Source organism: Haliotis rubra, unplaced genomic scaffold (genome assembly GCF_003918875.1).
Source record: "Haliotis rubra isolate DU_JTF1 unplaced genomic scaffold, ASM391887v1 Scf58, whole genome shotgun sequence".
Classification (NCBI taxonomy): domain Eukaryota; kingdom Metazoa; phylum Mollusca; class Gastropoda; order Lepetellida; family Haliotidae; genus Haliotis; species Haliotis rubra.
The window spans coordinates 2517375-2767522 of NW_025767279.1; the positions used below are offsets into that span (position 1 = coordinate 2517375).

At 40.6% G+C, this 250148-nt stretch overlaps 10 protein-coding genes, 1 long non-coding RNA gene and 1 pseudogene across 15 annotated transcripts; 5 read left to right on the forward strand and 7 right to left on the reverse strand.

Annotated features, from left to right (window-relative positions):
• The first annotated feature begins 4397 nt into the window (after window positions 1–4397).
• Window positions 4398–27723, forward strand: LOC124254661 (phospholipid-transporting ATPase ABCA3-like). The gene is made up of 19 exons (XM_046688505.1): window positions 4398–5003; window positions 8172–8408; window positions 11814–12064; window positions 13313–13550; window positions 14173–14346; window positions 15425–15606; window positions 16095–16223; window positions 16419–16548; window positions 17017–17171; window positions 19708–19863; window positions 20020–20230; window positions 20400–20649; window positions 21032–21192; window positions 21477–22487; window positions 22700–22915; window positions 23076–23587; window positions 23929–24116; window positions 24249–24419; window positions 25900–27723. Exons 1-19 carry the CDS (start codon window positions 4703–4705, stop codon window positions 26348–26350), a joined length of 5124 nt encoding a protein of 1707 aa, XP_046544461.1. The 5' UTR covers window positions 4398–4702; the 3' UTR covers window positions 26351–27723.
• A 7419-nt stretch (window positions 27724–35142) lies between these two features.
• Window positions 35143–57159, reverse strand: LOC124254665 (phospholipid-transporting ATPase ABCA3-like). The gene is made up of 19 exons (XM_046688508.1): window positions 56812–57159; window positions 54138–54380; window positions 50290–50540; window positions 49078–49315; window positions 48553–48726; window positions 47740–47921; window positions 46990–47118; window positions 46605–46734; window positions 46169–46323; window positions 45204–45359; window positions 44873–45083; window positions 44053–44302; window positions 43646–43785; window positions 42298–43287; window positions 41895–42110; window positions 41109–41620; window positions 36555–36742; window positions 36176–36346; window positions 35143–36069 (listed from the first exon to the last, which is right to left on the reverse strand). The coding sequence occupies exons 1-19, from the start codon at window positions 57119–57121 to the stop codon at window positions 35619–35621; spliced, it is 5097 nt and encodes a 1698-aa protein (XP_046544464.1). The 5' UTR covers window positions 57122–57159; the 3' UTR covers window positions 35143–35618.
• LOC124254746 lies at window positions 41726–41864 on the forward strand (annotated as a pseudogene).
• Window positions 57160–64004: 6845 nt separating the features above from the next.
• Window positions 64005–93956, forward strand: LOC124254667 (phospholipid-transporting ATPase ABCA3-like). The gene is given in 17 exon segments (XM_046688513.1): window positions 64005–64055; window positions 65030–65735; window positions 71869–72105; window positions 74211–74461; window positions 75289–75526; window positions 78037–78210; window positions 78497–78678; window positions 80054–80182; window positions 87489–87618; window positions 90372–90517; window positions 90863–91018; window positions 91294–91449; window positions 91451–91505; window positions 91668–91917; window positions 92071–92213; window positions 92647–93657; window positions 93769–93956. Coding segments are annotated over 16 exon segments (3750 nt in total). The 5' UTR covers window positions 64005–64055; window positions 65030–65422; the 3' UTR covers window positions 93948–93956.
• A 3875-nt stretch (window positions 93957–97831) lies between these two features.
• Window positions 97832–100579, reverse strand: LOC124254705 (uncharacterized protein K02A2.6-like). Its single transcript, XM_046688552.1, has one exon. The coding sequence runs from the start codon at window positions 100577–100579 to the stop codon at window positions 97832–97834; it is 2748 nt and encodes a 915-aa protein (XP_046544508.1).
• Window positions 100580–102716: 2137 nt separating this feature from the next.
• LOC124254706 (uncharacterized protein K02A2.6-like) lies at window positions 102717–104462 on the reverse strand. Its single transcript, XM_046688553.1, has one exon. It carries the CDS (start codon window positions 104460–104462, stop codon window positions 102717–102719), a length of 1746 nt encoding a protein of 581 aa, XP_046544509.1.
• Window positions 104463–115702: 11240 nt separating this feature from the next.
• Window positions 115703–168940, reverse strand: LOC124254660 (phospholipid-transporting ATPase ABCA3-like). The gene is given in 21 exon segments (XM_046688503.1): window positions 115703–117736; window positions 118001–118171; window positions 118399–118586; window positions 119053–119278; window positions 119280–119565; window positions 120158–120379; window positions 151896–152909; window positions 153201–153346; window positions 154216–154465; window positions 154590–154800; window positions 155102–155257; window positions 155662–155816; window positions 156297–156426; window positions 157953–158081; window positions 159553–159734; window positions 160035–160208; window positions 160797–161034; window positions 161493–161743; window positions 165318–165554; window positions 167345–168082; window positions 168869–168940. Coding segments are annotated over 20 exon segments (5136 nt in total). The 5' UTR covers window positions 167661–168082; window positions 168869–168940; the 3' UTR covers window positions 115703–117282.
• LOC124254668 (phospholipid-transporting ATPase ABCA3-like) lies at window positions 121025–135846 on the reverse strand. Of its 2 annotated transcripts, XM_046688514.1 has the most exons (14): window positions 133412–134381; window positions 127581–127778; window positions 127071–127350; window positions 126477–126714; window positions 125742–125915; window positions 125281–125462; window positions 124642–124770; window positions 124076–124205; window positions 123747–123901; window positions 123341–123496; window positions 122985–123195; window positions 122467–122716; window positions 121937–122058; window positions 121025–121616 (listed from the first exon to the last, which is right to left on the reverse strand). In XM_046688514.1, the coding sequence occupies exons 3-14, from the start codon at window positions 127305–127307 to the stop codon at window positions 121153–121155; spliced, it is 2448 nt and encodes an 815-aa protein (XP_046544470.1). In that variant the 5' UTR covers window positions 127308–127350; window positions 127581–127778; window positions 133412–134381; the 3' UTR covers window positions 121025–121152. The 2 variants fall into 2 exon arrangements, with proteins under 2 accessions (XP_046544470.1, XP_046544471.1); XM_046688515.1 differs by lacking the exons at window positions 127581–127778; window positions 133412–134381 and adding an exon at window positions 135837–135846 and having other exon boundaries at window positions 127071–127321.
• Window positions 146017–146495, forward strand: LOC124254669. The gene is made up of 2 exons (XR_006892517.1): window positions 146017–146070; window positions 146330–146495. It is a non-coding gene; the product is annotated as an uncharacterized LOC124254669 (long non-coding RNA).
• A 3617-nt stretch (window positions 168941–172557) lies between the features above and the next one.
• LOC124254666 (phospholipid-transporting ATPase ABCA3-like) lies at window positions 172558–201767 on the reverse strand. Of its 3 annotated transcripts, none has more exons than XM_046688510.1 (19): window positions 201339–201767; window positions 197598–197813; window positions 197085–197341; window positions 196070–196307; window positions 195396–195569; window positions 194770–194951; window positions 194492–194620; window positions 193980–194109; window positions 193341–193495; window positions 192207–192362; window positions 191793–192003; window positions 190959–191208; window positions 190209–190402; window positions 188676–189683; window positions 187729–187944; window positions 183582–184078; window positions 182918–183105; window positions 175500–175670; window positions 172558–174801 (listed from the first exon to the last, which is right to left on the reverse strand). In XM_046688510.1, the coding sequence occupies exons 1-19, from the start codon at window positions 201565–201567 to the stop codon at window positions 174339–174341; spliced, it is 5064 nt and encodes a 1687-aa protein (XP_046544466.1). In that variant the 5' UTR covers window positions 201568–201767; the 3' UTR covers window positions 172558–174338. The 3 variants fall into 3 exon arrangements, with proteins under 3 accessions (XP_046544466.1, XP_046544468.1, XP_046544467.1); XM_046688512.1 differs by having other exon boundaries at window positions 197598–197849; window positions 201339–201386; XM_046688511.1 differs by lacking the exon at window positions 197598–197813.
• A 7321-nt stretch (window positions 201768–209088) lies between these two features.
• LOC124254728 lies at window positions 209089–220809 on the reverse strand. The gene is made up of 5 exons (XM_046688572.1): window positions 220594–220809; window positions 213752–213932; window positions 212198–212407; window positions 210887–211107; window positions 209089–209412 (listed from the first exon to the last, which is right to left on the reverse strand). The coding sequence occupies exons 1-5, from the start codon at window positions 220744–220746 to the stop codon at window positions 209218–209220; spliced, it is 960 nt and encodes a 319-aa protein (XP_046544528.1). The 5' UTR covers window positions 220747–220809; the 3' UTR covers window positions 209089–209217.
• A 109-nt stretch (window positions 220810–220918) lies between these two features.
• LOC124254674 (pre-mRNA-splicing factor 18-like) lies at window positions 220919–230710 on the forward strand. 2 transcript variants are annotated; one of them, XM_046688520.1, is made up of 10 exons: window positions 220919–221013; window positions 221414–221512; window positions 222685–222759; window positions 222900–223013; window positions 223262–223408; window positions 224564–224632; window positions 226325–226465; window positions 228571–228642; window positions 229335–229490; window positions 230584–230710. In XM_046688520.1, the coding sequence occupies exons 1-10, from the start codon at window positions 220951–220953 to the stop codon at window positions 230665–230667; spliced, it is 1020 nt and encodes a 339-aa protein (XP_046544476.1). In that variant the 5' UTR covers window positions 220919–220950; the 3' UTR covers window positions 230668–230710. The 2 variants fall into 2 exon arrangements, with proteins under 2 accessions (XP_046544476.1, XP_046544477.1); XM_046688521.1 differs by having other exon boundaries at window positions 222688–222759.
• Window positions 230711–250148: the final 19438 nt, after the last annotated feature.

Genomic DNA, 250148 nt, shown 5'->3' on the forward strand with positions numbered 1-250148 from the left:
TGAGTGTGTGTGAGTGAGTGAGTGTGAGTGTGTGTGAGTGAGTGAGTGAGTGTGACTGAGTTTAGTTAAAGGCCGCTGTTAGCAATATTCAAGGAATATCACGGTGGGGACACCACAAATGGGCTTCACACATTGTACCCATATGTGAAATCGAGCGCGCGTCTTCGGCGTGACGAGCCAACGTTTTAACCACTAGGCACCCCCTCGGCCTCTTTATCATATGTGTGGCAGTATACAGGAAATACAGGTATACTCTGACACTTGCTTTAAGCCATAAAAGATGTAGCACTTAGGACGGGTTTCAAAGGAAAAGGAGGTGGGGTAGCTTAGTGGTTCATCGGCGGATCCAGAAATTTTCAAAGGTGTGTGTGTGTGTGTGTGTGTTTTTTTCATGAGGTGTCAAATTAGTTTCATCGAGCAGTTTATTTGTGTATATTTTGGTATGTAGATAACTTTACATGACATGTGTATTATAATCATAAAAAATGGTATGGACACTTGATCGTTTTGTTTTACACTTTTTCTGACACTAACGGCTATTGCAACATCCTGTGAAATATGGGCCGGTTGAGCGTCCGCTTGAGAAATAGAGCAGCCTACGGTATCCAAAACAGCTCAAAAACAGAGACAATCTCAGGCCGCTTGCTTAACGGACAGTCGGTATATAGAGCGGAATCATCTCTGACGCTCTCAGCGCATTGAAGTCACTGGCTTCTAAGTCTTCTTTTCCTCTAGTAGAACTGACACCATAAGAGACATCTTGTTTCTCATAGAGACATTAAAAAGGGAAAATGAGAAAGAGATAACCCTGTGTTGGATACCTTCTCACATCGACATACCCGGTAATGAGAGAGCTGACAAGCTAGTCAGACATGCACTAGAATTGGACCAGTCACTAGATCATCCTCACTCAAAAAGCGAAATACGAAGTATGATCAAAAGATCAATTACTAGTAAGTGGCAGAGGTTATGTAGCACCAGGGATAGCCCGATGGTATCATGGAGTTTTTATCAATCTGCCAGTCCTCAGTTAGTCGCGAGAGCCAGGGAGATTAATACACCCAAGCTCCCAGTCTCAGGCCATTTTTTGGTAAAGGCCAGTCCACCACGCCCAGGAGACAAACACCCAAGCTCCAATATGCCCATACCAAAATTGACCAACCAACCAGTCGTCCACGGGGAGATAATTCCACCCAAGCCCCCAATACCCATCCCAACACACTGGGTACACTGACCATAGAAATTGCCTCGTCATATCACATACGTTCCAAGGAGGAACAACCCAAGCGTCCCAAAGATGGACATTCCATGCATCCTAGGAGGGGTAGGTCAGAATATGACCCTCACACTGATCATAAGAAATTGCCGCATTCTACGCATATGTCGATGTTGAAAATGGGGTGGGTCATTGTTTTCGCATATGTGACGACAGCTCTCGTGTCTCGGGACTACTTAACATTTTCCTTCTCGATAAATGGACGTTATTATGATGACGTATACTCTATTATATTATCGTTGACAGGGCTAAAAAAGATTGATTGATCTTTTATTTTCTGCAGTAAAAACATATGGCGTTTTGCCCAGTAGTGGAGTCCGCCATTGTGCAGTCCCCGGGGTCAGATAAGCGCCAGCGTATCTTACCAAGGGAACCAGTCAGTTCACATATTGGACTGACTGAGTTTGGTTTTACGCCGCTTTTAGCAATATTCCAGCAACATCACGGCGGGGGACACCAGAAATGGGCTTCACACAATATACCCATGTGGGGATTCGAACCCGGGTCTTCGGCGTGACGAGCCAACGCTTTAACCACTAGGCTACCCCACTGCCCCCACATATTGGAATCAATATGTATTTCTGAAAAGAATATGGCGGAAATCTATGCAATTGGGGATAAAACATATTGCAACTGATAATTTTGATTGATGTGATAAAACATTATTTCATCAAGCTAACTCAACAATACCATAGTAACAAGTATTTTATAATAGGTTTGCATGTATTATGCATTCAACAGCCGATACATGTACGAAAGATGCTGACCGTACGACTGATTCTGACTTGATTGCAATGTGTTGTCAGCTCTTCACACGGTTGTGACAAATGGGAAATTCACAAACAGAATTGAATCCACTTCTGCCTACAGGCACAAACAGCGCAAGCTTGTCCCCAGAGTCAATAACATGATAAATCTATGTAATCGTATGCCAATTTGCGTAGATCAAAGCTCGTGATGACACTCCCCAGATTGCGTGGCGTTGACTCGATTATTTACACACCAAACATCATAAAGCTGGAACATATAAAAAAACCAAACACCTAAACATCTCCTTCATGTTTGGAGGTTGGAAAAATGTCCAGTCACTGTTGTATTTTTCTTGTAGGAGAGTTTCATATCCTTTGACCCACCATTTAGGTTGTTCACACAGTTCAATCCTCTCGTACCGTCCATGGTCCCGTTCTTCAAAGCGATCGTAACCCTAAGATGATCGTAAGTCCCATACTTTAACATAAACTTACGACAGTCGTAGCTCTACGATCGCTTTGAGGAACGGGGCGATTTTTCGATCTGGTCTGGAGATCGAGGGTTGATATTCAGTATGATTTGGAAACTCCCTTAAAATAACCTCTTTAACAGGTTCCTTACCAAGTTTTACAATTATCGTTTTGCGAGTTAATTCAATACATTGCGACCTTCCATGGAAGCCAGTGCCATGGGAAAAGCTGGACGAGCAGGCTATGTACAAAGGGACATTACTCGAATTTCTTAACAGTAGGGCTGTTATCGATCAAAACGTATTGACAAGCTTTATCAGCCTTCCATGGGGCATAGTGCAGATCTGGTCGTCTCAACTGTGGCTCTATCACATGCAAAACACTTCATATCAAGTACCGCACACAAAATGTTGCACCCTTTCTTCAGTTCAAAAAAATATTTCTAAAGAAAACTTAACTTTGTTTTTGTTGGTTCATTGTTTTTTTTCTAAGGCATCACCTGTTAACGCGTGTTCTCCTAAAAACATGTCAGAGATGGTATTCTGAACCTTGAGAGTAGGCACAAGCCAGGGTCGTATGATTAGCCCCGAACTGTTTACTTTGTTTCCTAAAGCTCTTCACACCACTATCAGTAAACGGCATATGCATATTTGCTGAGGAGCAAGTGGATAATATTAGCACATTCGTGTTTGCTGGTGATATTAATGTAAATGCGCGGTGTATTAAAGTGACATAGTGTTAAATTGCAGAAACAAATTGTCAGTGTTACACGCTTTGGTGACAAATTTACTACTATAGTAAATTTAGACAAAAAGAGTATTAGTGTATCAGTAAATAAGCTGAAAATTACTGTTTCCTCGTCAGTATTGAAGCACTTGGGGAATATCATCCATTTGAAAGTTATCACGGCCATTATTAGACATACTTTAGCACAACAAGTTTAGCACAAAAGTTAGTTATTTTCCCTCTTACTACAAAGGTGGTGTACCAATAACGCCGAGGTCGTTGCCATCAGGGGCGCGGTAAGTCTCAGGGCGTTCAACACGGCGAGAAGCTATGACAAGATAACAGATAGAGAAGGCTTAACTTTGAAACCGAGCGTGATCACAAGAGGGTGGGTCGCTGGAAGTGGGCGAATGAAACTAACCGTCAATGAGTCAGGATTGTGCAATACGTGCAAAGAAAATCAAATCAAAGATGTGATATGACCTCTGAAGCACAGGCCCTCTTGTCTTTACGAGGATTAAAGATTTAAAAAATATTGTTTTTGAGATGAACCCCGACTCGAAATACCTCACAGTATAATACATTATGACAAGGCCGGACACTTCGGTGCACTCTGCCCGCCTGCTTTGCCGATCGCTACGCTACCATCGCATGCAATCCATTAAAACATAATCATGGATGATTGGCTTTTCGATCACCACTCATGACACCTACCAATTCTTTATTGTTATTTCTGCAAGTCGATTGGAACCCGATTTTGACTCTCAACTAAACGATCGCGACACAAAACTGCTGACGATATATCCGTACAAAACGGGTGTGTAGTCGAAGCAAGCATGAGACATGAAAATACACTATAATCTAGAAATTTGTCACATGATGTTTAATCCCAAATATAACTTGAATCACTGAATTATGAGTAATAGCATAAACATCCAGGTTGATGTCCACTTGCGGGCGTTGTAATTAATGACATTAGATATGAGATATTAGATGAGATAGCTTATCATGACTAGTTAAGCTGAAGCGTGTTGAAAACGTAACTCTGATGTCATACACCACGCAAAGGGAGACAACTAGTGGAACGAACAATCCATGGAATGTGGTCTTTGCTTTATCTCTTAATTGATATCACAGAAATCAGGTCACGCGGCTGTATATACACTAGGCAGGTGTCACCGAAGAAACAAAAACGAAACTCGCACTGAACACAACTTGACTGTCACCTGCGAGATGTTCTTTTGTAAAATCTTGTTTACAATACATTCAGCGTATGTATCAAGAGCACCGTCTTATTAGTCAGATGGTTCTGAGCTCGTATGTGATGTCGTAATCTCGTGGCGTGATCCAGGCGTGCCGTGTCAACAATGTAAGGTGGTGAGATTGTGGGGGTTGACTGTAACGTCACATTCACGATTCCGGCATTTATTTAGCGACGTCTATCGTAAAGTGGACAGTGGGACGACTGAACAGTTTCAACATGGCTGCCTTCTTTCGGCAGCTCCGGCTGCTTATGTGGAAGAATTACCTTCTACAACGTAAAAAGATTGCCGTGACAGTCTTTGAAATTCTTTTACCGCTGATGTTTGGAGTGATATTTTTCAGCATGAGATTCTTGGTACCAGTCAGTCAGGCACAAGCAAACATATATGGACTCAAACCCGTGACCCGGCTATTTACATCCTTTGGTGAAAGGCAGGTTCTGTTCACACCGAACAATACACTTATCACTGGACTGTTTGCAAGTGTTAACGAAACCTTCACACATAATCAATATTCAGGTAAGTTTATATTCTATATTGCCAAGATATCGTGCTCCTGGGATCACATATACTACTGATAACAGAATACTTATCATGGTGATTAATAAAGTGAGTGAGTGAGTGAGTTAATATTTACCGTCACATCGGCAATATTTCAGCCATATCGTGACGAGAACATATTTGACATTGAAATGGAATATGTGTATATTATAAAAACCTGTCGTCAAAATACAGTAAAACAACCAGAATATCACAATAAGAAGTAAAACTAGCGTGGAAAGTTAAAACTAGTTTTACTATTGGGACCAAATAATATAAAAAACAGGCTATAGATTGCCAACAACTGAACGTAGATCACCATACTAGGGTCCATGGGGACTTACTGGTGATTAATAAAACATGATATGTAGGACATAAACATCATGTGTTGGCCAATTTCCGGGTGTTATTGAGCATTTGAAGCAAAGGAACTTTTACTACTGGAGTAAAGTAACTGTGCATTATTTGATGTTATGCCATTTTTAATGAAAAAAAGATAGTACCTTGATTTGTGGTGTTTTTAATTACTGTTTAAGTGGTGACAGGGTTATATCGAAATCTGTATGATTTGACACTTGGCATTGTGACACGCCCTTGAAGAGATGTGGTCAAAAGCCAGTTACAAAATTCAGTATTGTATTTGTGTGTCCACCACTGGCGTTGATGCAACGACGACAGCGACGACGCATAGACGACACTGAGCTACTGAAGAAAGCCTGGGCATGTTCCATGTCTAAACCCAACGCTTGTGTGAACCCAATTCAGCCAACGTCAATGGCTGATTCCAGGCTTGACGTAAACGTCGTTCCAATTCATCCCAAGCAGGCCGTCAGTGCCGGATGTTGTGCTCCATAGTCGGTTCGGTTCCGTGGTCGATAGGGGCGTCGGTCCCGAAACAGCTGGCCAGTGGAGTAACGGAATGTTCTGCTGTCAGGACGACACGATCGACATGTGGACGTGTGTGCTCTTGCTTTACGTCTCTGTCCTTAAATGAACGGCTTCATATGAAGCCCAATGATCTCATACCTGTATCGCAGACCTGCCAGGTTGTTACTGACAATGTCAAATTGTGTCCGACCATGAGATGCGTTTCAATCCATATCATAACGCTTCTGCAACCACACTGTCGACATTGAACAACGCACGCGTCACCATACCCTTCTCCTGCAATCTGAACTGTCCAGATGAATTCCCGATTCGTCAGTGAATAAAACCATACCAATCTTGTCTCCTGTACCATAGATGCTGTCTGAACCAGGTAAGACATGCCTGTCACCTCGGTGACGTTTAAGCAAAGTTGGACGTGTTGCAGGCCATCGGGGCCCCCATGTTGTGCTTCCTCAATCGCTTCCGTACAGTCCTGATAGGATGTAATCTAGAAATGGTCTGGGCAGTCAAACTGGCAGTTTTGAATCGATTCCTTGGATGGGTCAGTGGAATGTGGTTGTCTTGCTGACGTGATGCCCGGTTACGGCAAATATCTCGTGCTCCCATTATGTTGAAAACGTCTCCCTAGAGAAGAGATCGTGTTTCGACACCAAAATGTCAGGACACTTCATTTTGGGCTATTTCAGTCTCCAGCATACCCACGACACAGAGATGCTGATGTTCTGTAAGCCGTACGCGCAGTTTGGGTTGAAATTAACATGTTTTCCACAACATTCAGAGGCTAGAGAATAATCAGTTGTTCTTAAATTTTCAATATCAGGTGTGTGAATTTCAGGTGTCAAAAAACATGCAAAAGTGAGTAGTTTCATTATGCACAAAGTGCACGTGCCACACGCGATACATGACATCAAATTGTTAATGCAAAGCACTTTGCTAAAGTTTATTTAGGGTTGTTTTTGTAACCTTTGTTTTATGCTTTTTATGGTATGCACGGTTACTTTATTCCATTAGTATATAAACGTGCTGATGACACACTGACTGTGCGAAGTCTGAGTGCTCTCCGTGTTATTAATATTGCATTTTGACCCTATTCCATCAGACCACGAATCGCCACGAATTGACGACTTGAGGGGTGGGTGGGTGGGAGTGGGGTGGCTGCCGTTTTGCTGAGTGCGGCGTAAAACTAAACTCACTAACTCATTTTTGCTCTATTCCCTGCTTCTCTTTCTTCTCCCCTTGCCCTTCCCTGCAGATCTTCTTGGCATCTTGCTGATTCGTGGATGTCGTGATACAATCGTCAGCAGCTGATGACCTGAAGCCAGTGTTAAACTTCTTATGTGCCCAATTTGCCGGCAGTCGTAGGTGATTCGTAGACAGATCTTAATTGCTTCGTACCTGCTTCGGCGTGTATTTGTGGGATTCGTGACAGATTCGTAGCCGATTGTGGTTAAACCATGAATTGAGGAATCCACGAATGATTTAAGAATACCTAGAATGCCCCCAAATCGATTATGATTCAGTTACGATGCCTAAGAATGCACTACGAATTTGTAACGAATTAACCTGTTGGAATCGGGAGTTCATGGCCAAATTTTTGAACAGATCAAAACCTTTGCCACGAATTCCCGATTACTCAAGAATTGCAGAAACTGACTACGACTATATAAGAATTCGTGGTCTGTGTGGAATAGGGGCATTATAAGGCTTAGAATCATAGTCACTTACGAAATCATTACGACATATTTGAGAAACTCGAATCTGTGCACTTGAACACATCCGTCAGGCGAAGTCCAATCATTCAGTAAACACGCTATCGTGTTAGTGGATATTCTGTTCAATCTGTCACTTGACAACTTAGGCCTTCACGTACCGCTGTGGCATGGCAGGAATACAGTTGTGCAGGGTCAGACAAATAACACTAACAGTTTGTGAACTTTGTGTGAGTGTCGGGTAAAAAAAACCCGTATTCGTTAATGAACATTAAACATCTTATAATTTATAAAGTTTGCTGTCTTATAGTTCACTATACATTCATCAAATATGAATTAAAGGAGGGTCGCTTATTTATCGCATAAAAGGATAACCATATTATCCTGAAAATATACTCAAAGGCAAAAATAGTGTGACATGGTATTTTTCCTTGGTAATCTTGTGAATGTTTTTTTTTATTTGAACCAAACAGAGTGTGTTAAGATGGTCAAAGAAATGCAATCAAGTAGTTGTTGTCAATCGAGTAATACATTTCCACCATTTCTACAGACATACCTACGTCAATAGGATTTACATCGAGGAAGGATATGCTGGACTACTTCAAATCCAATGCTGAACAAGTCGCCTTTGCTGTCGAATTTGAAAACGTTGCAATGGCAGACACGGTCCTGCCCAAGAAGTTGCGCTGTGCAATTCGTCCCAAAGGTGACAAATATGATGGCTGGCACACCACTGAGACCACACCCTTCGTCGCTACAGCAGGACCAAGACAGTCTTCCGATCCAGGTACGCTTGATGTTTGCTTGTTGTTTAACGCCGCCTTTAACAGTATTCCAGCTGTCACCAGTGAACGAGTCTGGTCCACTCCCGTTTGTTGCCCCGTATTATTACAATATGCATAGGTTACAACAATACCAGCTACAACCAAGTACAGGGGTGGAAATAACCTATTGCCCGACGCCCGAGTCCAGTGTTTTTTTCTGTCGGGCAAGCAAATTTGTATATCACACTGTACCGGTGTCCAGTTGACTTTCCAATATAAATTATGTTGTTTATTTAAAAAATCAACAAGAAAACGGCCGGTATAGTGGGAAAATTATCAGGGCAAGTGATTTTACATGTGCCACTGTACCGGAGTACACTAGCAATTTTAAAGTTATTTCCACCCCTGAAGTACACAGCTGTTGTCAATGAAGCTTTTTTATATACTCAACCTCAACAAAAAAAGTTATGGACAACCTCAATATTCAATATTTACGTATTATATGGATCATTATATGAACTATTAAATACTTTAATAGTGAAAATCGGGGTGGTGCTTAACTTTTTTCTGTGAGTATAGTTATGCATAGCGCACATTTAGCTCAGTCATAAGCCATTTCACGACACGACAACTTTGCACTGTGTTATTACAAAAATACCATGTTTGTACTAACGTATAAGTGTCACAGTCTAAACGAGTATCATCATCAAAGTAGATTATACTTACATCTATGTAGAAGATGCCATCATTTTTTTTGTACGTAGAAGAAAACGTATGCCATCATCGCGCTAATTGTTACTCAGACCTTGATACTGTCTTGTGAATTTGCGACCCATCTTGGATATAGGTTATATACACATACACTCACGCACGCACGCACGCACGCACGCACGCACGCACGCACAGGCGAAGATATCATGTACTGTATTTCTTCTAATAAGCACCCGTTTTTTCAACGGACTTGCAGACCCGGCACTTATTGGAGACCCGGCGCTTATTGCGCTTACTGAATGTACCGTAATTAATTGTTAGTGAGGATTACGTCAAAGTTAGGGACCACTCCTCAACAAATCTATTTTTGGATCAAGGGAGAATACATTTTATAAAAAAGACGTACCCAAGGCTTATTAGAGGCCCGGCGCTAGTTTCTTAAACCGCTGCTTTATCCCCGGCGCTTATTAGAAACCCGGCGCTTATTAGAGGTCCGGCGATTATTGGAGGAAATACGGTACGTCAATATAAGTATCGTGGGCGTATCTTCGACGTAGGTGAAAGTATCCTCTGCGTTGAGCATAACATTGCTTTGGATTGTGGCAGTAATACGCTTCCATACATGGTTAACGACAGACAGCCATGGCAATAATGGCGGAAGTCAGCAGTAGTCCAATAGCCCAGCTGTATCCAAGAGACATTAAGGTACGATGGTAGACTGTCCAACAGATGGCAAACTGCTGAAGGCGTTATACATTATTCACTCACGCACTCGATTTGACATCTATCTAAAGTAGTGGTGACAGACAAGGGCAATTTTATTGCTATATCAATGCAATATTGGTAAATACAATTACAGTAGTATTGTTATTGCATGCTAATCCTTTCCCAGATTATAAGCTGTTCTTGCAATAATCTGATCCGGTAAAGGCAAGATGTTTTATGGATTACACTGTCTTTATTCGATTCTGACGTTTCGGTATAGGTCCTTAAACCGTCAAGTACGTGTAAAGATTTGCATGTATTACGAAACTAAGCACCATAATAGAATAAACAAGTTGTCAATATAATATCTTGCATTTACTGATATTACCGACTTCTACAAACCCTAGGCAAACAGTTTAATATTTCGTTTGATGACATAAATCACTGTAGAGAGGTTTCTTGGGAAGTGGTCATTGGTGTGATATGTGAGTAAGTGAATGAGTTACGATATTACGCCACAATGGGGATGTTTCAGCTATATCGTGACGACAAAAAGTCATGTATTGAAAATAACTATATTTATAGTTTTTTAAAAAGCTGTCAGCAAAGGACAGTACGGTATGACATGTGAGGTGGGGTGAGGTGAAATGGGGTTTAACATCGCACTTAAGAATATTTCGCTCATATGACGATGTGCATGCACGTGTAGGTGTGACTGCTTGTACTAGCCCAGACTGAAGCTGGTTTTATAGTGCTCGCTCACTGAGAAACCATGCAACAGTTAAGCATGAATACCCCACTCAGATACATTATACAGACTCCGAGCCGACCAGTCCTTGTTGTACCCATTATTGCCGAGCGCCAGGCAGGGACCAACAACGTCTTTTGGCATGACGCGACCGGGATCGAAACCGTGATACCCACTACACCACCACTGTACCTAAGGTGATGCTAGTAACGCACGCGTTACCAACATAACTTAAGGGACTGCATATTTTGGCAATATTTTTTTTGTTATTCGTTTCAGTGTAAAAGTGTTTACATGTACCCTCATGTTTGTCCGTGACCTCAGGAACCTATTATCAATATCACGATGATGGCCTATTAAAAACGTTACCCTTATAACTATCTTTATTTTTCCCGATTGTTTTGATCCATTCAATCTAAGCATGGGTTCAATTGATGTCTGACAGGTGACAGACACCTGCAAGTGCAAAATATGCAGTCCCTAAAGTTAGGTTGACAGACTATATAGCTGTATATATTCAACCCTACCCAATAAATGCACGCTGTAAAATGTACTTTAAACGTCAATATTGCAACGGAATGAACATGTCAAATGTCCGAATTGAGGAGGGACAGAGAAAAAGCTCTTAGCGTAATGGACAATGGGGCACACACATCTAATCCATTCAAGTTCAATGAAACGCCACAACAACTCTCCGGTGCACAGAAAAAGTCACTCATACTGTTAATGTAGCAGCAGTACACATCTGTGTAAAACATAACAACTGATATTTGTATCTCCTTTGTATTTATACATAACTCGACAATTTCTGTTTACCGATTAAAGCAAGACAGTATGCGTTACCAGCATCATTCATTGCACGTTACCGACATCCAGACTTTGAGTTACCAACATCCTCGAGCGATTTTTAAAATGCTTATTCTTCAACACATAGGCATTAATACGCAAATTCAGTGCATTCACTGTATTTCCACCATCAAAGTTTATCAGTGTGCTAAATAATGTTGATTGTATACACGTGGAAGACTGCTAATTCGAGGGGAATAATCGCCAAGCGATCTTACCTGCCGCCATGTTGGAATGCTGGTAACGTGCGTTAACAGCATCACCTTAGGTACAGTGACCACGGAGTCGGTCCGGTATGACGGTCCGGTTTCTATGAAGAGCTCTGTCTGATATGAATTTGTGAAAGTTATATGTTAGCTTCCACATGCCCATAAACACACCTGCATGACAATTCATGTACATTGTATATCCATTTCAGATTATGGCCAGTTTTTAGGTCTCCAACGCTTGCTATATGAAGCCATCATCAAACATTTCTCTCCGAACTCATCCGCTATACTTCAAGACCTGAAGGTCCAAATGCTTCCAATGCCATATCCACCCTACATCGTTGACACCATGAATATGCTGCTACAGTACATGTTCCCTGTTTCTCTAATGTTGGGCTTCATCCTTATGGCCATCCAGACAACAAAGGGAGTCGTTTATGAGAAGGAGAGAAAACTGAAAGTAAGTCTTCAGACTTTTGGGTAAACTTACCGCAAGTATCAAACGTTACCATAGTTATGAAATGCTACCACAGTTAATAAATGTTACCATAGTTATCACATGTTACCATAGTTATCAAATGTTACCACGGTATCAAATGTTACCAGAGTTATCAGATGTTACCACAGTTATTACATTTTACCATAGTTATCACATGTTACCATAGTTATCAAATGTTACCTCAGTTATCAATATTACCATAGTTATCACATGTTACCACGGTTATTAAATGTTACCACGGTTACCAAATATTACCACAGTTATCAAATGTTACCATAGTTATCACATGTTACCAAGGTTATTAAATGTTGCACGGTTATTAAATGTTACCACAGTTATTAAATGTTACCACAGTTATCAGATGTTACCACGGTTATCAAATGTTACCAAATGTTACCACGCTTATCAAATGGCACCACTGTTATCAATGTTACCACGGATATCAAATGTTACCACAGTTATCAATATTACCATAGTTATCAAATGTTGCCACAATTATCAAATGTTACCACAATTATCAAATGTTATCACTGTTTTCCAAGACGGCAATGTCATGTAAAACAAATGTCCCACAATCTAACTGGTATTAGTGAGTGAGTGAGTAAGCCGCTTTTAGCAATATTCCAGCAATATCACTGCTGGGTACACCAGAAACGGGCTTCACGCATTATACACATGTGGGGTATTTAACCGGATCTTCGGCGTGACGAGCGAAGGCTTTAACCACTTGGCTACCCCACCAATTAGTGTGTGAGTTAATCAACTGGACTGGATGTCGTTATAAACATGATTTATACCAGTCAGTGTTTGCCCTTAACCCCGAAAAGCTGCAGGCCCTTCGGACCCAATTTGCGGGTCCTGATCAAGGTGTAGGCCCTATATTTTAATATGGCAATAACACTCTTAGTTATTGGGGGTGAAAAAGCTGTCGGCCATAAAGACCTGCAGAAAACAAAAGCTGTGGGTCCGAGTGGTTTTCACTCGGCTTTGAGCCTAAGGACGTTAATTTCGAACTCGGATACCAGCCTTTGTTTTACTTCAGGGATACAGGGAACGATGTAGGGAAGCCCTATTTAAAGTCAATGAAAGGCATATCGATATGAGAACTCATACATTGTACATGTGCGGATTCAAACTTAACCATTTTAACCTTAAGGGTACTGTTCTTTGTAAGATCAGCCATGGCCACGTCTATTTCTTACTCCCCAGGAATCCATGAAGCTGATGGGTCTGAGCGCTGCAGCTCACTGGACATCTTGGTTCCTGACCAGCTTAATATATGTGGTAATATCAATGGTGCTGTATGCTTTGCTGTGTGGAGTTAACGCAAGTGGAAATGGGGCAGCTCTGGCCAAATCTGATCCCTCCCTGTTCTTTGTGTTCCTCCTCTGTTACGGCGTCTCCATCATCTCCTACTGCTTCATGATCAGCGTCTTCACTCAAAGAGGTAAACATGAACTATTGAAATACGGTATTGTCATATCCCTGACCTACCATCCTCAACTCGTTATTCTGTTTAACTTAAAGAACAATATATGTTCTGTACAATCGCTCATTAAGCAAGTGGAAGGGCATATTGGTCTATATATGATGGTAGAAGGAATAATTGTCAAACTGAATCCATAAAACTTATAAATATCATGAAGGGAGGCATACATCTGTCGATGTCACTAAACTGAAGGGAACTTCATTTGTATCTTCGGAAATGTATGACGTCATGCTATTGGTGGTTAAGGTTGATGACAGATTAATTTTTGACGCGAGGACACCAGAAATGGGCTTCACACATTGTGCCCAATGGCGGAATCGAACCCGGGTCTTCGGCGTGACGAGCGAACGCTGTAACCACTAGGCTACCCCATATCCCCACAATTTAATGATATAGTCGGAATCTTACAATTGACTCTTCGTTAAGCATATATTTCTCAAGCATGGCAATAATTATTTCCCATTTTTATACGATTTCTTCTTCTTTTTTCTCTTGGCTTCTTTCGCCCCTTGCCAAGATAAGTAGCATGTCAGGGATTGTAGTGTAATTATTTATCGTTGCAAGACTTTGTACGTTACAGCAAACATTGGAGCAGCTATCAGCGGGATCGTGTTCTTCCTGTCCTACTGTCCGTACTTCTACCTAGCTATCATATACCAAAGCATGTCGAGGCCAGCTAAGTTGGCTTCCTGTCTCCTCTTCAACGTGGGAATGGCGTTTGGTGCAAATGTCATATCACTCTATGAAGGAGCTGGTAGGTTTCCTGCATCCTAAAGATTATAATTCTAAACCTGCATGCTAGAGACAAATACAGCTTGACATGGATTCAAAACCTTTGGATAAAACATTGGTATTTATCACTTCTAATTTTCAAGTGTTAATTTTAAACTTTTAAAATCGCTCAATCTTGTTCCCTTCTTGTCATCGTACTGAATGCTACAAATGCATTAACACAATTCCAGTGTTTCTAAAATGTTTGTTGTTTGCCCAATGTGCAGCCCAAAATATTACATCTGAAAAAACTGTATATGCGGCACACGTGTGTTTTACATATTTGAATAAGTTGTAATGATGTTTATTCAGACAGACAAACATACTTTATTCGTTAATGTAGGCCATGTTACAATGAAATTAAGAATAACATTTTAGTCACGATTTTCTTGACATAAACAGTTTTTGTATATAACAGTTTCATTTTGGCAATTGAGTATATTTGGCAAAGTTAACTGGCCGTGGAATACATTTGTGAGTTGTGTAATATAATGAAAACTTAAGTCATTATAATATTCACATAAAAAGAAAACATGATCTTCGGTCTGAACGAGACCCTTACTGCAGTAATTACAAATGCTATTTTGAAAATCTACTTTTTTCTTCCGTAACATATAAACTTTGAAATTGTGGAAATATATTTTTAATTTACAAAATCACGTCTTAAAGATTTATCTTCTAAAAATATAATATGTCGTTCAACGTTAAGTAAGGATTTCACATTTGAGTAATGCTCTAAGTATTTACTCGTCACAATATGGCTGAGATATTGCCGATGTGACGTTAAATATTAACTCACTCACTCTAAGTACTTTGATGACGACAATTTAGAAAACAAGTCTTGTGCACTAACATCTTATAATCTTTCATTAAACTGATGCATAAAAATTCTAGCATCACAAACACTTTGATAATTCCATATATATGAAAAACCGCGAAAACATAAAACATTTTTAATACCTGTTAACCAGCAGCTCGTTTCCGGCTTTGAACAAACATATAATGCCGACCAGTTTCACGTAAGATAGCAATATATGATGTATATTCTTCACATTGTGTAGGCTCAGGTGTGCAGTGGTCAAATTTCCACGAGCCCGCTACTGTGGATGACAACTTCTCCCTGCTGGACGCCATGTTGATGTTGCTAGGCGACACGGCAATCCACCTTCTCATTACCTGGTATCTGGACAATGTCTGGCCAGGGGAGTTCGGTGTACCGAAACCATTCTACTTTCCCTTCACTGTAAGTACTTGAGTCATCTAGCCTTACTGAAAAACTTCAACGCAAGCTCGTAAAACTGTACAGTTGAAACTATTATGTTCATCATGGAGTCACATTTATGCATCTTTTTTATGTATATCATAATGAAAGTCTAATATCATAATGAAAGTCTATCAAACGTTTTACATTCCTTGTTAGTGAGTGAGAGAGTTTAGTTTTACGCAGCTTTTAGCAATATTCCAGCAATATTACGGCGGAGGACACCAGAAATGGGCACCACACATTTTACCCACGTGGGGAATCGAACCCGGGCCTTCGGCGCGAGGAGCGAACGCTTTAACCACTAGGCTACCCCACCCCCCTCCTTGTTAGGCAAGCATGATTCGTAATCGGAAATGAATATATAATTATGCTATATGGACTTCTTTAATTACAATGTTTTGTTTGTAGTAATTTTTGGGGCTCACTCTTATTCACATTCAGAAATGCTCAAACATTTGTATTGCCAGGGCTCCTATTGGTGTGGCACAAAGCAGATTCATGATTATTATTCAAGTAATCAGAACTTGGATGAAAGACACTTTGAGAAGGAACCAAGTGCTATGGAGACTGGAATATCTATCCAAAATCTCAAAAAGGTACGAACAATGGTGCTTGTGATTATGTTCTTGCATTTAAATATGTCCTTTTAGTCTACGATAAACTATTGTTAAATCTTAGATTATAATTGATAATAAGTCCCTCGGTAATAATCATTTTTGAAACCATCTTTGACGTATAATTAAAAAACCTAACTAATTTAAAATACACCCAACCGTATTCTTGCCGTGAAGGTTTTCGGCTCCGGATCAAAGAAGAAGGTAGCTGTGGATGGGATGAGTCTCAACATGTTCGAGGGTCAGATCTCTGTTCTCCTGGGTCACAACGGTGCTGGGAAAACTACAACCATGTCTGTTCTCACAGGTACATATATTCAATGCTTTTAAAATGAATATTTATATCTTTCGTGAACGTACTTCCCCTATACCAGATATACTAATACGGTAGTCAGATCCACCGGTGGTGGCCAATAACCAATTGTAAGTATATTATCTAGCGCAGGGTACGGTATTTTACGAGATAAATGAAATTGTACATCATGAAGCTTGCAGTCGAAGGTTTTACGCAAATACCTGGTTCGTAAAATATAAAGTTTTTAATCATGTGATTGCTCAAATAATAGACATCTGTGAACTGAACTATTTGAGTCGGACAGTTGCCTCGTGACAGTTGTCGGTCTGGCGGGACGCCAACTATAAATGCGAAAAGTCTCGAATGTGACAAGGAAGCTACGCCATTACCTTACATGACAATCGTGTGGAGTAATACACTGTACTGGAAGTCACATGTCATGATCCTTTAAACAGTCGCTATTACATTTGTGTATGCAAGGTTTCATCCCTGCATCTGGAGGCACCGCCATTGTGAACGGTTATGACATCAACAACGACATCCAGAGTGTTCGGCAGAGTCTAGGTCTTTGTCCTCAACACAACATCTTGTTTGACAGCTTGACTGTCCATGAACATCTGGAGTTTTTCGCCTGCGTAAGTTTCATTTTTACAAATTGGTCCACATGATCAGAATCCTGAGTACTAATATATATTGTGGCCAACCGAACTTCAGTAGGGATGGGACGGGTAAGAATAAATGGAATCGAGTACCCGCATGTACGTACCCGAATCGGAATCAAGTACCCGGAAATGTAAGGAATAAAGCGCTTTTGTCAACTTTCTGAATATTCAATCACGAGTTGACGGAGATTTTTATACAAACCTTGAAAGGATGGCAATAAGATACTGAAACTGAACGTAGGCTATTTAATTAACGTCTATTTAACAAATATAGAGAGTAACACCGTTAGATGCATTCCTCGTTAAAACACGGGACTTTTCGTTACAGCTGTTACAGTTATTTGACTCCTCACTGCTCATGCTCAGATATATACAGTCGTGAATAATGACCTCCATTAATCGGACAATACCAATGATGCAAATGTGTGTTACGTCAATGATGAAAAAGACAAGTTATTATGTGCCCTTCTCCTTTTCCGGGTACTCGACTCCTAGAAATAGTACTCGATTCCAGCTATACCCGACCCGGATTCTAGTACCCGAGTACCCGTCCCAGCCCTAAAATTCAGATAATATTGTGTTGAAGTTTCCTATTTGGACACACATACCTGTGTTTGTCACCAATACAGTAATCTAATTTTGCATCAATGTTGCACAACAGTAATAGTAATAGTCCGGTTATATGGCGCTCATATCCAGGCACTTTGCCTGCTCACGGCGCTACGTACATTACTATCCCCGGTCATGGACACTATCGTATTTTCCGATACTTTTTCAACTCCCTGGGAAGCATATAGCCATGCTGCCTGTTAGGCGCAATGAGCTAAACACTCGCATTGCCAGCATATCCTCACGGGTACCCATTTTACAACTGGGCGAACTGAGATAATGTGGATCTAAGTATCTTGTCCAAGGATACTACACAAATGTGCCCACCCCGGGGACCCAAACCTAGGTACCTCCACCAGGGATCGAACCATGGCCTTCAGCGTCGTGATAGGCAGACGCCTTACCACTGCACTACTGCGCTGCACAAACCAATTGCAAGTCTAGTGTTCCTTTGACCGCTGAGTGAGTTATCAGGGCATGGCGTTGTTAAATGTATATAAAATCAGATATAGCAAATATGCTTGGTTTGAGAGAGAGGTGTTAGTCAGATTCGTGATTTTATCAATTCAGACGGAACATATCGTACTCTCGAGGAATTGCAGAACACTTTTGAACTTGACGTAAATTTTCTCCATTATATGTAATGGTCTTATCATGGCCATTAAAAGTTATCAAACTACGTTAAAGATAATGAAACCTACTTCTTATGAGCAGTTAGATGGTAATACAGTTAATCGAAAACTGATGTCTGATAAGAGGGGAGCCAAGTGTTAATAGTATGTTTTGACTGCATCTGATGTTAAAATTCATGAATGAGTGGGAGGATTGTATGCTTGCTGAACTTGATTGGGAGAAAATATTTCTAAAACCTTTACAGACTACAAGGGATACTAAACTTCAATGGTGTCAGTTCAGGATTATACATGGTATTCTATCAACTAATTCATTTTCATTTAAGATCAAATTAGCTGAAAGCAACTTATGTACCTTTTGTCAATGTGAGGTTGAAACAATCCCCCTCTGTTTTGGTATTGTGAACATGTGTAAGCCTTTTGGAAATGTTTTCTAGAATTATTGAATGATAAATTGGACCTGCAACTTACTGTGATTGGAATGAGAAGAAATGTATATACTGATGATGTGTTTGATTTAATATTGTTGTTAGCTAAATTCTTCATATATAAATTAAGGTATTAAAAACTACTCTTAGTTTTAAACATTTTAGACATTATTTACAAGATAGGTATTTTATTGAAAAGAATATATCCTTCAGTAAAAGTGAACAAGATAAGTTTTATAAAAAGTGGATGTTATATTATGATTTTGCAAATTGTAAATGATTTTTCTGAATTCTTTCTTCTTGTTCCCTAATGAAAAATATAGGCTGAATGAACTTGAACTTAAACTTACTGTAAATATTTGAAGCTAGTAAGTGTGATTGGTGAGTGAATGTGTTGTGGTGTGGTGTCTGGTGTTGTTGTTTTGCGCTTTGTTAGAAAAAAATCCTGTTTTTCCTGTTATCAATGAATTTTTCTTGCAAAGGACCTTAGAGTTCCTTGGGCTCTACGGCCTTTTCTGTAATAGGGGAAGCAGGAAATAAGAATCATCAATTATAAAAAAAGATATAGCAAATATGTTTCTTACACTAACACCAAAATCGTTTGGTTTGGTTTTGTCTAGTGATATATGTACACAATGACCTGTAAATTAATAATTAAAATGATAAGAAGTGGTTAGGGTTAAAATCGGAATTGAAGGATATCTGAGTAGGAGAAACAAGGTAAAGACAAGGTTTTCAAATTGATAAAACCTGCAACAACCAGTATGGCGTATAAGCGCAAAGTAACAAAAACACACACACACACAAAAAACAACAACATACAATGTTTTGTTTTTGTAGTTGAAAGGTTGCTCGAGTAAGAACGTTCAATCTGCAGTTACCAGCATGATAAATGAAGTTGGTTTGAGTCAGAAGACCTACACCGAGTCTCGGCATCTATCTGGAGGACAGAAGAGGAAGCTTTCTGTTGGCATTGCTTTGATTGGAGGATCAAAGGTATAGTAATGCAGTCTTATTTAAATACTTTAAGCGTGATAAAGAACACTATGTATACTGATGTAGCCATATCATTTATCATATCATTAAAAACATTTTATACATACTGCAGAATAGTACGATCTGGGTATAGGAGAATCTTTCGTCTGTGTTCAGATCGTTATCCTGGATGAGCCTACTTCCGGTATGGATCCTGCAGCCAGAAGACAGACATGGGACATCCTTCAGAGGAACAAGCAGGGCCGGACCATGTTGCTGACCACTCACTTCATGGACGAGGCTGACCTTCTGGGTGACCGAATCGCCATCATGACAGAAGGGGTGGTTAAGTGCTGTGGGACGTCATACTTCCTGAAGAAACTCTATGGTACGATTGCGTAATTTTACGTACAGAGTGATCATTGTCTACTTGTAAAACCTGATGTTGTTTGAATCGATTTCAAGTACCATTTTGTCTTGAATGCGCGTGTGTATTTTGTGAATTGTGTATCTCCTCATATGCCTTCTAAGTCACCGGCTGTTTCTGTATCTTCCAGGGGCTGGCTACCACCTGGTGATGGTGAAGCAACCCACCTGTCAGGTGGCATCAGTGACGGCAGTTGTCCAGCAGCACGTCCCTACAGCAGTGATGGAGAGTGAGATCAATGCTGAACTCTCCTACCTGCTGCCTGATGACCAGTCAGCCAACTTTGCTGCTCTCTTCACGGAGATTGAAACACAGAGAGAGACTCTTGGCATATCTAGTTTTGGTGCAAGTGCAACTACGATGGAGGAAGTGTTTCTCAAGTTAGTGTTGTCATTTATTTTAGAATCATGTATCGAATTCAGGGAAGATATAGGCAGACTGTGTCACCAATAGAGCATCAGTTCACAAATGTGTTTATAATTACGATCACTTTTAAAGTAACGGTAAATAATGAACCATACAATGTTAAATGTATGTAATGATAGTGGTGTTTGGGTATCCTACTGGTTAAAGCCTTCGGTCGTCACGCCCAGGTTCGATTCCCATATGGGTACAATATGTGAAACCGATATCCGGTATTCCCTGCCGTAAAATTCCAGGTATAGCGCTAAAGCGGTGAAAGACATACTCACTCACTCGTTCTGCACAAACACTATGTGATAATGTAAGACAAGCACATTGAATGTGGTTTATGTTGGATAGGGCGGGCGAGGAAGAACAAGACGAGGAAGAACAAGACGAGGATGGAGATATGAATGGAGATTACCCTACAGGATCAAGGAACAATCTGGTATCTAACGGACCAAATGGCTGGAGCAATGGAAGTTATGAACTGACAGACAGGGGGGCAGCTAATATATTAGGTAAACAACAGTTTATGCAGTAAGAACTGTCAGGTCTTATCATAAATGAGATGTACTATGCAGAGCATTCCAAAGTATGTCATTGCCACTTTCATCTCCATTTGTCAACAGAAGTAGAACATATTTCATTTCTATCGAGGCTTTGTTAGTTAAACTAGCTAATCAGGTACTGCACAAATATTTATGTGGAAAGTGTCACTCAGTTTCCATCGTACAAATTGGTTTACATACATACACACATGTAATATTTACCCATATGTCCATTATTCAATCATTAATTTCAGCATTCAATCAGGGCTTCACAAAAACCAGCGGGATACTGCTGGAGTTATCCCGCTTCAGAGGAATGTTTGTAAAGAAGGCTCTTCACACATGGAGGAACAAGACCATCACCATTGTCCAGCTTCTGTTACCGGTTATTTTCACCATTGCTGCCCTGGCTATCAGCAAGGTAGACCCTGGAGAAGTTGTCGAGGTTCCATTAACTCTTGATTTGGCACCATTCAAAGGCACCTACGTTCCATATCTTCATGGCCCAAACCATGGCGGCCCTGAACCTCTGCCACAGGCATTTGCACAAGCATACCATGATCAGTTTAAAGGGACTCAAAACAAACCTGAGATGATAGATTTGTCAAAATATAATATGACAAGCTATTTTCTGTCGAGAGCAGAAGACCTTGGAATTGGAGGATACAATAAGAAAATGATCATTGGAGCTCAGTTCAAATCTAGCAAAGAAGCAATTGGCATATTTAATAAACAACCTTTCCACAGCCAGCCCATAGCTTTGTCATTCATGATGGACGCAATCCTCAAATATTTTACATCTCCGGATCATTCTATTACCACAATCAACAACCCACTTCCCCTTGACAACAAAGGGACATCGAAAAATACCCTTTCGTCTGTATCTGCACTCGGATTTTCTGTGGCTTTTTGTCTTATCTTCGGCATGGCCTTCCTAACTTCATCTTTCGTGTACTTCCTCATCAAGGAGAGACAAGTGGGCGCCAAACATCTTCAGACTGTCAGTGGAGTTGGGCCGTTTGTCTTCTGGTTGTCCAACCTGGCCTGGGACTACATCAACTACCTGATTCCATCCTTCTTGCTGTTGATTGTGTTTGCTGGGTTCCAGTCTCCAGCATATACCGAAGATGGGAGATTGGGCATCGTGTTCCTCGTCCTGCTGGTGTATGGTTTGGCAGTTCTCCCATTCATGTATGCACTTCAATATATGTTCAAGTCGCCTCCTACCGGGATGGTTGTCGTCATCATCTTAAATATCATCACAGGTAAACATAATATAGGCATTTACATAAACAAAACCAATATCCAGAAATGTTTAGGATCTTTGTCCGAACTCTACAGATCATGAGTACAAGGCTTTACATTTAAGAATATGATGCTGAAGATATTTTAACCCAGACAATGCAGACATTGTTCTTGTACATCTGTGAGTTTTATTTCTATTATTACATTCTATTTTCTCAATTTTCCCAAACAGGTTTGGCAACACTTATGACGGAATTCATGCTGACTATGATGGGAAAGAAAGCGGAAGCTAATATCACAGACTGGGTGTTTCTACTGATATTCCCTCACTACAACTTTGGCAAATCCTACATGGATATGTACAGCAATTATTTGTACCTGGACAAATGCACTCAGCAAAACTATACATCACTTTGTGCATCAACAAAAGGAAATCCATGCTGCAAAAGTTAGTTTATTTTTATCCTAACATCGTATATACGATCCATATGTAATGGATATTGTTCATCATGTTTAATTAACAGATATAGATTTTTTACTTTATATCGACATTCGACTAATGCTCATTTTATCAGCCACAAGATTACATCTCTGATCGAATTTTGCAGATTCATGCAAGCTCTACTGTTATACATTCACTGAAAACTTCCTGGCTTGGGAATCTCCTGGAGTCGGACGCTATATTGTGTTCATGCTGCTCCAGTCTGTGGTGTACATGTCTGTGACACTGTTCATTGAGTACCAGGTGCCACAGAGAATCTGGTACGCCTTCAGACCACAGGAAACAGAAGAACCACTGCCTGGTGCACCACCATTCAGCGCCATGCAACAGGTTCCAGAGGATGGGGATGTTCTCAATGAAAGGCATCGTATTGATCAGCTTCTCATTGGAGACGAGAACTCAGATGCACTGGTCCTGAAGGATCTTTACAAACGCTACGGGAACTTCGTCGCTGTTGATAATTTGAGTGTGGGTATACCAGAGAAGGAGTGTTTTGGTCTCCTTGGACAAAACGGAGCAGGAAAAACAACAACGTTCAAAATGATTACTGGAGATGTGATGCTGACGCGTGGGAATGTTTTCTTACAGTCCTTTGACATCAAGAATCATACCCAGAAGGTAAATTTTTTTGTCAGGTAGTAGCGAAATGAATATGGGGTATGTGTAAATATCCTATAACAATATTGTTGTTTGCAAGAGTCGGATTTTCCTTACACATAATCGTGACTTGATCATGCAGCTGTGCTGTGCTAGTAGCGATTCAAGTACGATAACATACGCACCTCATAAATGAAGAATCACATCCCAAAAGGTAAATTCACATCTAATATTCATCAGAAAGCAGTGACCGACAAGGACAGTCAGTACGTTTGTGTCAATCTATTACGCTCTTTCCACAAAGATCTGCCGTCGCTTCTATGTGGATTTCTTATACTATTACTTTCACAACTTGATCACAGGTGCAGGAGAACATGGGCTACTGTCCCCAGTTTGATGCCCTGATTGACCAGATGACCGGACGAGAGACTCTCACCATGTACGCCAGACTCAAGGGAGTGCCGGAGAACTGCATCAAAGGCGTGTGTGACAACCTGCTGGACATCATGATGCTCAGACAATATTCAGACAAACCAACATCCGAATACAGGTGAAGAGCATTGACATCTATTAATTATGGATAAAAAATGGTTGCAATGCCGAAAACATTATTCTGATTACATCTTAATTTGTACATGTATGTAGTACTTTCTTACTGGATGTACTTTAAATATTACTACAGTGGTGGCAACAAGCGTAAACTGAGCACCGCCATCGCTCTGGTTGGAGACCCGGCCTTCATCATGCTGGATGAGCCGTCCACGGGGATGGACCCCAAGGCCAGGAGGCAGCTCTGGAACGTCCTGTCACAGGTCCGGGAGTGCGGCAGGACACTCGTGCTTACGTCTCACAGGTAAGAATTAAGTTGATATATACACATGGACAAAAGTATCGCAACACCTATGATGTTTAACATCCATACAGCCGTTTATATTCATATAATATTTATGCTTGTTTACTTTGACCATTCGGCCGCACCATGCATTGCTTTCCGATCATAGGCGAGCATCACGTGCAACTTGATTTGTTTACACGTCATTAAGCAAATATGAAGTGTCAGTAAACTGTCCTCACAACTTGATGACTTGGAAAATCGGTTGATGGTATTGTTGATAAGCAACTATGGGACCTCGTCAAAATCCAAACGCACAAAGATTATTGGAATTTGAGGTCATGTGGAAGGGTCTGACGAAAGTCAATTTTTGTTGTCTTTGTGACTGCTGGCCGAGCTCGTTTTTGGCGCCGCAGAAATGCTGCATATGCACAACGGAATATCCCAGAGCAAGTGTCTTTTGGCGGGGGTTCATTGGTGATGTGGGGTTGCCTCTCACATTCTATAATCTTGACCAGGTAGCGATCAGACAAATGAGAATGGGCAACGGCATTCAACGTCAATGTGGAAGAGGAGGGTCGGGAATGTTATTGCAACTGGCGAAGTTACACCTGATATTGACACTATGCTAGGGTATTGATTTTGTGAAGATTGTATGCCAAAATCGTGAGAATGAACGCACTTGTTAACGTCATATGATCACATTTATCAACACTACAAAATGAATCAATTTGTTGCCCTGGGTGCTGTTGTACAACACAACCCTAGCGCTAAGACTACCTTAAGTCTATATTAAGGTATGGGAGTTACGGTCACCTTAGCGCTAAGACTACCTTAAGTCTATGTTAAGGTATGGGAGTTACGGTCACCTTAGCGCTAAGACTTCCTTAAGTCTATATTAAGGTATGGGAGTTACGGTCACCTTAGCGCTAAGACTACCTTAAGTCTATGTTAAGGCATGGGAGTTACGGTCACCTTAGCGCTAAGACTACCTTAAGTCTATGGTAAGTTATAGGAGTTACGTCACCTTAGCGCTAAGACTACCTTAAGTTTATATTAAGGTATGGGAGTTACGGTCACCTTAGCGCTAAGACTTCCTTAAGTCTATGTTAAGTTATGGGAGTTACGTCACCTTAGCGCTAAGACTACCTTAAGTCTTTATTAAGGTATGGGAGTTACGATGACCTTAGGGATAAGATCGCTTTGTACAACGGCATCCTGTTTGCTTTTAGAACAAATTATTCCGGTTTTTCGTTGTTTTTGCGTTTAGATTTGCCAATTTGTTATTCTCTTGTGTCAGTGTATCCAGATAGTAAATTATACCGAGGTTTGGGTAAGTTCTTTTGCTATGGTTAATATACTGAAACTTTGAAAAATATGGGGTGTTGCGATACCAGTTTCCATTTGCATGTATCCCATTTTGTTTCTTTTAACGATTATACTTAAATATCTAATCCTTGAAAATCGCCATGCAGCAATACATAGAATCTGATCTTTTCAGCATGGAAGAATGCGACGCTCTGTGTACAAGAATTGCCATCATGGTAAATGGAAGATTTGTGTGTCTTGGAACACCACAACATTTGAAGACCAAATTCGGTCAGGGCTACACGCTGATAGCCAGGATGAAAACAGTTGAAACCGAACCCGAAGTATCAGAGGAGACAGCTCCTGCTTCAACAGAATCTCTGGTGAACTTCATCAAATCAACCTATCCTGACACCAAGGTGTTCGACGACCATCAGGGCTATGTTCACTTCCAAGTTCCTTACAACTCTGTCAGTCTCGCGCAGATCTTCACCGTGATGGAACAGTCCAAGGTGCAGTTCTCTGTCGAGGACTATTCAGTTCACCAAACAACCCTTGAACAAGTGTTCCTCTCATTTACACGTGCGCAGATTCCACCGAGGGAGGACACAACTAGCCTTTGCAAGAGAATTTGTTGCTGCTGATGGATGTTGCAATAATTGTGCACTTTTGTGGATAGCATAATGTATTCACACACAAGATTTCGTCCACGTTATCACTCCAAACGAACTCTGATGCAGAAAGGTATTCCCCAGTATAGCTATTTTCATAATCATCATGGCATATAATCTTTCCATACATGTACAGCCGCCTTTAACGTGTTAGGATGTTTGGTTTGGGCGTTAAGGACCAGGGTGAGAAACAGAATTATAATATCTTTTGTTAACATATGCATGACAATATATATTCTGATACTTCTATTTCTTATTTAACGTGTTTCAATGGAAGTGTATTTGAGGATAACTATGTACTGAAAACAGGTTTTTAGACCTTTATGTTGCATGAAAATATTCTTCTCACAGCATCAACACATTCCATTCCTATCAGCTGTTCCTGGAACCCATTACAGATCCTAGTAACCCATGACTAAAATGGACAACTGTTCCAGAAGTTTAAGAATATGATATATAGGTTAACCACATGTTGGCCTTCCCATCAGATAATGTTCCACCTTGTAACTTATCCCAGTACCTGAAAAGAACTCGTTAAAGATCCTGTCGTAAGAAGCGAATAACGGGATCGGGTGTTCAAACTCGCTGACTTGGTTGACACATGTCATCGTATCATAATTACGTGGATCGATGCTCGTGCTGATGATCACTGGATTGTGTGGTCCAGACTCACTTATTTACAGACCGCCACCGTATAGCTGCAACATTGCTGGGTGCGACGTTAAACAAAAACCAACCTGTCTCCCCGTTTTGAAAACGCATGAATCAGTTCGGGATGATAAGGATAAATGAATAGCTTGAGTTTAGATAATAGCTTGAGTCAGATAATAGCTTGAGTCACATAATAGCTTGAGTCAGATGATAGCTTGAGCCAGATGATAGCTTGAGTCTGATAGCTTGAGTCAGATGATAGCTTGAGTCAGATGATAGCTTGAGTCAGATAATAGCTTGAGTCAGATAATAGCTTGAGTAAGATGATAGCTTGAGTCTGATAGCTTGAGTCAGATGATAGCTTGAGTCTGATAAGCTTGAGTCAGATGATGGGAGGGAAGCTGAGAAGAAGATACCGCCTCCATAAGATCAAGAGTTCATGCAGAACGTTACATTTAAGCCAAAAAGTGAGTGAGTGAGTTTAGTTTTACGCCGCTCTCAGCAATATTCCAGCTATACGGCGACGGTTAAGCCGAAAAGGAAATATCTAAATATATATGGATAGCTCATGGTTGTGGTACATGGTGCTCCATGTGTTCCGGAGATCACGTGTTCAATGTTACAAAATGTGTAGACTATCAAATATCTATGTACAATGAATGAAAGAATATTGGAATTAAATATATTTTCACTTTTATGAAAAGCTTTGCTACCCCTTCAAAATATGTCGCCCGGAGAGCGGAAGGTCGCGGGTTCGATCCCCGACCGCGTCATACCAAAATACGTTAAAATATGGTACTTGTTGGTCCCTGCCTGGCGCTCGGCATTACTGGGTACAACAAGGACTGGTCGGCTCGGAGTCAGTATAATGTGTCTGAGTGGGGTATTCATGCTTCACTGCGGCATGTTATCTCTGGGCTAGTACAAGCAGCCGCACATACACATACACACGCATGCACGTCGTCATATGAGCGAAATATTCTCAAGCACGACGTTAAACCTAATTTCACCTCACCTCAAAATATGTATTTCTGAAATTGGATGTAATATTGAAAAAAATAAGACTGAAATGTTTCGCACCTGTAAAGATGATCGGTTAATAGCAACTATGATTCACATAGCTAAGATTCAGATAGCAAGCCAGTCATGTATAGTAACTGAGTCACCCAAATCATGTTCAGACGAGCAGATAATGATTAGACCTCGTGTCAACAGGACCTGCTGATAACATATCATTGTCGACACGATCTATTCGGCTGGTGCGATTCACTAACGGACAAAATGTAACCCAGTTTCATATAAAGTTTTGAAATGTTATGTTATTGTGTCATACCATATTTGGTAATTCATCTGATCAATGTTTTATCATTAGAAACTGTTGACAATACACCCCGAGGAGATAGAGCAACACCTTCTTAAAGTGGCTTGGGTCACAGGTCACATGGGTACGCAGGATCTTGCGTGAAAACCTTGGTGCGCCAATGACAATATCGTGAAGTTTATCGTGTGTCTGGGGAGTATTAATCTGGATGTTTTGTAATCAAGGTACAGTATATGTTCTGATGATATGTGAGTGAGTGAGTGAGTGAGTGAGTGGGTGAGTGACTTCACGCTTTGTGGGAAATCGAACCCGGGTGTCTCGGGCAATAGTTTCTAACACTTGACCACTTCGAACATGGCCCAAGTAAGAAACCTCTTAAAATAATCAATGTTGTGTGGAATGAGCGATCTCATTAGAGCTGGTGTGATTGATTCGGTGAGTCGGATGCAAATATTTCTCAGATGGTAGTAAAACTTTCTGATACAATCACTGGCCTGCTTTGTTCCATATTGACAAATGCCAGAAGATGCACGGCATGGAAAACGGGTCGTCTTCAATACCAATTTTAAATACAATACAATACATTCAATTTAATACAATAGTCATAGCTGGGAAGGTCACGGAAGGAGATAGTCATTAGGGATAGAACTATACCACCAGGTACCCATTTTCTGCTGGGTGAACAGAGGCAAGTTTAAACAAACCCACTTGCCTAAGATGAGACCACATGTATCACATGTGCTTCGTTGTTGGGCAGGACTGAAGTCCTAGAAACTCTCAGGAGTCAAGCTGTCAAAGACTTTCACGCATCCAACGTTACGCAAGACCCAGTTCTTGCATTAGTTGGTTGTAGTCCCCGAATTGCAACTGTCTCTGTTGCATCAACCGTGAGCGGACCCACAGGGTTCTCAATCTTCTTCTTCTTCGTAATTTTCATCCTTCTATTTAAGATGGCAATGGCTATCTGGTTGAAAAACAATGCTTGTTGACTTTGCAAAAAGGCTATTTGAAAACGCAGTTCATTAGTCATGCTTACTGAAGTCATTATACGATGATTTCATTTAGCCTGCTCGTATGAAACTAATGATAAAATGTCGTAGCCAGATACGTATATAACTAGAGCATGCAGGTTGCCAAACAGTCGCCACAGAACGCAGAGAGAAGGCAGAGCGAACGCCAATGAATGCATAAGAAAGGCACAACGGTCGGCGAGAACGCAGAAGCAACGCTGAACGGACGCCGTTATTTGCATATGATGGTACAGAGAAGGCAGAGGGAGGCAGACGGAAGGCAGAGAGGACGCCTAGGACGCTCAAAGAACGCCACTGAAATGTCATAAATTGGCAGCTTAGGTCGTACAAGAAAGGCACAAGGGACGCCGGAGCAGTTACACTGAAACAAAGGTTTGGCGACCGTTGTGCGTCCTGGTGATTTTTAGAACGCAGAGAGAAGGCAGAGCGGTCGCCGTCCTGTGTAAAGGGGGCCTTAGGCATAGTCTAGATCAGTGGGCGTTCCGCCAGTGGCTCGATTCCAACATGGCACCTGACTGTCCATGCTTTTTGCCAATGAATTTCTTAAATTCACGATAAGAAGTACTGTTGTTATTGATGACCTTTGATACAGCTCATACACAAAGCCATACCACTATCAATCTATCAGGGGTTTGGTAATATGAACCCAAAATAAATTTGCATTTGTGGCAGGTCATACGTTACCTATCGCTATAATCGTATGCGTTGCTACATCAACCCATTTGGTGAGTGATAGATAACCAGATAGTATTAACGTGTTATGTGTTTGTGCATATATTCCGGATATATTTTAAATAACGTTTGATGAATATTCTTCGGTCCAATGCACCGTGAAGAACTATTCGCAAACTCTCCTCAGATGCATAACTTTACAACAGGCGGGCAAACGCTATAATTATTATTTTAACAGCAAAGTACTCTGCTGTATTATAATAAATATTAAATGCATATTCATAATGCGCCCTTTCCGCACCCTAAGGCATGCTCAAAGGGCTACAGAATGTTTACATTGGAGTATTTACAGCTGAAATTATACGTAATATACTGAGAAAAGGTGGGTTTTAAGTCTGGACTTAAAAATGTCAATTGTGTCAGAGCTTTTAATGGCACATGGGAGAGAGTTCCAAAGCACAGGTGCCGAGTAAGAGAACGATCGGTATCCAAAGGATTTCAGTTTGTAGGATGGGATGACCAGTCGATTTAGTGTGTTTGAGCGCAAGTTGCGTGCGGGGACATACGGATGTATCAGCTCAGACAAGTAGGAGGGAGCCAAACCATGGAGGCACTTGTATGTCAGACAGAGGATCTTAAGTCAATTCTGGCCCTAACCGGCAGCCAATGCAGTTCTTTCAACACCGGTGTTATATGGGAACGTTTAGAAGTCTTGCTGATGATGCGGGCGGAAGCGTTTTGGATCTCCTGAAGCTTATCAAGGAGTTTAGAACTGAGGCCTGAAAGGATGCTGTTACAGTAGCCAAGCCTTGATGTACCAAGAGCTCGAACAAGGGCTTGAGTTGCAGCAGTTGTCAGGTATTGCCGAATGTTACCAATGGATCTTAGGTGAAAGTAGCAGGTCCTGGTCAGGCGGCTAACATGAGCATCCAGAGTCAAGGAAGAGTCGATGTAGACACCCAGATCCTTAACAACGTCAGAGAAACAGACGTGTGCGTATTCTTCTGTCCGTTATGTGAAGCACTTTGTACACAGGTTTCCTTCATGATGCTTATACAAGTGCAGCAGTAAACTGACTGACTGACTGAGTTTTGGTTTTACGCCACTTTTAGCAATATTCCAGCAACATCACGGCGGGGGACACCAGAAATGGGCTTCACACATTGTGCCCATGTGGGGATTCGAACCCGGCCCTTCGGCGTGACGAGCCAACGCTTTAACCATTAGGCTACCCCACCGCCCCGCAGTAGTAAACAGCAAGCAAATATAAATATATTGTGATCTCCTAATTTCCCGCATCTAAAGGCAACAAAGTAATAAAATGATTACATTGGTGCTGTAGGACATTTGTGTTCCTTAATTTCGCGAAAAGTATTCCTATTTTTGTACGTTAATAGCAGACTGTACTAAACCGAGAAAGTGTAAGCACCAAATAACAGACGCTACATTCTACCTCTTTCGAAAAGGCAATGAGCATTCGTAACTTCGGCCTTGGCAACCGTGATATGAGGGTTAAACAAAGTCAAGACAACCAGCTGTCAGACTTCATTCTTGCGGAAGCGGCGATGGCTGAGTGGGTTAGATTACTGACTTTATGTGATGGAGGTTAGATGCCTTACTCTGACGGTAGCGGAAGGTGCCCGATATTTGTAAAGTATCAATGTAGAGTTACTGGATACGTTTGCTTAGCGAACCAGATGCACGATCCTCTAAACCATGCTCTACTATTTCCTTAAATACCTTTCTGACTCTGTCGGTATAACCTGTGTCTCAGGTATTCGTTTTCCCGTGATTTTAGATATGCCAAATATGTTGGAGATACAAATATGTTCCTAAAACGTTTAAGCAACGATTTAAAGTATTGCCAAGAATGGTCTGATTGAATCAGGTATTCAAAGTCGTTGCCTGCCTATTCTATGATAAAGATGGACATATTAGTATTCATGGAATATTCAGTCTGTATATTTACGCATGTTTCTAACGAAGTTCGGGTGTTGTTTCCACACCCATTATGCACAGTATACAGATTTTAATAAAGTTAATTATTTTTGCATCGTTGTGTTTATTCTGCAACTAATTTCGAAAGTCTGATGTTTTCAATATGTCCAGTATATGAGTGAGTGTGTTTAGTTTTACGCCGCTTTGAGCAATAATCAAGCAATGTCACGGTGGGTACACCAGAAATGGGCTTCACACATTGTACCTATGTGGGGAATCAAACCCGTGACGAGCGAACGCTTTAACCACTAGGTTACCCCACCGCCCCTCCAGAATATGAAGAAATAGGAATTAACTATAATCCGTTTGGGTGGGTGTAATCAATTCCTCGATCTCAAATGAAATCAAACGGACTGTAATTTGTATTATTAGTGTCAAACCTAAAGACAATGATGGTTGAAAGAAAGAAGAAGAAACATTATATATTTATTAAAACCCAAATATTTACATCTGCACAGACCCTACATACAAATGATACTCCGCGATGAATTTTTCTTCACCAAAATCTCTTTGTACAATTGGTCCATATGAAGGAAATCTGACTGTGCATCCAGTTCTGCATTTAACATTGTCAATCACAGTAGACAGAAAAAATACCTCAAGGAAATGTCTAGAGACTTTAAAAAGAACACCACGGTAAAATCTCAATAACCATTATGACACATCTACACACATTACACCTAGCATCCTTATATAACAAAATTGTTACTGTTAGCCATAGCACTTTCTTTAGCACAAAGCTGAATTATTGCAGTCAGTGTCCAAACTGATTTGGATGATTCAGCGTCTTGTGAAAGTCTGCAGTCTGTTGATTTAAGACTCTGTGTCAGCATCACGCTCTGGGGAAGCCATTTAAATCCCTGTAATGAAATATTACCCGTTTCGTCTCCGAGTACACACATTTCAGATTACATGTGATCGGAAAGTGCGTGAACGTAAAATCATATATGGAGTTGAACATATCTGTAAAACAACAAAGTGGTACTGGTCTCTGTATTGGCGAAGCAAGCCAGTGTCCCGTAAAGGCAAAACGTCCATTCAGTATATGAATGTCGTAAGTTCAGCAGAGATTATAAGTTGTTTCTTGACTCGTTAAACGTAATTATATCTCTTGGCTTTCCCGGAAACGTGAACAGGTCACTGTCGTAGTAAATATCACAAAAGCAAATTACAAATTATAGAGTGGTATTTATAAAATTTATTTCTTCAGTCAGAGGCCACATGCCCATATGACATACATTTGAAATACATATAACAATAAGTATAAATAGGTATGTAACAAAACATAAATAGTTGACATAACATACAGTTGTAATACACATATAACAATTACATACATACATACATACATACATACATACATACATACATACATACATACATACATACATACATACATACATACATACATACATACATACATACATACATACATACATACATACATACATAAATACATACATACATATACGCACGCACGCACACACATACATACAAACATACATTTACATGTCTTGCGTACACATCATGTTTGTACATCACACACACATATAGGCTATTCATGTGCATGTAACACATATCTACATACACACATATATGTACCTATACACATACATGCAACCCATAAATGCATGCAAATATCGCACATATACATGTACAACACGCATGCATACATTCATATACATGGCATTTGGAGTTTTGGAGCATGGTAAATAAATTTGGATAAGTTTGTAATTGTTATTATGCTTTTCGTTGACATCAGATTCACGAAACTTGTTTTGCTTGGATTCAGGTAGTACTTTTGAGGTAGGTATCTGATTGGGAGTTGTAGATATGCCGGGCATACCAATAAGAAATGGTATTCATATTCCACAAAGTCGTTTCCATGTAGATAGTATTTACATAATCACCTTTCTGGATCTAGCCCAATGTGTCTTCCTGTTTCAGTCTGTAGGTGATGACATCAACATCTGAATCTTGTGAGCAATCGACGAAAAGTTAAGTTTTCAATGTGAAGCAGGTAAAGTTCGACATCCAATACAAATCGCAAAGGCAGTAAATTTAGAAAGGGCATTTATAGAGTTGTGCCAACGTTGAAAAGATCAGGCTGTCAGGCGTTGTTTGAAGTCAAAATGAATATAATCCATATTTCCAACATCTTGAGCTATCCAACAGTATCTAAATCCATTTTCAAAAAGTATATTCTTCAAATGAGTTACCCGTGACACACGATCGACTTCATCTAGATTTAATAACAATTTATATATACTAATTAAGCAGCAAATGAAACGTCAGTTTGGAATTTTCCTTCGCAGAAACGGATAACTGTAAACTCATTTAATGTTTTGATCAAAATCTCCAACTCTACCTGAGCAAAGACATTCCTTCCCAAACTCAGAATGGAACCCAGGAAATGGTCTCAAAAACGCAACCTGATCTCGGAGATGGTACGGTGTTCTCCATGTTTTTCATGCAACTCATGCTGCATGTGCTGTTCACAAGGACAAGCCCTATGAAATGCACCCCCAAACCTGGTTGAAACATTCACAGTACAACGTCAGCAGGATGCCGCTACTCAGCTCAGAGGAAGCCGGCACTAGGATGACATCATGGTATGGGGTGGAATAGGCCTGAACCAGAGAATGGGTCCTGTGGTGTTCCAGAACCTTGGTCCAGGGAGAGGAGGGGCATCACAGCGGTGCGCTACAGCGACCAAGCTCTCAGACCCCACATCATACCACAATTCGCACGTCACCGGAACAACATTTTCCAGCATGATGACTCCCGGGCCCATACTGCCAGGGCTACACGGGACTTCCTACAGCATAACGGTATCATTACCTATTCTGAGGTACATGACTAAAGCATACCTATAAACAGACATTGCAATGGCCAGCCCTTAGTTCTGATTAAACCAAATTGAACATCTTTGGGGTGAAATTCAGAGGAGACTGAATAATGTCATACCCAGGCCAAACACAGCCGATTTATTGCGCCAGGCCTTTCTCAGAGTGTGGTTCAAGGTGCCAATGACCTACATCAATCGATTGGTGCACTCCATGCATAGACGTTGTGCTGCAGTTATTGCCGCTCGTTGTGGTCACACTAGATATTGAAGTCAAGAGTCTGAATGGACTGCAAACGTTCACGTAATGTTTTGAAATTGTGCTGAGTTATTCATTGATGTGTCAAGATATTGTACACAAAAAATGTTTTTGACCCGCTTAATGGCAGCCCCATATTTCTGATCCATGGGCATTATATACTGTACGTATTCACGTCTGGTATAAATGTTCACCTAAGCGATGTAGACACAACGTATGTACATCAACTTTATCAACCAGGGAGTGTACTTGGTGTGAAGCCCATTTCTGATGTTCCCCGCCGTGCTATTGCTGGGATATTGCTAAAAGCGGCGTAAAACCATACTCATTCACTCACTCACTCCTTTATGACACGTGTATATACACATACCACATACTTTATACCACATACGCTGTATATAAATTACCAAACTTGTCTTTTCAGATTCAAATATTTGTGTTCGTACAAATATTCATTATACTAACTAACAGCAACATATTCTCTTGCAAAAGCTTGTTTTGTCCTCCTTTGGTGGAATCTGCGCACGTGTAAATGAGAGGAACACTTGTTCGAGGGTTGTTTGGTGAACTGAATAGTCCTCGACAGAGAACTGCACCTTGGACTGTTCCATCACGGTGAAGATCTGAGCGAGACTGACAGAGTTGTAAGGAACTTGGAAGTGAACATAGCCCTGATGGTCGTCGAACACCTTGGTGTCAGGATAGGTTGATTTGATGAAGTTCACCAGAGGTTCCGTTGAAGCGGGAGCTGTCTCCTCTGATACTCCTGGTTCGGTTTCAACTGTTTTCATCCTGGCTATCAGCGTGTAGCCCTGACCGAATTTGGTCTTCAAATGTTGTGGTGTTCCTAGACAGACGAATCTTCCATTCACCATGATGGCAATTCTTGTACACAGAGCGTCACATTCTTCCATGCTGAAACATCATGAATCCAGTTTATGTGTAGGTTAATTTTTAGGATAAACAGACATTGCGTAAAAGTTTGTTCCATCATATACGTTTGTATGATCATTTCACTAACCTGTGAGACGTGAGAACGAGTGTCCTTCCACGTTCTCGTACTTGAGACAGGACGTTCCAGAGCTGCCTCCTGGCCTTGGGGTCCATCCCCGTGGACGGCTCATCCAACATGATGAAGGCCGGGTCTCCAATCAGAGCGATGGCGGTGCTCAGTTTACGCTTGTTACCACCACTTGAAATCATCAAAGTACATGGATTATGTTCTGAACGTACAAACCAATGCATTATACACCATTCTAGGTTTATACCATGAAGCAGGAACATCAGAGACCATGGCAAATCATTCTGTGAGATCTTACAAATCACATAAAGTATCCGAAATATGTCCGTTCAAAAGATATAAAATGATTCGACATATTCATCATGTATGTGAACCTCACCTGTATTCGGATGTTGGTTTGTCTGAATATTGCTTGAACATTAAGATATCTAGTAGATGATCACACACGCCCTTAATGCTGTTCTCCGGCACCCCTTTGAGTCTGGCGTACATGGTGAGAGTCTCTCGTCCGGTCATCTGTTCAATCAGGGCATCAAACTGGGGACAATAGCCCATGTTCTCCTGCACCTGTGATGAAGATTGCAACTGTGTCAACCCCACTCAGATCTAATATTTGATAAAACATGCGGACCTGCTTTAGTCATAAACACTTGTCAATCGTACAACAGATTTGCATTCAACAGATATATTCAATATGGCTTTTCCACGCTTTTATTATTGAATATTTAAGACTATGAAATGTTAAATTTGAAAAATCATGGCAAGAAAATCTTTTTAACATCCATAATAAATCTGTGCCAGTGCTGCGTCGATTGTACGATTTTGACTATATCTTGATCATATGTTTGTGAAGCACTCTCAAAGAGCGATGACGCCATGAGTGGGCATATCCCGCACAACCGATGACACCCGTCATAAACACACGATTAGGCGAGTCAATTGTTCACCTGGAAATGACATAATGTTCACCTACTATGTAAAGGTTCTTATAAACTTGACTTACATTTGGTGTTGACCCATTTATTATCACTGAGTGAGTGTGAATGAGTGGATAAAGTGTAACACGTGACGAATGTGACGGGTCACATATATACCACTACTAGGAGTGAGTCTTGTGGTCAACTCGGGAATGTACAAGCAACAAGTCTCTGCTACCTGTGTTATCCATCTATTGTGCATCTACTCTGGCATCTACATACTATGCACGTCATTATTATTTCAAACACGTACTGACATACATAGTCATATACAGACCCACACGCGCATTCCCGCATAAAGGAATACACACACACGCATGCATGCATTTGAAATATTGACGGTCGGATGTCTATTTCACTGTGTTTCAATCGCCAAGATTCTTATCCGCCAAGCCTCATGAACATTGCAAATTATTTATGAACTTATATCAATGAACTGCAAATCAATATGTTATGGAAGCTTTGAAAAAATAGGTCAACAGGTCAAAATATGCTGAACCACAAAAGAAAAGTCGCCTTTAAAAATCAAATGCAACATCTTGTTCTTATGAATGGTGTTTTTCTTATGATTGTACCGTTTTGTTAACATGTTTTTCATTCCAAATTGACAGTTATTAACAACATCATTGGGTTTTCTGATGAAAAAGCATAAAGACCAAACATACAGAAAAAGGCAGACATGGTAAAATGTTACGTCTGACACTCCTGAAAATGAACATGCACGTGCATGCCGTGACACCCTACCAATGAAAGCGAGTCCCAAACTCACCAGAAATCATTTTTGTTTTGACACAATCACCGTGCCACGACTTACGAGAGATCAGAGAAACCAAGTCTGGGGACGACTGCAAGTTGTCTAGACTGCACGGAGGTCAGCCAATCATTTTAATGTTCATGTTACGACAATCTACCGACTGCAGGAGTGGTATCAGGTCACCAACAGCATCCAAGACCGTCCATGCAGTTGGCGACCTTCAGTAATACCACGACGCCAAGACCGACAGACCGTGCGCAACCATCTTCCCCAGAGCGACGGAAACAGCACGCCAGACCATTGGGACTCCCAACACACCCAACAGTGCCGAAATAGTGTGTCGACGTTTACGCGGAAGAAACCTCTGCTGTCGCAGATCATATCGTAGTCCTCTCCTCACCGCTCATCACCGCCCAAACCAACCGAAATGGGCAACTCAGTATCGAAACTGGCGTTATCAACAATGCAGAACTGTGGTTTTGTCTCATGAAAGCCGATATTGTGTATCGACAGTCGATGGCAGAGTGAACGTATGGTGAAGGCGTGGGGAACTGTTTTCCAATGAGAGTATTGTTGAAAGAGGCTCGTGGGGTGGCCCAAGCATCATGGTGTGGGGTGTAATCGGTCTGAACCAATCAGTTGACACCATGATGTTCAAGAATCTTGGTCCAGGATGAGGAAATGATGTGACAGCTGCTCGCTATTTTCACCAAGCCATAAGACCCCACGTTGTACCACATTTTGGACGTTACAGAAATTACATCTTCAAGTAAGACAACGCACGTGCCCACACTGCCAGAGCAACATTGGACTTCCCAAGACTTCCAAACCCTACAATAGCCTGCACTGGATTTATGTCCATTAGAACACCTTTGCGACAAGATTCAAAGAAACTTGAATGGCCCTCAACCGAGGCCCGACAACTGCGGCAGGACTCGATCAGGCATTTCGCAGAGTATGGACCCTATGGTGCCTATGGCCTTCATGAAGCGGTTTATTCATTCCATGTACAGACGATGCAGCGCTTTCATCGATGCCCATGGAGGCCACACACAATACTGACTTTCGGGTATGATAATGGTACCATTTTTGGTGATTTTGCTTGTGTGAACTCTAACTGGGATTCCCAAAAATGTTTTAACCATAATTGCCAAGCTTGAACTCAATCCTCCGTTTTGATTGTTAAATAGAGTGAATTAAAGTGTGTGCTTTAAGAAACCGCTATCGGTGCGACATTTCTTTTGTGGTTCAGTATATAATAAATATACTGTGTTTTTGAAAACAGATACAAGAAGCTACCAAATGAGGGCAATATATTTATACATCAGGAAACTACCATACCTGGGCAGTACTTATTATACTGAGTCAAAAGAAGAAACTTTCTTTCTTCAGGGCACTATAAAAGAACAAGAGATGGTATGATGGTTAAATTGTTATTATTTCATTGCTGCGATCTGTGTGATGTACTCGATACACTGACAGTGCCATAATCAGTTCCAAGTCACAAGAATAAAAATGCGAAATTTCTCAGTTCAATATCGTGTATGGCCGCCCCGCGCATTCACCACTGCCAAACACCATCTCCTCATCGACTGCCTGATGCTTGTGAACACGTGGTTGGGGATTCTGCGCCATTGCCCTTGCAAGGCAGCGCCAAGTTCCTGCAAATTCTGAGGTTGGTTCCTAAGACCAAGAAGCCTTCTCCCAAGTGCATCCCAAACGTGCTCTATTGGATTAAGGTCAGGGGACCTCGATGGCCAGTCCATGACGTTGATTCCTGCGTTTTGAAGGAAATTTCGTGTCAACATCGCGGTATGCAGCCGAGCATTATCATGCTGGAACTGTAGACCTGGGCAATGAGCCGCCATGAAAGGAACGAGTTCAGGGTGAGCACCTGGTCGCGGTAAGCAGCAGCTGTGAGGTTTCCATGGTTGACCATAAGTCGTGAACGGTTGTTCCCACAGAAAGCACCCCAAACCATGCAACTTCCGCCCCCGAATCTGTCGACTTCCTGTACACAACAGTGGGCATATCGTTCACGACGTCGTCTCCAGACTCTATGCCTGCCGTCCGCGAATCTGAGGGTAAACCTGGATTCATCGCTAAAGACGACTCGATTCCAGCCTCTCTGGGTCAATCGGAGGTGACGTTGAGCCCACAGCAGACGTTGACGTTGATGAAACGGCGTCAATATTGGCCCACGATATGGACGTCGAGAATGGAGATTGGCAGCCCGCAACCGATTTCGAATGGTCTGTGAGGACAGTCGACCTCTAAACATCTCAGCCCTGGTTCGTGTAGCCGGCAGAAATCTGTCACGTAGGTGACGTAGGACGATTTGACGGTCTTCTGCTCGTGACGTCACACGTGGACGACCCGACCTTAGGCGATCAGAAGTGGTGCCAGTTTGTTGTAGACGACCTCGCAAGTCATACACAGTACGACGGCTGCATCCCATTGCTCTTGCGACGTCAATAACTGATCTTCCCGCTTGCAACATGCCAACGGCACATTTGACCATCGTGGCATTTCAAGTACCGTTAGAACTGTGGTTTAAAAGTGTTTTTTTCAATTCTTGAGGCCAATGCAAACACGTGCATATGAAGAAAACTTCGATGCGAAGATCACGTGATCGACTGCACGTGCAAAACCTGATTTGGCACTAACGTCATTTGCACGAGGAATGGATGGGTTTGAGTGGGTTTTGCTAACGTTTTTCTAGAGTCGACAGATAGGGAACCCATTTCGGATACATAAATGTATCATCAGAGAAACATTATTCATTATTTTTCAAATTACATTTTGTGAAGTTTCTTTTTTGACTCAGTATATATTATACTATATGCACAATAAACCTTTAACCCAATAGAGATCTACTAGTGAGTGGGTGAGTATGGTTTTACGCCACTTTTAGCAATATTCCAGCAATATTACGGCGGGGGACACCAGGAATTGGCTTCACACATTGTACCCATGTGGGGAATCGAACCCGGGTCTTCGGCTGGACGAGTGGACGCTTTAACCATTAGGTTACCCCACCGTCCCAGAGATTTACTAACACAAACCCACTGCGCTGAAATAGTGTAATACAAATATGGATAAAAAGCTATATTCATTGAAAGGACTCTTCATTACACCAAGAAGAGGTTTACTAGAAGTTCGGATACAACACTGCCTACCTGATATTAAAGGTCTGAATTACCTTCTGGGGGTGTGTCTTGATGTCAAAGGACTTCAAGAAAACATTGCCATTTGTCAGCATCACATCTCCAGTAATCATTTTGAAAGTTGTTGTTTTTCCTGCTCCGTTTTGTCCAAGGAGACCAAAACACTCCTTCTCTGGAATGCCCACACTCAGATTATCAACAGCAACGAAGTTCCCGTATCGTTTGTAAAGATCCTTCAGGACCAGTGCATCTGAGTTCCATTCTTCAATGGGAAGTTGATCAATACGATGCCTTTCACTGAGAACATCCCCATCCTCTGGAACCTGTTGCATGGCGGTGAATGGTGTCGTACCAGGTAGTGGTTCTTCTGTATCCTGTGGTCTGAAGGCGTACCAGATTCTCTGTGGTATTTGGTACTCAATAATAAGTGTCACAGACATGTACACCACAGACTGGAGCAGCATGAACACAATATAGCGCCCAACTCCGGGAGAGTCCCACGCCAAGAAGTTTTCAGTGAATGGAAAACAGTAATCCCCACATGAGTCTGAAATCAAACAAAATAAACAAATCTTTTTAAAGGTTTCAGAAAATTTGAAGCAGAAGTCGACATACGTTTCGGTAATAAAAAATAAGAAAACACAGAACAGAGTTGATCATACTTTTAGGGATCATTTCTATAGTATGCATAGCCATGACTTCAGGTAAAACCGACAGTCTACCAAACCACGACAGTCTACCAAACCCGACAGTCTACCAAACCACGAGGACGATAGGTGTTTCGACGTGGTGTTTATATGAAACGATTTGAGGAAACCAACCTTTACAGCAAGGATCTCCCAAGGATGTAGCACATACAGAGGGGTAGTTGTTCTTTCTACACCCGTCGAGGAACATGTAGTTGGTCTGCATATCCATGTATGACTTGCCAAAATTGTAGTGAGGAAAAGTTAGGAGAAACAGCCAATCTGCGACTTCAGCTTCAGAATTCTTTCTAAGGACAGTCAGCATATATACTGACAAAAGTGTTGCAAGGCCTGTTTAGAGAAAAACAACAACAACAACTAGAATTAAAAACAAATACTACCATACTCAACAACATTAACTTGCTTCACCAAAAGAAACAGTTACTAAAAGACTACTATCACTTCCATTACCCGTAAAAGCCTACAAAAATATGAACATTTTCTTACTTTAATTTTAGTACAATCTCATAAATCGCACCTGTGAGAATATTTATGATGATGATGATAACCATCCCGGTAGGAGGAGACTTGAACATATTCTGGAGTGCATACATGAATGGGAGAACTGCCAAACCATACACCAGAAGGACGAGGAACACGATGCCCAATCTCCCATCTTCTGTATATGCTGGAGACTGGAACCCAGCAAACACAATCAACAGCAACAGAGATGGAATCAGGTAGTTGATGTAGTCCCAGGCCAGGTTGGAGAACCAGAAGACAAACGGTCCAACTCCACTGACAGTCTGAAGATGTTTGGCGCCCACCAGTCTCTCCTTGATGAGGAAGTACACGAAGGATGAAGCCAGGAAGGCCATGCCAAATACGATACAATAAGCCACAGAAAAGCCAATTGCGTCTACCGAGGACATTGTTTGAATATCATTGTGTGCATCATCAAGAGGAAGTGGGTTGTTGATTGTGGTAATGGAATGTTCCGGAGATGTAAAATTCTTGAGGAATGCGTTCATCATGAAAGACAAAGCAATGGGCATGCTATGGTAAGGTTGACCGTTAAAAATACCCATGGCTTCGTTGCTGGATGTGAACTGTGCTCCAATAATCATTTTCTTATTGTACAATGCCGGACTAAGGTCTTTTGCTTGTGACAATAAATACGTTGTCACATTATTTGTCGACATTATTTCAGGTTTGTCTTTAGTTCCCTGAAATTGATCATGGTATGCCTGTGAAAATTGCTGTGATAGTGGTTCAGTACCGCCTTCGTATGGGACATAGGTGCCTTTGAATGGTGCCAAGTCTAGTGTTAATGGAACCTCGACCACCTTCCCGTGGTCTGCGTTGCTCACAATCAAAGCAGCAATCGTAAAAATTACTGGTAACAGGAGCTGGACAATGGTGATTTTCTTGTTCCTCCATGTGTGTAGAGCCTTCTTTACAAACATTCCTCTGAAGCGAGACAACTCCAACAGTATTCCTCTCTTTTTCTCAAAACCCTCATTAAATGCTGAAATAAAATAAAATAAAATAAAATAAAATAAAATAAAATAAAATAAAATAAAATAAAATAAAATAAAATAAAATAAAATAAAATAAAATAAAATAAAATAAAATAAATAAAATAAATGCACAGTGACCATATTAACAGGTTGATGCTATCTGTGGACATAAATGGCTTTGTAGTTAAATACTTAAAACAAACAACATTTGTGCCTCGGATTAGGGGATATGTTCTACTTCTGTTGACAAAGGCAGATAGAAGTGAAAATGCCATACTTTTGAATGTCCTGCATATTAAATCTCATTGATGATAAGACCAGACAGTTAACCTTAAATTGATCTTGCCGCAATAAACTGTTCTTTACCTAATACATCAGCCGTTTCGCTCAGTTCATAACTCCGATTGCTCAAACCATTTGTTCCGCTTGATATCAAATTGTTTCTTGATCCTGTAGGGTAATCGTCATTGACATTTCCATCCTCCTCGTGTTCCTCCTCACCAGCTCTGTCCAACAGATACGAAATTGACGACAATGTAATATTTGTGCAGAAATGTGTTGAGGTTCTGTACTGTATGTAAGCAAAGGGTAGAAAAGCTTGATGCTATTGCATGATTGAATATATCAAAGTAGTCATAGCATTCAAATCTGTATATTGACAGAAGATCAGTCATCATTCTGAGCAATGTTGTCAACAATTACTTTATTGATTACATATTGCACCTATACCCTTCATACCCAATATGTTTTAACAAACAATAAACAGTACAAACTTTAGAAACACTTCCTCCATCGTAGTTGCACTTGCACCAAAGCTAGATATGCCTAGCGCCTCCCTCTGGATTTCAATCTCATTGAAGAGAGCAGCAAAGTTGGCTGACTGGTCATCAGGCAGCAGGTAGGAGAGTTCAGCATTGATCTCGCTCTCCATGACTGCTGTAGGGACGTGCTGCTGGACAACTGCCGTCACTGATGCCACCTGACAGGTGGGTTCCTTCACCATCACCAGGTGGTAACCAGCCCCTGGGGGTGAGGGAACATTTAGTAGCTAGCACAAAAATGAGACACTCGTGTATGTCACACCTATTTGTAGTATTATGTTTTATTACGTTTCCTTCACATAAAGATAGGACTTGTGTAGAAGGTGTTCTTCCTAAAAATCTTACTTTTTCTCATGACGGATTCTTTCTTCTGTGATTTAGAAGAGGAGGTCGTGTTCAGTAATAGAGAACACCACCCAAAATGACTTATTTGTAAGAGTGAATGAGTTAATATTTAACGACACATCGGCAATATTTCAGCCATATCGTGACGAGAACAATGTAATTTATATCAATATTAAAATCAATAAATTTTGATCATAAAAAAACTTTCATCGAAGGACAGGAAAACTACTAGAGTATCATAGCTCTTAATTTAAAACTAGTACGGTATCATAAAAATATATCACTATGAACAACAATTCAATATAAAAACGGGCTATAGATCTCAAGCAACTGAAGGCTGATCACCATACTAGGGACCATGGGGACTTACAGTACTTTTGCTACCTGAATGGGCCCTAGCTGGATTTATATGTGTAAGAGTACATGCCATAGAGTTTCTTGAGGAAGTAGGATGTCCCACAGCACTTGACCACCCCTTCTGTCATGATGGCGATGCGGTCACCGAGAAGGTCAGCCTCGTCCATGAAGTGAGTGGTCAGCAACATGGTCCGGCCTTGTCTGTTCCTCTGAAGGATGTCCCATGTCTGTCTTCTGGCTGCAGGATCCATACCGGAAGTCGGCTCATCCAATATCACAATCTAAAATCGTATGTATCTTCATATGAACTATAGTAATAGAATAACCAAGCCAAAATGATCAATAACTATCTATTGTTTCCCTCACGATGAAAAGGAATTGATAAGCTTCCGATGACATACCCTCGATCCTCCAATCAAAGCAATACCAACAGAGAGCTTCCTCTTCTGTCCTCCAGATAGATGTTGAGACTGGGTGAATCTCTTCAGACTCAAGCCAACTTCATTCATCATGGCGATAACGTCAGATTCAACATTTTTGCTCGGACAACCTTTCAACTACAATACAGAACAGTTAATTTAATTCCTTTCTTGGATTATAAGGTTGAGTTGAGTTGATATAATATTTAACGTCACATCGGCAATATTTCAGCCATATCGTGACGAGAACAAATTTGACGATTATAAAGAATGTGTGTATATGATAAAACCCGTCGTCAAAGGACAGTAAAACAATTAGACTATCACAGTTCGAATTTAAAACTAGCATGTGAAGTTAAAACTAATAGCACAATTTAGACAATACATATAAAAATAGGCTGTAGATCGCAAACAACTAGGGACCATGGGGACTTACATTACTTTTGCTACCTGCATGGACCCTAATTGGATTTACACGACTACAAAACATATCTAGTAATATCAATATTAAAACTATTTACTAAGATTTCTATTAAAACTAGTTCGCAATCATAAAAATATAGTAGACTGAAGATCGCCAACAAACAACTGAAGGTAGATCACCATAGAGACCATGGGAACTTACAGTGCTTTTCCTACCTGTATGAACTCTAGCTGGATTTAAACGATCTCCAAATCTCTCAAAAAATGATGGAGTACGTTCATCATATGGTGTAACCAAAGACAAATCACACTAAAAGATGATTTTTAAAATCTATAGTTAGAATGGCATGACATATTTGCGGTGACACGAGTTGGATCAATGTTCACGATGTCGACCTTGATTATCCGATGTAGACTAGGAAATTTACAGCCACATCCAAACCCAATTTATTAACTACAAACATATCTACGCATATTGTTTAGGATTTTGATCATGAAGTACAATGAAGGAAAACGACACCTACACTTGCAAACAGTTCCAGATGTTCCTGGACAGTCAGACTGTCAAACAGGATGTTGTGTTGAGGACACAAGCCTAGACTCTGCCGGACACTCTGGATGTCGTTGTTGATGTCGTAGCCGTTCACAATGGCGGTGCCTCCAGATGCAGGAATGAAACCTTGAATCGTGACACAAGTATCGCATACATTTGTAAGAGATATATCAGCCTACTTTTTGTATACTTTAGAAATATCAAAATTCAATCTGTTCGTGGGTATTTGACACGCACGCACGCGCACACGCACTAACACACGCACGCAGACACACACACACATACGCAGACACAAAGCGAACGCACATTAACACACAGATAAAGAAGCAAAAAACTAAACAACCAAAAAAACTAAACAAAAAAATACAACAAAACAATATACAACCTAGAATCACAGAGACATATACCTGTAAGAACAGACATGGTTGTAGTTTTTCCAGCGCCGTTGTGACCCAGGAGAACAGAGATCTGACCCTCAAACATGTTGAGACTCATCCCATCCACGGCTGTCTTTTGTTTCGCCCCAGATCCGAAAACCTTCGGAAGACACACCGTCAGAGACGTCGATTAGAACATTTATATAGTCTCCTAATGCTTAGTATGTGAGTTGTGCGTATGACTTTTTCAGCTTTCAAACTAGTTTGCACTGATTTAAGAAAAACAGCTTATACTTGCGATCTTCTAATAATTTATGGTTCTCTCTCATATTTTAGAATAATTTATATTGGTCTAATATTTAAGACTGAAAAACATGTTATTCATATCATCCAAAGTTTATCATCCAATCCACACCTTTCTGAGGTTTTGGATGGCTATTCCAATCTTCATACCACTTGGTTCCTTTTCAAAGTGCTTCTCATCCAAGCTCTGACTGCTTGAAAGATCAGCATTCCTCTGTTTAGTTCCACACCAGTAAGAGCCCTGGTATCACAAATGTGAGCGTAAAAGTGCCTTCGAACTAGCTCTGTTTCTTAATATAACTTAACGAGAAATGTAAAAGTTCAAACGCATTTTCAAATGTGCAAAACCTAAAAAATTAAACGCGTCAAAGTAACGTAGGTATTCAGGTTAATTTTAGTTTGCACTATCAGCGAATAACGATTTCTACTAAATAGAAGCGACAAAACCCCTTCCCTATCCATAAGAAATCTCTGCTAAAAGCAAGAGTCAATTGTACAATTGTGATTTTATCCTGAGTATATATCTGTTTCAGCAGTATTACAGCTGTACGATGATGTTTGTAAACAAATTGAGTCTGAACCAGACAACCCAGTGATTGTCACCATGCGATACGATGACATAGCATGTGTTTATGAATCACTATGAGATAGTGATGATACCAGGTGTTCGCGAAAAGGTGAAAGGCCTAGTCAATCGGTCACCTGACAATAATTCGGGAACGTATGGTATAAATCAAAATAGGAAATTGAGGCATTGAATGTTGTAACCTTGATCAAACAACTGACGAAGAAAATTGGACATTGAAAATACTGGAGAGATTCAGGTAGTGAAATGGCAACTTTCTTTGTCATAAACCCTTACGGTGAATGGGAAGTAGAATGGTTTCGGTACACCAGACTCTCCTGGCCAGACATTGTCCAGATACCAGGTGATGAGGAGGTGGATTGCTGTGTCGCCTAGCAACATCAACATGGCGTCCAGCAAGGAAAAGTTGTCATCCACAGTAGCAGGCTCATGGAAATTTGACCACTGCGCACCTGTGCCTACATATTTAAACAAGTATAAACTTAGAAGTATAATCGTAAGAGGTGATGTGAACTCTTGTGTAATTACTGTCATATACTTTCTAATGGTTTCTGAGGATGTATGTGTATTACATATGTACTATTTTGGCCGGAGGAAACAATTCTAAGATGCCTCGCTTAAAGATCAAAGACGCAGACAGTACCCTATCAGGCGTTAACAGTCAATAATACAGCACGTCCTTTAGCCCTTAAAGAGGATTGTTAATTACCGACTCAGTCGTTCTTCTGTTTGTTTTCTGCCATATATAAATCGTCGGTAACTACAATTTTTTTCCATTTTATAAAAGACATACAATTACGCTGAGATTCAGCAATTTTCGAATTTACAAAATATTTAAACCTAAACACATTTTAGGAAGGATGCGTAACTGTGTCATATCCTTAGTTTATGCATATCCATACATAATTTTATTTGGAAATGGATGATCAGCAGTGGTGCACCCTAGTGATAAAGCATTTGTCCATCACACTGAATTCCCCACATCTACGGGTGTTGACATTTTCTGTTGTCTTCGCCGTGGTATTGCTGGAATATTGCTAAATGCAGCGTAAAACCCAAATTACTCACGCAAGGATGAACGAAACATACCAGCTCCTTCATAAAGTGATATAACATTTGCACCAAACGCCATTCCCACGTTGAACAAGAGACAGGAAGCCAGTTTAGCTGGCCTCGACATGTTTTGGTATATGATAGCAAGATAGAAGTACGGGCAGTAGGACACAAAGAACATGATTCCACTGACGGCTGCTCCGATGTTTGCTGAAAATATTATTATAAAAAATATAACATGGCCTTGGTGATATATGTCAAAGAACAAAAAAAAGGAAAAATTAAACAACCGCATGTAAACGTATTATTAAATACAAGTATATAGCTTTAATATTCAATATCAGAACATTAAAATTTACTAGTATGATCTTTCTATCACTTTCAGTGACATCTACTGATGTTTCCCACCCAACAAACTACATATTTGTTTGTATCATTTTGAGAACATCTTTCTTCTTTCAGTTACTGTTCTACAGTATTATTTGCTTTTGAATATGATGGGCAAATACTCTTTTCGAAAATATATAATACGCAATTGTTGTTGTCGTGAAGCATCGTTACCTCTTTGCGTGAAGACGCTGATCATGAAGCAGTAGGAGATGATGGAGACGCCGTAACAGAGGAGGAACACAAAGAACAGGGAGGGATCTGATTTGGCCAGAGCTGCTCCTTTTCCACTTGCGTTGACTCCACACAGCAGAACGTACAGCGCCATCACGACCAACACATATATAAAGCTGGTCAGGAACCAAGATGTCCAGTGAGCTGAAGCACTCAGCCCCATCAGCTTCATAGATTCCTGGGGAGTAGGAAATGATTGGGTCAGATCTTAACGTTAAAAAGGGCAGAAGGTGGTTTGATGAATAGAGCTTGGGTAAAGGATCATCACTGAAGGTGCGAACAGGTGCTGCTAACCAGCAGCAAAGAGACCCCATTTGTCTAACATGTAACATGTGTTATATTTGGGATTACACTTTCTTAGTAAATGGCATTGTGTAATCACACATTTGTCTAAATAGTTGCATCATTTAACTTTATAAGGATCTGCTTATAGTGGGTTCTATCTCAATATTTGTGCCAAGTATGACACCAGGTCTGGACAGCGCATGTTGGCCTAAGGCCAAGTGACCAATATTTACTATACTTCCTTTAAATATAGCGTTGGGTTTGCTCCTGCCACACGAAGCTAAGAGGATGTGATGTGTGCCAGGACCCTATAATCCCAGGTTGGAATCTGAGATTCATCTTAATTTTGATTCATTTTAGGTAAGTTTAAATGTAAATCGGCAAGGTTTCCACTGGGAAAAAAAATCTCATATTTCTTTGATAACGTTCTTCAAAAGACAGATATCATACGTTGTCAATTCACTGGTATTAATAAATATGTAAAGACATTATATTTTCAAGGGCGTTTTAAAATGTTAACATGCCTACGTATGTGTGCTAGCAGTGTAAAAGTTAAAGTTATTTGTACTCTCTTCATTATCAGAATACGACTGAGAATGCATCATACAACACATACTCAGTCATAAAACAATGAATGACGTCCCGGTTAAGTAAGGCCTTGGTATATTCCTCATCAAAATTCAAATTGAATAAGATTCATTATGAATACGAATACGAATGTCACTATTTTCAAGTTTGGCAGCAGTGACAGAAATAGTCCAAAGGAATGAATATAATTGTGGACTGAGGTGAGCCAGAGGTACATCCTGCATTTACAACCATGAGAAGTTAACTCAAAAGTAAATAGCCATTTGTGACATAACTTACTTTCAGTTTTTTTTCCTTCTCATAAACAACTCCCTTTGTTGTCTGGATGGCCATGAGGATGAAGCTGAGCATCAGCAACACAGGAAACACATACTGTAGCAGGATGCTCATAGCGTCAACGATGTAGGGTGGGTATGGCATTCGCAGCATTTGAATCTTCATCTCGCTGAGTGTTTCAGTTGCGTTGGGATTGAAATGTTTGATCAAGGCTTCATAAAACATACGCTGGAGAGACACAAAATATGCATAATCTGGAACAGAAAAATAGAGGATATTTAGTTGAGGCACTCATTCTGTATATCTTTCTGTTTTGTGTCATGGTGTTTTCTTGGCTGAAAGATTCTGTTTGGGGCTGCGTCATGTTGTTGTCATGACGCATGATGTTCCGAGATGTGGCATGACAAGGGATACATATTTCAGTGTCAAAAAAGTCCAGGACCTTTTAAAAAATGTTAGTTCTCATTTAATAAACTATATTAAAAATATATTAGAATTGTTTCCAAAAGGCTCCAAATAAAATCTACCGTTTTTCTATTGTATTGTTGTTTAGAGTCATATACAGTTTTCCCAGAAATTATACAGAAACGAAAGCTGGTTCTCGATGATTTTGAAAGGGGTCTGACTAAAGCAAAAGAGTTAGCTGGTAGACATGACATTCCTCTGTCTACAGTATACGGAACTTTGAAGGAGAAAGTTCAGTACTACGGATCGCCGGAGACTTGTGAGTATATATAGGGGAAAATCGAAAAGCGTTGAGTATATATCAGAAATGAGATGATTAATAGAGCTGACAGACCGACTGACTGAGTTTGGTTTTACGCCGCTTTTAGCAATATTCCAGCAACATCACGGCGGGGGACACCAGAAATGGGCTTCACACATTGTACCCATGTAGGGATTCGAACCCGGGTCTTCGGCGTGACGAGCTAACGCTTTAACCATTAGCCTAACCCACCGTCCCTGATTAATAGAGAAAGTCCTGGGGTATATAATAAAACCCATAGACAAGAATTACAAAGACTTAACTGGGTGGAAAAGCGCGGAATTCCCTCACCATTCATGAACAATGCACAAAAAGAAAGATGTTTAAACTGGTGCAGGGCTCACGAAAATCAAGATTAGGTTACTGTTTTCTTTTCTGATGAAAGTTTAATCTGGCTTTTTCCGAACTGTGTGAATTTGGACAAAACATACCGTGAAACCTATCTACCAACTCCCACAACATAGCCCAAAAATTCACATTTGGGGTGGGATATCATCACGTGAATGATGTCACACCGTTATGTAATTTTATTGGAAATTTCACGGAGGAACGATATGTTGTCATCTTAAATGGTCACTTCCTTCCAACGGCCCGAAAACTGTATGAAGATAATTGTTTTTTTGCAGCATGATAACGACCAAAAGAAACACTGCGGGCTACAGAAGACAGTAGTTGTCGGACGAAAATGTTCAGGTTTTAGACTGGTCCAGCTACAGCCCAGATCTTAACCCTATACAGAATAAACCAAATAGGACCTTTGAGAATATTGAGGATATGAGTGAGTGAGTGACTTAAGTTTTACGCCGCTTTTAGCAATATTCCAGCAATATCACGGCGGGGGACACCAGAAATGGGCTTTACACATTGTACCCATGTGGGGAATCGAACCCGGGTCTTCGGCGTGACAAGCGAACGCTTTAACCATTAGGCTACCCCGTCGCCCCTTGAGGATATGAAGTGGTCGAATACTGGGATACCCTGTCACACGATTTCCTACAATCTTTGATCGGTAGTGTACCTGGGCGCATTCAGTCGTGCATCGCAGGGCAAGGAGGTCTCACAAAGTACATAAAAGACACTTATACTGTAAGAGAACCATATCTCAACATAATCATTTTAGTAAAACTTCAATAGTATATACATGTACATGTATTAGATTTTTGGCGAAACAACTTTCTCAATAATTTCTGGGAGTACTATATTTTTATGGCTACGTTCCAGTTTTAAAATAAATTATGTTATATCTGGTGATTTTACTGTCATTGACTGGTGTTTATTTTATCTAAGTTATCCTTTATTAATAGATATATTTTGTAGTCAAGATATGGCTGAAATATTGCCGATGTGACTTTAAATGTTAACTCACTCACTCACTCATGTCATTCATGGTTTATGTCTCCGATTGTTATATTATGTGCCATGTTGTTTTTTCGTCACAGTTTGTTGTTCTGGGTAGTGCCCGGATGTTCCGGGGATGTCATAATGTTACAATGCTTTGAGACATGTTTTCCTAAGCTGTTGTGTTGTTGTTTCATGTTGTTCCACACTGCATCGTGGTGTGCTGTTATCGGCGGTGATCTTGTGTCACGCAGTGTTGCATATCGTATATTGTTTCACAGTGTTGTGTTATCTTGTGTCACACAGTGCTGCATATCGTATGACGTTTTACGCGGTGCTGCTATCGTATGACGTTTCACGGTGTTGTGTTATCTTGTGTCACCCAGTGTTGCATATCGTATGTTGTTTCACACAGTGCTGCATATCGTATGATGTTTCACGGTGTTGCGTAACTTGTGTCATGCAACTTTGCATATCGTATGATGTTTCACGGTGTTATCTTGTGTTATGCAGTGTTGCAGATCTTATGCTGTTTCATAGTATTGCATATTTCGTGTTGTTACACAGAGTTTGTGATCCTGTGATTTCTGATGGTGTGTTGTTTCACAGCTTTGTGTTATTTTTCGTCGTTACATATTATTCTATTATCATATGTCATGCCACACAGTGTTGTGTGAAAGTGCTGCGTATCTTGTCCCTCTAGTTCCATGCAGTATGGTGTCCATCAATTTTGCCCTAGACTGAGATGTGTCAGGCAGTAGCTGATATTAATCTGTTTACCTTACTGTGTTGTATATATATATCGGTAATAGCTATGTTGTTATCATGCGTATGCAGTTAGTGACAATAGCGGGAGACGTAAAACGTAGTCTATTGTCACTAACTGCTTAAGGTCATACGCATGATGAAGACATAGCTATTACCGTTATGTGTCGCCTATGACGACACTCAGCTTTCATTGTACACCTGAAGAGCCGTTGAACGGCGAAAGATCTTGTGCAGACATAAAGAAGATTTGGCAAGAAGAAATATCTGGACTCACATATATACACACATACATACAAACATACATTTGTAGTTCCTTTGTTAAAAGTAACAATGCAGCAGAATTTCTGCCGTAAGCGTTATTTTGCTTGATTCATAACCTTGTGTTCAGTGTTGCTTAGAGGTTGTTTGATCAAGATTACACTAGTCAAGGCTTCAGTCAAGCATCCAAAGTGTTTATGGTAGAGGACCTATGTGGGAGCCATTTCTCAAGCTTTGACGAACCCTTGACAAAAGTGGTGAGCGATGTTATTACGTATTTAAACTTGTACCACATGATCTGTATTTTCAGGTGAGTTACAGACTTGAATTTACGTGTGTTTGTGACGAGTGCCACTGGTGGGACAGGCTATGCTCACAATTTGGACAGGCCGTGAATCATCAGTATTGGACAGTGCTTCATAATCGAATGTTCATGATGCAGTTGCATTGGTACAATCGACTTTGCTTTTGATAAATATCTTGGAAAGGGTTTTTATCGCTTTTATTTTATTAATTATTCACTGTCCGCGAACTCGTTCCGTTCTGACTACATAGTATATGCTCAGTCTTTATTTACAATCTTCTGTTACAATTATAATACAATCTATTTTGTTGCCATTCTTTGTAGCATATGTGTACTGCACAGTCTGTCATACATCAGCATGGATGTGAAAGTTCGATTACAAACTACAGATCTCATGCAATAATTCCAACTCATTACCTTGACCGTTCCCCTCTGCCCTTGGCCCTGCAGTAACCTGGTAGGGGAAAGTCACTCCCGTGTGCCAGCCCCCACCGTAAGCGTTACCTCGTGGACGTATGACAAGTCGCAATTTCTTCGGTAGCACCGTGTCTGCCATTGCAACTTTTTCAAACTCAACAGCAAATTGGATATAATCATCAGTTGATCTGAAGTAGTCCATCATGGCCTCTTTCGATGAAAACCCCTTGAATTTGGGTATACCTGTGTAAATAATGGGAAAGTAAGTTGCCCCTAGTACAAAATCTTGAACTAAAAATCTGTCGGTCGGTTTAAGTTTGACCTAGTTATATAATGCTGTATTGAAAGGGGTGAAATGTTTTACGTGAATATTGTGAAAATGATATCTCAATACAACTAGATGAGATAGACGAGCTATATTCAAGAGGGATTCTGTACCTGTAATGTAAGAGAACTCATACAAATGATTATATTCTCTTATAAACTAGAATCTTTTATAAATTTCACTGATATATTTTGATTTTTATTAAATCTTAATATTGACAAAAGTGTGATAACTCGCAAACGGAATTCATGGATCATCAGAGTCATACATTTTCGGAAACAAATAAAGATGTATAATTTACATTTTACATTTAAGTGCCACAACAATCATTTGTTGAACCTTATTTGCCAATGCCACCTCTGCCTCATCACACTTGAAAAACTGTTTATGGTGTATAATATATCATATATAATATTTAATATTCCATATAACCTAGTCAAACAATCAACACTGATCAAGATACCTGGCTTATGAAGAAAGTTATTAAGTTTGTTGTTGACTTTAGATGAAGTTTTTTTTATATACATCTTAGGTTTGATTACTGAAAAAATCCCTAAAGACAATTTATAAATACACTTCACGCGTGTAACAACAACAGTTAATACAGTTGCAAATATTTACACGTTATAAAGCTCAAACTCTGTCTGAATATTGGTGAGATGTTGATTTGTTTATGAATTTCAGATTTTGAAAATATAATTTGCAATTTAAGCGATTTGAAAGACAAAGAGATGTTTGAAGTGTACATTTCCCGTATACCCTTATTCGGATAAATACTGATCCTATATATCACCAAACCCACGAAGATTTGGGTTAGAAACCTACACTTGCCGTATAACGGGAGCGAGTGGTCAGGCCCGCTGACTTAGTTGACATATGTCATCGTATAACAATTGCATAGATCGATTTTTATGCTGTTGATCACTGGGTTTTCTAGACATGACTATTTACAGACCGCCGTCATATAGCTGGGGTATTGGCGAGTGCAAACAGCAAACCAACTATATATCTTCAAGGGTAACTATTCGGTAAACCTCGACTACACATGGGATCCTATGGTTCTTGTGAGGGCAAATTACCCGCTCGTTTCCATTCACATTTACCGACCAACACCAACACAAGGGGGAGTGAGTGAGTGAGTTTAGTTTGACGCCGCACTCATCAATATTCCAGGTATATGACGGCGGTCTGTAAAGAATCGAGTCTTGACCAGACAATCCAGTCAATCAACAACATGAGCATCGATCAACGCAACTGGGATACGATGACATGTGTCAACCAAGTCAGCGAGCCTGACCAACCGATCGCCTCTTACGACAAGCATGGGTTACTGAAGACCTAACCCGGATCTTCACGAAAACAACGAAACGGAACGGGTGAGGGAGGTAATGTATTCTTACACTATGTTATCCTTTTTCAAATAATATGAGGAATTCCTATCTGTCTCCTTTGCTGAGCCAATACTCTGGGCTCGTTGGCTTCACCAAAATGGTAACATAGACTTGATACAATGAAATTACTATTAAGACCACCCACACCGATGGCGTCACTGATATTGAAATGTCGTTGAAGATAACGTATCTGCCAAAGTGGGGCGTGGAGGGATTGGCGTATATAAGTCATACAAATTTCGATGTAACGTATTTTACGGTCCTATTACAACATGCATTACAAAATTGCCATCCCTCACTAGTGTATGACAGGTATGCACGAATAATGAATCGATCGGAACATTCCATCTGTACCAAAGTTCTCCGTGAGTAATCGGTAGAACGAGGTTGCATGCGAGTTTCACAAAGTCAGAAAGGACAGATTAAATCTTCCAAATGCAAACGAATGTGTTGCTTATTTTACTCAGAAACATATGAAAGCGTATGATTGGTATTCTCATAACACATTTCACATTATTTTGCACAAACGTTTGCTCTATTTTACTGTTCCGTTAAGTCATGACGCTAAACACATGAATGACAACCTATGAGAATCAAGGATATTATTGTAGGATAATAATATAGCCCACATATCCAGGCAACTAGTGCATGCTCAAGGCGCTGGTATTTTTTCCCTCGATCATCGGATGTCAATCTCAACGACACATCGTATTATCAATCTCAACTCCCTGGGGAGTATAAAACGCACCGAGTTATTGTGGCTTTCTCATCCCAACGAGGTACCCAATCCGGCAGTAATCAAATTTGTACACCTGCCCCCGGAATGTTGACTGATTGTCAGCAATTACAGAGATACTACTGGCAAGTTAGCTACGTTAATGACATCAACGTTTTCGTTATAACGCGATATCACAATCACAATGTCTATAGGGTTTATAAACGTAGAACAGGAACTTACCATAACTTGGTAGGGAGCTTTCATTGCGGGCTGTTTTGATAATATCCATGGTAAGTTCATTGATGAGTGAATTGTTAGGTGTGAACAGAATGTGATTGTCCGAATAGAGCGACAATCGTCGAATCACCTCCTCTGGGTGATAAACTGTGGCTGGTTTATGTTTTAGCGAAACCGTGAATCTCATGCTGAAGAATATCACTCCAACCAACAGAGGTAAAAGAATTTCAAAGACTGTCACACATATCTTTCTACGACGTAGAAGGTAATTCTTCCACATAAGCAGCCGGAGCTGCCGAAAGAAGGCAGCCATGTTGAACAAGCCAACCCGTCCCACTGTCCACCTACGGTAATGTAAACATGTGACACATTGATAAGGTTGTTCACGTGAAATGACGCTGTTGCAAGATTACGTAGCAACGAGTCACCAAGGCTGGCGTGGGGAGTGGCTATTTCTATCATTTATCTGATCAGTCTTCGTATAACTATATTCATGTTACGCTTAAATTATTGACCTCTGTACTTGTTGCGCAATTTGATAACACGTGTGGTAGCGTCCAACAGCGTCCTCTTTAGTCACTGATAACGCTGTCGCTGTCGCTGACAACTGCGCATAGCCTGGTTTCTAACACTGGTCACTACCAGTGCTGAACTGCAGCCACCCCATGTCTAGTTGTTTGATAGCGTTATCTATGTATGTGATAGATAGATGTTTGATCATAAGTCAGTGAGTCAAACCACAAGCTCTCGTGTCATTGCGATAATTTAAGATTACTTTTCGTTTTGAGATGACCCCTGACTCCAATGCTTCACAGTACAATACATATTGACGTATTGTACTTTGAAGCATTTCGAGTCGGGGGTCATCTCCAAATATGCATTGTTTTAAATTTTTAATCCTCGCAAAAACACGAGTGCCTGTGAGTCAAACCCAACGCCACTTCAAACAGTATTGCAGTCATGGTGTGTCTGCTGATGTGGGACATCATACACCTCATAGACGTCAAACATTTGGTTGAAACCCAACGCGAATGATTATCATCATTCAGTGAGTGAATGAGTATGGTTTTACGCCGCTTTTAGCAATATTCCAGCAATATCACGGCGATGGACACCACAAATAGGCTTCACACATTGTAACCATGTGGGGAATCGAACCCGGTACTTCAACATACGGGCGGACAATCTACCCATTAGGCTACCCCACCGCCCCGGCTATTATGATAGCAAACCTAGAAAGATACTGGGTCGCACCGGGATTCTGCCTAGGATCATAGGTTTAAACGTGTCAAAGTGACACCGGTTTGTACAGTGATATACAACTGGAGTATTTGAATGGTGTAAGCTAAGAAATCTGGATCCAGTGTCGTTGACTGTTTAGAAGATTCGATGTACACCTGAACCAATATCAATGCTACCCTAAACTGCTACTCTTTCGCTTAAGAAGGACCCTGGTCCCCGTTTCAAAAAGCTATCGCAGCACTACGACTTCCGTAGGTCCATGTTACAGGGCCTAGATTTTCGAAACTCTCTTAGCGCTAAGATAGTCGTAAGTTAATGTTAATGTATGACACTTACGACTATCTTAGCGCTAAGAGAGCTTCGAAAATCTAGGCCCAGTACAGGAGATACGACAGTCGTAGCTACGGTAGCTTTCTGAAACGGGTCCCTGGTTTCTGTTAGGTGAGGTGAAATTGGGTTTAACGTCGTGCTTGAGAATATTTCGCTCATATGACGACGTGCATGTGTGTGTATGTGTATGTGCGGCTGCTTGTACTATCCTAGACTTAAGCTTGTTTTATAGTGCTAGCCCACGGAGATACCATGCCGCAGTGAAGCATGAACTCAGGCTCATTAAACTGACTCCGAGCCGACCAGTCCTTGTTGTACCCATTAATGCCGAGCGCCAGGCAGGGACCAACAAGTACCATATTTTAACGTCTTTTGGTATGACGCGGTCGGGGATCGAACCCGCGACCTTCCGCTCTCCGGGCGGACGCTCTAACCACTTAATCACGCAGGCGGTCGTTTCTGTTAGGGAAGGCCTGGGCTCAGTGGGACGTACCAGTGGCTGACGACGTGAGTGATGGAGAATACAAATAGCAACTAATGAGTTTGTTATACTGTTGAAAAAACCCGTAAACGTAATATTGACAGTACATGTGTGAACGATATCAGCACATGTGGGATGTCGTATAGCAGGGGATACTCCATTTTGGGGTGATATTATTTGGAACCAAGTTGTATGATTGTATATAAATATTTAGAAAATGATAATAAAAATATGTTATGAATTTTGTGCGCACGTGCCGATTTCGTGCAAGCTTTTTTCATGATGTGCCCGTGAACGTTGCCAGTGTTCAGTTCAAAATGTTATGTGACTCACTCACCTACCCATCCACCCACCCACCCACTCACTCATTAAGTCACTCGTAGCTTCATTAAAAAAGAAACTAGTAACAATGAGTTGCGTTCCTGTACCAAGATGAGTGTGTATGACTGTGGGTTGGGTTCAACTATACATATATACTACTCCAATAAAAGATACGCATAATCCAGAAATTTGTTGCAAAAATGTTGTATTTTCAAACATGTATAACTCGTCCACAAACAGACTTTAAGAAATGAATTTTTACATCAGTTTAGAAGAAGGTAATGTCTATATAACAAAGTGGATAATTTTATAAAACGGATACGCTGAACGCGATGGTGACCACGTAGCATGGTCCCGACGTCGGGTCTCCTGGCTCTCAGTCCAATCTCCCTCAACCTGTTCCGTACAGTTTGACCGGATATAGTCCGAAGTCCAGGCACCCTGGCAGCTTTGCCTTCACACGTGTTACATATTTTGACGATTGTTTGAACACAATAGGTAATTAACAGATTTTTAAAAATACAAAACGCCTATGCGTTTCCTTTTTTGGGATAGTATATTTTAACCACACCACGTCACGGGTACACGAGATATTGGCATCTCTTTAGTCACAAGACTACTCCAAACAGCCACAGGGCCTGAGATACCGATATACACCAACGTTGAAAATCCAACACAATCTATTGTTAAGACGCATTTCATATAGTCACACTTATATAGAAAAGTGCAAAATGAAAACAAAACTCATTGTCATGCAATGAGTCTGATATAAAGAGATGACCCTGTGATATTTGTTATTAGTCATTTCAGTACGATTTCCTTATACCAGCAAGACCATGTCACGTTCATGAAAACAACCCGGTAAAAACTTACTAGCTAATGTAGGACTTGAATGGTGAAGCCCTCTCAACGTTTGTGAGGCTGTGCACGTCGTATTATTAGCAACTATTCTGAAGTACGACGTAAAACGCCATTTCACCTCACCTCACCTATATTTGATTGTACGTACACACGACGATAAAAATAAAAATATGCGTGAGTTTGTGTGTGTACGTACAATCTCATATAAATAAACACACAGGCACTCACATACATACACACACACGCGCGCGCACACACACACACACACACAAAAAACACACGCACGTACGTACGTGCATCCATCCATCCATACAAACATCCATCCATCCATCCATGCATGCATCGTGTGATAGATGTACATCAATGCGAAACATAATGCCATGTGACAATCGAGACAAGGATACAAATACAAAAGGGCATAACTCCACAACGTCTAAATGCACCCTTGATATCTGGCCCGGCGCCAAATACGGTGTGCATTTATACATTGTCGAGTTATGCCCCTTTGTATTTGTTTCCTTGTCTCGATTGTCACATTGTCTCATGTTTCACATCGACGTACATCTATCACACGATGTCATGACTCTCAGTATCTTCGTTATTGTTCACATTCTCATTGTGCATGCTTCTCCATAAAAATTATCATCGCCCTAGAGACATAAATTATGAACGGTTCCTAGTATAAACTGATCTGGATTGTTGTGAAAATATGCATTTACTTAAAATGATTATAACAAGATGTTATCAATTTTGTGCGCACGTGCCGATTTCGTGCAAGCGTTTTTCATGGTGTGCACGTGAACGTTGTCAGTGTTGAGTTCAAAATGTTTAGTGACTCACTCACCTACAGTCCGTTTGAGTCAGAAACTTGGGTATTAGTAAATGATAAACATGTGTACTATTTATATTTATGTGGCAATTTTGTAAAATGATAAAATTTGCAATTCATCGGTCCGTTTCTGACTCAAACGGACTGTACACATCAAGCAACCCACCCAATCACTCATTAATTCACTCGTAGCTTCATAAAAATAGAAACCAGTAACAATGAGTTGCGTTCCTGTATTCATTGGAGACATTTGATGAAAATGACATTATCAACGACCAACATGCGGTGTCTATCTGTTATATTTATCATTATCAAGATCAGGGAGTCCTACAAGGTAGCATTTTGTTGGCTGTCACATTGTTTGTTATTAAAATAAACAGCCTCTTTGTTTTAAATGACTCAATTGATGGATCCCTTTTTGTGGATGATTTTAACATTTCATGTCGTGGCAAAAATATGAATACTCTCGATTCATCGTTCCTGTACTGCCTCATCAAGGAGAGACTGGTGGGCGCCAAACATCTTCAGACTGTCAGTGGAGTTGGACCCTTTGTCTTCTGGTTTTCAAACCTGGCCTGGGACTGCTGATTTTGTTGGCTGGGTTCCAAAAAGGTTGTCTTCCACACGCTGTCATTATGCCATCTGCATATTTGTACGTGTTTCTCGTCTCCAGCACTGAACCAACTTAATAGCAAGCGGGTAGACAGAAATATGCCGGAATAAAGAAGATGGTTTTCACTTATTGTGTGACGCTTTGTAATATAATATTAAATTTTAAATGGGGTATATTGCTTCAGAAACATATTTATATAAAATCAGGTAATAAGTATAAATAAAGATTTACAGATACATATATGTATAGATAAAGGATCGTTCATAATTTATGGCTAGAGGGGTGATGAATATTTTATAGGGGGTCACTCATTTTGTTCTGGGGAGGTAGGGGGTCATCAATTTTGTACACATGTACTAGGGTGGGGGATCAGCAATCACATGGTGCAGGCTTCTCCAAAAAAATCATCGCCCTCTAGCAATAAATTATGAACGGTCCCTAAAGGAAGTTAACCTAGGTGTTTTGAGTGTACAAGGAAAAATGATTTTTTTGTCACTCCAGGGCATAAAGTTCCCATCGAGATAAGAAGTGAAATGTTTATATATTTCAATCGAAATGAAAATACATGGGCGGTCCGGACGTGGAAGTGGGAAACATAGATGACACACGAACAGCCTGATCCACACATTCCAAAAACTCTACACTATAGATTGTGCAAGCGTCGCTTTAAGACCTTTACACGTTGAGTCACTGTCAAGTGATAAACAGAAATATATAAGGCCGTGACACATTAACAGAGCAAATGACGTCCAAGCAACGTTTGTTTTCTTTGTTTGTTACCATCGTATTCAACAGTATGGCCGAAATACACCAACGTAAATTGAAATTATAAATATTTTATGATTCATTACATTAAACGTGCGCTCTCTGAACCAGGATGTTGAAGTGAATGTATGTCACGGGTGGCGAGTTTGTATTCTGTGCAGAAGATTGATGACGGTTATTGTCAGTGTTCGTTTTCACGTTGAGCACTTCGTTCTCATATCAAAACCAGTTTTGACATCCAAAGGAATTCCATTCCGAATATCACAACGATGTTGCTTTATGAGTCACTATCAAACAGCGAAAAGGATAGCTTGTCCAGCCCACGGTTGACAATGTATTTTAGAGAAATTGTTTTCAGTCACTATTGTATATTGATAAGAATCCTTTAGTGGCTTTCTGACTCAGCCTACTTTTCTTAAACCTAAAATTAAAGTTAATAGGACGCCACTATTTTTTAAACATTGGCACCAAAATGGTACAGATCCTGGACTTTTTAAATGAAGAGAATTTTATCTCGTAATAAACAGCATTTAGGAAGTACTTAGAGTTTTACCAGGGTTTTTGTATTATATAAGGTTTGTAACACTGGATCCGCCATAATCAAGATAATACACTGGTACAGGTGATAATTATAGGATATATATGTTTCACGTGTGATATCGGACCAGTTGAGGTGAGCTGAGGTGAAATGGGGTTTAACGTCGTAATTAATTTGTGTGGCTGCTTGTACCAGTCCAGATTTAAGCTGGTTTTATAGTGCTAGCTCACTGAGATACAATGCCACAGCTAAGCATGAATACCCCACCCAGACACATTATACTGACTCCGAGCTGACCTATCCTTGTCTTTTGTTATGACGCCATCGGGGAATCGACCCCGCTACGTTCCGCTCTCCGGGCGGACGCTCTAACCACCATATCCCGGAGGCGGTCTGAGACCAGCTGATATGTCACAGTTTGTCAATGTGTGTGTCAATGAAAGTGTATATGTAGAGAATATGACTGAGCATCGTAATGAAACAAAAGGCTTCTTCCTTTTTAATCTTTCATAAATCCATGCAAATCATAATCTACATGTATCACATGCTGTGGAACAGACATTTTCACCCTTTAAATGATCTTACAAGACGTTAAATTAGTTAATAGCCTGTGCATGTGAAACCGTACTCTAAGGTTTCACGGGTAGATAGACCCATCGTAGCCAGTTCCAACGGGTAGTATGGACGTCACTGACAGTTCGCAACCTTTGACATTGAAAGCCAACTCACTTGGGAAAATCAACTATAATTATCATAGAAAGTTTCTTTAGGTTTAATTTTTATAGAATATGCTATGAAGTAGAAATTGTGATTTGATCTACAGACATAGCATTATTTGGAAAATAACAAGTCCCTTATAACAAGTTGTTTTAAGTCTACAAGTGTCGTGTCCCTTGGAATATCGATCGATAACATGTTTGTATGCAACAACAATCATTGCTGCCGAAAAATGGAAGCTAAACGATGCAAGAATATCTGCTTTATGATAACATGGCACCTATAATTTATTGAGACGTTATTTAAACAATCCATTGATTCATCCCAATACGTGATAGGTGTACAAAGTTACAAGATTGTTGATATTAAGTATATTAAGTGTAGACGCATATTTTATCAACTGAAGGATTTTTGACATTTATTTCTGACGACAACCTAGGTCAACATGACATGTCTGTATGAGCACAATCAGTTGTACAGCTATTGACCGTGATCACGAGAGCGTGACGACATAACTGGTACAACCGCAGCCAGCACAAGATGGCTGATTGTAAGTACCTTCCTTTCTCACACTATAAACATATCCCACAACACGTAACAGTCTTACCTGGTAGGAGCTGAAGTCGGATTTGGCAATCTCACGTCTTCATATTGTTAAAGTATCATGTTTTTTCTACTAAGGCAAATTTAATGACATCGTAGATGCACTCTTTATGTGACCAAAAATAGAAAGCCCTACACTTGTACAACATCTTTTCAAACACGTTGAATTTTGAGTGACCACACATTTAAATTCATTTGACCTGCCTTTTGATGTCAGACATGGTAACAATATTTGATTGTTATATTAAGTTCGTTCCTGGAGTAGAATCGGGGTACAATGACTGATCTAATAATAGCGAGAGTATCCTAGGTGTGGCTTCACGTCTAGTGATATGTATTTGTGATAGCGGTATTTATATTTGGCAGCTTAAAAGAAATGGAATGTGCCTATTAATAACCTGTGTTACATCATTCAGGTTGCACCTGCTAGGTGTTTGCGACTTGACGATTGAGATGGTCCATTCATCAGTAGGGATCTGTCTCTCGGGGAATGCTGTGCTCTCGTTTACTTCGTTCCGCTTTGTGTGATTATGTTGTTGGCGTCTCATCTGTTTAATGCTCTTTGGACACCTACACTGTGTAGTGCCACTTCAGATTTTGTAGTCATTGACGTATAAAATACTATTTGTAGTGCCACTTCAGATTTTGTAGTCATTGACGTATAAAATACTATTTGTAGTGCCACTTCAGATTTTGTAGTCATTGACGAATAAAATACTATTTGTAGTGCCACTTCAGATTTTGTAGTCATTGACGTATAAAATACTATTTGTAGTACCACTTCAGATTTTGTAGTCATTGACGTATAAAATACTATTTGTAAACCCAACCCATTAACCGATCAAACAGTGTAGGTTTTATAATAAACCGACTCCTCTTTGCGGGCATTCTTTTATTGTCATGTTTTTTGTTAATTCATAGGAAACTGAATCATATGAAGGCATTACTCCCATGATATCCATTTGAGGGCGCTGTACTCACTGGCAGCCGGATCACCTCGCCCTTCTCACATTCAAGAGGATGGTGTTTTGCATAACTGGTTCAACTGAACCATTTTCCCCGAGACAACAGTGATGTGACAGGCTGCTCAAGGGGAGAGAACCAACGACGACACTGCCCTGAAACCTGGTCACTTGGCTGTAGGCACACCAACCAGGTGTCACTGAAACTCTCGTGGAATTCACGTGACTCGGGAGTCATCACCGTAAGGTGGGAGATTATTGAAATGTCCTTTACCATCGCGTTCACGACCTCTGCATTCATATAGCGTTGTCTACCACAAAGAGGACCGGTATAAGGCAGATCAAGATCAACATGGCCTTCATTCGGCAGCTCCGGCTGCTTATGTGGAAGAATTACCTTCTACAACGTAAAAAGATTTGTGTGACAGTCTTTGAAGTTCTGTTACCTCTGCTGTTTGCAATGATATTTTTCTTCATGAGATTTCTGGTAGATAAGGGACCTACGCCAGCGAGAGTGTATTACCCCAGCCAGGTGACAAGGCAACTGAATAGTTATAACTATGAGGAGGTTCTGTTCACACCCAACAATACCCTCATCAATGGGCTGATTACGGGTATCAACGAAACCGTTAACAACAAAACGTCCATATTTAGTTATCATTCAGGTGAGTTCATTTTCTCTATTTACACATAGATAACGGAACGTGATAAGATATGCTACCAATTACTGGGTAACTTGAGCATGATGTCATCGTGTCCCAATTGCGTAAACCATGATCATGCTGTTGATAACTGGATTGTCTGGTCCAGCGCCATATAGCTGGAATATTGGTGAGTTGAATATTGCGTTAATCAACAAACAAACAAACATCGATATCTCTCTTTTACATAAGCAACCTATCACAATTCATTATCCCCCAAAAAGAGATTAATATTAAGTTCATTTTCTATATTTACTCAGAGATGAATGGGCTGTTATCACTTATAGTACCATGTACTACTCGTAAGAGAAACTAAATCTGGTGAATAAATGAACATGACGATTGTATCATGCAAGAACTGGATATGGGTCGATTAACGACCATGTTGCAACACCTGCTCTCAAGATGATCTGGAGAACACGAAGTTCTCGGCGCCCTTGGTTTGGTACCTCCAGATCTCTTGACGTAAATCAGGAGACTGGCCGACTTTTCCACTAGGGAGAACAGACCTTCCAACACCCTGAGTAATGCAAAAGGCTGAGTCGTCATATTCTCTGGAAAGTTCTTGGTGGGTTCGACTAGGCAGCGTTTCCTGGGAAAAGTCCAATTCGCTGTCTGGGCTGCGTGTAGAGGGGGCAAGGGCCCTAAGCCGCTGCTGAGCCTTACAAGACATGCTTGGTCGTGATTCTTTCATCACAAGGGATTGAAAACGGAGGATCTTCGGCTTTCAATTGGCATTCATTAGTATATCTTGTGTGGCCAAAACGACATCGTTGCATGATGACCTCTTCAAATCTGGACTGACAACCCAAGTAGGTGTAACCAATATAGGGTTTTATTTCATGTAGTTTATTTATACCTACCTGGGTGTCCAACTTCTTCTGCACCAGATCACGGATGTAGGTTCTAATGCTAGTTTTGTAATCAGACTGTGGGATAAGAAGTGGTGTCACAGATTTGTTGAGTGCTGGCTAGGCAGCAAGATCAGCCATTGTATTCTCAGAAATGCCAACGTGGCTGGGTAACCAACAGAGGACGGGAAGGAGATATACTTCTCGCTCAATGCCGGCAGCAGAAATGAATGGCTTAATCCTGAGCCCGTAGTTAAATGCAGGGTTAGATTTGTGAGAATATAATTTTGTTACATATTGTAATGATAATTTTATACGACGTTGGATAAGAGAAGGCTCATCTGTCTCGACGTAGAGGCTGTCAATAGGAGAAGTTCTGAAAGAGCCAAGGCAAAGTCTTAGACCTTGGTGGTGAATAGAATCTAATAGTTTTAGGTTACTTTTGCAGGCTCCACCATATACGATGGAGCCATAATCAAGTTTCGAGCGAATCAATGATCGATACAGGTGTAGGAGGGTAGCTTGATCCCCTCCCCACTTTGAATTGGAAGCAACTTTCAACAAATCAAGTGCCTTCAGGCATTTTGTTTTAAGTGATTTAATATGTGGCAGAAACGTCAAATGCGAATCAAAAATTAAACCCAAGAAACTGGCCTCCTTAACAACTTTGATGGGAGTGCCATTTAGAAAAAGTTCTGGGTCCTTATGCGGCTTATATTTTCTACAGAAGTGTAGAAATTAGTTTTTGACTTAGAAAATTTAAAGCCGTTTTTAAGACACTATTTATTTATTTTGTTTAAACATATCTGCAGTTGCCGTTCAATGGTATGCATATTTTTACCACGACAAGAAATATTAAAATCATACACAAATAACGATCCATCTCTTGAATTGTTTAAAACTTTTGATAAACCTTTTCTTTATACTAAATAGTGTGACAGACAAAATACTTCCTTGTGGAACACCCTGATCCTGATTGTAATGATCAGACAGGGTAGAACCCACGCGGACTTGAAATTGTCTGTCATTTGAAAAGTTGGCTATAAATTGAGGAAACGGCCTCGCAATCCGAAGCCGTGTAAATCTCTTAAACTGTCATATTTCCACGTAGTGTCATATGCCTTTTCACGATAAAACAGATAGACACAGCGTGTTGTTTATTAATAAGAGCGTTTTTAACAAATGATTCCAAACGCACTGAGTGATCGACAGTACTTCTATTTTTACGGAAACCACATTGTATATCTGTTATAAGGTTATTTCTTTCCAGATACCAAACAAGTCGATTATTTATCATTTGTTCCACGGTTTTGCAAACACAGCTAGTTAGTGAAATAGGTCTATAATTTGACGGATCTGTATGATCACGTCCAGGTTTAGGTATTGGTACTACTATAGCGTCACACCATGAGGTAGGAAATTTACCTGATGTCCAAATATCACCAAAACTATTTTAAAAAGTTCCCAGAGAGGATTCTGGTAAGTGCTTCAGGAGTTGATAATGTATGTTATCAGCCCCTGTAGCAATACCGTGAGCTTGTTCAAGAGCAGTTTGGAGCTCATGAATAGAAAATAGTTCATTATAGTCTTCCCCATTATCTGAATGGAAATTAATAGGTTTCTTTTCCTGTTGTTTTTGATATTGTTGGAATTTAGGCACATACTTAGAAGAGGAAGAGTGTTTAGCAAGAGTTTTACCCAGTTTATTCTGATTTATCAGTAAGTAATTGATACCCATGTTTAAGATGATGACGCTAGAGTTAGTACCTTTACCTTTAATTTTCTGTACCATGTTCCACACTTTAAACATTGGCGTTCGAGAATTTATTTTGGATAAATCATCTTTCCATGATTGGCGTTTATTCAGTTTAAAGGTACGCCGTGCTTTAGCATTTAGGATTTAAATTTATTTAGATTATGCACCATAGGGTGGCGACGGAAATAATGTTCTGCTTTTTTCCTTGCCTTCCTAGCTTGTTTGCATTCATCATCGAACCAAGGGTTTTCGAATGTGTGGAATTGCAGAGGATTTTGGTATACACTCATCAGCTATGATGTTCAGTGCATCAGAAACACATTTGACAGCATTAGGAACGTCAATAAAAAGTTCAGGTTTAAGTTTTGCATCACACAGTGTTTCATACAGAGCCCAGTTAGCCTTTTTAAAATTCCGCCTTAAAGATGGAGGAACATCAGATGGAGTTACAGGTTTTAGTATAGTAGGAAAATGGTCACTTCCACAGAGGTCATCGTGGACTGACCATTCGAATTCATTCATTAGTTCTGAATTTGTAACTGACAAGTCGAGAGCAGAAAAGGTTCCTGTACCAGCGTGTAAATAAGTGTTGGAACCATCATTACAAATACATAAATCATTATCTGAACAAAACTCCTCCAATAGTTTACCTTTAGCGATTGTAGTTGCACCACTCCAGAGTGGATTGTGTCCATTTAAATCTCCGATGATAATACAGGGTTTCGGCAGTTGGTTATATAGAGCTTGAAGATCGGTTTTGTGAAACGTTGAAGACGGAGAGATATATACAGAGCATAATGTAAACGCAACATGTAAAGTAATTCGCACTGCAACAGCCTGCAGATTAGTAGTAAGTGAAACAGGGCTTTGGATAACGTTCTGTTTGACTAGGATGGAAGATCCTAGTGAAAGGGAGGTGAAAAACAATGATATGCATTGAAAGAACGCAAGACAAAAAACATCTGTCTGTTTTAAATATGTCTACTGCAGACAGAACGCTGATGGTGTTAAATCCTGGACTAAAAGCTGAAACTCACTGAAATTAGTCCTTAGTCCTCTGCAATTTCACTGTATAATTTTATTCTGATATCCTATCTGTTTGGGAAGGGGATTATGGGCAAAATGGACGGTGGGGGTGGGGATGGGGGTGGAGATAGCCAGGGGGCAGGTATCGGGGGCAGTTGTTTTGGGGCAGTTAGCCTAGACCCGTGCTCCTACACAAAACATAAATTGTATGTGTTAGTTTAGACTATATCCAAATCTTGTCGCAACTTCACAAGAAAACATCATTGCTTGAGTTATGACACACACGATTAAATCTCATATGTGTAAGTATCCTCAGCGCAGATATTTAAGAAAACATTTACATGTATGTGCGAATATTGGACACAATTTGCCCAGGAGCATTCATTAAGAACCACCTTAATCCAAGGTCAATCTTCAACATTTTGGTTGAATACTGGATTACACATGTGAAGCACGTGCTTCACACAAATTGTCTTAAAAGCTATGGGTCGCATATTATCACCTACTGCGATGACTGATTTAAAAGATGACAATACTAAAAATAACTTTACTTGACATGGCAAGACGAAGACTTTCAGAAAATACGCTGTGGAATGATATTGACAATACTGGTGCTCATTTGAACATTAACCACACAGTCGTGAGGTGAAGTAAAGGATCGTCCAAGACCTGAAAGACCAAGGAAGACCAATGGCCGTGACGACCGAGTTCTAATCCCATGCCCCATCTCGAAGACCTATGCCGACAATGATGAATTATCATTAGAATTAATTTCTTTGATGGGCATTTTAGAAGTTGAGTTGATGAAGAATGATGACAATTTACAATTTTTATAGATTTTTCATAAAAAAATCGTCATCATACTTCATCAGAATTAGAGAACGACGTCCGATCATACCTCCCTTGACCACAGAGAGGCTGGGATAACTGGCTTGGTGCAGTCTTCGACAAAACCGCCGCTTGAAGGGTTCATCTTTTTGATGAAAGTCGCGTTATTTACAGCATGTTATGCACAGACAACACCAGTGTATGAAATAAGGCCCGTCCGACCGCCCAAGACGGGCTAGATTTCTGACGGACGGTCTATATTTACAGCTAGCCAGCTCGATGGTCTGGTGTGGTTTTTTTTAGATATTCCATATACATCTGAGTAAATTCACCATATCGTCGCGTCTGGTCTGGTCAAATCCATTTTGGGCTGGTAAAATTTTGAAGTTACCAGCCCTGATGTCTGGCTGGGTTTTAGGTTTATTTCATACACTGACAACACGTGTTACGTATGGAGACCTCGTAACGATGTATGTTGCCAGGAAATTATCCATGCAGCTGAACCCTTAGGTGGTTGCTCGGTGGTGGTGGTGGTTGCTCGGTGATGATGATGGTGGTGGTGGAGGGTTGCGTTTCGCATCACTGCAAGTTACTTCTTATTTGACGTTTTATGTGGTCAAAGTTATCAACAGGAAGTACTGGATACCGTCTGGATACTGACGTCGTTCGATATTCATGGATGACAACCCTAGACATCACTGTATCGAGCTGTCATCGCCCATTCGCAGAACAACGCTATCAAAACATTACCATGATCCGCAAACAGACCTGATATGAACCCCACAGAACATTTCTGGAACTATTTGGACGCCATGTTCGTAGATCTTCTCCTGTTTCAAATCCTGCAGGAATTGACACATGCACTCCATGAGGAACGAAAGAGGATTCCAGTGCTGGGGAAGTCAATGCTTGATTACCAGAAGGAGGAGAAAGTTGCTGGTGTTACCGTGCGAGGGATGGCAACATGAGGTACACATGTAGTCGCCAGTATTGGTTCATGCAATCACGACAACCGTTATTTGAGAACTGTATGACAGGTGGAGATACTTTCTAGCACTGTTGATAGTCACATTTTTTTGTATTCCCCTCAGGCCGCAGGTAAACTGTTACCACCTTTTCAATTTATTTTGTTTTGTTTCATTCCGAGTAAATATGTTCAGGTTCATGCACGGAATTGAGCTTCCAAAGCACACAACAACGTGCAGTGTTCTCATACTTCATAAACGCTGAAGTGGAAATAATAATTAAAGTGGTAATGTTAATTAGATGCTTTTTGCAAATATAAACAGATGCTGTATGTTTGTTTCTATTTTAATTTGACACAAATGACGAAATTGGTCCTGACGGATGACATGCAGGTATACATGTGTTTTGAGCTGAATAATTTAAAACATTTATCATAAGCGTGACAGCGATATTACTGTAATGTTTGACTTAAAATGAGCTGCTGAACCTCGCTTCTTCTAATCAAGTTCTTGAAATCATAGTTTTTCTATCTTACATATATTTTTAAGGGCATTACTTCCAACTTAAAAGTATAACCCCTTCTGACAACCAACACCCGAGTCATCACAGTTTACTGATTCATGATACAGTAGTGAATGCATCGAGTGATACGTTTCTACCATTCTTACAGACACACTTACGTTGAAAGGATTTTCATCGAGGAAAGATATGCTGGACTACTTCAGATACAATTCTGAACAAGTCGGCTTTGCTGTTGAATTTGAAAACGTTGGACTGGCAGACACCGTCATGCCCAAGAAACTGCGGTACGCCATTCGTCCCAAAGGTCACCAATATGGAGGTTGGCACACCACTGAAATTAGTTACTTCGGGGCTTTTCTGGAACCAAGATCCATCTTCAATCCAGGTAACTGGTTTGTATTATTTGAACTTCAGAATTTAGCAGATATTCAAAAGGGAGAAAGGACATGGTGATAGATTATATACTAGAAAAATAGAAACTGTGCAATGTTTAAATTGTAGATTTGAAAATATAACAATATTAAAAGATTCCCTGTTAAATTTAATATATGGATATTGTGATCATAAGAAATGGCAAAACAGCATGGCCATGACATTCACGATTCGAGATCAAATGCCCGACAGCAGCGATGTCAGTAACTTGATAACGGGTATGCCCACCGTGAGCAGCGACAACAGCAGTGTATAGTGTATCAGTTGGACATGGCAGGCTTGTGGAATGGTTTGCCATATTCTCCGCAAAATACTGACAATCCGGGTTCGATACTCCACATGGGTACAATTGCTGGAATATTGCTAAAAGCTGAGTAAAACTAAACTCACTCACTAATCTCAGACATGCTCTATGGAGATTTACACGCCGAGCCAGTACTTTAGCATGGTCCTGGTGAAATCACAGCAGCACTAGGCGTGTGAGGACGGGTATAATCCTGTTGGAATGTCAATCCTGTTCCATGACGTTAATAAACCCTATTATACCACTGGTCCGAGAGTCTGATCTCTGTAGCTCACATCTGTCAGCAACTAAAGGGGTTCTTTTGTTCACATGTCAAAATCACACCAAATCATCACGGAATCTCCCCCAAGGCGATTCCTCTCCATGTCATAGGCTTAATCACGACGCGTCCAAAGACGTACACAAAATGTTATAAAAGTGGACAGCACAGTTCCATCACAACTGAGGTTGACAGACATGATTTCGTCATCACTGACGGCTTTGTAATGTCAGCGGTTCCTGTCTGCGTTTGGGTGCACACACCTGGAAAGGTCTGAGCAGTGGTTACTGCAGTCTGGAACCTGTACAGGAGATGGGTCACCCGTCTCCGTCTGTCTTGTGTTGGGTTGCACACGCCTGGGCGGTCTGAGCAGTGGTTACTGCCGCCTGGAACCTGTACAGGAGATGGGTCACCCGTCTCCGTCTGTCTTGTGTTGGGTTGCACACGCCTGGGCGGTCTGAGCAGTGGTTACTGCCGCCTGGAACCTGTACAGGAGATGGGTCACCCGTCTCCGCCTGTCTTGTGTTGGGTTCCACACGCCTGGGCGGTCTGAGCAGTGGTTACTGCCACCTGGAACCTGTACAGGAGATGAGTCACCCGTCTCCGTCTGTCTTGTGTTGGGTTGCACACGCCTGGGCGGTCTGAGCAGTGGTTACTGCCGCCTGGAACCTGTACAGGAGATGGGTCACCCGTCCCTACCTGTCCTGTGTTGAGGTGCACACGCCTGGAAGATCTGAGTTAATGCAGTCTGGAACCTGTACAGGAGATGGGTCATCCGTCTCCGTCTGTCCTGTATTGGGGAGTATACCCCTGAGCAGTGATCACTGCAGTCTGGAACCTGTACAGGGGATGGGTCACCCGTCTCCGTCTGTCCTGTGTTGGGGTGTATACCCCTGAGCAGTGATCACTGCAGTCTGGAACCTGTACAAGAGATGGGTCACCCGTCTCCGTCTGTCCTGTGTTGGCGTTTTGGTACATGGGGGGAAATCGGCAGGGTCATTATTGTTGTGATATGTGCTTGAATAGAATTTCGGTGCAATGGAAATGCGCAGCCGCCTGGCATAGAGACATTCCCCTACTGGCAATCCCATTAGCTGTGAATACAGAACGCCATTTAGACACTGGTAAAATGTAACATATATTACATACTTTTTCAGTAAGGAACAGATTCTAGTACTGTTTGGATTGAGTCCCACCCGGAATTCGAACCCATACTGTAAGAGTCATGCACTTAATCGCCAGCACCTCAACGCCAGTCCACTCAGTTACCGTGGGGATGGGACTAATGATAATGAAGGATTATTGTATTTTTTTCAATGAAAAATACTAATGCATTATTGGTAATAGAATTATGATTACTTCAATGAATACCCATTCCTTCGATGGAAAATGTTCTTGCATTATTTAGATGATGCTTAAAGCCGCATCGGCAGTTTTGCAGCTATTTGCGACAAGATATAGAGACACCCCCTGCATGTCAATGTATCTTTTTCAGACTATAGCGACTTTATGAGACTGCAGCGTATTTTTAACGAAGCCATCATCAAACATTTCAACAAGAACTCAACTGCTACACTGCAGAACCTGGATGTACAAATGCTCCGAATGCCATACCCGCCTTACGTTACGGACGGTATGATTCTGCTGCTGCAGTACATGTTTCCTGTGTTACTGATACTGAGCTTCATCCTGATGGCCATCCAGACAACAAAGGGAGTTGTCTATGAGAAGGAAAGAAAACTGAAAGTGAGTCACCAGATTCTGGGACGTTTAGGACTTTTCATTTGATATTCAATGCTCTACCCAGTCCTAAAGTTTCACAAACGCGGTATTTCTGTTATTAATTTACTAATCAGTTCTAAGATAATTAGTTTGTCGTTGGTGTGTTCGAAGTGTTTCTTTTCATTTTGTTTGACGTCATAGCAGAGTGGTATCGTGTTCTCACGCAGCTTCTCCAATAGAAAAAGGCAACGACTCATTTACTCTCGCAGGTTTCAAAATAGAATGCCATTACAGTATAGCAGGGAAGAAACCTAAGCTTAAAGGAAAACTAAAATATAAGAGGATTAGTATCTCTTTCATTGAACATAAGCGCTGCCCAGTCGCAACCCACCAGGATCCTTCCGTGTAATATGAAGGCTCCCCAGCACTGCAGCCTTTCGCATTACTGAGAGTGTCAGAAGGTCTGCTCTTTCATTGGAGAACCCGGACACTCACCTCATCTTCGCCAAGAGATCGGGAGTTACAAAACCAAGGGCACCGAGAACTTCGTGTTCTTCAGACCATCTTGATAGCAGGTGTTGTGACACGGTCGGTAATCGACCAATATCCAGTTCTTGCATGATGCAATCATCATGTTAATTTATTCACCTGATTTAGTTTCTGTTACTAGTAGTACATGATACTACTGGTATAAACACATTTATATCTGAGTAAATGTAGAAAATGAACCTAATTATGATCTCTTTTGGGTAGCCTCCTACGACAAGCTTGGGTTGCTGAAGATATTTCTAATCTAATCTTCAGGGATATCCCACTAAGTAAGAATTTACTCCTCATTTTCTTCTCCCCAGGAATCCATGAAGCTGATGGGTCTGAGAGCTTCAGCTCACTGGACGTCTTGGTTCCTGACCAGCTTTATATACATGTTGGTTGTTATGGCCCTGTATAGTGTGCTGTGTGGAGTTAACGCAAGTGAAAAAGGACCTGCTCTGGCCGAATCAGATCCCACCCTGTTCTTTGTGTTCCTTCTCTGTTACGGCGTCTCCATCATCTCCTACTGCTTCATGATCAGCGTCTTCACTCAAAGAGGTAATTTTCTAAACTGTTATTGAAACACAGTACAAACACTCTTTCACAAATATCATTTCAATTCCTAATACTCGTGTCTTTTTAAGATTGTAGTATAGTGTGGCGATTGTATGCAAGTAATGTATTGTACACACTGATTGATATTTCTCATTCACGGGAAGGTGTTCTCAAAATTCGTCTGTCACCGTCAGTTGATCCATATTTTAGCAGCAAAACTCTTTCCATAATACTAGGAGATCTCCTCTAGCAGCAGGGCTCGTTGCAGTCACATGGTGCACCCACCATATCCATTGGAACCTACATCACTGACATACATTCTGTATGTACATTCTGTACAGCAAACCTATTCAAAATCATTATTCAGATGAAATTTCACAACTATTGACTGGTATTACCTGTGCACTCATCAAATATCCAAACGTACTAGATAGATAAAAACAATAAACAGAATTCAGACTCTATAGAAAAAAAACATTTCATAAAATGATAAAAGAAACACCTTTGTTGATGTTGAAATGTTCATGTCACTGAGTGCTGACATCATTTACACTAATAATCTCCAAAACACCACTAATTCTAATATGTTTTTGCCGTAGTTCGTTATGCATTTCAACTAAAATCAGAAGCGTAAAAGGAGTTCGTTATATCTGTGTTAATTTAATATTTCCGAAAATGTAGGATGTTTGGGGAATAATTGTTTTGCATATGGCTAATGGCCCCGATTGCTGATGAAATGTTTATTGTTTAACATGTGCTGTTACGAGGTTGTGTTTTTGTTAATTAATGGTGTTCTGATGAGGAAATATAGGTCGCCAGACATTCCCGCGGAGGATGAATGGAAACTGTATCACCAAAAGTATTTCGAAATCATGTACTTTCATTGGCACATGAATGACCCATGCTAGGTTATTTGGGTGTAAACAAACCTTGTGAGAAAATGTTGTCACATTTCCTTTAGCCCACTTTGAGACAAAATGTGGCTTAATTTCGCAAGACCTGTCTTGCATTCCAAATTGTTGGAAAAACCAAATGAGAAAATTCCTACCACTCCTTTAAAAGCTACACCGGCTTTTGAGGAACCTTTCCGTAGAGTCATCATTGATTGTGTTTGTCCACTACCTAAGACTAAGTCTAGTAATCAGCATCTTCTGACTATCATGTGTGCTTCTACCAGATTTCCTGAAACAATTCCTCCTCGTAGGCTTGACAATCCTGTGATTGTCAAGGCTTTGATCAAGGTTTTCACCTTAGTTGGTTTGCCAGATGTTGTTCAGTCTTATCATTTACATTGTTGCTGTTTGCTGTCAGGGAGTCAGTTCAGGAAAGTTTTGGGTTCAGTCCCTTTGGCCATAGTGTGGGCGGGCCACTAGAACATCTAAAACAGCAATGGCTCAATCACAATCCTGAGATAAATCTTTTGGACTATGTTTCTACATTTTGGAATATACTTTCAAAAAACATGTGAGTTGGCCAGACAAAATTTCACAGTTTCACAAGCTAAAATGAAACAAAATAATGACCAAACGTTTGAAAAAGTCAAAGCCATATTCATAAATTCTCCAGTATTGCAGGCACCAAATTTTGAGAAAGTATTTAAGTTACGAATTCATGCAAGTGTTGTAGGTGCAGGTGGTGTCCTCTTTCAAGAGGATGATTCAGGAATTGATCATCCAGTTTGTTACTTTTCCAAGAAGTTTGACAAGCACCAAAGAAATTATTCTACCTTTGAGAAAGAGGCAGGAGGTCTTTTGCTAGCTTGGCAGCACTTTGCAGTGCACCTGTGTACCACTACTTCTCCAATTGAAGTTTTTACTGATCACAATCCCTTGACTTTTCTTCACAAAATGAAGAACAAGCATCAAAGACCTGTGAGGTGGAGTTTGACTTTGCAAGGGTTCAATCTTGTCATTAGGCACATTAAAGGCAAAGACAGTGTTTGTGCTGATGCACTTTCCAGATTGTAGTCCACGTTAGTCATCTTATTATGTTAGTTATCTTTGTATGATTGTAATCGAAAGTTTCTTATCCTTAATATGTGGTAGAGGGTTATGAGGATGTGTTTTTGTTAATTAAAATGCCACATTAATAAACTTTTAGTTGTTATGGGTCAAGTTTAAGGCGCAGAGTATGGATTTGAACTCACACCTTGAACTTGGCATGGGCTATGTATTTGCAGCTGTTGAAAGTGGGCTGGGGAGTTGCCTCCCCTTTGTTTTCCTTCCGGCGTTTTCGGTGGAAGACGGATGGATTCCAGTAATTTCTGAATGATAGTGGGTGGCGTGGCTTTTGCTAGAATTCTCTGGAACTGTATAATAGATATATAAAGGATTGTTGCTGAGATGTATAAGGGGACTCACAAGTCTTTTGTCACGGTAATTTCTAAATCGTAACAATGTCATCACCAGAATCGTCCGTTGCATTCCAATAGATTACGAAAACAATTTTATAATGGTCGCATTATGAGTTGTCATGCATATACAAGTTCCATGTTGAGACTTTCCTTGTTTCAGCAAACATCGGAGCAACTCTCAGCGGGATTGTGTTTTTCATCTCCTACTGCCCGTACTTCTACCTAGCTCTCATTTACCGAAACATGTCGAGGCCAGCTAAGTTGGCTTCCTGTCTCCTGTTCAACGTGGGAATGGCCTTTGGTGCAAATGTCATATCACTCTATGAAGGAGCTGGTATGTTGTTTTTCACTTTCGAAACACAATGTTGATAAGGATGTGCCACGCAGAATTGGAGTGGATACTGATTAAAGTGCAAAACAGAGACTGAATTATCATGTTTGTTCTAAAATGCTTTAAGCTCTGTGAAAACTGTTTCTTTCTCTAGTCAACATGCAGCTGAAAACCATATTCAGTATATGTATCGGCATACAAGATTTTACTTTTTCTTTAGAATGAGATGTAATGATGTTTCTTCTTCACATTGCGTAATACTGAAGGTAATACTTGTCTAAATACCTAGGCTCTGGTGTGCTGTGGTCGAATTTCCATGAGCCCGCTACTGTGGATGACAACTTCTCCCTGTTGGACGCCATGTTGATGTTGCTAGGCGACACGGTAATTCATCTCCTCGTCACCTGGTATCTGGACAATGTCTGGCCAGGGGAGTTTGGTGTGCCGAAACCATTCTACTTCCCCTTTACCGTAAGTATTTGTTTTGGCATATATACAATATTGAGAATGTAGCTGTGACGCTAAGACTCTGAACACTCTACAGTAAATAGTTTGTTGTAACATCTTTTGAAGCTCTGTCATGGTTACAAGCAGTCACACTTATGCATCTGTTTTCTCATAGTCTCTTTAATATTATTCTTTGTTTAGATAAACATGTCCGTGAAGACTTCTTTAGTCAAAACGTTGTGTGTTAGATTTTGAATATGAATTTGAAAACACCATTGTGTGTCACCTATGTATATACTTCGAGTTATCGAATGTTGAACCCGTGAACGTCCGGCTTAGAGAATATTGATCTTCAGTAACCCATGCTTGAGATAACAAAACCTCATTTTGGAAAGTACTCAGAAAGCTAATCGAAGAATCAGGAGCTATCAACCCTATTCCGCCATAACGATCTAGCGAATCTGACGAGAGTACAAATATATTTTCCGACTGTGATAAAAGATTACCCAATCCATTCTCCTGAATAAATATGTTTAAATCAATCGTTAAAGGCGACTAAAGGGATCAGGTGGTCAGGCTCGCTGACTTGGTTGACACATGTCATCGGTTCCCAATTGTTCAGATCGATGCTCATGCTGTTGACCACTGGATTGTCTGGTATTTACAGGCCGCCGCCATATAGCTGGAATATTGCGGCGTAAAACTTTACTCACTCACTCACTCACTCCAATGTTGCATACTACCGGGGAATGGTGGGTAAAGAATGAATGTCCGGTCCAATCTTTTACTTCGAATTATCCGATGTTGTATACAACCGGAGAATGACGGGTAAAGAATGGATGACGGGTTCAGGCTTATACTTCGAGTTATCCGATGTTGTATACAACCGGAGAATGATGGGTAAAGAATGAATGTCAGGTCCAATCTTTTACTTCGAGCTCTATCCGATGTTGTATACAACCGAAGAATGACGGGTAAAGAACGAATGTCGGGTCCAATCTTTTACTTCGAGTTATCTGATGTTGTATACAACCGGACAATGACGGGTAAAGAACGAATGTCGGGTCCAATCTTTTACTTCGAGTTATCCGATGTTGTATGCAACCGGACAATGACGGGTAAAGAACGAATGTCGGGTCCAGGCTTTTACTTCGAGTTTTCTGATGCTATATACATCCGAAGAATGACGGGTAAAAACTGGTTGTCGGGTCTAGGCTTTTACTTCGAGGTATCTTATGTTGTATACAACCGAAGAATGACAGATACAGAGTGGATGTCGGGTCCAGGCTTTTACTTCCAGACAACCGTATCTTCGACATAGCGGTGTTTGTATTTGTAGTTTCATTTTATTGCACAAAGACACAAAGTTAATCTAATTATAAATTATTCGTAATACCAGGGCTCCTATTGGTGTGGAACTAAGCAGACCAATGCTGATTATCCAAGTAGTCAGCTCTTGGATGAGAAGCACTTTGAGACGGAACCAACTGGTATGAAGACTGGAATATCCATCCAAAATCTCAAAAAGGTAGGAACAACAGATGCTTCTGATTTTATGCTTCTTTAGCATTGTGAAATATTTCACTATTTCAAACTATTCTGCAGTCTAAGATCTTACTTGATAATGAGTTCATTCGTAATCAGCAATTTACACCCTACCTGGCTAACGGTTAATCGTTACAAGGTGCCATTACACGTTTCTTCAAACTACATACACAATACTACATTTACATGATTTACGCCCGAAATAAGCACTGCAGGTCAGAAGCTTAAGTAGAACACGAGCGATAAGAAATTCTTGCATTACAGAAACCTCTTAGACAAAAATAATATACGAATCTTGAAAAAGCTTATATTGCCATCAGTTAATTAACTATTCAGTGAATGCTCTTAAAATATTAAGCAATGCATGTTTGTATTTTGTCACAAGATGACAAATGACGTATTCAAACAAATGACGAGAAGTCGACCGACCGTCCGTACTGCAATGAAAGTGTATCGTGATATATATGTCTCATGCATTCTGGGAAGAATAATTTGAAACCACAGTTCTAACGGTACTTGAAATGCCACGATTGTCAAATGTGCAACGTGAACGTGCCGTTGGCATGTTGCAAGCGGAAAGATCAGTTATTGACGTCGCAAAGAGCAATGGGATGCAGCCGTCGTACTGTGTATGACTTGCGTCTATAACAAACTGGCACTACTTCTGATCGCCCAAGGTCGGGTCTTCCACGTGTGACGTCACGAGCAGAAGACCGTCAAATCGTCCTACGTCACCCACGTGACAGATTTCTGTCGGCTACACGAACCAGGGCTGAGATGCCGACTGTCCCTCACAGACCATTCGAAATCGGTTGCGGGCTTCCAATCTCCATTCTCGACGTCCATATCGTGGGCCAATATTGACGCCGTTTCATCAACGTCAACGTCTGCTGTGGGCTCAACGTCACCTCCGATGCACCCAGAGACTGGAATCGAGTCGTCTTTAGCGGTGAATCCAGGTTTACCCTCAGATTCGCGGACGGCAGGCATAGGTCTGGAGACGACGTCGTGAACGGTATGCCCAATGTTGTGTACAGGAAGTCGACAGATTCGGGGCGGAAGTTGCATGGTGTGGGTGCTTTCTGTGGGAACAACCGTTCCCGACTTCTGGTCATCCGTGGAAACCTCACAGCTGCTGCTTACCGCGACCAGGTGCTCACCCCTGAACTCGTTCCTTTCATGGCGGCTCATGGCCCAGGTCTGCAGTTCCAGTATGATAATGCTCGGCCGCATACCGCGATGTTGACACGAAATTTTCTTCAAAACGCTGGAATCAACGTCATGGACTGGCCATCGAGGTCCCCTTACCTTAATCCAATAGAGCACGTTTGGGATGCACTTGGGAGAAGGCTTCGTGGTCTTAGGAACCAACCTCAGAATTTGCAGGAACTTGGCGCTGCCTTGCAAGAGCAATGGCGCAGAATCCCCAACCAGACGGTGTTTGGCAGTGGTGAATGCGCGGGGCGGCCATACACAATATTGAACTGAGAAATTTCGCATTTTATTCTTGTGACTTGACATTCTGTATACCCAGGTTTTGGGAACGGCGGTGTAGCCTAATGGAACTGATTATGGCACTGTCAGTGTATCGAGTACATCACACAGATCTCAGCAATGAAATAATAACAACTTTAACCATCTTACCATCTCTTGTTCTTTTATAGTGCCCTGAAGAAAGAATGTGAAGTTATAGTTATAGTTATAGACTCAGTATAGTTTGTTGTAACATCTTTGAAGCTCTGTCATGGTTACAAGCAGTCAGACTTATGCATCTGTTTTCTCATAGTCTCTTTAATATTATTCTTTGTTTAGATAAACATGTCCGTGAAGACTTCTTTAGTCAAAACGTTGTGTGTTAGATTTTGAATATGAATTTGAAAACACCATTGTGTGTCACCTATGTATATACTTCGAGTTATCGAATGTTGAACCCGTGAACGTCCGGCTTAGAATATTGATCTTCAGTAACCCATGCTTGAGATAACAAAACCTCATTTTGGAAAGTACTCAGAAAGCTAATCGAAGAATCAGGAGCTATCAACCCTATTCCGCCATTACGATCTAGCGAATCTAACGAGAGTACAAATATATTTTCCGACTTTGATAAAGCGGAAGCATTAAACTCATACTTTGCGTCTATTTGTAACTTTAGATGAAAAAGCCAAAGCACTACTCTTATTTGAAATGCGTACATCTAGTAGGATCAATCACACTGTAGTAAATGAACGTGAAATTGCTGATATTATTAAATGCTTAAATGTTAACAAAGCGAGTGGACCTGATCGTATAAGTCGTAAACTATTGAAATGTATTGCAGAATCTGTTAGTTAACCATTGTGTTTTTTATTCAATAAATCGTTATCTTCAGGTAGCTATCGTAATAGATGGAAAGAAGCTCATGTCATCCCGCTTTATGAAAAGGAAGATAAATCTAGTTGTAGTAATTACCAACCCATTTCGTTAATCAGTTGTTTAGGAAAAATCTTTGAAACAGTTGTCATGAAACATATGTCTAATTATTTTCTGGACAATAGATCGTTATACAAATATCAATCCGGATTTCAAGTAGGCCATTCTGACGACTCGTCAGTTAATAGAACTACATAACAATATTTGCTCAGCTCTAGATAGACATGAAGGCTATTGCATTGTGTTTCGTGATGTTTCAAAGGCCTTTGAGAGGGTGTGGCACAGAGGTTTACTGCAAAAAGTAATTAGCTACGGTGTAGGTGAAGAATTACTTAATGGATACAGTGTTACATCAGTGCCAGAATCAGTTTACATCAGCTTTTAAATGTTTCATTATCAAATCCCAAATCTCTTGCAGCTGGGGTACCCCAGGGATCAGTCCTGGGCCCTTTCTTGTTTTTGTATATGTTAATAATATTGCCGATGAACTAGATTGTGCTGCACGCTTGTTCGCAGATAATACATCAATGGGATTTTCATCTATCAATCACAGGCTTATGCAACAGACACCCAATTGGAACCTACAATATTTATCGTGCTTGGCAAAACGTTGGCTTGTGACATACAATCCCAACAAAACATAAGCTATACTTATCAGTCTTAAGAATAATACTGCAATTCTAAATTTAGAATTTGAAAATCAGTGTGTACGATTGGAAAAATGTCATAAACATCTTGGAGTAACATTTTCTTCTGATTGTAAATGGAACACCCATATTGATAATATTGTAAGTACAACGTCCTTGATGGTTTCATCAATGAGAAAATTAAAGTTTATGTTAAACAGAGATATACTCTAAATAAGATTTATATTGTATTCATAAGACCACATCTTGAATATGCTTGTGAATTGTTGGATGGTTGTTCGGTGGATTAAACCGAAAAAATTGAAAAAGTTCAGTTTGAGGCCGCCAGGATAGTTACTGGTTTACCAAAATATGCTACTAGAGATACTCTAATGTATGAAACAATTGTTAAAAGAAAGAAGTAGATGTCGTAAACTGTCTTTATTCTATAACATCTACAACAAAATGCTCCATCCAACCTTTGTGATCTCATGCCTCAAACAGTTGAATCTAGGACAAATTATAATCTTAGAAACATTCGAGATCTTTCCCTGTCTTATTCCCGCACAATCTCTACAGTCAATCATTTTTCCCATCATCTTCGCAACTTTGGAATCATCTCCCTTTATATGTTAGAGATTCAGTTTCCTAAAAAGTTTTAAATCACATATAAGCTCGCGTAAGTCAAAAGCACCAGGATATTTCTCATTTGGTAATAGAAAACTCTATGTGATTCATACCCAGCTAAGATATTCAAATAATAGATGAAACGGTGATCTATATATGATTGGTCTCATAGAGAACCCTGAATGTAATTTTAAATTTACCTGTGAAAATTCTCATCAATATTTTATGGAATGTTCTTTGTATTCAAATATCAGACAGGAAATGTTTCAAAATATTAGCAGAATTTGTAACATTAGAGCACCAACAAACCTAGACGTACTATTAAATGGCAATGCAGATCTTCCGTACAGTGACAATATTCAAATTTTTAAAGAAGTTCAAAAAAATATATCAAGCTCCCAAAGGTTCAGTAATTGTATATAATGTCTATGATCTAAATAATTCATGTATTCATGTATTGTGTATATCCTTTGTATATATCTTTCTATCCCTGTACATATATTTTGTTTCACTTTTGCATGTAAGCATTGTAGATAGGAGAGGGTTTCCATTAAGTTGGCATAACTTGTACCCAATCCATTCGCCTGAATAAATATGTTTAAACTCAATCGTTAAAGGCGACTAAAGGGATCAGGTGGTCAGGCTCGCTGACTTGGTTGACACACGTCATCGGTTCCCAATTGTTCAGATCGATGCTCATGCTGTTGACCTCTGGATTGTCTGGTATTTACAGGCCGCCGCCATATAGCTGGAATATTGCGGCGTAAAACTTAACTCACTCACTCACTCACTCAATGTTGCATACTACCGTGAAATGGTGGGTAAAGAATGAATGTCCGGTCCAATCTTTTACATCGAATTATCCGATGTTGTATACAACCGGAGAATGACGGGTAAAGAATGGATGACGGGTGGCTTATACTTCGAGTTATCCGGGTCTAGGCTTTTACTTCGAGGTGTCTTATGTTGTATACAACCGAAGAATTACGGATAAAGAGTGGATGTCGGGTCCAGGCTTTTACTTCCAGACAACCGTATCTTCGACATAGCGGTGTTTGTATTTGTAGTTTCATTTTATTGCATGAAGACACAAAGTTAATCTAATTATAAATTATTCGTAATACCAGGGCTCCTATTGGTGTGGAACTAAGCAGACCAATGCTGATTATCCAAGTAGTCAGCTCTTGGATGAGAAGCACTTTGAGACGGAACCAAGTGGATATGAAGACTGGAATATCTATCCAAAATCTCAAAAAGGTAGGAACAACAGATGCTTCTGATTTTATGCTTCTTTAGCATTGTGAAATATTTCACTATTTCAAACTATTCTGCAGTCTAAGATCTTACTTGATAATGAGTTCATTCGTAATCAGCAATTTACACCCTACCTGGCTAACGGTTAATCGTTACAAGGTGCCATTACACGTTTCTTCAAAATACATACACAATACTACATTTACATGATTTACGCCCGAAATAAGCACTGCAGGTCAGAAGCTTAAGTAGAACACGAGCGATAAGAAATTCTTGCATTACAGAAACCTCTTAGACAAAAATAATATACGAATCTTGAAAAAGCTTATATTGCCATCAGTTAATTAACTATTCAGTGAATGCTCTTAAAATATTAAGCAATGCATGTTTGTATTTTGTCACAAGATGACAAATGACGTATTCAAACAAATGACGAGAAGTCGACCGACCGTCCGTACTGCAATGAAAGTGTATCGTGATATATATGTCTCATGCATTCTGGGAAGAATAATTTTAAAACGTATATTTTCAGTATAATTTCAGTGGTATTTCACAATACACGGGAAGTACAAGTCATGTTTCTAGTGTTTTTTAAGATTTTGAAAAACACCCAGTCATCGAGGTCATCCTATACAAGACTATCAATCCGAGGGAGCTATGAAATAACATTTGCAACAAATGTTACCTTTCGGTCTTTCTTCAAACACGTTGTTTCCCTCTTACCATGATACCATCGAGTTCAGTTCGTAAAGCCCAAAAGCAGTAGTATGACGTTCTATATTTATTACATACCTTTCTTCGTGACACAGGCTGTTAAATTCAATTCACGTCACTTCTGAAACATTTCATGTCATCATGACCTGGGTATCCCACATGTATACGCCTGATGTCATCATTCAAATGCCTGACGTTATCATTCAAGAGCCTATGGCGTCATCAATCAAGTTCGGAATTCTGCAGAAAGTTCATTGTTGCACGTGCAGTATGAGGCCGGGCGTTGTCTGGTTGAAAAATCTGTGTCTGTTGGTCAATAATCGGGAGAAGGTGAGGCTGTAATACGTGGTTGATGTAACGTTGGGCTGTCAGGTTCCCTTCAACGATCACCAAGTCTGATTTCTGGTTGTATGAGATGGATCCCCAAACCATAACGCTTTCTCCGCCAAATCTGTCCCCTGTCGGACGCAGATGGGCGCAAAACGTTCATGACGTCTCCTATACACGTTTTCTTCCGTCGTGATGTTGCAAAAGAAAACGGGATTCATCAGAAAACCAGATGCGCCTCCAGTTTTGTAAAGTCCATATCCTTACGTTGTTGCACCACCTGAGTCGTCGGCGGAGATGTAGGGGGCGTAGTACAGGTCCAACAACTGGTCTACAGGCACGTAAACCCGCTTCTTTCAGACGGTTCCTAATCGTTTGAGCTGACACTCTCCTCAAACCTGGTATTTGTGTGGCAGTCACGGTTGGTAGGGCATGCCGATTACGCAGGTGATGGACCCGGATGTACCGATCTTGAAGGGGGGTCGTGATTCTTGGCCTTCCACTTCTCGGGCGATCGTTGGTCAAATTGAAGTTGTTGTAGCGGCTCCAAAGTCGGGATATCGTTGTTTGAACATTTAGGTGCCGTGCAACAGTTCCAAAACTTTCTCCGGCTTGAACACGACCAATGGCGATATTTCGGTCGGCATCACTCAATCGTGGCATTTTTCACACAGCTTTTCGGCGACAAATGAATGAATATAATACGAAAGCACATGGGCTTTTATACACCCCTACATTAACTGCCATTTTCATGATTTGCATGTGGTTTTTTTGTGCGAAGTCACCATGAGGGTCATTTCATGCGTTGTGACGGAATAAGCAATAAAATACACTTATGCGTACAAATGCAGTTGTTTGGATGGTAATCTTCATTAATTACTTGTATAATTTCAATACATTCGAATAACATTTAGTTTGGAAGCAATAACTTCATTCAAACGAATTTTTCATATCTGAGGACAGGGGTTGCGTTTCTTTTTTGACAGAGTTTATATACGTCAGATATTGACGTCATCAACAAAACAGAAAGGAAACACAAAACATTTTCCATTTAATAACTATGTTGTTTCAAAGGTTTCATTTGGGACACTCATTTAAGAACTCAATGTTTTTTAACATTTGTTACGAAAGGATCCAAGTATTGCGGAACTTTTACGACTGCATTGCTATCTTAAGAACAAATGGGTATGAAATCATAGCCGACACCGCGCTAATGTCTGTGATTTATCCGTCAGTTGACATCATACAAAAAGACAATTATTGTCAACTGAAACCTACTTATGAAATAAAATAACCAATGTAAAATGCATTCAATTTCCTCTTCCTGTCAAGGTGTTCGGTTCCGGATCTAAGAAGAAGGTAGCTGTGGATGGGATGAGTCTCAACATGTTCGAGGGTCAGATCTCTGTTCTCCTGGGTCACAACGGCGCTGGAAAAACTACAACCATGTCTGTTCTTACAGGTAAATATATTGTACTTACGGGGGTGTGACGGATGTGTGATAGATGTGTGACGGATGTGTGACGGGTGTGACGGGCGTGTGACGAGCGTGTGACGGGTGTGTGACGGATGTGTGATGGGTGCTTCGGGCGGGAATCCAGGTATTCATGATAAAATCGCATGATAAAGTCGGACCAGTACATTGGATTGTATTTCTTCTGAAATCTGAATATGGAGGTTCTTTTTTCCTATTTACTTTGTCCATACAGGTATATATAGCCATCGGTTTAAAGACAAGTGGTGATACTTTTTGTGTATGTATTATACCACTCGTCAAAAGTATCGCACCACCCATTTAAATCAAAGTAGAAATATAATTTTCGGGTTTTTTACACTACACGTACATATGTAATATACAACATCATCTGTGAGCATAAAATCACAAACACCCCCTGTTCCGAGCTGCACGTGCATGCTTGCCTTAAGCATGCATATTTTGGGAGGGGTCGGTTTGCTGTAAATGCAATATGCACATAGCCCCTTTTTGCGTATGTTATGTTGGCAGACACGGCTAAAATATGATTGTATGCATAAATTAAGCTTTATTGTGACCAACCAGTGAAATGCCCACGCGTCTAGTGCCCCTGAGCCAAAGATGGCATATTATTGGTATGCACCAGACTGGTATGTCATGTCTGCTATTGGAGCACAACTGAACATTAATCGCACTGTCATCAGCAAGCTGATACGTAAGGATCCTGCTACCGGTGAAGTGAAGGATGCACCGAGGTCTGGACGTCCCAGAAAAACCAATGACAGGGAAGATCGTGCTCTCGTACGCCATGCCAGACGAAGCCCAATGTCTACTTGTACACAGCTGCGACATGGATGGCATCCATACAACTGAGTGTCCATCAGCACCATTAGACGATGCCTTAATTCTGCAGGATTGAGTGAGTGAGTGAGTGAGCGAGTGAGTTAATATTTAACATCGGCAATATTTCAGCCATATCGTGACGAGAACATGTTTGACATTGAAATGGAATATGTGTATATTATAAAAAAACTGTCATCAAAGGACAGTAAAACAGCTAGAATATCACCATTAGAATTAAAAGTAGTGTGGAAAGTTAAAACTAATAGCACTATTAGGACAATACAAGATAAGAACAGGCTATCGGTCGCCAACAGCTGAAGGTAGATCACCATATCAGGGACCATGGGGACTTACAGTGCCTTTGCTACCTGCATGAACTCCAGTTGGATTTACACCATCCCTTCAGCCGCTGGCGATTGTAGGAAAAGTTTAGCCGAATTTTAAGGGAACAAAAATACTACGATTATAAATCTGGTAAGCTTAAATTTACTTTGAAAGTTTTGGGACTTATGTACCCTCTCAGGGGGACAATAATTTTTCGATACTTTTACCCCCTTTGAGGGTACAGCCACTAACAATCGCAGTTGTAAATTCATACTACCATGTTTAAAATACCATTTATCTGTTTACAAAACATATTATTCAAAATTTATCTAATAATTCTATTTCCTTTAAAAATTCAATTATTAAATGATAATTAACATTATAAAACAGATCCTTCAATGTTTTAACTTTAAAATATTTTTCCCTTTTGATGGAAAAATCAATACAGTCAAGCAGGACATGCTGTGCAGGATTGAGAGCAAGACTGCCAATCAGACCTCCATGCCCGTTTAACCTGGTGTCAAGCACGTGCTCGCTGGAACCTGAGGACATGGAGAAGGATCCACTGGTCCAATGAAAGCCGATTTTTGCTGCATCATACAGACGGGAAGGCACGAGTTTGGAGGCAGAGAGGCATAGCATATGATCAGAGGAGCATTCAAGTTAAAGTTCCATTTGGGGTTGATCCGTCATGGTGTGGGGGTGTTGCTCCTATGACTGTAAATTTGACCTCATCACAGTTCCATTGTATGGACAGATGTACCAGAACTTGATCCTGGACGGTGCTGTAGTGTCTCATTTCGATAACCATGCTCTCGCCACACGACCATTCTTCATGGACAATAATGCCAGACCATATCGTTCTCGAGCTGTTGTTCAGCATCTCCAACACAACGCCATTGAGACACTACCATGGCCAGCCAGAATTCCAGACATGAATCCTATTGAGCATTTGTGGGACATTTTGGGACGTAGGGTGAGAGCAAGGGATCCTCTAGTTCAGAACATTTAGGAATTGACCCATGCATTGCATGATGAGTGGCAGCACCCTCAACAGAGAATCAGTTCGAGGCGGTTTCACCAAACACTGCGTTATTTAGTCATTGTGGACCCTGCGAGTGAGTTCAACATTAATTAAATGTGAACCGTGTTGTGTGTCTGTTGTAACGACCCCGGCAGCCATACACTTTTCACTTTAATTTATGGCGATTTCAGTGAACTTTAGTTTGCTACAATTAAACCTTCAATTAGTGCTCGAATTCGGTCTTGTGTTGTCAATTTTCTGACTGAACGCTTACATGAGGCCATCTAATCAGTTTAATGTGCTTTTCTAAGCACCATTTTTATGATATTTATGACGAGGTGCATACTTTTGATTTGAATTTTAGGAGGAGCATATGCCAGGTTAACTTGCCAAGTTACAGTTCCCTGTCGACATTAAATTTGATGTAATCCAAAATGTATGTATCTCACATGCGACCAGTCATAGCGTAACGAATTATACACAACAAATAACTGGAAGTGGTATATTTTGGCCCTGTATGTAGTGATGACTACTGTGTATCTATTTGCAGGTTTCATTCCTGCATCTGGAGGCACCGCCATTGTGAACGGCAACATCGACATCCAGAGTGTCCGGCAGAGTCTAGGTCTCTGCCCTCAACACAACATCCTGTTTGACAGCCTGACTGTCCAGGAACATCTGGAGTTCTTTGCCTGTGTAAGTTACCTTGAAAGAATTTGATCTGTATAATCAGGGGCCCAGATCATGTGTGTGAACATTGAAGTAGCACTTGATAAAGTTCAATGATTATATAAGGTGTCCACTCATTAATTGCCACGTATATATTCTTCTAATGTTTTAGTGTTGCACGGGGCGGTGGGGTAGGATATTGCTAAACACTCTCTAATGTTGCTAAAACAACCTGTATTCGTCCTTCTGTAAAGTAGGCAGAATATGGTAACACTTACATTTATACAGTTTGTGGTTTAGCTGGAACCAGGAGTACAAGTATGTTATATACAAACCAAACTAGGAAATCATTAAAATGTTCTGCCCTTGTAGTTGAAAGGCTGTCCGACCAAGAATGTTCAATCTGAAGTGACCACTGTGATAAATGATGTTGGCTTGAGTATGAAGAGATTCACAGAGTCTCAGCATCTCTCTGGAGGACAGAAGAGGAAGCTTTCTGTTGGCATTGCTCTGATTGGAGGATCCAAGGTAGGCCAACACTATCGTTATTAAAGATATCTCCCGAGGGTATGTATTTGTGTACGTCCACGTCATTATTCCCACGTTTCGGAGCATATGCTGACTGCTTCATTACTTGATACTCCTTATGCACTCATTATATTTCCTAATCATGAGGAAGTTGGCATTATAAAATGCTCTCCGTTATTTGTATAACAGAATACCATTCGAATATTCGATAGTTTATCCTGATGATAAACAGTATTGATGTAAGTACATTTACACTGATGTAAGAACAATTTTAGATCGTTATCCTGGATGAGCCGACTTCCGGTATGGATCCTGCATCCAGAAGACAGACATGTGACATCCTTCAGAGGAACAAGCAGGGCCGGACCATGTTGCTGACCACTCATTTCATGGACGAGGCTGACCTTCTGGGTGACCGCATCGCCATTATGATCAGAAGGGGTGGTCAAGTGCTGTGGAACATCCTACTTCCTGAAGAAGCTCTATGGTATGGCTGTGTTGTAATGCCTGTACAATGATGTATGTCTTCGTCATTTTAATACTTGTGATGTTAAAACGATTTCAAATGATATTTTGACTTCAATGAACGTTTGTTATTTCATGACTTTCGCCTTCTTATCTGTCTCAAAACATAGTTTTGTATCTTCAGGGGCTGGCTACCACCTGGTGATGATGAAGGAACCCACCTGTCAGGTGGCATCAGTGACGGCAGTTGTCCAGCAGCACGTCCCTACAGCAGTCATGGAGGGTGAGATCAATGCTGAACTCTCCTACCTGCTGCCTGATGACCAGTCAGCCAATTTTGCTGCTCTCTTCAATGAGATTGAAACACAGAGGGGAAAGCTTGGCATATCTAGCTTTGGTGCAAGTGCAACTACCATGGAGGAAGTGTTTCTCAAGTTAGTAGTTGACAAATATATTGTTTATAACTAAAGTAAAGATTAATTAGCAGAATTCAGCCATACAATGTTATTGTCAAATAATGTACTGCTACTCAAGCGCTATGTGCCAAGGTACAGAAAAACACATTTATTGTTGTATCTCTTGAACAGAGCGGGTGAGGAGGAACAAGAGTGTGGAAATGCCAATGAAGATTATCCTACAGGATCAAGAAACAATTTGATATCAAGCGGAATATATGGTTGGAGCAATGAAAATTATGAACTGAGAGACAGGGGCACGGCTGATATGTTAGGTAAATTACATCGAATAGAGCATGTGTTCATAGAACAAAAGTACCTGCCTGCACAGTATTGCACGAAATGATACCACACATATTGTATTTAAAGATGTGATATTGTGTCTGCATATTTCAACAGAATCTGAGTGAGTGAGTGAGTTAGTATTTATCGTCACATCGGCAACATTTCAACCATATCGTGACGAGAACAGTTTATCAACAGAATCTGAAAACAATGAGGTGTGGAAGATCATTGGCCAGTGGTTTGTTGAGCAGATATATTAAAAATGTATCCGTAAAGCTGTATTTATTCTCTATTATTATATTTATCAAAGTTCAATTTTTGATAGGGTCATACCATCAACGCACTCAATGAAATAACATGCAAGCGACAAGTAAAACAATATACTTTACTGATATCTTTTCTTTAAACATATATTCATTTCAGCATTCAACCAGGGCTTCACAAAAACCAGAGGAATACTCCTGGAGTTATCCCGCTTCAGAGGAATGTTTGTAAAGAAGGCTCTTCACACATGGAGGAACAAGACCATCACCATTGTCCAGCTTCTGTTGCCGGTTATTTTCACCATTGCTGCCCTGGCTATCAGCAAAGTGGAGCCTGGAGAAGCTGTCGAGGTTCCATTAACTTTACACTTGGCACCATTCAAAGGCACCTACGTCCCATATCTTTATGGTCCAAACCAAAGCAGCTCGGACCATCTGTCACAGGCCTTTGCACAAACATACCATGATCAGTTAGTAGGGACTGAAAACAAACCTGAGATGATAAATGTGTCGAAACATGATGTGACAAGCTATTTCCTATCAAGAGCAAAAGACCTTGGAATCGGAGGATACAACAAGAAAATGATCATTGGAGCTCAGTTCAAATCTAATAAAGAAGCAATTAGTTTTTTTAATGGACAATCCTATCACAGCCAGCCCATATCTTTGTCGTTCATGATGAATGCAATCCTAAAACATTTTACATCTCAAGATCATTCCATCATAACAATCAACAACCCACTTCCATCTGATGCCCAAAAAACATCGGAAACATCATTTGTAGCAGTACTTTAACTTGGCTTTTCTGTGGCTTTTTGTCTTATCTTCGGCATGGCCTTCCTAACTTCTTCCTTCGTGTACTTTCTCATCAAGGAGAGATTGGTGGGCGCCAAACATCTTCAGACTGTCAGTGGAGTTGGACCGTTTGTCTTCTGGTTGTCCAACCTGGCCTGGGACTACATCAACTACCTGATTCCATCCTTTTTGCTGTTGATTGTGTTTGCTGGATATCAGATACCAGCATATACCGAAGATGGGAGATTGGGCATCGTGTTCCTCGTCCTGCTGGTGTATGGTTTGGCAGTTCTGCCATTCATGTATGCACTTCAATATATGTTCAAGTCGCCTCCTACCGGGATGGTTGTCATCATCATCTTAAATATCATCACAGGTAACGCATTTTTGAGTGTACGTAAATAACACTAAGATGATATAGTGTCCATAAATTGAAGAGTATGAGTTATGATGTTCAGTTTGTTCATTTCTCTTTTTCTCCTGACAGGTCTTGCAACCCTGTTAACAGTCCTCATGCTGACCCTCTTAGGAGAGGAAACTGAGGCAAATATCACTGACTGGGTGTTTCTCCTCCTTTTTCCTCACTACAGTTTTGGCAAGTCCTACATGGATATGTACAGCCACTATCGGTACCAGGAAGGTCGGTTTTCATGTTTACTTCTATAGACATAGACTTATGTATTAACCTCTATTTTGAGATAAAACGAGAGAAACATTCACCAATGTATGGAATGTGTGGTCTTTTGTCTGCTGCCTGCTGGTGTTGCCGGTCAAGCTGTTGAAGTGGGTTGTGTCCTTGCCTTTGTTTTGCTTTGCTTTCATAATGAGTGACATTGGGTTTCTGTTTTTTTTCTGTGTTGAGGACGTTGGCAGTCTAGTGTCTCACGAAGTCAACAATGCCCCCTGGCGCTAGCTTTTGCAATCCCTCCTCTATACTGTTGATGAATTCATCATTGTTTGTCCGGATACTGTTTGGTGAAAACTTCAAGCCTTTGGGCATGACTGCAATGTGTAGCTGAGGTGCTTGCTCTGAAAATGTCGTACTGTGGTAGTATTCAATGATGGATGACCTTGTGCGTTTGTTTCTGTAGTTTGTATGTATTAACTATCCAAAACACTGGAGGAACTATTTTGAAGTGAAACAAGAGGAACATAGACCAATGTATGGCTATGTAAGTAAGTGATTTCTGTCACAGTGGCAAGAACTTGTCCTAAGAAAATAAGTTCCCAAACACAAGACTGAGATCATCATAGAGCACATGACCTCCTACACACATGTATTGGGTGGTTTGTGAGATTTACCATTGCAGTAAGCAGAGGCAATTGTTTTCTGGGAAACAAACGGTCCAAATCACTTAAATGAACTTCAAGGAAGTTTCCGACGAGCTGAACGTTTACGTGTTATAGGCCTATTGCAGATACCACGAGAATAGTTTTGCCTAAAATCTGAGATAGAAGGTAATTTTTATGTTAAGTGATATCTCTTGTGGTAAAGAAATTGACTCTAACCATCGGTCAACCGTGAACATCTCTTCAGCTTACCATCAACTCATCAAAGATGAGCATCTTATCTTTTCGTATATGTTTTTGTTTATTCTCCAGGATTTATCTTTTGGAATGTTTTACCTCAGATATTACACATTGCTGTGTACGGAACATGCTTATAAGTCTACTGTAACTACATGTACACCCATACCAATCATCAGTACAAACACTTCCTCCTGCTTTTGTATATGCCTCTAATCCAGAATCCGTACGTCATTTGCTTGTAAACGGTGTAACAATCTACTCCGAATTATTACAAATATATGTAAACATGACATGATGGGCTGCATTGTTTGTTCAAACTTTAGATTGGGTACGCGCACCGGTACATAGAAGAAATGATTCAAGTTGTGATTCCATGGACGAAGAACAAAATACCCTTATCAATGCATGTTTTATTCACCAGAACAAATAATGGGTTGTTTCAAGACAGGGATAAAGGCTTGCCCTTTATCAACTCAGTTTCATATCCAAACATGCCCTAAAACTAAATATCAAATGTCTGATGTGAGATGCCACATTTAAGTGTTTACTTTCGGAGGTAATTTATGTCATTCAATAACCGTGATGCAGATATGTACATGTCAGCTTAGATTAAAACAAACCAAGTAACCAATATTCAATACATATGTGTAGCCTCAATAAGTCAGTTTTAACTTTGACAATTTCAATTTTGAAATTGTAATCTCAATTTCCCTAGTTTATAGATCTTGGTGACTGTGTAGAGCAGTAGGAAGTACTAAGGGAGATAATTTCTGTGAGATTGGTGACTTCTAAGGGAGATAATTTCTGTGGGATTGGTGACTTCTGGGGGCGATAACTGTGGGGAGGTTAAGCAAGGAGGGTGGGAAGGCGAAAACGCACATGGCCTGTTTTCCGGTGACGAGCATCGTCTTTGGAGCAAAACTGGTGCAATTAGACGGAAAGCAAACTGATTCTGCCACGAAATTTGTAAGTACCTTTCATATGAGTCAGGCATTGTCATCATTTCGGGAGAACTGTTGTCGAATTTGCTGTATTAGTTGTAGAATTGTCGTAACTTTGAAATGTAAACAAATGTGTCAACAGTGTAATTTTGACTTGTAAACTAATGTTTCAAAAGCAAAGTTATTCTTTCATAATTTGTATTTGAGCCTAAACAATTATTCATGATGTACCTTGTATGCAACATTTGGTAAATCAGGTTCTGTATGGTTTCAGCTTGAACCTGCTGAATGACTTATACTGTTCAAGTAATGAAACGCATCATGACGGAAATAAACTGCGGTGTTACAAGAAACAAGAATCGTTTGTTGAGACTGTAACCTAACATCAGTTCAAGAAATTTCACGATTGTGATTCGCCGTTTTGATAGACTGTGAAATTCTGAATATCAACATGAAACACCAGGAAACTAATGAAAGTGATGATATTGATGTGGTAAAAACTCTTAGACAGGAGAGAGGTCAGATTAGAGGTGTGCTTACAAGCAAGATGAAGAAGCTTAATGACTTTGATGAACACCTCTGAAGTTGGTGATGTTGAATCAACTTTTAAAGTTATAAAAGAGTGGAGTGTGTGAGTGGAGTGAGTGAGTGGAGTGAGTGAGTGAGAGAGAGAGAGAGAGAGAGTGTGTGTGTGTGTGTGTGTGCGTGCGTGCGTGCGTGCGTATGTATGTATGTATGTTTCCAATACTCATCACAGGTGCAGGAGAACATGGGCTACTGTCCCCAGTTTGATGCCCTGATTGACCAGATGACCGGACGAGAGACTCTCACCATGTACGCCAGACTCAAGGGAGTGCCGGAGAACTGCATCAAAGGCGTGTGTGACCTGCTGGATATCATGATGCTCAGACAGTATTCTGACAAACCAACATCCGAATACAGGTGAAGGTAATTGTAGTGCTAAAAAGAGACTCATTCAATCATTGTATTTTGTTTGTTTTGACGTCTTAATTTGCGTGATAGTGGCCATGATATGCATGTATTTTATCGTACTACATATATTTCAATCATTTCTACAGTGGTGGCAACAAGCGTAAGCTGAGCACCGCCATCGCTCTGGTTGGAGACCCGGCCTTCATCATGCTGGATGAGCCGTCCACGGGGATGGACCCCAAAGCCAGGAGGCAGCTCTGTAACGTCTTGTCACAGGTACGTGAGTGCGGCAGGACACTCGTTCTCACGTCTCACAGGTTAGTAAAATCATGTTGTGTGTCCCAATATTTTTTGCATTCTGAAATTAGGCATGTCCAAGTTTTTGATTCTTTGGATATTAATACTTCAAAAATTCAATTCTTGAAATTGCTGGATATTCTGAAAAATTAGCAATACATGGTATCCAATCTTTTCAGCATGGAAGAATGTGATGCTCTATGTACAAGAATTGCCATCATGGTGAATGGAAGGTTCGTGTGTCTTGGAACACCACAACATTTGAAGACCAAATTCGGCCAGGGCTACACACTGATAGCCAGGATGAAGACAGTTGAAATAGAACCAGGATTGTCAGAAGAAAGAGCTCCTGCCTTGACACAGCCACTGGTAAACTTCATCATGAATTGTAATGTTTTATTCCTTAATGGAGGTTGCAACATTCATTCCAAGGTTAAATACAATGTCATGTAGCGTTACGTAGACGCCATGTTTTTCTATATCCCCCCAAACGAGGCTCTCTATGATGATCATGTGACCATATACTGAAGGGCTATAAATAGCTTGCATAAACTCATTACATCTCTCTTCTTTTGATGTGAAATTTAACGTATCTTGTTATCATTACAGCTTATGTTGTTTCATGTGATAATCAGCTCGATGTCATCATGTTTGTAACTTGAAGGGAATAAAGTTCTTTGGCACTCAGGAGTCATGTTGAACTTGAATTGTCTTTGAACTTAACACAAACTTTTTGTACTTTAACAGAGTACACAACCTAATAATGCTGCATCAAACACTGTGCAGTTACGAGATAAACATATTTACAGTTCATTGATACACATTATAATTGAACTTTCAGCGGGTTTTTTAGGCATCGTATCTTGACGGCTTGAAAACTGGTCTGCCACTTGCAGTGAAGGTCTTGGGTTGCCTTTCATTGTGAGTGGCATTAGCTGAGTCAGCTGTGTTAGTACAGGGATTGTTGTGTTGGTGCTGATGGTCGGTGTTGTGATGTTGCTGCTGATTTTGATCTGGTTGTATGGGGTGATTGGCCTCACCCTCTTCTGTGAACATACATCTCTTGATGGGATTAGAGAGGTGTCTGCGGTTTCGGCGGTAGACCTTGTCAGCCTGTGTTCGGACTAGATATGATCTTGGGGTGTCCATCTGTTGAACTATTCTGGCTGGTTGCCACTTGCCTGAGGGGGTTTGCATGCGAACAACATCATGTCCTTTAAGAGGTGCAAGAGCATGTGCCTTCTGATCATAGAAGAGTTTTTGTTTCAGCTGTTTGTTGAGTAGTTTCTCCTTGGCATCCGAGCAATTAATGGTCTGGGACTGTAGCTGTTTGTGGGTTGCTGGTAGGATAGATCTGAGACGGCGACTCATGCTCATTTGTGCTGGTGATGCTATGTTGTCAATTGGGGTGTTCCTGTACTCCAACAATGCTAGGTATGGGTCTTGTTTATCTTGTTTGGACTTGGACAATAGTCTTTTAGCAGTTTGGACTGTTTTCTCTGCCAGGCCATTGGATGCTGGGTAACCTGGGCTGCTGGTGACATGGTTAAAGTTCCAGGCTTTAGAGAAATTCTTGAATTCATCAGAGCTGTACTGTGGGCCGTTATCTGATTTAACTACCTCCGGGATGCCATGACGAGCAAAGAAACCTTTTAGCCTCTGGATCACTGTGTAAGATTTTGTGTCCTGGAGACTTGTGACTTCGAAGAACCTGCTGTAGTAATCCACTGCTATGATGTAGTGGCAGCCTTCTAGTTGGAATAGATCTGTGCCTATCATCTGCCAGGGGCGTGATGGTATTTCATGAGGTGTAAGTGGTTCTTTAGGGTTTGACATTTGGTTTTCTTGACAGATTCCACAGCTTGAGACTAGGTCGTCTATCTGGGAGGACATTCCAGGCCAATATAATACATCTCGTGCACGCCGTTTGGTTTTCTCCATGCCCATGTGTCCGGTGTGTACTTTGGAGAGCATTTCTTTCCTCATTGTGCTGGGTATCACTATTCTGTCCCCGCGAAGAATTAAGCCTTCTCCATACGACAGCTCATCACGTACTGACCAGAAATCTGCGACAATTTTGGGGCAGCTGGACTTGTCGTTTGGCCATCCAGCCTTGATGATCTGTGTAAGTGCTATCATTTGTTTGTCTTCACTTGTTTGTTCCTTGAGTTCTGTAAGTCTGTTGTCTGACACTGGCAAGGATGATAGGACCATGTGTATTTGTGTGTCCAGATCTTCCATGTCTGATGCTGTCTCCTTCAGTGGGTGACGTGACAGTGCATCAGCAACTGGTATTTGTTTCCCTGGCTTGAATTTTACCTCAAAACGGTACTTCTGTAGGCGGAGTAACATTCGTTGAAGTCGTGGTGGGGTCATGGCCAGTGGTTTCTTCATGATTGACTCCAAGGGCTTGTGATCAGAGGGGACGGTAAATTCTCTGCCATAGAGAAATTGATGGTTTCTTTCCACTCCAAAGCATATTGCTAACAGCTCCTTTTCAATTTGAGCATAGTTTTGTTCAGTCACCGTTAATGTCCTTGAGGAGTACGCCACAGGTCTATCTTCCTGGAGCATGACTGAGCCTAACCCATATTTTGAGGCATCCACTTGTAGAGTGACTTCTTTTTCTGGGTTGAAGTACTGGAGTACTGGTCCTGGTTCGCATGACAACATGGTCTTGAGATGACTGAAGGCTTGGTCCTGTGTTGCATCCCAATGCCACGCTGCGTCTTGCCTTGTTAACATCCTTAGGGGTGCTGTGATGTCAGACAAGTTTGGCACAAATTTGGCTAGGTAGTTTGCCATTCCGAGGATAGTAAGCAGTTCCTCTTTGTTGGCCGGAGGATCCATATTGACGATGGCAGTGACTTTCACTGGATCTGGCATAAGGCCTTGACTTGTGAATTTGTGTCCGAAGTAAGTGACTTCATTCACTCCGATGACACACTTGTCTTTGTTCAATTTCACGCCCCTTTCACGTGATCGTTGTAATGCTGCTCTGAGGTGAGTATTATGTTCTTCTAATGTCCGCCCATAGATGAGGATGTCGTCTGCGATTGCGTCAACACCATCAAGGCCTTCATATGTTTCGTCAACTCGCTTCTGGAATACATCTTGTGCTGAATGTAGACCAAAGGGCATTCTTGTGAACCTGTATCTGCCATAGGGTGTGTTGAAGGTAGTCAACATTGAGCTCTCTTCTGTTAGTTTTATCTGCCAGTATCCACTGCGGGCATCCAGCTTGCTGAAGTATTTGCTGCCTGCAAGTTTGGATATAACATCATCAAGGTTTGGAATTCTGTGGTGTTCCCTTTGTACTGCTTTATTAAGTTCCTTGGGATCAAGACAAATTCTGACCTTGTTGGATTTGGGCTTTTCAACTACTACCATCGAATTCACCCAGGGGGTTGGCTCATCAACTTTGATAAGGACGCCTATGTTCTCCATTCTTTCAATTTCTTCTTTTACCTTGTTTCTCAAAGCAACAGGTACATTCCTCGGGGCATTGACAGCTGGTAATATTTCTGGGTTCGTGCGGATGCTGTGTTCACCTGGGAATAGTCCTAGGCCTTCAAATACATCTGCATATTCATCCATTACTTCACGTTGTTTGTCAACAGTACAGAGAAGTTGGAGTATGTTTAGTCTCAAACATGTCTGTAGACCTATTATTGGAGGGCCTTCAGTGTCCAGTACAATGAACTCTTCAGCTGATGTCAAGTTCTTGTGTGTGCAATCCAGTGTTACTTTCCCACGCTGGCCTTGTATTCTGATTCCACCATATGCAAGGAGATTGGTAAGTGTCGGTTCCAGTGCAGTGGTTTTGTTTATTTCCTTACTTTGGTAAAGCTTTTCAGGGATGATATTCATCATTGCACCTGTATCAATTTTGAAGGTTACTTCACTTGTGGTATCTTGTTGGCTCAGCTTCAGCTTCACGAAAGCTTGATTGTCATATTTGACTTCTTTACCTGTGGTGTCTATGGAATCTATGTACAGTTCATCACAGAAAGCTGTATCATGGATCTGATCATGTGTATTGTAAGTGCACTGGTCATCACTTTCTTCGTCAAGTATGTGTATTGCTTTTGCATAACAGACCTTTTCAAAATGACCCCATTTGCCACATTTCCTGCACTGGTGCCTGTTTGCTGGGCACTGACTTGAGGAGGCATGTGATCTATTGCCACATCTCCCACATGCATCAGACTGGGTGTACTTGCTTTTAGGCGTTTTACTAATTTCAGCTTGACCTTGATCCTTCTGATATGACCTTGTTGACCTGTGGCTGCTGTGCCATGGATTTCTTCTTTTCATTCATTTTGTCCATCCCAATGCTGTTGATAGACTTATTTTCACCCTCGATGCTTTTAATTTGGGCCTGTGCCAGTTCATGTGTCTTTGCTATCTCGATTGCTGATGTAAGTGTTAGTTTATTGCCTTCACTGATTAGCTTTTCTCTGACCCGGTGCGCATTCGTTCCTAACACAATTCTATCTCTTACTTGGTCATCAGTTTGGTTGCCGTATTCACAATCCCTCACTAGAAGCTTGAGTCCAGTGATGAAGTCGTCCAGTGTTTCGCCGGGCGCTTGATTTCTCGACAGAAATAGGAATCGAGCGTGAATCACGTTTGACCTTGGTTTTACATACTTCTCGTATGCTTCATATACTTTATCCAACTTTTTCTTGTCTTCATCACTGATGTTGAGTTTAGAGAAATTCTTGAATTCATCAGAGCTGTACTGTGGGCCGTTATCTGATTTAACTACCTCCGGGATGCCATGACGAGCAAAGAAACCTTTTAGCTTCTGGATCACTGTGTAAGATTTTGTGTCCTGGAGACTTGTGACTTCGAAGAACCTGCTGTAGTAATCCACTGCTATGATGTAGTGGCAGCCTTCTAGTTGGAATAGATCTGTGCCTATCATCTGCCAGGGGCGTGATGGTATTTCATGAGGTGTAAGTGGTTCTTTAGGGTTTGACATTTGGTTTTCTTGACAGATTCCACAGCTTGAGACTAGGTCGTCTATCTGGGAGGACATTCCAGGCCAATATAATACATCTCGTGCACGCCGTTTGGTTTTCTCCATGCCCATGTGTCCGGTGTGTACTTTGGAGAGCATTTCTTTCCTCATTGTGCTGGGTATCACTATTCTGTCCCCGCGAAGAATTAAGCCTTCTCCATACGACAGCTCATCACGTACTGACCAGAAATCTGCGACAATTTTGGGGCAGCTGGACTTGTCGTTTGGCCATCCAGCCTTGATGATCTGTGTAAGTGCTATCATTTGTTTGTCTTCACTTGTTTGTTCCTTGAGTTCTGTAAGTCTGTTGTCGGACACTGGCAAGGATGATAGGACCATGTGTATTTGTGTGTCCAGATCTTCCATGTCTGATGCTGTCTCCTTCAGTGGGTGACGTGACAGTGCATCAGCAACTGGTATTTGTTTCCCCTGGCTTGAATTTTACCTCAAAACGATACTTCTGTAGGCGGAGTAACATTCGTTGAAGTCGTGGTGGGGTCATGGCCAGTGGTTTCTTCATGATTGACTCCAAGGGCTTGTGATCAGAGGGACGGTAAATTCCTCTGCCATAGAGAAATTGATGGTTTCTTTCCACTCCAAAGCATATTGCTAACATCTCCTTTTCAATTTGAGCATAGTTTTGTTCAGTCACCGTTAATGTCCTTGAGGAGTACGCCACAGGTCTATCTTCCTGGAGCATGACTGAGCCTAACCCATATTTTGAGGCATCCACTTGTAGAGTGACTTCTTTTTCTGGGTTGAAGTACTGGAGTACTGGTCCTGGTTCGCATGACAACATGGTCTTGAGATGACTGAAGGCTTGGTCCTGTGTTGCATCCCAATGCCACGCTGCCAAGCGTCTTGCCTTGTTAACATCCTTAGGGTAGCTGTGATGTCAGACAAGTTTGGCACAAATTTGGCTAGGTAGTTTGCCATTCCGAGGATAGTAAGCAGTTCCTCTTTGTTGGCCGGAGGATCCATATTGACGATGGCAGTGACTTTCACTGGATCTGGCATAAGGCCTTGACTTGTGAATTTGTGTCCGAAGTAAGTGACTTCATTCACTCCGATGACACACTTGTCTTTGTTCAATTTCACGCCCCTTTCACGTGATCGTTGTAATGCTGCTCTGAGGTGAGTATTATGTTCTTCTAATGTCCGCCCATAGATGAGGATGTCGTCTGCGATTGCGTCAACACCATCAAGGCCTTCATATGTTTCGTCAACTCGCTTCTGGAATACATCTTGTGCTGAATGTAGACCAAAGGGCATTCTTGTGAACCTGTATCTGCCATAGGGTGTGTTGAAGGTAGTCAACATTGAGCTCTCTTCTGTTAGTTTTATCTGCCAGTATCCACTGCGGGCATCCAGCTTGCTGAAGTATTTGCTGCCTGCAAGTTTGGATATAACATCATCAAGGTTTGGAATTCTGTGGTGTTCCCTTTGTACTGCTTTATTAAGCTCCTTGGGATCAAGACAAATTCTGACCTTGTTCGATTTGGGCTTTTCAACTACTACCATGAAATTCACCCAGGGGGTTGGCTCGTCAACTTTGATAAGGACGCCTATGTTCTCCATTCTTTCAATTTCTTCTTTTACCTTGTTTCTCAAGGCAACAGGTACATTCCTCGGGGCATTGACAGCTGGTAATATTTCTGGGTTCGTGCGGATGCTGTGTTCACCTGGGAATAGTCCTAGGCCTTCAAATACATCTGCATATTCATCCATTACTTCACGTTGTTTGTCAACAGTACAGGGAAGTTGGAGTATGTTTAGTCTCAAACATGTCTGTAGACCTATTATTGGAGGGCCTTCAGTGTCCAGTACAATGAAATCTTCAGCTGATGTCAAGTTCTTGTGTGTGCAATCCAGTGTTACTTTCCCACGCTTGCCTTGTATCCTGATTCCACCATATGCAAGGAGATTGGTAAGTGTCGGTTCCAGTGCAGTGGTTTTGTTTATTTCCTTACTTTGGTAAAGCTTTTCAGGAATTATATTCATCATTGCACCTGTATCGATTTTGAAGTTTACTTCACTTGTGGTATCTTGTTGTCTCAGCTTCAGCTTCACGAAAGCTTGATCGTCATATTTGACTTCTTTACCTGTGGTGTCTATGGAATCTATGTACAGTTCATCACAGAAAGCTGTATCATGGATCTGATCATGTGTATTGTAAGTGCACTGGTCTTCACTTTGTTCGTCAAGTATGTGTATTGCTTTTGCATAACAGACCTTTTCAAAATGACCCCATTTGCCACATTTCCTGCACTGGTGCCTGTTTGCTGGGCACTGACTTGAGGAGGCATGTGATCTATTGCCACATCTCCCACATGCATCAGACTGGGTGTACTTGCTTTTAGGCGTTTTACTAATTTCAGCTTGACCTTGATCCTTCTGATATGACCTTGTTGACCTGTGGCGCTGCTGTGCCATGGATTTCTTCTTTTCATTCATTTTGTCCATCCCAATACTGTTGATAGACTTATTTTCACCCTCGATGCTTTTAATTTGGGCCTGTGCCAGTTCATGTGTCTTTGCTATCTCGATTGCTGATGTAAGTGTTAGTTTATTGCCTTCACTGATTAGCTTTTCTCTGACCCGGTGCGCATTCGTTCCTAACACAATTCTATCTCTTACTTGGTCATCAGTTTGGTTGCCGTATTCACAATCCCTCACTAGAAGCTTGAGTCCAGTGATGAAGTCGTCCAGTGTTTCGCCGGGCGCTTGATTTCTCGACAGAAATAGGAATCGAGCGTGAATCCGTTTGACCTTGGTTTTACATACTTCTCGTATGCTTCATATACTTTATCCAACTTTTTCTTGTCTTCATCACTGATGTTGAGTGTGTTAAAAATGTCTCTGCCCTTTTGATTCACCCAAATTAGCAAGAAACTTATCTTTGCTGTTTCGCCCTTGCCACTGAGAGGTCCGGTGAACATGAGGTCAACATGCTGACGGAAACGCCGCCAGTTTTCATGGATATTTCCCGACTCCCAGTTCATCTGAGGTGCAGATACTCCACTAAAATCCATGCTTGTGCGTTCGTCTCTACTTCTGACACCATGTAATGTTTTATTCCTTAATGGAAGTTGCAACATTCATTCCAAGGTTAAATACAATGTCATGTAGCGTTACGTAGACGCCATGTTTTTCTATATCCCCCAAACGAGGCTCTCTATGATGATCATGTGACCATATACTGAAGGGCTATAAATAGCTTGCATAAACTCATTACAATTGATGCTGCCTTAACATTCCAGGGACATGGGACGTAGACATTCCGTCATTCCTTAGATGCTGTCTTGTGACGTCGAGGGTCATTCCATAGATGCTGCCTTAACATTCCAGGGTCATGTGACGTAGACATATCGTCATTCCATAGATGCTGCCTTAACATTCCAGGGTCATGTGACGTAGACATATCGTCATTCCATAGATGCTGCCTTAACATTCCAGGGTCATGTGACGTAGACATATCGTCATTCCATAGATGCTGCCTTAACATTCCAGGGTCATGTGACGTAGACATACCGTCATTCCATAGATGCTGCCTTAACATTCCAGGGGGATGTGACGTAGACATATCGTCATTCCATAGATGCTGCCTTAACATTCCAGGGTCATGTGACGTAGACATATCGTCATTCCATAGATGCTGCCTTAACATTCCAGGGTCATGTGACGTAGACATACCGTCATTCCATAGATGCTGCCTTAACATTCCAGGCATTCGTCATTCCATAGATGCTGCCTTAACATTCGCGGGTCATGTGACGTAGACATATCGTCATTCCATAGATGCTGCCTTAACATTCCAGGGTCATGTGACGTAGACATATCGTCATTCCATAGATGCTGCCTTAACATTCCAGGGTCATGTGACGTAGACATATCGTCATTCCATAGATGCTGCCTTAACATTCCAGGGTCATGTGACGTAGACATACTCGTCATTCCATAGATGCTGCCTTAACATTCCAGGGTCATGTGACGTAGACATATCGTCATTCCATAGATGCTGCCTTAAACATTCCAGTTGTCCCATACAACAATAAAGGATCTTTTTCAATAACGTTTAATCCCATTTAATCTTGAATTATTTTAAAGAAATAGGCTTAATTCATAAATTTATGTCGGAAGACCCGGTTTCAATTCCCAACATGGGTACAATGTATGAAGCCCATTTCCTGTGTCCCACGCCGTGATATTGCTAAAAGCGACGTAAAACCATGTTCACTCCCTCATGTAATGATAATTTTGACATTCATATTTTACCTTAATGTTAAACAGTGACCATACCCTATTAATAGTGTTTTTGTTTTCAAGATAATTGTTACTTAGATTTGCATTAGAATGCCATGTTATGTTATCAATGTTGTGTAACAATACTAACGCAATAAACAGGAGTACTGATGTCGAAGAATTATTTCTTTTATGATTGGGTATCGTGATATGTCCTGGGAAGACAACTCTGTGCTGCTCAGAGTGCTACACACTAAGACAATCCAGCTCGGCCAACGCACCCTCGCCATACCACTTTGTGCCGTGCCAGGTTCCCCACTCTGTCCGGTGTCGGCGCTATGTGCTCTCCATAGTGAGTGAGTGAGTGAGTGCTTTTAGCAATATTCCAGCTATATCACGGCGGGGAACACCAGAAATGGGCTTCACATAGTGTACCCATGTGGGGAATCGAACCCCGGTCTTCGGCGTGACGAACGAACGCTTTAACCACTACGCTACCCCACCGCCCCTGCTCTCCAGAAGTTACAGACAGGTATACCAACCGATCGCCACCTGTTCTCTTATAGAGTCAGCGACCAAATTCAGAGCTTAACGTACCATAGCTTCATAAAAGCTCTCAAGTGTGTGTTGGTCTCTTGTGGCTATGATCCAAGTCACACAGTGGTCATTCTTTCAGGCGGGGAGGATGTACATTCGCCTTCCACGTAGGAATGCCTCCAGTGTTGATTAAATTACATGGAGACTGGAAGTCAAACGCCTTCGACCGCTACATTTTGCATCAGAAGTGACATTCACAAAACGTTTTCTCGTGCTATCGTTCTGGCAGCATCAGAAATACCTAAATAATACAGTGTTGGGGGTTTGGAGGATTCATGATGTTTTAATGTAACATGTCATGTTTTACCAGTCAGTTAAAATTGACCTCACCCGCAACACATGTCTCTTCATTCAACCAGTGTTAAGTACTAAATAAAGCCGGATCAGTCTTAGCAAGTTACGCCAATTTTACAATCGTCTTAGCTAAAAGTTATACCCGTTCCACTTACAGATCTTAGGCCGATCGTAGCCGGTCCCGATCTTACGATCCGATCCTAACTAAGATCGACACTCTTTCGTGCGAAAGATAGAAAAGTGCGAGGCACGAGTTATCTCCCTTGCATACCCTAGCAGACGATGGAAGTCGTTTTGGAAACAGCTGTAAGCGCGGAGAAGAAACCTCGAGCGAGAAAGAGCAATTCTTCTCCTGAAGAAATATCCATTTTGGTTGACGAAGGGGTCCACCATGACTTCCTTTTGTCTGCTTCTTTCGGACCAGGAGTCACGAAGAAATGTAAAGATTCTATCTGGGAGAAGATTGCTTCAAAGCAAGTGCTATTCCATGTTTTCAACATGTTTTTATAATCCTTTCACATCTTGCACTCCCATAGTTACGGTGGTAGTTCGTTAATGTGCATCCATGATGTTTAGCTTTTTCATCAGGAACATATTCTATTTGCACCGGTAAATTGGGCAGGTAACTCTCGATTGTAAACATCCCAACCATTTCCTACTTTACTTCCGCATCCCACATTCGGTAACTCAAAGACGTATACGTCTTTGGGTAAGGAGTAACATGGACACTTTTCTTCAACTGGAAATATCATATGGTAAGTGATCACATAAGTTGGGTAAAAATATACTATAACTGATAATTAAAATGGAAGAAAGTAAAATGTGCGGAACTAAACCCTTTAGTAATACTAAATTGGGATTTGAGTCTGAGAGTGACTTTAAAAGCAATTATACTTGGCGTGCAGGCTTGCAGGCCCATTTCTTAAACAGGTTTATAGCCAATGATCTAATTATCAACACAATATTTATTTTGGATTATCCTTCATAAATTTCATAAAAAGCCACCATAAAGGACAAGTGAATATAATTAAGGTTTTATTTAATTTTCAAAAACCCATTTTCTGAAGCCATGTGGAAACAAGAACATTGACATGGACTATAAATAAATGATCGATGAAATCATCAAAGAATTTGATATATGACAAACAGATATATTTTTCATGATAAGAATATTGGATACTATATCAGTACATGCATATTTCAAATATTTCACATTAAGCGCCAGCACAGCTGGTGTTAGATCAGCAGGTGAAGTCCGCAAGAAGTGGAACGACGTAAGGTGAAAATTCCTTTTGTGTGTCCATGAATAGACTAATATGAAAAATTATACATTCAAGCAACAATTTAATTATCTATCAATTCAAGATTCATGATATGATTTTACACTTACCCAACCAACTCGTCTGACTGTCACAAACGATACTGGGAAGACAACTCTGTGCTTGCTCAGAGTGCTACACACCAAGACAATCCAGCTCGGCCAACGCACCCTCGCCATACCACTTTGTGCCGTGCCAGGTTCCCCACTCTGTCCGGTGTCGGCGCTATGTGCTCTCCATAGTGAGTGAGTGAGTGAGTGCTTTTAGCAATATTCCAGCTATATCACGGCGGGGAACACCAGAAATGGGCTTCACATAGTGTACCCATGTGGGGAATCGAACCCCGGTCTTCGGCGTGACGAACGAACGCTTTAACCACTACGCTACCCCACCGCCCCTGCTCTCCAGAAGTTACAGACAGGTATACCAACCGATCGCCACCTGTTCTCTTATAGAGTCAGCGACCAAATTCAGAGCTTAACGTACCATAGCTTCATAAAAGCTCTCAAGTGTGTGTTGGTCTCTTGTGGCTATGATCCAAGTCACACAGTGGTCATTCTTTCAGGCGGGGAGGATGTACATTCGCCTTCCACGTAGGAATGCCTCCAGTGTTGATTAAATTACATGGAGACTGGAAGTCAAACGCCTTCGACCGCTACATTTGCATCAGAAGTGACATTCACAAAACGTTTTCTCGTGCTATCGTTCTGGCAGCATCAGAAATACCTAAATAATACAGTGTTGGGGGTTTGGAGGATTCATGATGTTTTAATGTAACATGTCATGTTTTACCAGTCAGTTAAAATTGACCTCACCCGCAACACATGTCTCTTCCTTCAACCAGTGTTAAGTACTAAATAAAGCCGGATCAGTTTTAGCAAGTTACGCCAATTTTACAATCGTCTTAGCTAAAAGTTATACCCGATCCACTTACAGATCTTAGGCCGATCGTAGCCGGTCCCGATCTTACGATCCGATCCTAACTAAGATCGACACTCTTTCGTGCGAAAGATAGAAAAGTGCGAGGCACGAGTTATCTCCCTTTGCATACCCTAGCAGACGATGGAAGTCGTTTTGGAAACAGCTGTAAGCGCGGAGAAGAAACCTCGCGCGAGAAAGAGCAATTCTTCTCCTGAAGAAATATCCATTTTGGTTGACGAAGGGGTCCACCATGACTCCCTTTTGTCTGCTTCTTTCGGACCAGGAGTCACGAAGAAATGTAAAGATTCTATCTTGGAGAAGATTGCTTCAAAGCAAGTGCTATTCCATGTTTTCAACATGTTTTTATAATCCTTTCACATCTTGCACTCCCATAGTTACGGTGGTAGTTCGTTAATGTGCATCCATGATGTTTAGCTTTTTTCATCAGGAACATATTCTATTTGCACCGGTAAATTGGGCAGGTAACTCTCGATTGTAAACATCCCAACCATTTCCTACTTTACTTCCGCATCCCACATTCGGTAACTCAAAGACGTATACGTCTTTGGGTAAGGGTAACATGGACACTTTTCTTCAACTGGAAATATCATATGGTAAGTGATCACATAAGTTGGGTAAAAAATATACTATAACTGATAATTAAAATGGAAGAAAGTAACATGTGCGGAACTAAACCCTTTAGTAATACTAAATTGGGATTTGAGTCTGAGAGTGACTTTAAAAGCAATTATACTTGGCGTGCAGGCCCATTTCTTAAACAGGTTTATAGCCAATGATCTAAGTATCAACACAATATTTATTTTGGATTATGCTTCATAAATTTCATAAAAAAAGCCATCATAAAGGACAAGTGAATATAATTAAGGTTTTTATTTAATTTTCAAAACCCATTTTCTGAAGCCATGTGGAAACAAAAACATTGACATGGACTATAAATAAGTGATCGATGAAATCATCAAAGAATTTGATATATGACAAACAGATATATTTTTCATGATAAGAATATTGGATACTATATCAGTACATGCATATTTCAAATATTTCACATTAAGCGCCAGCACAGCTGGTGTTAGATCAGCGGGTGAAGTCCGCAAGAAGTGGAACGACGTAAGGTGAAAATTCCTTTTGTGTGTCCATGAATAGACTAATATGAAAAATTATACATTCAAGCAACAATTTAATTATCTATCAATTCAAGATTCATGATATGATTTTACACTTACCCAACCAACTCGTCTGACTGTCACAAACGATATTAGTGTTCTTGTATTCAAGATTTACACATCAAAACTGTTATTCTACAAGCAGTCAGCATAGAATAACGAAAGTCGCCATATTGGTTTTTCTACGATTGATTTTAGCGATCCTAAGTTTTGATCTAAACTTCACGATTGACTTGGGTAAGATCGGTTAGAGGAACGGTATGCTGATCGTAACGTCACGCTAAGATTTGGGTTTTAGGGGTTTACGATTGGCGTAGGGCTAAGATTGGTTAGTGGAACGGGGCCCAGTCCAACAGGGGGTTGTTAACGCCTGCTTCGAGATGTATAAGCCTGACTATATTGAAGTATCCTGGGATACTGGTAGAACTTTGAGACCTTGCTAGAAACGCACAGTACCGGGAGACAGTGAGACTACTTGCTGGGACTGGAGTGAGTCCGTAGTACAAGCAGAATCTCAGGTAGCACTTCACCATGTCTGAGTAGGTTTTCTTGGTGGTCTCGGCATATGCTGACTGCTTGTATCTGGTGGCCTCCAAGTCGAGCTGCTGAAGGTCTGAGTCCACTGGGCCTGTAAGAAGGCTAACGTTTTTGCAGACATATGATGAGGGTGAAACCCACTAAAAGTTTCACATAACCACTGCATGTTAGATCTAAGATGTAGAAGTGAAAGATTGTCACTAATAGTGTTCTTATTTCCAGGAATGTGTCTCGCTGTTATGCAAAAGCCGAAGGTAGCGGATAGCCAGAATATTCTGTGGATGATATCCACGGCTTTATCATGACGACAAGTGCCCTTATTGATACTGTACACTGTCGAAGTATTGTCAGTGTACACCACCATATGTTTGCCTCGGCATCGCCACGCTAACTTTCCACCTGCTGCTAACTCCTTTATATTTATGTGTTCTGATGCAATGTCGAGTTTATGACGATTCCAAGACACATAAAACCAATCGCATAAGACCAAATGTCCGCCGCCGCAAATTTCGCATGCGTCTGTTGAGAAGGTGTGATAGCGTACAGGTTCACCTTCGATAACATAGGTAATGCCACTGAAAGTATCGCAGAATTCTGACCACTATTATATGTCCGCTTTCGCCGCCGCATTTAACGTCACGCGGTGTTGTTTGTGTTTAATCGAGTTGCATAAGTCGATGAGACGCCGAAGGAATGTACTCCCACCCCTTATAGCCCTGGATGCCCAGAGAGTTTACCGATCAGTTGCTGTGACTGGTGCTTTGACGCCCATTTCATACTGGTAAAAGATGATGTACAAGCTTAGAGTTCTCCAGGTTTACGCTTTGACAATGATAGAATACGTTTAACGCTGTCAATTTCGAATCCAAGAAAGATTAGTTTCTGTGACGGCGGAACAAATTTGCTATAGTTTACAGTAAAGTCGAGACTCTCTAGAAGGTTCTTGAGGCAATCAACAGCAGCTTGGCACTCTGACTCGTTCTGGGATATTATAAGAAAGTCATCGCGGTAGAAGATTACACATCTAAAGCCTATTCTTTGCATCATGCGTGTAACACTACATGAGAGTCTCTGAAAGATTCCGGGGCTCTTCGCCGCTCCAAAATCTAGTTTAGTGTCCATGAGATACGTTATAGGAAAGTCTCCATCATATTGCCATGCTAATCCTAGAGCTGTGTAACAATCTGGGTGTACCGGTACACTTCTGTAGGCATTACTGAAGTCTATCTTGGCAATGAAACCGTTCTCAGGTAAGAGACATACTGCTTTGTCTAGGATGTCATATACAAAATGGTTAGTAGTGGCGTAGTCCTTTACACTCCTGCCGGCAGGACGACTGCAGTCATGGATGATGCGCACATCTCCAGAGTCTGATTTTGGCACGGTACCTAAACTGCTTATGACAGTCGGTATAATTTTGGTAATGATATAATTTCCTTTACCTAACCTCTTCTAATACCTTGTCTTCAATCTTGCGCTTATGCTGTGGATCGGTTGCCGATTTGGAGTTGTTGCTACGTAACTCCTGTAGTTCTGCACCTGTGTCAATTACTCTGAAGCCGTTGCGGATACCTGATAGAAGGAAGTCACGGTAGTGGTCACCCTGTAGTTCCTGTTCACACTTGTTGATAGCCTCTGTACATGGGTTGAACTGTAGTTGCTATTGCCTGTCGTGCCGATGTGGGTTCGAACCGTGGTTCGGTGCTGAGCGGTAGATGTGTTCTGGGTGTGGTCCCTGGCAGCGCATACAAACATGGGAATATTTACACCCGGAAGGTTTTGAAAGTTAATACATATTTCTACACCACACTTGTTGTGCGTCTCTTTGAGTTGGGTTCGCGTACACTTTCGCTTTAATCCATATACTAGAACATAGCATGGTAATCGATCTGGGACCAACTGTTGCCGTTGTCACTCTGGTTACGTCTATGAATGAGGTCAAACAGCATTACTGACTGTGCTGTGTGCTGCTGCAGATAGTCGCCGACAAATGCAGTGTAGTCTAAATATTGTAGTATTTGTTCAGAGTTCAGTTTATTGTCTTTAATACGTTTCCATCGTGCAGGTCTTCCCCCTCCGGCTTAGGTTTAAAAGCTAACTTTTCGCCATTCTCAGTCAGTCTAAATTTCTCTTGAAAGTCATCTATTACTGATTCTGGCCTTGTTATATAGTCTCTTATCGGCAGTGCTTTCTCACCTTGTACCCGTGTCGTTGGTGCAAGTTAGTCCTGATTTGGATGAAGAACGTCCTTCAAACTTGACGAGCCTATCGAGTCGAGTAGTTGGTTGAGTTGCACCTTAGACGCTAGGTCCCTCTTTGTCAAGCTTTCGTTGTTACAGTGTTGCCAAACTCCTTCTTCACCTTTTCGTCTCTCAGTGTTGTGATGACATGCTCCAGTAACGTTCGTTGTGCGAGCGAGCTGTAGACTCAACTGTCAATGTCTGTATTATCAAGCTCTGCTAATTCGGAAGGTTCACATTATATTAATGTAGAAAATGAGCTATCGGTAGAGCCTTTATCTTTAAGCCAGTCTACCAGTGAAGATCCGGGGTAGAATAGGTCTTCAGCAACTCATTCTTGTCATAAAAGGCGACTATGCTTGTCGTAAAAGGCGACTAACGGGATCGGGTGGTCAGGCTCGCTGACTTGGTTGACACATGTCATCGGTTCCCAATTGCGCAGATCGATGCTCATGCTGTTGATCTGGATTGTCTGGTCCAGACTCGATTATATACAGACCGCCACCATATAGCTGGAATATTGCTGAGTGCGGCGTAAAACTAAACTCACTCACTCACTTTAAGCCAGTCTACCCGTGAAGGTCCACGGTCCCGTTCCTCAAAGCGATCGTAGCCCTAAGGTGATCGTAACTCCCATACTTTAACATAGACTTACGACAGTCGTAGCGCTACGATCGCTTTGAAGAACGGGACCCCGGACCTTTACGGGTAGACTGGCTAATAGATAAAGGCTCTAACTGAACGGGGCCCTGGTTTGAATACTGATCTTTAGTAACCCCTGATGGTCGGGAGAGGCGACTAACGGGATCGCATGGTCAGGCTCGCTGACTTGGTTGACACATGTCATCGGTTCCCAATTGCTCAGATCGATGCTCGTGATATTGATCACTGGATGGGATTGTGGACCACAGGTCGCCGTAAGAAAGTAACTCTGAGTTGTATCTTCCGATTTGTCTACGATGTGTCAAGGGGGTCTTTCCGATGTCGAAAACATAGCCGATGCCCTCAGATGATCGTCAAGCTCCCCGTCGGGTATCTCTCAATTTTGCCGATTTTTAGTTTTGCCGTGCACCGTAACTAATCTTTCATAGCAAAAGTGGATATGTGACCGTGGCATTATTTTGTTTGAAAGTATGCCGGGCTTTAGTATTTAGAATTTTACACATATTCAAATTATGGACCATTGGATGGCAATGAAATACTGTTTAGCCCTTGTTCATGCCTTCCCAGCTTGTTTGCAATCACTGACTGACAGACTGAGTTTTGGTTTTACGCCGCTTTTAGCAATATTCCAGCAACATCACGGCGGGGAACACCAGAAATGGGCTTCACACATTGTGCCCATGTGGGGATTCGAACCCGGGTCTTCGGCGTGACGATCCAACGCTTTAACCACTAGGCTACCCCACCGCCCCTATTTGCAATCAGCTTTAAACCATGGTTTCGTCCGTGAGAAATTGAAGTGAACTTTGGAATACAGTTATCATCTGTTTTGTGAAGTTCAACGGAGAAGCGTTTTATGGTGTCAGGAACATCAATAAAAACATCAGCTGGTAGGTTTTCAGTGCAAAGGGTCTCATAGAGAGCCCAGTCAGCTTTAATAAAATTCCATTTTGATGACGGAGGAATATCAGCTGGACAGCCATTGTTGCGTGAATCAATGATAGGGTGTCGATAGATGTATGTTTTCACGCCTGTGGTTTTGGTGTGATAAAACGTCTACATTTTGGCGAATCGATTGAAATTTGAGACTTGTTTGTGACCAATCAGATTCAATTGAAATTACAGGCCTGATTTTTACCAACCAGAATAGATTAAAATTACATACATGATTTTGACCCACCAGAAACGAATGAAATGAGGTATCAGAAGCAAGTGACCTTCAATCGATCTCCTTGAAGAATGGGGAACTGGCTTTCACTTTGTTAGAGTTAATGGGGATATAAAACTCGTTGGAGTGAGGACCAAACTGTCACGAGTTCTATCATTCTTACAATGGTAGGCCCTAATTGTTTGAAAGTGCTCATGATCACTAAGATGAATCCGCACAAAGTAAATGTAAATTCTAATAACTAAGTAAGTACACGAAGAATGTACAAATACCATCAATTAGTACGAGTGATTGCATATTTACATTTACAGACATACGATAACCATCTTTATCGTGGAATATAACAGGTAGTGTAACACGGGGTTATGCTCTGCCATAACACTATCGTCTAGTTTGTTGCAGACAAATAGTGTCAAATAGTATCTTAAGAAATGTCGATTACGAATTACACCGGTAACTCAGTCACAGTAACAGAGACTGTAACTACAGGCGTCTACATACAGTCGATTCAGAATGTCCAGAAAATACAAATACAGAAATATTTATACATATACAGAAATATAAATAGAATAGATATACGTGTAGAAAGTAGACTATGCAAGGCTAGACTATTGAAGTAAAGACCAGTTGATGTCCAGCCATGACAGCAGGATGGCTGTTCCTCGTAAGCTGGCACGGATTTACACTAAACACAATGTGTTGTCAGTTAGTGCGGTAGGCTTGTATTCATTTAAGTAAAACAGCATCTTTGGAATGACGATATGTCTAGGTCACATGACCCTGGAATGTTAAGGCAGCATCTCTGGAATGACGATATGTCTACGTCACATGCACATGGAATGTTAAGGCAGCATCTCTGGAATGACGATATGTCTACGTCACACGCTCCTGTAATGTTAAGGCAGCATCTCTGGAATGACGATATGTCTACGTCACATGACCCTGTAATGTTAAGGCAGGATCTAGGGAATGACGAGTTGTATACATCACAGGCTCCTGGAGTGTTAAGGTAGCATCTCTGGAATGATGATATGTCTACATCACAGGCTCCTGGAGTGTTAAGGTAGCATCTCTGTAATGACCATATGTCCATAACATTGCCAAGTTCTGGACTACTGAGACATTACATGGCTATATATCTCTACCGGGCATATCAAATATATTACTTTTCCATTTTATGGATCATGCTATTCACTCTGTAGAAAAACTGGGCTAAATTGTAATGTAAGTACATGTAGGGGCAGGGGGTTCATATAGGGATATTTAGACAGTGATGACCATTGACAGATTAATTGCTTACCGTAGATTCTTGTAGCACATTGTTTCACTTGCTGTAATTAAGGGACTACTTTTTTCCGGGCTACTGTTCATCGTAGTGCTAGATAGATTGGGTAGGCCACGTGGGTCGTGCTAAATATGTTGGGTAGGCGCTGCTTGGCGGAGACGTCCGTTGTCAGTAGATAAACTCATGTCAAAGGTCGTCCTAGAGCGCTATATAAGTGGCCTGGCTTTCTGGATTCAGTTGTCTGCTAGTAGTAATAATGTCCCGAGGTCGTGTTTCAGGATCATGCCATCCCCATTATACAGCAGGATGGTAGGCGCTATACAGGGGTGTTAAGTTATCTTATTCTTGCGTTAGGGCGGGTTGGGGGAAAACGAAATAGGATTAGGCTGTTCTTCAGGGGTAATCTTCGGTTAAGATGGGTTGGTTTGAGTGGTTTTTAAAAGAGAAGTTTAAGGGATTCATGTACCCGAAGGACTGAACGGGTATGTGAGTTAGAGAATTGTGGCATTTACAAGTTGTTGGGTTTTTTTGTTATTTGTCCACCACCTTCTTGTAATAAACTATTATTATTGCTCAGTTTGTCTCTGTTATTTCCCAATAAGCTTTATGCCCGATTGATGAATTGGTCACTGAGTTTTGAGCAGCGAGCAAGTCAACCCAAATACATATTATTAAATAAAAGTACATAACGCGAAGTCCCAAAAGGTTGATTTAACATCTTGTTCCTACATCACACATTAACGGAACTCAGATGTCATTGGACGTCTGTAGTTGGTCAGAACCAAGCCTATTACAACTCTAATGTACATATATTCTGAAATCCTTCAGCAACAGCAGCAAATCCTCTTGCAAAGGCTTGTTTTATCCTCCTTTGGTAGGATCTGTGAACGTGTAAATGAGAGGAAAACTTGTTCGAGGGTTGTTTGGTGAACTGAATAGTCCTCGACAGAGAACTGCACCTTGGACTGTTCCATCACGGTGAAGATCTGAGCGAGACTGACAGAGTTGTAAGGAACTTGGAAGTGAACATAGCCCTGATGGTCGTCGAACACCTTGGTTGCAGGATAGGTTGATGTGATGAAGTTCACCAGAGGTTCCGTTGAAGCGGGAGCACTTTCTTCTGAAACTCCTGGCTGGGTTTCAACTGTTTTCATCCTGGCTATCAGCGTGTAGCCCTGGCCATATTTGGTCTTCAAATGTTGTGGTGTTCCAAGACAGACAAATCTTCCATTCACCATGATGGCAATTCTTGTACACAGAGCATCACATTCTTCCATGCTGAAAAATTATGAATCCTGTTTATGTGTAGGGTCTGATACACAGCAACTATGTAGCAAGTTTGTTCCAATTATGAGTGAGACAGTCAGTTTAGTTTTATCCGGCTTCTAGCAATATTCCAGCAATATCACGACTGGAGACACCAGAAATGGATATACAACATCTAACCAGGGTCGTCGGCGTGACGAGCGAACGATTTTTTCTCTATATTACCCTATCGTCTCTTTGTTCGATGAAATGTATTTGGAGCATCGCGTTACTAACCTGTGAGACGTGAGAACGAGTGTCCTTCCACGTTCTCGTACTTGAGACAGGACGTTCCAGAGCTGCCTCCTGGCCTTGGGGTCCATCCCCGTGGACGGCTCATCCAGCATGATGAAGGCCGGGTCTCCTATCAGAGCGATGGCGGTGCTCAGCTTACGCTTGTTGCCGCCACTGTAGAAATATTTAAGAATGAGTTATCAAACGAGGTTTCCTAAACAATGAGGAAGCAGCTTTAGGAATCAGAGTAGCACAAAATGTATGGCTTGAGTAAGATCACATTAACTATGGCAAAATATTCAGATAGCTTTGTTTACAATACAAAGTGATGATTCGACACATGTATCATGTGTTTGAACTACGAACAATGATCTCTTTTTCAGAAGTTCAATTCCCTTCACCTGTATTCGGATGTTGGTTTGTCTGAATATTGTCTGAGCATCATGATATCCAGCAGGTTGTTACATGTCCTTTTGATGCAGTTCTCCGGCACTCCCTTGAGTCTGGCGTACATGGTGAGAGTCTCTCGGCCGGTCATCTGGTCAATCAGGGCATCGAACTGGGGACAGTAGCCCATGTTCTCCTGCACCTGTCACAAGCATAGCAATACGAGAATCACATAGTAGCTTCGTATTAGTGTTATGCCTGTTCTGATTACTTGCATATGCTACCTGCTTTTCTAACCTTTATTCGCTAACGATATATACCGCACGATCCATGGAAAACCATGGTCTTGATACATCTGAGCTTTTGCGGTTGGGTAGCCTCATGGTTCAAACGTTCGCTCGTCACGCCGAAGGCCCGGGTTCAATTCCCCACATGGGTACAATGTGTCAAGCCAATTTCTAGTGTCCCCCCGCCGTGATATTGCGGGAATATTGCTAAAAGCATTGTAAACCTAAACTCACTCACTCACTCACTTTGAGACACTAGGGAAAGATTTTATATGAAGTTCACTCATTTTTCCATCTCTTGTTTGTTTGAAAACATTAATAACCAGTTGCTTATTGATTAGTGGTTTCGTTTGACCCACAAAGCACTGTAAACATTCTTACCTTCTGGGTGTGATTCTTGATGTCGAAAGACTGCAAGAAAACATTGCCATGTGTCAGCATCACATCTCCAGTAATCATTTTGAAAGTTGTTGTTTTTCCTGCTCCGTTTTGTCCAAGGAGACCAAAACACTCCTTCTCTGGTATACCCACACTCAGATTATCAACAGCAACGAAGTTCCCGTAGCGTTTGTAAAGATCCTTTAGGACCAGTGCATCTGAGTTCCTGTCTCCCAATGGGAAGCTGATCAATACGTTGCCTTTCATTGAGAACATCTCCATCCTCTGGAACCTGTTGCATGGCGCTGAATGGTGTTGCACCAGGCAGTGGTTTTTCTGTTTCCTGTGGTCTGAAGGCGTACCAGATTCTCTGTGGTATTTGGTACTCAATAATAAGTGTCACAGACATGTATACCACAGCCTGGAACAGCATGAACAGAACATATCTTCCGACTCCGGGAGAGTCCCAGGCCAAGAAATTTTCATTAAATTGATAGCAGGTGTCACCGCACGTTCCTGCAATGAAAACAAATATAGTGTTTGTAATGCATCACACATAATATATTACACAGCTTATTAAACGTCTCTACCCGTGCAGAACCGGGCTAAAATTGATCTTCAGTAACCCATGCATGTCGTAAGAGACGACTAACGGGATCGGGTGGTCAGGTTCGCTGACTTGGTTGACACATGTCATCGTATCCCAGTTGCGTAGATCGATGCTCATGCTTTTAGTCACTGGATTGTCTTGTCCAGACTCGATTATTCACAGACCGCCGCCATATAGCTGGAATATTGTGCGGCGTGAAACTTAACTCACTCACTATTAAAGGTCATTAAAGTTTAATAAGTGTTAATTGCGAAACGTTTTCTAACTTCATAACATGATTACAGAAAATTCTGTTTGTTGTAAAAAGGTAAAACAATTTAGGACATCGCTCTCATGTTCCATCTCAAACACTTCTCATAAACACTTTTATCTTTATTGTATTGTAATCATCTGACTCATCAATCTCATCCTCAGCAATATATATTCTCATGCAGCAGTAACATTTGATTCGCCCACTAAATCAATCATAACAGATATTACATGACTATATTAACCCACCATTGTGTATACAACATGGATCACTTGGCGATGTTACACACAGGGAAGTGTAGTTTTTCTTTGTGCAGGTATCCAGGTACAAATAATTACTGTACATATCCATGTAGGACTTGCCAAAGTTGTAGTGAGGGAATATCAGTAGAAACACCCAGTCAGTGATATTTGCTTCCGCTTTCTTTCCCAATATGACCAGCATGAATGCTGTCAAAAGTGTTGCCAAACCTGTTTGGGAAAATTGAAAAACATTAAAAATGAGATCTAATAATTGAAATATAAAATAGAATAAAGAATAAAACTCACAGATGTATAAAAACTCTGTCTGCAATGTCTGAATAAAAATATCTTCAGCATCATTTTATTCTACATAAAGCCTTGTACTCATGAACTCTGTAGTCGGGATCTCCTAAACATTTCTGGATATTGTTTTTTGTTTATGTAAATGTAATTGTGTTGACGTACCTGTGATGATATTTAAGATGATGATGACAACCATCCCGGTAGGAGGAGACTTGAACATATATTGAAGTGCATACATGAATGGCAGAACTGCCAAACCATACATCAGCAGGACGAGGAACACGATGCCCAATCTCCCATCTTCGGTATATGCTGGAGACTGGAACCCAGCAAACACAACCAGTAGCAAGAAGGATGGAATCAGGTAGTTGATGTAGTCCCAGGCCAGGTTGGACAACCAGAAGACAAACGGTCCAACTCCACTGACAGTCTGAAGATGTTTGGCGCCCACCAGTCTCTCCTTGATGAGGAAGTACACGAAGGATGAACTCAGAAAGGCCATGCCAAACAAGAGACAAAAGGCCACAGAAAAGCCAAGTGTAACTGCAAGTCCCTGTACCTGGTCTGATGATTGCTTAGCATCAAATGGAAGTGGGTTGTTGATCGTGGTAATGGAATGATCCGGAGATGTAAAATATTTAAGGATTGCATTCATCATGAATGACAAAGCTATTGGCTGGCTGTGATAGGGTTGTCCATTAAAACCCAACAGCTTCATTGTTTGATTTGAACTGTGCTCCAATGATCATTTTCTTGTTGTATTGTCCAATACCAAGGTCTCTTTCTCTAGCTAAGAAATAGTTTGTTACATTTTGATACTTCAACAGATCAATTTTCTCGACCTTGTTGATAGTTCCACTGAACTGGTCAGCGTATGCCTTGGCATACTCCTGTGGAAGTGCACCTGTTTGGCCATCAAGATATGGAACAAATGTTCCTTTGAATGGCTTCAAGTCCAGAGTGAGTGGAACGTCATCCTCATTTCCTAGGCTTATCTGGCCGACAACGAGAGCAACAATTGTAAATATGACAGGTAACAGAAGCTGGACAATGGTGATGGTCTTGTTCCTCCATGTGTGAAGAGCCTTCTTCACAAACATTCCCCTGAAGCGAGACAACTCCAACAATATTCCTCTGGTTTTGATGAAACCCTCATTGAATTCTGGAAATAAAACATTCAATGGAATGATTGTATTCAGGGAAGATACTATTTGATGGAATGCTGTGGATGTGCTAAACGCGCTGAATTGTGCATTCTTAAACTGCCTATATTATTCATTTCATATGTATGGTTTACATATGTGTGGTTTTGTTAATGTTTTACTCATTTATAAGTTTCGTTTTCAATCTGAATCATTTCTCAGCATGTAGGCCTCTGTGGGACTTTTCGCCATGTAAGAATCTCAGGGTGATAAATAATGATTTAAATACAAACATATTATTTAATAAGAATATGTGGCAGTAAAAGTAACCAATACATACCTAAAATTCCCGCTAGCGCTGTACCTTGAAGATTGGAGGTGCTGCTGCCCAACAGATCATCAGTGGACCCAACTGAGTCGTTGTCATATGCTAGCTCTTCAACTACTTCCTCTTCACCAGCCCTATGAAAGAGGGAATATCAGTAAAATATTGTATATCCTGGGTATATGTGAATATAGAACGTCAGTGCAAAAGAATACCCGAGTTTTCCAATCTGATGTCGATAGTACGTAGAATATGTTTTGTTCACCTGAATATAATATGTTTAAAGACGTTTAATGTTCCGTTTGAAATGCAATTAGTCACTATTATTGCTGAAGGCATTAAAACTGTTCTGCAGGCGATTTCTCATTTTTGCCCCAGATGTATTCTCATACCAAATGTGACATAACTGTAGTGAGTTGTTTAATTGATCGTGACCAGTGATCATCCTGTCAATGATAGCTTTGACAAGCACGATTATTTCCATGGCACAACAACATGCAATATTGCTGACCGAGGCCCAAAACAATATTCACTCAGTCACTTACTTTAGGAACACCTCTTCCATGGTGGTCGCGGATGTACCAAAACTGGAAATACCCAGTTCCTTTCCCCGACTTTCAATCTCCGTGAAGAGAGCAGCAAAGCTCTCTGACTGGTCATCAGGCAGCAGGTAGGAGAGTTCAGCATTGATCTCACTCTCCATGACTGCTGTAGGGACGTGCTGCTGGACAACTGCCGTCACTGACGCCACCTGACAGTTGGGTTCCTTCACCATCACCAGGTGGTAGCCAGCCCCTGAAACGACGAAATGTCCTATGATGACACGTTAGAAATGGATGATTCTCTACTGCTTTGAGCAAACACAGAAGTGCATAACAAATACGTCAGAGTTTATTTTCAAAAGTAAACAATAATTTGATGTAAAGAGATGTTACCAGCGTAATATTACGTACATTACTAACTCTTTTGCAGATAGGTTAGTTTGCATTGTATGCTAGCTGTTATGAACATATGGAAAATGGTTCCTATATAACTTATATGACGTATCAGTAAGAGCACATGCCATAGAGTTTCTTCAGGAAGTAGGATGTCCCACTGCACTTGACCACCCCTTCTGTCATGATGGCGATGCGGTCCCCGAGAACGTCAGCCTCGTCCATGAAGTGAGTGGTCAGTAACATGGTCCGGCCCTGCTTGTTCCTCTGAAGGATGTCCCATGTCTGTCTTCTGGCTGCAGGATCCATACCGGAAGTTGGCTCATCCAGGATAACGATCTGAACACAGACGAGTGATAAATTAGCACCAGATCAGATCCACGTCGACACACAGGAACACAATCTACGATCATAAATATGATACATGATATGTTATGGAGGCAAATATTAAAGAAAAGCTTTTCATGTGCTTTTGATGACATACCTTCGATCCTCCAATCAGAGCAATGCCAACAGAAAGCTTCCTCTTCTGTCCTCCAGACAGATGCCGAGACTGGCTGTGTTTCTTTAAACTCAGGCCAACTTCATTGATTATTGTGTTAACTTCAGTTTCAACAGCGGTAATTGGACATCCTTTCAACTTTGAAAAATATTTGCAATGAATGACTTTGATTGTTCACCTGGACGTCTTTTTGCGTGATGTTTTGTTTTCTTACATGTCATATATTAATCGTTGTTTAACATACAGCAAATTACCACGACAAATAGGGTATCTTTCAACCATCAACAGATTTTGGACAATACGAGAAAAACATTATCTACTACTATCATTTGGGTTACATATTTATGTTTCTTCACAAACTTCATGAAAAGGAAATATTGAAACTTACAGAGGCAAAGAACTGTAGATGTTCCCGAACGGTCAAACTGTCAAACAGGATGTTGTGTTGAGGACAAAGACCTAGACTCTGCCGTACACTCTGGATGTCGTTGTTGATGTCGTAACCGTTCACAATGGCGGTGCCTCCAGATGCAGGGATGAAACCTTCGAGATAAACACAGTGAGGCATTTTTGTGTCAATGGTGATTGGAGGATGCAAAACGTTGTCCATGTGAATACAAAGAATAATACATTATACGTTGCTGTCAGACTTCCTACATTGCAGACATTTATTGAATCAGCGTTGAAATCACTTATGAACATCATTCTTCATTGTACCTGTAAGAACAGACATGGTTGTAGTTTTCCCAGCACCGTTGTGACCCAGGAGAACAGAGATCTGACCCTCGAACATGTTGAGACTCATCCCATCCACGGCTACTTTCTTCTTAGATCCGGAGCCGAAAACCTTCGCAAGACAAAACGTCAGAGACGGCGATTAGAACATTTATCGCCAATGGATATCAATTATAGTCTCCTAATGTGAGTAGTCAGTAGTGTATGTAAGTTTGTCAGCTATCAAAACAATTACATTGGTTGAAGAATATAAAAAATGTTAATCTTACGATCTTCCAATGTATATTTATGGCTCATAATATGCAAACAGGTCCAGAAAAAAACAACAGTCTGTTGACATTGACCAACATGGTATCTGATGATTAAATGTCCATTATTGTGCGTTTGAAACATGGTATTTGATTATTTATCAATTGGAGAAGTCAAACAGTACGCTAGGTGTTTCTGGAATACTCAGAGTGCACGTTCAACACATTGATATTGATATAAATATCTCAAGACCTATTACACATAAATCTGTAAATCTGTATTAATCAGTTCTGTTGTACCTTTCTCAGATTATTGATGGCTATTCCAGCAGTCATTCCACTTGGTTCCTTCTCAAAGTGTTTCTCATCCCAGTGTCCAAGAGCCGAATAAGCATCTTTTATCTGCTTTGTTCCAAGCCAGTACGATCTCTGATTTAACACATAGTGCTCTCTGTAGTTTGGATATGTTAAACCAAATGACACGATATGGTATAATTACATTAACTGAATGTTCAATTATTATCACACTTATTTGATGCTGCATGCAGATATGTGATAATATAAAAAGATTTCCTGTTTGTTGAGCTGATATTACAGATAATGGCGTTGGTTGTTTAATTGTTTTCGCCTGAAAATTACTTACAATATTGACACCCTTGTCAATATGGCACTTCCCAACTTCTAAAATGCCACTGAAAGAAGATAATGTCTCAGGCTGTATAGTTGCGAAAGCTAACAATGAGCTGCTTTAGTTGAGTTGCCATTACAAACAATTGTGTTGGCTGATAATACAGATAAAAACGTAAGATGACTGATCTGTTTACCCTGACAACGGCAAAGGTTGCTTGAATTGCTTATCCACAGGCTGATTCATGCTGAGTGCAAAGGAGATAAAAGTTAATGTAATGCATCTTGGTTCAATAGCGTATATGTACTTACAGTGAAAGGGAAGTAGAATGGTTTCGGCACACCAAACTCGCCTGGTCGGACATTATCCATATACCACGTGATGAGCAGGTGGATTGCCGTGTCGCCTAGCAACATCAACATGGTGTCCAGCAGGGAGAGGTTGTCATCAATTGTAGCAGGCTCGGCAAAATTTGACCATTGTGCACCAGAACCTACGGACGATGATATCCAAATACATATAATATCGGAAGGTTCAAAACATGAAATGACATGAACGTGAAAGACCCCATTACGTGATTTAGATATTATGTTGATTGTGCTGGCCTGTGTGAGAGATTTAAAGCTCATCACACTGAAATCCCGGAGTGAATTCTCTCACATAGGTACACATGTAAAAACTGGTTCTGGTGTCCCCCGCCGTGATATTGTTGGAATATGGCTAAAAGGGGCGTAAATCAAAACGGCCGCACGCATGGATGAACGCAACATACCAGCTCCTTCGTAAAGTGATATGACATTTGCACCCATCGCCATTCCCACGTTGAACAGGAGACAGGAAGCCAGTTTAGCTGGCCTCGTCATGTGTTGGTATATGATGTTAAGGTAGAAGTACGGGCTGAAGGAGATGAAGAACACGATCCCGCTGATTGCTGCCCCGATGTTTGCTGAAATATATTGAAAGAAAAGACGAATAATTTTATTGCACTACCTGTATTATTCAAAGCGTCAATGCCTCCATGAAGGTAAAACCCTCACGTGACAACCATTCAAGTAAATGTATTTGGTAAGTGTTTTCTTGACTAAATGAATCATGTTCAGGGCAGGTTAATATCTTCATACAAAGATAATAGGCCTGTAAAGATATGGCTTAGAAATGGTTCTTCAGCAACCCTTGCCTGTCGCCAGAGGTCATTATGCTTGTTTTGTTTGTTTGTTTTTAAGTGGTCAGATATGCTGCATGTCATTCTATCCCAATTATGTAGATGGATACGCGTGATGTCAGTCATTCGATTGTGTGGTCAAGACACGATTAATTTCAGACCGCCGGCAAATGCCTGGACTATGCTAAGTTCTGTGTTAAACAATCAAAGAAGCAAGATGTCCAGTGAAAGTTCAAATTTCCACTATATTATAATTGTGTAAAACGACGGAGTTGACACACCTGACATTATAATGAAAGTGTTCTAAGAACGTAAGCAAATAACCAATACGTGAATCATCTTTACCCCTTTGAGTGAAGACGCTGATCATGAAGCAGTATGAGATGAGGGAGACGCCGTAACAGAGGAGGAACACAAAGAACAGGGAGGGATCTGATTTGGCCAGAGCTGCCCCATTTCCACTTGCGTCAATTCCACACAGCAGAGCATACAGTGCCATTACTATTACCACATATATAAAGCTGGTCAGGAACCAAGACGTCCAGTGAGCTGCAGCGCTCAGACCCATCAGCTTCATGGATTCCTGGGGAGACAAACATGATGTACGTATTCAAGTCTGAAGACAAACTAAGACAAACGTGGGAGATCAACATCAATGTGCTATGTACTTCAGGTCCATCCACCAGTTTCCTGGATGATTGATGCAGCATGGACTTGTGAAATCAATTCTTAATATTTGAATAAATAGAGCTTATGGAATCGAGGCCACAGTTCAACACAATTCACCGATTATGGTCCCTTAGATGAGCATTATCAGTTTTTGTATGAATCCTTGATTTGTCCCAATAATGTTTGACCTAGGGACGATTGTCCCCAGCACGCCAACTTGCAACCATTCTTTCTGGATCTTTGTCACAGATACTGCGGTCTTAAACTCACTTTTAGTTTTCTTTCCTTCTCGTAGACAACTCCCTTTGTTGTCTGGATGGCCATCAGGATGAAGCTGAGCATCAGCAACGAGGGAAACATGTACTGCAGCAGCTGAATCATGGCGTCATCGATGTAGGACGGAAATGGCATCCGCATCAGTTGAACATCCAGCTTTTTTATTGCATCAGTTGAGTTTGGGGTGAGGTGTTTGATGACAGCTTCATTTACAAGACGCTGGATAGTCATGAAGTTCGTGTAGTCTGAAATAGGAGCATGTATTTATTTATTTCTTCATGTCGGTTATGTCTGTTGATAACATGAGTGTATTTGACATGATTATAAAAAGAGTAAATAGTTTTTATATTAAAGGATTTGATAGGGCTTCCAAACAATTTCATGGTTTGTTTGTTTGTTGTTTAACGCCGCACTCGAGCTTTGGACCAGAATAATCATGCACGGACGGGGAAATTGAGTTTTCAACAGCATGAACATCGATCTACACAATCGGGATACGATGACAAGGGGAGGTTTCTCTTGTGTGCCAGTCCTCATACACTTCAACTTTGGGGCGTATGGCGTACCGCAGGTGCTTGGGCAAAACCGTCTCTGTCATTGCTATATTCTCAAACTCTACAGCAAAGAAGATGCCTTTAGAGTTGAGGCTGAAGTATTCCAACAGGTTGTTCCTGGCAGAAAACCCTTTGAACGAAACTGCATCTGGAAAGAGCGTTCACGTTATTGTTTATATAATATACTATTCCCTCTTTGCTAAGGATCAAATCAATGATTCAACAGAAAACTATGATGTGGGGTCAAATTGGATTTAAATATCTATATTATAAGCATGCATCCTAGGTTTCAGTTTGTCATTTCATCTTGTAGATCCCCATAACTGCTATTGACAAGTGTTGTGTACTTGTAAATGACTCGTTCCATGCTTTGCAAAATGGTTGATTGGTGCCATGAAAAAACATTTTTATGGTTACTCATGTATCAATTGCATAAGGTTATATTAAAGTGACTGTTTGCCTAAAGAGGTGTTACCATATTATTATTTATCCAGTTTTAAATGGATACGATTTCAAATTATGAATCTACGTTTAAGAAAAGTTGTGATGTTTTGTGATCCTTAGCAAAGTGTGAGTAGTATATATGTTAGCGTCAATAAGGAAACTCCGTCAGTAGCGTTACTGCCTAGCCAATAAGGTACTGCCTAGTCAGTACTGTTACTGACTAAAACGACTAGATCGCTACAGTCCCATCGCAGTCGATTAAAACTTAATGTTAACATAATCATGGATTATTGGCCTATCGATCATCATTAGACACCTACCAATTCTTTATTGTTATTTCTGCAAGTAGATTGAAACCCGATTTTGACCCTCAACTAAACGATCTTGACACAAATGTATGACGATATGTCCGCAAAAAACGAGGGTGTGACCAATTGCATGCGATTGATGGTAGCTTTGCGATCGGCAAACAGGCGTGTGGCGTACACGGAAGTGTCCGGCCTTGTCATAATGTGTTGTACTGTGAAGCATTTCGAGTCGGGGGGTCATCTCAATTTTTTTTCACTCATTACTCATGTATTAAATGTGAATATTAGCAGAACATAACTCCAGATTCAAAGACAGGTGAACAGTTGGTATTTTGTCAAGTCACCATGGCCAGCAATGCAGGCTTCAATGCGGCGGGGCATACTACTGATCAAAGAAGTTAGAAAGTCGTGGTCCATGCTGTCCCAATATCGGACCACCTCTTTTTTCATTTCAGCAATATTTGTCAGATTTTTCTTTTTGACACTTTCCTTCATAAGTCCCCCAAAATCTTCTATTGGATTTAGGTCAGGGCTATAGCTTGGCCAATCTAATAATGTCATATTTTGGGTCCGAAACCAGGCCTGTGAATGCTTTGAACGATGTTTTTGGTCGCTGTCCTACTGGAAAATCCCAAAATTTCCATAGAACACGTGAACAGATGGAAGTAAATGTCCCTCGAGAATATCTGTGTACCGCTCACTGTTCATATTCCCTTCAAATACACAGTGCGGCGTTGCCCCAAACACAGATATGCCACCCCACATGTTAAATTTCGGAGCGTACTTTGGGCGCTGATACAAAGGTTTTTCAGTTTGTTTGGTCCAGAATTTCAGTGTATTAGGAAACAGCCATCTCATCTGAGAGAATCACATTGTCCCAGCTGAAGTTTCTATGCTGTAAGCACCAGTTCAACCTTCACTCCTTTTGTTCAGGTTTCATGATCGGTGATGGAATTCCTCGACTTTTCTGCCAACCCATTGCATGCAGCTCAGTTCTAATTGTCTCCTTACAGACAGCCACAGCACCTCTATCAATCATATCCAGCCTTAAGTTTTCTAAACTCCTTCGTTTGTTTTTAGAAACAAGAATACCAAGCCGCCTCCTGTCACCGACAGTCAATTTTCTGGGCCTACCTGCGCATCCCTGGTGCTCAATGCCATATCCATTTGCAATATTTTTAAAAACACGATAAACAGTGGACAAAGGGATGCCTGTTCTACTTGAAATCACTTAAGCTGATCTGATGTCCTTGTTATAATACTCTAAAATCAACTTCCTCTTCTCTAAATCATCCATACTGAGGATCAATGAAAATGTCGTCTGCTAGTAAGTAAACAAAGGGGGATAACTCTTCACAAACTAATGAAAAAGGATTAACGGAGTTATCTCTCTTGAATGAAACCAAGCACTTGATAGCTGGTCAAAGTTGTTTATACTAGAAATCCAATTAAACATATTCCTAAAATTCTCAATAATCTCTGGTCATACTATAGCTAACATAATTTTGTTGCCTAATGTGAAGTTTTCATAAATAAGAATAATGCCATGAACGACGAGAGATTCAAACAAACACACGTGCGCTTGTTTCCATACCGGCTCTCATGGGTCCAATTGAGTTGAGTGTTATTCTGACGATCTTGCTGGCTTGTTTTGGAGATTTTACGTCAGCTTTCCGACCTTTTTAGGAAATGTAATCATACATCGCTACGAATTTCAAAACTACATATTATTATATAACTAATCCACGTTACTGTTTAAAATGGGGCTTGCATTTCACACCTATGGGGATATTGTAGTCTGCTGTTTCTGGGGTCCTTCATAATTTTTTCAGCGTATTCATTTCAAAATTCCAGGTGTATGGCTTCAAGGTTACACGAATGTTCAGGTTGGGAAATTTACTAAAGTGATTTTTGAGTATCTGTTTGGGGGATTTCATGTAGCTGTTTTTTTAAAAAAATAATTGCATATTACATAAAACGAATCCCATTTGTGATTCTTAAGTGTGAGTGTGTGAGTTAGTTTTACGCTAGTAATATCACGGTGGCGTACACCAGAAATGTGTACATTGTACCCTTGTAGGGAATCGAACCCTGGTCTTCAGCGTGACGATCGGTCGTTTTAACCACTTGGCTGCCCAACCGCCCCGTGATTCTAAACCTTATTCAGAAATACACATTTGGAAATATATGGTGAACTGCTAGTAATAATTACGTTAAAATATATGTTTAACATTTTTTTCTCTTTTTAGTTGTATCAAAGAAGTTTAAATCTTTAAAAGAAATATATGACCCCTTCCCCTCCAAAAACAAAACAAAACAAAAAGAAAACCCAAACAAGCACAGAAAACAGCAATACGGGTTCTTCGGTGATATCAAGATCCATTGGAATCAAACAGGAATAGAGCCATCGTTCATGTTTGAAGTAGTTCTGATGTTCATACACCAATTCTAAATCCTTCCAGAGGGGCACGAGTCGCTATTCGATTTGTCCCGGAATAACACGAGTTCATCACGAATGTTATCATTATCAAATACATCATTGTGTTTGACGTTTTTGCATGGCCTGATGGTTATAAATTCCACCTCCCTTGTTGCAGTAACCGTCTTTTGCTGTTCCTAATGATAATGTTAATGATGCAGTGCCACCCATAGCAACAAAAGTTAATTGCAATCATTTCAGGCAGAGCAATGTAAAGCGGTTGCCGCAGCTGACTTCTTAGCGGACCTCGCGATGAATGTTATGTGCAAAATCCGACAAACCAATCAGAACGTGCGAAATGATTGCGGTACTTTTTGATAAAACTAATCGCGAGTACTTAATCGTTTATCGCATAAAGTAATTGTTTAAAAATGGTGAAAATATTTATCGTCATATTGACAGTACAAAGAACATAGCTAACATAATTTTGTTGCCTAATGTGAAGTTTTCATAATAAGAATAATGCCATGAACGACGAGAGATTCAAACACACACACACACACGTGCGCTTGTTTCCATAACGGCTCTCATGGGTCCAATTGAGTTGTGTTATTCTGACGATCTTGCTGGCTTGTTTTGGAGGTTTTGCGTCAGCTTTCCGACATTTTTAGAAATGTAATCATACATCGCTACGAATTTCAAAACTATACATTATTATATAACTAATCCACGTTACTGTTAAAAATGGGGCTTGCATTTCACACCTCTGGGAATATTTTAGTCTGCTGTGTCTGGGGTCCTTCATAATTTTTCAGCGTATTCATTTCAAAATTCCAGGTGTATGGCTTCAAAGTTACACGAATGTTCAGGTTGAGAAATTTTCTAAAGTGATGTTTGAGTATCTGTTTGGGGATTTCATGTAGCTGGGTTTTTTAAAAAATAATTGCATATTCCATAAAACGAATCCTTTTGTGATTCTTAAGTGTGAGTGTGTGAGTTAGTTTTACGCTAGTAATATCACGGTGGAGTACACCAGAAATTTATACATTGTACCCATGTAGGGAATCGAACCCCGGTCTTCAGCGTGACGATCAGACGTTTTAACCACTTGGCTTACCCACCGCCCCGTGATTCTAAACCTTATTCAGAAATACACATTTGGAAATATATGGTGAACTGCTAGTAATAATTACGTTAAAATATATGTTTAACATTTTTCTCTTTTTAGTTGTATCAAAGAGGTTTAAATCTTTAAAAGAAATATATGACCCCTTCCCTCCAAAACAAACAAAACAAAAAGAAAACCCAAATAAGCAAAGAAAACAGAAATACAATACGGGTTCTTCGGTGATATCAAGATCCATTGGAATCAAACAGGGATAGAGTTATCGTTCATGTTTGAAGTAGTTCTGATGTTCATACGCCAATATTAAATCCTTCCGGAGGGACACGAGTCGCTATTCGATTTGTCCCGGAATAACACGAGTTGGTCACTAATGTTATCATTATCATAAACACATCATTGTGTTGGACGTTTTGCAGGGCCTGATGGTTATAAAGTTGAAAATCAATTCCACCTCCCTTGTTGCAGTAACCGTCTTTTGCTGCTCCCAATGATAAATGATGCGGTGCCACCCATAGCAACAAAAAATGTAATTGCAATCATTTTCAGGCAGAGCAATGTAAAGCGGTTGCCGCAGCTGACTTCTTAGCGGAAGTATACAAAGCTGATTCACTGCCGCACACAGGCTGTGGGTGTCTAAGCCAAGGGAGGTAAGTCATCTACGCCTAGCGGCCGTCTAGCAGTAATGTCAGATAGTTGCATGCATAGACTATTTTGCAGCTTTCACACTTGACCTCGGTGTTAACTATTGTCTGGAATGAGGCCAAGAAAAAAATGTTTCACATCATTGTGTTGGACGTTTTGCACTTGGGCCTGTTGGTTATCAATTTGAAAATCAATTATTTTTTTGCTTGTACTAGCCCATAGTTTTAAATCATTTGCCGCAGATAAATATGGACTTGAGGTGAGGTGAGGTGACGTCGTACTTGTTGTAAATATTTCGCTCATATGACGACGCGCATGCGTGTCTTTGTGCGGCTGCTTCGAACACTAGCCCAGACTTAAGCTGGTTTTAAAATATGCTAGCCCACTGAGATACCATGCTAGCAGTGAAGCATGAATACCCCAATCAGACAAGAATGTTATACTGACTCTGAGCCAACCAGTCCTTCACTGTACCCACTAATGCCGAGCGCCAGGACGTAATATCATAATGTTTCCACAACGAAGGCATAACGTGACAACGGTGACAACGAGAACTTGTTAGCTGGGGGTATGAAGGTAATATTCACACTTCTCCCAAGTGAATGATGATTTCAGGTAGTTATTTTGCTAAGTTTATGATAGTTGCATTTTTGTAATCGCGAAATACTTCATGTGCACTTGAATTATGCCACTCTCATATTCTGTAGTGACGTTTAAAAAGAACAGTTCAATTATATGATTCCATAATGCTTTTTCCAGTGGTAATTCTTTGAGTGCATATGAAATCGGGAAATCGTTACTCAAAATAACAAATGCCAGGGACATATGCAGACAGTACTTACCAACAAAACCTGAGTTGTTGTACACAGTTGCATTGACATCAGCCATTAAACCATTGACGATTGTATTGTTCGGCCAGTACAAAATAGTATTTCCTTCATACAAATCGTAGAAGTTTCGGGTCACGGGCGAAGGAGAGTAGATGGTTGGCGGGTGGTGTTCTACAGGAACTAGAAATCTCATGCTGAAAAATATTCCTCCCAAGAGAAGAGGAAGAAGAATCTCGAAAACGGTCACACAAATCTTCTTTCTCTGTAGACGGGCATTCTTCCATAGAAGCAACCGAAGCTGGCGAAAGAACGCCATTTTGAATCCACCGCGCCGGCGATATGACTGAACAAAAAGACTCACTCGGTATCCAGGCGCTGTACAGTGTCACGGGGAGATTCCTAAAGATAATATACTTGGAATGGTCATGTGAGTAAACATCACGAACTAATTTTGGACACACAACAGACTTCTGGAACAGGTCGATACACGGCTGTGCTGCATTGCGAAACTTAAAAAACCCCGGAAAACGAGTCACGATCGAGTGGACAGGAGGTATCCCAGTCAGAAAAGCCCCTTTTGACAGACAGAAGCTTTGGCCTACCTAGCAAGATAAACAATAACGAAGATACTGAGAGTCATGTCATCGTGTGATAGATGTACGTCGATGTGAAACATAATGCCATGTGACAATCGAGACGAGGAAACAAATACAAAGGGGCATAACTCTACTGTGCATAAATGCACCCCGTATTTGTTGGCACAGGGCCAGATATTAGTGGGTGCATTTTGACAGTGTGGAGTTTTGTCCCTTTGTAATTTTTACTCCTATGGATTGTTTTCTAAAATAGGCTATAATCAGTGTATGAATAAGCCAAAAACCTAGCCAGACATCTGGGCTGGTAATTTCAAAAACTTTCCAGCGCAGAAGAGATTTAACCAGTCCTCCTTAAATGCTAAATAGACAGTGCCAATGGACACGTCATCTGAAAAAAAAAAATTCACCCGTCCATCGGGCTGGCCAGCTGTAAATTAGACCGTCCGGCAGAGTCTAGGCCGTCTCGGGCGGTCGGACGGGCCTTATTTCATACACTGCTATAATAATGTCGTTTTGGAGTGAAAATGTAATATATAGTAGGCCTGATTATAGTTTTATCAGAAAACAAAAGAATAACCACACAGTGGAAAATAACGGGGGAAGGGGATATATTTCACAGGTAACTATTTCAAGTGTTTGTAATAACTTCTACGCGTTTCGTGTACATGTATTACAACAAACAAAATGAATTGATAATTATACTTTTTATTAATTTCGGTGTTGTTTCTTTCGTGTGTTTCTTTTTCAGAATATGTTTCACAGAATATATCCCTTGGTCTCTTTAGATGAGTGAGTGAGTGAGTTTAAGTTTACGCCGCTTTTAGCACTATTCCACTAATATCACGGTGGGGGACACCAGAAATGGGCTCATACATTGTACCCATGTGGGGAATCGAACCCGGGTGTCTCTAGGTGAATTTGGTATTAAAGAAAAGCGCTGTACGTGCGTGCGTGCGTGCGTGCGTGCGTGCATGCATGTGTGTGCAAGCGAGTGGGCGTGCGTGCGTGCGAGTATGAATCTGTCTGTCTGTATGTATGGTTTTGCATGTGTACGTGCGTGCGTGCGCGTGCGTGCGTGCATGCGTGCGTGCGTGCGTGCGTACAATCTAATATGAATAAACATGAAACGTTGAGATGGTTTCACCATTAAAGCCCAACATCGTACATTTGAAATTGTACGGTGTTCTGTTCCATGGAACACTTAGTTTACGCAGTGACATCGTCATGCTGGTAAAAGGAAGTACGGAATGAACTGGTTAATCACAGTTGACACATAATCATCTCCATATACAGAGTCATTTCACTTGCTTTCCAAACGCCTTGTTTTCATTTTTGCATGATAGTGTGTAACCATATGAAGACATTTGCAATGTTCTACCGTTAATTGGGTATCAGTGGTAGAGTGAGTGAGTTTAGTTTTACGCCGCTCTTAGCAATATTCCAGCAATATCACGGCGGGCGACACCAGAAATGGGCTTCATACATTGTACCCATGTGGGGAATCGAACACGGGTCTTCGGCGTGACGAGCGAACGCTTTAACCACTAGGCTATATCAGTGGTAGAAAGGACAATAATCAGTGGTATATATAACACGATAACATAAGTATATAATAATATTCCATACGTAGATATTGCCAAAATATGCAAGGGAGGTTTGTAAATGCATAACGCACATCAATGTGTATATTTCTCTTTAAGATTCGAAGTAGCGTTGTAAGTGTTTTCATTCACTACATCTCATGCATGAGTCACTTGACAGAAAATGCATGTAAAACAATATGTTGACGTCACATTGTTTTATTGACATTTAACATGTCAAGTAAATATTGTTGAATTCTACAGGATTGTAAAGAAACAAAGGAAAACTAAGACCGTTAACGCGTTAGTACACACCTGAAAAACAAGGAAGTTTCCTGCAATACACCAGCAGTAGCGTGCAACTTGTAGGCAGACTACTAAGCAGATCTACGAGCTCGCTTGTTAAGTATATGGAACCTGATTTCCCACACAGGCTACAGTTTGGATTCCTACAAGAGCATGGTGCAAACATAAGTACCTGTATACTCAAAGAAGTGATATCTTTTTTACACGGAGATATGCTCTAATGTATACACTGTGTTTCTCGGCAATGAGGAAACACAACGAACTACTACTAAAATTATTTACCCTAGGTGTGCAAGGAAAATACGTCAGTCGTACCACGAATCAACTGGATGTGTCAGATATGCTGGCGAGACAAGTTGGACGTTCAAAATCAGACAAGGCGTAGGATAAGGGCGTGTCTTATCCGCATGGATGTTTCTTGTGTATATAAATAAACTTATATGTCGGCTCGATCATTTAAGACAAGGTCTTATGCTTGGACGTGATCACTATCCAGTAGTCCTACTCGCGGATGACACGACACTCATAAGCCCAACAAGCAGTGGCCCATGTATGTCCTAAGAAACTGACAGCCATGACAGCTACTATCGATGAAATGAAACTGATGTTCCTTGGAAGGTTATGCCGAAGCAATCACAGATATGCCGAAATGTGCTCAGTATATAACAGCTTAAACACAAATGTGAGTCTGTAACACACGATCTTCTCAATGTAGCCAAGAAATATGAATTATGGAATACAACTGATCAATTTATTAAAACTAACCAGTTTCCATCCAAGGAGGCGTGGAACAAAACTATATGGGCCAAGATAACAAAACATGAAACTGCTCATTGGCACACATGCCTGCGAGATCGCCTTGAACTGAACAGATTCTTTAGAATCCACAGTAAAACTGTTCCACAGAGACTTTGGAATGTGTGTATTCTATACAATATCCCAACCAGACCTGTGTATGCACTTGTAAAGCTAGGAATGCTACCAGTAACACCTAGACAGTGTTTAATGTGTAATGAAGAGTGCAATGATATAGTAAAACACCAACTAGTATATTGTACAGCTTCAGTTGATGCAAGAAACATTCTTTATGAGCATCTGTTCGACACATTAAGCCTGGAACAGTACATGTGTATCGACGACTACAGATGACGAAGTGACAATTGTGACATTACCAGGTGGAGGTGATATACAACCTACTGTAGAGAATGTACAGATGACGAAGTCACAATTGTGACATTACCAGGTGGAGATGGTATACAACCTACTGTAGAGAATATACAGATGACGAGGTCACAATTGTGACATTACCAGGTGGAGGTGGTATACAACCTACTGTAGAGAATATACAGATGACGAAGTCACAATTGTCACATTACCAGGTGGAGATGGTACACAACCTACTGTAGAGAATATACAGATGACGAAGTCACAATTGTGACATTACCAGGTGGAGGTGGTATACAACCTACTGTAGAGAATATACAGATGACGAAGTCACAATTGTCACATTACCAGGTGGAGATGGTACACAACCTACTGTAGAGAATATACAGATGACGAAGTCACAATTGGGACATTACAAGGTGAAGGTGGTATACAACCTACTGTAGAGAATATAAAGATGACGAAGTCACAATTATGACATTACCAGGTGGCGGTGGTATACAACCTACTGTAGAGAATATACAGATGACGAAGTCAGATGACATTACAAGGTGGAGGTGGTATACAACCTACTGTGAGAATATACAGATGACGAAGTCACACCAGACATTACCAGGTGGAGGTGGTATACAACCTACTGTAGAGAATATACAGATGACGAAGTCACAATTGTGACATTACAAGGTGGAGGTGGTATACAACCTACTGTAGAGAATATACAGATGACGAAGTCACAATTGTGACATTACCAAGTGGAGGTGGTATACAACCTACTGTAGAGAATATACAGATGACGAAGTCACAATTATGACATTACCAGGTGGAGGTGGTATACAACCTACTGTAGAGAATATACAGATGACGAAGTCACACATGTGGAGGTGATATACAACCCACTGTGACATTCACAATTAGGGTGGAGGTGATATACAACCTACTGTAGAGAATATACAGATATACAGATGACGACAGGCCCATTGTGACATTACCAGGTGGAGGTGGTATACAACCTACTGTAGAGAATATACAGATGACGAAGTCACAATTGTGACATTACAAGGTGGAGATGGTATACAACCTACTGTAGAGAATATACAGATGACGAAGTCACAATTCTGACATTACCAGGTGGAGGTGGTATACAACCTACTGTAGAGAATATACAGATGACGAAGTCACAATTGTGACATTACAAGGTGGAGATGGTATACAACCTACTGTAGAGAATATACAGATGACGAAGTCACAATTGTGACATTACCAGGTGGAGGTGATATACAACCTACTGTAGAGAATATACAGATGACGAAGTCACAATTGTGACATTACCAGGTGGAGGTGGTATACAACCTACTGTAGAGAATATACAGATGACGAAGTCACAATTGTGACATTACCAGGTGGAGATGGTATACAACCTACTGTAGAGAATATACAGATGACGAAGTCACAATTGTGACATTACCAGGTGGAGGTGGTATACAACCTACTGTAGAGAATATACAGATGACGAAGTCACAATTGTGACATTACCAGGTGGAGGTGATATACTACCTACTGTAGAGAATATACAGATGACGAAGTCACAATTGTGACATTACCAGGTGGAGGTGATATACAACCTACTGTAGAGAATATACAGATGACGAAGTCACAATTGTGACATTGCCAGGTGGAGGTGATATACAACCTACTGTAGAGAATATACAGATGACGTAGTCACAATTCTGACATTACAAGGTGGAGGTGATATACAACCTACTGTAGAGAATATACAGATGACGAAGTCACAATTGTGACATTACCAGGTGGAGATGGTATACAACCTACTGTAGAGAATATACAGATGACGAAGTCACAATTGTGACATTACCAGGTGGAGGTGGTATACAACCTACTGTAGAGAATATACAGATGACGAAGTCACAATTGTGACATTACAAGGTGGAGATGGTATACAACCTACTGTAGAGAATATACAGATGACGAAGTCACACCAGACATTACCAGGTGGAGGTGGTATACAACCTACTGTAGAGAATATACAGATGACGAAGTCACAATTGTGACATTACCAGGTGGAGGTGATATACAACCTACTGTAGAGAATATACAGATGACGAAGTCACAATTGTGACATTACCAGGTGGAGGTGGTATACAACCTACTGTAGAGAATATACAGATGACGAAGTCACAATTGTGACATTACAAGGTGGAGATGGTATACAACCTACTGTAGAGAATATACAGATGACGAAGTCACAATTGTGACATTACCAGGTGGAGGTGATATACAACCTACTGTAGAGAATATAGAGATGACGAAGTCACAATTGTGACATTACCAGGTGGAGGTGGTATACAACCTACTGTAGAGAATATACAGATGACGAAGTCACAATTGTGACATTACCAGGTGGAGGTGGTATACAACCTACTGTAGAGAATATACAGATGACGAAGTCACAATTATGACATTACCAGGTGGAGGTGGTATACAACCTACTGTAGAGAATATACAGATGACGAAGTCCAATTGTGACAATTGTGACATTACCAGGTGGAGGTGATATACAACCTACTGTAGAGAATATACTGATGACGAAGTCACAATTGTGACATTACCAGGTGGAGGTGGTATACAACCTACTGTAGAGAATATACAGATGACGAAGTCACAATTGTGACATTACCAGGTGGAGGTGGTATACAACCCACTGTAGAGAGAATATACAGATGACGAAGTCACAATTGTGACATTACCAGGTGGAGGTGGTATACAACCTACTGTAGAGAATATACTGATGACGAAGTCACAATTGTGACATTGCCAGGTGGAGGTGATATACTACCTACTGTAGAGAATATACAGATGACGAAGTCACAATTGTGACATTACCAGGTGGAGGTGATATACAACCTACTGTAGAGAATATACAGATGACGAAGTCACAATTATGACATTACCAGGTGGAGGTGGTATACAACCTACTGTAGAGAATATACAGATGACGAAGTCACAATTGTGACATTACCAGGTGGAGGTGATATACAACCTACTGTAGAGAATATACTGATGACGAAGTCACAATTGTGACATTACCAGGTGGAGGTGATATACAACCTACTGTAGAGAATATACAGATGACGAAGTCACAATTGTGACATTACCAGGTGGAGGTGGTATACAACCTACTGTAGAGAATATACAGATGACGAAGTCACAATTGTGACATTACCAGGTGGAGGTGATATACAACCTACTGTAGAGAATATACAGATGACGAAGTCACAATTGTGACATTACCAGGTGGAGGTGGTATACAACCTACTGTAGAGAATATACAGATGACGAAGTCACAATTGTGACATTACCAGGTGGAGGTGATATACAACCTACTGTAGAGAATATACAGATGACGAAGTCACAATTGTGACATTACCAGGTGGAGGTGATATACAACCTACTGTAGAGAATATACAGATGACGAAGTCACAATTGTGACATTACCAGGTGGAGATGGTATACAACCTACTGTAGAGAATATACAGATGACGAAGTCACAATTGTGACATTACCAGGTGGAGGTGATATACAACCTACTGTAGAGAATATACAGATGACGAAGTCACAATTATGACATTACAAGGTGGAGGTGGTATACAACCTACTGTAGAGAATATACAGATGACGAAGTCACAATTATGACATTACCAGGTGGAGGTGGTATACAACCTACTGTAGAGAATATACAGATGACGAAGTCACAATTGTGACATTACCAGGTGGAGGTGATATACAACCTACTGTAGAGAATATACAGATGACGAAGTCACAATTGTGACATTACCAGGTGGAGGTGGTATACAACCTACTGTAGAGAATATACAGATGACGAAGTCACAATTGTGACATTACCAGGTGGAGGTGATATACAACCTACTGTAGAGAATATACAGATGACGAAGTCACAATTGTGACATTACCAGGTGGAGGTGATATACAACCTACTGTAGAGAATATACAGATGACGAAGTCACAATTGTGACATTACCAGGTGGAGGTGGTATACAACCTACTGTAGAGAATATACAGATGACGAAGTCACAATTGTGACATTACCAGGTGGAGGTGATATACAACCTACTGTAGAGAATATACAGATGACGAAGTCACAATTATGACATTACCAGGTGGAGGTGGTATACAACCTACTGTAGAGAATATACAGATGACGAAGTCACAATTGTGACATTACCAGGTGGAGGTGATATACAACCTACTGTAGAGAATATACAGATGACGAAGTCACAATTGTGACATTACCAGGTGGAGGTGATATACAACCTACTGTAGAGAATATACAGATGACGAAGTCACAATTGTGACATTACCAGGTGGAGGTGGTATACAACCTACTGTAGAGAATATACAGATGACGAAGTCACAATTGTGACATTACCAGGTGGAGGTGGTATACAACCTACTGTAGAGAATATACTGATGACGAAGTCACAATTGTGACATTGCCAGGTGGAGGTGATATACTACCTACTGTAGAGAATATACTGATGACGAAGTCACAATTGTGACATTGCCAGGTGGAGGTGATATACTACCTACTGTAGAGAATATACAGATGACGAAGTCACAATTGTCACATTACCAGGTGGAGATGGTACACAACCTACTGTAGAGAATATACAGATGACGAAGTCACAATTGTGACATTACCAGGTGGAGGTGGTATACAACCTACTGTAGAGAATATACAGATGACGAAGTCACAATTGTGACATTGCCAGGTGGAGGTGATATACAACCTACTGTAGAGAATATACAGATGACGAAGTCACAATTGTGACATTACCAGGTGGAGGTGATATACAACCTACTGTAGAGAATATACAGATGACGAAGTCACAATTGTGACATTACCAGGTGGAGGTGGTATACAACCTACTGTAGAGAATATACAGATGACGAAGTCACAATTGTGACATTACCAGGTGGAGGTGATATACAACCTACTGTAGAGAATATACAGATGACGAAGTCACAATTATGACATTACCAGGTGGAGGTGGTATACAACCTACTGTAGAGAATATACAGATGACGAAGTCACAATTGTGACATTACCAGGTGGAGGTGATATACAACCTACTGTAGAGAATATACAGATGACGAAGTCACAATTGTGACATTGCCAGGTGGAGGTGATATACTACCTACTGTAGAGAATATACAGATGACGAAGTCACAATTGTGACATTACCAGGTGGAGGTGGTATACAACCTACTGTAGAGAATATACAGATGACGAAGTCACAATTGTGACATTACCAGGTGGAGGTGGTATACAACCTACTGTAGAGAATATACTGATGACGAAGTCACAATTGTGACATTACCAGGTGGAGGTGATATACAACCTACTGTAGAGAATATACTGATGACGAAGTCACAATTGTGACATTGCCAGGTGGAGGTGATATACTACCTACTGTAGAGAATATACAGATGACGAAGTCACAATTGTGACATTACCAGGTGGAGATGGTATACAACCTACTGTAGAGAATATACAGATGACGAAGTCACAATTGTGACATTACCAGGTGGAGGTGGTATACAACCTACTGTAGAGAATATACAGATGACGAAGTCACAATTGTGACATTACAAGGTGGAGGTGGTATACAACCTACTGTAGAGAATATACAGATGACGAAGTCACAATTGTGACATTACCAGGTGGAGGTAGTATACAACCTACTGTAGAGAATATACAGATGACGAAGTCACAATTGTGACATTACCAGGTGGAGGTGATATACAACCTACTGTAGAGAATATACAGATGACGAAGTCACAATTATGACATTACAAGGTGGAGGTGGTATACAACCTACTGTAGAGAATATACAGATGACGAAGTCACAATTGTGACATTACCAGGTGGAGGTGATATACAACCTACTGTAGAGAATATACAGATGACGAAGTCACAATTGTGTCATTACCAGGTGGAGGTGGTATACAACCTACTGTAGAGAATATACAGATGACGAAGTCACAATTGTGACATTGCCAGGTGGAGGTGGTATACAACCTACTGTAGAGAATATACAGATCACGAAGTCACAATTCTGACATTACCAGGTGGAGGTGGTATACAACCTACTGTAGAGAATATACTGATGACGAAGTCACAATTGTGACATTGCCAGGTGGAGGTGATATACAACCTACTGTAGAGAATATACAGATGACGAAGTCACAATTATGACATTACAAGGTGGAGGTGGTATACAACCTACTGTAGAGAATATATAGATGACGAAGTCACAATTGTGACATTACCAGGTGAAGGTGGTATACAACCTACTGTAGAGAATATACTGATGACGAAGTCACAATTGTGACATTGCCAGGTGGAGGTGATATACTACCTACTGTAGAGAATATACAGATGACGAAGTCACAATTGTGACATTACCAGGTGGAGGTGATATACAACCTACTGTAGAATATACAGATGAGAATATACAGATGACGAAGTCACAATTGTGACATTACAAGGTGGAGGTGGTATACAACCTACTGTAGAGAATATACTGATGACGAAATCACAATTGTGTCATTACCAGGTGGAGGTGATATACAACCTACTGTAGAGAATATACAGATGACGAAGTCACAATTGTGACATTACCAGGTGGAGGTGATATACAACCTACTGTAGAGAATATACAGATGACGAAATCACAATTGTGACATTACCATGTGGAGGTGATATACAACCTACTGTAGAGAATATACAGATGACGAAATCACAATTGTGACATTACCAGGTGGAGGTGATATACAACCTACTGTAGGGAATATACTGATGACGAAGTCACAATGGTGTGACATTACAAGGTGGAGGTGATATACAACCTACTGTAGAGAATATACAGATGACGAAGTCACACCAGTGACATTACCAGGTGGAGGTGGTATACAACCTACTGTAGAGAATATACAGATGACGAAGTCACAATTGTGACATTACCAGGTGGAGGTGATATACAACCTACTGTAGAGAATATACAGATGACGAAGTCACAATTGTGACATTACCAGGTGGAGGTGATATACAACCTACTGTAGAGAATATACAGATGACGAAATCACAATTGTGTCATTACCAGGTGGAGGTGATATACAACCTACTGTAGAGAATATACTGATGACGAAGTCACAATTGTGACATTACCAGGTGGAGGTGATATACAACCTACTGTAGAGAATATACAGATGACGAAGTCACAATTGTGACATTACCAGGTGGAGGTGATATACAACCTACTGTAGAGAATATACAGATGACGAAGTCACAATTGTGACATTACCAGGTGGAGGTGGTATACAACCTACTGTAGAGAATATGAGCCTTGACATGGGCTGAATTCATAGGATGTGTATCACGTGATATAAGCTCCTAAAGCCTGCGACCACCGCTTTATTTATAGACAGTGATCAATAGACACTGACCTAATTCTCACAACTCAAAATCGAACGCTCAAACAACCACGCCGATCAAACTCAATACATTTTCTCGATCACGAAACGTAATCTGTACTCAGTATAATACTCTGTTTTCACTCTCAAACAAACTGCCATTAGATCGATACTTTATAACTGGATGCATTTCGCGTGACATTATGCAGCGATATTTGTACTTTATTTCAACAACAAAGGTCCCCCTGAGAGGGTACATAAGTCCCATTTCATTCAGTGTGTGTGTGTGTGTGTGTGTGTGTGTGTGTGTGTGTGTGTGTGTGTGTGTGTGTGTGTGCTTGAATAGTAGAATATTTGTTCTTTTAATGATCGGCAAAATTTCCAAAATATCGCCAACACCTGTTGTAATGGTGTAAATACAAATGGGGTCCACGCAGGAAGCAAAACTATTATGAGTCCCCTGGCCCCTGGCATGGTGATCTACCTTCAGTTGATGGCGATCAGCAGCCTGTTTTTATTTTGTATTGTTTTCTGTAGTAATAGATTATATTACAACATACTAGTTTTAAACCAAATCTGTGATGTTCTTGTATTTTTACTGTTCTTCGACGACAGGTCTATAAAGTATAGATTTATTTTGGTTAAATGTATAGATTGTTCTCGTCACGATATGGCTGAAATACTGCCGATGTGACGTTAAATATTAACTCACTCACTCATTCAACGATCAAGAGCTTTGTCCTTAACAGAATAAACGGATAGCGCAAACGAACTCATTGCGTCTTGGCCTCAATTAATAACCTAATTCTACCAATACTATTGGAAATCGGAAACCTGGTTGACTTTTGTATGCACCCAATGCTTGTCTTAAGATGCGACTAAAGTGATCGGGTGGTCAGGCTCGCTGACTTGGTTGACGCATGTCATTGTATCCCTATTGCGTAGATCGATGTTCATGCTGTTGATCACTGGATTGTCTGGTCCAGACACGAATATTTACAGGCTACCGCCATATAGCTGGACTATTGCTGAGTGCGGCGTAAAACAACAAACAAATAGATAAGCAGATCAACACTTAGATGATGTACATAATGGAGCATGGTTGAAATATTGAACACCTCATCCATTTGTTGGCTTGCTTCAAGCTTCACTCAGGATGATTCAAACCAAGACTGTTTCACAGGCAGATGAACAACCTGCGGCTAAAAGTCGAATTTGAATTCGTCATTCACGCTCATTCCAGTACAATAATAAAGTAAGTATCATAATGCAACTATATAGTTGGTCCCTTGACAAAAGCGGCGTAAAACAATACTCATGTACTCGATACAGGTGGACATATCACGATACCGAATCATAAAAGAAAGAATTCCTCATCATCAGTACTGCAACTTATTTATTGTGAAAGTATTGTTAGAAAGCACTGATACCACAAACATGGTATTCCATGGAAATCTTACTGGCAATTATATTGGAAACAAACAACAAAATGTGTTAACCTTTTAACATTAAGGTTAAAGTTACGAGCAAATATAGATTGGAAAGTTATCATTTCATGATAACCAAATAATAAACACATAATTTAAATGGAACAGTAATATATTTAATATTATTAACAAACAGATATTTAGCCTTGTAATGTCTACTGACTGACTGACTGAGTTTTGTTTTACGCCGCTTTTAACAATATTCCAGCAACATCACGGCGGGTTACGAGCAAATATAGATTGGAAAGTTATCATTTCATGATAACCAAATAATAAACACATAAGGTTAAAGTTACGAGCAAATATAGATTGGAAAGTTATCATTTCATGATAACCAAATAATAAACACATAATTTAAACCAGCAATATGATAACAGTTGTACGTGATGTCAGTAAAACATGAAAAATGAAAACAAAAATACATACAATATTGATTGATGTATAAAATTGATAGTGAAAATTTTCTTTTCGTTAGACTAGCCAACAGTGTAAACACTATCATTTGCCAACCTTATACTGTCAATTTACATTAAAGTTTAAAAGACAGTTCACTTTCTCTGTTCATTTTCAGATGTTTGTTTTCTGTCATTTTCATTTTTTCCGGTGAATCATATTCTTATTTATGATAGTCAATGAAAACGGAAACCAGAATATGGGAATTGTTTCCTAGAGGTTCACAATAAAAGTAACTAAAACGAGGTTACCATCCCTTTCTGGCTGAACATACATACGCGTATTTCAGCGAACACATGAGGGAACATGTTGCACATGTATGAAAATATATATTTAGATGTTAAACAATATTATAACATGAGAACTTAAGATCTTTGGAAAAAATCATCATGACATTAGATGTCATCGTCTCACGACATTGGATTTTAAAGTGCGTGAGTGAGTGCGAGTTTTGACAGTGTTCAAGTTTTATCACAGCGAGTAAACTTGATCTCTGACACATATGCCCAGATGCAACTGGAATGTTAAGGCAGCATTTATGGCATGACAATATGTCTGTCTTTCGATAACATGGCCAATATCTGGACTACTTACACATTACAGGGCGGTGGGGTAGTCTAGGGGTTAAAGCGTCACACCGAAGACCCGGGTTCGAATCCCCAGATGGGTAAAATGTGTGAAGCCCATTTCTGGTGTCCCCCGCCGTGATGTTGCTGGAATATTGTTAAAAGCGGCGTAAAACAAAACTCAGTCAGTCAGTCAGTAGACATTACAAGGCTAAATATCTGTTTGTTAATAATATTAAATATATTACTGTTCCATTGTAACGATCATGTTATTCACCCTAATGTACACCTATTCTGAAATCCTTCAGCAACAGCAACATATTCTCTTGCAGCAGCTTGTTTTGTCCTCCTTCGGTGGAACCTGCCAGCGTGTAAATGAGAGGAACACTTGTTCGAGGGTTGTTTGGTGAACTGAATAGTCCTCGACCCAGAACTGCACCTTGGACTGTTCCATCACTGTAAAGACCTGAGCGAGACTGACAGTGCTGTAAGGAACTTGGAAGTGAACATAGCCCTGATGGTCGTCGAACACGTGAGTGTTGGGAAAGGTTGATGTGATGAAGTTCACCAGTGGCTGTGTCGAGGCCGGAGCTCTTTCTTCTGACACTCCTGGTTGGGTTTCAACTGTCTTCATCCTGGCTATCAACGTGTAGCCCTGGCCGAATTTGGTCTTCAAATGTTGTGGTGTTCCAAGACACACGAACCTTCCATTCACCATGATGGCAATTCTTGTACACAGAGCATCACATTCTTCCATGCTGAAAAGATTGGATACCATATAATGCTAAAATTGCAGAATTTCCAGCAATTTTAAGAATTGGATGTTTGAAGTATCAACGTCCAAAGAAAGAACAAAATCAGAACCTTGGACATTCCATATTTCAGAATGAAAAATGTTGGGACAAACAGCATAATTTTCCTAACCTGTGAGACGTAAGCACAAGTGTCCTGCCGCACTCTCGGACCTGTGACAAGACGTTCCAGAGCTGCCTCCTGGCCTTGGGGTCCATCCCCGTGGACGGCTCATCCAGCATGATGAAGGCCGGGTCTCCAACCAGAGCGATGGCGGTGCTTAGCTTACGCTTGTTGCCGCCACTGTAGAAATAATTGAAATATATATGATAAGACAAAAATGCATGCATATCATGGCCACCATCACGCACATTAAGACGTCAATACGCACTACGAACAAAATACAACTATTTCTCGAGTCTCTTTTTAGCACTACAATTTCCTTCACCTGTATTCGGATGTTGGTTTGTCTGAATATTGTCTGAGCATCATGATATCCAGCAGGTTGTCACACACGCCTTTGATGCAGTTCTCCGGCACTCCCTTGAGTCTGGCGTACATGGTGAGAGTCTCTCGGCCGGTCATCTGGTCAATCAGGGCATCAAACTGGGGACAGTAGCCCATGTTCTCCTGCACCTGTGATGATATATATATTCAGTTAGATTATAACCTCAACAGAGGAAAAATATGTAACAGAGAGACGTTTAGAGAGTTGAATGAGATGTCTTCAAGTGATTCAATATATAATGTACATTTTCATCCATTATCGATTTAGGGCCTGGAAGCACACATATGGCAAGTCAAAATCAATGTTGATCTGTACTGAGCGAATGACGTTAGTTTTACGCCGCTTTTAGCAATATTTCAGCAATATACCAGAAATTGTACCCATGTCGGGAATGGAGTCTGGGTCTTCGGCTTGACCAGTAACGCTTTAGCCATTAACCTACCCCACCGCCCCTGATCTGTACTGAATACGATGAACAAATAGTGTTGATAAATAACTTTTCCTTTCGTTCTGACACCTCGTCCCATCATCAGATTGTTGTAACAAATTATTTGATTTGGAATCTGGCGAATGCACAACACCACCGGGCTGATTCTGCCGTCCAGCAACGATAACACTCGTTGTTGATAAATTGCCCGGCCCAGGAGTATTATATGTTAAAGTATTTGGTTGTGGTAAAACCATGCAACACACATCCATTCCGCTATTCCCGACAAAAAGACTTGAATTACCTTCTGGGTGTGATTCTTGATGTCAAAGGACTGCAAGAAAACATTACCACGTGTCAGCATCACATCTCCAGTAATCATTTTGAAAGTTGTTGTTTTTCCTGCTCCGTTTTGTCCAAGGAGACCAAAACACTCCTTCTCTGGAATACCCACACTCAGATTATCAACAGCAACGAAGTTCCCGTAGCGTTTGTAAAGATTGTGTAGGACCAGTGCATCTGAATTCCCGATTCCTGTGGAAAGTTGATCAATACGTTGCCTTTCATTGAGAACATCTCCATCCTCTGGAACCTGTTGCATAGTGCTGAATGGTGTTGCACCGGGTTGTGGTTCTTCTGTATCCTGTGGTCTGAAGGCGTACCAGATTCTCTGTGGCACCTGGTACTCAATGAACAGTGTCACAGACATGTACACCACAGACTGGAGCAGCATGAACACAATATAGCGGCCAACCCCGGGAGAGTCCCACGCCAAGAAGTTTTCAGTGAATGGATAACAGTAATCTCCACATGAGTCTGAAATCAAAGAAAATAATCCAATCTTTATACACATGTCCAAAGAAAACGTACGGGTGCTGGGATTCTTAGCCAAATGCTATTGGGTAAATGTGAGAGTTTGATTTTAAGCCGCTTTTAGCAATAATCCAGCAATATCATGGTGGGGGAAACCAGAAATGGGTTTCACGCCTTGTACCCATGAGCTAACGCTTTAGGCTGCTCCGGCCCCCTCCCCCATATGGTATGGAAAATGAAAATGGCATGATCATACAATGCAGAAATTGCACAGAACAGACGAACTGCATGGATAACAACTTCTTTATTACGATACGCACCTGTTATCGTTGCCAAGCAGGAATGTAATATGTGAGGTGAGGTGAGGTGAAATTGGGTCTAACGTCGTGCTTGAGAATATTTCGCTCATATGACGATGTGCATGCGTGTGTATGGGTATGTGCGGCTGCTTGTACTAGCCCAGACTGAAGCTGGTTTTTAGTGCTAGCCCACTGAGATACCATGCCGCAGTGAAGCATGAATACACCACTCAGACACTTTATACTGACTCCAAGCCGACCAGTCCATGTTGTACCCATTAATGCCGAGCGCCAGACAGGGACCAACAAGTACCATATTTTAACGTCTTTTGGTATGACGCGGACGCTCTAACCACTACACCACGGAGGCGGTCGAATGTAATATGTAAAGGTCGCAAGGTATATATACCGAGTGTAACAAAGAAAAACAAGAGAACCAGATAATGAAAACACACACACACACACACACACACACACACACACACACACACACACACACACACACACACACAATGTCAACCCATCAAGTTGATGTTCACGACTGACTGATGATTAGTGAAAAGCCTCACAACGACTAGTCATAGAGCGAATACGCCATCATCGTTAGACCAAGTCCTTTGCCCTAGAAGATATCACAAAACATCAAAATTACCTTCTATCGCACAGAAGACATCTATCCCATCCTAAGGAACATTCAGACAAAAGGCAACTGCAACCTATATTCTGTCACCAAAAGGGCACACACTGCCGCATTGTAACAAACTACAGAAGCAGACGCCCAAGGTCATTCAACATTAAATACTACCACAGCACGACATTTTGAGAGCAAGCACCTCAATCAGCTCCACATTACAGTCAAGTGTTCACCAAACAGTTTCCGGACTAACAATGATGAATTCACCGACAGTAAAGAAGAGGGAATACTACTAGCACTAAGGGACAAAGTTGAGGTACAGTAAAGGCGTCACATGACGTGAAACTCCCAACAGGCAAAGGCAAGGCAGCTGTCATCAAGGACACAACCAACTTCAACAGCCTAACCGACAACACCCTAAAAGATCAACTTTGTCTCTAATTAATCCGAATTCGGCAAGAACATCCACGCCATCTGCAAACCAAACACCTACCAACCACCAGACATGACATTTTCCACCTGTTCACCACTGTAAACCATGTTGAGGCCAGTATCATCTTCCACTCATCTGCAGACACCTGTCTAAAAACCTACAACATTCTTTCTCAAGCCGATACAGAGAGCGGTGTTGACCATCATGCTGTTTTGGTTGGTATCAGACCCACAATCCACTGACGACAGACTGACAAATATCCAGCGTTTGGGCAACAATATTCGCGTGGTACCTTCAACATGCCAAAATTAATAAACGTTGAGTTCGTCCCTCATCAAAACTGTTACTTCCTTACTGATTAATTCTGGTTCTTTTAAATAAATAAAACAATATGCATCTGCTATGCTCATATGCAGGTCATATGCTCTAATACTATCTAAGTGTTGTGTTTGACAACTTGATTTCTCTGGAAAAGTCATTTCCTTACATTCCATACATTGGTGAATGTTCCTCTCGTTTCAACTCAAAATAGGCCCTCCAGTGCTTTTGATAGTTAATACATATGTCTATGTCTTAAGAAGTAAATATGAAAACCAACCTTTACAGCATCCATTTCCCCTACTTCTTGTTGCACAAAGGGTTGTGTAGTTTTGCTTAGTACATCCTTCCAGGTATTGATAGTTGCTGTACATATCCATGTAGGACTTGCCAAAACTGTAGTGAGGGAAAATTAGGAGAAACACCCAGTCAGTGATATTTGCCTCAGTTTTCTTTCCTAAGAGGGTCAGCATGAAGACTGTTAACAGGGTTGCAAGACCTGTCAGGAGAAACAAGAAAATATCAAACTGAAAATCATAACTCGTACTCTCAAATTTATGGACACTATATTTTTTAGTGTTGTTTACGTACACTCAAAAATGCGTTACCTGTGATGATATTTAAGATGACGATGACAACCATCCCGGTAGGAGGAGACTTGAACATATACTGAAGTGCATACATGAATGGGAGAACTGCCAAACCATACACCAGCAGGACGAGGAACACGATGCCCAATCTCCCATCTTCGGTATATGCTGGTGTCTGATATCCTGCAAACACAATCAACAGCAAGAAGGATGGAATCAGGTAGTTGATGTAGTCCCAGGCCAGGTTGGACAACCAGAAGACAAACGGTCCAACCCCACTGACAGTCTGGAGATGTTTGGCGCCCACCAGTCTTTCTTTGATGAGGAAGTACTCGAAGGAAGAAGTTAGGAAGGCCATGCCGAAGATAAGACAAAAGGCCACAGAAAAGCCAAGTGCAGATACTGCCCCAAGTGTTGTTTCTGATGTGTCTTTATTGTCAAGGGGAAGTGGGCTGTTGATTGTGGTAATAGAGTGATCTTGAGATGTAAAATGTTTGAGGATTGCATTCATCATGAAAGACAAAGCTATCGGCTGGCTGTGGTAAGGCTGTCCATTAAAAAGACTGATTGCTTCTCTGCTAGATTTGAACTGTGCTCCAATGATAACTTTTTGGTTATATCCTCCGATTCCAAGTTCTTCTGCTCTTGATAAGAAATAGCTTGTCACATTATGTTTTGACAAATTTATCATCTCAGGTTTATTTTGAGAACTATCGAATTGATCACGGTATGCCTGTGCAAATGCTTGTGTCAGGTTGTCAGAAGAACCGGTTTGGTTTGGGCCATAAAGATATGGGACTTCGGTGCCTTTGAATGGTGCCAAGTCTAAAGTCAATGGAACCTCGACAACTTTTCCGGGATCTACCTTGCTGATAGCCAGGGCTGCAATGGTGAAAATAACCGGCAACAGAAGCTGGACAATGGTGATGGTCTTGTTCCTCCATGTGTGAAGAGCCTTCTTTACAAACATTCCTCTGAAGCGGGATAACTCCAGCAGTATCCCGCTGGTTTTTGCGAAGCCCTGATTGAATGCTGAAATGAATATAAGTTAAAACAAATGATATCAGTAAAGTATATTTGTCATTGAAGCTTGCATATTATTGCATTGAGTACAATAATAATATAAGTCAAATTTGGTAAACATAATGTTAATACAGAATACATATAGCTTTACGATCTTCCGCACTTATTGTTTTCAGATTCAGTTGAAAACTGCAGACGAAAGTAACCTTTAAATACAATATTTATGGCATTTTTTGTTTTTAAAAACCCTGTGCAGTTACTTTTGTGCTATGAACACATGCTATATTCAAAGCAATTTACCTAATATATCAGCCGTGCCTCTGTCTCTCAGTTCATAATTTCCATTGCTCCAACCATTTATTCCGGTTGATATCAAATTGTTTCTTGATCCTGTAGGGTAATCTTCATTGGCATTTCCACACTCTTCTTGTTCCTCCTCACCCGCTCTGTCCAACAGATACGATATTAACGACAATTTGCAATGTTTGTGCAGAAATGTGTTCAGGTTCGGTCCCATCACTATACGCATATCATTTGTTTGTAAGCAGAGGGTGGTCAAACCTGAGCCTATTGTATGATTGGTTATATGTTAAAAATCATAGAATACAAATCTATACATTGACAGAAGATCAGAAACTTTATGGTATTTTGTCATCATTTTGAACGCTGTTGTCAACAAATACTGTATTGAGTATATATTGCGCCACTACATTCCATACTTTGGAAAGCAGCAGTGTGTTAATGTCCTGTATTGGTGGTGGGGTAGCCTAGTTTTTAAAGCGTTCGCTCGTCACGTCGAAGTTCCGGGTTCGATTCCCCACATGAGGACAATGGTGTCACCCGCCGTGACATTGCTGGAATATTGCTAAAAGCGGCGTACAACCTACTCACTAAGGTCCTGTATTAATCATTACATTATTGGACCATAACATTGGATTGCTGAGTACTGGTAATGAATACTAGTAGTTACTTAATTCATAGACATTATATTTGGTGACAATCCGTGAAGATCCGGGTAAAGACTTGTTCTTCAGCAACTCATGCTTGTCACAAGAGGCGAATAACGGGACCGGGTGGTCAGAATCGCTGACTTAGTTGACACATGTCATCGTGTCCTAATTGCGTAGATCGATGCTCATGCTGTTGATTACTTGTCCAGACTCGATTATTTACAGACCGCCGCCATATGACTGGAATATTGCTGAGTGCGGCGTTGAACAACAAGCAGAAAATCAATCAATATGTGTTGACATAGTGCACCTATTCTTCCCATAACTTTTCGACATATGGTTTTAAAACAATTGAAACTACTAACTTAAGAAACACTTCCTCCATGGTTGTTGCACTTGCGCCAAAGCTAGATATGCCAAGCTTCCCCCTCTGGATCTCAATCTCATTGAAGAGAGCAGCAAAATTGGCTGACTGGTCATCAGGCAGCAGGTAGGAGAGTTCAGCATTGATCTCACTCTCAATGACAGCTGTATGGACGTGTTGCTGGACCACTGCCGTCACTGACGCCACCTGACAGGTGGGTTCCTTCACCATCACCAGGTGGTAGCCAGCCCCTGGAAATACAGAAATGAGCCAATGACGGAGAGCTATATTATGATAAGAAGAGTAAAGAAGGTAAGAAGGTAAAACACAAATTACCAAAAGTGCATTGACTGCAAAATGTCAGTTCGGCCTTACCGTAGAGTTTCTTCAGGAAGTAGGATGTCCCACAACACTTGACCACCCCTTCTGTCATGATGGCGATGCGGTCACCCAGGAGGTCAGCCTCGTCCATGAAGTGAGTGGTCAGCAACATGGTCCGGCCCTGCTTGTTCCTCTGAAGGATGTCCCATGTCTGTCTTCTGGCTGCAGGATCCATACCGGAAGTCGGCTCATCCAGGATAACGATCTAAATTGTTCTGTTCATTAGTATCCTTTATACCATTTTTGATATTATCAAACTGCAAATAATTAAATCGATATTGTTTATTATTAGAATAAAATATCAAATATTCGAATGGTATTTCGTGATACAAATAACGGAGAGCATTTTAGGATGCCAACTTTCTCCCCATAATAAAATAGAATGTTTCAGAGTATCAGATAATGAAGCCGTGAGCATATGCTCTGAAACGTTAGAATATAGCTGTGGACGTCCTCAAATACAGTCCTTCGGGAGATTTTTTTCAATAGAGATTGTGTTGGCCTACCTTGGATCCTCCAATCAAAGCAATGCCAACAGAAAGCTTCCTCTTCTGTCCTCCAGATAGATGCTGAGACTCTGTGAATCTCTTCATACTCAAGCCAACTTCATTTATCATAGTGGTCACTTCAGATTGAATATTCTTGCTCGGACAACCTTTCAACTACAAGAGCAGAGCAGTCCTTGAAAGACATTTAGAACTTGGACGAACATGAACTCATGACGCGTTTTTATGGATAACAAGGATTTGCACTTTATATAGATACTTTACAGGAGTTGATTGTGCAGCAATAGAGTGAGTGAGTTTAGTTGTACGCCGCCTTGTACAATATTCCAGCAATATCACGGTGGGGGATACCAGGAATGGGCTTCACACATTGGGCCCATGAGTGAAACCGAACCCCGCTCAGAAATGATCAGAACACCTCAGACACGTTCTTCCCAAATATCCAAACAAATATGTAAGTAAGTTCATTATTCTGTAACTTTATCAAGTGCTAGTTCAGTGTTCACACATAAACTCCGGGACTTTGATTATATAGATTAAATCATTGAAAGGTAACTTACACAGGCAAAGAACTCCAGATGTTCCTGGACGGACAAACTGTCAAACAGGATGTTGTGTTGAGGACAAAGACCTAGACTCTGCCGGACACTCTGGATGTCGTTGTTGATGTCGTAGCCGTTCACAATGGCGGTGCCTCCAGACGAAGGAATGAAACCTGCAAATGGATACACAGTTGTCATGACTGCATACAGGGCCAAGATATACCATTTCCAGTTATGGATCTTGTGTGATTTATAACTCGGCAAGTAGCGTATACTTCTGCTTGACGAAATCGCTTGCTCGTGGACATAACATGATAACGTCTTTGCATGTTAGATACGTATATGTATGTATGGTTACATAGGAACCACCGCCCCTCAATATTCAGAAGGTATGATTCCGAGGTTATCATGGATTGCTGTCGATCAGTGAGTGATCATGATGCTTGGGCGGATCCAGGAATTTTGAAGGGGTGTGTGGGGTGGGTGGGGGTGGGGGTGTGGCAGGTGGTTCTAACCCCCTGATTGGCTCCGCCAACGCAAAAACATTCTTCAATGTGGTCTTAAGTCTGGTTATTTTCACAAGGGGAGAGTTCGCACACCCGTCACACACTCGTCACACATCCGTCACACACCCGTAAGTACAATATATTTACCTGTAAGAACAGACATGGTTGTAGTTTTCCCAGCGCCGTTGTGACCCAGGAGAACAGAGATCTGACCCTCGTACATGTTGAAATTCATCCCATCCACAGCTACCTTCTTCTTAGATCCAGAGCCGAAAACCTTCACAGCAAGAGTACATTAAATACATTTTACATTGTGTTTTGTTTTTTAAGCGAAGGTTTGTTGTTGTATGATGTCAATTGATTGAGTTAATCAATGACATTACTCGATGTCGCCTTTTATTTTATATCCAATTGTTCTAAAGATAGCAATACAGTCGTGAAATAAAGTGCATTTCACGCCGATTTCCGTACTGCACGGCACGGCCATACTTGGATCCTAACGTAAGACATTTAAAAAACATTTAAAAAACGTCGTATTGAAATCTTTGATACATTATAGTTATTGAATGTAAGTTGTTTTGTGTCAAATCCTTTTTTGTTTTAAGTGATCAGAATCTGACAATTGTTGATGACGTCAGGCGGATGAATGTGATCTCGCGTATACATGTGTGAGCGGAGAAATACTCAGGTCCGAGGATATTTCACGTAATAAATATCATGTAATAAATATCATGTAATCTTATTACCAAAGACGTAACAAAGACACTAGTCCACTAGTCCCGCATTGACTACAGCAACATTCTGTTGTATGGTTTGAGTCAGGATCTGCTGAACAAATTCCAGAAGGTACAAAATAGGGCAGCTCGTATTGTGAGTCATGCACCAAAAAGATCCCAGATAACACCGGTATTGATGTCCCTACACTGGATACCAATAGAAGCCCGGATCCACTTCAAGATCTTGTGTTTTGCATACCACTGTTTGAATGGTACAGCACCGACCTGATCAGACCTGATCTGACCATACCAGCCTTCACGACGTCTAAGGTCTGAAAACCAACGCCTACTTGCAGTACCAAACTCAAGACTAAAATCCTACGGCAACAGATCGTTTCAAGTAGCAGCACCTCAGTTATGGAACCCACTACCTCAGAACATTAAAGAATCCCCCCACCCTTGAGACATTCAAAACCAACCTAAAACCTTTCTCTTCAGAAAGTTCTATCCCCACGAACTATCTCCTCCCGTGAACTTCTCATAATAGTAGCGCCTTGAGCATGCACCTTTGTGGATGGAACCCAGCGCAATATAAATAGACATTATTTATTAATAATAATAAATATTTAATGTGTGTACGTCCCGAGATAACATATAATCACATTTCACTAGACACATTAAACATTTATCACATGCTTCCAAGTTGTTTAATTAAATTTATACGTTAGTAACATCAGGTATCTGTCATCCAGTGACGTGAAAGACGTCATATGAAAGATTCGTTTAATATTTTTGTTTAAGGTTTTTCTGAAGTGCAACCCTACCTTAATATCGACCGTTGCGTACACAAACTGCTGATCTCTAGTGCTTTAATCGGTCGTCCCTCAGACAACTGACGAGTATTTTGTAGGTATTTTGAAGAAGTATGTAATGACACCTTGTTACGATTAACAGCCAAATGGATTGCACATTGCTGACAACTAATGAACACATTATCAAGGGAGATCTTAGATTGCAGAATAGTTTGAAATAGTGAAATATTCACAATGCAAAAAGAAGCATAAAATCAGAAGCATTTATTGTTTACCTTTTTGAGATTTTGGACGGATATTCCAGTCTCCATGCCTCTTGGTTCCGTCTCAAAATGCTTCACATCCAAGTTCTGACTACTTGAATAATCAGCATTGGTCTGCTTAGTCCCACACCAATAGGAGCCCTGGTATTACGAATAATTACCCATATCAAAATTATGTAAACATTGTGTCTTATTACAATAAGTAAAACACTACAGATACAAACACAGCCGTGTCGAGCATACGGTTGTCTCGAAGTGAAAGCCTGGACCCGACATTCATTCTTTATCCATCATTCCTCGGTTGTATACAACATCGGATAACTCGAAGTAAAAGCCAGGACCCGACATTCATTCTTTACCCATCATTTCTCAGTTGTATACAACATCGGATAACTCGAAGTAAAAGCTGGACCCGACATTCATTCTTTTTCCATCATTCCTCGGTTGTATACAACATCGGATAACTCGAAGTAAAAGCTGGACCCGACATTCATTCTTTACCAATCATTCCTCAGTTGTATACAACATCGGATAACTCGAAGTAAAATCCTGGACCCGACATTCATTCTTTATCCATCATTCCTCAGTTGTATACAACATCGGATAACTCGAAGTAAAATCCTGGACCCGACATTCATTCTTTACCCATCATTCCTCAGTTGTATACAACATCGGATAACTCGAAGTAAAATCCTGGACCCGACATTCATTCTTTACCCATCATTCTTCGGTCGTATACAACATCGGATAACTCGAAGTAAAATCCTGGACCCGACATTCATTCTTTACCCATCATTCCTCAGTTGTATACAACATCGGATAACTCGAAGTAAAAAGCCTGGACCCGACATTCATTCTTTACCCATCATTCCTCAGTTGTATACAACATCGGATAACTCGAAGTAAAATCCTGGACCCGACATTCATTCTTTACCCATCATTCCTCAGTTGTATACAACATCGGATAACTCGAAGTAAAATCCTGGACCCGACATTCATTCTTTACCCATCATTCCTCAGTTGTATACAACATCGGATAACTCGAAGTAAAATCCTGGACCCGACATTCATTCTTTACCCATCATTCCTCAGTTGTATACAACATCGGATAACTCGAAGTAAAAAGCGAGGACCCGACTTTCATTCTTTATCCATCATTCCTCGGTTGTATACAACATCGGATAACTTGAAGTAAAATCCTGGACCCGACATTCATTCTTTACCCATCATTCCTCAGTTGTATACAACATCGGATAACTCGAAGTAAAATCCTGGACCCGACATTCATTCTTTACCCATCATTCTTCGGTTGTATACAACATCGGATACCTCTAAGCAAATACAAAAGTGATTTCATCTTCGAAACAAGGGTGTTTGAATGTTGTCCAATTCAAATCAAAAAATTAAAAAATCCAACGTTTAGAATAAAGAAGTCTTTGTTGGCGAAACAAAGAATACAGAGATTATGAGAAAACAGATGCATAAATGTGAAATTTCTTAAAGAAAACTGAGCTTCAAAAGATAAAATAAAATGTTTCGCTGTAGAGTGTACAATGTGTCAGCGTTGCAGCTATGTTTTGAATATTGCATATATGCCCCAAAAAATACTTACAGTAAAAGGGAAGTAGAATGGTTTCGGAACACCAAACTCCCCTGGCCAGACATTGTCCAGATACCAGGTGATGAGGAGGTGGATTGCTGTGTCGCCTAGCAACATCAACATGGCGTCCAGCAAGGAAAAGTTGTCATCCACAGTAGCGGGCTCATGGAAATTTGACCACTGCACACCAGAACCTGCATATTGAAACAAGCTTCAGTGTTATACAATGTGAGGAAGAAACATCATTACATCTTATTCTAAAGAAAATGTAAAATGTTGGATGCCGATAGATATACTGAATATTTGGTTTCCAGATGAAATATATACAGCTGCATATTGACCAGGGAAAGAAACAGCTCCCTCAGAGGTCCAAAGCATTTTGGAACAAACATATGATAATTCAATCTCTATTTTGCTCTTTATTCAGCATCCACTCCAGTTCTGTGTGGTACATCCTTAACAACCTTGTGTTTAGAAAGTGAAAAACAACGTACCTGCTCCTTCATAGAGTGATATGACATTTGCACCAAACGCCATTCCTACATTGAACAGGAGACAGGAAGCCAGTTTGGCTGACCTCGACATGTTTTGGTATATGATAGCTAGGTAGAAGTACGGGCAGTAGGATAGGAAGAACGCGATCCCGCTGATAGCTGCTCCAATGTTTGCTGAAACAAAGAAAATCTCAACTCATAAAGGACATAATGGACATAAAGAACTCCTTTTCTGCTGCTGATTTCAGTCGAAATGCATATGACGAACTATGGTTGTAAGTTATTAATATAAGTGTTGTCTTGGATATTGTTAGTGTATGCTTCAGTGACATTTAAACATCAACATTTCAACAACAACAAATTTTTTATAATCTATCTAATCCGTTCAGATATTTAACGAGTACACAGGTAATACGAGTATATTAGATTTGCTGTACGTATCATCATTTATTACAGTTTTTGTACACGTCGGGATTTCTGAGGTCATCGGTGAAGGTTCCAATGGGTGTGGTGGGTGCACAATGTGACTACAGCGAGCAGGGATCTCCTCGTATTATGGAATGAGTTTTGCCGCTAATATATGGATCAACTGACGGTGACAGTCGAATTTTGAGAACACCTTCCTGTGAATGAGAAATATCAGTGTGAACTATTCATTACTTGTATACAATCTCCACACTATAATACAGTCTTGAAGAACACATAATTATGAGTATTAGGAAAGCGTTTATAACGTATTTCAATAACAGTTCAGAAACTTACCTCTTTGAGTGAAGACGCTGATCATGAAGCAGTAGGAGATGATGGAGACGCCGTAACAGAGGAGGAACACAAAGAACAGGGAGGGATCTGATTTGGCCAGAGCTGCCCCATTTCCACTTGCGTTAACTCCGCAAAGCAGAGCGTACAGGGCCATAATTACCAACAGGTATATAAAGCTGGTCAGGAACCAAGACGTCCAGTGAGCTGCAGCGCTCAGACCCATCAGCTTCATGGATTCCTGGGGAGTAGAAAATGCGGAGTGTATTCTAACTTAGAATAGTTATTCTATTTTTAACAAAAACTTTATGGCAAACAACCCTGCTCCTAAATCTGACAAAGTTCACCAGCTCATGTTTAATGAAAGGGATGGTAATATCTAGATACTGTATTTCTCTCTCCCGCTATACTGTCCAGTTCTATTTTGAAACCCACGGGAGTGAAATTTTAATTTGCCTCTTCTCTACGCGTGAAGCGGCGTGACAACATTATGCCACTCTTGAATACTATGATGTTATAAAAAATGAAAAACCACGAACATCCCAACAACAAACTGGTTATCACAGAAGTTATGTGTAAATTGATAATGTCCATGTCGCAATGACCAGTGCCAAGTTTCTTGAACTTAAAGACTGAGTAAACGTATTGAGTATTTCGGAAAGGCAAAAGTCTCAAACGTCCCAGAATCTGGTGACTCACTTTCAGTTTTCTTTCCTTCTCGTAGACAACTCCCTTTGTTGTCTGGATGGCCATCAGGATGAAGCTCAGCATCAGTAACACAGGAAACATGTACTGCAGCAGCAGAATCATGGCGTCTGTTACGTAAGGCGGGTATGGCATTCGGAGCATTTGTACATCCAGGTTCTGCAGTGTAGCATTTGAGTTCGGGTTGAAATGTTTGATGATGGCTTCGTTAAAAATGCGCTGCAGTTTCATAAAGTCGCTATAGTCTGAAAAAGATATATTGACATGCAGGGGGTGTCTTTATGGGCTTGCAGAAAAGCTGCAAAGTTGCCCATGGGCTTGCAGAAAAGCTGCAAAGTTGCCCATACGGCTTTAAACAATATTCACTTACTCACTATGTACGCATTTAGACTGTAACACATTTGCAAATTCACACGAAACATAAAAGTACATAATCCGAAACAAATTCACAATCCATGTACTTATGCTAAACATTGGCCTGGTATCAACTAAATAATCTTTGAAGAATTTGGTATTCAAAGAAATAATCATAATTCCATTGCAATATTATTACCAATAACGCAATAGTATTTTTCTTTGAAAAAAATACAATAGTCTTTGATTGTCACGAGACCCATCCACAAAGCGACTTCCGCGGGGGTTGAGTGAGCTGACTCTTACAGTGTGGATTCGAATCCCGCATGGGACTCAATCTAAACAGTACTAGAATCTGTTCCTTACTGAGAAAGTATATAACATATGTTACATTTGACCACGTTCTAAATGGCGTTATGCATTCACAGCTAATAGGATTGCAAGTATGGGCATGTCTCAGTGTCAGGTGGCTGCACATTTCCATTGCCACCGAGATACTATTCAAGTTCTTATCGGAAAAATAATGACCCTGCCGATTTCCCCCCATGCAGGACGTCCTTGTACCAAAACGCCAACAGAAGGACAGACGGAGACGGGTGACCCATCTCTTGTACAGGCCTTCCAGGCGTGTCCACTCCAACACAGGACAGGTGGATACGGGTGACCCATCTCCTGTACAGGTTCCAAACAGCAGTAACCACTGCTCAGATCTTCCAGGCGTGTCCACCCCACCACAGGACAGGTGGATACGGGTGACCCATCTCCTGTACAGGTTCCAGACAGCAGTAACCACTGCTCAGATCTTCCAGGCGTGTCCACCCCACCACAGGACAGGTAGATACGGGTGACCCATCTCCTGTACAAGTTCCAGACAGCAGTAACAACTGCTCAGATCTTCCAGGCGTGTCCACCCCAACACGGGACGGACGGAGACGGATGACCTATCTCCTGTACAAGTTCCAGACAGCAGTAACAACTGCCCAGATCTTCCAGGCGTGTCCACCCCAACGCAGACAGGAACCGCTTACATCATTACGGGATACGACCAAGTCGCACCGCCATGACCTATCCTGATGCAACAACATTGACAAAACTGTCAGAGGTATTGCCGAAATCATGTTTCTCAACCTCAGTTGTGATGGAAGGCGGTTGTCCAGTTTTATAACATTTCCCCTAGAGACGGACGTCAACGTGTCTGCAGACGTCTTTGGAAGCACCATGCTTTAGCCTGTGAAATGGGGCTATTCCATAATGATGAGGGTTGATTCTGTGATGATATGTGGCCGTCAGAGAACCTCTTTAGTTGCTGACAGGTGTAGGCTACAGAGATCAGACTTTCGGACCAGTGGCATTATCGTTTCTTTAACGTCATGGCCCAGGATTGACATTCAAACAGGATAATACCCGTCCTCATACGCCTAGTGCTGCTATGATTTCACGAGCACCATGCTTAAGTACTGGCTCTGCCTGTTAATCCCCAATAGCGAAAGACGTTAAAATATGGTACTTGTTGGTCCCTGCCTGACGCTCGGCATTAATGGGTACAACAAGGACTGGTTGGCTCGGAGTCAGTATAATGTGTCTGAGTGGGGTATTCATGCTTCACTGCGACATGGTATCTCAGTGGGCTAGCACTATAAAACCAGCTTCAGCCTGGGCTAGTACAAGCAGATGCACATACACATACACACGCAAGCACGTCGTCATATGAGCGAAATATTCTTAAAGGTCACATGCAACGTAAAACACAACTTTGCAGATTCTGATACCTTTCGGTATGGACATACCGAAACAAATCGTCAAAAAATGCAAATTCAACGTATAAAGTTGAAAAATAACGCGATGAAAAAAACGCGCGAAATCGGAGTTCAAACGTTTCACTAATTTTCCCCAGACATTTCTGGGGGAAAACGGGTTTCAACAGCTGGGCTGCGCTCATAGCACGTGCGCAAGAAAATAGATTCGCGCAGCTTGGAAGCGGGTTGTCGGGTGAATACTCGGTGAAGGCTTTGGTGTGAGCTATTTTTCTAATGTTTTGTTGATATCTCACAGGCGCGAGCTTTTTATATGTTATGACAGTAAATTAACTGTGCATATAATTTCATTTGTCTATTTCACCACACGTTCTTCTTACCGAGACACTTTCTCAGTTCGATACTTAAAAGCAATGTCATTATTTAGGGTTGACAGAATTTCTAACTGTGATATAGATATGTCGTTGTCACAGACAAAACTCAATGTCTTGTTTTATTGAAACCTGTGTGTCTGCCTGCCTGTCTGCTAATGACAATATTCAATACACAGCTGCTATCGCTGACCACATGCAATTTGAACTTAACACCAATCAGGCTATACACCATAAACAAAATGCATTGATTTACGGCCCGAGTTCGGTCCCTGTCACATTATGTAATTACACAGACAGGCAGGTGTGATACTTGAACACATGACATGTTATGATGTCTGTTGATTGCAAAATGTTATACACAAAAAAATGAGCATGTATTTACAAAACCCAACATCTCTCTATATATATACACAATGAGCCGTGAGGGCATCTGCAAATGAACCAGCCGTTACACTTGAGTGCACACCCACCCGCTCTGACTGGGTTCGGTATCCCGGCTGCTTCGTTTCTTGGGAAGTAAACCGAAGTACACAATTTTGCACTTTCGATTTGCGATTGTACGCTTATAATTTTGTTTATATATTTTTTCGTAACCAGCAATGTATATTATATGTCATGAATAAGTGATAATTGTGTTTTAATTATGTTTGATTTTTTGGTAGCATGTGACCTTTAAGCACGACGTTAAACCCAATTTCACCTCACCTCACCTCACCTCACCTCACCTCACCTCACCTCACCCACCTGTAAAACCCCATAGAGCATGTATGAGATCAGTGAGTGAGTTTAGTTTATCGCAGCTTTAAGCAATATTCCAGCAATTGTGTCCATGTGGGGAATCGAACCCGGGTATTTGTCGGAACGAGCGAACGCTTCAACCACTAGGCTACTCCACCGCCCCTATTCTGGCTGATGCAGCGACGCCTACTCCCTCTAATAAATCAGCCAAATTGTCCGAGTTTTGGCAGCAGTGTTGCGGAGAATATGACAAGCCATCCATTAGCAACTGTGTATGTCTAGACTATGTGTCTTCGATGCACTGCTGTTCTCGCTACTCACGGTGGGCATACCCGCTATCAGGTTAGTGACATTGTTGCTGTCGCACATTTGAACTCGAATCGTAAATGTCATGGACATTAAACATGCTTTTCTGCCATTTCTTATGATCACGATATCCATTCCAGTGAAAATTTTCCATATTGTTATATTTTTAAATCTAGAATTTAAACACTGCATAGTTTCTACTTTTCTGGTATATATTCTATCACCGTGTCATATCTGCCTTTTTCATATCTGATAAATTCTGAAGTTCAGAGGCAATAATACAAACCGGTTACCTGGATCGTACGTGGATCTTGGACCCGAAGTAGCCACAAAAGGAGTCGTTTCAGTGGTGTGCCAACCTTGATATCGGTCACCTTTTGGACGAATGGCGTACCGCAGTTTCTTGGGCATGTCGGTGTCTGACAGTCCAACGTTTTCAAATTCAACAGCAAAGCCGACTTGATCAGAATTGTATCTGAAGTAGTCCAGCATATCTTTCCTCGATGAAAATCCTTTCAACGTAAGTGTGTCTGTAAATATAGGTATGTATTTACCCAATACTGATTCATGAAGCAGTAAACTGTAATGACATTGTGTTGGTTGTCAGAAAGGGGTTTAACTTTTTAATGGAAGTGCTATAGGTGTGTGTGTGTGTGTGTGGGGGCTGTCTCTGTGTGTGTGTCCGTCTGTCTGGGTGTGGGTGTGGGTGTGGGTGTGTGTGCTACAATTAGGTAGTCACGATTGGAGGAACCAGATGGGAAGCTCATTTTAAGTCAAACAGGACAGGATATTCGCTTTCACGCTCACATGTGAAGCACTTCATTTTGGGGAATTATTCAGCTCAAAATATATGTACCATAAGTGCCAACAGTCGGGACGCTTTCGTTATTTACATCAAATTAAAATGAAAATAAACATACATAAATTATGTGTTGACATTTACAAGGTTCATTCATTTAACAAGCCCACCCTCATTATTATATACACTTCAGTATTAATCAAGTAAGATGAAACAAAACCAAAACTAAAATTGAAAATGCGGTAACAATGTACCTGCATTCTGAGGGGAATACACAGAAAGGTGAATATCAACAAAAGGTATCTCCACCAATCTCCTTGTCATACTTCCCAAATGAAGATCCGGGTTAGAATATTGACCTTCAGTAACCCATGCTCGTCGTAAGTGGCGACTAACGGGATCGGGTGGTCAGGCTCGCTGGCTTGGTTGACACATGTCATCGTATCCAAATTGCGTAGACCGATGTTCATGCTGTTGAACCCTGGATTGTCCTGTCCAGACTCGATTATTTACAGACGGTCACCATATAGCTGGAATATTGCTGAGTGCGGCGTAAAACTACACTCACTCACTCACTCACTCACACACTACAAATAGTTTCAAGACCAACAACGACCACCTGGTGTGTCTTTTCTAAAGGATAACCGCGCGAGGACTCAAGATAATTGGGTGGAAGGTATTTTTAACACTGTCGTTACATAATATGAGTCAAGTTAGTCGACAAAAAAAATAATGAATTTCTCTTTGCACTTGTTCCGGGTATGAAATCCTAAACTTCCTGTTCTCTAGATCATCTTGATAACAGGTTTTTCGACAGGGTCGTTAATCGACCCATGTCCAGTTCTTGCATGATACAGCGTTGGCTCGTCACGCCGAAGGCCCGGGTTCGATTCCCCACATGGGCACAATGTGTTAAGCCCATTTCTGGTGTCCACCGCCGTGATATTGCTGGAATATTGTTAAAAGCGGCGTAAAACTAAACTCAGTCAGTCAGTCTTGCATGATACAACAATCATGCTTATTTATTAGATTCCCTGACCAGTAGAGGTGATACAGCAATACCTTTATCTCCAAGTCAATATATCTCCTTGGGATGATAATAAGTTGTGACAGGTTGCTCTAGATTTACTTGACAGTGTTTTGTGTACACATGTAAAAGAGTGATCAATGTGTGTTTGTTTGTTTGTTTGTTTAACGCCGCACTCAGCAATATTCCAGCTCTATGGCAGTGCTGTGTAAATAATCGAGTCTGGACCAGACAATCCAGTAATCGACATCGATCTACGTAATTGGGACGAGATGACATTTGTCAACCAAGTCAGGGAGCCTGACCACCCGATCCCGTTAGTCGCCTCTTACGACAAGCATGGGTTACTGAAGATCAATTCTAACCCGGATCCTCACGGGTGAGAGATAAATACGTACAGTCGTATCACCACTACCATCCTGCTCAGTTTACAGTCGGTCATTACAGCATTTCACAGCTCCGTTATCTCTGGTAAATAGACAAAATGAACTTACTTGAATAATAACTTAATCTTGGCGATTTGCTGTTAACGGTTTCGTTGATATCTGTAATCAGTCCATTGATGAGGGTATTGTTGGGTGTGAACAGAACCTCATCATAGCCATAATAATTGTTCAGTTGCCTTGTCACCTCTCTGGGGTAATACACTTCCGCTGATTGAGGTGAGGTCGCTACCAGAAATCTCATGCTGAAGAATATCACTCCAAACAGAAGAGGTAAAAGAATTTCAAAGACTGTCACACAAATCTTTTTACGTTGTAGAAGGTAATTCTTCCACATAAGCAGCCGGAGCTGCCGAAAGAAGACCATGTTGAACTTGATCTGCCTTACACCGGTCCTCTTTGTGGTAGACAACGCTATATGAATGCAGAGGTCGTGAACACGATGTTAAAGTACATTTCAATAATCTCCCCGTTGCGGTGATAAAATCGCGACACTCCCGAGTCACGTGATTCTCGCGAGATGATAAGAACGCGGTATTTCAGTGACACTTGGTTGGTATACCTGCAGCCAAGTGACCTGGTTTCGGGGCAGTGATGTCATTGGTTCTCTCCCCTTGAGCAATCTGTGACGTGATTGTTGTTTTGGGAAAACACGCTGCAGCTGAACCAGTCCTGATTGCGAAACACCACCCTCTTGAATGTGAGAAGGCCGAGGTGATCCGACTGTCAGTGAGTACAGCGCCCTCAAGCGGATATCACGAGACTCATGCCTTGATATGATTCAGTTTCCTATGAATGAACAAAACAAAATCCATTACAATAACGTGTATTATAGAACCTGCACTGCTTGATCGGCAATGCGTTGGGTTTAAAAATAGTTTATACGTCAGTGACTAAGAAATGTAAAATGACACTGTTGGTGTCAAAAGGGCTATAAACAAATGAGAGAGGCTAACAAAATAATCACATGAAGCGGAACGAAGTAACCGCGTGCACCACATTCCCAGTGAAACAGACACCCCTACTGATGAATGGAGGATCCCAACCGTAAAGTCGCGAACACCGGACACGTGAAACGTGATGTAACGCGTACAGGTTATTAACAGATACATTCCGTTTCCCTTTAACAAAGCCAGCTGCCAAATAGAGATGTCATTGTCACAAGTACATGTCATCAATATTTAACACCAAACACGAAACCACAACTCGGACACACCAGCTTGTGAATAATTAAATCTGTGATTGTTCCCCCGATGTTAAAAATTTATTCTAGGAACGAACCAAATATTACAATAAAATTTTGTTATAATCTCTGACATAAAAAGGCAGGTTAAATGCATTCAATGTGCAATCACTCAAAATACAACGTGTTCAAAGAGATGCTATACAAGTGTAGGGCTTTCTATTTTTGGACATATATACAGTGGATCTACGATGTCATTAAATTTGCCTTAGTAGACAAATATTATGTTACCTTAACAAAATGAAGACTGTCAAATCAGACTTAAGCTCCTGCTAGTTCAGGCTGTTACGAGATGTGGGATATGTTTACAGTGTGGAAAGGTAGGTACTCACAATGGGGTATCTCTGCCTGCTTCGGGTGTACTAGTGGTGACGTCACACTCACGTGATCCCAGGCAACAGCTGCACAGGTTGAATTGATTGTGCTCATACCGCCATATCATATCATGTCATACTGTACTATAAGGTCCTCAGAAATCAATATCGTCACCAATATTAATTAAAAAATCTTTCAACTGAAAAATAATACGTTTATACAAAGTATCCCTACCCTTGTAAACCGTGTACACCTGTGATAGTATATAGATAAATCAATGGATTGCTTAAATAGCATCTCCAATATATATATGACGATATATATATAGTCCTACATATAGATAATGTGTGTATGTATGTATGTGTTTGTGTATGTATGTGTGTGTGTAGTTATGTATATACACACATATATAAACATATGTTAGTTATGTATATACACACATATATATACATACAAACACACGTTATGTATACGTGTGTGTATGTGTGTGCGTATATGTATGTATGTATGTATACATATGTGTATGTATGTATGTTCACATATATACTTATATATATGTGTGTACGTATAGACACATATGTGTATATATATAGACACATATGTGTGTATATATGTGTGCGTATATATACATATATTGACACATATATACACATACACAATTATATACACATATTTCACATATTAAACATGCATATATCTATATTCCGTACAGATACACACATAGAGTCTATATATGATTCTTTCACATATCATATTTGTTCCTCAACTACCACTAACAACAACCGAATGCTGGAGAATCTGCATGTATGTTAGTGTCTTCAACAGGAAAGAAACACCTATACTTTGGATCAACAGGAATGGTGATGAGGCGACTGGGTGATGTGGGCATCCGGGTCTATCGAGCATTTCGGGGCATGCTATGGGTGAGTGAGTGAGTTTGGTTTTACGCCGATCAGCAATATCACGGCGGGACACCAGAAATGGGCTTCACACTTTGTACCCATGTGGGGAATCGAACCCGGGTCTTCGGCGTGGCGAGCGAACGCTTTAACCACTAGGCTACCCCACCGTCCCCGGGGACATGCCATGGACCAGTCAGTATAGACTGAATTGTCTGCCTGGGAACGTGTGGAACTGACCATGCTGTATTTGGTACGATGTATGTGGTGTTTTAGCAACACGTACACAATATTGTACGTGTTTGTCACAATCGAAAGATATTTACGACTGCATTGTTGTGATTTAGAAAACAATCCCAAAGCAATGGGTGGGTAGTTTCTTTTGTGAATCAATTCATGTTGTTATAATCTATGCATACTTGCTGGACCGCTGTGAGCGCGCACGTGTATATGTGTGTGCGCGCGTGTGGATGCGTGCCTTCTCTCTATCACGTGTTGTTTGGGTATGCATTGACAACAGACTTCCTTTTGCATGTGTTTACTGGGCTGCATGTGTGCGTGTGCGTGTGTGTGTTCCTTATCTGTATCACGTGTGATTTATGAATATAGATTTGACAATAGACGTTCCTTTGCATGTGTTTGTGACCGTACAGGATAAGCTAACATTTTAGCAAACATCATCAATATGTGAATGCGATGCACAAAAACATCGTTGTGATAGTCGGAATAGAATAGAGTTCTTTTGCATGAGAAAACGGGTTTTGTCACTTTTACTGAGTTCATCTGAGAACAAGGTACACAAAGTAAAAAATGAACACTGGCAATAACCGTCATCATTCTCATCCACAGAATACAAACTCGCCACCTGTGACATGTATTCACTTCAGCATCCAAGTTCAGACAGTGTATGTTTAATGCAATAAATCATAACATATTTTAAAATTCAATTTACGTCGGTGCGGAGTAGAGTGGTAGTAGGAGACTAATAAATAAAGAATGTGAATATGTTTTATTTGCTCTTGTTCATGTGTCACGAGTTTAGATATTTCTTGCGCAATATCGATCACCTGACAGTGATTCAACGCGTGAAGGTAAAGCGGCGCTTGTACAATCAACAGTGTTGAGTTTCGGATAGGAGTGGATTAGTTTGTTCGTGTGTTTTCTGTGTTTCATATTTCCTCGTCCTTCCATGTATTTTCATTCCGATTGAAATAATTAAACATATTCTTATCTCGATTGGAAATGTATGCCCTGGTGTGACATATATATTTTCCCCGTGTACATTCATGAAACTCACAGATCGGATTGATCTATCTTTACCTATATTCATATGTATCCAAATTATTTATTTGAAAAAAGATGTTTCCTAAGCAAAGCGATCCGATTGAAAATCATATTACCAAGTGATCTAAAATTCAACATTTCTTAAAATATGTCATACAATTAGTTGAAAAGTTTTACTTTATTTATATATATATATATTCAACCCGCTCTCTGTCATGTAGATTGGGTTCTGGAGATGTGAAACATGCACAAATATGGGGATGGCATAATGAGGGGTTTTGGAAGACAACCTTAATGAGAAGATATCACGCACTACATGTACATCATTTTGTGGCGCAGGCTAGCTCACCACACAGTATCGAAGGTTTTTGTAAAGTCAACCATTACACAGTATCACTGTTCAGGGAAAATTTCAAAACTTCCCCAAATATATGCAGAAGAAAAATGTTATGTCCATTCTGAACTACGTTCGTAACAAATTGTTGAGTACCTCCGGTTTTGATTTTGTGCATTGGTTGACCTACTGTAAAGGTTAATATCACTAGTTGTAGTCCATTTCAGAGTCCCCTTTGTATTTGTACGTGCTCAGGATCGGTGGGGTAGCCTAATGGGTAAAGCGTTCGCTCGTCACGCCGAAGACCCGGGTTCGATTCGCCGAAGACCCAAATGGGTACAACGTGTGAAGCTTATTTCTGGAGTTCCCCGCCGTGATATTGCTTAAAGCGGCATAAAACTAAACTCACTCACTCACCGTATTGTGCCAACGTGTTTGCATTGGAGTTTTAGCGTGACTGCCTATTTGAACAGGTGTTTGTGTCAAGCTCAAGATTATCTGTGATAGCGTATCGTCTTACCATTCTTCTTTAACAGTACTTTAAAATTTTATCACATATGTAAACAATAATATTCTAGTCAAAATATGGATGAAACAAAGCAGATTTGAAAATAAATTAAAATTAACACCACTAACTTATTATGTGACAGACCGTTTTAGTGTCCCCAAATGGAATACTGCTAAAAGCGTGGTAAATATAAATAACTCACCTATCATAATTGATATATGGATTACTGATGAGTGGCTAAAAGCACCAAAATAGCAATACAGTTGATGGCAGATTACCGCAGTATTCAACCATGTTGTTTATGAAAACATATATATAAAATATTTCTATGAAGGTAGTTACATAGAGAGAGCGGTGTGGGTATTGACGAACAACTAAATCCATATATGGTATAATTCCTGTTGTATTTTTACATATGAAACAATAGGGAATACTAACAAAGAATCGTTCAGTGGGAACCATATTAACGCTGAAAGGCAAATAGGTCTTGTCTACCAATCCCGCTGCAAAAAGATATTACAAAAAGTCAAGTTTTCAATTTTTGTCACTCTTGTCAACTCTTCCGAACACCTATCACGGGCTGTCATGTCGGGCTATTCCGAAAAACTGGTGTGCCGTAGATATTGGGTTGTGGCCGAAGAGTCACTGCTTCGACGGATTGTCGTTTGCAAACGTGTACAGAAAGTTAATAAACTCTTTAATGCAAATATAGTAACGGGAAAGAAGAAAGAATTACTTGATCGATGGCCAGTATTGCAAGATTTGTCGGGGTAATGTGTCGGTAAGTGCTGGAGGTCATTCTAAAGAGCGAATTGACGTCTATATACTGAAATTCTAACAAGGATGTATAAAAAATAAAACATGAACCCAAAATTCAAAATACGACAAGAAGGTAACATTTGTTACAACAGTTATTTGAATGAACATTTTCAGAGTGCTCAGGATAACCCTGATAATCGAGCGCTATTAAAGTTCTGCATGAAAAGCAGCAAACATGATTTGTACTTCCTCAGTGTTTTGTGAAATATTACAATATAAGTCAGTGGCGCCCCCACCACCACCATCCATGTTTGTCTTATGCGTTTTCTTGTTTCGGATTGTATTTTCTAAGTTAAACAACAGTTTTGCTGGAAGATACTCTGGAAGCTCTGATGCCATACGCATAGAAAAAACTGTCACGACCAGCAAGTTGACAAAACATACGGAAGTGGAATTTGGTTCGGTAATAGCCGCCTGTTCGGCAATACCCGACACCGCTCTATTACACTGTCTGATAATCTCCTGGGTAAATCTGGAATCACACGCTGCCCTTTTTCAATGCCGTGCTTTACCGCCTGTCAACAACGATATATCTATATACATACAAAGTTGTAATTTAACAAAGATAGACTTCACATATTGTTTAACAGCAATACGGGTTTATAAAGCAACGTACTAAACATGACATAACCTTGCCTATTATCGTCACAGATATGAATGCAAATGTTCGTGTTCTCACGATCGCTGTCGACAGGGCTCATTGTACAACCACAGCAGTGGAGGTCGAGTGCTGGTGACCAGTCATGCGAGACATAAGGAAGATAAGGACAACAACGCTTCGGAATGCAGTGAAGGTCACCTTGACCTTGTCCGCTATGACACACTTCTTAGTCTGCGTGCTAGTCCCCGAGTATGTTACTTTCCCTTCTACCCAGACCCAAAAGTCTAAATGAAACAAGTCTAGACTTTCCTTCAGGTCCCGACTGGTTCATGTATAGGGCCTATATTTATAGTTTCTACAGTTGTAATCAATTGACATGTACAAACTAGAAGAACATGGAGGATTTATTGTGTAATCTTTGTTGTATGAGGTAGACGCATACATGCACGGAAATATACTCATATATAGAGCCAAGACACACATATCATTCATAACATTCATGGAAATTATTCCTGTGAGATGCGATTAAACGTATTTCTTATCTTTTCCATCTTTGACACACTTCTTAGTCTGCGTGCTAGTCCCCGAGTATGTTACGTTTCCTTCTACCCAGACCCAAAAGTCTAAATGAAACAAGTCTAGACTTTCCTTCAGGTCCCGACTGGTTCATGTATAGGGCCTTATTTATAGTTTCAATTGCAGCTATTTCATCGTAATAAAACTATATATTTTTAAGAGGCTAAGTGTTAGTCTGTTCGCTGTCCAACCTTTGTCACTTTGGGCTGTCCGCTATCACGTTTTGGTGTGACGGGAATACTGTTCAATCCATCTGATAAAGGCACTGCAAGTTCGTGCTTCAGCGACACCCAGATACCACAGGGTGTTTGTAGCGCTTGTTTCACACAATATATAATTAACAACAACATGCTGTCAAAAATTGTTCACTGCATACGAACAGGAAACCTATTTCACATAGGTTCGTTGACGTCTTCATAACAGGAACTGTAATCCAAGCTGTGAAAATGAACCTGCGACACAGTCTTCAGCAACAACTAAAACAGCAATTGCAACAGCAGCAACAAATTGTTCTACAGAATCCTTTGGGTGGTTCCTCTCTTGGCGGAACCTGTTGCCGTGTAAATGAAAGGAACACTTGCTCCAGAGTTGTTTGGTGGACGGAATAGTCCTCCACACAAAACTGCCCCTTGGCCTGCTCCATGGATGTGAACACCTGGGCCAGACTCACGGAGGTGTCGGGTACCTGGAAGTGGGCGTAGCCCTGGTGGTCGTCAAACACCTGGGTGTGGGGGTAGTGGGACGTGATGAAGTCTACTAGGGGTTGGGTTGGAGCGGTGTTTTGACCGTCGGCAAGCATTGCCATTCTTGCTATAAGGGTGTATCCCTGACCAAACTTGTTCTTTAGATGCTGAGGTGTTCCGAGACAGACAAACCTTCCGTTGACCATGATGGCGATCTTGGTGCACAGGGCGTCACATTCCTCCATGCTGAAAGTCGAAATCATCAGTGTCACACAGTCTTCTCTGATACGTCTTTACAGGTATATAACAGTCCAGGGCCTAGATTTTCGAAGCTCTCTTAGCGCTAAGATAGTCGTAAGTTAATGTTAATGTATAGCACTTACAACTATCTTAGCGCTAAGAGAGCTTCGAAAATCTAGGCCCAGGAAAGGAAGTACCAGGAAATGAATGAATCTGATCTAAGTTTATACGTAAATTGGGGACCTAGTGTATAAAGCGTTCGCTCGTCACGCACATGGGTACAATGTGTAAAGCCCATTTCTGTCCCCCGCCGTGATATTTCTGGAATATTGCTAAAAGCGGCGTAAAACCATACTCACTCACTACAAGTAACTCGCAAACAATTGTGTTTGTTTTGTTTGTTTGGCGTTTAACGCCGCACCCATCAATAATCAGCAATATGACGGCGGCGTGTATATAATCAAGTGCGGGCCAGACAATCCCGTGATCAACAGCATGAACATCGAACTACGCAATTGAGATATGATGGTATGTATCAACCAAGTCGGCGAGTCTGTCCATCAATCCTGTTTCCTCTAACGACAAGCATTGGTTGCTGAAGACCAAGTCAAACGGTTTCTAATCTTTACGGTTCCAAACAAAAGTGAAACTAAATATTGATTGCATGTTTGATCAACTATATCTTTAAAAACAACAAGTCGTACCTGTGAGACGTAAGCACGAGTGTCCTGCCGCACTCCCGGACCTGTGACAAGACGTTCCAGAGCTGCCTCCTGGCCTTGGGGTCCATCCCCGTGGACGGCTCATCCAGCATGATGAAGGCCGGGTCTCCCACCAGAGCGATGGCGGTGCTCAGCTTACGCTTGTTGCCACCACTGGAAAGATGAAAGGTTTATGAAGGCGCAAAAGTAAAAACTGGTGTGCACCCTGTTTAAATTCATTGTTCGGAGTAATCCATTGTTTACCTCTGAACACACTGTTGTTCCCGTTCTTGACATACTGACCTAATTCGCGTTATTTTTCAACATTTTCAAAACTGAACCGATTATGTAGTCTCACAAATACCATACCTTTTATACTCATAAACATGACCAACGTATTTGCATTTTACTCATTATATGATATTAGTGATATAGGATAGATACACCAGACAATGTCCTTTTCAAAGACAGCTACCAGGAAGGTAGCATTTATAGTTCAAAAGATAACAAGTTCCAACTGGAGAGATTTACGCATGCATATAAGACAGTTAAAAACGTGATTACACCTTTTCGATTATACCTGTATTTTGAATCTCTAAATCTCATGACATGTTAATACAGGTATGTTGCTATGTAGCTAAGATCAGCTGATACAAATAAAATCTCTGTTTCAAAACTAAAGGTATGGTATTCTTATCCTAATTATAAGATATCTTCTCCTTCTGTTCAGAACTGCTCCAGGAAAGACATTACAAGACAATTACAAACGACCATTGGCCCTGACATATAGATGTTACATTTCTGACAGTTGTAATCAATTGATATGTACAAAGTAGAAGACCATGGAGGATGTATTTTGTAATCTTTGTTGTATGAGGTAGACACATAAATACACGGAAATATACTCACATATAGAGACCAGACACACATATCATTCATAACATTCATGGAAATTAGTCGTGTGAGATGCGATTAAACGTATTTCTTATCTTTTCCACGCTACACAGACATAAGCAGAGATAATGTTTTGTTTGTGTTTCGTTTCTAGAATTTTCAGTATACTTATGAATATGTTTACTGCACCGCCATTTCTGATGTACTAACTTACTGATATATTTACTAACCGATATATTTACTAACATACTGATATATTTACTCACATCTTGATATATGTACTAACATATATACTGATATATTTACTAACATCTTGATATATGTACTAACATATATACTGATATATTTACTAACATCTTGATATATGTACTAACATGTATCTACTGATATATTTACTAACATATTGATATATGTAGTAACATACTGACCCGTGAAGATGCCGGGGTAGAATAGATCTTCAGCAACCCATGTGCTTGCCATAAAAGCGACTATGCTTGTCGTAAGAGGCGACTAACGGGATCGGGTGGTCAGGCTCGTTGACTTGGTTGACACATGTCATCGGTTCCCAATTGCGCAGATCGATGCTCATGCTGTTGATCACCGGATTGTCTGGTCCAGACTCGATTATTTACAGACCGCCGCCATATAGCTGGAATATTGCTGAGTGCGGCGTAAAACTAAACTCACTCACTCACTCAGTAACATACTGTCACATATTTACTAACATACAAATATATCTATAGTTTTTTCTGCTACAGGCAATGAGTACGAAATATGATTATTAAGATAGAAGATAATAAGATATATGTACTGGATAACAACTTGCAAAATAAGTCTGTTTTAGTTTAGCCAAAAGTAAAGTTGTCAGTAATGACAGTTTGTTACCATGGAAATACTGAGAGGAAAAATCAATGAACTGCATTTGGATATATCTCATGGATTTGTCGGTGGATATCCTGACGATGTGGAGTGTTATGTTCATAACATTATCGACCTGAGTCCCGAGTATTTACTCCATCAACTGACGGATTGCAAATTATCAACACATACTGTCTTGACATTATGACTGTCATACTGGCTCTCCCTGCTGCAACAGGCCAGGTTGCCGGGGTAACACTGGGGTGCCGTAGAAACTCTGAGGTAATTGTTGACCGAGTGTACATAGACCAATATACATGTTCGGGCGTAAGATTCCGACATAGGAGGGTGCGGTTTTGAAATTCACCAACTGAGTAAGATGTAGAGGTGATGTACGTTTGATTCTAGTACAACGGATCACCTTTAAAATATTCGAATATATTTATGTTCAGTTTTACCCAGTATGGGGTGACGCCCACGCGGAGACACACCGACCCGCGTACGTAACTTGACAATCTAAGATCAACAAAACTGTGACAGGTATTAGTGAGACAGGTATGCATGACGTACACACTCGTAATGAAATTTCACAACCTTCTGTGGGAGCGGTTTCATTTCATATGTGTTGTGTTTGTGTGTTTTTGCCAGTGAGTGAGTGAGTGAGTGAGGGAGTGTTGTGGAAGTGAGTGTGTTTTGCGTCAGTGTGAGTCAGAGAACGTGATGTGGTGTGTGGCCCTGTGCATAGAGTCCAGGATAGGAATCAGTTTGGTGTGTGGCCCTGTGCATAGAGCCCAGGGTGCAAATCAGTTTGAAGTTAACGTCGCTCACAGAGAGACCTTAGGATGGGTGACCGTGTTTGGCAGCTTAGCTCCTGAGAGACTCACCTTAGGCAAGTGAGTTTGTCTACAATTGCCTCTGTTCACCCAGCAGTTAATGGGTAACCGGTGGGATAAGCCATGAACATTAACCATCGAGCGCCTCAAAAGCAGCTAGGGTTATCCGGGGTAGTAATGTCTATCATGTTGTAAGAGCACAGAGCATGGCCGTGCGGCGTCAAGTTCAGCACTATACTGTTGGGCTTATCATTGTTATCAACTATGTGAGTGTGTGGTCAGGGCGAATGTGTGGGTTCATCTCTGTGAGAATGTGTGTATCCCTGTGTCTATGTGTGTAGTAGGTAACCATGGAGCTAACTGTAAATAAAGTGATGTGTTTAAACATTATCCCCTCCTCGTCCACAAGCAACCGCAACGAACGGCCTAACCGTAATCAAATATACATCAGATGCTGGCCAGATCTGTTATTTCCAAACATGTTACTGCTGCTACACATCCCAAAACAAGGATACCGTCGCTAATATCTGTTTTGTTTACAAGATTTGAAGCAATTTGAATTAACATAATACTCAATTCACTAGTCCGTGTAAAATGAATTTGACTTTTAACGAAGTCTGACGGTTATACAGAATGAAGTGTTTAGGTGCTTTGCGTTTTCATCTGACTCTTTTAGTGAGTGATTGAGTTTAGTTTTACGCCGTTTTCAGCAATATTCCAGCAATACAATATCACGGCGGGGGACACCAGCAATTGGCTTCACACATTGTACCCCTGTGGGGAATCGAACCCGGGTTTTGATCGTGACACGTTAAGAAGATAGCTCTGCCGAGTCACAACACTCAAGTCATATTTATACATCACCATAAGTAGACTCTACATTCGTTATGAAAAAACCCATGCCTCTTCTTAAATGTTATTAATTTAGAGCTTGATACAATTAACGCTCACCAACATCTGACGCTACTGTCACACTGTACTTTAGGACATCTAACGTAACCATATTTGTCAGATTTAGAAATATTTAGAACACCACAATGTCCCCAATTAATTTTGGGTGCGAGAGTATTGTAAAGTCACAATAGTACAACCAGGAGGCGTGGTTTGGATGCCTTTTACACTACCTTCGATATTGCAGCGTTTTCACGTTTCACAAATGTTAATTTCATAATTATTATATTCCCACTTTTCATTTCCTCACGTTCATATGGCAACCACTATTCAGATCACGAAATATTTTCCGTTGATAGCACTTTCATGTACAATAATCGGGGTTAACCAATACACACAAGTATAACTTTTTTAACGAATTGTCCAAAACAGGAAATTAATTCGGTAATATTAAGCATCATAATGTGTATTAAATACAAATTAGACAATGAACAAGCTGTTTTTATTCATTTGGATAATTCAAAACGCAGTTTGAATGTTTTATTCCCCCATGATAAATTTAGAAGTTTTGGCGAGATTGGACCAACGAAAGACAAAACCGACCATCTGAATATCTACGCATTACTTTAAGTTTTCTGTACTAAATTATTATATCGGTGATTTTCGCGAAATATTTAGATACATATCTTGAAAACAAACGCACAATGCGCATGTCAGAAAGTGTCAAGATAACACTTGCCCACCATCCCTCAATCCCCTAACACAAGGTGCCACTCACGATGACACAACCGTTACTGGGGAGTTTGAATGGGTTTTTGGTATTAAACGAAAAAACATGACGGCCTTTAACATAATATTTCGCAAGTGACGAGAAACATTTTTTGGTTTTTATGGCTATATTTAAAGTATATACACTAACCAATACTATGTTGTCGCTACTTCTTCAACACTAATTCTGTACTAATACAGGGCGAAGTATACATCCATAGACAACTAAAACGACCGTAAAAAATGTTATGCACTGTCCAGCAGCCGCGAATATAATGTGTCAAAACTTGTTAGGTAGTGACAGGATGGTCTGGTGTTGCGTCTAAATACGAAACGGTAATGGCGTCTGAGCAGCTACGTGTGCAATCAGCACGAGACGATCGAAGATCCTCCTGGTCAGTGGATGACCTTTGCCACCAGGACATGATGGACGCGACATACCAGTTGTCATCAATCGTCTCAACCTCAGGCAAATCAATGAGGGTGATCAATCTTTCCATGCGATCGCCGTTGCATGAACAGTTTGACATGGAGTTGTGCATTCAGAGATTGAAACCTATGGACATGGAGAAATATCCACTGGGAGGATGACAGCAAGTTCTTACTGCGTGTACGGCAGGTGGGGGTAGCCTAGTAGTTAAAGCGTTCGCCCGTCACGCCGAAGACCCGGGTTCGATTCCCCACATGGGTACAAAATGAGAAGTGCATTTCTAGTGTTCCCCGCAGTGATATTGCTAGAATATTGCTAAAAACGGCTCTGACAGTTGTAACAAAATATTCATGATCTATAATATATGCCCAAATGCTAAATGTTTACAACAGCCTTTCGATAATCCTTCTACTCCCAATATCACAAAATAATTTGTAAGCTCTCTGTTTCTTTCCGGATGTTGTTGCATGTTAAACTCCAAAATGGTAATCCTTCCACTCGCATAACGTAAAATAATAGTCTGTTTTTGCAACCTTAATTCTCTTGCAAATTGTTAAAAAGACATTCTCTTTAATCAACTTAATTCATTTACTCATGATACGAGCATAGCTGTAGCCGCCATAGCCACTTGCAAACCACTAAGCAAACATTCTCCTTCACTAATTAACACTGTCACGGTATGTTGACCATGCGATGTCGACACTCCGGGTTTTTTGTTTTGTTGACGGTTAGGAACATCCTATTTTTCATTTGTCGACAGATCGGGCTGAGACCATACTCGCTCACTCACTCTTGTTGCGTCACTGACGTGTGTATTCGGTCCTGGTGCCAGGGAAACTCCACACGGTACATTCGTCTCACAGTCCCCTCTATAGAGGGTCGGTTATGATGTGGAGTGTTTGTCCATGACTACAAGCTGGACATGGTCAGTGTACAAAGGAATCTGAAGGGTGACGATACTTGAAGGTACACCCGTACAATCCTACATCCGATCCTTGAACATCTTCGACATCCAAGAGCTGCTGCCGGATTTGGTAAAAGAAATGGCTTGTTTGTTTGTTTGTTTAACGCCGCAATATCCCAGCTATATGGTGGCTGTCTGTCAGTAATAGAAACTCGACCAGACAATCCAGTGAACAACAGCATGGACATCGAACTACGCTGTTGGGATACAACGACACCAGTCAACGAAGTCAGCGAGCTTGACCACGAGATCCCGTCAGTCGCCACTTACGAACAGCATGGGTTACTGAAGACCAATTCTAACCCAGATGTTCACGGTACTTAAAGGAAATAATAAAATGATAAATCACTGCACAGATAACACGTACACAGTGAGGTGAAATTGGGTTTTACGTCGTGCTTGAGAATATTTCGCTCATATGACGACGTGCATGCGTGTGTATGTGTATGTGCGGCTGCTTGTACTAGCCCAGACTGAAGCTGGTTTTATAGTGCTAGCCCCCTGAGATACCATGCTGCAGTGAAGCATGAATACCCCACTCAGACACAGTATACTGACTCCGAGCCGACCAGTCCTTGTTGTACCCATTAATGCCGAGCGACAGGCAGGGACCAACAAGTACCACATTTTAACGTCTTTTTGGTATGACGCGGTCGGGGATCGAACCCGCGACCTTCCGCTGTCCGGGCGGACGCTCTAACCACTACACCACGGAGGCGGTCACGTATACAGTGACGTATACAGTGATGCAGATAATAGACTTTTACCACAGTAGTAAAACCATACAGCACGGGTTATTATGCTGACAAACCAATCATCATGAATCGAGAATTAGAAACTACCCATTGTATCCTGATACAACCAAGGCAAAGAACTCTGCACAGCGGCTCCGACCGCATATCGGAAGTGATGTTTCCTAAATCACTGAACTCACAGGTATGACCCGAAGAGATGGGGACCATAAAGAGGTCAATAAAGGATTAACATTAATCTGTCTTTAATCAAGGAACACCAAATGATGCAGTGCAGAGGTGATTTATTATCGTACCACGCGTTTCAGATATAGGATATACATATCGATCCTGCTTGCACTCGAGACATCCGCATGGCAAACATTCTAACATTGATTTGTTATCAAATTACCTGAATTTATCAATATTATATCAAATTGGACTGTGGCAAATATCAGAGTCAGTGTTTTCGGTGGGGGTTGGTATCACACATGAACATACTTTCAAGGTCTTGTATTGTAGCTTTTGTTTGTTTGTTGTTTAACCTGTTTAACTCCGTACTCAGCAGTATTCAAGCCATATGACGGCGGTCTGTAAATAATCGAGGCTGGAACAGACAATCCAGTGATCAACAGCATGAGCATTGATCTATGCAATTGGGAACCGATGACGTTCGTCAACAAGTCAGCGAGTCTGACCACCCGATCCCGTTAGTCGCCTCTAACGCATGGATTACTGAAGATTAATTCTAACCCGAATTAACATTACCTTCACTGTCGTCATACTTTCAGCGCTGTGGGACGAAGTGGGATATAACCAAGATTGGGCTAGGTTTCTGGATACTCCCCAACAACAAGGAAGAGACTACACCAATGAAAACACTATTTAATTTGTCTAACTGATTTCTGTTTTAACCGAAATCACTACCTACAGACCACCCTCCAAACCTCACGTTCTACAAGACACATGGACCTTGAATATTCCGGTTCATGTAATAATGTACCTGTCATTATCCAGTACCAGGGAGCAAATGGACGCGCTTGTTCACATACCTGTATTCCTGTGTTGGGATGTCGGCGTAGTTGTGCAGCATCATGATGTCCAGCAGCTTGGTGCAAACGTCGGCGATGCTCCTTTCTGGAACACCACGTAGCCGGGCGTACATGGCGAGAGTCTCTCGACCGGTCATCTGGTCAATCAGGGCGTCAAACTGGGGACAGTAGCCCATGTTCTCCTGCACCTGTGGTGAAGATAATGAATTCAATAATTCAAAGTTGTTTGCAGGTTACCTTGGGATGAGCACAATGTGGACCCAGTCGAGGAAGTCGTAAAAACCATCCTGTGAAATATCTGGAGCGGTTAAGGTTTGGAACGGTAGTCTTGTAGTTGAAGCGCCGCTGACTCTCAAGCCGACAATGGGGATAATGTAGCAAGCCAATGCTTATAGTCCCGTAAGGTGGCTATAACATGGCCAAAAGAGTCGTGAAACTGCGGCTCTGAATAACTTTCACGCATCTAACCTTGTTAAACCATAATGCTTACAATGGTAGAGTAACAACCACGGTTGAAATCCCTTGTCGCAACCCTACATTTAGCGTTGCCCTTATTAGGAGAATAAGCGATAGTGGATAAAATGCCCTTCTTGTAGGCCCTGAATGACCACGAATAGAGGGTGATACCAACAGGTTTTTTGAGTTGACGATATTGAATATGTACCTTCTTAGACTGATTCCTGATGTCATGCTTCCACAAATAAGCATTTCCACCAGTGACCATCACTTCTCCCGTCATCATCCTGAACGTCGTCGTCTTCCCAGCACCATTTTGACCCAGGAGACCAAAACACTCCTTCTCCGCAATGCCTATGTTCAGATGATCCACTGCCACAACGTCCCCAAATCTCTTGTACAAGTTCTTCAGGACAATAGCATCAGAGGAACCGGAAGCTGGGTCTGTGACATCGATGCGTCTGCGCTCTGCAGACACGTCATCGTCTTCCGGAACTGAACCATCGAGGAACCGTTCTCCGTCCTCCATATCGTGACCCCCACTGCAATATGCAATCTTCTGGGGAATTTGGTATTCAATCATTAAAATGACTGACATGTAAAAGAATCCATGTAGGACAAGCATTAAGATGAAACGTCCAATTCCTGGCAATTCCCACTGGAGAAAATCGTCTGAAAACACTAGACAGTCGTTACCGCAGGTATCTGAAAGTAAAAACAAGAAAGGTATCTGAATTTCAAACCTCAACGAGTAATAAATCATAAGCACATATGAAACGTCATTGCTGTAGAATGTTCTATATCATGACGATTATTCAGTATTATCATTATGCTATGTTATGACAAAACCCGTAAAGATCAGGATTAGAGTTTTGTCTTCAGCAACCAATACTGGTTGTAAAAGGCGACTAATTGGATCGGGTGGTCAGGCTCGCTGACTTCGTTAACACATATCACCGTATCCCAGTTGCGTAGATCGACGCCCATGCTGTTGATCACTAGATTATTTGGTCTCTTTACAAACCGCCGCCATATACCTAGAATATTCCTGAGTGCGGCGTTAAACAACTAATAAACAAATACATTATGACAAATGTTTTGGACTCATTAATCACCCAAGTGATTACATTACCAATCCATTCTACTTTCAAAAATTTAGCGATGATTTGTCTCTCGTTTGTGAGATTACTTTGATTGGAGAGCTGTTTTCTACATCATGCTATTCGATTCGTGCTCGGGAAGATGGATGGCCTGGACGTCTAACGGTACATATTTCGCTGTACAGAGCTGTTTCCATGGATACGCTTGAAACTGATGGTCGTGCCCTTATTACGCTTCGTGACCGCCAACACCACACCCGTGTGTTTATACACAGACTTTCCTTACATTCTAAAGAGAGGAGTATTAAAGCAGGTAAAAAGGAATTATAACTCACTCAATTGGGCTCAGAACGAAGCTATGGTGGCAAGTAGGTCCAATGTATTTTTTTGTTATGATAATACGGACATATTGAAACATTCCGCTTTTAGCTCATCCATTAAATATCTAACGTTTTCAATATTTCTATTATTATTCAGTTTGCATCTGGATCAGAATTATCTTCAGTATTTTAATATACAATTACTTAAAACACTGAGTCCAAAACCGAACATAAGGTATTCTAAGCAAACATATGTATCATCAGTATAGACCAGCCAGCTGTGGGATAAAGTATAGTGTGATTCAGTCATGACCTGTTTGGCAATGTGAATGGGCCGCACCCTGTCATGAGAGGCTGATATCTTTGTACGCAGGTATGTGTAAACCCAGTGTTTACTCAGTCAATTATCTGTCTTGGGAGATTTCGCGAGAATGTGTAATTGACTTTATCGACGGCGGTTTGCGGTCTTGATAAGTAGGTCAGTAAGGTCACATCGACGCGACTGTCTTATCTGTATTGATAGTGTCGTGGGGTTCTGAACCCACGGCTTGCTCTGTGTTGACTGAAGCAACCCGGCAGTTACTCAAGGCAGTTGTGCAATTGGAGAGTAATGGTCAGGTGCTTGTATGAGGTCAAACTGTAATGCACACATGACACAAAAACATGTGATTGTTATGTTCACTGATGGCTGACTGTGACACGTGAAGTACGTATATAGAACGTCATTATTTGTATTGTGGGGAGGTGGGATAGCCTAGTAGTTAAAGCGTTCGCTCGTCACGCAGAAAACCCGGGTTCGATTCTCCACATGGGTACAGTGAGTGTAGCCCATTTCTGGTGTCCCCTGCTGTGACATTGATGGAATATTGCTAATGGCGGCGTGAAACTACACTCGCTCATTCACTAACTTATGTATTGAACAGGAATATATCTCTGTAGGAGAGAAACACTGTTGAAAAACACTGTTTCTCTCCTACCATGGCATCGGTTTGTTGTTTATTGTTTAACGCAGGACTCAAGCTATATGGTGGTGGTATGTAAATTATCGAGTCTGTACCAGACAATCCAGTGATCAACAGCATGAGCATCAATCTACGCAATTGGGATACGATGACGTGTGTCAACCAAGTCAGCGAGCATGGTCACCCAATCCCGTTAGTGGCCTCTTACGACACGTATGTGTTGCTGAAGACCAATTTTAATTCGGATCTTCACGGGTCTCCAACCATGACATCTTCTACTGTAAGACATATGGTCCAAATGCACTAGTTTTATATTTATCACACCAGGGGTTCAATTTTTTTTTAAAAAGCCACTTGCCAAAAGGCAAGTGACTTTAAGAAAGTAACTTGTTCTGACTAATTATCCACTTGCCCTGATTTTATGACATAATTATGATGATGTAATTATGAAAGAAGAAATCAACATCGTATTTGATGTTAATGTTTACTGGACTATTTATTGGAAAGTGATAAATAGCAAAGGAAGATAACTCTACTTTATTATCATTGCGAAATTTAATAGCTACGTTTTGAGCAGATATGAAATTAAATCAAAGTTTATTTGCAGTTTGAAACCATAAGTGGAAATTATCTAGTAGCCCACGGACAAGTAAGATACCATTATTTGATTGCCCGAAATGAAAACTGACTTGTCCCGGGCGTCGGGCGATGGGATTTTTGAACCCCTGCACATACACTGTTCATGGCACAGATCGTTTCAATCTCACTCTATATGTCACTACTGGAACCTCAGCATTGAGATTACCGTATATTATATTCTCATACTTAGGCGTGACAGAATTTCATTCCCAAATGAGAAAAGTGATATTTTCACTGCAGTGACAGAAATCTGATATGGTCATTGCATTAGAAATATCGCTATGTCATGACTCTGACCAGTATCTTGTTACACAATACAATAAATGGAAATGTAAACATATGCATTTGACCAGCAAGCCTGAGCATCGGATTACCAACCGACAGCGAAGAAAACTCGCACCGAACTCTCATCGAGGAGTCTTGTTAAAATCATGTTTGATCATTGTTGCAATGTTCATGGCCCCAGAAATAATTTCCAAATGTTTGAGCTGTAAACATGGAGCATATTGCCACATGTAACGAATAAATGACGTAAATAATGTCCGATGCCATTTTGACTTGTGCCATGTGTTCATTTTTTGTCAGGTGAACAAATGACTTGCCACTGCATGTGTTTGTAACCGGTGCCATCTCTGGGCAGGATATGCTCACCATGGTATGGTCACTATTTTATAGCATTCATAATGATATATCCTGAATCTGACACGGGGCATTTCTTATGACCGTGGAAAGGATTTTATGTCTCTTGAATATATTACATTGACAGAACTGAGCAAAAGATGAAATAATAGTAGCAATATATATACTTTTGGCATGACGTAAATCGTTAAAAGTGTATCAGGGATGGCAATGTTTTACAACGCTTACTTTCTATTTGAATTAACCTTGATAAAATGCATACACGCACTCTCTCTCTCTCTCTCTCTCTCTCTCTCTCTCTCTCTCTCTCTCTCTCTCTCTCTCTCTCACACACACACACACACACGCAAGCACGCGCACACACATACATTCATTTGACGTCCCTCCGGTGAAGTATCACAATGAAGCTATATTTTAGATATATCTCTTTGCTTGCAAGAAGCAGAATGTCAGAAAATATATACGGTTCGGCAGTAATTTATAACTATCATATCGGTTTCAGTCTTTAAACAATCAGTAAACGCTATAGTATTACGGGATTACCGGATCCTGCTCGCATAAGGCATTGTCAGATCCACACTCGATGGTTCACAGGTCACCGGTGCATGGCATGAGCATACTGACACTATTACTTTTCGCTTTTTTTTCAGAATAGAAATATTTTTGACAGATAATCTAGACTAAATTGAACCTACCTTGGCAGCAAGACATGACTGTTCCTCGAGCACACTCCTGTATGTAGTTCTGTTCGGTGCAGAAGGCGTGGTTGTTATAGTTGATGTACATTTCAAAGAAGGTCATGCCGAAAGCATGGTGTGGTAACAGGACCGTGAATATCCAATCCAAGACTTCCAGCACCGAGCCGGCCTTGAACATTGTCAGGAGGAATATGATCATCACGCTGAACATTCCTACAATACAACAATACTTAGTGAGTCTGCTGGGGTCTAGCTGTGATGAAAGATTCGCCTGAACAGTCCCGATGTTGCTTGACCAAGGATAACTATCGGGACGATGCTTCTACCTGAGTAGCGCATCCTGGCTCGGCTAAAGTGCACAACTCTTCCACGTGAAACTTGACATTGGTATAATAAAACGATATTGGCTTATGTTTTGGGAAGGTTGGGGAGGATGAATATTTGTTTGAAGAATATTATTATTCTGTTTTACAGCTTACAGCTTGTTTTGATACGAAGTATTTTTTTGTTTGCTTTTTTTCAGATGTGGTAGCACTGTGGGGTAACCGTTCACCAGCAACCGTAATTGTCTGGGTTCGTTTACTTAGATGGGTAGAAAGTATGAAATATTGTTTTAATGGTGCTGGAAAAAGAACTCTCTCACTCAAGAGGCGGTGGGGTAGCCTAGTGGTTAAAGCGTTCGCTCGTCAAGCCGAAGACCCGGGTTCGATTCCCCACATGGGTACAATATGTGAAGCCCATTTCTGATGTCCCCCGCCGTGATATTGCTGGACTATTGCTAAAAGCGGCGTAAAGTTATACTCGCTCACTCACTCACTCAGTTCCTGTTTACATTTACATAAATTGTTAAGTAGCCACTCAAACTGGTGACGTATTAAAAATATGCTTTCAAAAGCATGACTGCTATGTAGTATATAATACATCGACAATAACTTCCGCCATACCTGTAACGATGTTGAGAATGATGATCATGGCCATTCCAGATGCAGGAACTTTGAATAAATACTGCAGTGTGTACATGAAGGGGAGTACTGCCCAGCCATACACCACGAAGATGAGGAACACAATACCCAGTCTCCCGTCCTCAACATAGGCTTCCGACTGGAATGCAGCGAACACTATCAGGAGACCAACACAGGGAATCATGTAGTTGATGAAGTCCCAGGCGAAATTCGACATCCAGAATACAAACGGCCCAACTCCACTGACCACCTGAAGATGCTTCGCGCCAACCTGCCTCTCCTTGATCAGGAAATGTACAAAGGATGACGTTAGGAAGGCCATGCCAAAGATCAAGACGAAGGAAATCCCGAACCCAGTTCCAGCTCCTGCTACAAGAGTTGTCCGAGAACTGTCAGACTGGTTTTGCGGAAGAGGGAAGTTGGTTGTTGTTATGGAATGATCTGGGGATGTGAAATATCTAAGGATCCCATTCAGCAGAGATGACAAAATTATTGGTGGTGTGTGATATGGTTGACCATTGTAGTGGCCACGAGCGGTAGTGTTTGATTCAAATTCTGCAGCAATTATGTATTTCACATCAAATACAGTCACTCCAATGTCCTCGACCGTGGACAGAAAGTAGTTGGACATATTCGTGAACGTGTCCAATTCCACCCATTTTGGTTTGTTGGAAGTTCTATCGAAAAGGCTGACAAAGTTGCTGGTAAGATCTGTTGTTAGTTGTACTGGCGGGCTTCCGTTTTGGTAAGGGACAATAGTGTTGTTAAACTGTCTCATGTCCAGAGTGATAGGTCCTTCGTCCTTTCGACCGGAACCAGAGGCGGTAAGGGCTGCGAAGACTGCAATTCCAAAGATAACAGGGATGAAGAGTTGCATCATCGTCATGAACTTGTTCCTTAGAGTCAGGATCATTTTCTTTATAAACATTCCTCGGAATCGGGATAGCTCCAGTTGGACACCTCTCACTTTGTGAAACCCTCGGTTGAAAGCTGGAAGAGAAGACATTCAAGTTGTAGAACAGTATTTCAGTTACTTCTTGTTGCGCTAGCTGCATTCTAGAGGTGTTCCCGTGTGATGCAGGTCTTGGGTGTTTGATGGGACCCACGGTAATTGTTCGGATGAACAGAGAAGCTTAATTGGTATCTAGGATGCGAAAATGTGGTTACTGGTTTCAGGCCCCATACTACCATAAACAATGTTATTACAACGATAACAATGTGTGATTGCGAAACAGACGGATATACCTTTTCCCACCCATTAGCTGCGCCGTTCCATCCAATAGTAATAATAATAACCCAGTTATCATACGCTCACCCATCAACGAGATACTTGCTAAAATGAGTCTATATTATGGGTCTCTTAATAGACTCAGAAAAGAGCAAACAGTTTCGTTTCTTGTGTTAAAGAGCCCAAACGACATGGTGCACCGTACAAAAAGGTTCTCAATCCAAAACATTTCGGTTTGTCGGTGACGGGACAAAATGCGTCATGATTATGGCCAGTTAATCACAAACCCAGCAGTTTCGCGTCGTCTCCTCGTCCAGATAAAGCTCCATAGGAACCCATGTTTGAGAGACCAAATCCATTCTCGTCGGGTTCTTCTCCAGGGTGTTCCATAGCAGCGTTAGTAAAACCTTCACTGTTCACGATGCCAGCTGTTGTTTTTACCTTCAAATCAGTCTCTGAATCGGACGGTTCCACATCGACTCTGTTCACCAAAGTCAATTCATTACTTCCAAACCACTAAATAGATTGTAATGTTACTTCAATCATTTTATGTAAGTTGCGTTTAGAAGCTGGTAAGATGAAAAGGAACGAACTTTATGGATTGACAGCTTCTTTAGAAAATTTAATCAACCGCATCTGTTGCAATAAAGAAGTTGTCAATCCATAAAATCGCAAAAACGTGGGCCTCAGTCTGATCAGTCAAAATCTAATTTCATTTGATACCTTAAATCATCATGTTTTTACTCACAATAACTTACGTTTGAAAACAACCTGTAAACAGATGCATGGAACAATGCCTTCGGACAACCCTTTAGAATTGTGTAATGTCGATATTGGAACAACAGCTTATCGAGCCTGATGAACGCGATCGGTTCAAACATTGAAATAAAAGGTATCTAATGTGCAAATAAACTATTATATAATTCAATGTTTAAAACAGAGTACGTGTATCTCCTCCAAAACCATAAAACATTGCATCATTACACATTCGATACCAGATGTTTGGATTCGATGAAACTTTAACATATTGCTCTTACTTCAAGAACACTTCTTCCATCGTGGTTGCTGTCGTACCAAAAGAGGAAATGCCCAACTCCCTTCTTCGTGTTTCAATCTCATTGAAGAGAGCAGCAAAGTTAGCTGACTGGTCATCAGGCAGCAGGTAGGAGAGTTCAGCATTGATCTCACTCTCCATGACTGCTGTAGGGACGTGCTGCTGGACAACTGCCGTCACTGACGCCACCTGACAGTTGGGTTCCTTCACCATCACCAGGTGGTAGCCAGCTCCTGGAGATGGAAAAGATGCATAGTATTTCATTCCAAAACAGGAAGAGTAATTGTTGCAATTCCAGAGTCTTTAGCTACACATAAACGTGGCAGTGCCCGCAACGATGACTGTTAGACGGGCTCGGGGATCAGGAGGGTATCCACGGACGAGTTTGAGACAAAAGAAACGACTGAATTTTTATTTTAGATTTAATAAAACCATTGATGTGATGATATTAATATCGAGTCAAGATGTTTGAATAAATGATGTCAAACAAGTGATGATATCAGTTGAGCAGGATACGTTGATATATGACGATTCCCGAATGGTTGTCACCAATCTATTCCTAGTATTGGCTTCCTCTTCAAACTTTGCCGAATGACCTCACAAAGAATTCAAGTTGAATTTGAAGTCACCAAATGATATAAACATGACGTTGCAATGTAAGGAAAATGATCTAATATTGGAATTGCTTTATTTTTGTTCATGTGACCTTTGATGTCTTACTCTGAAGACCATACTTTCATTCAGGTAGACAAACAACAGTTCCGTCTTCAAGTGCTAGTTATATGTCATCACAAAATACTGTAACCGGATATATTACCGTACAGTTTCTTCAGGAAGTATGATGTCCCACAGCACTTGACCACCCCTTCTGCCATGATGGCGATGCGGTCACCCAGGAGGTCAGCCTCGTCCATGAAGTGAGTGGTCAGAAGCATGGTCCGGCCCTGCTTGTTCCTCTGAAGGATGTCCCATGTCTGTCTTCTGGCTGCAGGATCCATACCGGAAGTAGGCTCATCCAGGATAACGATCTGAACACAGAAGAAGAAGTCATCTGCCAAACACATCCAAGTGGATCAAGAGGTAGACTAAGACAAACAATGATGCCTTCATAGTGTAATACACACATACACTTTGAAGACATACCGAGACGCTTGTGAAAAGACATCGAAGTGTCGAAACAATGACGTCCGAACTATGTTTAGGTCAACTGTAAGAGTCTGACTCAGTGTACCTTGGACCCTCCGATCAGGGCAATGCCTACGGACAGCTTCCTCTTCTGTCCTCCAGACAGGTGTTGAGACTGTGTATTTCTTTTAGAGTCCAAGCCGACCTGGCTGATCATTGCCCTGATCTCAGCTTCTCTGCCACTTTGAGGGCATCCCTTCAGCTGAAAACAAAACAACAACTTATCATTGGTAGGCCGAGGTATAGTTGTTTTTTTTGTATGTTTACCGCTGCACCCGGTACTTATATTCCAGCAACATGACGCTATAGGTAATCACCAGCCCATATCGTGATTTACACCATAAGCATGGTCAGCGAGCATGATCAACTAATCCCACTTGTCGTCCCCTACGACAGGCATGAATTGCTGAAGACCAATTCTAACCCTGGCCTACGCTGATAGGTACAGAATTTATATTTTTCGCAACGTTTCTGCCCCTTCCTCAAGAACTAGCCCTGAAACGTTGTGAAAGATATATCAAGAAGTTGTTATCCATAAGATTCAACAGAACTAGTTGCAGCACAACGATTTTACAATTAGGTTGTCATCACAGGTCAGGGATAAGTTGGGGGAGTGGTATAAAACGCGGGAGCATATAGTAAAATATAAAATAGTGAATTACACCAAACATCATCTTGGAAATGTCTTCCACACATCAACCATGAGAAGTTTGTGAAAGCGACACTGAGGCTTTAAATGTGTTATCCTGATAATACAACTTGGTATCTACAATGTGAAATGTAGGTATATTGAGATATATTTGTAGATCGCAAAGTGAATACGAATTTCACATTTATCACTAACAGCATGGGGGCTCAATGCCACTTTCTAAATTGCATTTCGTATTCGTAGCTTTCGGAAAGCCGTGCCAATTGTACACTTGTCAGAGGTGTACACAAAGAACTGGGTACTATTTTGTGGAGCTCTCGGTGGCTGAGCCTATTTGATCGAGGACTGTGTGAGCTGGCTTTTAGGTGCCTGACTCTTTAGGTGTGGGTTCGAATCCCGGATGGGACTCCTCACCACCAAAAGCACTAGTATCTGTTCTTTACTGAGGCAGTGTTATCTAATTTATACCGTGTTACATCCTAAAACCTACACATCATATACATGTTTCAAGGTTTGACAGAGGCTACTCACATTAGCGAAGAACTGCATGTGCTCCTGAACTGTGAGAGTATCAAACAGGATGTTGTGTTGAGGGCAGAGACCTAGACTCTGCCGGACACTCTGGATGTCGTTGTTGATGTCGTAACCGTTCACAATGGCGGTGCCTCCAGATGCAGGGATGAAACCTTCAAAAATCAAACATAGAGATACATTGTTTCTCCTCCCAGTGTAGTGGAGAACTAAGGATGCATCATGTGGTTGTGTGGAACCTCTGATTTGAAGATCGCACGAAACAATACGGGTGGATGAAACAAACAATACGGGTGGATGAATAACAAAAGACCCTATGTTCCAGGCATGTGTATATCAAGACACAAGATCCACATCAGCAGCAAGTGAAAGACGATAATTCTGCTTCAAACCACAACAGGACGCAACAAACAAAATTATTTACAGCGTACCTCAAACAGCATCTGGCATATTCGATTAGTGGTATGTGTATAAACTTATTTTCCCTTATGTAGCTAAAAGAGAAGAGCATTTCACGACGATGCTAAGCATCCCGGTATTCACTACCAGGATCTATCGTGGTATAATCCAACTCATCATTAAACGTGCATGGTAAAGTAAAGGCATATTCTAATACCTAATGTACAAAACATACCGTACCTGTAAGAACAGACATGGTTGTAGTTTTCCCAGCGCCGTTGTGACCCAGGAGAACAGAGATCTGACCCTCGAACATGTTGAGACTCATCCCATCCACAGCTACCTTCTTTCTCGAACCACTACTAAACACCTACAACGACACATTCAGTGTAACATTTCCGCCCAGTAGTTCCCTTCTTGGTGGACTGGGTCCAGCAGTTTGGAGAGAAAAACACGCATGATGACGAATGGTTTGTTTGTTGTTTAACGTCGCACTCAGCAATGTTCCAGCTATATGGCGGGGGTCTGTAAATATTCCAAGTTGGACGAAGCAATCTAGTGATCAACATCATGAACATCGATCTACGCAATTTTCATTCGATGACATGTGTCAACCAAGTCAGCGAATTTGACAACCCGATCCTGTTACGCCTCTTACGACAAGCATGGGTTGCTGAAGACCAATTCTAACCCGTTCTTCACGGGACGGTCACGGATGAATCACAGACAAACACATCCGAGACAGATGTTACCTTTCTAAGGTTTCTGATGGAGATTCCAGCTTGCATTCCCGTTGGCTCCTTTTCAAAGTGCGTACTGTCTTGGTTCGTTACGTCGAAATCATTAGGTTTGACCTGGTTTGAGCCACACCAGTACGTTGCCTAGGAACAAGATTCATAACATTTTAAGGCGTATCTATAGGAACGACATCAGGAAAATAGGCCTAAAGTGATGGTGCATTTCCTGGAAAAGTCTGACTAATGTTCAAGGTAACATGGCAACACTATGACCAACAATGTCAAGTACTTACAGTGAAGAGGAAGTAGAATGGTTTCGGTACACCAAACTCCCCTGGCCAGACATTGTCAATATACCAGGTGATGAGGAGATGAATTGCCGTGTCGCCTAGCAACATCAACATGGCGTCCAGCAGGGAGAAGTTGTCACTTTCCGAGACGGGCTGGTCGAAGTTCGACCACTGTACACCTACACCTAGTTCACAGAAACAAACAACATCATCAGAACAGATTGAATGTTTAGGCACAGCAGAACAAATGTTTAGGTTCTAAGATAAGGTACACTTTCGTTTAGGCTTATGAAGTATTCTTCTCAGTCAACCATTTGTCTTGGGGTACTGCTATTTTTCATTCCGACGTTGGTTATGTAACAAGGCCCAGTCTCCAAAATTAAAGGCAATAATCAAAACATAATAATGAAAATTATATGAAGAAGAAACATTACGAAAAATCGATTTCTATAAATATGTGTGCGCATCGTACAACAGGGAACGTTGCTCATAGTAAATACACATAGTTAGCTTCATAGCTTCAATAGTTAGACAACTTGCAAGTACCCGTGATAATGCAGACGTGCGGTTAATACAAAATTACTTTAATGCCCATTATCTTAAATTAAACCAATAGGAATGCTTCTTACCAGTGCCTTCATATAAACCAAAGACGTTAGCACCCATGCCGATGGCAACGTTAAACAGCAGACACGAAGACAGCTTCTGGGGTCGAGTCATGTCGGTGTAGATGGTTTGAAGGTAGAAGTACGGGCAGTATGTGATGAAGTAGATGATGGCGGAAACCGCTGAAGCAGTAGTGGCTGAAATAGATGAGGACATCATTGAATATAACTGACTTAATGGATGAGGACATCATTGAATATAACTGAATACGTGGATGATGAAATTGATCGACCGTAACTCACTACATGGTTGATGGAATTCATTGAATTCAAGAAAATCGTGGGTGATGAAATTCACTAAATAAACTCACTACGTGGGTGATGAAATTCATTGACTATTACTGGTTGCATGGTTGATGGAATGTGCTGAATAATTCATAAACATGGCGTAAGAAGCAAATAACGATATCCAGACTGTGATTCAGTTGATGTCAGCGTTTGTCAACGTATCCAAAGATCGATGCTCATGATGTCAGTCATTGCATTTAATGATCGCGATTATTCAAAGAGCGCCGTCATATACCCAGTCGAACACTAGAGGGGGGTGACAAACAAAAACAAATATATTTGTTGGCACCATACCATTACCAGCTTGTCTTTTGGCGCTGTGGTATTTAACGGGAATATTGGTGACTCACCTCTATGTGTGAAGGCGCTGATCATGAAGCAGTAAGATATGATGGCCACTCCGTAACAGATGAGGAACACCATTAAGACAGACGGGTCGGAGTTGGCGAGGACGGCGCCATTGCCACTGATGTTGACACCACAGGCCACGGTGTAAATGGCCGAGAATACCAGGATGTAAATGAAGATGGTCAGAAACCAAGACGCCCAATGAGCCGCAGCACTCAATCCCATCAGCTTCATGGATTCCTTAGAATTAAAATAACAGTATATAAAACAATAACGCTAGAGAATACCCAGTCTTGCTAAATACTATCTTCCAAGACAGACACTGTGCAGGGAAAATCATGAGATCCCTTAAAATCAATGATGGCACCGGGATACACGTACCACACGACAATCACACCAAGAGTCTCATTTGGCCCTCAGGATCTGTGGAACTAGGAATTGAGTAAAACTTGGTAAATTATCGGATATGAACTAGACTTTTACTTCGACAATCTCATACATTGGGTGTATGACAACAATTGAATGAGTCAAGTTACAGTTGTCGAAAAGGTTTTTTAGGATGCGTTTCTAATATCTGATTATTAACAAGTCTTAGACCATTTCAGGTTTTCACAAACACTATAAAGCGGTTCCCCTGTAATGAGATTTTACAGTATTAAGGAAACTCCATAACAGTTTTGACGGCATTTCGGGAATCGCTAGAAATCTACACTGGCCAACCAGGTGAGTTTACCAATTCCAATAAACCAACTGCTTTAGGAGCATCTTCAGTTGTACGGCGTTCGAGACGAGGCAATACGCTAAGCATATATGTGTATCAGAAACATATTTGATGTTTGTTTCGAATAAACCAGAATGGAGTGAAAAAGCAACAAAATCTTGAGAAGTATTTCGCGAAAGCACCATAGAGATCGAGATCACTATATTGTCGCCCTGGACCTACAGCTATACCTAGATTCTAATGCTTAGATGTTGCTGCGTTTTGTCTCAGAGGATATATCCCCCTGACTGCCTTACTTTCAGTTTCCTTTCCTTTTCATACACAACTCCCTTTGTGGTCTGGATCGCCATCAGGATGAAGCTCATCATGAGAAGCACTGGAAACATGATCTGCAGCAGGGACGCCATCCCATCCTCTCTATACGGCGGGAACGGCATGCGCTGGAGGCGAAGGTCAAGGTTATCGAGCAGATCCGAGGCACTAGTGTTCCACTCCTTGATGATGGCTTCGTCGATTGTTTTTTGAAGAAGGAGGAATCCTGTTGATCGATAATCTGGGAAAACAATTGGAACAGACATTTTACCTTTGTCTGTCCATCTGTCTATTGCATTGATATGTTTCAGGCTACTTTCAATGGGTTTAATGTCAAGATTATTGCGCGTATATTGCGGCAAGTCCGGACCCAGTTTAATATGGACGCCCCAAACCGGACACTCTCTGTGCTGGCAGATTTTCCTTGACCCACTCTATGTTAAACGCCGCTGACAAACAACGTCGTCCTTTAACGACCTTTCCCCCTCAAGACTCACCTGGTGTCCCATCCCGGGGGGCGTTACTCCCTGAAAATGAGGTGATGGAGTCTGTGTTCCAGTCTTCCATTTTGGGGCGCAAACTGTAATGGAGCGACGTCGGCAATGACGTCGCTGTGGACGAGACGTTGAATTCTACAGCGTAGGTGATGTTGGCAGGGTGAAACTTGTAGTGACGCAACATCTCCGTCGGAGTTGCAAACCCCATCACCGTCACTGGAAGTTGCAACGTTCTTTTCAGTTAGCTTTGTTCTTGTTTCAGGAAGATGAAACATGGTACATAAATGGTTCATAGTGGTATCAACATCGGTAAGTTTCATTTGAAATAACTTTTTTTCCAATGATATCTGTGAATATTATGGATAACACCTGAGACCATCTACTATATGGTCTCTGATAACACTGAGTGTAATTAAGGGGAATTTCTTTTTCTCGCGCGTTGGACAGAGATTTTATTACTACTTCATCTGACGTGGTGACTTTAATTTCTGTACAAGATGAAAACATGCCTCCGAGGTTTGTTCGAACATCTAAACACAATGGAATGGGAAATCCCGAGGACCCAATATTTGACGACTGCCTTATTTTCTATTCTCAACAGGCGCAGGCCTTTGTTTTGGTTTGCAGATCCCAAATTTGTTATTCCTGCAAGGATTATCGGTTCCTTACTGCCATCTGACAACCATGAAACCATTCGAAAAGGTATGAAACGTTGTTTGTCACCGGAAGTACTAAGGTCTCGCGAAGTGCCGTAACCTACTTACGGGCCCTATTAGCTGTTTGTTTTGTTTTGGTTTTTTTCTTCACCTCCTTCCTGTATTTGTTTGAAATCCTTAAATAAAGTTAAAAAACAGATAATCGCATTGTTATCGTAGTAATGACTATCATGTTATAAATTAAATGGACATTTTTATAATAGCATATCGACTCGTTCAATGAAATAAGCATAAATAAGCTACATGTTTTGTTTTGTTTTGTTTTTTGTGAGAAGATAACAGTAATTGGTGGAGTCCAGAGAGGGCGTGTCGATTAATACCAAGTTAACTACTTATCAAGGATAATAGTAAATGCCCTCTTGATTGCCTATTGATTAAAAATGCATCATCTCAACATTCACCTACCCTGTGTGTGAGTGAGTTTAGATTTACGCCGCTATTAGCAATATTCCAACAATATCACGGAGGGGCACACCAGAAATGGGCTTCACACATTGTACCCATGTGGGGAATCGAATCCGGGTCTTCGACGTGACGTTAAGTTCCATTGTTTCTATTCTTTTATGCGAGTGAGTGTCCTTCTGTCGTGATGTGTTTAACTGCCTGTAGTGAGTGAGTATGGTTTTACGCCGCTTTTAGCAATATTCCAGCAATATCAGGCGGGGGATACTGGAACTGAGCTTCACACACTGTACCCTTGTGGGGAATCGAATCCGATTCAAATCAAATTAAATAAAATCTCTTTTATTCCAGTACTGAAGAGGCCACAGGCCTATAGTACAAGGTCTGATAGCAATAATGGCATACAATCACAATGTTTGCAGGCGTTGTTTTTCTACGTACAAAAGCATGGTGGATATACATACCAAGTCTGCGAACATAAGTTGTATCATTAGAGTTCATTAACAAATTATATTTACACGTAGTAGGATATGTATGGTAACATTGCAGTAGATATTTTGTTCTTAAATCTGTGGTAAGGACATACCAGCAAACATTGGAACTCATCTTCAATTACATTATTTTAATGTACAAAATTTGCAAAATCTGTTTCCTCTTAGAGTATGATAATATCTGCCCTTTTCGATCATAAGATCATGTGAAGAACATCTACATCTGGATAATGAAACGAAGAATTCTCTGAGAATAATATCGTGGAGGTATGGCTCTGTATTTAAAATTAATTTAAAACAGAATTACAAGTACATGTACTGTAAAAAAGTGGATTTTGGCGACTGTACTAAAGATGAATTCCAGGTCTGAATGTACATATTGTTTAATCTTTGTGATAGAGCATTATAAAATGACTTTGACCAAGTAATCTTTTATGACTAAAATACATCAGTAAAACCACAATGTAAATTTCTAACTTTCTTTACCCAATTTGATTTTCCGTTAGTGTCGAACAAACACATCATGTTATAAGATTTCTTGGGAAATCTTGATACAGTCATATCCAAGAGCTTTACCCAGCATTTGATAACATTTATCTGTGCTTCTAGATAAAGTGAGAAGCGACCTCATTCACCATAAATCATCACATTTGGACTATTTAATGTAACGTTTTTACTAGCGTTCAAGTGAACCTTTTGCACTGCTTCCAACGAGAAAGCCCCAAACTTCCGCCCCATATAGCAAAATTGAGTTATTTGTTGTATCAAATATTTTGAAATATGTTTTGAATTTACATGATCAATTTCTTTAAATTTCTGTAAATGCCCATAAAAACCTTTCGTCTCTGTACAACAGCACTATTTGCATGGTGATACCATGATGACGTTTGGCAAAATGGACACCTAGATATTTATACCCTTTAACAAGTTCTAAGTGTTCTCCGTTATGCAGCCACTTTTCTGATTTAGACAATTTGACGCCATTCTTAAAGACAACAACTTTCTTTTTTGCATTTACATTCAGCTTAAATTCAAGGCAATGACTTTTCAACAAGGTAATTAGTTTTGTACACCCTTCAATGTACTTCAGAACACGATGACAACATCAGCAAATAATAAGAAAAATACCTTAACAATATCTAGGTGCAACTGAATACCATCTGTACAATATTGATACACACCTGTCGCTTATTCATTTATAAAGAACATGAACAAAATGGGCTTAGTATACAGCCTTGGCGTACACCGATATTGAAATTAAATATTGATGACATAACACCATTATAATGCACATATGCTTTCACACAAGCCGTGCTGGGTGAGCAGCTTCCACAATAAATTCCTATCAACTGAATCGAATTTAGTGGCAAAATCTACAAATAAAACATAAAATCTACCGCCTTTACGTGAGATATAACGCTTACAAGGTTTTGGAGAATGAGCATTAGTGGAATAACCCTCTCTAAAGCCTGCATGCTTATGATTTATAAATTCTATTTTAAATGCAGATAAGCAAACGAGCCTTTTATTAATTATACACATGAAAACCTTACTGAAAGTACTAAGTAATGTGACAGGGCGGTAATTATTATCCCCACCCTTAAACAGTGGAATGATAATACCGGTATCCCATGCTTTTGGGATGGTTGCATTTTCAAGCATAATGTTGCCATTACTTGTAGGTAAGGTGTAAGCACATCTTTAGCGTGACATAACCTAATCAATACAAACAAATTTACCCTTAATTCATTCAGATATAGAGAATCGCGAAATGTGAAATGTTTTAATTTAGCCTATTTTAAAGCGTTGGCTCGTCACGCCGAAGACCCGGTTCGAATCGGGTACAATGTGTGAAGCCCATTTCTGTTGCCGTGTTGCTGGAATATTGCAGGCGTTCATATATCAATATAAGAGGATTAATATAGACGTGAATGATTGCATTTCTAAACTTCTGACACCACGGGTTAGCGAAACATATGAATAGGTGATAACGTCCTACCCTTCCAAAATTAACTGCACGTGGTCACCAAAATAGTGGTTGCCATAGAAACTAGATTTGGAAAAATACCTTTAAAGCAATTTAACGATATTTTTCAAATGCAGCAATTTCCTTGATCGTCAGTGAGACTTACCATTGGCTTGTTTGACACCCAAGTCGATCTCCACCTGTGTCATCAGATTATTCAGTAACGTTGTGTTTGGGGTGTACAGTATGATATTTTCCAAATCCGACCCTTTCCAGTCCAAGACAGTTCCATTTGCAGTGACAGGGAAGTCGTCATAGAGAGTGGCCTCGCTCTTCGGTGTGATTTTAATGTTGAATCTCAGAAGAAGAAACAAGACGGCGAAGAACAAAGGCATGGAGATCTCAAATAGCGTCACGCATTTTTTTTCTTCTTTGCAGGAGGAAGTTTTTCCACATCAACAATCTCAGCTGGCTCCAGAATCCCATTGTGTTGGTTTGGATGCAATACGGTATTCACCGTGATGAGCTGAAAGGGATGATGAAGAGGAAAGGTTATGATCCCTCTATGTATCTGTTTTTCTTTTATGTACCCTATACCGATCGTACCATATGACGAATGCCGGTATGTAGCAATCACATGACTTAGATAACCTTCACCTTCAAACAAAAGATAAATTGGTCGTCACCGTGTTTACGTAGGGGTCATATCAAAACTTCACTTCACATTTTATATTTTGTGCAGAAGCGGTCAGTGCATGGGTTGTTGAAGACAAATTCTAACCCGGATATTCCTGGATTTGTTTTGTCTGTGCCTTTGGTTTGTTTATTTATTTATTTATTTTTAAATTTCATGAAAACAACAAATCTTGTAATTGGGTATGGATTTGTACTGCCTTTATCCACAGAACAGCCATTCTGACAGATGACAAAAAGAAATTGTTTCAACTATGGAACTAATGCAGAATATATCGTTGGTGTTCGTCTTAGACGCTAACGCCTTAACAACAACATTGGTAGAAAAAAATATTCGGTTGGGATGGACAGAAAGACGTGGACGTACGTTCATATCGGTTGTTGAATTCCAAAGAATATGCATGAAACACAAATCCTACGGATTAGGTTGCATTGAAAACGTGAAGCTTGACCAGCCGCAAGGCCCAGTATTCATGGGCACGACGCTTATTTACTGTACATTTTAGCAGATGAGCAAAGTCAATCTCAGTCGTTAGTTTGAGATTCAAATTAAACAAAACTCAAAACATTATACAGACATACAGCTTTCTTTAACGAGAGAACTGGTATGTCATTAATTTCCTTGTTTGTCGACACATAACTAAAGAGGAAGCACAATGATTGACCTGTTGTGACTCATGGTCAGGTGAACGTTACGATGAAGGTTGATATATAACAGGACAAGCCGGTGTCACAGTGTGGCGCAATACACCTGGCTGTAAAATAGGTCGCCTACCGCACTGCTCGAACACAAGCTGCGTCGGGTACTGATAACACAGTCTCCTTGAATTTCTCCCACGGTAAACACATACAACCAGCAGGGCAAAAAAGAAAGTACATACCGGAAAAACGGATTGGTCTCCTAATTTAGAAACGTTATCAAAACGTTACTAGACTGAAAACAGTCTCAAAAACACCGCAAACTGAAGGTCAAAAACATATCACAACTATGCCACCCATAAGAAATATACCATCATCGAATAAGCATTTCTTGTTAAGTTTTCGCCACCATCAAAGATGGATGAATACTTTCTTTTGTCCGTCAATGTATCTGCTGCCCAGCCCATCGTTCTGTCTCCACATTTATTAGAGAAAGTATTTTGTGAATTACAAAGACAGGGTCGTACCATATATAGCAAATAACTTATAGGATATATATCCTTGTATTGTAAAGACAAATTTGGATGTTTGGGGTTGTGATTGTTTTTGTTTTTTAAAACAGAACTATTTATTCATTCATTCATTCATTCATCTATTTATTTATTATTCATTCATTATTTCATTTCATTTTACTTACTTACTTATTAATGCGAATGTACTATGAAATCAGAGGGTGCTGATGTGCGTTAAACGGTATGCATGGTCGACTATGTCCCTTTCTAGCTGCTGGTTGAATCGACTTCACCCGAGCAAGTGGTCAGGTTTTCTAAATTGGATGAATGTGTGCCACCGATCCCGACAACTTGACATTTTAACTACATGCTTGTCTGGCCAAGAATCAAGCATTTAGATCGCTCACTGCGGCGTACAACAACACGTAGAAGAAAATATTAAAATATGTAGTAGGTACAAATACAATATTTGAAAATAAACTCGAATGGAAATATAGGAAAATGGCAAAGATTTGTAAAAAAAGATTATGTTTTTGCCATACATCTTATGCCTTGTCAGCTGATCGTATCATTCGTGGGGACAAGGATGAACCGACTTGGGTCCCTAGGGCGTCCCAGAAACCTGTAATTATTGATTCGACTCCCGCTTCAATTATTGGTTCGAATCCCAGTTCACAATGATAGTATTTGTAAGTTTGTCAGCACCATATCCCCATGGGCTTCACGGACGTGGGATGTCCAGGATCTACCTAACCAGTGGTAGCCAAGTGGTTACGGCGTTCCCTTGTCACGCCGAAGACCCGGGTTCGATTCCCCACATGGGTACAATGTGTGAAGCCCATTTCTGATGTCCCCCGCCATGATATTGCTGGAATATTGCTAAAAGCGGCGTAAAACTAAACTCAGTGATCAGGACCTAACTTTTGCCTATTCTAACACATTAAGCCAATACGCCCGCATGCTCCTAGCCCTACCCACCGAAACGCCATATAGCAGTTTAACATGAACATTCACTCAGACACAGAGTCCAAGTCGACTTCCCATGCTGGTGAGCTCTTGGAAGTAAAATAACAAGTACCATTTTAATCGTTCGAGGAACCTTCCGCCGTCCGTATTCTCTCTGGGTCTACACTCTAACCATCAGACCACAGAAACATTCTTGTCAAAGCAACCTTTGTATATCAGTGTCTTCATCTGTGGTAACGAATTACTCATGCAAGGCGAGACTAGGCGTGATAAGGTTGCTAAGGATAACATTGAGATAAACAGTGATAAGACTATTAGTCATAGCATACAGTACGTGATCGCCAGAGCTCATGTCTTCAGAGCTCGCATTTCCTTAATCCTACCCTAAATCCGTTCCGGGGTACTCGCGATCTCAAGGTACCTGCACAGAGTAGGCTTCATACATTGTACCGATGGGAGACCAGAAAAAAATACCTTGAGATGCCCCCTGTTACAGTTTTTGCCCGATACAATCTTATCGCTAGGTGTCCGGGCGTTTTGACCTAATAATGCCCATTCGTAGGTTCCTACGACCCAGAAATATTCCATCTTATCGTGATAACCGTCTTCTGATTTGTTTACCAACATAGCCAGCGATACAGCATAGCCTGTACCCTGGACCTCGTTGATTGTGTAGTCCCCATTAATTATTACTCTCAGTATATTTACAAAAAAAGTCATTGGTGTAATAGTAATACATCTACAACATTTATGAAAATATTAATTGTATCACTGATGATTCATTATCATTGAGTAACTGAATCATCCAGGCTAACAGATAAGCACGTGAATGCGAGACCTCGTATGGGTCTGTCGCCTACTTTATCTCTGGACCTATCTCGTATCATAGCGAGGTGTTGCTGTTATATTATGTGCAGAGCTTTGTCTGTTTGTCGCCAGACACGATCCACTGGTGATGCTTTCGAACAAGTCTCACAACGAAGATGACGCTGGTTTGTCTGCGCCAATCACCGGGTCATGACTCATGGCTTTAGGGGCCGACATTCTGCAGGGTGGTCCGGTATTGCTGTAAGAGGCATTATGGTGAGGGACTCAGGGTTATTGTCAGCGATTCAAAAAGTAACTATCACTGCTTAAAGAAATAGTTTTTGTTCCCTGAATCAAGGAGCCAAACCATCTAAGGGACTGCGAACAATTCTCATTTTAAAATCAGCAAACAGGAAGTAAAATATTTTCTCCCTCAAACACAGGTCGCTCTATGGCTGAAATACAGCTAATAAGGCGTTAAAAATGAACTCACCCACAAACTGCCATCTCTCACTGGGCATGAGGTTGGGGCTCAAACGTATATATAATGTGTCCGAGTCAGGTATCTATGGTAAATGGTAAATATGCTCATGCTGTTGATCACTGAATCGTCTGGTCCAGACTCAATTATTTACAATTATTATATATATAGCTGGAATGTTGCTGGGTGTATGTTAACATTAAACTTAAGATCTATGGTAAAATGTAGCATAGTTTATCTAATTGGGAGAGTAATCACTTTACAAGTAGGGTTATTCTGTACTCGCACAAGCAGCCATAACACACTTGCTTCATGAGTGAAATAATCTTGACGGCAACCATAAATCTCATCTCACCACACCGTAGGTTTGAGGAAAAAAGTTCAGAGTATCCTTACAGATATATGACTGAATCTCACAATTATAATCAAGACTACATTTTGCAATCCAAGCGTTGATGGTGTGAGCATGAAGACGTACCTCTGGACAAAAGCTGCAAGTACTCATGAAACTATAGTGATGGGTGTTCTGTAAAGTGTTCAGTCAACCATGGGGTCCACTTTAGGCCAACCATGTCACCTCTGGTGAAGTGAAACTAATACTACTTCAGGTGAAATGAATATTAGGTTCACCTGAAATGAATACTCCACTTCACAAAATGGAAGTCTTCACAGCTGGTAGTCTTACATCACTTCACTTTCTGGTGACATGGTTGGACTAAAGTGGACCCCATGGTAACACGACGGCTGACTAACAAATTACAGAACACCCATCCCCATCAAATGGTTTCATGAGTAAGCAGCTTTGTCCAGATGAAAGAATGCTCACACCATCAGAGGTGGATAGGTGAAATGAATATTGCGTCAGGTGAAATGATACTGCCTCAGGTGAAATGAATACTGCCTCAGGTGAAATGAATACTACCTCAGGTGAAATGAATACTACCTCAGGTGAAATGAATACTGCCTCAGGTGAAATGAATACTACCTCAGTTGAAATGAATACTACCTCAGGTGAAATGAATACTACCTCAGGTGAAATGAATACTGCCTCAGGTGAAATGAATACTGCCTCAGGTGAAATGAATACTGCCTCAGGTGAAATGAATACTACCTCAGGTGAAACGAATACTGCCACTCACAAGATGGAAGTCTAAACAGCTGGGAGTCTACTTCACATACTTTCTGTACCCCTCCGACAAGTGTAAATACGCACGGCTGTATAATAAATGACTTAAATCCCCCACAAATGTAGTAGAAAGCTGCCTCGGGATAAACGAATACTGCCTCAGGTGAAATGCATACCACAAATAACTTAAATCAATATTGTATTCCTTTTGAAGTCATGAACAGATTTATAACTCAATATATAACTGCAATTTATAACTTGTATCAACAGCAAGTACTCCCTGATATACACAATCTGCACACAAGCATGTTGTAACATGTACACACATAACCGTTTGTTTCTCGTCAACAATACTACATGTATCTTCCACAATCTATTACATCAATAATCACCAGGCCACATCAAATATATTACTTGTTTCACAAATGTACATCATGGACAAAATGCATTGCTATGGTCAACATGTACAAAAACCTGTAATTATTTAATACACTCATAATTCTCCCGCAGAAAATGATCCAGATATTATTCATAACACATACATTACACAAAGTAACCAAATTGCTGAAACTAGAAACCATCAACATAAATTGTACCTACAAATATATCACAGTTTCTGTATTTGCCTTAAATATATTGAATATTGAACAAATGGTCTGTCCGCGCATGGGTTGTAAGGGTCACTATCTTCTTTTACCACAATATATTTAAATACTAATATACATAGTATCACAATTTACCAGTTGCAAAAGATAAGCTAACAGAGGCCCAGATAAGCTGCGTATCCGGGTAAAATACGCATAGAAAATTTCCAGTTACGCATTGAAAAATAACTGTTGCATACCAATTACGCATTTATAATGTTAGATACGCAAAAAGTTTAAAACAAATGCGTACGGAATATATTTATAAACATAGCTTGCAATATGAAAAAGACATTGATTGCTATCAAGTTGTACTGTTAGCATAGGACAAGTCTTGTACTGTCAATATAAGATGAGTGATTTTTTATGAAATCATTTCCATTATATTTAAGTTGGTTTTGATTAGATATGACGTAAGGCAGAACATACCTGCATAGTAAACTTACTCAATGACATAATACTTAGGTGAGTAAAATGAATGAAATACACACATTTTTTTAAAGCAGTGGGTAACGGAAAATGAAATACCCACTCAACATTCATAATACCTACTCCCAAAAAATACAGTGGGTATAGTACCCACATGAGCTAAATCTTATCTGGAGCTCTGAGCTAACACTCATGCATCCCATCAGTCACAACTAAAGAATACAAGAAAATAGTTTTCCATGTCCTTGATAGGTAAAACAGATGATATTGAATCACACTGTGTCAATATCAGCTTTCAGTGCCATCAAATATTCTTAAATTTGGTAAACAAGTCACGTGTTAACATCAGCTCTCATTCAGTGATACTACAGATGGCCAGGGTGTTATAGGTAAGACTTGTGTTTCCTTTCCAAATAATACTTCAGCCAATGCTAAAGAGTTGCTCGATTCCTGACTAAAGTGGGGGTGAATTCGGATGATCTCTGTGCTGTAGATTTCTGGTATACCTCAGTGTTTAGTCACTGTCTTATTGCTGATGATCTACTCTATAAAATGCATCACAGTCACATTTCTCTGGTCTGGAAACACTTACTGTCATTTAAAAACACAGATGTAACTAAAATATGCACTTCTCAATCCATTCATAACTAAACATATGTAAACAAGACTAATTAATCTGTGGCCTGATGTCTAACAAAACTGTAAAAACACAGTTTCCACAAGAGTGAGTATAAAGGAAACCTGATTTGCATGACAATGCATAAGTCTGTAAAGTGTTTGCTTGCTGGAGGCACAAATGGTATTGATTGGGTGCAAAAGAGGGCACAGATGACGCTGCAATTCCTTGTTCAGACTTGTCTCCCTTTGTCATGACAGGAACCTGTGATTATGGGTTTGGATCCCAATTTGCCCTGATTATTGTCAGTATATACTCATGTTCATGGTTTGGAGGGTTTTTTTCTTTTTTTTCTACCTAAATATTGATTTTATTGTACAGCGTTTATATAACACAAAAGTTCCTGAAAATGGGGGCAGTTCCAACTTTTTATAGTTTGAAGTTTATAACATAGTTTTATCTTCTGTATAACATGATGGCGCATGTTGAGTAGTCGTCATGGTTTTCAACACAGTGATAAACATCTAAGACCTGAGACCTACATCTCTTGGTGCTTCATTCCAAATTATGCTAACATGCCATTATATAACTGGAATACTACAGAAAGTGGCATGAAACATAATTCATTCACTATACTATGGCTTCATTTCAAGCCGTGCAGTATACATCAAATGATCTGAGGGAAAATATTCTTCATCCATTATCAGGCTTGCAGTTGCTAAACCTTTCTGGAAAAAGCTGTCTCCAATAAACAAGAGAAATATAATTAATATCAAGGCACATATCAACAAGACCATTGGTGGTAGTCGCACTACTGGTGTAAATACTCGGAGATAACGATGCCTGCTAGATAAACGCTGAAAACTGTATAGCTGAGGGTTGAATAAACAACATGTGCAACCCATGATAGAGAAAAAGGTTTCTGGGTTGAACTTGGCAGATACAACTAAAACCCTCAGTAAGGCATATAAAAAGGATAAAATTGCCAGTGCCAGTAAAAAAAGAATAGGATATAAAAATGCCAAAAAGATAGCCATTGCATTCATGACAGTTTGGTAAGTCACACCGTTCAGAGTTATCTCCCTTTACACACATCCCACATCGACAGACTCCTCTGGGTCCACAATCGTGATCACAGGAGAAGCCAGCGTATCCTTGAAATGAATAGAAGGCGTTTCTGATGAGTGACCGGACACGCTTCAGTTTGATTGCCCCTTGGTATCTGCTTTTGTATTGTTCCGTTTCCAGACAGGCGGGTCAGTTTTATTTTGAAGGATTGCCGGGACACAAGGATTCGGTCTGGTCGACTTTCATATCCTGGTGTTGGCTGGAAGTAATGAAATATTTAAATGTTACACTTTGTTTGTTTGTTGTTTATCTCAGCAATGCTCCAGCTGTATGACGTAAACATGCAAGTCTGGACCAGGCCGATCAGTTGTTTGTTGCTTAACGCTGCATTCAGCAATATTTCAGCTACATGAATCAGACAATCTAGTGATCGACAGCATGAGCACCTGCACAACTGGAATACGATGACAACAGGCAGTGATTCACATCATCAGCATTACTTATTCTGTTGGGCATGAAGACATGAACGAATGATGAACTGATTTTGTCATTGCCTTCTTAAGACTTCTGGGGCGGTGGGGGTAGCCTGATGGTTAAAGCGTTGGCTCGTCACGCCAAAGACCCGGGTTCGATTCCCCACATGGGTACAATGTGTGAAGCTCATTTCTGGTGTCCCCCGCCGTGATATTGCTGGAATATTGCAAAAAGCGGCGTAAAACCAAACTCACTCACTCACTCTTAAGACTTCCATATGTGTCTGATTTTGTTTATATTTTTCTGATCAATCTTGGATGTGGGGACAAATATCACAGGTACATAAATACATATTTCAAAGCTTATTTCAATAAGGATTAGTAAGAAGCAAGATGTTCACTTTGCTTACTAATATTGGTATGACTGCCACCCTAAGCAGGAATATTGCTGAGCAGGGCATAAAACAACAAGGTAATATAGGTACCTGAGGGAAGTCTTCCAGATGTAAAATTGGGTGTAGCACCACACTTGATATTATACAACTATCACACAGATATAACACAAAATAATCTACCCATGTTACTTCCTAATACAGCTTTACATTAAATTACAAACCCGACAGAAAATAACAAGCCCTATTAATAACAAAAAAAAAACCTAATAAATGACATAACTCTTGATACAGAACACACTAATTCTCCTGATTTTGCACAAAAATCCTCCCAGTGTTACACTAAGAAGTTTCATTATATAGCAAAAATATGAGAAAAAAAACTACCAGTACATAGAAAGCTAAATCAGGGCTCCAGATAAGGGCCGTATCGGTGTATGTATGGATTAAACATATGCACGATAAGGTAGGAAATAATTTAGAAAACATAGCAGATACGCACCACAGCAATGGTGTACAGTCTTAGAATCATTTACAGACGTATTTATCTGAAAAAGTACTGTTTTATTGTTCATTTACCTGTTTACACAAGAGTAGCAATGTTGTGGTGCATATATGAAACGAAACACAAGATTACTGATACTCCATTAAATTCCATTCAGTACTCTAAATGTACTCTTATTGTTTTCCAGTACAGGCACCTAATCGCCAGCACACAAAGTAAGCCATCTAACCTGGAACTCGGACAACTGGTAGACTAGATCACATATTTCTGTACCCCTCTATAAGTGCAAATAGGCACAGCTGTACAAATAACTTAAATACCCCAAGCATGATGTAGAAAGCTTGAGTGTTCATCATATCTCACCATGTTGCTGAAAGTGAACCCATCCCCTTTGGATGAACTTTGTACCCAAGTGTCCATCATCAGAACTCGGGCTGTTTGAGCCTGGTTGGGCGGAGCTTTCATCTCGCTGTAGCAGGGATTGGACGGGGAGACAACTCTGTCAGTAAACACCCGGACTGGGGCATCATAGTCCATGTATGTGTTGAAGTCACCGACAATAATGACATTCTTGAGCAGTTTCACTGAAAAACAGTTCATGTTCTTTAAACATTACTTATTATAGTCAATTTGAACGAATGACAACCTGGGACCCCAGTGTGTGAGTGCATGAGTGAGTGCGTGAGTGCGTGAGTGAGTGAGTGAGTGAGTGAGTGAGTGAGTGAGTGAGTGAGTGAGTGAGTGAGTGAGTGAGTGAGTGGGTGGGTGAGTGAGTGAGTGCATAAGTGAGTGAGTGAGTTAGTGAGTGAGTCTTAGTTTAAAGCAGCTTTTAGCAATATACCAGCAATATCACAGCAGCGGACACCAGAATTGAACCCGGGTCTTTGGTGTGACAAGAGAAAGATTTAACCACTCAGCTGCCCCACCACCCAGCTAATGCTAGAGATACCTTATTACAGTTTAAAACGAACACCACACTCCAACACAGTATTCTGACTTTGGACAGACTCATCCTTGTTTTATATCCCTTATGCTGAACCTATCCTGTAACATTTTTACATGATGAATGGAACACATCAAAAGTATGGGTTGTAATCAGGTTGAATCAAGGAGTAACAATCGGCCGATCTTCATATCATTGAGGACAGTATTACACATTACATTCAGGAAATCATGGCCCCATGTTGCAATGCATATCACATTGTACGCCTGTTTGTTGTTTAATTCTGCAATCAGCAATATTCCAGATACATTGCAATAGTCCATTAATAATCAAGTCTGTACCAGACAATCCAGTGATCAATCCAGCAGCGATCTACGCATTTGGGATATGTCAACCAGAGGCTCCCTTCACGAAGCAACCTTTACTAAGGTTAACCTTAACTCCCATTCTTTAACGCTGCACTAAGGTTACCTTAGTGACTTACGATCACATTAGTGCTTTGTGAAAGGAGGCCCAAGTCAGCAAGTGTGGCCACCCGATCCCGTTGGTCGCCTCTTACAACAAGCTGAAGACCAATTCTAACCCAGATCATCATGGGTAACCATTCACAAGACTTATGGCAGTCAAAGTACTGAGCTCTCACTGAGGAATGGTGCCTTTGGAAATGCAAGAAACAGGAATCCTGAAAGTCTGGGGACATGATGATAAAGAACACTCATGAAACAACATACATCTTATGTATTCTAAAATGGCTGCCGAGTTGTGACACTGTTGTTGCCTGTCGTAGGAGAAATGCACTGCCACTATGTTGACGACTGTCTTTCTGTCCAGACTGATGCTGACATGGAGGGCAAGTCTCTTGTTTGTGTCGGGGCCTCCACGGTGGGGCAGATTCTGCATGTTCATACTCAGGATAGGCCTCTTGGTCAGTATACCTATCCCTGGAAATAGAAACAATGGGCAGATTTAAAAAACATATATAAAGATAAAAGTAAAACAAAAACACGAATTCAAAACATTAGGGGTGGGTATTGCATATGATTTTCATATTGCGATATATTGCGATGCGAAAGCATATATTGCGATATGTATTGCAATATATTGCAAGAAGTGTTTTTTGACCAAAACAAATACTTACAGTCGAAAAAAACACAACAAAATCACTATGCTTCATTAAGCTTTGATAAAAACTTTAAATCATGACACTGACATAATAAAAATGTAAATACTATTTGACACAAATGAAACAAAGAAATATCCGAAGATTTCGGAGAGTTACAAAGTTTTCCGAATGAATGTCAAAATACCGGTTTTCGATCAACGCATCGCAATGCGTATCGTTTTCATGTCTGAACCGGTAAATACCAGTAAACCGGTTATATTACGCAGCTCTACAAAATATCACATACAGTGGTACAAGACATCCTAGGTAGGAATCTAGAATTTGGAAGGGAATGAATACATGACAGTTATTTTAGGGCTACAAATTCTTCATTCTGTATATGGGACCAGTCATTTTACAGGGGAGCTATGCATGAGCTTTCAGAGATGTCCTATATTTGAAACTGAAGCATTTCAAATGATTTAAAACCTATTTTGTCCCCCATCAAACTGTTTATTGGTGGCACACTCAAGCTCACAGCTTAACAACGGCATGTCCAGGAAACAGGAAATCCTGTTTTGGATGATAACATAGTTTGTGGGTGATGGTACTTTACGGGTCTAAGACAGATGAAGCTGAGCTGTTCTTGCAGTCTTTGATTGTGTTCAGGAAATCCAGCTTTCAAGTTTACATGATGTTTACTGATTTATTACACAATAAACTGTAATGACATAATTTTTGTGATGTTATAAGCTTAATTAGACCATCAAAAGGTACGGGAACACTTAGTTTCACAAAGGTACAAATTAATTATCTGCCTGGTGCCCAGTGACACCACTAAAAAATTGCATTTCTATTCCTGGTATATAAAACATTTTTCACAGAAATTCATCTGGGTAGAAGGTGTGTGTATTATTCATGCACACATTTTGTCTTGATGTTTATTAAATAGCAACACTGGAAATTGGAAACATTTTAAACAGTTAGTCCTATCTCTCAAATGATTACTTATACTTCCTAAAGTATAGAACTAACTACCCTTCCATATGAACATGCTGAATCATCAATACAAAATCGCAGAAGAAAACTTTAATGGATGGTTCAGTCTACTTTTCAATAATGTGATTCTAGATCATGCGCAAATCTGAATTTGTTTGGAGAATATTTGAACAGATGTTCATACCTTCCTTTGCCCATAGTTTGTGGATGAAATTATCACTTTGAGCAACACTGTTAGCTGTACGCCACACAGCCCATCTGTATTCTGGTAATAATTTCTTTAACTCTAACACTTGAGAATTTTCTTCATAGAAATCACTTCGCACTTCTTGAAATGCAACAATATCAGAGTTGGATTCCCGAATCTGAAAAACAAAAACAAATCCATCAAAAGATAACATAATCATCAGAGATATAATAATAATCATGTCAACTGGAATACTGATAGCTGTCTTTGCTTATCAGGATTAGGTAACAGCACTCAAGTATACAGGGCTCCAGATAATATTTCATGATCAGTAGTACGTACTCCTTATTTTTTCAATGTTGGAGTACTGGAAAACAATAAGAGTACAGTTAAAGTACTGAATGGAATTTAATGGAGTACAGTAATCTTGTGTTCCGTTTCATATATGTACCACAACATTGCTACTCTTGTGTAAACAGGTCAATAAACAATAATACAATACTTTTTCTGATAAATACGTCTGTAAATGATTCTAAGACCGTACACCATTGCTGTGAAGCGTATCTGCTACGTTTTCTAAATTATTTCCTACCTTATCGTGCTTATTTTATATCCGTACATACGCGGATACGGCTCTTATCTTGAGCGCTGTGTATATCTTGAAAGCTGTAATGGAATTACTAATGATTCAATCAGAAAAATCAAGCTTGTGTTTTCACACCATGCATACCTCTTCTTCCATAACTCAAGCAACTAACATGACTAGCCTTTATTTCCTTTATTCTTTAGAATAATCTTAAACATGTTTATGCTTACAGCAGCAAATAGTTTCAACAATGTACATGATGTAAGCAGCATTTTATGAAATTTTAAATAAAGTTTCATAGCGATATACTTTGATGCTAGCATTATTGTTTTGATCAATATGGTCTCTCTCCATCTTATTGACGAAATTACATTTTTAAAATACGCAATACATATCTTCAATACAAACACGTAAAATTAACTTTAAAGTTGACTATCATGTAGATGTACAAAAATGGGCATAGTAACATGTACCTGACAAAAGTAAACAATACACTTTCTTAAAGAACAATAAACTTATTACGAATCATTACATGAATGATAAGTAAATGTACACAATTGTTCCAATGTTGTGGTTTCTGCATCTTATATCCAAAAGTAGTATAGGGTATAGTGGTTCTATTACAGGTCCCCTATAAGCGTTATTTCTGTCAAACTCCGGCCCCCTTGGAGTGAAAAATAGGTGTAAATGATGGCGTCCATAGTTTACTGGAGCGGAAAATTCGATCAGGACTACCAAGATTAGTACTACTTTTTTTTGTTTCCAACAATTTTGACAATCATTCAGAGTTATGGTAGTACAAAATTTTAGCACTATGAAAAGTAGTATAAAAAATTTACAACGAATGGCGATCGAAATCACTTTCCAAAAACTGGGCCATCAGAACGCATCTACTACTGGAAAACACCGTAGAAAGCAACCTTTACCGGATATTGCAATAGTCGACTATTTGGCAGACATTCTCGGAAGAACGAATCTACAACCTTTGGAAGGACTACCCACATTCGTGGACGACATATACGTCTTTGGCTATCTGCATTGCAAAGACTGTGTTTGGAAGAAAGGCAGAGTTTCCTGCACGATAGGCAAAGAAGGTTCAGCACCAGTCGTGGTTTGGAGAATTTCAACTGGCGCGGTACAAGATTCCTTGCCTAAACAAAAATACATGCAAACGAATATCCTACACAGGGTGGAAAGACAAGAAGACAACTGTGGATCACACAAAGAGAACGGAAGAAGCTATCAAAGAGAGAGAAACGGCTCAACGAAATGCACACACAAGAAAAATAGCCGAGGTAGCGAATACTACATGGTCTATTCTAGGATACCGCTCAACCAGAAGCACAAACATCCAGCAGAGTAGTCTTGTCGCAAAAAGACATGGGCAAACAGAAGACTGGAGCGTGTGCTGGAAGAGAACCATGACTTTGTCGAAACCACTATGGACAAATACAGCCGAAAAACGTGTTGGATACCGAGAGGCTTGGCCAGCAATGAAGGAGAAGAATACCCTGTTGGCCTGCACATCCACATAGAACCCACCAGAACTTTCCAGAAAGAGGGAAGGACCATATCCTGGAATCCTATTGCTGTAATCATTGCCCCAGATTCTAGAAAGCTATCTTCTATAGAGCAAGACTACTACGACCTACTGGATGAAAAATTGCAAACTATAGCAGTAGGTTTGCCTAGGTACTGCCTGGTTTTCCATATAGACAATTGTGCGAATGCAGATATATAGTACCAAAAAAAAAATGCCTCCGAAAAGACAACTATCACAAGACCAAGTGGAAGAGATTCACAAGATGCGTGGAAAGATCTCTGCACAAGAAATGAAACACCGATTTGGAATCGGTTCCAATCGCCTATGCAAAATATGGAATACAGAAGATGATATGCAAAAAGCTACAAAGCCCATTCCTCCTCCTTCCCCGCTCCAAATGCGACCTCATTTTCCAGCACAACCGTACTGCCTGCTGCAGAACCTTCGACCCTCTTGCCCGCTGGCGAGATAGCGTCAAATCCGTCGCCCTCCAGCACATCTATATTACCTGCCGCAGAACCGTCGACATCGCTCACCGTCCAGGACTTCTACGACCGCTTGGGGAAGATCGAGGCCCCTGCAGAACAAACCACGACCATATTGGTCAGAATCTTGTCTAGGCTGGACAACGACGACGAACTCCGGGAGGAAATAGAAAATGTTGAGGAGGAACAAGAAGAGACCCGTCTGTATATCCGGAAGGTGGGGCAGATCTGAATCTGCTCAAAAGTGGACCTACCTTTCGCGACCGCCGTGTTTGTCTGGAAGGTTGTCCACAAGACCTGGAAGCACAGCACACCGGCCCACATACCAATCGACAGACAGGCCGCCGAAAAGACAGAAACACCCAAACCAGTTTCCACAGCTAAACCCGGGAACCCCCACTACATGGGGTAGAAAAAAAAAATGTGTGTGTACGCAAATGGAAATATAGATATAGAACTATATATAACATCCATATTGTACACAATAGAGGCAATCCACCTCGTTTCCCATTCAAGGAATTCGACAAAGCAGAGGCTGCATAATGGAAAGAGATCCCAATGGAGTATTCTTCTGTGGAGGAAAAGATACGGGAAATGGCTAGGGAAGGCCCAATAGACCGACCAGCTCGTATACTAGGCCACTTTGGCAAAGATAAAGCAAAACGATTTGCAAATCGAAGCAGAATGTTTATCGTTGGATATTCTGGTGGTATTCTATTCTGTATCCCTAGTGGAACTATTTGTTTCTAACTGTATACTACAGACACCAGTCTATCTTTGTTTACGTGCGGTGTCGTCTTTTCCGGGCCTACTCTACAGAGAAGCAAGCTGTTTGCTTTCTGCAGGGCTTCTACCCCGCCAAGTTTTTCTATTTCCTTCTCTAGAAACTATCCATACGTTGGTATTTGTATGTCTGTTGTTGGGTTGCCATCTTCCCCCAATGGCAGCAGATACAATACAATTTGTGCTTTCCCTCGGCATACCGTGGCAGCAAACTCTCTGCACATATATTCTTCAGGTTCGATGTCTAACATTTTCGTCGTGTCCTTTGGAATTGGTGCCGTTGCAGCTTCTACCGCTATAGTTTGCATTTTTTCGTCCAGTAGGTCATTGTAGTCTTGCTCAATAGAAGATAGCTTTCTAGGATCTGGGACAACGACTACAGATTGGAAAATCTCAAAACGTTGGGCCTTTTTTGTTCCATTGCATTTTGGTTGCCGAAACTCACTGGTGCCCTACAGATTTTGTGGCTCCTGTAATTTTTCGTTCCCCGTCCATGAACGATTCCGCATAGTGAGACTTCTCTTTTAATGCAAGCTCCAATATCTGGTTGGCCCAAACAACAGTCCCGTCTTTAAGCACGACTCTACTGGATCTCTCCCCTGCCCACTAGAACCGCTATTCCCTATACTACTCCATAGCATCAGATGTCGCATCAGCTTAGCCATCCTATTCTGTCGGATTTATTACCAAAACCATCTACCGCTAACTTCTAAATACTTTTATTCACACTATTAACATCACTACCTAGTGATGGTACTTGTCTATACAGTATACCTGTTGCAATTTTCCAGCAATATCACTGCATTGGCCAGGTGCCAGTCATTTCCCCACCCTGTCATTTCTCCACCAAGTCAATTTCCCACCTAGACAATACCCAACGAAAATATATATCTGGACGGTCATTTCCCCACCTTACTGTTTTTTGGTTGTTATTTCCTCAAATATAAGACTGAATGAACAAGAATTTTCTTGGCAGTGTTAAAAATATGGTTGATATTTCACACAAAACATAGTGTAAAATACATTTCATTCTCTACTATTCAGGCGGATTTTCTGGATAAACTCCATCTTTGTGTAATAGCAGGATTTAACCATCATAGTATATGTAGTACATGTGTAATCAAAACATCTCTTTGATATTAACGCAGTGTTACAACACATTTTTATAACCATCCTAACACAGTCCCATTTAGATGCACTAAGTAACTCAATTTGGGGAGGTTTGGGAAATGTCCAGGCAATGATAATCTTGGATGGGGAAATATTCAGACGGAGAAATGGCAGATGGGGTAATGACCCAATGGGAAATTGCCCTACACCCGCATTGGCCAGGGGATATTGGGATGAGCATCATACATAATACAGATACATATGTATACATTTGAACCAGAGTTCAGGTGTAACAAGCTAATCAACACTTAACCAGTACCTGACACCTCAGGTTCTAGTTAATGTGTGCATTGTGACTTTCATGGTGTCTCTTTGTGTGTTGTTTCATTTAAATATCACAATGTCAGTGCTGTATAATCGGGCAAAATAAGTCGAGTGGAGACCCTTGAGGCTTGACTGTACAGGTGCCAGTCAAATCGTCCCAGCTACAAAACGCCCCAGCCAATTTGGTCAAAATGCCCCAGATTTTTTGTCAAATCGCCCCAGGTTTGGTCAAATCGCCCCAGGGGGGTAGTCAAAATGCCCCAGTGTATTTAAAATGATTAAATATATGCCATAAATGCATAGTTTTTGTCAACTTCCATATTATATACTTCGTATAATATTATATAGTAATATTTCTGATAAATTTTCTATTAGTATACTGATAAGAGCAAAAGTAATATTCATATGTATAGACAACACTGTAATACCAATTATTTGCATGTTATTAATGCTTCTGTAAAAAATTACAAGAATAAAATGAAATGTTTGTATAGAATGTTCATTGGCCATAAATGCATAGTTTTTGTCAGCAAGTATGGTATAATACTTATCAAAACAATCTAGAGCTTTTGTTAATTAATCTTGTCAAAAGGTGAGGCTATAAATGCATAGATTTTCTCAACAAGTATGGTATAATGCTTATCAAAACAATCTAGAGCTTTTGTTAATTAATCTTGTCAAAAAGTGTGGATAAAAACAGGCTATTAAAACATGTTCACTAATTGACATTCACTGCTGTGTTTAGTTGAAGGAAATGTTGAGGCTCGAATGTATGAGCATTTCAGGCTATAAAAACATATTCACTAATTGACCATCAATTGACCATCACCTATCGAGATTCTAAAATGTAATTTTAAACGATTCTAATATCTACAGTCATTTTGACTTAAATTTCAGTAGCAGATTTTGTCAGAACATACATTCTTGTCTCAGACTTGAATGTAGTGACCTTAATGCACACAAATATGAAAAGTTTATATCTCCCACATCATCTTGCTCTTGTGGCCACAACTATGAAGACTCTGCTCATTATTTCTTTTCATGTACTCTTTACAACAATATACGTCAAATTATGTATTTTATACCAAAGGATTTGACCTAGATCAGTTTTGTTTGGAAACCAAAGCTGCTCCTCAATAGTAAACAAAGAACTTTTAATTTCAGTGCACTCTTTTATAAATTTAACAGGCAGATTTGATCCAAAATAATTTGTTTATATGACATATACTATTTAACAATGATTGGCGTTATTGCTCGTTTTTGCAATATTTATATATCATTCACATTGTACATTCTTCATGATGTGTTTATCCTTCCTTCCATTGTATCCCGGAGCAGTATTCATATAAGCTTATACTTGTTTACCAATCCGGTTCCTTTCTTTGGAAATAAATATGTTTGAATCATAAATATTATACCATACGTGTTATGATTACACAATGCCATTTGTTGACCAAAAAACTATTTACAGCCAATAAACATATTATACAAACCTTTCATTTTACTATTGTAATTCTTTACCAAATAATTGGTATTACAGTGTTGTCTATACATGAATATTACTTTTGCTCTTGTCAATTTACTAATACAAAATTTATTAGAAATATCTCGTCATATGAGCGAAATATTCTCAAGCACGACGTAAAACCCAATTTCACCTCACCTATTAGAAATATTACTATATAATATTATATATAGCATATAATATGGAAGTTGACAAAAAAACTATGCATTTATGGCATATATTTAACCAATTTAAATACATTGGGGCATTTTGACCAAACCTGGGGCAATTTGACCAAAACTCCGGGGCATTTTGACCAAACTGGCTGGGGCGTTTTGTAGTGACTGGCACCCGACTGTACTGGGTGTGTTTGGTTTCGTATCACGTGTGTGAAACGGTCATGTGCAGGCTTCGAATAGATGTGACAGTTATAATGGCTCCCATTATAAATGTAGTATGAGTTTGAATCAATTATATAATGTCCATATTTTAATTATTAATTACCAGTTCTGCGATACGATGTTTTCTGATATCCCAGTTGAACATGAAGTTCCACAAATTGCAGGTACTGACAGTTACGTCGAGTGACAGACATAGCTTGAGAAGTGATAGAAGTACCAAAATACATAGTATATACACTGTTTCCTTGACCAACATTAGCGACAGGACACGAATATGTACAACATCCACAATACTCGGTTCTGGAAAAACGTAGATTGATAATCCGGGCACTTTCTGTGTTATACTTCCTTCAAGCTTTTGTCAAACCATCGGTGATTGGTTGAAAATAGGTCTATTTACCCAATCAGGTTCGGTTTCAGGTATATTGCATTGAGAGAGTTGTTTACGGTATGATCAGCAATGGATTTCATCAAAGCTGAAATTGAGAGAAAAAAGCGACAAATCGAGAACAGTAATCTATTAGTAAGTGAAATGAAACTGTCTGTAGAACTGTGATAAATTCCCCACTTCACTGAAGCTATTTCTACGTATAATTTCGTGTCACTTCATTGAAATATTGTACAGAATCGATGGTGTAAAAGCAAATTCTGAACTCTTCAGACAGAACACAATTCCAAGGGAGTAAAAATATGTCCCTACAACTACCAGTGGAGGGTCTGTTTTGTTCTATTACTGACTATAAGTATGTTGGTTGACATACAATATATCATGATATATAATGTCACACTTTGTCAGTCAGGAAAAATACAATGTTTGTCCCTATATCCAGATTTGTGATAGCAAAAGTGATAGTTGCTTATGCTGTTGACCACTGGTGTAGAACATAGTGATGAGAGTGATACTAGATGTTTATATTTTTCAGGCCCCCAACAAGAAGTATTTCAAGCGTGGAGACCTAGCTGCCCAGCAGACGGCAGAGTACTGGAAGAAGAACAAGGCTCAGGAGGAAGATGCTGAACAGGTAAGACAAGCTCTGTACTGAACTTTAACAGACAAGCTCTGTACTGAAGTTTTACAGGTAAGACAAGCTCTGTACTGAACTTTAACAGGTAAGACAAGCTCTGTACTGAACTTTAACAGGTAAGACAAGCTCTGTACTGAACTTTAACAGGTAAGACAAGCTCTGTACTGAACTTTAACAGGTAAGACAAGCTCTGTACTGAACTTTAACAGGTAAGACAAGCTCTGTACTGAACTTTAACAGGTAAGACAAGCTCTGTACTGAACTTTAACAGGTAAGACAAGCTCTGTACTGAACTTTAACAGGTAAGACAAGCTCTGTACTGAACTTTAACAGGTAAGACAAGCTCTGTACTGAACTTTAACAGGTAAGACAAGCTCTGTACTGAACTTTAACACGTGAAGACAAGCTCTGTACTGAAGTTTAACAGGTAAGACAAGCTCTGTACTGAAGTTTTACAGGTAAGACAAGCTCTGTACTGAAGTTTAACAGGTAAGACAAGCTCTGTACTGAAGTTTAACAGGTAAGACAAGCTCTGTACTGAAGTTTAACAGGTAAGACAAGCTCTGTACTGAAGTTTAACAGGTAAGACAAGCTCTGTACTGAAGTTTTACAGGTAAGACAAGCTCTGTACTGAACTTTAACAGGTAAGACAAGCTCTGTACTGAACTTTAACAGGTAAGACAAGCTCTGTACTGAACTTTAACAGGTAAGACAAGCTCTGTACTGAACTTTAACAGGTAAGACAAGCTCAGTACTGAAGTTTAGTCTACAAATATTGGCCATGGTGGTATTTGGAGTGTATGTTTGCATGTGTCCCATCATGCAAGTGGAATGGAGGTAATCTTGTAATGAGGAATTGTTGATATCTTTATGTGTTTGAATGCACTTGAATGAAAATCAGACCGAGACTGGCCAAGAATTAACTTGCAGAAAGATAGATTATGAGAATGAGACAGTAAATAACACTCACTCATCCTGCACATGAACAACTGAAACATAACCTGAAAGGTTTTTTCCAACAATAGCAATTGGAACAAAATGGTTTCTAATATGACTGTATATTGCACTAGGCAATTAGGACTTGAGGTTTGTGTCATTTTATGACAGAGAAAAGGGTGACTATTGATTCACGTGTTTATCAATATACATTTGTTGTTTTTCATGCACAGAAGAGTCAAGAATCAGGAGATCAGAAGCCAGAAAAGAAGGAAGACAAGAAGTATGATCAACTGCCCAGGAAAGAAGTGAGAATTGTTTAAATGATACAAAATGTAATTCATGTGACCCTGTAGCCACTGTATGACTGACTGATGACATCATTTGATCTTGTAGTTACAGTATGATTGACTGTTTGAGACAATGTGACTATCTGTGACTGTTCCAGGTGATCCGACGACTACGGGAGAGGAGTGAACCTATTCGACTGTTTGGAGAGTCCGACCTTGAGGCATACCTCCGTCTCAAGAAGTTGGAAACACAGGAACCAGACATCAGAAAGGTATACTTAAAACAAATTGGCATTATTCTTCTGTCAATATTGTGATAGTGTGTGGTTTTGAAAACTCCTATTCAACTTACTCAGGTATTGTAAAGGCTATATTTTGTAATCAGAAGCCAATATTAACGTAAACATGATCATTTCTATGATTATAAACATGTTATGACACTACTTCCCAATCTACAAAGGTGTTTTTACTCTGACATGTACTAAAGAATGATGTTAATAATGATTGTCTTGTGTTGAAGGGTCAAGGATTCGACAATGACTTCAAGGCAGCTATGGATCAAGTGGACCAGGCATACCTTAATGAGATCATCAAATCATCAGATGGATCCCAGCTTTCTAATGATGTGTTCATCAAAGATGATGGAACAACTGAGGAAGACATACCAGTGAGACACGTGTTATAGATTCTATAAAGAGGCCGTGTGGTAGGGCTGGTCCAGTGGGATATCTGTCATAGATCCTAAAACAGGATCCTGTGGTAGGGCTGGTCCAGTTGGGAATCTGTTATGACTTATGGATCCTAAAACTGTTATGGATCCTAAAACAAGATCCTGTGGTAGGGCTGGTCCAGTGGGATATCTGTCATAGATCCTAAAACAGGATCCTGTGGTAGGGCAGGTCTAGTGAGATATCTGTTATGGATCCTAAAACTTGATCCTGTGGTAGGGCTGGTCCAGTGAGATATCTGTTATAGATCCTAAAACAGGATCCTGTGGTAGGGCTGGTCTAGTGAGATATCTGTTATGGATCCTAAAACTTGATCCTGTGGTAGGGCTGGTCCAGTGAGATATCTGTTATGGATCCTAAAACAGGATCCTGTAGTAGGGCTGGTCTAGTGAGATATCTGTTATGGATCCTAAAACAGGATCCTGTGGTAGGGCTGGTCCAGTGGGATATCTGTTAAAGATCGTAAAACTTGATCCTGTGGAAGGGTTGGTCCAGTGGGATATCTGTTAAAGATCGTAAAACTTGATCCTGTGGTAGGGCTGGTCCAGTGAGATATCTGTTCTAACTTTTGGATCCTAAAACATGATCCTGTGGTAGGGTTGGTCTAGTGAGATATTTGTTATAGATCCTAAAACAGGATCCTGATGTAGGGCTTTTTGAGATATCTGTTGTGGATCCTACAAAGAGATCCTATTGTAGTGCTGGTCCAGTGAGATATTGGCTGTAGATCCTTAAGCGAGAACCTGTGGCAGGGCAGGTCCAACAAGATATCTGTGAGTGATCAATAGATGTGGGCATGTTGCATCCTCAGTCTATTGAGATCTCTGTTATAGATAAAAAAAACTGTATCCTGTGATAGGACTGGTACAGTGGGGTATCGGTTATGGATCCGTAAAGTGGATCCTATGTCATATTGTCAGAAGTTTCAACTCATGGGTTTTACAAAAATGTTAAACGCCTCAGAACTGCATAACTTTGAAGGATACCAAACATACATGTGATTGACAGTCTAAAAAGTGACTAAGGAATGGTGAATTTGTGTTTTTAGAAAAAAGGAGAAAGTGATTTGTGATGTCTGTGAACTATCTTTCCAGAAAATGCGTGAGCAGCTTGGAAAGGGCGATAAAGATGAAGACCAGTTGATTATGTTGAGATTTTTCAAGGTATGATACATTAATGTTCATAAAAGATCATCCAAAGGGTTTGTTGTCATGAAGGACAGAAATGTGCCTGAGGCAATGTCTAATTTTTTGTGTACCTAACTGAACTTGAATTAAGAATTTTCGTGTAACAGACCATTGCATAGCACTAGGGAAGCTAGATGAGACCATTAAATTATGTGCAAAGTTTATCTGTAACTAAAGCCATGAATTCTATACAAAGTTTACAGTTCAAACAGCTAAAAGCCTGTATAAAAATTTGCAGTTTTTATTGATCATTATACAACTAAGACCGTGTCACAACTGGTTGGATCTATTATTGTGAAGGGGTGCACCTTTGTCAGTTGATTGTCAACATGTCCGAGCAGCCGAGACAAGGTCGCCGTTTGACATCTCAGTGTGGAGAAATCGTCAGCAATGTCCTAACATTCTTTAAAAAAGAAGCTACAGATGGTTTAATGTTTCTGATTCATGAAATAGAAAAAGTGATAATGAACTGGGTGTAGAGAGTGATAGCGAGAGTGAATCGGATTGTGACAGTAACAGACGTCTGTACGTTGTAAAGTTAGTAAACCAAACTAGCTAGCATGTATGACTGTACAAACAATTCAATTAAATCATGAAATGATTGGGGTTTTTCAGAAGTGTTCAGAGCTCCAGATAAGATTTAGCTCATGTGGGTACTGCACCCAGTGTATTTTTGGGAGTGGGTATTATGAATGTTGAGTGGGTATTTCATTTTCCGTTACCCACTGCTTTCAAATATGTGCGTATTTCAGTCATTTTACTCACCTAAGTATTATGTGACTGAGCACGCGTTTACTAAGCAGGTATGTTCTGACTTATGTCATACCTAATCAAAACCAACTTAAATATAATGGAAATGATTTCATAAAAATCACTCATCCTATACTGACAGTATAACACTTGTGCTATACTAACAGTACATCTTGATAGCAATCGATGTCTTTTCATTACGCAAAGCGATTTTTATAAATATATTCCGTGACGTATTTGTTTTAAACTTTTGGCGTATCTAACATTTTAAATGCGAATTAGTAATGCTAAACAATTATTTTCAATGCGTGGTGGAAATTATCTATGCGCATTTTATGCAGCTTATATGGGCCTCTGCAGTGTTGTTTTCGAATCTGTAACGATTCCATATATGCATGTTTCGCACTTAACGCAACATTAATTACATTCTCTGTTCCCGCGTATTTATTGAAGTTAACTCAACCTGCCATTTGTGCCATTTGACCTCTCGGGTCATGAATATGCAGAGTAGCTCAGGTCAAGCTGAACAAGCTGTATGTGGGGCACATTTTTGTTTTACTCTACATGTAAGTCATCTTCAGAGCGAGCGAAAGAACTGAAGCCACTGGACCCAAGGGAGACAATCCAGCTGTAAACGCTTCTGAAGAGTGCACTAAATTGATTCTGTTACTTGTGTTCAGTCACATTGTCAAAAAGGCAATTTATTGATCAGTTAACTGATTGTCCTGTGCTGCAGGAACTGACCAGTTCAAATGGAAAAGATTTAATGTTCTTCTAAAAAATATGATAAAAACAAAAATGTTTTGTATGAAATATTTCTGTACTTCAGAGGCTTTTTTTTTTAACTATTGTGTAGCTCTTTGTCTGTTAATCATATGATGTGAAGGTTGTGTGTTACCATTGTAACAATTGTTCCAGTACATCATGAAGATGTGGGGGAGGATGTTAAACAATCGACAAGAGGATGATAAGAGGATGAACAGAGGGAAGCTGGACAGTGCTCAGCACACACAGACTGTCGGATATCTGAAGCCTCTCTTTAGAAAACTGAAAAATAAAGTAAGTAATTAACAGCCAATTGCACACAGACCTTCATAGTGGCCCAGTGGTCTCAGGTGCTTCATTTCACTGAGCAGAATATCTTGTCCCCTGAGCAGGGCAGAAACCTGTGATTGTGGGCTGGAGTTGGTGTTCATCCAGATGGTGTATCTGGGTTGTCAGCACAACATACTCAAAAGTCTTAGACTCTGGGCTTTCCCTGCACATGAAGTTGACACACCTTAACTTGAATATTGTTCAAAGTTGTGTTAAATCTAGCTCCCTCACAGGCGATCAGTTTGATGAGTGGATATGCGCTGAGTTTAGTATCCATGTTGAACTAAGGCGTGGTATTTACAGGGATGGCAATTTTGATCCATGTATTTCCGCCGATTTTATTTCAAATTGATCTTTCTGAAACCCCATACGATGACACAATATTAAGTTTTCAGCTGAAAATAGATTTTCCTGTTGCCATCCCTGTATATAAGTGGGCTGTGTCTATAAACCAGTATTTTGAGGTTTATCAGCATCACTTCCATGCTAATGGGTTCTAGCAGAGTGGTAAACGTCTGAGACCTGCTTTACTTCAAGCTTTCCTTGATTACTCAGAAATGGACTTAAAGGTCACATGCAGCGTAAAACACAACTTTGCAGATTCTGATACCTTTTCGGTATGGACTTACCAAACAAATCATCAAAATGCAAATTCAACATATAAAGTTGAAAAATAACGCGATGAAAAAACGCGCGAAATCGTAGTTCAAACGATTCACTAATTTTCCCCAAGCGCTTGGGGAATTCAAGTGGTTTCAACAGCTGGGCTGCGCTCATAGCACGTCGCGCAGTGAAATAGGTTCACGCGCAACTTGGAAGCCGGATTGTCCGCTGAATACTTGGTGAAAGCTTTGGTGTGAGCTATTTTTCTAATGTTTTGTTGATATCTCACAGGCGCGAGCTTTTATATGTTATGACAGTAAATTAACTGTTTATATAATTTCATTTGTCTATTTCACCACACGCTCTTCTTCTTACGAGTCACTTTCTCAGTTCGATACTTAAAAGCAATGTCATTATTTAGCGTTGACAGAATTTCTAACTGTGATATAGATATGTCGTTGTCACAGACAAAACTCAATGTCTTGTTTTATTGACACCTGTGTGTCTGCCTGCCTGTCTGCTAATGACAGTATTCAATACACAACTCGCGATCACTGACCACATGCAATTTGAACTTAACACCAATCAGGCTATACACCATAAACAAAATGCATTGATTTATGGCCCGAGTTCGGTCTCTGTCACATTATGTAATTACACAGACAGGCAGGTGTGATACTTGAACACATGACATGTTATGATGTCTGTTGATTGCAAAATGTTATACAAAAAAATGAGCATGTATTTACAAAACCCAACATCTCTATATATACACACACAATGAGCCATGAGGACATCTGCAAATGAACCAGCCGTTACACTTGAGTGCACACCCACCCGCTCTGACTGGGTTCGGTATCCCGGCTGCTTCGTTTCTTGGGAAGTAAACCCAAGTACAAAATATTGCACTTTTGATTTGCGATTGTACGCTTATAATTTTGTTTATATGTTTTTTCATAACCAGCAATGTATATTATATGTCATGAATAAGTGATAATTGTGTTTTATAAAGTTTGATTTTTGGGTTGCATGTGACCTTTAACTGTGGAGTTTAGCAATAGCACTGACATAAAAGATTTCCAACCCTGGATAATGTTGTCTGAAAGCACGCACTCACTCACTCACTCACTCACTCACTCACTCACTCACCTCACTCACTCACTCACTCACTCACTCACTCACTCACTCACCTCACTCCTCACTCACTCACTCACTCACTCACTCACTCACTCACTCTCACTCACTCACTCACTCACTCACTCACTCACTCACTCCTCACTCACTCACTCACTCCTCACTCACTCACTCACTCACTCACTCCACCACTCACTCACTCACTCACTCACTCACTCACTCACTCACTCACTCACTCACTCCACTCCTCACTCACTCACTCCACTCACTCACTCACTCACTCACAGCCTCAGTTCTATGTTATGTTTACATGGGTGTATGTTTTTTGCCAGAATGTAGACGAGGACATCCTAGACAGCATGGTGCTGATTGTACAGAGACTCATGGACAAGGACTATCTGGGGGTAAGAGGAATGGTTCTTTGTTGTGAGGTACCCACAATTCCATGCTTCAAGTGTCAAAACTGTTTTGAGTCCTATCTAGCACAGATGACTTGTGGAATCCAGATTTCACATGTCCGGAGAAATTGTCCAGTTTTGTTCAGTTCCAGGATCTTCTAATAATGAGCTAAAATCACAGATTTACGATTATGATCTTTAAACTGTGAGCTCATGGGTTTCACCAAAATGGTAACTTGCATCACTTTCAACTTACACGTTAAGCTGGCGTAACATGTCCTGACATCATCAGTTTTCTCTTGGTGCTCATAAAATACGAGTGAATGATAGAATACTTATAATATGGTACCTACCTGACATTTACTTACGATGTTTAATATGAAAGTCATTAAAGCAAATGTTTGTGTAGATCACTTCTCTAGTGAAGTGGTTGGTTACATCCTCGTAACTTGAAACTGATGTATTTCTCAACTTTTCAAAATGTTTTGTTGTTCTTTCTCAGCATTTTGTGACTGGAATGGTAGGGGTACAGTTTATTTGACAAACATGATGAAGTTACATCTCGTAAAGTATCAGAAAAAACAGTATTCAAAATGTAAGTGCGGAGATATATGTCGAGGGAAAACCTGAATGATAAATGAAGCACTGTTCAAAGTGGTGTGAAAACCAAGTATCGCACTGTTATTCTTCTCCTCCAGGCCAATGATTCGTACCTGGAGATGGCCATAGGAAATGCACCTTGGCCTATCGGAGTCACCATGGTTGGCATCCACGCTCGTACTGGGCGCGAGAAAATCTCCTCAAGATACGTGGCCCATGTGCTGAATGATGAAACACAGAGGAAATATATTCAGGTAGGTTTCGTCTTGTACGCAGATTCAAATGGAATGACTCGCTATCTTCAAGCTGCATTTAGGAGCTGATGTATCCATGAAGATGCCTTTTTAGATTTCATCTTTATACTTTCAAACCTGAATCGACAACTGGGTAGGACATGGCTATAATAGCTGAGATCAAGCAGAACAGATTATGATTATAAATTACCGTGATGTTTAGCAAGGGAAGTAACTCTTGTGATCCTAATGATGGGAATATGAAGGCAATGGTCTTGAGAAAACGATGTTCCAAGGCCTTCTTGTTCAAACAAAGTTGATTTCCTTAACTGACTAGTAAAATGTGACATATTCAAACAGCATATAATTTAAGTAATACATCTGTATTCAGCGTTTTTATTACTTGGTTTAGGTCTACAGGCCCAAAGTTTTACTTTGTGGAGTGACCGCCTTCATGGTGTAGTAGTTAGAGCCAGCCCGGCTGGAGAGCCGGAAGGTCGCTGAGTTCGATCCCCTGACTGCGACATACCAAAAGACGTTAAAATATGGTACTTGTTGGTCCCTGCCTGGCTTCTCGGCATTAATGGGTACAACAAGGACTGGTTGCCCTCGAGTCAGTATAATGTGTCTGAGTGGGGTATTCATGCTTCACTGCGGCATGATATCTCATGATAGTGGGCTAGCACTATGAAACCAGCTTCAGTCTGGGCTAGTACAAGCAGCCGCGCATACACATACACATACACACGCATGCACGCCGCCATATGAGCTAAATATTCTCAAACCGACGCTAAACCCCATTTCACCTCACCTCACCACTTTGTGGAGTAACTAAATATAATGAATGCTGTCTAACCTAACAGTGTTGAATGCTTTGACCCCTTTTTGAAACCTGTGATGTAAATGGTATTTGATGTCTGTAAGATGACTTGATGGTTCCGAAATATTACTCTTGAAAAATCGTCACTTTTGTTCTACTTTATATTGACAGCTTATCCTGTGTTATGAGGAAGAATCTGTAAATCAAGTAATAAACAAGACAAGGCTTTAATCATGTTTAACATTATTTTGTTAGAATATTTGGTAATTGAAAAAATATTTCTGTTTCCCTCAGGGTTTGAAGCGGCTGATGACACAGTGTCAGAAACTATTTCCCACAGATCCGTCTCGAAGTTTCAACTACAAGTGTCCAGTCTGAGCTCATTCCAAACAATACGATAGCATGTTCAGTAGAAAGGCCAGATAAGACTCTATCTCAGATCATTGACAGGTGTTGGTGAAACATGTATTTCAAGCTTTTGAAAACTGTGTGAGAGTCTGACAGATTAGATATTCATGTGATGTACATATTCATGGAAATAACTGTGTGAGAGTCTGACAGATTAGATATTCATGTGATGTACATATTCATGGGACTAACTGTGAAAATGAAATGAGGACTAATGTGTTGATGGAAGTGTTGCCATGGTAACATGACACTCAGAAGACATTTTATTATTTCAGGAGGCCTGATGTTGTAGTCTCATGGAAGCACTGAAACCATTATTCTGTCAATGCACACTGGAATTGTGCAATAACAAATCTTACCTAAACAGCCTAAATATTAAATATAAGCCTATTTGTTTGCTGAGTTCATTTAGGTCTCCCCTGTGTTGGTGTTGGTCACTCGTGGCTGTTATTGTGCTCTGATGGTGTGGGTGTTTTACCTAAGATCTGTCTGTGGGGTATCTGATCCAGTTGTTTTACCTAAGCTTATCTTAGCAGCCATCTTCATATATCCAAAGCTGGAATATTACTGAGTAGGACCTATGTAGCCCAGTGGTTATAGCACACCGGGTTCGTTTCCCGACATGATATTGCTGGAATACTGCGAAATTTGTGTAAAACCACCCACCTTATGTTTCTTTTAAAATATAAATCATTATTTAAGCATCAGCAGATGTTTTTTACCATGCTTCCTTGCCAAACTTGTATGTTTATGTTTTAACCCCAGTACGTTTTTTTTAATGTTTATACACAGATCCAGACTTGGGGTGTTGGGAGGGAGGAGAGTGCAGTACAGGGGTGCTGGTACACCCATTTTGAAACATGCAAATCATGTTCACATTTAAAAACATGCAACTAGATCATCTCATGTTTTCAAAGACCACAACCAGTAGCTTCTTTGACTACAAATGCAAATTCTATTTATGAATGCACTGTAGTCAAGAAGCATTTCTATGGTTTTAACTGATCATCCCACTTTTATATAAAGCATTATCAAGGCTTGATCCTAATGGTGAGTCTTTAATTATACAGATCCTAGCTGTGAAAAGGGGGTAACTCCTTCACTAAGTACAAGAATATTCACATGAGGCTGAGATGGTTGGGTTTACTGCTTTGATGATGGTGATCATATGAACATAACAACTAGTTATTATCACTTTCTCCCAGTCGCCTGTGAGGATGGACTGGGTATGCAAGAGGCAAACACTATGATTTAATTAGGATACTTGTATGTCTGTAAATAAACTTGACATGTACACAGATGAGTTGTTAGTGTTGTTCATTCATTCATTCATTCATTCAGGAGGGGCGGTGGATAGCCTAGTGATTAAAGGGTTCGCTTCGCAAAGCGGAAAACCCGGTTCGCTTCCCACATAGGCAAATTGTGTGAAGCCAATTTCTGGTGTCCCTGCCATTATATTGCTGGAATATTGCTAAAAGTGGCGTAAAACTAACCTCAGTCACTCATTCTTCAGGAAATGGGGGAAAGGGGTATTGTTTGTAAGAAGAAGGAGCCATTAACACTTAAACCAGTGAATAGTGTGAAAAAGCTTGGAAGAGAATATGACAATCACTCCTATTGTGCTCATTCACAAGTTCGGAAATCTATGAAAAATGTTCCTAGCCAAAAGGAGTGAGCGAGTGAGTTAAGTTTTACGTGGCTTTTAGCGATATTCCAATAATATCACGGGTGACACACTTTCTAATCCTATAGGGAATCGATCCTGGGTCTTCGGCGTGACGAGTGAACGCTTGAACCACTAGGCTACCCCACCGCCCCCTTGGCAAAAGGAAGTCCCACTGACTGCCATACACCTCACTGACCTACATTCACTAAACTGACCAACAGTGCAGTGACCACAGATAGTGACCAAAAGCGCAGTAAGTCAGTTGCAGTCACCAAAAGCGCAGTCACCAACAAACCACATTCTCTGACAAGTAAACCCTGAACAGAGTCAGGTTAACCAAAAGCTAACAAACAGCAGTCTCCAATAATAAATTTGTGAGGAATATCAGGCCGGGGACACCAGAAATTGGCTTCACACATTGCACCCATGTGAGGAATCGAACCCTGGTCTTCGGCGTGACGAACGCTTTAACCACTAGGTACCCCACCACCCTGGCTCCGAGTTGCTGCCAGACCACTACTGCACCTATATGTAGTCATGTATTACACACCGAATATAAAGTGGAATCCTGTTATCCATAATCATAGCTGCCCGGGACACAGTGTATTGTCCACAAACTACGACAGTTTAAACATTAACAAATGATCACCAATATACTGACTGATTGTTCTGTTCTTCAATACGGGCATGTAGTTTTCATTCATCATCCGTGTTTTTAGCCGATAAAGAAGATGGACCTCTCGTAATAAAAGTGTTTTTTGCTCATATTTACAATTCGAATTGTGTTCTATGTTTGTAGATTTTGAAGATCAGGTCTTGGACTTTATATATATGTTAAGTCAAAGTGTGGCATTGCTTCAGTCTAAGTAAACTTAGGCTCAGCATTATTCGTTAGACTGCTAATACTAAGACTCAGTATAGACTGACTGTCTGAGTTTGGATTTACGCCGCTTTTAGCAATATTCCAGCAACATCACGGCGGGGGGCACCAGAAATGGGCTTCACACATTGTACCCATGTGGGGATTCGAACCCGGGTCTTCGGCGTGACGAGCCAACGCTTTAACCAATAGGCTACCCCACCGCCCCGACTCAGTATAGAAGTGTAACGATAAGTGTTTTCATTCATTTGGGACTTACAAGTCCCAAACATTGTGTGTGTGGTGCCAAACGCCACATACATCCTTTATAATTAGTGTGGGGGTGTCATGAACATCACTATTTTGGTGAATCGCACGTGCATGTTTTGCACCAAGAGTATAAACACAGTCGACCTGAGATTGTTAGTGATATATGCAGAATCTCACCCGAGTGTCTTTTGATATCAAATGTATCACGAAGAGTTGATAAATATCCGAGGCTTGCAGATGATATTTTTACTTTTATTAAAGAGTGTTGATATATTTGATATCAGAGTGAGTGAGTTTAGTTTTACGCCGCGCTCAGCAATATTCCAGCTATAGGGCGGCGGTATTTGACAACAGACATGATAATGGCCCGTCGTCCGCTCATTTCCGATAACTAGAGGGCGGGTTCATGTTAATTCCATCCATTTTAGCTGTAACACTATGATTTATTCATTTCTCATTGTCAGATTTAGTCAGTGTGCACTCAACAACGTGTTGAAGTTTAAAAAGGGAACTAGTTTTTTCTGGCGATGGTGTAAGTTCAAGGAGTGATATGATTTAAGCTTTGACCTTGATGAACTTTGACCTGGTTTAAATAATGAATTTCTTTCACGGAAAAACAGGATAAAACGAGTTGAATTAGAATAGGATAACTGATATTACGAAATTTGCGGCTATATAACCACCGGTATATGTCCCCAATTCGTCAAACACAGTGCAGTTATCTCCTAAATGTGCTCATCACATTGGCGAGGTTATCAGTAGCGGAGCGAGAACGAGCCACTGGAATTTCGCAGATATCGCCAGAACGGTCGCTGTACAAGACAGACCATGATGAGACTAATGGCACTTGTCTGACACCTGACACCTGTCCCAAAACTGCAAGACTGAGAGTGACCATCGACACAATGACCGTCACCATCTCCATCAGCGCAACCGGATTTCCACAGTGACATCATGAGCAGCAATAACTTTTGGTCGCCTCAACAGCGACCACAACGAAGAGACGACTGTGTACAGTCGCCACCCCGACCTAACGACCATCTCGGGTCACGTCATTAACCTGGGACTGAATCGTCCATGGTGGGCGCGCAGCTCGAAGCGGGTTAACATCGCAATTACATACGATATTTGTTGTGCTCTGGCAACACGTACATAGTGTTTGTGACTCCAAAAAAATAATTCCCTAGTACCTGGTGTGTACTTTCTTTTGTGCGTCAGTTTAGTTAAGACATAACATGTATGTTAGTTGTCATGGCGATCTCGTGGCCTGGTATTTCACCTGACGCATAATCGATTACTTACGTCAGTTTGTCAGTTTAGGTAAGACAAAAATATTATTTCTATCGTTTGAAGTATGAATTAGAGGGAAATTATTTTCTCCTAGCGGTATGAAGCGTTCACATGGGTTATCTGCCCGGTAGGTGGCGTGTTATGGGAGTATATAAGGGTGTAGATATTTGAATTTGGCATTCCCGATTAGTGCACTCCCGGCCTTTCAGCATTTATCTTGTTTGTATTCTAACGTTGTATTTCTGTATGGTATTGTATGCCATACATCGGCTGTCGAGCCGTTATAATACGGTAATATGGTATTGTATGCCATACATCGGCTGTCGAGCCGTTATAATACGGTAATATGGTATTGTATGCCATACATCGGCTGTCGAGCCGTTATAATACGGTAATATGGTATTGTATGCCATACATCGGCTGTCGAGCCGTTGTAATACGGTAATATGGTATTGTATGCCATACATCGGCTGTCGAGCCGTTATAATACGGTAATATGGTATTGTATACCATATATCGGCTGTCGAGCCGTTATAATACGGTAATGTTGTAATGTATACCATGTGTCGGCTGTCGAGCCGTTATAATACGGTAATGTTGTAATGTATACTATATATCGGCTGTCGAGCCGTTATAATACGGTAATGTTGTAATGTATACCATATGTCGGCTGTCGAGCCGTTATAATATGGTAATGTTGAAATGTATACCATATGTCGGCTGCCGAGCCGTTATAATACAGTAATGTTGAAATGTATACTATATATCGGCTGTCGAGCCGTTATAATACGGCAATGTTGTAATGTATACCATATGTCGGCTGTTGAGCCGTTATAATACTGTAAAGTTGTAATGTATACCATATGTCAGCTGTCGAGCTGTTATACTACGGAAATGATGGAATGTCGAGACGTTATACTACGGTATTATGGGAATAATGTATTGGCTGTTATGATATTGTCCATTGAATACCGTATGTGTTTTGATGACAGAACAAATTGTCAGCATACTGTATATTATGAATCTCAGGTGTATGTTTGAATGTTGTGTAAATAATGCTTATATTTATGTAATTTATGCTGCTGTTGTCAGTTGTGCAAATGCTCATATCAACGCTACACATCTACGTCCATTTACTATAAACCCTCCAGTCGCTGTATTGCAGCTATGTCCACGATACTGAATCGTTTATGTAGACGTCAATGAGGGCGACTAGGAGTATATGTATGTTAGTTGTCATGGCGATCTCGTGGCCTGGTATTTTGACTGGCGCAGAATCGTTTACTTACGTCAGTTTAGGTAAGACAAAATATGCATGTTAGTTGTCATGGCGATCTCGTGGCCTGGTAGTTTGCCTGGCAAAGAATCGTTTACTTACGCACCTCCTGTATGTACTAATTGTGTGTACGCATGCATGCCATGAAGATCTCACTAGTGATCATAATTAGTCACGCTTCTCCTGTTCCCGTATCCACAACACGCACAACAAACACTGGAAATAGTCGCGTATGAGCAGTATCTACAATCACAAGATTAAAGAGAAATTATACGTTACTGACGCATGACACTAATCAGTCTATTTCACCAGGTCGTCAATGCTTCACGAATATTTGGGGCGGTGGGGTGTCTATTGGTTAAACCGTTCGCTCGTCACGCCGAAGACCCGGGCTCGATTCCCCAAATAGGTACAATGTGTGAAGCCCTTTTCTTGGTGTCCCCCGCCGTGATGTTGCTGGCATATTGCTATAAGCGGCGTAAAACTAAAATCACTTACTCAGTCACCTATACCTAAACATAACGTTTCTTCATCAACGTTTATACCAACCCGAGAAGTGGTGAAGAAGATAGTTTTACCATCCACCATGGATTTGCAAACCCAGATCCTGTTTCAAAAGAACATGAAGATTTCCCAGCAACATTTACTGACACAAACCGAAGCCACCACTTTTTCGTGATAAAGATTTATTAATGGATAGTGCTAGACGAACTGCTAGTCTCTGAAATGAACATATTGTACAGAAAAAAAGTTTTTGAATTAAAATAAAATACAATGAAAAGGAGCCCAGAGACTTTCTTCATTTTCCTGAAACTATGGTAATCTATAGTTGCCACACATTCTAGACTTGCATGGGCTTCATTGACTATATTTGTTTCAGGGTCTGTATAGCAGAGTAAGATTGGGCATGACATAAACTAATGTGTAAAATGTATTTAATTCACTCTTAGAGTTTTAAATTTTAGACCAGGCTTTTTCAAGCTTGGTATACGAATCCACCGACTCCTTAACATTGAAATGTGAAAATACAATTATTAAAGGCAGTGTAATATTTTGCAATCATCACAAGTGAAATAAATTTTAAAAGCTTATGTGCGGTCGACATCAGTATTGATAAATTCAGAACAATGACTAATGTTAAATCTCGACAGATAGGAGTGTGTGTAAGGGGAGAAAATGGTTATTTATTTTTGCTTTTCGTTCTAATTTCTCTCTCCCCCATTTCCAGGAAATAGAAACGTGTTTGGGGTTAAGTAATCTGTTAACCTTAAAAGATGTCTGGCTTTACATTTCTAATCTGAAGTATTTTACTGACACATGAAAATAGCAAGATGACCACTGAATATTCAGAGTGGTACTTGACACAGCAAAATCCCGAACAACAGAAATGCTTCCTGTCATTTCGTTGAGAGTGTGGCTAGTCTAAACGTTTACTCAAAAGGTTCCTGGTTGTTTTCAGTCCTTCCTTCTTTTCTCCGTCATCGTCATACTCCATGGATTCCATCTTGTCAGCTCTTTTCTGACTCTTAGCTCTAAGCTCTGACTCTCGCTCTGACGCTCGTTCTGACATTCGCTCGCTCAGACTCTTTGTCGTGGAATCGCTTGTTTTCAGGGTGGGTTTCCAGTTTGAAGCATCTGCACAAAATAAAAACAACAAGTGCCACATTGTTTCATTCCCTTGCATCACCATTTGTACAGAGTTTTAATAACTTTTGGGGGGCGGTGGAGTAGCCTAGTGGTTAAAGCGTTCGCTCGTCTCGCCGAAGACCCGGGTTCGATCACCACATGGGTGCAATGTGTGAAGCCCAGTTCTGGTGTCCCCGCCGTGATGTTGGGGTTACAATTCTAACCCGGATCTTCACAAGTCTTAAAGGTCCAGAAGTTTTGACTGACTGACTGAGTTTGGTTTTACGCCTCTTTTAGCAATATTCCAGCAACATCACGGCGGGGGACACCAAAAATGGGCTTCACACATTGTACTCATGTGGGGATTCGAACCCAGGTCTTCGGCGTGGCGAGCCAACGCTTTAACCGCTAGGCTACCCCACCGCCCCCGCAGCGCCTCTAGAATAAGAAATGACAGAGAACTGGTAGATACGAAATGCTACCGAGAAACCTGGCGGAGAAGATCACTGTCAGTGAAACCAGCCACGAGTTTGTCTGGCCCAAAGTCTGTAACTTACAGGGCTTTGTGTAAATGTTTGGCTCTAACAGATACAACAACTGCCGTTAAACTGCCATGGGTGCATACAGTTATCTTGCATGACCTACCTGGTAATGACGACTCGCAGATACCCATGTTGTTCCCAAGCTGAAGTTATCGGCTTCTTGTGAGGTTATTGTGAAACTCTGAAACAACGGCATTCGTGACTAAAGACATCTTTGTAGCATAATTAATGTTTAGGCATATTAATAAAGTAGTAAAACATGAAATAGTATCTTCCTTTTTCCGTCCAGTCATTCAAAAGTTTAAAGCTTTAATGACAACTGATAAAATGTAAAATCATAACTTGTCCGTGTTTCGAAACAATGCCATTCTGTGGGGAGATGAATTGTACTGTCAACTACTGAGGTTGCTAGCCCCTTTGGCGTGCAGGATTGGGGGTGCAGTCTGAAGGGGCTGAATTATTATTTAAAATTATCGGTGTGCCGAAACTACTCTTCTATGTATAATAGTTTTTGGTATTGTAACAACCTCCTCTTGTTTTACCAAGAACCATGTTTCGTAGGTTTCTTTAATTATGTAAGCAGTGATCGACATTCTGCTCTTTTGTATGGTGAAGTTTGACATTTGTAATTCATATTAAGTAGTACTCTACATTCAGTGGTTAGAAAATTAAATTCAAAGTGAAAAATGTGTTGGCATCCGTGAGTCAGAAAAGGGTCACTGGCATTCTCAGCAATCCATCACATCCATGTTCTACTGGTGCCAATTGCATACCCTTTGCCTAAGATTGGTTAATGGATTGATAACTGACATGGTAATGACTCATGTTTAACGTACCGATTGTGGGACCATTAGATATTCAACAATAACAAAAATGAAGACATCTCAAGGGAGTTGGAATCGATGGTCGGTAGATTATATTCCTTTAAAACTAGCATTTATGGGACTAACAAGAGCACAAATGTGTCAAAAGGTAGCATGTTTAAGATCAGCATGTTTCAAATGTTTAAACATCTTAATGTCTTCAACAAACTGGTCTTCTTTGGAGTAAATCAATCAAACAATACTCATCGTTTGTTACAGACATGATCCAAACTGAAATGAGGGGTTTGCTGGTCAGTAAGACTAGTCATACTTCTGTACGTCATTATTTCAAAATCCCACGTGGACACTAATGGCGAGCTGCCGTTCATAACTATAACAATAAACGTTACCTACCAGACAATTTTATACCTCATTCGTCAGAAAGTGAATTTTTCGAAATGTTAGCATAACTATCAGCCGTTACATGAAGTCATTATCACCTCACTCTTTGGCTGCATGTAATTGTTTAAATCAAAATATGCAAATACTGAAACCTTACTTATTACATTATGATAAAATGTTTTTCTACCAAACTTGTTACAAGTGTTACAAGTTACAAGTGTTACAAGTTACAAGTTACAAGTGTTACAAGTTACAAGTGTTACAAGTTACAAGTTACAAGTGTTACAAGTGTTACAAGTTACAAGTGTTACAAGTGTTACAAGTGTTACAAGTTACAAGTGTTACAAGTGTTACAAGTTACAAGTGTTACAAGTTACAAGTGTTACAAGTTACAAGTTACAAGTGTTACAAGTTACAAGTGTTACAAGTTACAAGTTACAAGTGTTACAAGTTACAAGTGTTACAAGTGTTACAAGTGTTACAAGTTACAAGTGTTACAAGTGTTACAAGTTACAAGTGTTACAAGTTACAAGTGTTACAAGTTACAAGTGTTACAAGTGTTACAAGTGTTACAAGTGTTACAAGTGTTAACTAACACACTTACCCCAACAAACACCAGCTGCTTCTGAATCGTAATTCCGGATTGTTTATGTATGTAGTTGTGTCTCACAACAAGTACTGAAAAACCCCAACCATGGTGATGGTTATCTTAGTTGATTTATATTATGGTAAATATACACAGAGTGTTTTCATTTTAATAAATATCGATAATTACATGTAATTTTGCCATGTCGGTGTACGTATTATCCAGCTTAAATGATGCATGGAACCATTGTTGCCTTAACGAAGTGCTTGAGTCCCATGAACGACGCCATACAAGTCTCAGCAATGTTGTATCCTCTATATATTAGACCGCCTCCGTGGTGTAGTGGTTAGAGCGTCCGCCCGAAGAGCTGAATGTCGCGGGTTCGATCCCCGACCGCGTAATACCAAAAGACGTTAAAATATGGTACCTATTGGTCTCTGCCTGGCGCTCGGCATTAATGGGTACAGCAAGGACTGGTCGGCTCGGAGTCAGTATAATGTGTCTGAATGGGGTATTCATGCTTCACTGCGACATGGTATCTCAGTGGGCTAGCACTATAAAACCAGCTTAAGTCTGGGCCAGTACAAGCAGCCGCACATACACATACACACGCATGCACGTCGTCATATGAGCGAAATATTCTCAAGCACGACGTAAAAACCAATTTCACCTCACCTCTTGAAATATAGTTGATGATTCTTAAAAAACAATTTTCATGTCGGCAGGTAAAAATATTTTTTTAAATTGTAATTTTTATTTATTACCATTTTTCACAGTATTGTAGGCATGTTCTGTGGGATGTCCATGAACCAAATTTAAAAAATGCCAATTCACGTAGTCTGTATAGAAAATGAATATATTTCATAGTTTGATCTACTCTAAATACATGACTGACCTATTGAATTACGTCTATAAGGAAACTAAGTCAACTGGCCACGTCACTGATACGTACATTTCAGAATTCATCGCCCCACTGCTGTATAAGGTCACTGGCTGTGGTTCAGCCGTATTGAGTTGTGTCTGTTCAACAGTCTTGAAATGATGCAAGGATGATGCGCCCAACTTGATGTCCAATTTGTCTGAGAGACATTCCTGTATTTCTCGTGCCAATAATTTGCACCTTGTAGCCTCTGACAATTTACGACGTGCCATGACAATTATGGTACTGAAAATCCAATCCAAATTGAAAGGAGAGAGTGGGACATGTTATCAGTAAAAACTTGATTTCAACAATGTTGGAGTAGGAAATTTCACGTGCAGTAAGCGTCGTTGCACGTGTATTGAATACCTCCACACATATGTCATGCTATACAGCGAGATGCACAATGTTATCAAATCATTCAGATACATGTTTTGTTTATTTAATTCACAGAATTATAGGTCAATGAATTAGGTGTTGCTTTATTAATTTCCATTGATAACGGGTGTTTCCGACAGGGCTTTACCCTTTCGCGAGCACCTGGTGTCATCACTGATTTTCACTGATCCATTCATATACTCATGCCAATAATGGTTGTCACCCCACCCCCTCCCCAACCCCACACCACACGCCCTCTCCAATTAAAAATATTGAAGGGGGTGACGACCATTATTGGCATGAGTATATGATTTTCATAGCTGTTTTGTCCTTTGCATCAAATGGAATCTACTGGATAGTCAAGACTGGATACTATTTCCACTGACATTATACGTGTACTGGGTATCGTTATATGGCATCTTTACAATATCATGGATCAAATTCGAAATCCAACTGGAGTGAGTGAGTGAAATGAGTTTTACGCAGCTTTTAACTTTTCAGCAATATTCCAACAATATTTTTGCAGCGGCCACTAGAAATGGGGTTAACACGTAGTCACGTACTCAATTTAGGAATCGAACCCGGACTTTCGGCGAACGCGATATAAGTACTGGAAACACTATTTTTGCTCTTTAACAATAATGATAAGCTAACATGTATATTTCAGGATTGATTTGAACACAGGCAAAACAACGAATTAGTTTTCAAAAATAAGAAGTGGTGTCCTTTGTTTCAAACAGATTTCTTATTTACGCCGCTTTTGGCATTATTTCAGCGATATCACGGCGGGGACAAAAGAAATGGGCTTCACACATTGTACCCATGTGGGGAATCGAACCCGGATCCTCGACGTGACGAGCGAACGCTTTAACCACTAGGCTACCCCGCCGCTCCCGGAACATTAAAAGTCTTCGCACATGCGCATGTTATTATTACGTATTTTTTCATCCAAAGAAGTAAAATCCGACACACATTTCAGTGTATATCCATAACACCTTATTTTATACACGCATGCACATTGTAGATACACATCAGGAAGTTTTGTATCTCCGTTCAAGACCCGGAAAATTAAGAATGAGTGAGTATGGTTTTACGCCACTTTTAGCGATATTCAAGAAATATCAAGGAGGGGGACACCTGAAATGGACTTCACATATTGTACCCATGTGGGGAATCGAACCCGGGTCATCGGCTTGGCGAGCGAACGCTTTAACCACCAGGCTACCCCGCCGCTCCCGGAACAGTAAAAGTCTTATTTTATACACGCATGCACATTGTAGATACACATCAGGAAGAGAAAGAAAGCTCTGTTAAACATTTATGACACACACTATTAGCGTCTGACGGAACAAAGCTCACATTAAAGTAATATATTCTCTCCAGATAGATGCTCATGGCTATGAAAAATCAGCGATTATCATGTGATGTTATATGACTGAGTGAAACATGGTTACTTGGTGGTATTCATAACAAAGCTAGTTCTATCCCAGGGTTCTACATACCTTGCAGGGAAGAAGGGCATCTTGGGGCGGAGACGCTTGAATGCTGTTGCATATATGCTTTTGTTTTGTCTGTTCTTTGTTAAACGGTGCCCTCAGCAATATTCCAGCTATATGGCGCCAGTCTGTAAATAATCGAGTCTGGAGCAGACAATCCAGTGATCAACAGCACGAGCATCGATCTACGCAATTACGCAAAATTATACAAAGGGCATCTGTGTACCCAATACTCTTTAAAATATATCACTCCAAAATTAAACCTATTCTGTTATTTGGCTCAGAGGTTTGGGGTTTTACACATTTTAATGTGTTACAAAGGCTTCATCTTTATGCGTGTAAAAGATTTTTAGGTGTTGAGGTCAGTACGTCTAATTGCATGGTTTATGGAGATCGTTACCCTTTATATATTGAAGCATATAAGCAAATTTTAAGATATTGGATAAAGTTAGTAAATATGCCAGTCACAATATCCCCAAAATGTTACAATATGATGTGTTTATATGACAGAAATGGTAAGATAAATTGGGTAACAAATGTGAGAAATGTGTTTGAAACATGTGGATTTGGATATACTTTTAAACTTGATTGTATTAGCTTCCCAAATGTATTTATTTAATCTGTAACACCAAGGTTAAAAGATATGTACTTGCAACTCTGGACTGCCTCGTAAACTCTGTCACCCAAAACCTCATTATATAGCACTTTTAAATCAGATCTTATAGCAGAGCATTACCTCCTTGATGTTAACATTAAAACGTTTAGGACAGCCATTGCACGATTACGATGTACATCCCATGAATTATAAATAGAGAAAATAGACTGTGTATGTTATGTGATTTAGGGGTGATAGAAGATGAGTGTCATTTTGTATTAGTTTGTCCGTATTAAGAATGTTATATATCCCTCCATTTTACCGCATCAGTCACTGTGAATATAAATTAAAGTTCTTGTTGAAAGCAACAAATCTACAAATTGTTAAAAGTCTATCAACGTATAGCTATCATGAGTTCAACAATAGGAAAACTGTTTTAAGTATTATGTGACTGTACACACTTGTATTGTACTATAGGCCTGTGAAAGAAAGAAATTGAAAACCTTTCTCGTCTGAGAAGCCGCACTTTTTGGAGGCCTGACCCAGGATAATGTCCCAGAATACCCAAACACTAATGGCATACACTCGACAAATTTCCTGTGTTGATTAATTGATAAACATCGAGAATAGGTCTGGACTGAGGACAACGCCCTGTCATACACCCATATCGATCAAACACATGAAAATGCATATTATCAAACTTAACACACGCACGTCCTTGATTATGTATAGCTTGTACTCCATTTATCCTTTTCGCAGAAATTCTCTTGCTTTCAAAACCGTCCATAATTTAAACCTGTTAACCAAATCAAACGCTTTCTAAAATCCACAAATAGAGCTTAATCCTTCACCTTTTCTTTGAAATCATACTGTTGAATCACTGATAAACGAATGCATTGTCAATGGTCGAGTATCCCCGACGGAATCCGGCCAGTGATACCACACGTTTATCATATTAGGCATTTAGTCCAAAATGTATTCAAAATAGATGCATATATTTTACTAAAAATGCTTAAATTCCCATAGAAACCCTTAACGATTTTGACATCCGTTCATGATTGTATTACACAGGAAAACATATTTAAAATTGATCACTAAATGTATATTTTTACTGATAGCCGACACCCCACCGGTGTCAGAGGTAAAAGCTGGCATACTGTTTACATACAAAGTAATGTGTGTAAAAGAAGAATACAGAAGATAAACATGTTTACAAAGAAAATATAAAACAGTAAAGGTTGGAAATGAAGTGTGTGAAGTGGGTTTAACGTCACTTTTAACAGTGTTCCAGATACATTGACGGGAAGAGTGAGTGAGGTAGATTAACGTCACATTTAACAGTATTCCCGATATGACGAAGTGAGAAGGCAGTGAGGTGGACTGACATGAAAGCCTGTCGTGGTGCAGGTTTTTGATTTCAGTTTTTGTGGATCCCACTAGCACAGGTGAACGTTGCTTTACGACTCATCAGCAATTTTGCAGCTATTCACGGCACACTAACAAAGGTATCATGCTGTCAGAGCAAGAAACATAATCATGGCGAAGCGGGATTCGAACCCACAATCGTAGCTTCCTGAGATCCCCAAGGGACGCAATTCTGCAGAGATGCCATAGACCTATGTTGTTGTTGCTGTTTAACGCCGCACTCAGCAATACCCCCACTATACGGTCTGTACATAATCGGGCAAGACAATCCAGTGATCAACGACATGAGCATCGATTTCCACAATTTGGTTGCGTCCATAGACGTATGATCCAGTGTGCCCCAAGTATACCACTGACAAGATAGCAAACAATGTCAGATGGCTCCACGAACCATGACATAAATTCATGTTTCCTCTGCAGTCACGTGTTCACATCTGAACTGTTAGGGTAACGAGATTAAGTGCAACAGGTTAGGGTCCAGGACGTCGACTTTGAGTTAAGAAAGAAGGCCCATGTCCTGTCCGTTTCGACATTTTAGCAATTTTGTATTATAGAGACAATGACGGGTCTACGTGTTGTTGGAAGAGGACAATCCGCAATATGAGAATGAGAGCACACCTTATGAGTGAGTGAGTGAGTTTGGTTTTACGCCGCTTTTAGCAATATTCCAGCAATATCAAGGCGGGGGACACCAGAAATGGGCTTAACACATTGTACCCATGTGGGGAATCGAACCCGGGTCTTCGGCGTGACGAGCGAACGCCTTAACCACTAGGCTACCCCACCTACACCTTATGAGAAAACGAGCCAAAGATATGTATAAAGATCGTGTTTTATTTCAATCTCAGTTCACTTAGTATTTATTTTACATATTTATACAAGTACATTATGAATTTATGACAGATGCAAAGGATGAGACACTGAATCAGCCAACTGCTTGACAGTTAACGTTCCATTGTGACGACGACGTTCCAGGTCTCGGTATTTCTTCTTCTTCTTCATGGGTTGATCTCTCTTTGAAAGCTCATATTGACACAGTCTGCAAATCCTGTTATTTCCATTTGCGGAACATTAGCAGCATCCGAAGCTCCCTTACTACAGCGGCAGCTCATGCACTGGTGCGATCTCTGGTTCTCTCAAAGATTGACTACTGTAAATAGCATCTTTTATGGACTTTCCGAAAAACTCCTATCAAAACTCCAGAAAGTACAAAACTCTGCAGCTCGACTTGTCAGCAAAGTTCCCTCTAGGATCCACATAACGCCTGTTCTTAAGTCTCTTCACTGGCTACCAATCAGAGCCAGAATTGAATTCAAGGTCCTGAGTCTTGCCTACTAGTGTTACCATCTTACGGCTCCAGACTACCTTGTTGAGCTAGTCACCAAGCACAATCCTTCCAGAATGTTAAGATCGGCAGATAGACACCTTCTCACCATTCCCAGACAGAAACTCCGGGCATTCAGGTTTCGCTCCTTCAGCTATGGTGCTCCACAGTTGTTGAATCAACTCCCGACTGAACTCAAAATGTCTCCCTCCATTGACTCATTTAGAAGTTCCCTGAAAACCCATCTTTTCAGAAAATATTACAATCTATAACTTAACTTTCCAAAAATTTCACCCTCGTTCTAGCATAACCTTTGCTTTGTAAATATTTGTAAATATGTAGCGCTTTGAGCATGCTTTGTGTGTGGAATTCAGCGCATTATAAATACATATATTATTATTATTATTATTATTATTATTATTATTATTATTATTATTATTATTATTATGGGTTGTCTTTGGCCTCCGGCATCTTGCACCAACTTGTGCTAAGTGTTGGACTGCTCCCTGGACAGGGACGTGCTGACTGCAACATGTTGGGATGAGCCTTGCCGATGGTACGTTTCAGGCGGGAATGCCAACATTCACTGTTGACGCTGTTGAATCAGTCCTTCTCTGTGCATTTCCAGGAAATTCAGTCTCGTTTCCTTTTGTTGACTCTATATTTGAGTCCAGCGACACATAAACAACGACCACGAGTCTTATACAAATCCATACTCGACTTCATGAGCTGACACAGTGCAACCACTCATGCATGCATCATGTAAGCTGAATAATACGTATTGTGATATGGCAAATTTAACCGTAATTATAGAAATTAATTGAAATGAAAGTAATACGTGTATGTTCACCATCATATAACGCAACTAAGGTAACCATCACCATGGCTGATTTTATCAATACTTGTTTTGAAACAAACAAACTACATATCTAAACAATCCGAACATTTAGGAGAAGATAGTTAAAACTATATACAATGCCGTCCGGTAATTCCGCGCACGTAAGCACATCGATCGCAACACGGTAACTAAGGTCTCTTATTTTTTGTGGTTTACGTGTCTAAACATGCTGGTATACATCATATTTACTTAGAAATATAAGTTTTATTGACGACTATAAGATTCTAACGTTGCATTATGCCATAGGGTTGACCTTACCGGCGTTCTGACGACATCTGCGCAGCAACTAATGTCCATAACATCCAGTTGGAGATCCGAAGTATGGAAGCGTATTAGGGCCAGATTATTTTTAAAAAACACTTCATCAATGTAAGGAAGAGTGTTTCATATTAAATCCAATTATGAATAATGAAGAAAAAGGTTTCAAAGTCTGGAGAAAACGAATTTTCATAAAACTGTCAATTTATCTGTCAATTACTGTTATTTACATACCTTTAGTGATTAAAAGCCAGTCCCTTGTAGAAATGTCCAGATTTCAAGCGTAACTGTGGTAGCAGACAATGTTTACCTCGATACGGAAGTACGCTATTACAGCTGCGCAGAATTACCGGACTCGCTTGTACAGCAGACAAAGAGAGAAAACTGAACATAAGAAGTCTAATGATAGGCAAGTCTCTTCACGATATCTGTACCTGACACAAATAATAAGTCAATATGTGCTTGAGTTTTTCGTTATCGTAGTTGGTTAGTAAAACATTTGAACAAATAGCATATCTCCGGACCTGTGAACATCTGTGTTAGAATCGGTCTTCAGTAACCAATGCTTGTCGTACGGTATCGGGTGGTCAGGCTTGCTGACTTGCATAGGTAGACACGTCCTCGTATCCCAGTTGCGTAGATCGATGCTCGTGATGTTGATCATTGGTTTGTCTGGTCCAGACTCGATTATTTACAGACCGCCGCCATATAGATGGAATATTACTGGCTACAGCGTTAAACAACAAACAGATAACATATCTATAACAGACATATCTGTGTCTCCGCCCCTAGATGCCCTTCTTCCCTGCAAGGTATGTAGAGCCCTGGGATAGAACTAGCTTTGAACATTATGAATACCACCAAGTAACCATGTTTCACATAACCAACAGCATCCATCTAGAGAGAACATATTACTTTATTATACTTTAATGTAAGCCTCGTTCCGTCAGACGCTATTACTGCCAGACTGAATGCCTCTCCTGTCAATCAGAGCGTGGAACTGACATGCCCACGGAGTCCTCGTGCACGTCGGGGGACTGTTGTAACTCAGTCGTGAAGGACGAACATGGTGTCATAAATGTATAACAGAGTTCTCTTTCTCTCCCTGATGTGTATCTACAATGTGACTGCGTGTATAAAATAAGGTGTTATGGATACACACTGAAATGCGTGTCGGATTTTACTTGTTTGGATGAAAATGTACACAATAATTACGTGCGCATGTGCAAAAGCTCTTAATTTTCCGGGGGCGGTGGGGTAACCTAGTGGTTAAAGCGTTCGCTTGTTCGGGTTCGATATTGCCGTGTTACCGCTGGAATATTGCTCAAAGCGGCGTAAAATCATACTCACTCACTCTTTATTTTCCTGCTTGTAAGACTTTCGCCCGTATATCCCCCCCCTAAAGTTTAACGATGAGAAAACATTTCTTTGAGTGGCATTTTCAGAAGTTGGATATGTCTTTCAGCATGTTCAGATACAATTAAAGAAACGTGTTAAAACTCATCCTTATCAGATGAGGAATATATATTCAGGTGACATGATTTTACAAGAATGAAATTTAAGGGGAGATACGAGCGGAAGTCTTTCCCTTATCATTATAAGTTAAAGAGCAAATAGAGTGTTTGCAAGTAATTACATCGTAAGTGCTCAGACAGTCATATTTCTCACAATTAGAAGGAAGTGGTGTGCAAATGTTTGTTATAAATGGAATTGTTCCAGCGGTACAACCAGACTGGCAGGACCTCGTAGTGGCAGATCATGCGGCACAACCCCCGGACAAGATACGTACATACATATATAGCGCAGATATCCAGCTCAGCTCATGTGCTCAAAGGCGCTTTGTTTTTCCCCTCGTTCACTGGATGTCAATCTCAACGGCACATCGTATTGTCAATCTCAACTCCCTGGGGATCATACAACTCTTGCAGCCACTAGGCCACCGAGTTATTGTGGCATTCCCATCCTTACGAGGTACCCATTCTCAGCTGGGTGGACTGGGACCCATAGTCATAGTACTTTATCCAAGTTTACTGCACGTTGCTGTACCCGCAACTAGGTGTTTGCACGTATTCATGTGGCCACCATCTGGTCATATACCAACGGATTCGTGGGTTCTATTAAGAGCACAGGGTTGTGTACTGTACACTAGGGGTTGTGACAACACTGAAAGAGTCTGCACACAAAGTTGACTCCAAGGTTTTTACACCCGGTCGCAGGTGGGCTCGATCCCGTCACCTCAAGCTCGCTGGATCGCGGCATTGGGTCACCGGGTAAGCCGACACACAGTGAGGAGACGATTGCACTTTGGCGGTATGTATAGGTTAATCGCCCTTACAAGGTAGTTATTTAAATAAACTCCGCGAGGGCTTTAGTGATGGTGATTAAACAGCTTACACCACGAGGGTATACTTATCTAACATGCGTGTAATGTATTAGGCATGATGAATATTATCAAAATGATATTTATTGTTTTTAAATAGAAATAGTTTCCCCTAGGGCAGTTATTCAGTTATGCTAATAAAACACTTCCAAGAACAATGGACATTGCTTTCTCTAGTGGTTTAACAGGGCCTATACCGACCCTTCCGCGGGATGGCGCTGACCGCCCTACATCGCCTCGCCAGACTACAATGGGCCGGACGCGTACGACGTTGGCAGCTGCGAGAATGACAACGTATTCTGTTCACTGATGATAGTACATGAAATATGTTCCATGCAGGCGGGAGAGCCCGGGTGTACCGCCGTAGAAACGAAACACTGGCTTCAAACTGTGTCCACGACGTCCATTACCAACGAGGCGGGAGACTCATAGTGTGGGATGGGATTTGTGATGAACAC

What these genes read in the sequence shown, in the direction of transcription:
- LOC124254666 (XM_046688510.1), bottom strand. Translation starts at nt 201,567, where the DNA reads ATGCCTTTGTTCTTCGCCGTCTTGTTTCTTCTTCTGAGATTCAACATT. An exon ending in GGGTGTCAAACAAGCCAATG is followed by an intron (nt 197,814 to 201,338) that starts GTAAGTCTCACT and finishes TGCAACTTCCAG; the next exon opens with TGACGGTGATGGGGTTTGCA. An exon ending in CTCGTGCTTACGTCTCACAG is followed by an intron (nt 174,802 to 175,499) that starts GTACGACTTGTT and finishes TTCGACTTTCAG; the next exon opens with CATGGAGGAATGTGACGCCC.
- LOC124254674 (XM_046688520.1), top strand. Translation starts at nt 220,951, where the DNA reads ATGGATTTCATCAAAGCTGAAATTGAGAGAAAAAAGCGACAAATCGAG. An exon ending in TCGAGAACAGTAATCTATTA is followed by an intron (nt 221,014 to 221,413) that starts GTAAGTGAAATG and finishes TATATTTTTCAG; the next exon opens with GCCCCCAACAAGAAGTATTT. An exon ending in AGGAGGAAGATGCTGAACAG is followed by an intron (nt 221,513 to 222,684) that starts GTAAGACAAGCT and finishes TTTCATGCACAG; the next exon opens with AAGAGTCAAGAATCAGGAGA.
- LOC124254661 (XM_046688505.1), top strand. Translation starts at nt 4,703, where the DNA reads ATGGCTGCCTTCTTTCGGCAGCTCCGGCTGCTTATGTGGAAGAATTAC. An exon ending in CATTCTACTTTCCCTTCACT is followed by an intron (nt 15,607 to 16,094) that starts GTAAGTACTTGA and finishes TTGTATTGCCAG; the next exon opens with GGCTCCTATTGGTGTGGCAC. An exon ending in ATGGAGGAAGTGTTTCTCAA is followed by an intron (nt 20,650 to 21,031) that starts GTTAGTGTTGTC and finishes TATGTTGGATAG; the next exon opens with GGCGGGCGAGGAAGAACAAG.
- LOC124254665 (XM_046688508.1), bottom strand. Translation starts at nt 57,121, where the DNA reads ATGGCTGCCTTCTTTCGGCAGCTCCGGCTGCTTATGTGGAAGAATTAC. An exon ending in AAGCTCCCTACCAAGTTATG is followed by an intron (nt 54,381 to 56,811) that starts GTAAGTTCCTGT and finishes TTATTTACACAG; the next exon opens with GTATACCCAAATTCAAGGGG. An exon ending in CGAAACGGCTGATGTATTAG is followed by an intron (nt 43,288 to 43,645) that starts GTAAAGAACAGT and finishes ATTTTATTTCAG; the next exon opens with CATTTAATGAGGGTTTTGAG.
- LOC124254705 (XM_046688552.1), bottom strand. Translation starts at nt 100,579, where the DNA reads ATGGATGAATATGCAGATGTATTTGAAGGCCTAGGACTATTCCCAGGT.
- LOC124254668 (XM_046688515.1), bottom strand. Translation starts at nt 127,307, where the DNA reads ATGACTATCCAGCGTCTTGTAAATGAAGCTGTCATCAAACACCTCACC. An exon ending in ATCACTTTACGAAGGAGCTG is followed by an intron (nt 125,463 to 125,741) that starts GTATGTTGCGTT and finishes CATCGTCCGTAG; the next exon opens with GTTCTGGTGCACAATGGTCA. An exon ending in ATGGAAGAGGTGTTCCTAAA is followed by an intron (nt 122,059 to 122,466) that starts GTAAGTGACTGA and finishes CCTCTTTCATAG; the next exon opens with GGCTGGTGAAGAGGAAGTAG.
- LOC124254706 (XM_046688553.1), bottom strand. Translation starts at nt 104,462, where the DNA reads ATGAATGAAAAGAAGAAATCCATGGCACAGCAGCGCCACAGGTCAACA.
- LOC124254728 (XM_046688572.1), bottom strand. Translation starts at nt 220,746, where the DNA reads ATGTTGGTCAAGGAAACAGTGTATATACTATGTATTTTGGTACTTCTA. An exon ending in CAAACTATGGGCAAAGGAAG is followed by an intron (nt 212,408 to 213,751) that starts GTATGAACATCT and finishes TTCTATTTCCAG; the next exon opens with GGATAGGTATACTGACCAAG. An exon ending in CATTTTAGAATACATAAGAT is followed by an intron (nt 211,108 to 212,197) that starts GTATGTTGTTTC and finishes ACTGTTTTTCAG; the next exon opens with TGAAACTGCTCAAGAATGTC.